Here is a 288,358-nt window from a genome sequence, read left to right on the forward strand (position 1 = left end):
ATCTCCGTCCAGACACCTTTTAGTTCCATGTAAAAAAATTCAGTTTGCAGAACTCTCACCTGAAGCCTGTGAAGGTGAAGGAGTATGATGGGAGAAGCAAGGGGAATTTCTCTGTTAGGGAGAAGTAATGAGGTGGCTAACATAAGATGAAGCTACTTTGACTGAGAGGAACCACTAATATGAGAGACATATTGAGAAGTTTACCTTGATAGGCAAATATCTTGATTTTCTGTTTATGTATCATTTGATTTTTCTTTATTACTCTCAAGAGACAACCAATGTTCATATGCATTCCCATTTAGCAGGCATAATATTCTTTAGCATACAGAAATAATTCATTCTGGTGTAGCAGCTGCTGCATTGTAGCACACTGTGAATCTTGTTAGGTTGTTAATGTCATCCATTTCATGTCATTGGGCTCACATAAAGCTATGATTGTTGCTGGACAGTGAGGGATGACTTTCCATGAAGAATTATTGTCACTCTACAGTGGTGTACAGGATTGTGAAATGATTTGACTGACGCTGGTGTGACTGAGTATGACCGCCAACTTGAAGTTGGTTCCTAGCTTCTCCTCTATATGGTCTGCTCTGACAATACTTATAATGGCAATTTCAGAGGGAGCAGTTGCAATGAGGTGCTGAGGATTATCAGGATGCTGAAATAAAACAAATGTTCAGTGTTTCTCATTCCCATGGAGTCACCTTAATGCCTGTGTGATCGAAAGAGACAGGAATAGGTGTGAGATTGATAGTCAAAAGTTAGCAGCTGTACAGAAATGCATGACAGACACTACAGTCATCATATATAATTCTGAGCAGAGGGGAAATGTACTTCATCTACTGCTGAGACTTCATCGGTTCCTTCCTATTGTTTACCTTGAAGTGATCAATTGATGCAATGGCTCTAAATAAAGTTCATTTCAAGTTCCGTGAGGGATTTCTCATCATTGAAAGACAGTGGGCCTCAGTGAATAGAAATGTTAGTCTCTTGATATTCCAGTTGCTGATCAGAGAATTGTGATGTGCATTACTCTCAGCAATGCTGGATGCAATTTTGAGTAGCCAGCTCAAATCATGCAACTTCTCAATCACTGTTTACATTTGCAAGGCGAAGAGGTTTGCATGAAATTATATTCTTAGTAGTGGTCAAATTTCTTTATGCAAGGTGCCATTTGGCAGGAAGTAAAGAGTGGCTGCAGCCAATTGTGCAGGTAACAAATCAGGGACATCCATTTATTTGTTGTTGTCAGGGTAGCTGTGTTGACAAAGCAGACGGAGAGTATTATGCTTCATCTGGACTTTGCCAGTTGGCACCTTGACTTCTGTAGGTTCCTTATGGGAGAAATAATGAGGCAGTTAGGATAAGATGAAGTTCCTTCGACTGACAGGCACTACCAAAATGGGAGGTGTGAGTATAGCACTGTTCCTGCTCCTGTTGCTGTTTAGGCTCTTTCCCATGGCTTTCAAGTTCCAATTTTCTTTCCCGTTCTTCCTTCAGCACTTGTGCAGCATGAACAAATCATGACTGAGTCTCTGCACTTCTATGATATGTTCTGCTGCGGAATCCAGGCAAATGTCAACAATGCGAGTTCATCATAAATACAAACGTAGTTCTGTGGCATTTTCTTCTCCTTCCTTGGTATTTTGTTCAGATTTCAAAGTAATTTAATATCAAAGTATGCTTACAATCAGTGGCCAGTTCATTAGGTACCTCCTGCACCTAATAGAGTGGCTACTGAGCATATGATCATGGTCTCCTCCTGCTGTAGCTTGTCCATTTCAAGTTTCACCATGTTGTGCATTCAGTGATGTTCTTCTGCACATCACTATTATAACACCTGGTTATTTGAGTTGCTGTCACCTTCCTGTTAGCCTAAGCCATACTGGCCATTCTATTCAGACTCTCCCACTAACACAAGGCGCTTCCCCCCCACAGAACTGCCAAGAGCATGAGTTGTATAGCCTTTGAATGTGAGTCTATAGCTTGTGGAAGAACTTCAGAGTTGAGGAGAGTGAAGTTACTTACGCTAGTTCAGGAGCCTGATGGCAATAACTCAAAGTTCAAAATAAATTTATTATCAAAGTACATACATGTCAGCATATGCATACCACTTTGAGATTCACTTTCTTGTGGGCATTCACAATAAATACAAAGAAGCAGAATAGAATCAACGAAAAATCAACACATAACAAAGGCAGACAATGAAAAATCAACACACAACAAAGGCAGACAAGCAGCCAACGTGAAAAAGACAACAAACTGTGCAAATACAAAAAAATAAATTAATAATAATAATAAAATTTCTAAGAACATACTTACATCAATGAAAACATGATTCAGCACTCCATGCAAGCATATGCAATTCTGATAAGAAGCGTACGCCATTAAACATAAAAGAGAACTCAGAAAAATAAAGACATTGTCACTATTGAAGAAAACATTAACCAATGGAAGAGTATGACCCTCCTTGGAAGACATCCCTACAATCTGAGCAGACTAGATGTCAACAAGGAAGCATTGAATGCCTGGCTCAGAGTTGGGGATCTCTTCCCAGAAACAGAAGGTTTCTTGTAGCAATACAGGATCAGGTGGTTAATGCAAAAAATGACCAAAACTACATAACAAAAGGCCAGCAAATTCAAGATGATAAATATAGAAAATGCCGAGAAAACCCAGAAACAATCTGACACATTACAGGTTTGAACACCTCCCCTCTCTTTCTCAATATCTGGAGACTTATATCTTTCACAAACCCACTGATCTCACAGCTACCTGGACAAACCTCTTCCCAACCTGTCACCTGTAAAAATGCCAACCCCTTTTCTCAGTTCCTCGGTCTTCGCCACATCTGCTCTCAGGATGTGACTGTTCATCCTAGCACTAATGAGATGCACTCCTTCTCCAAAGAAAGGGACTTTCCTTCCTCCACCATCAACACTGCCCTCACCCACATCTCTTCCCTTTCACGCAAGTCTGCCCTCACCCCATCCCCTCGCCACCCCACTAACCTTCCGGTCCAGCACATAATTCTCCATAACTCCTGCCATCTCTAAGGGGATCCCACTACCAAACACATCTTTTCCTACCCCATTCCCCCATGCTCCATCCTCCAGAAAAAGTGGTATCTCCCGGTGGCCACACGCTTCAATTTCCAGCATATGCAGATTTTCTCTAGTTTGTACAGGTTGCTGTAGCAGTTTAATGCAATCTGATTACTTACACACACACAATCAAGTGGCAAACATCATTCAGCAAAGTCTTGCTTTAAGATACAAACTCATAAAAGAAATCATATGTTACTATAAATACAAGCCTGATGCAGTTTTGGAGTTAGAATACCACAAATTATATTATGACCAATCAGTTACTACAGATAGGACAGTCCATCATAATCATATGGATATAATAATACAGGATAAACAAAGAAGAAGAACTTATTTAATAGATATAGCCATTCCAAACACACATAACCTACAGAAAAAGGCCAGAAATATGCTGAATTAAAAGAGGAATTTGAAAGCCTTTGGAATATGAACAGGGTATACCTTGTCCTGACAGTAATATCTACAACTGATATCATTCTAAAGGCACTACACAATAGCATTAAACAATTACAGCTACACAGTAATACTTATCAGCGGTCCCCAACCACTGGGCCATGGACCGGTGCCGGGCCACGAAGCATGTGCTATCGGGCAGCGAGGAAATGATATGATTTGGTGATATGAGTCAGCTGCAGCTTTCCTCATTCCCTGTCACGCACGCGAGGTCATTACGCACGCATCATCCATGTCAGCGCGGGAAGAAGATCAACTCCTCGAGCTTGCAAATGATGATGGGCTGAAAAGTATGTTTGACTATCATCTTTGCCGGCATTCCAGATCAAAGTCAAGGCTGAATATCCTGAGATAGCCACAAAAGCACTGAAAACGTTGCTTCCATTTCCAACATATCTCTGCAATGAATGCAACGAAAACTAAATTGCGGAATAGACTGGACATAAGGAACCCCCTTCGAGTATCGCTGTCTCCCATCACCCCTCGATGGGACCGTCTTGTTGCAGGAAAACAAGCCCAGGGCTCCCACTGATTCAGCGATATTGGTGTGTTGCAATGATTTTATATGTTCATACAGGGAAAATATGTGCTGTGTGTTTAAGATCCAAATGTTACTTAAAATGTTATGATGCTATTGACTTATAAGTGACTTGCATAACCATATAACCATGTAACAATTACAGCACGGAAACAGATCATCTTGGCCCTTCTAGTCCATGCTGAACACTTACTCTCACCTAGTCCCACTGACCTGCACTCAGCCCATAACCCTCCATTCCTTTCCTTTTCATATACCTATCCAATTTTTCCTTAAATGATAATATTGAACCTGCCTCTACCACTTCTACTGGAAGTTCGTTCAACACTTACTTCAAGCTCCCCTGTCCTCTCCTGATAATTGGCTTATCACTATATTCATGTGAGGAAAATATGTACTGTGTGTTTAATTTTAAATTCATTAGATAAAACCTTTTAGAAATGAAATTAAGTTTATTAGCCACTTCCCCCCAAAAAGAATCGCCAAAAATGAATTGTAGAAAAAAATAGGCATGTACACACATGCACACACAGGTGCCCACGCAAGGCGTCATGGTCATTGTAGTCTTTCTCGGGGTAAACACAACATATTTGACTGCTACCCTTGTCCGTTGGCAACCCTACCCACCCCCCCCCCCCGGTCGGCCGGTCCGCAAGAATATTGTCAATAGTAAATTGGTCCACGGTGCAAAAAAGGTTTGGGACCCCTGATCTATGTAAATCTTCAGAAAGCCACAATATTAAAGATTACAAGAATAGTCCAAAAGTTCCTAGCAATTGAGGAATGAGCATGCTTGGCTGTGCCTGCACCTTAGGTTTTACCAGCTTGAGCTGAGAAAGGATAAATATTACAATAATCATAATAATAATGAATTGTTAATACTCCCAACAATGTTATATTACCACAATATTTAGGAAAACTTGAAACATTTGAAGAACTACACACAATAACATACTGTGCAGCATTAACAGCAGTGCAGTGCAATGGCTCCAAGATGGAAGCATTCATTATTGGAAATCCAAAACTGAATAATGAAATAAGAACATCAAAATGGCAGAAGAGATTAAGAACCAAATTTGAAACCTTAACAGCAGAAATAGCCTAACTAACGGAGTATAAAATGGAAAACCTGAGCAAGAAAGTTAAGAGAAAAGCTAAGGAAATACTATGGAAATATAAGATCTATACAAGATACGATCAACCTAACAAAAAGATTGTCAAATTTATAAATACACTAAAACAAAAACTTGGTGCATACAAAGCCAGACTAAATAGATATATAAAATATGCCAGACAAACAAAACATAATTATCAGTTGGAAAAAAATGAAAAAGGTTTATATAGGACATTGAAACTAAATTTGACACATCAAAATATCACCAACCTTAGCAGAGAATTACCAACAAACACAGAGATAATGAACTTTTGCTCTAATATCTGGTCAAGCAGGGCAACACACAATTAAGAAACAAGATGGATTAGGGAGAAGAAAGAATGTACTCACAAAGTTGAAGACATGCAAGTACCTGAAGTTACAATGGATATGCTGAAAATAGTTATAAAAAACACCCACACTGGAAAATTACTGGCAGCGATAATATTCATAAATATTGGTATAAAAAATTACTTACCATCATCCATACCTATTAATACATATCAACAATTTTCTTAAAAATCCTGAAAATGTGCTGAATTTTTGATAGAAGGTAACATATGTTACCTAAATGTGAAATCATAAATGACTCTTCACAATAATGTCCTATTACTTGCTTACAAACTATATATAAAAGTGTCACATCATGCATCTTGCAACTAGTCACCGCTCACCTAGATAAGCACTATATACAAACGTTTGTACTTACAGAGGAGTAGGACGGATGCCGTAAGGGTATGGAAAGATGTAAGGAATAACTGTAACCCTAAGTCAAGCCCAGTGGAACAGCAGAAATCCTTCATACTACCGAATAACGTTTGTTTCTATCCCACACTTGTGGTTAATAGAAGCTCTTAATATATATAAACTAAACACAATAAGTGTGAAATACTTTCAACAGCTGATGAAGTACTGGTGTTCTATAATCACCCTATCTATTAAAAACCAAAAAGGACAACCACTGTTATGAAAATAAACCAAGGCATTTTCCAGGTCGATACTCTAGGTCTGCTATGGTTTTGCCTAGCTTGAAACCTGCTCTCTAATTTACAGAATGGGATAAAATTAGGATAACAAATCAGAAACAACCAAATTGGGACAAAGTATACAGAGGTCTCTAACTCTGAGCCAGGCATCGATACCTTGACACACCTTCTATACATGGACAATCTGAAATTATACACTCCTTCATCAGTAAAGCTAAAGCAATTCATTCAAATAGTAGAGCTATTTTCTAAAGATGTAAACATGAACAGTGGACTTGGTAAGTGCAGAACATTAAACGTAAGGAAAGGTGCAATGGAGCCTATAGAATACAAAACAGAGCAGCAGAATGCCACACAACCAATGGATGAGATGAAGCAACAAGTTACCAACAAGTTATCTGAGATACCAACAAGCAAATAAAATAGACCACAGTGTAATAAAGGGAAAACTTCCAACATAATTTACCTCAAGGCTTAAGAAAATCTGCCAAGTAGAGCTTAATAGTAAAAATATAACAATAGGCAATAATCATTTTCACTGTACACATATTGACATATTCTTTTATAATATTTTTGTCTGAAACTGATCTGGGAAATTTACAAAGAAAAATAAGAACTGAAATGACAAATTTTAGAAAACACTATGTACACTTGAACACACTACCTAGGACAGAAGGAGGAAGAGGAATAATCGACATAAAACAATTTACGCAACAGTCAGATAAAACTTCTGGGATACAATTTCATCAATAAAACTGGATTCAGCATTCTATGCAAGCATATGAAATTCTGATAAGAAGCACACACCACCAAACTTAAATGAAAGCACAACCCAGAAAAATGAAGAAATTATCACTATGGAAAAAAAAGCTAACCAATGTAAGACAATGACCCTCCATGGAAGACATTCCCATGATCACAGCAGACTAGACATCAACAAGAAAGTGTCGATGCCTGGCTCAGAGTTAGAGACCTCTGTAAACGTTGTCCCAATAATAATACCGCAATAATCCCAAAGTCACTAAACAATAGCATTAAGCAGTTAGGCCTACACAGCAATATTTATGTAAATCTCCAGAAAGCCACAATACTAAACACAACTAGAATGGTTCAAAACTTCCTAGCGATTGATAAATGAGTGTGCTTGGCTATGCCTGCACTTCCGGTTTTACCAGCTTGAGTTGAGAAAAAAACTACTGCTACTACTACTACCAATAATAATAATATATAAATATGCAATAAATGTTGAGAAATGAGTTGTAGCGACATTAGAAGTGAGTTCCTAGGTTATGGAATCGGTTCAGTGTTGGGAAGAGGGAAGTTATCTCCTCTGGTTCAAGTGCCTGATGGTTCAGGGGCAATAACTGTTCATGAACCAGGTGGCATGGGACTTGAGGCTCCTGTCCCTCCTTCTTGGTGGCAGCAGCAGAAAGAGAGCATGGCCTAAATGGTGGGGGTCTTTGATAATGGATGCTGCTTTAGCGCTCCTTGTAAATGTACTCAATGCTGGGATGGTTTAACCTGTGATGGACTGGGCTATATCCACTACTTTTTGTAGGCTTTTCTGTTCAAGAGACTTGGTGCTCCCATACTAGGCTGTGATAAGGCAGCATCCATAATTAAGGACACCCAACACCCAGGGCATGTCTATTTCTCATTGTTCCCATCAGGTAGGAGGTACAGAAGCCTGAAAGCACACACTCAGCAATTCAGGAACAGCTTCTGCCATCTAATTACTAAATTGACATTGAGCCCATGAACACTACCTCACTTTTTTAATATATATTATTTCTGTTTTTGCATGGTTTTAATCTATTACATATATTGTATAATTACATATATACAATACATATATTGTAATTGATTTACTGATTTATTTATTTTTACCATTTTTTTATACTATGTATTGCATTGAACTGTTGCTGCTAAGTTAACTAATTTCATGACTCATGCCGATGATAATAAGCCTGATTCTCATTCTGATTCTGATACAGCCAGCCAGTATATTCTTCACAATGCATCTATAGATGTTTATCAAAGTTTTAGATGATATGTTGAATCAGTGCAAATGTCTAAGAAATTAGAGGTGCTGCCATGCCTTCTTTGTGATGGTACTCATGAACTCCTCCTGAACCTGGTGGTTTGGGACCTAAGGCTTCTGCATCTTCTCATTGGAAACAGTCAGAAAAGGGCATGGGCTGGATAGTGTGGGTCCTTGATAATGTATGATAATGAAGGATGCTCTGTGGCTCTTATTGCATCTGTTCTCAGCTGAAGTCGTTGGTGGCTGACCTTGTCAAGGAAGCAGAGTGTAGACTTTCGACTCTATGATCTATCCAGCAGTCACTGAAGTTTTCTAGCAGCATAGATTTCTTTAGAATATAGAAGGCATGTGTGCTACCTCAAAGCTTGTTGTCCACCAAGAAGAATTTTTCTGATGACTCACAGTCATCTGTGATTTGAGGCTGATCAAGGTTATTATGGTGAGCTCTGTGGGCACACACGTGTAGTCAGCAGTTGCTGATACTCGCAGCAAGTCAATAACTCTGGCAAATTCCAGTGATTGAAAATTGCTTTCTTCTCATTGTAATGATAATAAATGGACTTATTCCGCTGTCTTTGGCAGACATCTGTTGCAGTTACCTGGACTGATTGTAGGCAGTGCAGGAATGAGCGCAAGGCTAAGTATCTTTCCACAAAATGTCATTGATCAATATGTTAATGGTTTTAGGAAAACGTCAGCTTATGAATACATTGTTTATTGGAGAGGTTCAGATATTATGTGGTGTTTCTGAAACCTGTGTGGAATAGGCCTATGGACATGTCATTGCCTTCTTCCTTGAGCCTTTGATTCATTTGAAGTGGTTCGCCACATCCATGCCAGTAAGTCCCATAATGACCATCCATTGAATGAGTATCATAGCAGCTAAACATTGGAGAAAACTTTACTTAGTTTTAGCACACTCTCTGGACTTTAGGCAGTGTATGAGCAGTGCTAAGACATCTTAAAAGTACTCCTAGTGTAGCAGAGTATATATTTAAACAGCAAGAAAGGGAACTGAGCATTGTATGTTGATAGTTGAAATAAAACTCTACAGCAGCACTTGTATGGAGCTGTGAACAGGCATTATGCATATTCTGATCTCATTACTTGCAAGCCTGATGCTGGGAAAACATCAAGCACACGAATATAGATTGTCATGGGAAGTGCCCTCACTGATTTTTCAAATGGCACAATTTAACACAGGAATGATTTCTAACTGAAATTACTTCAGGTAAAAAATTAAATTAGATTAGATAGAACTATTTTTGTTTACAGAAGTAGGTCACCAGATTTCTATGGCTAGACTTCTTTTTGTTGCCTTATCTACACTTTGTTTCCATCTTTTAAAAAATATATTACTCCAACAACAATTGAGTACTCTGCTTGCTCACCTGATGCTCCAGGCAGTTTGTTAGTGGAGTAAAAACTATCCTAATGTTTATCATCACTAAAAAATACTAACAGTCCTGAATTTCTGAAACTAATTGACTGAATGAGTAGAACAACTAAAGCGTTACAACTACGCTTACAACTATTTTTCTACTCCTTTCAACTTCAAAAGTACATTTTTAGATGGTTTTAGAAAATTCAAAGTCAATTTCTTATTTTTCTTCACTCGTAATACTATTTAACTTTTTATCAATTCTCTGTAATTTATCTGCCTGCTTAATTGCTTTGTCATATATCCAGAGATTGTATTTTGGTTTCTCTTTGATCTGTGTCACTAGAGCTCAAAGATTTATTGATTATTTCTGACTGATTATTTCCCATTCCATGGAAAGATTTAATGATAAACATGGCTGTGTACTGTAAAGACTATGTCCATAAGAAAGACCACAAGACAAAGGAGCAGAAGTTAGCCATTCGGCCCATCGAGTCTGCTCCGCCATTTTATCATGAGCTGATCCATTCTCCCATTTAGTCCCACTCCCCCGCCTTCTCACCATAACCTTTGATGCCCTGGCTACTCAGATACCTATCAATCTCTGCCTTAAATACACCCAATGACTTGGCCTCCACTGCCGCCTGTGGCAACAAATTCCATAGATTCACCACCCTCTGACTAAAAAAATTTCTTCGCATTTCTGTTCTGAATGGGCACCCTTCAATCCTTAAGTCATGCCCTCTCATACTAGACTCCACCGTCATGGGAAACAACTTTGCCACATCCACTCTGTCCATGCCTTTCAACATTCGAAATGTTTCTATGAGGTCTCCCCTCATTCTTCTAAACTCCAAGGAATACAGTCCAAGAGTGGACAAATGTTCATCATATGTTAACCTTCTCATTCCTGGAATCATTCTAGTGAATCTTCTCTGTACCCTCTCCAACGTCAGCACATCCTTTCTTAAATAAGGAGAACAAAACTGCCCAGAGTACTCCAAGTGAGGTCTCACCAGCGCCTTATAGAGCCTCAACATCACAGCCCTGCTCCTATACTCTATTCCCCTAGAAATGAATGCCAGCATTGCATTCACCTTCTTCACTACTGACTCAACCTGGAGGTTAACGTTAAGGGTAGCCTGTACGAGGACTCCCAAATCCCATTGCATCTCCGAACTTTGAATTCTTTCCCCATTTAATTAATAGTCTGCCCGTTTATTTTTTCTGCCAAAGTGCATAACCATACACTTTCCAGCATTGTACTTCATTTGCCACTTCTCTGCCCATTTTTCCAATCTATCCAAGTCTCTCTGCAGACTCTCCATTTCCTCAGCACTACCGGCCCCTCCACCTATCTTCGTATCATCAGCAAACTTAGCCACAAAGTCATCTATTCCATAATCCAAATCGTTGATGTACAATGTAAAAAGAAGCGGCCCCAGTCATTGAATTCAAAGAACTGGACTTTTAGTAATTTTAGGGAACATGAATTGAAATTCCACAATAGCAAACTAAGCTTTTCAATTCAGCTTTAAAGTGTGGAAACTGCTCGGGAGTAAGTAAAGATGTATGAAACTCTTAGATCCCATTGAAAAACTAAATGATTCTTTTTTAGGGAAATAAATTCATGTATATGGCACTGTATCACTATTTACTAACTTTAACGGGCATTATTCCAAAGAGCAGAACCCTTGTCACCTTCCCAGTGCATAGCCAGACCAATGATGACTAGATTCAGAAAATGAAAAATTGCTCTGTGTAGTTTTATATGTATTTGGATAGCTAGACACAGTTAAGCCAACCGATGTCACAAACCATGTGTTTCTCTGGGGAAAAAAAAATAGAGCTGACATCTGACACTTTTCAATAAGTTTGGCTGAGTCTAACATGCTGAGTATTTCCATCATTTCTATTTCTACTTTAGATTTCCAGTATCTGCAGATGTTTTTTTTTCACTTTTCAGCACTATATTTCTCCACAACCAGAAAGTGCAAATTTCCAATTGGAGAATCTTGTAAGATCACATGGTTCTTGAATCCAGCTCATCTGGTAGCATCCTGGCCTAATGTGTAACACTTTACTGCCATTCCCTTTCCTGAATGTAAATTACTTTGCTGCGTATTCTGGTCTATCTCCTCAGACAAGTAATTAGAATGGTAAGCACTCTTGCTAAAAGCTTCAGAGATATCCTAAAACAGGTTAAAGATCAAACCTATTCTATCCAGACTGTGCTGCTTTTTCAATTACATATTGAGACTAATTATCCTTCTTTCTAGTCCCTTCTTTCTGAATGTGTCCAGATATCATGCCTAATCTCTTTACCTCAAAATGCTTCACAACTGCTTTTATTTTTTGCGCCATTCACTCAAGTCAGTTTGCAGTAGTCACTTCTGACAGGATTATTTCGAAATTGAATCAAACTACATCATTGCTCTCACAAATATATAATCTACCTTATTCGTAACATGAATGCACTAGAGTTACAAATGTTCACAATGCATGTTAATAATACAGAAATAATTAACAGGCAAGTATAAGGATACTCATGATGATTGTTGGTTTGGTTCTGGTATTTGTATTGTTAGCCTCATTTGCTTAGTTTTATGGGATCTGTTTTTATGGTCACATTTTCCTGGGCCTTTTCACTTTTTTCTGAGTTGTTCTGCTTATTTTTCACCATCCTTCTGCTTGTTCTGGGGTTTTACTGTGTACTAATTTTAAAGTCACATCTGCCAACTCATGTCTTACCTTTTCATCTCTTAACTTGGACATTCTCTATTTTCCCTTCCCAGTTCCTTGTTCTTCCTCCTATTTCACAACTCTCTACTGGCCTGCCAGTTATCTTACCACAGTACTTCAAGACCATTCTATTAACAGTCCTTCATGATTTTGTTTTATTTTAATTTTATGCAGTCTATGGCAATGTTCTAATGGAATCTGACAGTATGTCTGTAGACATGATAAGAATGAACTGGAATAACCTAAACTGCAAAGTGAAAAGATATCAAAATATAATAAGGAAAGATGTCTCTATAAAATGGTTTCAGCTCCTTATATGAGCAAACCGCAAATGGAATCAGCATTGAAGAAGTAGCGTGAAAGGTAATGCACATTTATCACAGAGATATCCCTTTATTGGAACAGCATTCATTTAAATGATCGTAAACGCAATATTTAAACGCTGTAATTGATTGTTTATAATCGCTTGGATACGGTCGGAGCATCCCAGGTTACGAAGGTCGTATAATTGCTTTAACATTTAATGCTTCAATACTCTATTGAGCACTGGGGGAGGGGATGAAGGAGCGAGTTCAGCGCTGGCCATGGTGCTGAATCCAACAGCGCCCAGCAGAGTCGTCAAGCTGTCGCCAGTCCATCTATATTAAGTATCCGCGTTCCAACAATAATACGGCGCAGTTTAATGAATACACATCTTGATTATTTTTCAAACTTTTTATTAGGCCTCGAAAGCTTTAGGGATATTCAAATACACAAAATATCTCTGAACTCAAGAGACTTGCCAAGTAAACAGGGGCCTACCACATGAAAAGAGCGGGGCTAGCAAAATAGACTGTAATTTAGAAATGGTCTGGGCTCAGGCGGATAATAAGATTAGGAAAACAGTAACGTGCTTCATTCCTGTAATTTCAAAAGTAAAGACAGTTTCTACGTTTATCAAAAAGAGTATTAAGCACATGACAACGCAACCAGTCTTAAAGCACAGTTAACCTTTCATTGTGGCACCAGGTTCTTCCAATTAGCCACGTAAACCTCAAAATAATTTCTCTTTCCTTTTTTTGCAGCCTCATGAACTCCAGTTATACTAGAGATCTGGAACAGTAACATCTTTCGGATGGTTAAATTGCGACGAAATTAAAAAGTGTTCCCTGTGCTACGGATAACAGCACAAAATCAATTTGGTCGGAGATCGTTTAACTTTTATCAAAGCTCAAGCTCGCATGAGAGAAAAAAAAACAAGGCGTGATGCCCTTCCCGTTTAAAACAAGTGATGAAAGTTAGGGTATCTGCTTTAATGATTTATCAGCAACCCGCACAAATGAAGCATTGCACAGTCAACCAAAGTAGCACGTCAGCTGTGGATGGGAGGAACCCGATTAAGATGACAGGAAATTAAATGGAAGATCGCGGATTACAAATTGTTCCTCATCGTTCCCTTTATGACTTGCGAACAGAAAATGTAAATTTAAATACTCAGTGCAAGTAATGACATGCCAACTGGACATAAACAACTGAAAGTACCGCGTGTAACTGTTGTTCATTGGAAAATGTCAGTTTTCGGAGTTTTGACCTGAGCCAATTGTGTACTTTATGTTTAATGAATTTTGGAAGTGAAGTATTTGGGAATGCATGACCTGTGGCTACCTTATCCCGGTTCTGTGTGATCAAACTCAAGTACTCTATCCTGAAGAACTACATACAGCTAGACCAGATTTATTTTGAGGAACTTTCAGGCCTTCAGGGGCTCTGAATAGCTGATCAAACGCATTCAAATACGCTTTTAATATGTTCAAATTTCCTGTTGCTAGGCCTACTTAAATACTGTAAATAATTAATCATATTAAACAACCCATTTTGATTGTACCAAACGCAGAGATGTGTTGCTGTAACTCTATTGTGGTGTATATGCGTATGGGTGGCATACTTTTGCTGCGCAAAGAAATGTTTTGCTTGACAAAATGTCTACATTTTTATCTCGCTTTAATAAGATGCGTGCCCTGGGCTATTTCCTTCCAACATAGAGGACAGCAGATGCGGAAAGTCTTTAGGGAGCAGATCTTTGGAATTTCATCAGCATTCATCGGTGACCTAGGCTTTTCAACCACGATGATAGACACGATAAATCATCTTTACAAAGAATTCTAATTATCGTTTATGTGGCCTGTGTGCTTCTTGAGAAGTGAATTTCTAACACGTCTCTCACACTTCTGTCTAGGAACGTTGGGAGCGATTTTTACACACGGGTTGTGGCATATTTACCTGTCGTTAAAGCCAAATTAATGTGTAGCCTAAATGTTGAATATATACCATTAAGTTACTCAGTGATCAGCTAAATCTGATTCATCTTCACCGAAAGTGTGTTCCACATCCTGTGATAGGATTACAAACAAGCATTATAGCAATTAATACAATAATGCTTCCATGATTAGTGCATTTCATTGAATTTCATGGATTCTTGGGCTCTGTCACATAGATTTCCCCAGAGTCCTCTAGACTGCAATCTATTATTTTTTTTTAGCAAATTAAATGTAAAATTGCGCTGCAGCTAAGGAATACACTAACCTTCCAATGCACTGTACGTCAATGGCGTTCGTTTAGAGTGGGTTAACTTAGTGTACAGGAAGGTAGCGTTTTTTAAAATCTTTAAACCAATGCTATGACACCATTTATAAACTGCACAAACGTTTAATTAAATATTTAACGTATGTACCGTAAGTGCTTCACGCCTTATGCCATAGCGTTTCCTGTTTTCATTGAGCGCCCCCTCTCCGCCCTCAAGAAACAGCAGTCAATTATTGCAAGATTTACACTGGCTATCATTTTACTTTTTTGAAGACTGAAAGCCGAGTGAACAGTAGAACGACTGAAAAGGGGGCAGGTTTTATTCAACCATTTATGCTAAATTGATACCATCTGCCGTGTTCCGACAGAACTGCTAAGTGAGCTCAAAGCTAGAAAGTTCTCTACTGAGTTGAAAGAAAGTGCGTAAGTATTCTACCTTAATGGAGGTGACATTTTGTAACCGTCCACTCAGAACCCTGTTCACCTCTGACCTAATGAAGATATTTCTCGTGTGAAGTGAAAGCAGTAGGTAGTAGCGGAACGAATGGGTGTGTTTTTTTTTAACGTAAAATGCTTGATTTTGCATTAAATCGATAGATAATTCAACTTGAAGGGAGGACTTTGTCTTTCTTGCCTCTCACAAGCGCTTTACCATGGTTCCAGTGTGAGACAAGACAAGCCTTACAATGCATAACGTCAACTCACTTTATGAATCTTTTGTTCAATTTGAAACAATCGCTGTGAACTCCTATCCAATGATAAGTTACTTAAATGACTGCTATGTAAACAACCAGCAAACTAAAATAACATATTTCACCAAGAGCATGCAAATCCACCCACTGGCAAAAAAAAAGAGACATTCTTTAAACCACTGACACAAATTTCTTTATTATAAAGGTAATGACTGTCTGGTTATCTGTGGACTAGTGCTCTGTGTCCGGGTGATAAGATATTTATTAACAGACTAATGTTAATGTCTGAGGATCGCTTTCAAAACATATAAATAATGGACTTTATCTACTCTAATAGGCTTTGTGGATAATCGATTCGTTGATGTTTTACTTTATTTGGAACAACAAACGCAGAGAGTGTTAATAACTTTGCGATTGCTCTTCTGTTATCATTTTGCCCAGCTTTCGTCGACAAGACATGCAGCATTGCCTTAACCCGTATTATTTTTTCTCTAAAGAAAATATGCTGCAGATATTCCGTAGTGATAAATAACTGACAGGGCATGGCGCTGCAACAGTGTTAGATTATTTTACAATTAAACTCCTACCTCACATTTATAAAAGAAGCGGTTCAGTAAATTACTGCAATTGAGCGCAATCAAATGGAATAGCCTCTTTTCCCTATTATTCTGATTGGAAATCTTAACCACTGAGGATAAACCTGATAGAAAGCAAATTATGTTTACACTAGTCAGAACATTATTGATTAATCCAAAAACCCAATAAACGTATGCCTTTTTCGCAGCATAAGGGGTCGAATCTTTAGGGGTTGGAATTGCAAGTGTCGATGAAAGCTTCATAAGAATATGCCATATTCTTTTCCGAGATAGAGAGCTAAATCGATTTCATTCTGTCAGTAGTCTATGTCACCTAGCTGGCCACAGTGGGATTGGCTTCTCTGGAGTCACCGGGAGTCCATCTCCAGCCTCACATTTCCAGGCTGTCAGCCAACAATTAGCACACTTTAAAGGGATGCAGCTTTTCCTCATTCACATCACTGAATGATGTGATGTGAGGAGAGCTTACTGCCGTCCACACACAAGAAAAAGATAACTTCACTGTGTTCATGCCTGACTTCTCTCAATCCACAGCGGAACCTTCAGCTCTGCGCAGCACACAGGCAGAGATCCAAGGAGTTGTTTCCCCGCGTTTGGAACGCATCTTTTACCCCGCGGGAAGAAGAAACCGAGGACATTCTGAAGATTTGCTAATGGATATTGATGATTTTTCACTCAGAGGGACAAGTGGATGCAAGAAGATTCGCTTCTGGATTAGGCTACCCTGGCGGGACATTAGCAAGGGGAGTGGTAGAGAGACCGGATTCTATCTGATTGAGGATTAGCGGGATTTTGTGCGGCATGCTCGGGTATGGAACAGGCTGTGGCAGCCGGCATGTCACGGCGGAGTGAATGAGGCTGTACCGGGGTGAGGCTCGGGGACCAAGCTCGAAGATCGCAGAACACCATGTCTTCCCAACCAACGCCAGGGTCCCCTCCCAGAAAAAGCACAAACTTACTGGAAATCGGCAGCTTTTGCCTGGACTCTGACATTATTTTTGGATTCACCAGTCACCTTTTAAGGAGGAAACACAAGGTGAGTGTTCTCCAATGTTATGTTGTGACCTATCTTTTTTTTAAAAAACGGCAGGCTTCGGTTATCTTCATTTAATAAAACTCCATCATTACTAAAATTGTTTAAGTGTGTGCTCTGAAATTATTTATGACTCTCTGCGGGCTCGATGATGTTACAATATCGGAAATATTGATAATAACTACGAACCCCTCATCTTTAACCGATACCATCTGAACACTTCAGCTTCCAGATTACAATTCAGTCAGCTTTGCGCCAGAAGGAACGCCACCCGGGACAGTTCATATTTGTTTGAAAATCTTTGCTCTGTTGCTTCACGGAGTTTGATATGAACTTCTCGGCAATTAAAATGGCCCGAGTAGACGTGGCAGCGGAGGGTTGTGTTCGCTGTGTACATATTCATCAGGTAAGTAGCCGCGACTTCAGGTGGCATAGAAACGGGGCTGGGGCACTGGGAATAAAACAATTGAAATTCCAGATCTGTATTAATTTCATAATGTTCCATTGTTCACGCCATAACAATATCACAAGGAACCATGTGAAGAAAACAGACACCGTGGGGGGACATCAGGCTTATGGAATTTAATTGTGTAAGAACCAAAAAGTGGCGTGTAATGTAGAGGAGGTGTGTGCGGGAGCGCGCCCGGAGCGGGACCGCGATCACTGGGTGGAGCGATTTTGTGCACACGCAGCTCCATCACTAAGGCACGTAACAATCCGGTGTGCTGTAGCACGGGGTACAGATGGGTGCGCGCAGAGATTAGCGGCGTCGATTGAAAGCGCGTGGACGCAGTGCTGATGCACGTGTGCTGACAGTGCCGGTGGCGCGCAGGGAGAGGAAAGGAGGCGGGAGAGAGGGAGGGTAGGCGGCAGGTTTGACCCGGGCACAGACATCTGTGGACATTTAATGGGGGGATTTGGGCACTTAAAAGCATCTCGCCCTCGCCCCATCTCACACCCCAGGGCCACTCTCTGAGAGTCTGGCAACGCGGGGGCGCGCTCAAAGCTGGAGCCGAGCACGCGTCCGCTAATGAGCGCGTTTTCCATGGCATTCAGGACTGGAGCAGCCCCGGGGAGGCGTTCAGCCCGGAGACCGCCGACAGCGGCAGCCCGGAGCAGCAGGGAGCGCCTGTATGGTCACTTACTGTGCACGGCGGCGTGGTGCTTCAGCCACACAATACAAAATATACCGTTTTGGTTTAACATTGTAAGACCAACTCTGCAGTGTTAATTCGCTACAGTGAGTGCAAAAGCAGTCCCAGAGAGAGATCTAATGTGGATTTGCTCTGACATGTGAAATCTGGATTTGTGACCGAGTCACAAGTGTATTTATAAATCTGTTGGGCGTTTTGTTACCCTTCCGCTTTAAGCCGAAGTTTCCCATTAAAGTTAAGATTACGAGTAAAGTTTCTGTATTGTCTGCTTGCATGGGAAGATTCTCTTGTAGCTTTCGCCCCAGCACAGAGCTACGTTTGTTTTTCTACTCGCCGGTCTGTGAATTCATTGTAATTTAACAGACGGTCAATGGGGGAATGGTTTCCGTTACACACACCAAATAATGCTGCGAGACACACGATGCGGCTAAAATGGTACGTTTTAGAAAGACGTGCGACTTGAAATGAATTCTACACCTATTTTAAGCAGGCGCCTCATAGTTATACCATTTTCGTACTGGACACCTGTCCATTCTTTGTCGCTGAGTCCAGTCCCGATGTCAGACTCAACCGTACCCACAAGGCATTCTAATACACGTATCGCTATACAGTACTTGACGATTTCCAATCTTCCAGTCTGCTCATTGCAGTCCTTTGAGTGAGAAGTAGAAATTCCACAACTTTTATGTCCCATCAGCGTGTTAACTCACAGTTTAGATACAGCAAAGTATGGCCCAGTTCGGTCGGGTGTTGTAGACAGAAAGAGTAGGTTCTTACACTGACATTGAAATATTGAATGGAATCTGGCATTTGCACGTGTTCATCGGGAATCACCTTTATAGTCTTATACTTTACATCGCTTAGTGAAAGGTTCTGGATAGACGTTTCATAATCAGACTTCTGATGTTGAAGACGGTCCTTTGCTTTTCTGTCTGGTTTTAAAAGAATACTTCCCCCAATGTTGTAAAATGCTCATGGGCATGTGACCTCAAAGAAGTGCAGTACAATTTTGCCAACTCACTCTGTCCTGTAAAGCATTTTCTTAAATTCCAGTTATAGTGTACTGAGTGCCCAATCATTTCCACGCTGACCAAATTCTGACCCAGTTTTTTCCTTCTCTCTCTACGAATACCAAGCTTATTTGCCGCGAAGCTCGTTGGCCCTCTCTAAGAATTCGGTCCTGTGCGGATCAAAGCTACGGCCAACAGGTGGCGCTGTAACTACAGGAACGACCCCTCTCAGCGCAGGTCGTTACAGGAACAAATAATGAACAATTCTGTAGCCCAGATTAACACAAAAAAATACAAAATGACAGGTCGAGACTCAAAAGTTTAAGTTGGCTTTCAGTATATTTTAATTGTGGAGAATTTAATATTGTTTTGCATTCTGCAAGATTCTTGGTTGAGTGGATGAGATCACATAACGCATACAACAAGCATCACTTAGTCAAAAAGTGTTAAATTACCACAAAAAGAATCACACGCACGCACACACAGGCATACAACTCAGCCCTAGCACAGATTAAACTCAGTGCTATCAAGGTCAAAATGAAGTAAAGCGGCAATTAGAACCCAGGTAGAACTGAATTTACAGCTCTGTTTCGAGTAGATTGTTCATGTGCATAGTTAAAATTCACCAAAGCGCCACCGCGGGCACTCTCAGGGTATGCCTGTCTGATTGTGGCGATCTGTGGAAGGTTCCGCTTTGAATAGCAATTGCAGCAGTAAGTGTCAGAGTGGAACAAAACCAGGGTTTGTTGACGCCTTCGCAGGTTCTGAAATGACTTTCTTCAGAGATGTTCGCACTTTGCTCGAGGACTTGGGTCATACGGACAATTCACGGTTGTTTTATCACTGGAAACAACTACGTGTGAATTCGCCAAGCTTGTCCGTTTGAAAGTTAATAGTGTCAGTTTAAAGTTATTGCGGGTTTGTGCTATTTGAGCTATTTGTCAGTCACGGGAACTCCTGAGCCGATCAGTGGTTTTCATCAATTTGTGCTCCACCCACTCCAAGGCACGCTGTCGCTTCCCCGGACCCACACAAACTTGAAACTCAAACTTACTCTTGTCCCCTTTAGGACATGGATGATGGGCGGACGGGGAGGCCCAAAATGATCAAATGTCGGGTTCAGCTTTTCAGGGGCAATTGAAAAGTCAGTGTAGTTTAGAAACAATTACCCTCCTGATGATGAGAAACTGACTGCATTCGGTGCCAGTTGTGCCGTTGAAATGAATTCACACTTTCCAGTGGAGAGACGGGACCTGTCACCGTTGTAGTTTCTCTCTCTTTGGCCGCTACTTAATGTGTTCCTGAACTAACCGAAAGTGACTTGATTCACAATGCCAGGGAGCAAATCTCACTCGCTGGAGCCGGCGTTTCGCAGACTGCCAGTAAGTATTTCAGGCTGTGGCCGAGAGTTCCTGTACTTGGTTGTGTGTAAGGTTGAGGAAACGTTTCAGGTAGGTCTGACTTACATCGGGTCTAAATTTGCTGTGTTGCAAGCGACACAATGGAAGAGGACATTTAAGTTGTGAGACACAGAATGGGAAAGCATGATTTGCTTTCCGATGCCCCCTAACCTGGAAGATCCCTTACTTTGATGGCCAACCATTAGCAACACTTTTGTCAGAGTGTATTTAAACTCAGCAATAGGGTCGTTATGAACCAGACTTAACGTATGTTGCCAATGCCGAATGAATGGCTCCGGTATACCGGCGATAGTTTGAGAGCAGGGTTAACAACATATCAAACTGTTATTCCATTCGGTCGATCTTCAGTTTGTCGTGCATTCCATTGCACAGGTTAAAGGGGTCCAGCACATCTTACAATGCCTTTCCCTCTGTCTTCTCTGCCCGGTTCATAGGTGCTCGATGGATGCCCAAGCAAGGGGACGGCGGTGCCCCAGGAGTCCGGCCTCAAGAAGAGGTTGCAGGCGGTGGAGGAGGATCACTGTGGCAACCGACCCGCTCCGGAGGGGGCAGGGGCCGTCTCCGGGACGGAGTCATGTCCCTTCGAGAAGGAGGAAAAGGGAGCTTGGTGTAAGAACTGCCAAGCCAAGCTGGCAGAGCTCAGAAGACAAGCAATGAAGCTCGTCATTCCCGGGTCCACCAAGGTATGAGTTAATAACTAAATAAAATCAGCCCGCTGGCACTGCTGCCCATCTGCCCAGAACCCCTATCCTTGGCTGTCTCCAACTCTTGGCATCTGGCAGTAGCTACAGGATTTGATTTGTTTTACACTGAGATCTCTTGGCGTGCCTCGCCACGCTCCTATTTCTTCTCTGCTCGCAGACCGCAGAGCGGGAGTTGACGCGTCAGTAGTCGCTCAATATGTGAATCTGACGAGCGGATAGAACAGAGCACTGATAAAGCGCTCAAGAGCAGTCGCAGCGTGGGCGGTGGGACCGAGCCACCGGCTGACGTGAGCTGTACGCGCCGGTGGCGCGTTGCAGACGGGAGACCACGGAACTGTCTGACAGCCTCCCCTCGGGGTGAGAAGCAGGCATCCATCCCTCAGCAAACAAAACCAAAGCGGCCTCTTACTGCAGGGTCTCGTCTCAACGTCACGAACTCCCCAGTGGGAGAGTCGGGTGACCGTGGCTCGTTAGGTACACATTAGAGGTGAGGATGGGGTGTCGTGTGGGGATTACCCCGGCAGGACACCGCCGCAAAGGCACTCTGTGAGAGGCGGTCAGGCAAATGCGTACTCCTTTGGATTGAAAAGAGGACAATTTCCTGCAATCGATTTTCACTAATTGCGTTGATCTTTCAGTTGGTTGGCGCATGTGACTGAAAATCCAAGAATTTGAGACAGGGCGAAAAATGTTTCATTTAGTAGCACAAACTCATTTTGCAGCAATTGAAATAATGTGCTTAAGCGTTTCTTACGTTGAGGAATCAAAGAACCCCCACCGTACACTCCCACCCACATACACCATGTGTGTTCTCTAATAGGAAACGAAGTTCCACCCAAGGTTACCCACACAAAAACGATCTTTATTAGAGGTTCAAACTATTATAATGCCATATTTCAGGGTTTTGATCTGATCTACCCTGAAGGTCTGGTACCAATCTTAAATTTCATTTGTTTTGGCTAAATGTTCTGTCTACACTTCTGCCATCAACTGTCACAGAAACTTACTTTATTCCATTGTGCAGAATTAGACACCGCTGACTGCTCTACCTGTGCACAATGAACAAATTCTTCTGAATTATAATCGGGGCATTATCTGTTCATGTCACTGAAGGACGACATTAGTCATGGGAAAGAGCTCATTCTGGGAGGCAGGTGTTCAAAATGAGGAGACTCTTCTCTCAAGACCACCTTGTGTGGTCCTTCTTGTTTGGTGGTGGAGCGGAGTAGGGTTGAATGATGCATTTGACCTTTTATTTCCAAGAAAAAAATGATCACAGCACAGTTTTCATCTTCATATTGATGTTGATTCTGAAGTAAAGTCCACTGCGGTTGGATATTTTAATCAAACTATTTATAAAGGCAAATGGATGTCCTTTGTTGTTTTATGTCTTCAAAATGTGACTGGTTTCTGAAATAAATGGGTAAAATATATTTTTGTCAACTCCTCAGCAATATTGTGTTTTGAAAGTTAAACAGAAACTCAGCCTAGTTAGACATATGCTCCTTTGAACCAACTGGCTTATTCTCTGAAGTTATACACTTGACTCTGCCCTTTTCTTCAGTTTAGTAACCCACAAACAAACTCTTTACTGTTGAAATTCAATACTATACAGGCATATTCAACCTCTCCTTCAAGCCCAGTACCCCTAATATTGTATACTTCAATAATGTAGCTATTCCCCCCCCCAAACAAAATAAAGGTTGAATGAATACACTTTGTTTGCCCAAATAATCATAGGATCTTTCAACAATGGCTTTGAAATCATCTTGTACTTGGATTGGAGTACTCTCTTGTTTTGGTGGATGGATATGTGGTTTGAAGAAATTATGCATTGGGCTGTATGACAAATAACTGAAAAGGCACTATTACTATGGCAAGGTTTTCCATTCACTTTCCAACACAAAACAGAACATTGAGGTATGACAAGACATATTCTAGTAGGCAACAAAATATAGTCATTCATTTAAGGGTATGAGCATGAAGTGATGAAGTATTTTTGAAATTAGGCCGGTCTATAAATATTAAGTGGCTAATGCTTATATCCTCCAGTGAAAAATAAGGATTTTTCATTTTCTTACTTTTTGATATTGTACAATTTTCACTTACCCTTTTTCAGTAGACCAGTAATAAAATAGTGATTGGATACAAAGGTTTGTTCCGTGTAGTAGTTGATGACAAAAACAGATAGGATGCTGGATTATTAGGATGATTACGCAAGGAAACAGTTTACACCCAAAAGTTCAACTTCCAGATCTCCATAGAACAGGAAGTTAGTAGTATTTTTCCTGTGTATTACTTATATTTATCCACTGATTTATTGCCTTGAACAGAGAGCTAGTAAAATCAGCACATCCGTAATGATTTATTGACATTGTCCTTTCAATAAACAAGTTGTTTTCTATTGAACTGATGCAGTTGATATGATTTTGAACGGTTGTAATTGATATGCAAAGACTTGCATAGGTCAGCTAAATCTTCTGGCAATGATAGTGAAAATCATTTTCATACATCGTAACTGCAAGGAATTCCGATATTTTTTACTTTAGAAAGTGTTACCTGATGAAAAAAAGTCAAAGATTTGAATGTGAATTTAGTGGCTGGTCAAAACTTCTTGAAAATAGTAAAAATTATAATTATGTGCAATATAGAATTTAAACATAGCTGTGATTACAGACCATTTCTTACACTTTTAGTTTTCATTAAAATAATTGAAACAATAATTTATTTATGCTCTGTTTTATAGGCTACACTGTCTCTGCCATGAATTAGAAATTGATAAAGTGTATGGCTTACAGCAAACATTTTATGACACCATAAACAAAGTTATATAGTTAAAACGCATAAATTCAGAATCAGTTACTTATAGCAATGTGGTCACCAAATTTGACTGATAGGAAGATTAGCCAGTTACCTCCACTCTGACTGGCTATCGAACTTAGATCATCTGCATCTTTGAACCTCCAGCTGTTTCTGTCAGATTGGTGGGATGGCTGGGTCATGGGTTGTTTTTAATCACTATCAGTATTTTTCTTTAGTCTACAAAGATCAGCTGTAATTTGAGATCATTTGTAATTTGCATGGATTTTCTCCTTTCCTGAGTTGGAACAATTATGGAGTCCTGGAGTAATATAGAAAGAGGCCCTTTGGCCCATTTCAATTATGCTGATTGTAAAGTGCCATTTCGCCTGTTCGCCTGCCTTTGTCCCATGTATTTCTAAATGTTTCCTGTCCGGGAACCTGTCCATTGTTTTTAAACATGATAAATATACCTCCCTCTACCACCTCCACTGGCAGCTTATTTTATATATCCACCACTCACTTCTTTCCCCTCTCATCAAAAACTTGTGCCCTTTAGTTTTAGACTCCCTTACTGTGGGAAAAAGATTGTGACTACCTAACTTATCTAAGCTCATCATAATTTTATAGTTAAGTTCACCCTTCAACCTCCTTTGCTCCAGAGAAAGCAGTCCCCAGCCTATCCAGTGTCTCCTCATACCTCAAGTCCTCCAGTCCTGGCAACATCATTGTCAATCCTTTTTTGGTATCCTCTCTAGCTTAATCAGATATATGGTGACCAGAAATGCACTGAATATTCCAGGTGTGGTCTCATTAACTCTCTACGTAGCTGTAACAAGATGTCCCAACACCGACACTCAGTGCTGTGTTTGAGGAATGCAAAACATCTTCTTCACCTCTTTGTCTACTCAAGTTGCCAATTTCAGAGGTTTATGTAATCATACCCCGGTCTTTCTTTTCTTCTTCAGTTAGAAGGGGCATGTTGGACTGTATGGTTTCAATATATAAATATAAGTGCTTCTGGAATTCTGTAAATTATGCCATTTGTAAAATGTGGAAATGTCACTTGTATCACTGAATGAAGAGCATGGATCCTCATTGCTGGGCAAGCAACAAGGTTTGGGGGGAGAATGGAAGAAATTCTTAGCAAAAAATATAAAGCTTTTTAAAATAGAGGAATTTTCCTGTCGACTGTCCTCGGCACATTTTTGCCTCCCTATCCTTCCTAATGTAAGAGAGCTCCCAGCAAAACTATCATGAGGGAAATGAGGAGAGTTTAATGGCACTGCTCCTTGTTCTGTTTCGGAAATCTGTTCAGCCAACAGCTACTCTGAGCAGGGTGATAAAACAAAGAGCCATGTCAGCGCCCAATGGAATGGAGGCCTACATCACTCTGGTTCAATGCTGACTCAGTGATGCAAACAACATTTTCACATTGTACTTCTGGATTACTTAAAATAATCTTAGAAGTACAGGCATTTATGGAACTAAAGGAGACTATTTGTGATTTTGATGAAAATGATAACAATTGTAATCCACTCCTTGGTTCATGGATATAGCCGCATTGAACATACTGATGGGAAAGGTGTAATTGCAGATATGTCACTGAATACTGGGCTGGCTCATGTTCAATCTGGTCTGTTCCTCACGTTCATCACACACTCTAGTCCCACAGGCACTCTTTTGACAATCATGGTGCTCTCTGTGCCTGATTCTGAAGTTTTACTTCAGGCCAACATGATGCTCTTTTAAAAACTTACTGACACCAGAGACTGCAGTAGTAGGCAGCTGTCCATCCCAGGGGATCACGGGTTTGCACTCTGGTGGACTGGGTCCTCTCCAGGGCGCAAGCCTGGGTGGGAAGATTTGAAGAACTCGTTGTTGCCCATGTAGCGTGTTTCCTCTCTCCACGTCACTGACGTAGTCCAAGGGAAGGGCAAGCGCTGATACAACTTGGCACCAGTGTTGTTGCAGAGGTTGCCAGAGTGAAGTTGTAAACAACATCAAACTGCCTTAGGGACCCCAATTCCTATTTCTTCCTCGGGGTTTACTCCCCGAGCCTTTCCCATGGGTGGGTATTTGCCGCAAGACAGCAGAGGTTTAAAATCAGAGTGTTCCTTCTCTGAGGTGGGTCGCAGTTCAAGGCTGATGAGTCCCACCTGCCTGAATATTGCAACTGCCTGAATATTTAAAGATTTATCATATTTCAAATGCATCTAAATAATAAAAAAATGAAAAAACCCTACTTGAGAACACATTTAAATGACAAAAATTACTTGAAGCATTCAATAATGTAAAGAGAAGAAAATGAACTAGTTATGTAAGTACATTACATTTGCCATCTATAGCTGGCATATAATTGAGGAGCTGAATGCAAAATGTCCATTGACCAGCACAATAGTGCTTAAGCCCTGGTTCATGGGTAGAGCAGGAGGTCGGATGCACTGGTATCAAGTGCAGGGGTCAGGAGGCCGTATGCACTGGCATCAAGTGCAGGGGTCAGGAGGTCGGATGCACTGGTACCAAGTGCAGGGGTCAGGAGGTCAGATGCACTGGCATCAAGTGCAGGGGTCAGGAGGTCGGCTGCACTGGTATCAAGTGCAAGGATCAGGAGCGAGCTGACCTAGTTCAGCCCAATGGTTGTTCACCCTGGATGAGGGAATAACAGCGAAGAAGCTATTTTTTTCTCTGGGAAATGGCATCCTCCATTTCCTTTTGATTTAATAGTATTTACTTCGGTTGCTACTTGCGGGGTGGGTCAAGCCTGAAAGGTTCAGCCCCTTTGTTGGCGACGATGCTGGAGAGAGGATGGGTGGGGATTAGATTCTAAAGGGGCATCAATCCTGAGAGATGCAGAAGGACTGATGTGTTTCCCTACTGGAGTTATCTGGTTGTACAGCTCCTGCCTGCTGACGATCAGCTTCACTTAGTTTTTAAACTGCAAATAGTGAAAGTATGACCAAATCTACACCCTTCTTGGTCTCTTCAGTATTAAGCACAAAGAATTACGTCTGAGGTCATTTTGGTGCGAGTTATGGGTACTATGCCCTTGCTATGGAGCATTTTGCTGTACCTCACATTTGTAGAACAGCTCAACCAACAGGAAAATTATGACAAAAATTAACCATCTATTTAACAGCTCTCATAGACATGGTTTACAATAATTTCCTAATTCCTTTACAACAGTTTGGAGATCGCTTGAGGCCTTTTACTTCGAATTTCACGCTGGTGTTCTGCATTTATAAGCTCCAGCAATCTACAACCTTTTGTATTGTTCTTGGAACCCTGGTGACCTTTCTTAAAGTTGTTTTTGAATTCAAGTATAAGGTTTCGAAGCCCTGACCTGAAGCAAAACAGGTGGAAGGGAACTTTTCTGGGTGAAGATGGCCACATGAGAGTGAACCAACGAACACAGTTGAAACAATGAAATATGAGCTCAAACAGTGAAGCAGATGCAAGCCAAAATTGTACCTTTTCCTAATATTATTTACCCAACAGACATGGTTACACAAAGAAGTATGCATCGGAGGCTTAAGCATATTTGCTTATCTGTGCTGATTATAACCATGTAAAGTGATTGTGCGGATTTGTACACTGTTCAAAGCATTGTTGAAAATAATGCTTCTTTTATGAGCGAGAAGCTTATTTAGGATTCTTTCAAAAAAGGGGATCTTTAAATAAGTCGAATTAAACAGTTGTAGTTAAAATTACTGAAGCATCTTCTGTTGATAGCAATCTTTCCTATCGTTAATTGACTTCTTCACTCTATTAGACTTAGGAAGTCCTCCAGCAATTTCTCAATGAAGCAATCAGCAATCAGTGTTCAAACTGAAGTATTTTTCAGCAAAATTAGTGGAAACCTTTTTTAAGATTGTTATGATTAAAACATTGCACTGAGTCACTAAACAGCATTAACAGTAAAAGGCTCTGTTTACCAGGCAGATTTATGCAAGTCTGTTTACAGATTTATTTTCACTATGCACTTTAAATAGTAGTTTTCATTTCAACATGCTCTAGTCTTCTCCAGTTTTAATACTTGCTCTACTACATGGCCTGCAGAAAAGAGGTGCGCTTTGGCAAGGAATAATTGGTTCCCCTTATCTTATATTTACTTTTGTTTTACTGCTCTGTGTTACCACAATTGATACAGTAACCAGGCCACCAGCCAGGACGGCTGAAGTGTTAGTTCCTTATCTGCATCCAGTTAGCTAACCACATCTGGAGCTAGCCATTGCTCCAGATGTAAGGCGGGAGAAAAAAGGAAAAACAATTCACCAAAGATTATTACGAGTACATTGGCAGTGGTAAATAAGATTAGAGCAGTCCATATGTGGCAGAAATGGAGCCCTGTTCCCTTTATATTGCTGATCATCTGAACTCAATAGTCTCTGTCCCTGCTTTCTCCCCATATCCCACCCTCTTTAGCCTTTAGAACTATAGTGACCTAAATATTTCCTCAATATGTAGAGATTTGTCGTAACTATTTTCTGTGGCAAAGAATTTCACAGGTTCATCATTCCATAGGTGAAGAAATTATTCCTTTTCTCAATCCTAAATGACTCCTCCATTCCTTTAGATCCTAATTCTGGACTTCCCTATTATTCAAAACATCCTTCCTGCATGTAATCTCCTGCTTTTTGTAAGCAAGACATCCCCTAGGCAATTTTCTGCATCCTCGGGGAGATTTTTGTGTTGTCTCTGTACTGGAACACTTGGCTTCAGGCATGACAGGGTCTACAGCACATCTTCAAGCCTATACGGTAGCCTGGATGTCGTCACGTCTCATTGCCGTTGCTCTGTGCAGTGTTCTTAGCCATTGTTTTAATACCACATGGTGTGAATCAAATTGGTCAAAGATTGCCTTTAGAATCAGGTTTATTATCACTGACATATGTTGTGAAATGTGTTGTTTTGTGGCAGCAGGGCAGTGCAAAACATAACATTTAATATAAGTTATGAAAAATAAATAAATGGTGTAAAAAGTGAATAATGGGCAGTGTTATGGATTCAGAGAGCATTCATAAATCTGATGGCAGAAGGGAAGAAACTTTTCCTGACTCATTGAGTATTGACCTTCAGGCTCTGAAGCTCCTGCCTAATGATAGCAGTGCAAAGAGCACATGTCCCAGATAGTGGGGGCCTTTAAAGGTGGATGCTGCCACCTTGAGTCACCACCCCTTGAAGATGTCTTCAGTAGCAGGGAGAGTTGTCTTCATGTCAGAACTGGATGAGTGCACGTCTCTCTGCAGCTTCTCGTGATCCTTTTCATTGGCACCTTCAGATGAGGCTGTGGGTGATGGAACCATGAAGCAGGTTCCCCATTGTGCATCTGAAGAAACTGGCGGGACTGTTTGGTGATGTACCAAGCCCTCCTCAAACTGCTAATGAAGGATAGCTGGAGGCATGCTTTCTTCATGATTTCATCAATGCTTAAGGCCCAGGACAGGTCCTCTGAGTTGTTGATGCCCAGAAACTTGAAGCTGCTCACGCTTTACACGATTAACCCCTTCACTGTGGACTGCTGCGTGTTCCCTCGACGTCCCCTTCCAGAAGTTCACAATCTGTTCCTTGGTCTTACTGACACCGAGCGCAAAGCCACCGTAGCGCAGTGGTTAGCACGACGTTATTAAGGCTTGTGGCGCTGGAGTTCAGAGTTTACTTCTGGCATCCTCTGTAAGGAGTTTATACATCCACCCCTGGGCAAGTGGGTTTCCTCTGGGTGCCTGGGTTTCCTTCCACATTCCAAAGGCGTACCGGTTAGTAGGCTATTTGGTCATTGTAAATTGCCCTTTGTTTAGGCTAGGGTTAAATAGGTGGGTTGTTGGGTGAGATGTGGCTCATTGAGCCAGAAGGGCCTGTTCTGTGAGGTATCTCTAAATAAAGTTCTTGCTGTGACACCGCTCAACTAGACAATCCGTCTGACTCCTGTATGCCTCCTTGTCACCATCTTTGATTCTGCCAACAACGGTGGTGTCATCGGCGAATTTATAGATGACTTTTGAGCTGTGCCTCGTCACACAGTCATGTGCGCACAGTGAATAGAGTATCGTCACCAAGAAGGAGATACTATTACCGATCGGCGTTGACTGTGGTCTGAGGATCCAGTTGCAGAGGGAGGTACAAAGGCCTGAGCTTTGAAGCTTATTGCTTAGTACTGAGGAGATAATGGCGTTGAACGCTGAGCTCTAATTGATAAACAGAAGTCTGACAAATGTTTTGCTGTTGTCAGGTGCTCCAAAGCCTAGTTGAGAGCCAGTGAGACTGCGTCTGCTGAGGAGCTGTTGTGTCATAGGCAAATTGCAGTGTGTGCAGTTCCTTGTTCAGGCAGGAGTTAATTCTAGCCATGGTTAGATGTTTCTAGAATTAATTCCAGTAGATAAAGCTTCCGCAATCATCAGGATCTTGGGCGGAAGACTTATCCATCCACTTGACACTTCTGGCTGAATAGGGACAAACGGGCTAAGTGGAAAATGTAATATTTCTCACTACATTAAAGGAAGCTGCTTGTTTTTGCCAGTTCTCAGGATGAATACCATCACACTGCACACTTCCCAGCAAACTATTCACTCTCACAACTCCACCTTTGATCTTTGGGATGTGGAAGGTAATGACAGCACCCACAAGAAATTCACAGTCAGAAGGAGAATGTACATATTCCATACAGACAGTTGGAAGGAATTATGATTACTCAGACTCAAGTATGTGGTTCATGTTCAATCAGCAGTAGAATATTGCTGCCACTGACCTTTAGTTTCTAGGTGTTTGTAAAGTGCTTCCTAATGACAAAACCAGCTAATTGGTCACTGCCCATACTCTGCAAAGAAAAATATCAAAGTGGGAAGTGAGACAGACATTTGACCCGACACATGGTGATCTTTGCAAACAGCGCAAGGAAATTATTTCTTAGTCTGGAATGCATTACAGGAACTAAACTGACTTATGCATTTTGAGTGATAGTTGGTTCGTCATGGTAACAGCTCAGGAAATAAGCTTTTGCCAAAAAGAGAAGGGTTATATGGTTTTATTATTATCTAGTGACATGGATTAGTTCTTGTGGCGGCCTGCTTGTGAAGCAATGATCCAAATTTATGCTGGAGTTTAATGCCCTTAATAGTGGTTGAGTTATCAGTCACAATATAATGTGCGTGCCAATTATCTGCAAAACCAATGCCAACCGACAACCTTTCTTTTGTAAGATACTGGCTGATAATTACGTAATACCCACTGACTATCCAGAGGAGAATATTCATTGTATGTGAGGAAGGCTGTTATACAAAATTAAAATGTTGTTTGACAGAATTTAGAGAAAGATGTGCAAAAGTTTTAAATAACAAAACTGCATTGTTGCATCAGTGGAGAAATCAGGAGCAAAATTGGTGGAGGGAAAGTTTCTTCAGTGTGGTTGGGATCAGGAATCCTCACTAACTGCATAAATAGTGGACTTCCGAGACTGCAATGAGTCACATTTTTGGGGGCAAAAACAAGACTCTGAAATTTTCCACCACTTCCAAGGATAGTAATAACTTTTTAAAAGCTTTGTGTAATTTAAAATAACCACAGACTAGGAGGTCAGAACATTGTGAAAGATAACTCAGCAGAATCATTAGATGGACTTTTTATAAAATCTCTCACATGTAATCTTATGGTTTGTAAATGTAATCCAAGCTGTTTCATTCTTTTACTGTCTTGAATTTATGTCCTACCTACACATTATGAGGGAGAGGGAGAGGGAGAGGGAGAGGGAGGGAGAGAAATGATGATGCCACATATTAAGAACAGTACTTTTCATAGGTAATGCACTGAATAGTTCATACTGCTGCCTATTCCTTGAGGCTGTGATGGTTAAGAAGAACAGACAAATGTGTGAAAAATGGGAAATATCATTCATCAGAAGGATTTTTCAATTGCAATTAAGATGATAATAAATTGAATGTCTCCAATGACTCCTTGACAATAAGACTTAAACTAAGATAACTACCTTTCAAGAGCAAGGGCAAATTAATTGTAATTGATGCTGTTGAATTATTTCCAACTAATTTCTCTTACTGGACATCACTGGAACTGCAATAGAATTTTCTTTATTATTAAGTAAATTGAGATATGGACATTATGGATGATACTTGGTTTTTAGTGTTAAATTATACACCATACATTAAGATGAGTAAACAGAAACTCAAGAGCTCAGAATAAATAAGAAACTTCATATATACAGTGCATAACCACCTGGTAATGGGTTGCCTTAAATTGTAAAGGTGCATTTTTTTCAGGTAGTTCCTAAAACTATAATTTTATTATTGTGATCTACAGTCTCATAAGAACCAACAAATGAATTGAAAAATCTTTATGAATACTTAATTGGATATATGATTATATAGAAATGTAACTGATTAGCTTTAATACTCATGTAGCATAATGTAATTGAGAGAAATGTACATAATTCACAACTACCGACATTGAGTGGAGGTTTCACTTTAAGAGGCTGGTCTGATGTGATGACATTATTACATAAGTATTTCTAGCATGCTTTTGTGTTTCCATTTTGCAGATCAACAAAATATGTTACGGGTTTCATTAAACGTGAAACGCCTGACATCATTTTATTTGCAAAACGTACATTGATAACCCTTTTTGGCCCTTTTGAGTTTCTGTGCATGCTGTTTGGGCTGAAAAATGCAGCTCAGACTTTCCAATGGCTGATGGACTCTATATTAAAAGACTTAGATTTCCTTTTTGTTTACCTGAATGACATACTTGTCACCAGTGTGTCCAAATCCGAACACGTATCTCTTCTCTGCACACTTTCGAGCATTTAAGCCAACATGGGTTGATTATTAACCCTGCTAAATGCCGATTTACGATTTACCACTGACTTTCTTGGCCATCACATCTTTGCAGAAGGGTTTTTAGGTATGGTAAATTTCTGTCACTGCGTCATGCCGTGAGATGCTGAACTTGTACCCCTCCCCCGCCCCCCGTATAGTATGCTTAAAGACAATTCCCCTCATTATGTGCTTGACTGGTCAGCGGACATGACCAGGGCATTAGACACCAAACAAGCTCTTTCCAATGCAACACTACTGGTGCACCCACTCCCCAACACACCCATAGCCATTTCTACTGACACCTCATACTACGCTGCGGGTGGTGTGCACAAACAGTTGGTTGAGGGGTTTGGCAGCTGCTTGCCTTCTTCAGCCAGCAGCTCTGTCACCCCTGAAAGGAAGTACAGCACGTTTTACTGAGAGCTTCTCAGTCTCTATCTGGCTGTGCACCATTTTTGTTTTCTGCTAGAAGGTTGCCATTTCAATGTCATTAACATTTCCTTAGGCCCCCTTACCATGGCTCATTTAGTGTTTTGGAATGGGGAGAAAAGACCTTTATCATAGATAAGAGGGGTAAGCCTGAACAGGTTTTGGTAGATTACCTTAAACCAAGATTTGGAGTATTCTGCTGCCATGTCATGACCATGAGAGAGTCAACGCACCCCTGGATGAGCCACCTACAGAGGCATCTGCTGTTCCTCCAGCCATGGAACACAGGACCCAAGCTGGCGGCTCTTCCGAGCTCCAGACTGGCAAACAATGCAGTTTTAATGAAATCTGGGGCGCGGGGTCCTGTATAGGGTAACATAATTGGGGAAAATGCACATAATTTGCAACCACTGATACTGAGCTGGGCTTTCACTTTAAGAGGCTGGTCTGATGTGATGACGTTATTACATAAAGCTCTTTAGCATGCTTTTGTGTTTTGGTTTTGGAGTTCAATAAAATATGTTAGGGTTTCATTAAACATAAAATGCCTTATGTTGTTTTATTTGTGAAAACCTACACTCACACTAAATCTTCTTATACTTATTAATTATTTTTCTCAAATATATGTGAGTCAGAAATTGATATTTTTTGTTGTTTGCTATGATCCTATTTGGGAAAATACTTGCTAAGAAATTCAAAACATAATGTGTATTGGTGTTAGCACATTGCACTCTGCTTTAGAAATTCATTGTATTGACTTTCTTGCCAGGGTTGGAGAGTCTGATTACATTGAATAAGAAACACATTAGTTTTTTAGGCCTGATTATTTAGGCAGAGCTCTTTAGATACTTATCATTTTAAGGCAAGAGTTTTTTGCCTCCCTGAGTTTCCCCTCATGTGCAAAATGAGGCTGCCCATTGTTAAAGCCGGAAGTATAATAAAAGGCACGTAGGGCACAGTCAAATAATTGTTCATTCTGTTTAAAGTTTGCTAATTTGACTAGAAATTAAAATGTTCAAATACCAGGTGAGAACAAAACTCTGGCTGTCATTCCATGTAGAGTAACAGTGGAGTGCTGCATTGGCAGGCGTGTGGCGTTTATGTCAAACCAAGTACCTGACTTCCTCAGATGGAAGTAAAAGGGGAGGAGAAGGCTGATCTCCTATACTGTGCCCAAAATTTATTCCCTCAGTGTATTTCACTAAAGTACATTTTTCTCATGATTTTCATCTTACTACTTGTAGAATCTTGCTGTGTAAAAAAAATTACTGATGTCTTTTCCATCTTACAACAATGATTCATAATCCAATAAGTGTTCATTTGAGAGATATGAATTATGAAAACTATGGTATTATGCTAGTCTTCTTCTTTATTACAATTAATTGAACATTTTACCTCTTGTGAATGAGTAGTTATTTGTGCTTGCCTCTTTGTCTGCCTCCATGAACGCAAACTATGGACATGATTTGGCTTAGGTTGTGTTTAGTTTGAGAGTTTTGCATTATCCTACTCAGTCAAATTTGTATCTTTGATCTTATATATCTAAAGTGCCTTTCCTGTTTCTTTTAATACTAAAGAACTTTGTTCCTCTTGAAAAATAAATTAATCTGAGATTGCAAGGAAGGAAGGAAGGAGTCAGAGATCAGAGACTGAAACGAACAGGGAATGTTGGATGGACCTTGAGGGTCAAGGACACTATGCAGGCAGGAAAATTCAACAGGGAGCATGGGTGTGGCTTTATGTGTGTAGTAATGTCTTGGTATCTGGAGTTCTGCTTGTTCAAAACCAGGGTTGCAGAGTAGCTCTGTACTAGGTAGATAGAGCATGAGATTAATTAAAAGTGCCTGCAGGGTCTATTAGTGTGCTAACTGGCAAGTTTCTATTGCTCCTGTCCTTTAAACTGGCATTTATACACATTTTATTCCCTATCTTTACTTTAACTTTATTTTTATATAATTCTTTACCATAGAGACCAATGGTAATTGCTGAATGTTGTTTTTTGCTTCGTGTCCTGCCAACAGACCACAGCAGATGGAATAAGAAACACATTAGCTTGTTGGGCCTGAGTATTGGCGAGTAAAGTTCCTGATAAAGCAGCAGGTTCTTTGCTCAGCCAAAACATTTGTAACAAAGTCAAAAGAAATCAGTCAGCTTGATTTGCATTCTGCAGTGTCTTCCATTCCTGGAACCTGCAAAACAGGCGATACGGGGATGGTCGTTTCTCTCTTCTCATTCATACGATATCAGTGCTGCTGTTGCACTGTTTAATCTCTATCTCTTAACACCCTTTTGAGCAGGTAGGTTTGAGTTACATACAGACCAGATCAGGGAAGTGCAGCAGGTTTTCTTTATGAAAGGACAATGGTGAACCAGATGACATTTAACATAGCAAACTACATGATACTCACTTTTTAGTATCCAAATTGTATTTAGTTTTGCGCAAGTGGAGTGAAAATAAGGCAAGGAAGAAGGAAGGAAAGGAGAAATGACACATTTAGGAGGAGAGCAGTAAAGACTAGAATGGAGACAGAATGGGCAAAATACCCTAGTTAAAGGCTTAACAGAGGAAGAGTAGAGACGTTTTTAATTAATGTATTCTTTCATGATCCTACCTGATTAATTTGTTGCATTGTAATTGGCATAAACAAATATTATGATCTGGTTAATATCCATTTAAGTGACCTAACAACAAATTCACATAGTTTAACGTTATACTGTCATTAGGGATAGCTACCCCTGCTCCTAGAGAGAGGTTTGCACATGTTGTTAAAATAGGAACAGACAAAATGTAAGAGAATCGTGCAGCATCAGGAAACAAATGTAAAACAATCCCATGGGATCTCTGCATTTGCTTTGAACATGCAAAACCATACATGCTACTCATTATAATTATCATTTTGGCTTAGTGGTAGTACTTCCAGCTCTGTATGAGAAGAAGTTAATTATACATAATTTACCCTAATATTAAGGGAGTGTGGCATTGTCGGAGGTTCAGAATGTTGAAAAGGGCCTTAAGCTGAAATCTCTGCTACATTTTCAAATGAATGTGATAGACAACAGAGCACTGAGCACACAACCCTCAGCTGACATGGACAGCAACACATTTGTTCCCCTGTAATAGACTGGCAAGGCAATTGGTTGGGGCTGAAGAATAGACGCTGACCTTACCTGTGACTCCTGTGTCCCGATAATGAATATAGAGGAAGGGCCAATCCTCAATTCCCCATTTTACAGTCCGCCAGCACATGAGAAAAATGCATTTCTTTTATATAAGTGTTCAAGTCACATGGGGTTAGTGCAGGAAAGTGGTGCTGAGGTTTAAAAAAAAATCTGCCAAGCTCTGAGAGAATGATGGAGTAGACTTTAGGGGTCAAACTACCTATTCTTACTTCTACTCTTTGTGATTTGATCTTGTGCTTGTTGTTGTAGCTTTCGTTTGTGAAATCATGTCATGCATCAAGGCAGCTGGTGTGTTTGTTCCTCTGACTCCTATGGCTGGTGTACAAAAATGGATTTGGAATGTTCTGAGCACAAGTATAAACAGAACTCTTTCTTTCGTTTCAGTCCACTGCCCCTCCTCTCTTAAAGTTCCGTATTTCTTTTCCTCTTGAAATAATTTCCAAATTCCTTTTGGATATTTTTATTGAATTTGCTTTTGCTAGTCTTCAATGCATTTCATCAATGATGGACAGACATATTGAGAGCCCTGGGCAGAGTTAACTATCCTTTAAAGGATTTGCTGAATCACTGATGTTCTACATTGCTGGTTAAAATATCCATTAATGACCTGGCTGTGAATGCAGGCAGCATGATTCTTCATGGATGATGTGAAAATTGTGATGGTCTGGAAGGCAGTCTTAGGCTATTGGTAAAATGGGCAGAGCAATGTCAGGCTTTAATCCTTGTACAGTATGTGTGATGTGGGTGTATTTCTGGAGGGGTACTAAGAGAATGACACACACAATGAATGGTGGGCTCCTCAGGAGTACTGAGAAACAGGGATCTTCATGTTGAAGTCCAAGATCCCTGAAACTAGCAAAATAGGTGGCTAAAATGGTTATAAAATCATACAAGACACTTGCTTTCATTACCCAGCATGGAATATACAAGCAGGGAAATTCATGGTATATTTTCATCAAACATTGGCTAGGTTACAGTGTGGTTATCGAGGGCCTTTATTACACAGGAGGGGATGCACAAAGCATTCACCAGAATGTTGCCTGGGATGGAGCGTTTCAATTATGAGCAGAGATTGGAAAGCAGGGTTTGTTTACTTGGTGTGGGGAAGGTTGAGGGGAATGAGCTGAGATTAGTTTTATTTGTCACGTGTACATTGAGGTATGCGGTGAAATGTGTCCAGGTACAGGTGGTTATCCATTGTGTCCGATGATGACAGGAAACCTGTGGCGGAGAGTTTTTAAAGTGGAAAAGCCACTGCACTGGGCAGTTCCACTTTCTCGACCTCAGAAGTCCTGGTCCAGTGGTAGAGCAAGTGTCACAAACTGGGTTTTGCTTGGTCGCAGTGGATGACCATGATGTCTTCTGTGCTTTGTCATGCCCTTCGCTCTCCACAGCCCTGCAGTACCGCCTTCATAGCCATTGGGTCTCACTGTAGATCTCATCCTCCCAGTCTGCCAGAGCTGACTTCACATGCTAGGACAGGCATGTCCCTAACTCACTAGGGTACAAGGCCACTGGCTACCCTCACTGGTTTAGCTCGCCTGCCGAAGTGATGTACAGGGGTGTGGCCGCTGTCGCTTGCAAACAGCTACTTGGAGCCAGAAGTGAGAGCTGAGTGTTCAGTAAGGACCAAAGGTGAATGAGCTGACCTGAATGGATATGACAAGCCATTTCACCAGAGGTGCTATCCCTCCCTGGACTCCCCATATACCCTACAGGTATGTAGAAGTATACTAAATTGGGAGAGTCTCGGGTAATGTAAATAATGTGAATTGCTTCCGCCTCCATCCCCCTAACAGAGGTGTATAAAACCAAAAGGCATATGATCAAGATAAGGAGTAAGAAATTTTGAAAGAATCTGAGGAAGAAGTTCTCCCCCAGAATGTGGATGGATTTTGGAATATATGTCTTTGGAGGTGGTAGCGGCAGAAATTCTCATTTAAAAAATATCTGGGTTTATACTTGATCGGTTGAGGCATGGAATGCTAGGTGTCAACTGCTTTCAAATGGGATTAGTATGGATGGTTACTTAGTGGTCAGCATAGACATGTTGGCTCAAAGGGCTCACATCTGTACGGTCTCTATGACTTTGCCTCTCTCTATCCTAAGAGTCCCTGGTATTCTGCTTCAATTCCTTCATCTTTTCTAGGCTGTCTTTGTCAAGATATTCATGAGGCTCCACTCGCTCATATCTACAGTATATATCTTATTTAGAATATTCTTTTCATAATTCCTCTATTTTTGTTGGTATGAACTGATCTAAGATCAACTTGGCACAATGTGGAATGTACTGATTCAATGCAGGGGCACATGGTGGGAGGAGAGAATGGTGGAGGCGCTTGGAATCTCTTCAGCATTCACCTAACCTGTGGGTGGATGCCAAGATCTGAAAATCAGAGGCAAACAGATAAATGTTCAGTGGAGAGAAGCTGTCACAAAGCCCAAAGCAAGATATTGTAAGTACTTTACTAAAAGCATCAAAAAAATAGAAAATAGAATTGTCGCTTGAAAATGATTGTAAACTGGAATTGGTGGCATTGTTAAATTTGTAAGGAGATGCTACCTCCAGCTAATTATCTCTGCTTCTTGCACTACTTAGCACATCAAATCCAACTGTCACCTCTCCATTGCCAAAATTCCAGCTGAGCAACTAACAAAATACTGACAACTGATCATCTTTCTTGTCTATATATTCAGTACACAGCATTTGGTGTTCTTGTGCACAAAATTGTTTGGGAGGCTGAAATTTTATAAAGATTTACAATCACTGTAAGGTATACTGTGGTGTTAATGGAAGATGAAGATGAAATTTCAGTAGGTTCCCTCATTTCATTGTGCTTAAAACATCTTCCTTTCACATAATTAATTCAGATTGTATATGAACAGGTAAATACATAACATATTAAATGCTTCGATGGTGATAATTATACAAATGGGTATACAAGCTGGTGACCATTTTGTTTTAACTGTTACAAAGGCACTTGTGGGGATTGACAAAGCTTTCCTTTGGATATGTTAGAGGAAATGGAAGCTGCACTGATAATGAGTGGTTTTCGGCACACTGCTGCATAAATGTAATACTTTGCATAACTAAGTCCTGAAAAATGTCTGTTGGGTGATTCACCAGTTCATCACGATTCTGACCGCAAGATTTATTTGTAACCTCATAGAACACAGAACACAGAGCATTACAGCACAGTACAGGCCCTTTGGCCCACAATGTTGTGCTGACATTTTATCCTAGTCAAGATCAAACTAACCGTTTCCTCCTACATAGACCTCCATTTAAGTTGATAAACTTCATGACACTTGCTGGTGATAGTAAACCTGATTCTGATTCTGAATTTTCTGTCATCTATGAGCCTATCTTACAGGCCCCTAATGTGTCAGCCTCTACCGCCATCTCTGGCCACGTGTCCACCCCCACTACTCTCTGTGTGGAGAACATAACCCTCCAATCACCTTAAAAGTGTGCCTCCCTTGCATCAGCTCTGGATCTCCACTCGACCTATGTCTCTTATTATCCTGCACATGTCTGTCATGTCACCTCTCATCCTCCTTTGCTGCAAAGAGAAAAGCTCTACTCCGCTCAACCTATCCTACTAAGATATGCCCTCTAATCCAGGCAGCATCCTGGGAAATCAACTCCGCAACCTCTTTAAAGCCTTCACATCCCTCCTATAATGAGGCAACGTGAACTGAACACAATGTTCCTGGACAACACACAGGAAATGCTGGAAGAACTCAGCAGGTCAGGCAGCATCCATGGAAATGAGTACACTCTTGATGTTTTGGGCCAAGACCCTTCTTCAGGACTGGAAAGGAAGTGGGGGGGGGGGGCAGGGGGAAAGATGCCAGAATAAAAAAGAAGGGGGAAGAGGAAGGAGAATAGCTGGAAGGTGACAGGCGAAGCCAGGTGGGTGGAAAAGATAAAGGGCTGGAGAGGGAGGAATCTGATAGAAGAGGAGAGCGGACCAGAGGAGAAAGGGAAGGAGGAGGGACTCAAGGGGAGGTGATAAGCAGGTGAGAAAAGGTAAGGAGGAGGGGGGAGGGAATTTTCTTTTACTGGAAACAGAATTCGATATTCATGCCATCAGGTTGGAGGCCACCCAGGCAGAATATACACGGTGCTGCTCTTTACCCTGAGGGTGGCCTCACCATGGCACAAGAGGAGCCCATGGACCCCCATGTTGGAATGGGGATGGGAATGAAAATGAAAACGTCTGATCATGCAGGAATAATTCTACACACTTTGGAGGATCGGGTGACTTTGAACCTATGCTTCCCATATTCCTCACACCTTGCCTGTGGATGTTACAGTCGAATTGATTAACACTGGTTGCCATGACTAAACCAGCAACTGCATCTTCATTGTATCCACAGAGCAGCAGAATGGTAAAAGGCAAACTGATGGACCTTGTTTTTGTTTATCTAGCAATTCTAGATATAATAATGTCCTCGTATATTATTGTTTGGTGTTATACTGCAAAACTGACCACATGCATGCAGCAAGTTAGGACCCATACAGGGTTTTAAATCATGTAAATAATATTGGAATGAAGACTTGCCATTATGCCCACTGGCCTTTTCAGATTCGGGTTCTTACCTTGGACTACAGTTAAAAAAAGGCAGCAATTATGTGTGAAGAGCCAACTTAATACAAATAGATTGCTCAGTGATTGTCAGATTATAAGTAGCTGTTAAATTATTGTGTCAGTCTGCGATAAATTTGTATTTACAATAAATATCTACATTAGATCATGTTATTACTTTGAAAGATAACGTTTGAAAGTTCAAAGAACAAAATAATATCATGGAAATTGTAAGCAAGAATTTTGAACAATGTTTTCCCTTGAGAAGATTATAAAATCTTTGAAACAAAAAAGCTGAAGATCCTGTCCTCTAGAGCAAAAAACAAACTGCTGGAGGAACTCAGTGGGTTGAGTAGCATCTGTGGAGGGGAAGGAATTGTTGTTTTGGGATGACAATGGAGAAGGCAGGTAGCCACTATAAACAGGAGAGGGGGATGGTAGAACCAGAAGCTGGTAGGCGATAGATGGACTGAGGAAGGGTGAAGGTGGAGACACAGGCTACGTCTACACTATGCTGGATAATTTTGAAAACGCTGCTTTCGAGCAAAAATGATAGGCGTCCACACTAAGCATTTTTTAAACTATCTCTGTCCACATTAGATGGATATTTGGGCGAATCTCCTCCTACTGGGCATGCGTAGGACACACAGAAAACAAGCGAAGAGGAAATGGTATACCTAATGCACGTTTGTCCAGTTACAGAGTAGAAAAACTTCAAAGGAATTGCTCTTGGCTCTCGTGCAGGAGAACTTAAAACTGAAAAAAAACAAATACTGGAGCGTATGGAGGCAACTGACAGGGAGTTCACTGACAGTATGACCCGGCTGACGACGAACATTGGAAAACTGACTAACTCTGTTGCATTAATAAAGCACTTTGTTAAATGTATAAAACACGTCTGCATCAGTGTTATCTTGTATTTCCATACAATGTTACATTAGGCTGTTACACATCTATTGTCAGAGAACAACTTGCATAAATAGGTGAACCACCTTCATACAAGCAAGGACAGAAAACAGGGCAAAGTGAGTATACTTATTTATTCAGTAAGCTATGGGTCAAAGTATTTGGTGAGTACATTTCTAACTCTTCTGGCTTCAATCTCGTTGCCGTCTGTTCTGAAATTGTTAGGTTATGTGGGGGGTTGCGTTCAAGAAAACAACGAAATGCTGTGCTGTGGCCATCTGTTCCAGCACGTCATGACAGCGTTTTTAAATAATTTTGAAAAAAGCTCACTTTACAATTTAACTCTCACGCCGTTCACACCGACTGCGCGTTATAACAGCCGTACGGCAGTGCTTGCGCAGTACCGAGCAGAAGCAGAAAAAGCATTGTTGTTGTGGTGTTGTCATGACAGCGTTCTTAAATCTCTCCGTTTACCCCGTACACACTACAACGGATATTAGGCGTTTTCAGATTTATTCACTCTGGAGACAGTTTCTGAATATCTCCGTATTCGGGGGATGAAAACGCCACTTCAGTGTGGACGGAGGGTCAAAACAAAGAGAAAAAGCTTCGTTTTCAAAATTATCTGGCGTAGTGTGGACGTAGCCGCAGACTGGAGCGTGATGAGTGGGGACACAAAGGATACAGGTGCTGAAATCTGATGTAAGGAAGGTGATAATGGGAACCATTCAACAGAGGTTAGTTCTGGGAGGTGGTTCTGCCCTGTTTTCCAATGTTTGCTATGTCCTGCAGAAAATGTGTGGGTGTTTCCTGTATGTACAGTAATGCCATCTCAGTTGGATACTATTGCAAGAGGTGCAGCTGACGGCATGGTCCCAGAAATTTCACCAGTATCACTACCTGCAATTTCCCTTTAATATTAATATCAATTGCAAAGTCAAGCCTTTATCTTCCCCAAACATTGCGCTCCCTGCAACCATTGACTGGCCTCCCAATGCACAGCAAGCTCTTGCGGTTCCAACAATATTTTTTTTGAATGTGTTTAGTAAGCAGGGTGAATAGTTAAAAAGCAGGAAGCAGGTCTCCTGGCTAATATATTACTTAGAAATATATCAAAATCATTTAATGTTTTTTAAAATTGCCAACATTACATTGGTAGTTCAGATGAGGGGTCACCATCCTGAAATGTCAGTGTTGTCTCTCTCTGTACACATTGCCTGATCTGCTGAGCCATGCTGCTGCATTTCATGTTTTTGTTTCAGATTTGCAGCACCTACAATATTTTATTTTTGAACATTTGACTGTTTCCTGAGGAATTGATACTTTTTGAATCTGCCTCTCTTCCACGTTGCCACCGCCAGCTGGGTTCAGCAGAGCCACTGGGCCTGGATAATGCTGCTGTGAAGTTCTGGCCCTCTTCAGAAGTGACTCAGATTGCAGTCAAGGGTACCTTCTCGACAGAATGTATGCCACAGCAGGAAGCAGCTAAGGAGTCTAACCAGCGCAGAGCACAGGTTGGGAGTCTAATATCTAGGTACTGGGTAATATTTGTTGATGTAAAATACTGTCAGGTAGAATAGTTGTATTAGTTTGTTTTATTAGTGTATATTCAAACATGCAGTTTAGGTGCCATATACATGCCTATGAAAAGTCTTCATCCCGCGCCCCCTCCCCACCTGGTAGTTTTCATGTTTTATTGTTTTACAACAATGATTCACAGTGGTTTTAATTTGGCTTTTTGACACTGATGAACAGAAAAAGACTCTTTTGTGTCAAAGTGAAAACAGATCTCTACAAAAATTAATTACAAATATAAAACTTAAAATAATTGACTGCATGAGAATTCACCCCCTTTAATATTGCACACCAAATAATCATTGGGGCAGCCAATTGGTTTTAGAAGTCACATAATTAGTTAAATGGAGATCTGTTTTTCGAGACCTGTGTGCAGTCAAGGTGTTTCAATTGATTGTAGTAAGAATACACCTGTATCTGGAAGGTCCAAATGCTGGTGATTCGGTATCCTGACAAAAACTACACCATGAAGACAAAAGAACACTCCAAGCAACTTTGCGCAAAGGTTATTGAAAAGCACAAGCTGGGAAGTGGATACAAGAAAATTTCCAAGTCCCTGAATATTCCTTGGAGCACAGTTAAGTCAATCTTTAAGAAAGGGAAAGAATGTGGCACAGCTGAAATTCTGCCTAGAGCAGAGCATCCTCAAAAACTGAGGGACCATGCAAGAAAGGCTCTAGTGAAGAAGGCCAGCTAGAGACCTATGACAACTCTAGAGGAGTTACAGGCTTCATTGGCTGAGATGGGAGAGACTGCACATACAACAACTGTTGGCCGGGTACTGCACCAGTCGCAGCTTTATGGGAGAGTGGCAAAGAGAAAGCCACTGTTGAAAAAACACATGAAATCTTGGCTAGAGTTTGTCAGAAGACTCTGAAGTCAGCTGGAAGAAAGCTTATGGTCTGATGAAACCAAAATAGAGCTTTTTGGCATCAGACCAAACACTATGTTTGGCATAAGTCAAACACCACACATCACCATAAACACACCATCCCTACCGTGAAGCATGGTGGTGGCTGCATCATGTTCTGGGGATGTTTCACTGCAGCAGGCTCTGGAAGGCTTGTGAAGGTAGAGGGTAAAATGAATGCAGCAAAATACAGGGAAATCCTGGAGGAAAACCCGATGCAGTCTGCAAGAGAACTGCAACTTTGGAGAAGATTTGTTTTCCAGCAAGACAATGACTCCAAGCTTAAAGCCAAAACTACACAGGAATAGCTTAAAAACAACAGTTAATGTCCTGGAGCGGCCAAGTCAAGAGTCCAGATCTCAATCCAACTGAAAATTTGTGGCTGGGTTTGAAAAGGGCTGTTCACTCATGATCCCCATGCAAGCTGCCAGAGCTTGAGCAGTTTTGTAAAGAAGGATGGGGAAAAAATTGCAGTGTCCAGATGTGCAAAGTTGATAGAGACCTATGGATTTTGTACTATGTGGTCTAACAGGCTTTGAAGTCTTTTTAGAGTAGAGGAACCAAAGATGGATCACAGTACTTTAACTGTGGTCTATACAATATTTGTTTCAATTATTCCTCAGGCAGCAATTTCCACTGAATCCATTGTATCTCTTCCCAATGCTGCTTTTAGTGACCATAATGAGATGCAGAGCCAGGATTAGAACAGTTATTACCCTACAACCATTCGGCTTCTGAACTGGCGTGGATAACTTCAATCACCACAACCCTGAACTAATTCCACAACCTACAGACTTTCTTTTAAGGACTCCTTGCAACTCATGTTCTTGGTATTATTTTTTACTTGCGTAGTTTGTCTTCCTTTGCACATTGGCTGCTTGTCAGTCCTTGTCTGTTTATCTATAGTTTTAAAATTTATTTTATTTATTTAGGGATACAGTGCCGAGTAAGGCCTTCTGGCCCTTCCAGCCATACTGTCCCAGCACCCCCCACAACCCTGATTAATGCTAACCTAATCACGGGCCAATTTACAACGACCAATTAACTGTCTTTGGACTGTGCAAGGAAACTGGAAGAGCAGGGAAAACCAATGGTGTGGCCGTACAGCGACTCGTTACAGTACGGTGCCGGAATTGAACCATTAAACGCCCTGAGCTGTAATAGTGTCGTGCTAACTGCTCCGCTGACTTCTATTGTATTTATTTTTCCCCGTAAATGCCTGCAAGAAAATGAATCTGGAGATGGTATATGGTAGCGTATATGTCCATTTATAATAAATTTACTTTGAACTTTGAAACGAAAAGAAGGATATCCTGCTCCCCATGACCTTCTGTCAGACTGGTGGAAAATGCTGGAATACTGTGGTTTAGATCAGTGAATAAGTCCCTGGCAGCAAAGATTACTCATATTGTGTTCTGGACATCATCAAAGTGAAGTAATCTGAAACAGATTTATACACTGTCTGACAGGAAGTAAAGAAGCATAAAGAGAAAACACTGCAGCATGTGTTAATCACAGCAGGCCTTTTTATAAATCTGAAGCTTGAATCCATTTCAGCTTAGTTCAATGCCAGTTTTCATCTATGTGATTCATTTGGAATTGTAGCAGGAAGACAAAATGCTGCCGCATCTGATATGTAATCAAATAATACATTTAATCATCTTCTTTGTATTGTAGCTATGTCGCTAGTGACAATGACAATCATCACATGCGATAAGACGATCTTCCTATCACACCACCACCTGCATTACAGGAAGATCTCAGTTCTTGAAGACTGTTATTAGAAAGACAGAGATCAACAACAAATATAACAACACAATCACCTTCTGACAAATTGGAGTAAATTAGCAACCTGTTGCCCTTGACAGAAATCCAGAATTTCTATTGTTTTCAATGGAATTTAAAATCTGCTGCTATATAATGGGTGGACAAGGTCTCTTCGAGAAGTGTGTAACTTTATGTTCTGTATCGAAATGGCCCAGTTACTTGTTAGCTATAATGAACATAATTAAGACAGACGGCAAGAAATGAAAACTTCACCAGTTGTGAGTACATTCTCTTTTAAACAAGATGTTATCATTACTACGGATCAAGCTCAATTTAAACACTCTGCCATAATCTTTGGTTGAAGCGATCCTGAAATTGCCTGGATCTGGGAGGAAAAGAGGCTATGATGTTTATTGCTCTGAAAGAGCACATTTAGGAAGCTTTTCTTTTGAAATAGGCTGTCTGATTTGATTTGAACAATTTCTGATTATAAAACCTACTGGGTGTTTGTACTATGCCAGAATTTGTTAAAGATGCTGCTGCCCATCAGCCACCGTACAATTCAGGCCGGAAGGAAATGTCAGAAAATGATGTGTGAACAAATGTAAGGTGCAGAATTAGAAATTGATTTTATCATAGACTTAATAATTGAGTATCACTTCGCTCACTAGCAGGTTTGACTCTGCACGTTGTAATGTACTGTAGTTGTGATCCTTTTTGAGAACATTTCCTTCATCGCTTTTTCATTAAATAAACACCTCAGAGTTTGTGATTGCTGGTAGATTCAAGCATATGCCCCATAACAATCACACATGGAGGCTAAAAATATCCTGTCCCATCTCTCAGTGGAAGTATACAGGAAAAGCTAGGTTTTAATTCAGAATCCAGATGCTATTGATCCCAAAATTGCACTGGCGGTTCATTGAAAGTTTCTGATTATACATTAGTGGCTGAAGAATAAAAAAGGAGATGTTGAGCATGTGAGAGAGAATAAATGCAAGGACATGAAGAAATAAGGAGTCAGGAATGGGACTGATATTCAATCACAAACAGGAGAAAATCCGCAGATGCTGGAAATCGAAACAACACACCCAAAATGCTGGAGGAACTCAGCAGGCCAGGCAGCATCTATGGAAAAAAGTACAGCTGAAGTTTCGGGCCGAGACCCTTCAGCAGGACCTTCGTGGGACTAATGTTATTGCTCTGCTGCCAGCCAGTATAAACCAAGTGGGCCAACTGGCCCCCTTCTGTGATATAATTAGTAAGTAAGTTCTTTCCAGCACAGATTTTGAAATAAAAGTAAGGTTGTTTCAGAGCCTCTGCTTGCCTGGTGTCATAGGAAGGACAGGATTTGGATGGGTGTCCAAGATTTGGAATTTCTATGACCTGGAGCCTCTGGCATGCCCATTGATCCAGTAGGATTTCTGTTTGCCGTATGGTTGGGACTGAAATGGAGTGTGGTTCTGGTTTTGAAAGGGTGAAAAACCAAAAGAGCAGCAAGAGGGCAATGGTGGAAAATTCACTTTCTGTTGGGGATAGACTGGAGAGGATTCCCCAGATAGCCCCCTGACCTGACCATCTAAGTACTGACTTCCTCCGGGCATGCCAGTTTCCTCCTGCATTCCGAAGATGAACGGTTAGGCTTAGTGAGTTGTGGGCATGCAATGTTGGCGCCAGAACTGCGGCGATACCTCAAACACAATCCTTAGACCGTGTTGGTCGTTGACACTAAGCACTGTATTTCACTGTATGTTTCAGTCTTTTGATGATAAATAGAGCTAATAATCTCATAAGCAGTCTTCAGTAGAAGGCTACATAGTCACACAAGTACCTGCCAGGAGGAAACAAATGTGGTGAATTCTTTTTGGTCCTATATTAACTGTAAAGGCTATCGGGGGCATAATGCCAGCAAAAGTAGCAAGGTACTTCACAAGCATTAGAAAATCTGCAGAAGCCGGAAATCCAAAGCAACACACGCAAAATGCTGGAGCAACTCAGCAGGTCAGGCAGCGTCTATGGAAAAGAGTAGGCAGCCAACGTTTCAGGCTGAGACCCTTCTTCATGCACTTCCATAGATGCTGCCTGACCTGCTGAGTTCCTCCAGCATTTTGCGTGTGTTACCAAGGTAAGCAGCTAAAATTATACAAGTGTTATTTTCAGTCAGACTCAGTCTTTTCAAAATAAATATCCAAGGACGGGAAATCAGCTGAGAAAAAAAATAGTCTTGCATTTGCATTGTGACATTTGTAAACTCAGGATGTCCCAGTAGAGCTAAGGAAGCAACTTCTGGAGTGTGGTCACTATAGTACTGTAGAAAGTGGAAAGGGGGATAATGTAACAGTGCCGTGTTTTTGCTGAATGTAGCAATCTTCAGTGTCCTCTTTAAGAGGTTGCTTCATTACAGGAACAGATGGTGCTGGGCACATTAGACTGCGCCTCCGCTGCCTTTTTACAGGTGTGGGTTGCCTCCACCCATGGCTCCTGTGACCTTGCCAATGAGGATTCTGTCTTGGGCCTCCTGTCCTTTTACTTTAAAATGCCACCTGCGCTATTGCATCCAAAGATGTCTGACATTCACTAATAAATAATTTTCATCTCCCTGAGATCCATGTTCTAGTGATAACCATGATAAAAACAGGGTGAGTACTTCTTTGCTGTAGCAGTTGAGCACTCTGTGCATGTATTCAGAATACCTCATGAATTTTGGGAAGAAAAGAGTTGACTGTGAGAGATAAATTATAAAGATTGAACGGCTGAATGAGCTGTTTTACACAACTTGGGAACAGAGCTCACAATTTATTCTATTGCATGACAGGCCTCATACCACAGTCCACTTCTAACCATCAATTCTTTGTACTGTTGCATAAAGCAGCCTATCCTGACACTTTATCAGTATATTAGCTTTGGTTTCCTATATCCTGGAAGAAAGAATACCGAGATAAACTAGATAGTATAGTATATTAGACATGTGCCTTTGCTATAATGTAAGCTGACAATACCCCATGGTCACATACTTTATGACTGATAAGCTGAGGTTTATTTCATTTTTCAAGCTGGAACCACAATAGAGAACAGAAATCTGGTCTGTTTTTTAGCTATACAAACCTTAGATATTGTTACTTAACCTTCCAATAGTTTTACAACTGCCAGCCAGTCGTTCAGCTAAAGCAGCTTGTAACTGAGCTTGAGGAGTTGAAAAATCCATGATGTGATTGCTAATCTATGTCAAGTTTGTGATAGCTCGACTGACAATAAGAAGCCTGTAATGGCCGCCTTTGCTCCTGGGCAGGAATTCACAAATTCACCAGGTTTCCTGACCCCAACTCCTATCTACTGATTCTGCTGGATAGTGAGATAGTGTGCACCTGCCAGCCATAGTTTCCAGCACTTGTGACCTCAGCTTTCGTAAAAATAATGCCAACTTGGCCACTAAGTACAGCCTGATATTCTCCCTGTTAAAAATCAACACATTTTCAATGAGAGACTGAGAAGCCAATAATGCCAAGGTTTTCTTACAAAATGTGAAAATTTCATACAAAGTGCAGTATTATTTGGGGGGGCGGAAGGTCTACTGCTTATACCATAGCTTCAAGTTGATGAACCAATATTTTTTAACATGAATGAGCAATAACTACAATGGTGATCTTTTGGTGAGCTGGATTGTTTTGAAGTCAATGTTAATGCTCAATGATTAACCTTTGAATGTTAAGAACATAGAACACTACAGCACAGTAAAGGCCCCTCGGCCCATAATTTGATTAAATTAATTTGATATTCTGTTGCATTTTAACTGTTAACATAATGGAAGTACATCATAAAGGCACTTGAAGTAAATTTTAAAGCTGCTGTTTAATATTACTATCATATTTGGAGCTGATATATTTTTTCATATTACGAGTGCATTGAAATACAATTAACAACAGTATTTTTCAATATGGTTTCTTTTAATACCACAATATCATGCCATCTGTTTATCCAGATGTAAAAATATCAATGCATTATGAGTAAGGAGTCAAATATATCGAAATCAATTATGTTTATTCGCAACTGATACTTAGGAAGGACATCAAAAAGAAAATGATCAGCCAAGCAGCGTGGATTGTCTGTGTGCCAAAATATTTGCTCTCTTTTAAAAACCTGGCAGATAGAATTTTAGCTTCTCTTTTCTCCTGTGTTCTGGAAACTGTCATCTTTTTGTGTGGCAGTGCAGGTCTATGAGAAGCAGCCCACCTAGAAATACAAATCTTGTCAAATTCACCATTTGATAAAAATAAATGGCATCTCATCCTGACATTAACGACAAGAATGGGGGTTCTGATGTGCTTATCAGACTAAAGTAGGAGGTCTGGTCATTACCAGTGTAAAGGCAGTATTATCTGCTTGCAGGATTAGATAACCAGGAACGAGGGAGGTATGTGTGAGTGATGAACCACACAAAGCAACTGTCTGATCAGTAGAACAGTTGTCAAATTCATCTGCATTTGTAACTGGAGCTTTCTATAATGAATAGTTGCAAAGTATTGATTAGAGCTTGTCGCTGAGAAGGGCTTACAGTACTTTGTAGTAAAGTCTTGCATGTGTCTAAGTAAACGGTTCATCTGTAACTAAGATTATTTAGAAACAAATATTGGATGTGGAAAATCAATAGAAGATTTGATGCTCTACTGTAGCTTTGCTTATCTTCAGAACTTTCTATTCACGTAGAGGGAGAGCTGTGTCTTTTCTTCTGGGGGGGAGGAAATGGGAAAACTAAAAACAAGCAGAATTACTTAAGGTTTGTTTCTGGAAAAAGAACTGGCAGTTTGTCAAAAGAGGGAAACTGTCCATTCAGAAATGATAAGCCTGTGGAATTTGTAACACTTGGCCAAAAGAAGACGCTCAAACAATAATAGTTTTCACATTGTCTCAGATGTAATAGCTGATAGATCATAGGTTCATGACAGACAGACAGTTCCATACGTGCTTGCTTATGTACATTCATATGCACACCACGTACACACAAAATATGAACATAAATTGGCTCATGTACTTCCTGATGCATGGCTCCCCACTTCATTATGGAGCTGGGCACACATGTCAGTGAGCTGATTTCAGGGGGCTTGGAACCAGGCTAATTATGCCACGTTGAAAATTCCCAGAAAAAATATTGGACCTCAATACAGATAAAGACACCATTAGTATCACTAGGAATGAAGCTCGGTGGTTTTAATTTCATTTTGATTTTGTTGGCTTCCACAGCTACAGTGTAACACAAAATTGTATTCTTTGCAGAATATTAAGTATAAACTTTAATGCCTTCTTTATTTCTGAAGTGTTGGGCACATGGCCAAGCGGTTAAGACTTTCGTCTAGTGATCTGAAGGTTGCTAGTTCGAGCCTCAGCTGTGGCAGCATGTTTATGCCCTTGAGCAAGGCACTTAACCACACTTTGCTCTAGTGTCTGTGCGAGGAGTGGTGCCCCACACAGACTTCCAATCTGCTCCTTGTAAGGTGTGAAAATGCCTGACGCAGGCCTCTCATGGTCTGAGTTGACGTTCCCCTTTATTTCTGAAGAGGCTTCCTGTAGCCAGGGTTTTGTATTGGAGTTACACAGCTCCAAGAAGTAAGAGGTGTGGGTGATAACTTGGTGAGAGGCAAAGTCACCAACTCTCCAAGCTCTAACCCTCTCGCCTCCACCTTATTTAATTGATTTTTCCCATCTCGGGAATATGTCAGACCCTGCCTTTCGGTGTTACCCCTGTAGATATTTGGAGTTAAAATTCAAAGGACTACTTTACCTACATAATTAACTATGGGTTATGCTGACAGGTTGGGAAATATTAAAACCATCTTCAATGTGCTGGTGTTAGTGCAGACTAAATGACAGAATAGCTATGGAAATGCATGGCCACTTTATACCGACCTGTTCCAGCATTAAACATACCACAAAGTTTACTCTACCAAAGCTGTATTTTTGTATGCTAGATATTAGGTTGAAGTGAAGAGTGATGTGTGTCCAGGTCCAAGCTCTTTCTATTTGATCTCCCTATCCATTATGCTTATTTAATACTGATAGTAGCTCCTGAAGCCTTTTCTACTTTTCAATGCTGTTATTGCACATATTTTAAAATATTAAAAAAATTGCAGATGCTGGAAATCTGAAAGCTTCTGAAGCATTTTCTATTTTCGTTACGTATTCTAGATACACGAACTAAAGACAGAAAATGCTGGAAACTGAACAGTTCAAGCAGTTTCTATGGAAGGAGAAACAGTTCTAATGTTTTCATCTGAAGATACTTTTTCCACAGTTGCTGCCTGTCCTGCTGTGCATTTCCAGTATTTTTAGTATAATTTTCAGATTTTTAACATCTGCATTTAAAAAAAATACAAATGTTTGTAATTGAATTGACTTTATATCTTACATTCTTCACAGAAATGAGGAATAAAAATCTTTACGTTACGTCTCTGTCTAAATGTGCAATGTGCAATCATAGCAATTTATAATAAATAGAACAGTCAATGTAACAGAGATACTCAAATCATCGTGAGTTGATCAGTCTGATGGCCTGGTGGAAGAAGCTGTCCTGGAGGCTGTTGGTCCTGGCTTTTATGCTGTGGTACCGTTTCCCAGATGGTAGCAGCTGGAATAGATTGTGGTTGGGATGACTTGGGTCCCCAATGATCCTTCAGATCCTTTTTACACACCTGTCTTTGAAAATGTCCTGAATCATGGGAAGTTCACATCTACAGATGCACTGGGCTGTCTGCATCACTCTCTGCAGAATCTTGTGATTAAGGGAAGTACAGTTCCCATACCACACCATAATATTCTATATGTAAGAGCTGTTGTATTTTTGGGTTTTTAATCTGAAAGATATATTTCTGAGTTTCAGCATATCTGACTAATTCTATTAGTGAACCTTTATTCCCTTCATATGCCCAGTACAGATAATTTTGAGCCAGCTTAGAGATCATATGCCTTCATGTGACTATCCATGGAAAGAACAAACAGCCCAAGAAGCTATAGTTCAAGGGGTTGGGACAGTAACTCCTTCATGTTTGTGGTTAACCTTGACCTTCATTTGATCCTAGGGTGGTTTTAATCTTCCAAATTGGGTTTTAACTGCTATAAAACTACCATGGGACTATCTCCACTTGATATTCCTCTCTTAGGAAAAGAACATTGGTTGAGTGTAAACTGGCCCTGTCAAATATACAATTTTATTCTTTTTACCTCAAACTTTGTATTGAAAGGCTGAATCTCATTTTAAGACTAAAATAGTAAAATTAATGCTAATGGGGGAGGTGAAAGCTGAATTTCAATGTCATAAACCTGATCACAATATTGAACTTTACCATTACAAGGATGGAAACAATAATTTCTTCACCATGAGCTCAAGAACTCTATGTCACTATTCCTTGTTTGCTCTATTTATTTCTTTTTTATTTTAACTTATGTTGATTTTTTAATATTTTGCATTGCACTGCTTCCACAAAATAACAACTTTCACCACATGTGTCAGTGACAATAAACCTGATTCTGATTAAGGGATCTTTAGAACAGGTAGAATGTGTGGAACTTTAGATGTTCAGATTTAGATCCATCTTTCTTCTCATTGTTTAGAATTTCTATTGTACTGAAAATCACACAACTACTTCAGTCAGGGTTAACACTTGCATTGAAAATAAACTGTATAGTTTAAAAGAACTCTGCTGCTCACTGAAGTTCTAGATCACCACAGTAATATTAGAGTATCAGCTTGTCCATATTTGGCAGTTTCCTGAAAACTACACCACATCTGGTGTCAGGATGAGGATTTTCATTCAAGAATGAAGGAGATGTCCTCCTTCAAAGAAATGGGTTTCCCTTCCTCCACCATCAACACTGTCTTCAACCTCATCTCTTCCAATTTGCGCATTTCTACCCTCACCCCATCCTTCTGCCACCCCACCAGCCTCCAAGTCCAGCACATAACTCTCCGTAGCTTCCACCATCTCCAATGGGATCCAACCACCAAACACATCTTTCCCTCCCCCCCCACTTTCTGCTTTCCACAGGGATCGCTCCCTATGCGACTCCTCTGTCCGTTCATCCCTCCCCACTGATCTCCCTCCTGACACACATCCTTGCAAGTGGAACAAGTGCTACATCTGCCCCCACATCTCCTTCCTCACTACCATTCAGGGCCCCAAACAGTCCTTCCGGGTGAGGTGACGCTTCAGCTGTGAGTCTGTTGGGGTCATCTACTGTATCTGGTGTCCCTGGTGTGGCCTCCTGTATATCAGTGAGACCCAACATAGATCGGGAAACTGCTTCACTGAGCATCTATGCTCCGTCTGCCAGAAAAAGTGGGATCTGTCAGTGGCCACCCATTTTAGTACCAATTCCCATTCCCATTCTGACACTGCAGTCCATGGCCTCAACTGTCATAATGTAGCCACACTCAGGTTGGAGGAGCAACACCTTATATTCTGTCTGGGTAGCCTCCAACCTGATGGCATGAATATAGATGTCTCTAACTTCCTGTAATGCCCCCTCACCCCCCTTCACGATTCCCCATTTCCTTTTCTCTCCCTCACCTCATCTCCTTACCTGCCCATCACCTCCCGTGGCATTCCTCTCCCTTTTCTTTATTCTATGGCTTTCTGTCCTCTCCCAGCAGATTCCCCCGTCTCCAGCCCTGTATCTCTTTCACCGCTCAACTTCCCAGCTCTTTATTTCACCCCTGCCCCCCTCCTGTTTTCACCTATTGCCTTGTCTTTCTTCCTCCCCACCCCCTTTCTAACTCTACTCATCATTGTTTTTTCCTCCTGTCCTGATGAGGGGTCTCAGCCCAAAACTTTGACTATACTCTTTTCCATAGATGCTGCCTGGCCTACTCAGTTCCTCCAGCACTTTTTGTGTGTCGTAAGGAATCTTATAGGTGTGGTTCTGGGAACACAAGGATAAAGTGCAACTTAATTCCTAAACAGGAAGCAGCATTTAATGCAGACTGCACAATAACAAGTGGAGTACTGTCGGGAACAACCCTTGCCGAAGGCTATGATAAACAGTAAACTGCTCTCAAACAATTAAGGAGAACACTTATAAACTAATTGCTTGTTTTATGTATATTTTAATTAATATGCCATTTTTGTAAAGGATACAATTAAACTGCTCAATTTTGCTTTTTCAGAAAATGTATCACTGGACCCTTGAAAAGCTCTGTAATTAAAAACTGGGTATATTTATGGTAAGTGATGATAACCTAATGGGACATCTGTATTTCTTCAGGATGTGGTGTTGTAGTTCCCAGTCAGTGCTATAAAATCATTGCTTACACTCTGGCTAGCTAATCACTGCAGTCAAAACAATGGGAAAATAAATTTGCACACATTATGTCTGAGTGGCTTTCCACATGCGGAGGTACATTTTGAATTTTACTCTTGTGGACAGTGTTAGGGTAAGTAATGACATTGTGGCTGTAATCTATTACTCAAGTGTCAGAAATGCTCATGTGTTATTAGGCTAACATTATCCATCCATGAGCATAGTACCTGAATAAAAAGACCCTTCCTTTAGTTTCAATAAAGTGAATTCACACATACAGTCAATGAATGGGAAAGGGTTCTCACTGAGAAAAGCTGTTACAATACTTTTGTTTTGAGCTACAAGCAATTTTTAATAAAAAAGGCTTCAAATGTAATATCATCTTTGACTCTCCCTTTGGCACTCTTGTCCTAAAATATGTTTAGTGTGATCGGATCCATGGGCATCACAGTAATTTTCAATAAATCGAGTCCAAGAGCTATCAGGTTGAATGCATCATCACACAACCTGATGAGCCAAGTCATCAGATTTGGGTGCACATACTGATCACCTACAGGACTTCGTGCTACTCTGTCAGATTGTTCTTTGTCCTAGAATCTTCCTGGTTTCTGTTTCACCTGATAATTTACTTCCTTTATTTCTATTTTAGAACTCAAACTGTTTCACAAGTTTCTGTGATCAGCCCGATGCGTATTTTACTCTGTGAAATGCCTTGGGACTTCTGTTAATGATAGTACCTCATACAGTAACAGACTGAAGACGTGACTGAAATAGTAGGAGTAAATCAGGTGCACTTCTATGAGTACGTTGGGAGGGATTTCATGGAGGCCAGAAGCCCAAGAGTCGCGGAACTGGAGAATCTAACACAAAGAATGGGAATAAATGGTTGATGGTGGACATGGGTTCCCATCAGAATGAAGCAATTTGCAGAAACTGTGAATCAAAATGATTAAAACCAGAGATTTTGACAGCAGCTTGTGTTGCCATAAGATCAAAACTACAAGACTTGGGAGCAGAATTAGGCCATTTAGCCCATCATTTGCTCTGCCATTCTATCATGCCTGATTCATTATCCCCTTCAACCCCATTTTCCTGCTTTTCCCCATACTGACTGATCAAAAACATATCAGCTTCCACTTTAAATATACCCAATGACCTGTCTATTCCACAGTTCCAACACCCTCTGGCTAGAGAAATTCATCCTCATCTCGGAAGGAATGCCCTTCTATTCTGAGGCTGTGCCCTCTGGTCCTCGACTCCCCCTTACCTCCTTTCCACTCTGCATCTCTGGTTTTATTGCACTGAAGTTCACATATTATTTGTTCTGTTGCCCAACCCATGTGATTGATCTCTGCATTTCAAATTCCAGTGATCCTGCTTCATTCCGTCTATACCCCTGTAGACAGGAATTTACATTTTATTGCCTCTGTGCTTTTCTGCAGGGTTCTTCACCTAAAGCTTTTTGCACATCAAGTTTTTTAACCATTTCACACTGTCAGTATTTGTTCTAACTGAACAGGAATCCTTCTGCAAGAGAGTGTCTTTATTTCTATGTATTCATATCATGACATTGCAAGATGTTAAAATTGCCAGAGCAGATACAGTTCATACTGCTTTATATGAGTGACACAAAGTTTAGAGTACCAAAAAAAATTTTTGCTGCAAGGTTTCATCTTTGGCTATTCTGGTGGTGAAAAACAGGTTCTGATTCTGACCCACACTGCACTTATTAATTTTGGGTTAACTGTGATTGACGGCACTACTCCAGGCTTCACATTTTCAAGCAAGATCATCCAGAGTTCTGCTCGCTTATCTCGAAGCGTCTACAAGAAACGCTGCCACAAGAAAGTAGCGTCCATCATCAAAGGCCGCCACCATCCATTCTTGCCGTCGGGAAGGAGGTAAGGGAGTCTTAAGTCCCACTCCACCAGGTTCACGTTCACTTTTCACCCATCAGGCTCCTGAATCAGTGTGGATAACTTTACTCACTTGAACTCTGAGCCCTTCACTCAACCCTGGAACATCTCGATGCTCTTTATTGACTGCAGCTCAACATTCAATAACATCATCCCCTCAGAACTAATCTATAAGCTCCAAGACCTTGGCCTCAATACGTCCTTGTGCAATTGGATCTTTGATACCCTTACTTGTAGATCTGAGTCAGTTTGGAAAGGCAACATCATCTCCCCCACGATCTCCATCAGCACAGGTACACCACAAGGCTGTGGGCTTGGCCCCCTGCTCTACTCGCTTTACACTTACGACTGTGTGGCCAAGCACAGCACCAATGCCATACTTAAGTTTGCCGATGGAGCCACTATCATAGGCCGAATCAAAGGTGGAAACAAACCAGTATATAGGAAGGAGATTGAAAATCTGGCTGAGTGGTGTCATAAAATCAACCTCTTACTCAGTGCCAAGAAGACCAGGAGAAAGAAACCAGAGGGTCTTGAGCCAGTCCTCATCGGAGGATCAGAGGTGGAGAGGGTCAGTAACTTTAAATTGCTCTGGGTTGTTATTTCAGAGCACCTGTCCAGGACCAAGTACATATGTGCAATTATGAAGAAAACCCAATAACACCTCTACTTTTTTTTAGGTTATGAGGACACTCAGTCCTCGTTTATTGTCATTTAGAAATGCATGCATTAAAAAATGATACAATGTTCCTCCAGTATGATATCACAGAAACACAAGACAGACCAAGACTAAAACTGACAAAAACCACATAATTATAACATACAGTTACAACAGTGCAAAGCAATACCGTAATTTGATAAAGAACAGACCATGGGCACGGTAAAAAAAAGTCTCAAGGTCTCGATAGCCCCAACATCTCATGCAGACGGTAGAAGGGAGAAATTTTCCCTGCCGTGAGCTTCCAGCGCCGCAAACTTGCTGATGCAGCACCCTGGAAGCACCCGACCACAGTCCGACTCTGAGTCCGTCCAAAAACTTTGAGCCTCCGACCAGCCCTCCGACACTGAGCTCCGAGCACTATCTCTGCCAAGCACCTCAACCCTGGCCCCGGCCGCCAAGCGACAGGCAAAGTCAAGGATTCAGAGCCTTCCCCTCTGGAGATTTTGGATCACACAGTAGCAGCGGCAGCGAAACAGGCATTCAAAAAGTTTCACCAGATGTTACTCTGTGCTCTCACGTCCGTCTCCATCAAATCAGAATTGTGCACGGCCTCCTACTTGACAGATAACAGATATTCATCACCGGAGAGGCCGCGCGCGCTGCGTTGCGCCGCCATCTTCTCCTCCCACATTAATTCCTTCCGTAGGAGTTTGCAAAGATTCAGCATGACATCTAAACCTTGACAAACTTCTATAGGCATGCACTGGGGAGTATATTGACTGGTTGCATTTCGGCCTGGTATGGAAACACCAATGCCCTTTAATGAAAAATCCTGCTAAAAGCAGTGGATACAGCCCAGTCCATCACAGGTAAAACCCTCCCTACCACTGAATACCAAATAGTTTCAGTCTTTCATTGATTCTGTTGTGGTTATTATTCTATGGATTTATTAAGTATGCACAAAAAATGAATCTCATAGTTGTATATGATGACTTATATGCACTTTGATAATAAATTTACTTAAAACATTGGAAAGTATGGGTGTACAGTAGGGTGCACATACTGTATGTATAGCAAAGGCACCCAAGACTTTTGCACAGTACTGTATATGCCAATGTGGAGAGGAGAGCGAGTTTGTAAATCTGGAGGGAGCAAAGGATGTTGGAAGTGGCAAGTGTGGAGCTCAGCAGGAGGGGTGTGGGACAGGTGGCAAAGAAGGAGTGATATGGGTGGGGGATGGTGGGGTGGAGCGGGCAGACAGATGCCCAGCTCTGAGATACCTGGCAAGGTCACTTGATTCCAGGCAACTGGTTTTGTTGATCATTACAGAATGTCTCCCTGGTGCTTCCTGCTCCATCCCTTCTCTCTTCCACTTTTCCCAACCTTCATTTCTCTCTTCCTGCCCCTTTCCTGCTCTCAGTCCACGATAGAGGCCCAGATCAGAATCAGGTTTATATCACTCACACGTCATGAAAGTTGTTTTTTTTTGCAGCAGTACAGTGCAGTACATAAAATTACTACATTAATTACTAAGCTTACTACAGTAATCTTAGGCACCCTAGCTATGTAAATATGTGCCCAAGACTTTTGCACAGTATGGTATATGGACATCAATTGAGCACCTGATCAGCAGTGATTATGCTGCCAACAGGTAGCCTGGTAGCTTTCACAAACTAGCTTCCCATGTGTGGATTGCTCCCCTAGCGGAGATACCAGTTAGCAGCTGGCAAATGACAGTGAATTATGAGTAGAAATAGATGACATGGCCCCTTAATCTTGTTCCATAATTTATTAAGTCTCCCTTCAACTCCCAGTAACCTTTCATCCCTTTCTTTACCAAGTATTTATCTACCACTGTCTTATATTTATACAGTCTTTGTGAAAAAGATTTTAAAAAGCTCATTACCCAGAGGGAGAATAAAAAAACCTCATTTTGTTCTCAAATGTGTGACCTCTTATTTTTAACTATGACCCACTAGTTGTAGGCTCTCTGACAAAATGAATCATCTTTTCTGCATCCATCTGTTAACACCCATCAGGATCATCTTATGGATTCCAGGATCAAGTCCCCTTTCACTCTTTCAAGATAAGACATGGCTCGGGACTTGTAAGAGAAGAAAGATGGTACCTTTTGAGTGAACTAAACAGTTTAATTCTTTAAGAAATCAACTTTCTCACAGCCTTTCATGCAAAGTTGTGGGTCACATTAAAGTCTTCTAAGCCTCTGGGTATAAATCTATGTTAATGCTGAGCATCAATAAATTAGCACGAGGGTTTAAAATTCACACTGTTGGTTCTTTGTTCTTACTGAACAGGAATCATTTTGTAAGAGGGTGTCTTTATTTCAGTGACACATGATGGTTAGTGGACTGTCTGCCCATTGTACACTTCAGCTGATATCTGTGTCTATCACATTCAACCTTTGCTCTCCCTGCTCACTCCTGGACACCAATGATTACTGGAATTACCTGATCCTCCAATTTGTAGGCAAGTCTTGTTCTTAAATGACCCACAAATAAGTCAATATTAATCTTGATATGTCTATCCACGGCCTCCTCTTCTGTAAAGATGAAGCCACATTCAGGTTGGAGGAACAACACCTTATATTCCGTCTGGGTAGCCTCCAACCTGATGGTATGAACATTGACTTCTCAAACTTCGGCTAATGCCCCACCTCCCCCTCGTACCCCATCCGTTATTTATTTATATACACACATTCTTTTTCACTCTCTCCTTTTTCTCCCTCTGTCTCTCTCACTATACCCCTTGCCCATCCTCTAGGCTTCCCCCCTCCCCCTTTTCCTTCTCCCTGGGCCTCCTGTCCCATGATCCTCTCATATCCCTTTTGCCTATCACCTGTCCAGCTCTTGGCTCCATCCCTCCCCCTCCCGTCTTCTCCTATCATTTTGGATCTCCCCCTCCCCCCCAACTTTCAAATCCCTTACTCACTCTTCCTTCAGTTAGTCCTGACGAAGGGTCTCGGCCTGAAACGTCGACTGTACCTCTTCCTACAGATGCTGCCTGGCCTGCTGCGTTCACCAGCAACTTTGATGTGTGTTGCTCAATATTAAACTTCTTTATTTTGTCCTTACAAATTTAATACTATGGTGTGCATGAGTAATTTCAGATAGCACACCACAGATCTCTGCTGATATTTGCCAAGATTAGTAAAAATAACTTAAGTACTATGAGTTGCTGAAGTCGTAAGTCACATTAACTTCGGTGCCATTCTGCCCTTCCATCTAACAAAACAAGAAGAAAGGAACATACATCAAAGAACTGTTTTAGAAAGTATCCTCATACGATTCTTGTATATTTTGTACAAAGAATTTACGTTTGTGGTGGCCTATGCATTTGTGAATGTGATGCTAACTGTGGCCTTGGGAATGCCTACAGCTTCACCAACCCCTCTTCTTATGATACAGTATCATGCAACATCACAAAATTGGTCACAAAATTGAAAATTCCTGGGACTCTTTCCAAATTGTGTGGTAATGCTACCATCCTCCATATTTGCAATTGAAGTAGCACATAATTGCAATACTGAACTCCATGCTCAAAGAACATGCATCATTTGTGTGTTCAGCTTCTTTGCAACTTAATATATTAAGGTATTCTCTCCTGCCACAGGACAACAAACGTTTTGCATTCCATTGTTATTTTTGCCATGTTACTGTGAGCTACGCAGAAAACATTGTGATTTGACCATGTTACTAGAAATGGAAATATCAGGATTAACTTGTTCTTATGAATTGTACAAATAAGCTTTATTAACTTATGATTGATTGCGGAATACTGCAATATCAGAAAATGGTTGTATGGTGCATTACTGCTATTGAAGTGCAACACAATTTAATAATGTCTTAGGGAGCATAGTCACAACTGTTATAACACTATAAACATTGTTGCTGAACTTGAAGGCAGTTACAGCTTCCAGACTACTGATAATGTGAATCCCTCCCTTCAGTCTTTTCCACTGAATGTTTAATGTCCATCACTATTCTGGCAGCAAGATTCATCAAATCAATCCAGCCTTTCTGTTCTCCTTTCAAATTGGCTAAAATTAGCCCTTATGTTTTGGCCATATGTTTTCTGTATGTCTGTTCCTGAGATGTGGAATTAGTCTTTAGGCATTTTTTCATAGTAGGTCTTAAATCAAGCTTTGTGTTCTGGTTGTGGGGTGATAAGATCTAATCATCCCAGAATTTCCCCTCCCACCCTCCTCTCCTGCTGCATAGGTGGCTTTCATTTCCTGAGTGTGATTTGTTTTTTTAGAGTTTTCATTTTAGACTTTGCATCAGTAACAGGAAATGAGCATGGAGCCTTTGAAAGGCAGGATGAAAAAGTGCCTTTCCAAAATTGGTTTACAAGTGCAGTGCATGTGAGCTGTCATTATCAGTTCAAGGGAAAATCACATCACTATTATGTTCCTCCAAACAGCTGTGTAACTTTTTTTTCCTGTCATGTTCAATAAGCATAGGGAACACCTCAATAATAAATTTGAGATTTATCTTTGCCTTTCAAGAAACTTTATTTTTTACTAAATATTATATAAACTTTTGTTCCCTTGACTCCCATCTTCCCAAAGCAGAAATTTTGACCAGCTTTGTACAACTTAAATACCACGAAATTGTAAACCACTTGTATAACATTTATTGTGGCTAAAGCAAAAAAAACAGTAACTTGACATTTGTTGTCAAGTTTTGAGAGCCTTTCTTGTTACGAGGGTGACTGCTTCCTTCCAGTAGCAAATGAGATTTAATCCAAGATCCTCCAACTACTTCATAGCAAACCTAATCATTTTGTGCAAAATGGTGTAGTGAGGAGGTCAGACTGCCAAGTTTGTCTAAGAATCTAACCCCATGATATCATTTCCTTGTTGGTATTCAAGGGCGTGGAGTAGACCTTTAAGTGACTCGGACTTAAAAGATATTGCACTATTGTTATGAGTTGCAATGTACTCCCCCCCCCAATAAAATCTTCATCTTTTTTTAAAAAAACAGGTGTCAGATTCCTTATGCAGCTTAAATTCACAGTCTGAATTTTGGCTGTTCCCTTTTAAGAACACTGTCCTGGGAAACGAAGTGTTAGAGGAAATTCTGTTTCCACTAAGGTCTGGAATTGCAGGGTGCAATTGTTTCAAGTTAGTAGCTTGTTTGAAAAGGAAAGAACTTCCTATGGCTCATGATAGGTTTTCCTAAGTTTGGCAGAGTTCACTGTGAACTATGCAGCAGACAATTTTCTTTCCTGATCCTATTTTGCAAATCAGGAAAACTACGAGGTCATAAATGAACCCACCCAGACTTGTTTGTGAGAAGGACGTAACGCCCTTTGGTAAAAAACTGATAGACAATAAGCAAGAGCAAAGTAAACTGTGATACACGCAGTTATATAAATAAGGAGATTTCTGAAAAAGGAGAGGGAGAGCAAGGTAAGAAGAAAATGTTAAGGTTGAGAAGATAGTAGCAAAAAACAGAAGGCCCGTATTGATTTTAGAGTAATGTGAAGCATAACATAGGAAGAGATGCAGTGGTAGATGAAACAATACCACAGAAGGAACAGATGAAGATGGGATTTTCAAAAGTTAATGAATTATTGAGAACATGATTGATCGTTGTGTAGGACAGGAATGGTCTTTAACTTTCTGGACAACTTGGAGCTAGATAGACCAGAAGGTGTTTGTTGAGGAAAATATAGGAGAAATCAAGCCTACATATGCTTTTGGTGTGGATAAAACTTTATAATGGAGTGTCTGAGAGGACTGATGAGAAGAGTTCTGAAGATGAAGATAGAATCTCAAGGATAGATCACACATGGTCGTAGATTAAGTGACCTGCTTATTTCAGCCAAAGATCCACCTGTAGCATTGAATTTATTGTGATTACATGATAACTTCAAAGGGGCAGATTCATCAAATGTATTTGAGTTCATAATTGCCCACCTGTTGGATGTACCGTTGGCTTTGAGAAACATTTGTCTGTCCCATTACAGTTGAGGAAGGGTAGTGGCAGGATTGAGTAACATGTTAGGTGGCTTAGAAATTCAAGCCTGCCCTTTGGGCAGTGGGTGGTCAAAGTTGCAAGCTCCAATGATGATTTTGGGCCTGCCATTGCAAATGTTAGTTGAGGAGTGTTGTGTCTGTTCACAACTATATATTGATTAAACAAAAGCACGCACTTGGGCAATGGCGTTAACTGGTGTTTTCACATGGCAGCGAGAGAGAGAACAACATGCATGGGCAGACAACAGGCCAATATGTAGTGCTAGGGGGCGGGCCATTGCTCTAAAAGAAATAGATCCATACATTACATATCCTCCCCCTTTAGATTAATGGAACATAAAACTGAATGTACAAAACATTCAATTTTCCTTTCATAAACCCATATTCCAAATAAATATGCTTTCACAATAACAGCCAGTTACTAACTTCACAGTCCTAAAGATTGAGTCTTTTGGGTGGTGCTGTGTTTCTTTCAGGATAGCACCTCTGGGACTGAGGAGTGGCTTCACATTTGGTAGGCATCTTGTCTAAGATAATGTTCTCCGTTTCCAGTGTCACTTTGCTGTCAGTGACATCATCACTGACAGGTAGGTCCAGTGACTGTAATGTGCCTGTCTTGTTCGATGCAGTTGACTCAGGTGTGTTCTTTGGTTGAGCATCCAGTATCTGGTCCACATGACATCTCCATGTCTGATCTCCAACATCCGCTGTGTACGTCAATGGCCCAGTTCTTGTCCTATTGGCTGTGCACTTGTCCTCTCGGTAATCAAGCGCTATGACTTCTTGTCCAATCTCAAAGTTCCTTGCTGCTTCACTTGGCAACTGGCTGAACTGTTCATTCTGTAATTCCCTCCAGAGGTCTGGTTTCAGAAGGTCTATGCGAGATCTCAGATTCCTGCTCATGAACAGCGTTGCAGGAGTTTGATTTGACATCACATGGGCAAAGTTCTGGTACACAAAAAGGAAGTTGTCCACCTTGTGCTGTAGAGAAATGTCCTCCTTGTCCATCGCCTTAATGGACTTCTTGAATATTTGGATAAACCTTTCAGCTAACCCATTCATTGCTGGGTGGTGAGGAGCTGTATTCAGTGTCTGGTGCCATTTTTCTTCATGCGCTGTCGGATTTCTTCCGACGTGTATTGTGGACTGTTGTCATGCACAATTTGTTCTGGTAAGCTGTTTCTAGCAAAGATAGTCCTCAGAGCGTAAGTAGTCTTGGCTGAGGTGGTTGATTTCATTTGTATAACCTCCGGACGCTTCAAATGGACAATCACAGCAATCAGAAACATGGGGTCCATGAATGGCCCAGCAAAGTCAATATGTACTCTTTGTCATGGTGATGACAGCAACTCCCAAGGGTGTAATGGTGCCTCTGGGGGTGCATTTTGAACTTTTTAGTATTCCAAACAGCTTTTGGCCAAGCCTTCGATCTGTTTATCGATTCCCGACCACCACACATAGTTCCAGGTGAAACTCTTCATCTTGACTGTACCCAGCTGGCCTTTGTGCAGATTTTCTAACACTCTGGTATACAGCTTAGAGGGAACCACAACACAAGATCCACACACCAGTGTTTTTTTGACATGTAGTTGGTCTTGTTTCACTGAGAACTTTGGAAACGTAGGATTACTGTGAGCTTACTATCCTTGCATGGTGATTTCATAGACTTTTGACAATGTTGGGTCATTCCTTGTTTCCCTTTGTATTTTGAAATTTGTTACCGGCAACTGGTCCACCAATATGGTATGGAACACTTCTGCTGGGTCACAGTATGAAGACTTTTCTTTAGTTGTCAATAGTGGAAGATGTAACAAGCCATCAGCATTAGCGTGTTGTTTGGTACCCTTGAACTCTATATCATAAGAGTGGGTTCCTAGGAATAGTGCCAATGTTGTAACTGGGTAGCGGTCATCACTGGAATACTCTTCCTGGGATTTAAAATGGACTCAAGGGACTGGTGATCTGTCATTAGTGTAAACTTTTGTCTGTAGAGATAGTGGTGGAACTTTTTTATTCCCCATACTAGACTCAGGGCCTCTCGGTCGATCTGTGCGTAGTTGAGTTCCACACTCGTCGGGGATCTTGAAGAAAACACAGTTGAGCGTTCACGTCCATCTTTCATAATATGTGACAAAACTGCTCTAACTCCGTAAGCGGACAAATTGCACACCTGTCTGATGGGCAGAAATGGGTCATAACCCATTATGAGCAGTTCATCAGATATTATTAGTCCCTGTTTCCTTGAATGCTTTTTCACTTCTTTCTGACCATTCCCACTTTGCTCCTATCTGTAGCAGTGTGTTCGATGGATGCAGCACTGTAGCAATGTTTGGGAGAAACCAGTGGAGGTAGTTTACAAGGCCCAAGTATGACCTGAGTTATGACACAGTTTCCGGTTTGGGTGCCTGTAGCACTGCTTCAATCTTCTCTTGTGACTTATGTAAGCCATGTTTGTCAATGACATGTCCACAATATGAGATTTCATTCTTGAAAATCTCACATTTCTCTCTTCGCGCACAGACCATACTCACTCTACCCGGTAAGCACTTTACCAAGGTTCTAGAGGTGCTCTTCATCATTTTTGCCAGTCATGATGATGTCATCAAGGTAAATTGTGTTCCTGGGATATCTTGAATGTGACACCAAAGATGAGATAATAATACTGGAACAGTTCCTTTGCGTATTGATTGTAAGGAACTTTCTGCTTGACTCCTCAATCTCTATTTGCAGATAAGCTTGAGACAATCTCTGAAAGCCACTTCCTGCCTACCAAAGATGCAAAAATGTCTTCTATTCATGGCAGGGGATACTGCACAGTACGTAGCATCGGACTGATGCTCACCTTGAAATCCCCACGTATGCAAACGGCTCTGGCCTTCCCTTTCTTGATCACTGGGACAATGGGCGTGGCCCAATCGCTCCACTCAACGTTGGAGAGAATTCCAGATGCCTCCAAGCTCTGCAGTTCAGCATCCACTTTAGGGCATTGTGTGTAAGGCACTGGACGCGCTTTATGGAATGTTGATGTTGTTTCATCCAGTTGAATTCTGGCTTTCATGCCTTTGAGTTTACCAATACCCTTTTCAAACACCTTCTCATTAGCATTAAGCAGTTGTGCCAGTCTCTGGTTAGTGGACTGTTGATGTCATACTGAGAGCTTTGACTATGCATGCTACATTCAAGCCTGTCCCTTAATGCATCGGAAAGTCCATCTCTAAAGTCACAGTACTGGAAAAGTTTGGCAGTTCTGCAATGTATTCAGAAAGGCTTCCATCTTTTGATTGGTTCCTTTTGTAAAATCTAAATCTGTCAGCTATTATCAGTGGTTTAGGGCTCAAGTGATTTTGTAAAATTGTAACAATTTCATCTAATGTCTTGCTTGTTGGCTTTTCAGGAGTTACTAAATTGTGTAAGAGACTATATACTTCAGCCCATTAATCTAAGAAGTGCAGGGGCTTCTCCATGTTGTTCGCATTACCATACAGTTCAACAAATTTCACATCACATGCCAGTGATAATAAACCTGATTCTGATTCTTGATATACAACTCCCAAATTTTATTAGCATGATCAAATTTGTCAACTTTCCCAACTGAAGCCATCGCCGTGTTACTTTCATTTTTAATTCAGCGCAACTTTCACTGTTACTATGCACACGCATTTGCTAGCGTCCCTGATAGTGTGCGTTCTCATGCTGTTTTGTCCTGTAACTGTTGATGCAGTTTGAGATATTCTCTGATGTTCAGATTCATACTCGTCGCCAATTTGTTGTGTCTGTGCACAACTACGTATTCATTAATATGTAGATGGAGATGGCTTTAACTGGTATATTCACATTGCAGCAAGAGAGAGAACAATGTGCATGTGCGGACAACCAATCAATACGTAGTGCTAAGGGAAGGGGTCATTGCTCTAAAACAAATAGATCCATTTATCACAAGGAGCTTGGAAAGTTCCTAAGTTAAAGCATTAGAGGATGGAGTGAGGTGGTATTTAGGGTAAAGAAGAATCTGAAAGATAGCAAGTAAATAATGGACTTAATCTGGGCTGCACTGAGAGGAGAAGAATATCCCTGGGTTCCCAAAATGGTCACTTCTGGGTCAACAGTCCAACTTCCTCAAAAAACAAGGTGGTGCAGAGTAGGTTGATTCTGGGCAACTTTCCCAGCATTGAGATGGTGGAATGCTTGTTGCTCTGGACTTCTGTAAGGAGAATGAAAACAAAAGGGTTTTCTCCTGCTCCTGGGTACTCAGTACAGTCAAGCAGAGATCTTCAGAAGCATGGTTGTGGTTGATTCCACCCAGCACATTTTCTGGGTTGGTTTAGTTACATGGAGATTGCTTATCCTGTTTCCTCGAAATTTTAAAGGATTAAAGGAACTAAAGTGTTGTATCTACATTTTTTTTTAAACAAATCTATCTCCTTGGTTTTGTGCAGACACTACAAAATGCTGAGTTTAGTTTGTTAGTTTAATAGCATTTTGGACAGATTTGGTTTAAGGAGCAGACTGGGTCTGGCTTTGTTCTGAGGGACTTTGATGAGTAAACAGCATCATGTTTTCATATAGCTGTGATCTTTGAGTTTCCTAAGGCTTAGGAAACTGGGCATGCTGATAAGAGAAATTGCACTCTGGGGTTACATAGTCTTAGCGAACAATTTATTGGTGCCTTAAAGACTTGATGAGAGGCATGGTGAAAATTAGCAATGGTTAATCTTACTTAATTGCAATTTTATCCATTGTTGGAATGAATTTCTGTTCTTCAAAAGAAAAATGACATTTTAAGTGAACATCTGGTTTAGATTACTCGAAGTTGATATTTTTGAAAAAATAAAGAATTAGCGTCTGTACAGATTCAGATTAATTTTTGAGCTTTTATCCTGAAACAAAGCATGTATAGAATTGACATTGAAAGTTGTCTGCAAGGGAAAATTTAAAAATAACAATGCCAACAATAGCCTGGAAATAATTATTGTTGAAAACAGCACGCAGATGCATGAAGTATGCATGTCCGACTTTCCTCTGTGGCCATTAGATTGCTGACAATATTTATTCATTGTTATCTGTAGCTTTAAAATTTATATTGAAAGACATTCTATTTCTGCTCTGGGAGAGAATGATTAACAAGTTTAACAGGTTCATTTTTATACCCTAACGGTAGGAGAGAGTTGTGCTTTTGTGTCAGAGTGTATTTGTTAAGGTGTGACTCGAGTAGATTGGATGTTGGCTGCTGGATTTTCTGGTCTCAGTGGGCATAGGTTCTACTACAATAATTAGATCTATGTCATGCTTCACAAATGCTCAGATGGGCTAAGAACCTGATGCTTTTTTATTATTTTCAGTAATTTTGCACCTGGTTGTGGGAACTAGCAGCTTTTAAGCATTATCTATTCTCCAGGCATCTTGTGTACAAAACAAAAAGTGTTTCCTTGTTATTGCATAGAAAGAAGTTGCAGCGTTAGTGGAATTGTTGATGGCAGGAAAGGTGGTGAGGGACTTTTAGCACATTAGTGCAGTAACACTTCAATTCTAAATTGTAAAGAGATGGACCTTCTCTTCAGGATGTGACTTCTTTTCCTGCTTTTAACAAATTTTAGCAGATCACTCGAAAATTTTTAGTTCAGATTCAAAATCAGGTTTAATATCACTGACGTATATCGTGAAATTTAATAAGGAGTGCAAAAATGGGTTGGTTCATTGTCCATTCAGAAATCTAATAGCAGAGGGGAAGAAGCTGTTACTAAATTATTGAGTGTGTGTCTTCAGGCTCCTGTACCACCTCCCTGATGGTAATATATGAAGAGAGCATGTCCTGGGTGACACGGATGCCATCTTTTTGATGCATCTGCTTTTGAAGATGTCCTCAATATTGGAGAGGCCAGTGCCTATGATGGAGCTGGCCAAATTTGAGTTAAAATGGAATGCTGTTTGAATTGTGGAATGTCTTTGAACCTGTGCCACATCTTAGTGACTGACCGCTGAAAATTCTGTTAAATAATTTTGTCGGTCTTCCCCTTTCTTTAATTTTCTGTTCCTTTCTCTTGTTGGAAATATGGTAACTCTTGGAACATTGGAAATGATTTGTTGGTCTTACTCTTTGCTACCCCATGCACCTGGTAATTTATAACCTGTGATGCCAGGTTATGCAGTTGACCATAATGTCTTTTTATTTATAGAGAAATTTATCTAGCCTTCCTCTTATTCACATCACTTTAAATCTGACTCCCTTAGTTCATGAGCCGTTGTTAATGAGTGCATTTCTCTTGTTACTATCTAACCTAATATGATTTCATACACGCCTGTCAAGTCTCCTCTCAGCCTATGTTTGCATCAACAGCAAATTCAGCGATCATATCTTTGACTTAATTCAGGTAATTTATATAAAAGCTTAAAAGCTTGCGGTCCCAATATCAAACCTGGAGCACGCCATTAATTACCCCTTGCCAACCTGGAGACGGCCCACTTCTGCCTACCATCTGTTTCACGTTAGCCAGCCAATTTCCCACACCATGGTTTTTTTAATATTATTTTGCAATAACTCCTATCAAATGCCTTCTGGAAGTCTAAATACAGGTTTCCCCCACCATCCGAAGGTAGAGCGTTCCTATGAAGTGGTTTGTAAGCCAGAATGTCGTAAAGTGAAGAAGCAATTACCATTTATTTATATGGGAAAAATTTGTGACCGTTCACAGACCCTAAAAATAACCTACCAAATCATGCCAAATAACACATAAAACCTAAAATAACAATAACATACAGTAAAAGCAGGAATGATACGATAAATAGACAGCCTATATAAGGTAGAAATACTTTTCCACAATCATTGCCGCACTGTTCTCCGTAGCGAAAATCTCATGCAAGTGCTCTCGGCAAAAACACTCTCCAGTCACCTTTAAGCTATGAAGCTGCCAAACCATACCAAATAACACGTAAAAATACACAGCCTATATAAAGTAGAAATAATGTATGTACAGTGTAGTATCACTTATGGGAATCAGGAGGACAGCGCCGAGCACACTGATGATGGTGTGTTAGGCTGAGTTGTCGGAAGTTGGGGTGGTGCAGTGGCCCCCACCCTCCAGGCCGCGGACCGATACAGTGCTGCGAAACATGCAGGGGTACAGCAGTGGCCGGGACGCACCCAGCACATCTTTAGGAAAAAAGCCGAAATAAACAAGCTAATTAATTAGGTGCCGCCCGGCAAGTAAATGTCGGCCCAGATCAGAGGTGACGCAATCGGCAGTCGGCTCTGATCTGGGCCGACATTTACGTGCCAGGCAGCACCTAATTAATTAGCTTGTTTATTTCAGCTTTTTTTTTAAAGATGTGCTGGTGCGTCCCGGCTACCGCTGCATTCTCCGTGGCAATGTATCGGTGTGCGGCCCGGAGGTTGGGGTGGTGGGACACTTGGGTGTCATCTCATCGTCGTCTGTTTCCATCAGGGAGGCAGGTCATCTTCTTCTATGTCTACCTGGCTTGATGTCGAAGGTCGAGGTTCGTCGTCTGCTGTGGCTGATTGGAAGGCTTGCTTGACTGCTTAGCCTCGCGCATTTTTCTATCATACAGTTCTTTGCAAGCACTCAAACCATCTTGCAATTATGCCCTAAACTGACATACCCTTTCAAAATTAAAGTCGTACTTTATTATTGCAGCAAAAATCTCACGCAGTTGCTTCACGGTCAGTTCCTGGACGACTTCACTTTCGGCCATTCGCTACTGCATTCGATTTTGATTGTTATCCTTTCCTCTTCCAATCGCATCAGCTCTTCATCTATCAGTTCTTGGTCATAAGATGCCAAAATCTCTTCAACATCATCTTCGTCAACTTCCACAAGCCAAACTCACTTTGTCCTTACTTCGTTCACCACGATCGAAACGCTTAATTATGTCTAGTTTTACGCTAAGTGTAACACCCTTACGAGCTCTTTTAGGCTTTTCTGATGCCTTAGAACTCATCTTGCAAACAGATGTTCACAGGCACATGTTTAAGCAATGCCGGCTAGAATGCAGTTCCGAATCCGGGTGAGGAGCTGCTTTTCCCGCGCACTGCCTTTTTTCGTAATAGTGAAAACACCTTCTGTTAGCGAAAACAGGTAACTAATGTAGGTCTTTTGTAACAGTGAGGTTTCGTAAAGCGAACGTTCAAAAAGCGGGGGACACCTGTATTGCACATTCTGCTAGTCCCCCTTATTCACAGCAGAAATTCATATTTAAAGAATTAATAGAACAATCAAACATAACTTTACTTTCAAGAAACTATGACTTTACTGGATTATCATATTTTTTTCAAATTGCCCTTCTATAACTATTAATAAGAGCTTCTAACATTTTCCCAGTGATACACAGGTATGTTATGCTAATTGGACTAACGCACAAAATGCTGGAGGAACTCAGCAGGCCAGGCAGCATCTATGGAAAGAAGCACAGTCAACGTTTCAGGCTGAAATCCTTCGGCAGGACTGGAGAGAAAAAAGCTGAGTAGATTTAAAAGGTGGAGGAGAGAGAGAAATATCAAGTGATAGGTAAAACCTAGAGGGAGAGGATGAAGTAAAGAGTTGCGAAGTTGATTGGTGAAAGAGACAGAAGACCATGGAAGAAAGAAAAGGGGAGGGAGGAACACCAGAGGGAGATGATGGGCGGGAAAGCATATAAGGTGAGAGAGGGTAAAGGGGATGGAAAATGGTGAAATGGTGGGGGCATTACCTGAAGCTGGAGAAATTGATGTTCATGACATTAGACTGGAGGCTACCCAAACAGAAAATATGGTGTTGTTCCTCCAACCCAAGTGTGGTCTCATCACAACAGTGGAGACCATGGATGGATATATCGGAATGGGAATGGGAAATGGAATTAAAATGGGTGGCCACTGGGAGATCCTGCTTGTTCTGGCAGATGGAGTGTAGATGCTCAGCGAAATGGTCTCTCAATCTACGTTGGATCTCACCGATATACAGGAGCCCACACCGGGAGCACCAAACACAGTATATGACCCCAACAGACTCACAGGTGAAGTGTCGCTTCACCTGGAAGGACTGTTTAGGGCTCTAAATGGTAGTGAGGGAGAATGTGTAGGGGCAAGTGTAGCACTTGTTCTGCGTGCAAGGATAAGTGCCAGGAGGGAGACCAGTCAGGAGGGATGAATGGACAAGGAAGCCGCATAGGGATTTTCTGGCAGAGGGAGTGTAGATGCACGATGAAATGGTCTCCAATCTACGTCGGGTCTCACCGATATACATTTCTGGCATTCCCAGTAGCTGCCCATTTTAATTACACTTCCCATTCCCATTCCAATATGTCCATCCATGGCCTCCTCCCCTGTCGTGATGAGGCTACACTTAGGTTGAAGGACAACACCTTGTATTCCATTTGGGTAGCCTCCAACCTGATGGCATGAACATCGACTTCTCAAGCTTTGGGTAATGCCCCCCAACCCCCACCCCCCCTTCACCATTTCCCATCCCCTTTTCCCTCTCTCATCTTATTTCCTAGCCCACCTATCGCCTCCCTCTGGTGCTCCTCCCCCCTATTTCTCTCTTCCATGGCCTTCTGTCTCTTTCACCAATCAACTTCCCAGCTCTTTACTTGATCCCCCCCCCACTCCAGGTTTCACCTTTCACCTGGTGTTTCTCTCCCCTCCCTCCACCTTTTAAATCTACTCCTCAGTTTTTCCCTCCAGTCCTGCCAAAGGGTTTCGCCCTGAAACAACATCTGTACTTTTTTCCATAGTCACTGCCTGGCCTGCTGAGTTCCTCCAGCATTTTGTGTGTTGCTCAGATTTCCAGCATCTGCAGATTTTCTCTTGTTTGTGATGCTAATTAGACTGTTGCTTTATGCATTCTGTCTCTCTTTTTTGGATCAGGGAGCTGCTTTTGCTATTTTACATTCAAATGGAATACTCCAAATCTAAGAATTTTTGGACAATTATGATCAATGTGCCAACTATCTCACTAGCACCTGCACCTGGGAACTTATCAGTTGCCAGTATCTTATCAGGTTTGCTCAGTCCTGTGTGTAATTTTCCTGTTCCTCCTCCATCCTGATTCTCAATTTGCAGCTCTACCTGGGATATTGTTTGTACTCTTAAAGGTGAAATTTGAAGCAACATATTTTCCATTTCATGCATTCCATTCCTAATTTCACAAATTCACTTTGTACAGACCATAATTCACTGTTAACCCATACCTTTTTAAAATAACTAAAAAACTCTGAGTTTACATTTCTGACCGGTCTCTTCAGACACTGTGTTTCCCTTCTTCCTTATCTTTTAAGTCTTCTCTTGCTTTGTTTTAAATCCGTCCAGTCATCTCCTCTCCCACCTACATTGTGCAATTACACACATTTTCATTACAACCATTAACCAGTAGGTAGTAGATTCAACGTTTAAAGTTTTTGATTCTCATTATATTCTGTACATCTAAAAGATTCCCTTAATGTCTGCTGCTGTATCTAAACTGAGCCCTTAATCTAATTTTCTTTCCATTTAAGCAGCCAAGTCCAATCTTAGGGCAATTATTTGCCTTGAACAAATGCATGTTGGCGCTTCTTTATTAATGTACTCTTCAAGTGCTGGTTAATTGTTTCCCTGGAGAGGTTTCAGATATCCAGTATAGTAGATCAGGCATTCATCATATAAAGAACCATAACTACAGACTTATACACTGCCATTCTGGCAGATCGTTACTTCTCCAGAAGCTTTGTGACTGACTATCAAATCTACCCATACTATCTTTTGCCCTTAAGTCAGATACTTAGAAATAGTGACTGCAACATTTCAACCCAGCCATCTTCTTCAGGCAGAAGTTAGTCAAATGACAAGTCCCACTAGAGCCACCTCCTTATATATCCTCTTGTGTGAGCAGGACATGGGCAGGGCTTAATTCGGGAATAGGAAATTCAGATCCAGTCAATCAGGATTGAGCCCCACCCATGCCCTGCTCACTCGAGAGGATATAGAAACATAGAAAGCCTACAGCACAATACAGGCCCTTCAACCCACAAAGCTGTGCCAAACATGTCCTCACCTTAGAAATTACCTAGGGTTACCCACAGCCCTCTATTTTTCTAAGATCCATGTACCTGTCCAGGATTCTCTTAAAAGATGCTATCGTATCCGCCTCCATCACCATTGGATATATAAGGAAGTGTCTGTAGGGGTACTTGTCTTTTGACAAAGTTGTGCATGAAGAAGATGGTTTGGTGTACCATTGAAACATTGCAATCAGTAAGTATTTGACTATTCATCATGGCTTGGCTTCACGAGCAAAGATTTAGGAAGGGGGCTGCCCACGTCTTCTGCAGGCTCACTGGTGGCTGATGAGGACAATACGGGACAGGCAGGCCCGGCCACAGTGGCTGCTTCAGGGAGGATGGTCGTAGACATGGACGTGCCCTCGGCCTGCGCAATGGTATTTTAAGTGGAGTGCAGTGTACGTGGTACTGGCCCCACCCTTTACACCCGGGGTTCATCTGCCATAGCCTAGCAAGTTGGGATGGTGACAGCGAGGTCCTCGGGTCGTAGGATTTACGTTGGAGTGTCCTTCTCCTAGTAGGTGGATGGCCTGACAAGGCTAACGAGCCCCACCTGCCTGGGTTTGGATTCAGAGTTGTCCTTCTCTTAGGCTGGCTGCCAACCAAGGCTAACAAGCCCAGCCTACTCACCCAGTTATACCGCCAGACACTCGGTCACGCCATGACGTAGCAAGCTCAGTGGAAAAGGGGGGCACCCGCGAGAAGGTGTGGCTACAGACGCAGTAATGTAGGAGAGGCCATTGGCAGTGGTATCCTGCCTAGCAGACCAGACAGTGACCACGTGGCGATCACTACACCGGGAAAGGAGAGGTGATGTATTGTGCGTTCACTTTCCCTGGGTGAGTAGGACGTCAGGCCCAGACCTCACCCGCACCCATTTGACTATTAAGGATAATATAGATAGATATCATTACTTCACCAATCCATTACATTACTCCTTGGAAGAGCATTCTTGAGGTCTATTGCTATGTTGTTTGCTATTTATGTATCAGCAACTGGCTCTTACTTAATGGTAAAAACACAAGATGCTGAAAATACTGAAGATGTGAGGCAGCATTTGTATAAGGAAGAATAGCAACATCAGACCTGATATGTTAACCCCGTTAACATCTTTCCACAGAGGTTTGTTTATTTAGATTCAAAGATTCAAGGTTTAATGTATATTTATTATCAATGTATTCAGTAACTCAATGTATGACCAACTCACAAAAGTCATTAGAAGAGTCCAGGCATATTCATTTCAGGTCAGTTCTCAGTTTAATCTAGCACTGCATCGTTCGTTACCTGCAGGCCATCACAATCAAAATTACAGAAAATAATATCAAAAAAAAACGAGTGACCGGAAACCAGAAACAAATCGTAACATGAACTACATAGTCCAATCCACAAACCGCAATGACTAAACCTTGTCCAAGATCCAGGACTTCGGCACCATCCTCTGACAACATCAAGGCAGAGAGAGAGAGACCATTTGCATGCAGGGATCATCCTCCCAGAGCAGCCAGCGAGAGAGGGAGGGAGAGACTGTCACATGTAGACAGCTTCCTCTAGGAGCAGACAGCGAGAGGCTGGTAGATCACGTTGAACACCTGTTCACCTTCCGCTCTTGTCTTGATGATTTCAATCTTCCTCGATGCTTTAATTAGCAAGATTGGCAAGAAATGGAGTCAATCATGGGCTCAGGCCCCGTCTCCAGGCTTATTGGCCTTGAGGCCGCACACTTTGCTCAAAACCCTCACTGAACACGCCCAGAGACAAGAAAGCACCAGATTGCTCAGTCACCCTAAAGACACACCACCAAAACGTGGATCACAGGTTCCAACAGTAGCAAAGGTACATTTGAAAGAAAAAGAAGAGATAAAAGAGGTGTTTTCATGAACTGTCTGAAGGGTAAACACGAGGAATTCTGCAGATGCTGGAAATTCAAGCAACACACATCAAAGTTGCTGGTGAACGCAGCAGGCCAGGCAGCATCTCTAGGAAGAGGTACAGTCAACATTTCAGGCCGAGAAACTTCGTCAGGACTGAAGGGTGTTGCCTTTGGTTGCATTGTTCACTGGTGCCATCTTCACGGCTCCTAAGTAAATAAATAAATGAACAAATATTACAGCGCAGAATAGGCCCTTCCCAGCAATCCCTGATTTAATCCTAACCTAATCACAGGACAATTTAAATGACGAATTACCCTGCTAACCATTACACCTTTAGACTCTGGGAGGAAACCCACATGATCACGGGGAGAATGTACAAACTCTTTAGGGCCAGTGGTGGGATTTGAACCTGGGTCACCGGGTGTGCTAACCATTGTGCTACAGTGCTGCCTATGTTGCATAACCTACCAGGTGTCATTTGCCTTTTCTGTTCCGTTTTGCAGATTTACAGCATCTACAGTTTTTGGCTTTCATTTGCTGTTCTTTGTCAACAGATTACCTCAGACTAACAGTGAGGTTGTGTAAAGGTTGTCGGGCATGTGGCCAAGTGGTTAAGGCATTCGTCTAGTGATCTGAAGGTTGCTAGTTCGAGCCTTAGCTGTGGGAGCGTGTTTGTGTCCTTGAGCAAGGCACTTAACCACACATTGCTCTAGTGTCTATGCGAGGAGTGGCGCCCCACACAGACTTCCAATCTGCACCTTGTAAGGCATGAAAATGCCCGACGCAGGCCTCTCATGGTCTGAGTCGACGTTCTCTCCCCTCCACCCCCACCCCCCATGTAAAGGAAGTCCATTCAATGCAATGTTTTGCTGCAAAAGTTACATTTAAGGTTTTCAGAATCAGAACCAGTTTTACTATCACTGACTTACATTGCATGAAATTTGGTGTCTTGTGGCAGCAGTATAGTGCCAAGGCATAAAATTTACTCTAAATCAGAAAATAAATAAATAAAAAGAGGCATGGTTTATGAGTTCATAGAACATTCAGAAATCTGATAGTAGAGGGGAAAAAGCCATTCCTTAATTGTTGAGTGTGGATCTTCAGGCTCCTGTCCCTCCTCTTTGATGGTAGTAACATGAAGAGGGCATGTCCTGGATGATGTGGGTCTTGAATGATGGATGTTACCTTCTGTAGATGTCCTCGATGGCAGAGAGGGCTGTCCCCATGATGGAACTGGCTGAGTCAGCAATTCTCTGCAGCGTTTTGTGAACATCTCCATTGGCTCTATACCAGACAGTGATGAAACCAGTCAGAAAGCTCTTCACCAGACATCTGTAGAAGTTTATGAGATATACCAAATCTCATCAATTTCCTAATAAAGCGGAGCTGCTGTCATGCCTTCATCACAATTGCATCAACATGTTGGGTCCAGGGTAGATCTAATAAATAGTTAAAATAATTCTGTTGTACAATAGTGGTTGACTTAATAGTTGTTCTCTTTCCTCAAGTAATCCTAGTTGAAAAAAAAGTATTAAATATATCTGGAAATTGAAGTTCTGGACCATAAACCAGCTCTGCCTACAGGGTACAAATTCTGAAATGCAAATGATGTATTTGTTTTCTTTATGGCAACTGTGTTGTTATTTAAATGTATTTGTTTTAATCAAAATCATGTGCAACATTACATCTCGTAAACTGCGCTATCATGGGACTAAATAAAGAAATAAAGGCAGTCCATAAATTTTCTGGAATATGCAATTACAGATAGCCATGAAATGGATGGCGAAGCCGTTACAAATCTCCATAAATTAGATTTTAAACTGCACTCATAAAATCGTAGAAATATTCAGCAGATCCAACAACTTTTAGGGAGAACATTTCAGGTCCATAAACTTTCATCAGAATTGCTTGCTGAAAAGCCTAATGAAGACACCAAACACTAACTGTGGTCTGAAGCTGCTTTGCCTGTTATTATCATCTTCCATTTTTATTTCCAACATCCGTAGTATTTTGTTTTTGCTTCACATTTCTAAAAGAAGATAAGGAACGAACACAAGAAGAAAGGATTGAGATGATACCTCATACTGGGCCCTATTTTCACAAAGCCACCCTTCCCAATGACCTCCAATTACAACTGGGAGTGAGAAGTGTGCTGATCTTTCTATCAGCACATTGCTTCAGTCTGTTTTGCTCAATTGTAATATTTTAACTGACATTTTTGGCTGAACCTGAATGCGATGTTATATCAGCCTATGCCTTAACCCAAGATGTATCAAAACTGAATCCTATCAATTCTGAATTCAAATAAACCCTCCGGTTATCTTCTGCTTGTTATCGTGCAGATAGAATCTACTTCCAGTCAACATGGTGCCTGCGTACAATGCTCCTTCAGTTGACATCTTCTGGATAGATCGTGAAACCACATAATTCACTTCTTTTTTATCTTTTACATTCGTTTTTCATCTTGAATGTGACTCTGGAACTTTTGGAGCCTGCGATTTACCGTTTGGAGATCATATAGGTGTTCCGGTGCTCTGCAGTCTCCGAGAGGATTCCGGGAGGCAGAGCAAAGTGGGTGAACCTTGTGGCGAGAAGCCTGCAAGCCGGTGTTCAAATCCATTTTGCTAGTTAAAGCTTCTATTGTTTGCTGATTAAAGTGACAAGAGAGATTGAAACATTAAGGCGAACGTGAAAGGTGAGTGCTGGCTAGCTGCCTTTTGATCACTGGTGAGATTATTCTGCTGCCAAAGAGGGGGGACTGCCTTTTGATCGCTGGTGGAATCACCCTGCTACCAGAGAAGGAAAGGCTTGCTGCCATGCCCAGAGAATGTTACCCAGATTTTCTGCAGTTTGGATATGGACTTGGAGTATAGACATTTTTTTTCTATCTTATAGTTTTTTATGTTCTGTATTTTTTGTCCAATCTCTCATTTTTTTGTGTGTGGGGAAAGGGGATGTGCCTGGTCTGTTTTTGTTCATTACTCGTGGGGGAGGAGGGATTTGGGATTAATGACCATGTTGCCATTGGTTTTGTGTCTATCTGAAGAAGAATTTCAGAGTTGTATACTTTGATAATAAATGACTTTTTGATGAACTCATTGGAAACTTGTGTAGTGCACAATGCAGCTGCTTTTTTCTGATTGTCCAATTAGAACGTCAGAGCTTCTGTTTGATTGGTGCCACTTATAAAGTATCCTATTAATTGTAACCAACCAAATTTAGATGTAAATTAAATCAGAGTTAGGCTTTTCTACTTTTTGGCTGCAACTTCGTGGACCTCCACTTGCTTTTCGCCTAGAAGATTTGAGTGCAAGCCTCAATCCTTGGAAATGTGACTGGGAGAGTTTCTGGTGTGTATGGAATGCTGTACTCTTGGAAGTGCTGCTGACATATGGTGTTTTAAATTGATACAGCAAAATGTCCTCTCAGATAGATGTAAAAGTCATAATATTAGCAATTGGATGGACATGTTCCCTTGGAGTCTTGGCTAATGATTGCCTGTGGTCAGGATCATCCTTTCAGAACTGTGTTGAATCTTGACTGTAAATTCTGGTGCTTAAATCCATAACCTTTAACTAATGAGGCAAGAGTGAGCCATTAAAGCACATTCTTGCTGAATAAAGTAAATCACTTAAAAATCTCTACAAATTGTTTTAAAAATGGGAAAGCTTGGCCACTCTTATAAAGCACAATTTTTTTTGCTTGGAAAAGTGTATAGTCCCTTACAAGAAGGTGGTTAGATCTATTCTTCAAGGCTAATAACTGCTTTGATGTAGACTTAATGGTTGTTTAATTGCAACTAAACTTCAATGCCATTTGGAGCATTCATTGAAGTGCAGCACTTATTTGATCAATCTACAGCTTCAAAGGAAGAGGAAGGAAGATAACACTGCATCAGAACGCATGCAAAGTATTGGATACAGTCTGGAACGGTGGCCAGCTTTTATAAAGAAAACAAATAACTTTTCTCATAACTGTAAATATAAAGTACATAGATAATGTACTGCTACTTCCTTTTTAAATTTTTTTTACTGACTTTATTGCAACACCAACAAACTGCATTCAATACAACCAGTTGCCAATTACATTTTGACTGTTTAACCCAGCCACCCCCCAACCTTCATCACCATCCCCCCTTCATCCCTCTCCCCTCCACCAACCAACTGAATAGTAGTGCATACACAGACGAAGCATTCCTATTTTAACAAAAGGTCTTTTAAGTTAGATATCAAATTTGTCCACATTAAGATTGTGTTTGGTCGTGCATCATTTACTCTCGCTGATGAAAGTTCCAGATAAGAAATGTCCAAAAAGCTCCGAAGCCAGTGAGTATTTGAAATATCATGGGGAGGTTTCTTCTTAGCTGCAGTCAGGCCAGCCAGCCAGACTGTGTGTTTTTTCCGTAAGGGAAAGGTGGGAGTCATCATTTAGAAGATGTACAGCGGGGTCCATTGGTAATTGTACCCCCGTAAGTTCTGTAAGAGTACCGATAACCTTCCCCCACAAACCAAAAACCCCTGGACATTCCCATACAACATGTATACAAGAGCCAATGGCTCCATGGGGGCAAAATGAGCAATATGGGTCAGGAACCAGTCCCATTTGATGTCTAATTCTTAGTGTTAAATATGCTCTATGACAAAATTTCAAGTGTATATACCGATGATTTGGGTTTTTTGAAGCACCGGCAGCTTTATCCCAAATCGCATCCCAGTCTAAGTCTTGTCCCAATTCAGATATGTCCCTATCCCAGGCTTTCATTCCTGATGTGGGCATATATTTCTGGGAGTTTAATTTATCATGGATATATGACACTATTTATCATGGATATATGACACCTGGAGCACTCTGTATCCAACTTAAAATGGGATAGACCTTTAAATCTGACCCCCAGGGAATGCCATAGCCTTTACAAGCTGATCTTACTCTAAAGTAGAAGAAAAGAGAGTGTTTATCAATATTATATCGAGATATCAGTTCTTGAAAGCTAAGGATAGCACTTGCCCCATTAATATCTTGAAGAGTAGTAATACTTTTAACCTCCCAAGTTCTGTTAGTGAATGGTTTCCCCCAGATAGAAAGTGATTATTGTTCCATAATGGAGATGATTTGCACCATACATTTTTAAGTACTGCTACTTTCTGAAGTTCAATCAGTGAATAATTTCTATAGAACAAACTGTATTCAGAGATTATATGTAGCAATTGTATTGAGTAAAACATAATTTTAAATTAACCCTCATAAGAACCTTCAGAACAATTCACTGGAAAGCTGATAATCCTTCAATGCAGTTATATTTGGTAACTTTATAACTATAGGTAGTGTAACTCTCCAAATTTAATATAATTTCAAAGTTTTGGATTACTATGTCTATGCTAGGTTCTATCATTTTTGTTATTGCGTACTGCATGTCACCTTTCATCCAAGAGGTGGAGCTTCCCATGTGCTAGTAAGTATTTTCGCAGGCTCCGTGACCCAAGCACGATCTGTAGTGTGATCCTGCAATGGTTTGCCGTGCTGATCATCTCAGCTGCTGCTACTTTCTCGTGATTTCATGTTGATTTTGACAGCAGTGGTATGGCTTGACCACTGGGGCCAGCAGGCAGCCGGTCTTGTTACAGGAGGCTGCCTGAGTATACAACAGGTGACTCATTCTATCAGACCTGAGACTTGAGTGCAACTTCCTACAAGCATCCTGTTCTGCATCTGGTGTCTTCAAAAAGACCTATCTGCTGCTTGACATAATCGTTGAGGTCCCTTATTGTTAATCATTTTCCATGTGTTTCTGCATTCAAAGCACAGTACTATCGGTAAACCACTTAATCAGGTTGGTTATGGGGAAAAGATAACCAGGCAACCTGGGAGTGTGATAGAAATATACCAAACACAGCTTAACACACATCTCTATGGTCTGAATGCTCATTAAATTGGATACCAGTTAGTTGATGCTCAGAGCACAGTTTTACTCTGTGGGACATCTGTTTCCGATCCAGAGATTACATAGAACCTCGATTGGCATGTCTTCAGACTCCTAAATCAAGGAAGCACTTAAAATGCCAGCCAGAAGGAATGAAGTAGTAAGTTAAAAAGATAAATTTTGTCAGTCCCTCTTCTTACTGGCAAGTGGAATGGATGGGAATCCTGTTGTCTAAAGATCATTTCCGATTATAGGATTGAAACCTACATCTTGCACCCGGTAAGGAATTGCAGTGCTGACAGTTTCACCTGAAACCTGTAGCAGACCAGATCTGTTGAGATGAGATGCAAGTACAAATTAGTTTGAGCATTAGGCTATTGATGTAAGTGGTTAAATGTTTCTTCAAGAAGCTACCTTGTGACAAACATAGGTTTCAAATGACTATATAATAAAAACGTGCACTTTGTTGGCAGTGCTGATGTTTGACAGCTGCTCACAATGGAGAGTAATTTGAAGCAATGCTTGTCTTTTTGAAGATTTGTCTTTAGGACTGTGAGTGATGAATTATGATGCCCTTTTGCTGATAATAACCTCTTGGTACATAGAAATTACCATGTCAACTTTGAACCATTCAGAGACGTAACAGTAGCTTCAGAATAGCTATCAAAGACCCATATGGTTGACAAGCCACAGCTGCTCCTGACTAAAGCCTATAATCTGTAAACAATATTTACAACAGCTTTTAACTTACATATAATTAATATTTATGTAGGGAATGGAAGTGACTTACATGGAGGTAAATATGGACAGGAGAAACAAATGTTCAATGACCAAGGGTTATGTTTCAAGAGGGTCTGGAAAATTTGACCTTCCATATGACAGTAGCAAACTCAAGTAAGATAGGAAGTGGAGAAGTTTAAGATCATGTGTTCCTTCAGAAAATTAAAGTACTGATTCCCATAGTGTTCCATTTTTACAGACTGGTGATCTTCAGTGCATTCTATATAATCAACCGAGTTTAGGTAGTAGTAGGTTCTACTACAATCCTCAGCAGAGGCTTAAACCAGTTCAAGACCTAATGTTGATACACGTGCATTCTGCAGCAGGAATCACTGAATCAGATGGCATGGGTGACACAAATGGGACAAGGAGACTGTGATCAAATGAAAATCCTCAACTGGTCCTGGCAAGAGGATGGTGCCAATGCCTATATTGTATATTGGACCTGTATTTATGGAGGTGGATGCAAAGTTATTGACAATCACAAAAATCCACAACAAAACAATATATAAAGAATCAAGCTTCTTGGAAAACATGATTCCTGGCAGCTTTGGATTCAGATTGTGTGCTTTTATATATATATATATATATATATATATATATATATATATATATATAAAAAAGATTGGAAATTTGGTAGTATTGTAGTAGGAAATACATGATGTACAAATCATGCTGTACTCATTACTCAGAGCAAACTGAGCTTAAGATTTTTACATACAATACTGTGCAAAAATTAATTTTAGGCACATGTAAAAAATTCTGTAAAGCGAAGCTGCTTTAAGAAATAATGAAATGAAAAGTTTCCAAATATTGAAAAAAACTATAAAGAACAGTAAACAGTAAAAAAAACTAAATCAAGTCAACATTTGGCGTGAGTACCCTTTGACTTTAAAACTTCATCAATTCTCTTAGGTTCACTGTCGTGCGCTTTTATAAGAAAATCATTTGATAGGTTGCTCCAAGCATCTTGGAAAACTTGCCACAGTTCTTCTGCAGACGCTGGCTGTCTTGCTTGATTCTGTCTGTTCGGGTAATCCCATGCAGCCTCAATGATGTTGATCAGGGCTCTGTTGAGGCTGTACCATTTGAAACCATAGAAAAAAACCTGGGGTGCTTAAGTTCTGTACTATACTTTCACAGTACTGTACATTGTTCTAAAATATAGAAATCAGAACAGGAAAGAGTCTTAATTTCAAAACATTTTGAACTGAGGTAAAATTTAATTGACAGCTTCAATTTTCGGGTCTTTGTCTCATTTAATTGCCTTCATCGTCAGTTTTACCGTTTGTTGATAGTGCAACTATAAAATACTTTAAACACCTTTTGTGATGACAATATGCCTGACTGAGTTATTGATCAACTTCCAGTGCACAGATTACTAGTTTGAGATGCGTACAATACATTAGTTTTCTTATTTAATTCACCAACATAATAAATACTTACTGTATTTATAAAGACTTACTGTAAGTTTGTGCACTATGTTAGCTATTGGAATCAAATGTGTAGATACTTCTAATACTCATGAAGATCAGACCTGGTAGCAACTATATTCTGACAATGATAATTGTGCTGAAGAAGGAATTACCTGCAGGTACCTGATCTCGTACTAACCAATGAACCAATTTTACGTTTGTAGAGTACAATCATTGAAGAGCTACAGTGAGCTGAGTAGTGTTCAGAACTGCCAAGATCAACAGTGTGCAGATAGAAGTGATAACAGAATGATTGATTAGTGATGAATAGGTGCTTTTAGCAATTCAGTTAATGGAATATAACCCAATAACATTAAAAGCTTTCCAGAAAAACCTGTGTATACAGGTGTTATTTGTCTCATGTTGAACTGAGTTCTATTCAGACAATGTTAGAAGTAGTTTCCCAGTGAAACTATCTCAAATATTCCTTTACAGTGATTAATACAAGCCAGTGATCTATTGTACAATTATTAAGCTATACCAATTGTTAAAGGTTGACACGTGTTCAGGTTTCTGGACTGTTTCTAAACAAGCTCATTACTGGTTTCTGTTTGCAAGAGCTATTGCTTGTTATTAGTTTTTTTTAAAAATTAAGTATTTGCCAAAGTATGGCTCTTAACAATTTCAGTGTCTAAATCTTCATAACTTGACTCCTATCTGAAAACAAAATAACAACTTGTGGAGGATCTTTAACATAATGGAAACATCCCCAACGTGCCTTACACTTCAGAATAGTGTGTTCAGACCTGGGACAGAATAGGAAGAAGTGAAGAGGAGGTATCTAAATAGTTGACCAAAGTGCTTTGATCTTGAATCACAAGTATATCTGACAGGGTAGAGAAGCAGTTTTCTTTTCCTGAAAGGTAGGAGTGAACCAATAAGGTTTTTTTAATGGTCTTTTTATGTAGCATTAATTTATTATGTCATATATTCTTTTATAAATTGTATTAAAATTCTTAGGCTGGATTTGAAGAAACTTTCTCTTGAATTTTAGACTGGGCCATTATGCTATCGGACAAGCATCTTGGCCTCTTCATAGCCATGATACAATGCATTTTTACAGACAATTCCAGCTGTGGCTAACATCATTATTCCCAAACCAAAGCTAATTTTTCCTTCCAGTTTAATGACTCTCTGAATAATGTCAGGTGGCACTCGTGGCCTTAACATTTACCTTCATGGTTTCACTGTCTCATTCATCGTTGCTTTCAAATCTTGTTCATGTCCTTTGCTACTTGTTTTTAGCATCGCCTCCTTTAAATGGCATGTTAGAAATGCTCCGGCTCAGGTCTGTCAGGAAGTCTCGTCCCACTATTTGCATCTCACATCCCCTGCAGTAGAGTCAACTATTAAGGAAGGTACTGGATGATGCCACAGCAGATCCAAAGATGACATTGGAAAGCTCAAACATATCAAGGGTAAATCAGTGTTAAATGAAAATGCCACGCCCAAGTTTTATAAAGCACATCCGGTTCCTTATACCATCCGTAATAAGAAGCCAGTGAGCTGATGGGATTCTTTCCAAGGGTGAGTTGAGCCCATGAACAATACAAGTGGTCCCAGTAACCAAGAAGAAAGGGTCTGTCAGGATTTGTGGTGATTTTAATGTCACCATCACCCAGTAATGAAAGTAAATCGATACCTTCTGCCCAGGATGGAGGATATCTTTGCAAACCTTTCTGGAGGGAAACACTTCAGCAAAGTGGACTTAGCTGAGGTCTACCTACAGATGGAGGTGGAAGAAGCTTTGAGTGTTTCTCACCATGAACACTCACAAAGGGCTTTATTTTATAATAGGCTTATTTTTGAGTAGCACCTGCACCTGCACTGTGGCAGAGAGCTATGGACCAGGTATTGTAGGCTGCCAGGGCACTCAGTGTTACCTGGATGACATCATTGTTACCAGTGAGGATGACAAGGAATACCTCCAAAGTCTCAAGACAATGTTAAAAAGATTAGAATATTATGGGTTCAGATCACAACCAGACTTGAGTCTGGTTTGGGGTGTAAAATGGTTCAAGCAGTACTTGTATGGGAGAGAGTTTACCCTCATTCCTGATCATCAGCCACTGGCGTCCATTTTCAGTCCACAGAAGGGTGTTCCACCAACAGCAGCAGTATGAATTCAGAGATGAGTTCTGTTTCTTGGAGGACACAATTACAAGATTGAATTCAAGAGGACAACTAATCATGGGAATAATGAGGGATTTTCCTGTTTACCCATGGAAAAGGAAACACATGAAAATATTTACAAAAGCGGACACTCCTCATGATGCATTCTCCCTAATGCAAATTAAATGTCTCCCTATTATGGGATAGATAATGCAAAGGGAAACCAGAAGAAAGCCCACACTATCTCAGGTCAACATGGCAACTCAAAATGGCTGGAATATGCAGCAGAGGTTTCAATTCCCCCATTTGTACCAGGGCTAGGATGAACTTGCCCTTGATGGGGTTTTCCTTATATGGGCATTCAGAGTTGTTATTCTATCCATGTGTTGGAGGAGCTACAAGTCAGTCATCTTGGCGTGGTCAAAATGGAAGTGTTGGCTCGAAGCTTTGTCTGGTGGTCTGGGATAGATCAACGATCGAGCAGCTTGCCGTGTATTGTTTCGGATGGCAACACATCCAGAAGATGTCAAGAACATCTTGGAGAAAGGAGAAGAAAGGTATCCAGAGCTCATAGAACTACTTCCTGTAGTCCCAGAGTCAAGCCCTACAACCACCATGGAGGAGGCCCCAGAAGATGAGATTGTTTCTGAGTCACAAGTCTCACCTGCCCAGCAGAGTGACCCCCCACCCCCACACCTTGTCAGGAAAGACATTGTCCGCAAGTGTAGGAAATCCTCTACAGCGATTAAATCTTTAGGTTTGAATGTGACAATTTAAAATGTATTATGCTGTGGATGTCTCTATAGCAGTTGTATTAGATACTATGTATATAGTTGAAATGCATTCTATATTGAGTTGGATTTTATAGCTAAGCAGGGAGGAGTGTTGTGTATTTAATATTTTGGTAATGGTACGTGAATGGCATACTTCATCGCACTGCAGTGTCATGTGTGCGCCTCGCTTGAAGTAAAAATGAAGACACGTTCTCCTGGGCTCCTCTCTTTTTTTCTTTCTATTAGTCTTATGTTTTGGAGTTTCAAATCACTTTTTGATTGATAAATGAAATCAGCCTCTCTGTTGGGATAAGGACTATTGATATTACTGAATGTAAAGTGATGTAGATATTAATTATATAATTTAATGAAGTAGTTATAGTTTTAAATGTGGCATTAGTAATGCCAGTGACTCTAAAACATACTTCATATGTCTTACCCTGCAATGCTTCCTTAAAATCAGCACTTCCCATTTTGAGATAAGTTGTAATTAAGAGTCAGTGTGGTTAACCAGCCTTGTACTGATAACATTCATGGTGAGAAGAATGTGCTCATAGTTGCTGTATATACCTTAAGAATCTCCTGTATTATCTTTATTGCCGTCAATGAGTTCAGTGAGTGAGAAGTTACTGTGGGTAGGCAGGATTCTCATGCCTCAGCTCAGTGAAAATGGAACCCAGTGAACAACTCTCCTGTTCTGCCTGTGACAAATTTCCCGTCACCCAAGAACTGGGCTGTCAAAACTAGCTCCAGGCAAGGTGTTAAGCCTTCTGAATGTGTGAAGCAACTGTGATGAGATCTGTAGTTGGACTGAGTTAGGAGGATGTGAACTGGGTAAAAGCCAAATCTCTTTTGTTTTGATGAGACCTGCTAGGAAAAAAGGGATCCTCCAGCTCCTGAAGCTCCCCCTTTATCAGTGTCCAATCCTTCTACACGTCATGCTTATGCTTACCCCATCTGTCTTCTGAAAGCTCTGACGTTAATGGGATGCCTAATACCACGAAGACCTTGCATTCATCTTCACCATGGAACTTCACAGCATAAACTGAGTAGAGGAGCAGTGGAGCACCATTCCACTTGGGCAGAAAGTGTTGGAAATATTTAACTGGTCAGGTTGCATCTATAAGAAGGAAAACAGTTTGAAAGTTTATGATCAAAGAACCAGAATTCAGAGCTGGAAAAGACGGAAAAGAAGCATGATAGGCTGAGGAGGATGCCTCTGTGAAGCCAGACAACTATCGGATTGAGATTTAATAATTTTAGTTAAAAATAAACTATAAATAAACAAAAAGAAATTTACCAGATTTTATGAAAAAACATTTGTTTCAGTCTTTTTCAGAAGAAGAAATTTACATTCATAGACTATGTGTGCTCCTAAATTTGTAGAAACTCCTAAATGGCTACTGTCGCATCATTAAAATATTCTGGAAATCTGGCCATTAGTATAAGAAATGCAATTGTCCGACAAGCTGAAGATGATAAAAGATTTGGTTCTATCATTGGTAAACCAAAAATTGCAGTAGTAGGGTGGGGTGGTAAATCAATACTCAAAACAATTGAAATAATATCAAAGATACCTTTCCAGTTTTTTTTAAAAGAGGACATGACCAAAACATACGAGTTAAAGAGGATATCTTGGAGTGACATCTATCACATATAGGATTTATATGAGAGTAATAACGAGCTAATTTATCCTTAGATATATGAACCCTATGCACTACTTTAAACTGTAACTGAAACCGTAACACTAACGGCCAGAAGATTCATTTTGCTGAATTAGAAAGAGATCAATCCCCCCACCACATTTCATTGGTTATCTCAAATTATGTTGCGTTCAAATTTAGAAAAAATTAGAAATGTTATTTATGATCGCTCTATTAAATTTGAAAAGACTTGGAGGCCATTTATTCAATACTTCCATATGATGTAATTTGACCTTTTCCAAACCTACTCTATTTCTTTTTAGTATATGTTGAAGGGAGCGGAGTCAACGACACTAATGGTTCTTTTTTTTTTGATGTTTCACAACAGCCCATGTCTTTTTCTTTCTGTAGTTTAGTTGGTCTATCTTGTTAGATTAGTTTTTTTGGGGGGGTATATTATTTTTTTCTTTTTTCCTTTTTCATGTTAAATTGTCTATATATAGTATTTGTATCCTATAAGATTGGGAGGTTTAATATCCCATGTATTAACTGGGTTTATATTTATATATGATAATTACAACAATGACTGTATGATTACTATGTTATTTTAATCTTTATCATTACGATACTAATAAAAAGATTGATAAAGAAAGAAAATATTCTGGAAATCAGCACTTCACTGGTTCTGTTTCATCCCAGTTTCCTGTTCTTTTACTCTAACCTTATGGGCACTTTCTTTTTATTAATATTTCCAGTTTAAGGAGTGTGGATTTTGGCTGACTCTGGAAGAACATGGGTACCTGAACAAAGACGAATAAAATCTAATCCCTTCCTTTAATCTTTGAACCTCCACAGAACAGTTGTGATACAACTGCATAAAGCATAGTACGGGTGCGGCTGAGATGATGTGAAGTTGGCACTCTAGATGAATGACATTGAAGTATTAGCTGATTCTAATACGAAACAGCTCAATTTTAATATGTAAAATATTAAAAATATGTCAGCTGAATCTGGTCAGTGATTTATACTTATTAAATTGGAATGCACGAAGTCACTTTCTCATTGATTCTACCATCAGGTTTCATGTGGGAATAAATCACTGCTGTCCAAATGTTTACTGTGTAACTACATCGATTATTATATCTTTCATTCTGGACATTGCTCGAAGAAAAATAATCTGAGGAGGAGACCACCCCTTGACAGAAAAACCATGATTTATAAGGCAGCAGGCTGCAATGCAGTTATTTGTTTCAAAACCTAGATACTGTGACTACATACTTCTCTTTATTTCCGTGTAAACGTAGAAGCTATTTATTCATCAGAGCATCCAAAGGACATTTAAGACAACATTTTATTGGATTTCTATCAGACAATTTGATTTGTCTTAAGAAAAATCAATTGCATTTTTGATTAATCTCCAAAATTCACAAAACTAGCACAAAAGGGCCATTTGCAATAATTGTTATTTTCCCGAGAGAATTTAGAATGGGAAAGGTTGCCTTCTCTGCTTTTTCTTGACCTTTCTCCCTGGTGTTGCAATGACTTAAAGCTGGGTTTCATTGGCACCAGCTGCTGGCCAGCGCCCCACACAATGTCCATTCCTTGGGTGATGATTGACGATATCTGTGAGCTGTTTGACAGTGTGGATCGTTACCACTAAACTCAGTCCTTCCTTAATTTGAATTTGCACTTGCATTTGAAGACACTGAGCTGCGGAGAGATGTGTTAGAAGTTTGCTCTGGTCCAGACGTTCCTAAGCACTGGTAACTGCATGCCAGGGCATCTCAACACATTGCTGGGTCATTTACAGCAGAAGCTGGACCTAGTACCAGGCCCCAAGACTTGGCTGCATCATAGGTGACCCATTGCTGGTCTCTGGGTCGGACAGGAGTGCTGACTAATTTGATGTAGGAAGTTTCTGTTGTACTAACGCCAGCAGAAAGAATGGTGAAGGAGAGTCATATGGTGGCCAAGATATACACTGATGTAGTTTCTCCTGCCGTGACCCTCTCAGGATAAAACAGATGCGCAATCTGTACAGGTACTTCACCCTGGGACCATCCCGCTGCCAGCTGACACAGAGCACTCACCTCATCTGGGCACGGTGCTGGTTTTAGCCTGTCAGTGTTATAGTTGCTGCTGATCTCCTCACCAACATATGCTAGTGCGGATACTTGGACAGATGGCGGATCTAGAAAGTTGGGTGCCTTAGAAAAGATCGGAAATGTCTTGCCTGGACCAAAGGCTGTTCCAATGTCTTTCAACAGGCTGGGATGTACAAATGGTGTTGAGGTAGAAGATGAGTTGTGAACTTAATAAATGGTGGAGCTCATTCAAAGGACTGGATGGCCTATTGCTGTTCTTATTTTTATATTTTTTTGTGGTTCAAGATTGCTTGATGTCATTTCCTGTACACAAGTGTAAAGGAGATACAAAAAAATGTTACTGTGGGTCCGATGCAACACACACAAAAAAGAACACAATAATAACAAAAAACACAATAAATATAAATCCATAAGCTAGTTTATATACATAGATTGAATGTATGTCTATAAAGTGATGCTAGGCTGTTCATAAGGTGACTAACAGAAAATAATAAACTAGCGGTGCAGGTATTGATCCGTCTTACTGTTTGGGGAAAGTAACTCTTTTTGAATCTGGTGATTCTGGTGTGGATGTCACGTAGCCTCTTCCCTGATGGGAGAGGGGCAACCAGTCCATGACCAGGGTGTGTGAGATCCTTCATGATGTTACTGGCCTCTTTCTCTAACATCTCTCTGTATAGATGTCCTTGATGGTGGCTGGGCTGGTGCCAGTGACTCATTGGGCAGTTTTGACGACCTGATGTAGAGCCTTCTGTGCACAGTTTCCATGCCAAGCAATGAGGCAGCTTGTCAGGATGCTGTCTACTCAGTGTCAGTAGAGTGTCGTGAGTATGGATGTGCAAAGTCCAGCTCACTTCAGCCTCCTCAGAAAGCAGAGGTGTTGGTGAGCTTCCTTGATTTGTGTAGGATGTGTTCTGGAGCCATGAGAGGTTGGTGTGTGATGGGCACTCCCAGGAGTTAGAAACTGCTTGTGGCCTGGTGAGTTCCTCCATCACCTCGTGTGGGTTGCAGCTGATGTAAAGGGGGTGTGAGTGTGACTGGTGCGAATTCTCCTGAAGTTGATAACAATCTCCTTGTCTTGGTGACATTAAGGGAATGGTTATTTGCCTGGCACCAGGCCCCAAGCTCTTCCACCTCCTCTCTGTTCGTTGTCTCATGGTTGTTGGTGATAAGCACCAACACTGTTGTGTCATCAGAGAACTTGATGATGTGATTGCTTGAGTGTTTGGCTGTGCAGTCAAGCGTGAGCAATGGGCTCAGCACACTGGCCTAGGGGCCGGGTGCCCATGCTGAGGATTATAGGGAGGGAGGAGCGATTGTGCACCCTGTCCGTCAGAGGCCAGTTTGTTCATCAAGATCTGTGGGACAATAGTGTTGCATGCCGAACTGGAGCGGTTGTGCATGCTGACTGTCTGAGGTCTGTTCATTAGGAAGTGCAACACCCAGTTTCACAGTAGTGTATTTAGACCAAGGAGTAGGAGTTTGTTCACCGGGGTCTGTGAGACAGTAGTTTTGGATGCCAAACTGAAAGCCAGAAACAGCAATCTGACATAAGTGTCCTTGTTTCCATGTATGTTAGGACCAGATGCATGACAGATGCTATGGCATCTGTCGTAGAACAATTTTTGTTGGCAAGCATATTGGTGAGTGAATGTGGTAGGAATAGAGTTTTTGATATATGCCATTATCAAAGCACTTCATGACGATTGGTGTCAGTGCCACTGGGCAGTAGTTTTTTAACACTGAAAGTGTAGAGTTCTTTAGTACAGGGATGAAGGAGGCTGATTTGAAGTGTGTGGGGACAGCAGTCTAGATGAGTGAAGTGTTGAAGATGTCTGGGAGGACATCAGTGAGCTGGTGTGCACACTCCCTCACTACTCAGCCTGGGATGTTGTCTTTGCCCAGCTGCCTTATGGGGGTTGACTCTCTGCAGAGTGAAAACCTAGTTTCCATCCATTCCCAGTGGCTTTGATCTTTCCAGCATTGTAGCTGCTGGTCCATGTTGCCTTGTGCATTAAAGCAATGTTGCAGAAGTGTACTTTATCTTCACACCAGACTAAATCCTCCCTGGCGTGCCTAAGGTAGCAAGGCAAAAGTCAGACTTGTATTGTTTCCTGTAGTTGGGCATTGTAGTTGTGTTAATTTTGCATCCATTCCATTTTGAAAGTGGAACTTCTGCTAAATATACACACACAAAATGCTGGAGGAACTCAGCAGGCCAGGCAGCATCTATGGAGAAGAGTAACCAGGACTGATGAGTCATGAGTTCTGTTGAAGGGTCTTGGCCTGAAATGTCAACTGTACTCTTTTCCATAGATGCTGACTGAACTGCTGAGTTCCTCCAGCATTTTGTGTGTGTTGCCTCGGATGTCCAGCATCTGTGGATTTTCTTGCATTTGCTAAATAACATGGCCGCCTTCATACCCATTTCAAATAGGAAAAGACACAGATTTTTTTAAACTGTGCTCCATGTATTGATCCATGTAGCAAATCTTCCTTTCTGTCTCTTGACTCATGAAATACAGCTTCATGTTGTCCTAGCAGGACTTCTGGTACCTCTGTGCATGGAAACTGAACATTGGCCAATTAGTTTTCAGTGTTGCATTATGAATGAGACTTACCCCTATCAACTGTACACATTTTACAGAAAGAGGTTTTGAAAACCAATCAAGGCACAAAATGCTGGCATATACTGTATATTGCCTTTCTCAAGCTCAGACAGATCACTGAATTCCAGTCACCTTTGTCAGTTCAACTGATTTCAGCCGAGGCTGTCAGAAGCCGGTATGCGTGGCAACGCTGCAGCAAGCAGTCTCTTTCACCACCCACCAACACTAGAAAATAAATAATTGCTCCTCTTTTTTTAGCACCAAATAATAACAATATCTTTTAATTATATAGTCCCCTTAGTGTTGTGAAGTGTTGCTGGATTGCCTATTGGAGTGTTGTCTAAAAGTCTCCTTCTGCTGTCCCTCAGTATCAAGTTATTTGGCATGAGTGCTTTTAAGATCGATCAGCAAAAATAATGGTTCATATTATAAAACATCCTGTGTGCAATTTGAAATTTTGGTTTGAAAATCTTACATCACTTTCAAACTGTTGGTGTGATTCTGATTTCATGTGTTTGGTTGTATTGTGTCATGGAAACCTCTTCACAAACAGAAAATGTACAGTGCATTCTATGAACTTTCAAGTCCTCTGATCTTATAAATAGCTAACGTGATTGCGCAGAAGTGAACAATTTTGTTGTGTATCTCTTTATAATAGGCATATTGATCATTTTGAATTGAGACAGCCTCCTGGTATAATGGACTAAGCAAAATAAAGGGTCAGATGCATTTCTTGTGATGTGGTTTTTCACATTTGATGTGAGCAAGAGGGAAATTCATACAACAGCGGAAAGGCTGAATCAGATAAGGACATGGATTTTAAATGACAAAGAAATTAGTTTCCTGGGTCCTTTGAGCGATTTTCTTTTGAACCCTGTGGAGCCACACTGAAAGTTTCAGTTAATGTGAAGCTGTTATCAACTAAAGTAATCAAATACCGGGATGTATCTCAAAGATTTTTCTCTCTAAATCAAAACAACTTTTCTAACCTCATATAGGTCAGTAATGGTTTGAAAATTTTTCACCTCCATGCATTGGCTGGCTTTTCCCTACCTTGCTTCGTTTGCTGCTGAAACCCCCATCCAGGCCTTTGTTAGTGCTAGACCTGATCATTCAATAGTCCTCAGCCTCTATCTTTTGCAAATAATGTTGCTTATATCTTAACTCATAGCAAGTCAAGTACACCCATCCTGTGTTTGCTGACTTAAATTGGCTCACAGTTAAGTGACACTTTGAGTTTAGAATTCTTATCCCTTTTTCAAATGTTTTTCCCTGCACTATCTCTGTAACCTGCTCCAAGCCTCCAATGGTATGAGTTAACAGTGTTCTATAATTCTGGGCTCTTGCTTATCCTCGAGCGAATTACTCATTGTTGGTGGCTGTGCCTTCAGCTGTCAAGACTCATTGCTACCAGATAACGAATTCCTGGGTTTGGACCCAACATCACGGAAGGTTATAATTTTCCAAGTCAGATGCTGTGTGTGTCTTGGAGGGGAACTTGCAGGGACTGGTGTTCTCCTGTACCGTGACCTTCTCCTTCTAGGTGGTTAAGATTATACGTTTTGGCGATGATACTAGAGTAACATGAGGTTGTATAAGGCATTGGTGAGGCCGAATCTGGAGTATTGTGTTCAGTTTTGGTCACCAAATTACAGGAAGGATATAAATAAGGTTGAAAGAGTGCAGAGAAGGTTTACAAGGATGTTGCCGGGACTTGAGAAACTCAGTTACAGAGAAAGGTTGAATAGGTTAGGACTTTATTCCCTGGAGCGTAGAAGAATGAGGGGAGATTTGATAGAGGTATATAAAATTATGATGGGTATAGAGAGTGAATGCAAGCAGGCTTTTTCCACTGAGGCAAGGGGAGAAAAAAACCAGAGGACATGGGTTAAGGGTGAGGGGGGAAAAGTTTAAAGGGAACATTGTGGGGGGGCTTCTTCACACAGAGAGTGGTGGGAGTATGGAATGAGTTGCCAGACGAGGTGGTAAATGCAGGTTCTTTTTTAACATTTAAGAATAAATTGGATAGATACATGGATGGGAGGTGTATGGGGGGATATGGTCCGTGTGCAGGTCAGTGGGACTAGGCAGAAAATGGTTCGGCACAGCCAAGAAGGGCCAAAAGGCCTGTTTCTGTGCTGTAGTTTGTCTATGGTTTCTAACTTCATGGCCTCCTCTTTTGCCATGATGAGGCCACTCTCAGACTGGAGGAGAAACACCTCATATTCTGTTTAGGTAGCCTCCAACCTGATGGCATGAGCATTTATTTCTCCTTCCAGAAAAAGAAAAAATTCCCTCCACTTTCTCTCTTCTTCTATTCCAAACTCTGGCCTCTTACTTCTTCTCTTCACCTGCCTATCACATTCCGCTGGTGTCCCTCCTTTTTCCTTCTCCTCTCCTATCAAATACTTTCTTCTCCAGTCTTTTACCTTTCCCACCCACTTATCACCTTCTAGCTGGTCCTCCTTCAACTCCTCCCACCTTTTAATTCTGGCATCTTCCCCCTACTTTTCCAGTCCTGAAGAAGGGCCTTGGCCTGAAACATCAACAGTTTTTTTTTCATTTCCATCAGTGTTGTCTCACCTGCTGAGTTTCTCCAGAATCGTGTGTGTACTGCTCTGGGTGAGTAACTATCCTGTATTGTGTGATAGTTACGTTGTAGCAACAGTGTTTTGATGGTGAAGGGAGTGAATAATCAATAGTCAAGTAAACTGCTTAAAACAGGAAAAATATTTAACGATGAGAGAAAGTCGAGGGGCATTTATTCTAGTTCAAATTTATTGTTTTCTGACTGCACAAACAACTAAATGAAACAATGTGCCTCTGGACCATTGTGCTGCCTCAGAACATATACCACACACAGCACATAAAACAAAATATTGCCACAAATAAGTTAATACAATTTAATTTAAAGTGCATGTAGTGTGCAGCACAGGTAAACAGTAAACAGCTCACTGTCCTAGTGACGAGACCTTGGTGGTGTCAGGGTCTCAGAGCCTGAGGGAAGAGGCTATTATCCAATCTGGCAGTCCTGGTCCTGATGCCCCTGTACCTCCTTCCTGTTGGTAGAGGGTTAAAGAGATAGTTGAATGGGTGGTTGGGATCCTCAACAATGCTTCAGGCCCTTAGTACTCAATGTGCCCAGGAAATATCACAAATAGAGGGGAGCGAGACTCCGGTGACCTTTTTGGTGGTCTTTACTATCCCCTGAAGGGTCTTGTAGTCGATGCCTTGCAGCTTCCATACTACACAGTGATGATGTCAGACAGGACACTGTCGATGGTGGCCCTGTAGAAAGTTGTTAAAATGGGAGCGAGGAGCCTTGCACGCCTCAGTCTCCTCAGAAAATGTAGATGCTGCTGTGCCTTCTTGACTGATGAGGAAGTGTCGTGGGTCCAGGTTAGATTGTCCATTGTGTGCACACAAAGAAACTTTGTGCTCTTCCCACTGATGTGCAATGGAGAGTGGTTGACCTGTGCCTTCCTGAAATCCACAATCATCTCTTTCATCTTGTCCATGTTGAGACGCGGGTTGCTCTCACACCATTTGACAAGCCTTTCTACCTCCTCTCTGCATACCAACACATTTTTGCTGATGAGGCCAACCACTGTTGTATCATTAGCAAACTTAATGATGTACTTTGATCTGGATCTGGCTGTGCATTTGTGAGTCAGCAGTGTGAATGGCTCTGGTGGGTACCAGTGCTTGAGATGTTGCTGCTGATTCAGACTGACTGGGGTCTTTCTGTCAAGAAGTCCAAGATCAGTTACAGAGAGGGGTACTGAGTCTCAGTGAGGACAGGTTACCCACCAGCCTCTGAAGGATGATCATGTAAAATGTGAGCTGAAGTCGATGAAAACAACCTGGCATATAAGGCATCGTTTCTATGTGCGACAGGACAGAGTAAAGGGCCGAGGATATGGCATCATCAGTGCACCAATATAAGCAGTAGGTAAACTGAAAAGGGTCCAATGTAGCTGGAAAGTGGGAATTTATATGATCCATTACAACCTGCTCAAAGCACTTCATGATTGTTGAGGTCTGTGCCACTGGGCAGTAATTGTTTTAGGACAATCACTCTCTTGGGCACTGGAATGATGGTGGGTGCCTTGGAGCTTGCAGAGACAGTGGACTGTTGCAAAGAAATATTAAAGGTTTCAATTTAGACCTCTGTCATCTGGGCTGTACAACTCTTCAGCATCCAACCAGGTGTGGGTTTACCTGGCTGGGATCCTCTTCATCTCGACTGCAGCTGGACAGGGTGTCTGTTCCTCAGGGGGGAAAAGGACTTTCCTTGATATCACATCATTCATTGCAACAAATCGTGTATAGAAGGCATTCAGCCTCTTAGGAAGGGAGGTGTCGCCATTGTGAGAGCAAATATGGAAACTCCGTGAACCTCAGAATTATGTTCTGTGGAGGAAATGTTATGATTAAGTTTGGGAAAATTGGTAGTAGATTATTTTTTAAGAACTATTTGGGTCATCTCTTCCTCACCTCTTAATCTCCTGTCTAGCTTTACATCATCTACAAACTCAGATTCGTTATGCTCATTCTTGCAATACTAAGTCTCTTTTATGGTGAGTAAATGAGCAAAGTTCAAGTACTAATTTTGTGCAGTTGGCACATTATTGAAGGCTTTTTCCATGTTCACTGGTTCCCCAACATTTAGTCTGGATGAATTTCGACAACTGACCCAGGGGAAACATTATTTCTGGATTGACCATGTCAAGCTCTATAGGAATTTTGTATATTTCAGTGAGATCATCTCTTATTCTTCTGAACTACAGAAAGCATAAGTCCAGACTGCTTGTTTCCTTTTTATAGTTCAATACCCCTCATCCCAGCAATCAATCTGGTGAATAACATTGCATTCCCTCTATCAGAAGTATACCCTTCCGTAGATAAGGAGACTAGACTTACACACACCATTCCAGATACAGGCTCATCAGGGCTCCATACTATCATAGTAAGGTGTCTTTATTCTTAAATGCAAATATTTTTTCTAATTCAGGCCAATATACTACATTCCTTCCTCGTTTCTTACTGTAGCTGTATTCTAATGTTTAGTGTAGTTCAGGCTTGTGTACGATTTTCAATCACTTACAGGACGTCTCTATTTGTATTCCATCTGGCTTGCCCTTACCTATTCACTTAGCCTTTCTATGTCTCTTCGAAGCTTCTCTTCAATATCCTTACAATTCAGTCTGTCATCGAGCTTTGCATCATCACTCAATTTGGATGCTCATACTCAGTCTCCTCATTCAAACTTTTCTTTGGCTCTATGGCAAATTTTAGTGAAGGCTTTTTGGTGCTCTGGTTTCCCCCAGTTTAGTCTACAATGTTTGAGAAACCTGACCCAGGGAAAACTCAGTGTCCTCATCATAATTATTTTATTCATAGTGAATGTTGATTTTTTAAAAAATATGTTCTTTTATGGGGTCTCTAATCGATTCCAACATTTTCTCTTCCACCAATGTCGGAACAATTTTCCCCTACTTCTATATCCATTCTCCATACCTTATTCAGTTGTGTGGGTAGACTTGCCACATGAATTTCTGTGGTTAACCTGAACTGGTCTAGCCATATAAACACTGCGGCTACCAGAGTAGGTCAAAGGCTAGGAATTCTGTGGCGTGTAACTCACCTCCTGACTCCCTAAAGCCTGTCCACCATCGACAAGGCTCAGGTCAGGAGTGTAATGGAATACTCGCCAATCGCCTGGATGAGTGCAACTCCATTAACACTCAAGAAGCTTTCTCTCTGCGTGTAAGTAGTACGAATGGTGGACGCAGGCAAGTTCAACGCACGCACAATGTCTTTATTTCGTTCACCACGATCGAAACACTTAATTACGTCCAGTTTTACGCTAAGCGTAACACCCTTACGAGCTCTCTTAGGCTTTTCTGATACCTTAGGACACAACTTGCTAACGGATGCACAAAATAAATCGAGATAAAGCACTCTCGCTGCTCAGGGTGCGCACTGCGTCTATAACAGCTCGCTGCAAAGCAAACACTGAACGCTATTTTTGCTTTTCGTAACACCCTTATGAGCTCTCTTAGGCTTTTATACAAGGGACTTGAGTATCCGCGAATTTTGGTATCTGTGGGGGGTCCCAGAACCAGTCTCCCGCGGATACGGAAGACTGACTGTAAAATAAATCTAGTGAGGCCCTCCAGAATGTAGGAAACTCCAGAGATCAATCTATCTACCAGTGCTATATCCTGTTTTCTCAAAACCTTCAACTTCGGCCTATCAGGAGATGTATCGGCACCTAATCTCATTGATTCCTTCATTGCCACTTCTCTACTAATCCTAATTTCTGAAATTCATTTCTCAGGAGGAATTTAATGGAACTTCCATTTGTGTTGTTAAGTAAGTGGAATAAATTCCAGAATAGAATAGGTTTTATATATCAATTGTGTTGTTTTTTTTAAATCTTTGCTTTTTTTTCATTTTACAGAAAAGTTAGGTGAAGTTTCTTCAGTTCAATCATTTATGAATTAACAATTACCTTCTGCATTTTCTGTTAATGCTGGAGGGCATCAATTTCCTAAATATAAACCAATATTTTTGTTAGCAGAATGCATTATTGGGCAAATTTCCTGCTTATTGACAATGATGATAATTTTCAAAAATTAAATATGATAAAATAATGTTTTCTTGGCTGATAGATAAATGTCATTACAATAATCTCTTGCTTTGCGGTGCTCCACATGAGTCTGACTTTCCCACATTTCTTGTCTCTCCTGTCACACTACATTTTTGTTGTTTCTTTAAAAGCTTTCAGTCAAGGAGTGACATGTTCTCACCTTCACAAGTGTACAGGGGAGATGACACCCTGCAGTTAATACATTAAAGTTCTTATCCTTTCTGGATCTCCAGGTGTAACTTTTTATGGAAGGGTGCATATTTTTACAGATTAAATTAATGCATTTTCACAGGCTTGTTAAGGTTAAGTAGGTACCTCTGCGATATTTCAATTGTGAATTTAGTTAACGGAAATTGCCTAACTCGTGCGTGTTTCTGTCATTTCACACCTATTCTTTAAGCTATTCTTTATGTCCTTCGAAGTGGGAGAAACATTAAGTGAGTTTCCTTCACAGCGGGCGGGGCGGGGCGGGGGGAAGGACGCACAGGGAAAAAGGCGTGTGAATTGCATCATAGAACAGGGCAAAAAGCTTCGCAACTTCTTGTCACAATGTGCCAGACTGCAGTTTGAATGGAACTGTTACTTTTCACATCAAATCTTAGTACAGAGGCAAACCATTAGGTACAGCGCCTTGAAAATGTATTCAGCCCCCAACCATTTGTTCACATAAGTGAGTCTTACAACCAGGGATTTTGATCAATTTAACTAAGAAATTTTATTTGTGAATCACACGCTCCCCTTTTTCATAGTAGAGTCCCCAAAAAAAGGAAATTTCTGAAGCATGTAAACTAAAAATTGAAAAATTGAAATGTCAGCAGTTTAAAAGTATTCATCCTCCTTTGCTCAGTACTGAGCAGAACCACCTCTCACAGCTATTACAGCCAGTAGTCTTTTTGGATAAGTCTCTACTAGCTTTGCACAATGTGATGGAGCAAGATGTGCCCATTCCTCCTTGCAAAATTGCCCAGACTGTGCCAGGTTGCAGTATCTTCTAAGTGACGCTTTGCAAAGTCTTTACGGGCAAAGATATGCTTTTTTTTAGCAGCATGTATGGCATAAATAAGAGATTACACATCTGATATTGTACATCAGCTAGGTAATAGCATTCCTATTGGAGGTAGAGTGTACACTGGAGGTATGGAGGAGGTAGTATTACGCAATGGGGTGGCTTTTCAGCAGCAGAGTCTGGAAATCCAGCCAGAATTGATGGGAAGGTGAATGCTGCTAAATACAGAGAGATCCTGGATAAGAACCTGCTAGCCTCTGCTCGAAAGCTTAAACTGGAGGTGAATACTTTTGAACTGCTGACGTTTCAGTTTTGTTAGTTTGAATTGTTAGTTTTTCATGCTTTAGAATTTTCCCTGGTTTGGGGCTCTAGTGTGGGGGAAAAATAGGAGCATGTGATTCACAAATAAAAATTCTCAGTTGAAATGATCAAAATCCCTGGTTGTAATACTCATTTATGTGAACAAAGGGTTGGGGGCTAAATACTTTTTCAAGGCACTGTAACAATTACAGGTTGGCTCAGCCATAATATTGAAACCTGACCCAACCATGGCTAGCTACCAGAACCCCTCCCCAAGTGCTTAAGTTTTCCCATACCCGACCCAAGCCAGAGGCATTTCCAGAAAGAAATGACACGCTGACTTGTGCATCTGGATTAAGGAACAGTAAAAGTAAGCAGACTATGCTGACCTGGATCAAGTATTAAACTGCCCTGATCCAACCTAAATATTTCAGCATATTATATCATGCATAGCTGTGTCCCCTTGGGCCCAGACTGGGTAGCCAATCTGCACTAGCGACATCCTATGTAAGCGTTCTGCTAGAATATAGACAAATGTTGACATCCTATGTAAGCTTTCTGCTAGAATGTAGACAAATGTCACAATGTGTTCAAAGCTTATTCAGGAACATGGAATTTAAACTAAAGAAGATTTTAGGAGGAGGAAGGTTCAAAAACATAAAATCAATGTGAGAGAACCTAACAGTTGTATCTACTCTAATGTCGAAGAGGTTCGTGAGCTTCTCACAGATGTAACAATAGAAGAATTTAAGGATATGTTTGCTGCTTTAATTAGGTGTCGTGGGCAACTCAAGGAGTGCAATCTAGATTGAGCCAAAAATTTTATGGATGGGTCAGGGTGAACAGCCTGAATAGGAGAAAGTACTTATTTATCTTGGGACTGCAATATAAAGTTGAAGTTAGGGAGTGAGTTAAGATCTGGATACGGAAATATTGTGGTGACTGAAGGCCCTCTTGTAACTTGGAAATTGGAATTCATACGTGGCACAAGAGAAACTTTTCCAGGCATAGGAAAATGATCGGTGCATTTTGGTATTGGGGGATGCAAGGGAGCTGGTTAGAGATGGGAAATGAAAGCACAGATTGCAAAAGGCAAATGGCTTTGTACATAACTTGCTCAAAGTGACATTTAAAAATGAACAAGCCCAGAGAGCAAATGTTGACAAGGTCTAATATAAGAAATGTGGTTAGCAGCATTAACAACTTTTAATTTGAGGTTTGACCTGAGTAACTGTGATGGATATTCATTTAATTTAACAAAGCACCAGCTAGAAGTTGATTCCAAATTAATGTTCACAATGGAATATCTTCAATAAGCAATCTAGTTGAATGGATTGCCGGATATCACTGAAAATAAAGATTTACCAAAATATTTCTAAAATATAAAGTCTTTGACTTGGTGCTTCAGATAGATTGCAATTTCGGATTGCAGAGTTAATGCTGTATTCAATCCTGATTTAGAATGGGGACTTTTACACTAAGATTACTTTATTGATTGTAAAATTAAGCTTGGTGTTGCTCATGTCCTTCCGTTTTCTCTTCTGGTATTGCTGACTCATGATGGGCATGTTTTCTTCAGAAACCAAATACCCAAGTGGCCATACCTCATGCAATAGTGTGAGAAGTCTATTGATTACGAAGGTTACATTGAGCTTTCCAGCAGATGTCACTGGCCACTGATCAAGAAGAAGAAATCTTGCCTGTTTTTCTCTCCCTAGCTTTGGGCCATGGAAACTCACTATAATGCCTCAGTAGTTTCTGTGGCTTAGATCAACAGATTTTCTCCACACCAATGATTGAAACATGGCCTACTTTGTGTGCTCATCTACAACATATGAGGGGCTCCTAATATAATTTTGATGGAATATAAGGTTACTGAGCATGACACTTCAACTACTTAAACCGTGTTAATAATTTTAAAAAGGATTTTTTTTGAATGCGCTTGTAACTTAAATGAGAATCCTGCAGTCACTATGACCTTTGCCGAGGGAATATTTGGTCAAGGGTATGCTACTCAGAAATCTTCTGTTGAGGATTATTTTTGTTTATTGTTGCCTCTGACATCCTGTGCTTGGTGAAAAAGTATCCCTGGTTGTACTAGCTATCCCCTTTGTAACCTATAATTGTCATGGGGCATGATATAAGAGCTTTTAGTTGGTCAGCTTCCATGTGTGGCATTAGTTTTGGTGGCAGCTTTATATTGTGCAGGATTTAATCTCTTTCTAAAGCTTTCACCAACGTACACAGGGGGCTGACTCTTGAGTGTTTTTGCACTGATAGCTGAAATATCTTGCCGCTGTGGAAAAATAATGACAGCACAGGGCTTTGGGACCCTGAAAACTGAATAACCATGAAACAAGTTTAAGGGGATTGCTTGCAAAAGGAACAAAATAAATTAACCAGCAGCAAAGAAGTGGCATTTGCCTTTGAATCATCCCCTTAGTGGAAGCATTTTCACACTTCAGAGGGTGGCTGTGAACTACAGAACTGTGACTGATAGCTTGCAGGTTCACAGGCAATGCCACAACTGTCTAGGTCAGAGCTGTTTAAAATTTGGTCACTCTGCCCTGGCACACCAGGAAGCCCAAACATATTCTCAAAACAAGGTCTTTGTTAATGTACCTGGTGGGTTATTCATTGCTAAGGGCAAGGGTTATACTACAACAATTTATCAGTAGACATTAAGTTGTTCAGAATGCTATGAGGCTTATTTTCCCTCTGATGAGATTTTGCACAAAAGGGCTCCTTTGTGACATATTAATGTTTTCATTAATAAGGCTCACTAACCAAATTCTCTCCTGAGTGTTAAAGACACAGTTACTCTCAACTCTTTGATGCAGAGCTAATTATTAGTGTAAATAGATGGGTAGTTATCAGGTATGCAAGCAGCATCAGTTTGTTTTTGATAATTATTTTTATTTTTTGCATATGGATACGATTCAGGAATCAATTATGTCTGTGAGTCAAAGCTACATGTAGATTTGTGGAAATTTAATGTCATCAGGAATGTGACTGTGGAGCTAATAAGGATAATTTGCAATTAGTCCAAGTTAGTTACTGTTTCTTTCCTGTTTACAGGACCCAGGATTTTCTGCATTTATTTTTGACAAGCTTCAAGTGCCTGACTCTTCAAAACGAAGTCGAAATGAAAGTGAGAGCAGATGTGAGATTTGTGCAACCCACCTAAATCAGCTGCGAAAGGAAGCCATTCAGATGGTCCATAATCTTGACCAGGAATCCAGTCAGGACATACCTGAGTTGCCACACTGTTCCAACGCCATTTCTTCGAGCAATGCTTCCCAAAATGTGCTCACGCTTTCCTCACAAAGAGATTGGCCCTTTGTCAAAGGACAAATGAGCAGACAGCCTGTAAAATCGGGAAATGTAATAAATGGCATGGAGAGACGGAAAGGATCTGGCTGGTCTCAGGGTACAAGCAGCCTTTCAAAGTCCAGTGTTCAAGTAACTGTTGGTTCCAGTGGTCTGAGCAGTGCTCTGAACTCAGTCACCATTCAGGCACAGCAGTACCTTGAGGGTATGTGGAGTATCTCCAGAGTCAACAACTTCCTTCCTCATGCCTATCTGGTGAGTAATTTGTTGTTCAATTCTGAAGAAAACAATATCTGTAGATTTAAAGCTTGTTAATTCAAGGATCTAGCATTTCCAAAAAAAAAGTTGGAAACAAATGAATACTTGCTTGATACTTCTCAATTTATTAAACTAAAACATATTCTGTTTCCCTCTCAGAGTTTGAGTTAGGGCAGGTGTGGAGAATGGAATAGGTATAGTGATGTTGAAGCGGATGTTATTTGTGTTGGAAAGATAAAGGGAGTAGAAACAGACACAGGATGGCCTAATTCTGTTCCTATGTCATATAGTCTTATAGATTGGACTAGTTTAACAGAAGACAGTGGCTGGAGAGAGATAGAACATAGGACAGAGAAATCTACAGCATGTTACAGGCCCTTCGGCCCACAATGTTGTGCTGACCATGTAACCTACTCTACAAACTGCCTAGAATTACCCTACCGCATAGCCCTCTATTTTTCTAAACTCCATGAACCTATCTAAGAGCCTCTTAAAAGACCCTAATGTATCCACCCGCACCAGCGTCGCCGGCATTGTGTTCCATGCACTCACCACTCTCTGTGTGAAAAACCTATCTCTGTTATCCTCTCTGTACCTACTTCCAAGTACCTTAACACTATGCCCCTCCCCCCACCGAGTGTTCTGTCCTGTGGAAAAGCCTCTGGCCATCTTCACGATCAATGCCTCTCATCATCTCAGATGTAGAATCTATGCTAAGGAGGCAATTGAGGAACCTAGGATGGCGGCTTTGGTCATGCTAATATTTAATCAGGGAAACCTGATTTCAGATAAACAGATTGACTCAGTGTAGGGATCAGGAGTCATCCTAATCTCTGGTCATAGCCGGCTATATATACTGCCTTTCATTGAGTAAAATATCGGAAGACACTTCACACTATCATTATCATCAATCAGATGCAGATACTGAACCACAGAGAAAAAATGAACAACAAAAATAGACTTTATGGAGCATTGTGAAGCACTGAGTGATCTCCAGGGTTTACGTCTCTGAAGGATGGATGAATAACACAGGCCCAATTAAATTCAAGAAGGATTAAATAACCAGAACTAGACTCACATACAAGTTGTACAGGGGTCTGAAGTTAGAAAAGATAACAGGGATAAGGAGAAGGATGAATGGGATTCCATGGATGCTTAGATATGGCCAGAGGAGATTAGGATGACTCCTGACCCACTCATCCAGGGCATTCCCTCTTCTCCCCCACCCCCACTCCCACTGGGCAGAAGCCTGGAAGCGGGGACCAACAGGCTCAATAACAGCTTCTATCCCAGTTATAAGACCTTGTATGATATGATGGATGCTTAATCTACCTCATTATGATCCTGTGCCTTATTGTTAACCTTCAATGCACTTTCTCTGTAACCGTAGCACTCCATTTTGCATTCTGTTATTGTTATACCTTGTATTACCTCAGTATATTGTTCTAATGAATTGATCTGAATTAAAAAGGTATGTGAGACAGGTTTTTCACTGTACTTCAGTGCATGAGACAATAGTAAACCAATTTACCAGTTAGGTTCTACCTGAGCATCACAATACCAATTCCAGAGTCCATGCCTGTCCTACTCATCTTCCACGGGAACTCTCAGCATGTTTTCGTCAGTTTCAATCCTGCATATCCCTGTGTGTTTGTGGTTATTTCTCATGTTCAACTCTTCATTAATTTGGCATTATGAAATATCTCTAATGCTCAGATCTAAACCTGCTTAATGTTGCCTAGTCTTCAGAGACTCCGCCCTGGAGCTGATCCTGCGATAAGATGGCCTAGCCTTTTTTGTATCTCTTCTGGACAGCCCAGTGGTGGACATAGTAGAGGTGTTGCATCCAGGTTTAATCCTGACCTCCAGTGTGAAGTTTGCAGGCTCTACTTGGTCCGATTTCCTCCCATTTCCCAAAGATCTGTGGATCAGAAGATAAAATATGTTCAAGCAGTGGAATCTAGGGGATTGCAGGGAGAATAAAATGGATTAGTGTTTGGATTAGAGTAAATGGGTGCTAGTTGTTTGGTACAGACTCGATGGGCTGAAGGGCTGGTTTCCATGTTGGATGACTCTATAACTCATCTAAGTAGATACTGATGTAGGAACATGAGCATCTTTGTTGAGCCTTACATTCACTTGCATGGAGGTAGGAGTAGGTTATTTTAACTAATTTGTGGATATGTGTGTCGCTGGATATTCCTAATTGTCCGTGCCTTGAACCAAATGGTGAAGGTACCAGGGGCTGATGATGGAATAGGGATATATTTCCACGTCAAGTTGATGTATGATGTGCGGTGAAACCCAGGGATTGTGGGTTTGGAAGATGAGCCCTGTTAGGTACTTGCAGTGAGTTTTGTGCATAATATATACTGCAGTGACTGTATGCTGATCGTGGAGGACATTCAAGGTGATGTATGGGTTATCATTCAAGCAGGCTCTTACTACGAATGAACGTTTATGGTATTGGTTGTACTTTGTACTTCACCTCTGAAGCAACCTCTGTTGAAGTGGAAACCCACCAACATCTGGAGCTGATATGGAAGCTGAGCATAATATACAGGCACCATATTGTTCATTTGTGGTGTATGGCCAAGTGGTTAGGGCATTGAGCTCACGATCTGAAGGTTGTGGGTTCGAGTCTCGGCCGGGGCAGCATATTGTGTCTTTAAGCAAGACACTTAACCACACACTGCTCCAGTCCACCCAGCTGAAAATGGGTACCGGCAAATGCTAGGGGTTAACCTCACGATAGACTGGCGACCTATCGAGGGGGGGGGGGGAGTCTCGTACTCTCAGTCGCTTCACGCCACAGAAACCAGCATAAGCACCAGCCTGATGGGCCACAGCTCGGGACAGAATTTGACTTTGATATTGTTCATTTAGCACAAGTAACTGGGAATGGTTTTCTATTCCTAGTTACTTGTGCTAAATGAACAATACAGTGTTGTCCTTTACACACTGGTTGAATGCCTAAGTTGATTCTATCCAACTTGAGCATTTCATTGATTCTATTATGGATTTATTGTGTATGCTCACAAGAAAATGAATCTCAGGGTTGAATATCATTTTTCTCAATAAATAAATGAACCAGTATAATATTTTTGTGTAAATTATTTAATTGGGTTCTCTTTATCTAGTTTTATGATTTACATGAAGATCTGATCAGATTTTAGATCATATTTATGCAGAAATAGAGAAAATTCTGCAGGGTTCACAACCATTCTAGCACCACTGTATAGTTCTTGTCCTTATCTGGGCTACTGCCCTGGTGAGTCCAAAGCATTGATCTTTGCTCCCTCTCAGTCTTCCAACCTCCTTAGTGTTCTGCACTCCACCTTCTTTCAGGCTCTCCAGTCCTCTTAAAGATCATTTTCCATGCCTTCCTTGATCACATCTCAAACCTTCCTCATGAACCACTGCCCAAAATCTACCTCTAGAATTATTTTCCTCTCTTCCTCCCTTGTGATTGCAGGTCCTCTTCCTGTTGCCCTCACCCCCTCTGTTCCACGAGCCCTCTCCTATCTACTGTCCAACTGGATCCTTGTGTAAGAATCATTGTTGTCTTGGGGCCTTGCACAATACCTGTATGCCCCCCTCCCCGCTTTAAGTTCCAGCCGAGAATTTTGGACACTTGTGTTTGTCTCACCTGGAGCCTCACTTTCTGAAGTGCAGTACCAACTGTGGCAGGAATCCACTGTGGAAAACATCCACAAGTGATGATAGAATTTATTAATCTGTGAGCAACAGGAGCTTATGTGATAACCAGATGATGTTGGCAAATGGGTAAGCCAGATAGCATATGCAGAGTTCTTTTGCAATTGTAGTGTCATTAGTAGACTGTGTTATATCATTAATGCAATAAAGATATTTTGGATTCCCACAGCTTCCACCATCTGTTATCATACGGGAAACTGCATGTACTATTTTTCAAACCCTCTTTTTTTTTCATGTGTAATTTTTGATGAGAGTCTTTTTGAATATTGCAGAGCTATTCATTCTGTAAACTAACCAGACCAGTTTTACAGTTCTCTCCCTCGATTCAGCTCCCTCATGGCCCCGCTCCTTGCAATCTGCCAGCCGTACAGCTCTCTGTTCCTCCAATCTGTATGGGAGATCCCCTGACCCGAGTACAGCACGAATGCTGTTCACTCTCCACCCAAGCCCGAAAGTAAACTGAACTTGAGAAAAGCCTGGCAGGAATACGGGAATATTGCCTTCAGCTGTTTCCCTTCCACTCACACACATTCCTGGCTTGCAAATGTATTGCTGCTCCTTAGTTGTTGCTGGGTCCGAATTATGAAACCCCTCCCTCGCAGTACGCAGTGACTCATGCATGGTCATTCCACGGTCATTGGAGGATAGATTCTACACTCATCTGTGCTGTCAGTGACCTAACATAATCTCCTCAGTCAAATGCCTTGTATGTCTCAAGGTAGAGTTACACTTCCATAGCTGAGCTTTGGGCAGAGGTGGGAACATGTTCTTCTGATGAAAGGTATGAATGATAACTGTTTTTATTCCACAGATGCTGCCTGACCTACTGAGTAGCGCAGCATTTTCTGTTTTTATCTGTATTGTTCATGTTCTTCTTGGAGGAAATTTTGAATGTAGTGTTCAGTAACAGTAAGTAGCACATCATGTTCCCTTGTGTGAAGGCTGGGCTTAAACTGTGTCAAGCCACAGGTATTTGTGAGTTGTTTAACAATGGCATTGCACTGTCTCCCGTCATGTTTTAGTTTTACAATGGTTAACTGCTTATAATCTAATTATTTTTTGGGCCTCTTACTTTTTTAATGAGATACAAAGTCGATTGACTTCTTATACACAGAAAATATGGAGAATTTAAAGTCTTGTGTTCAGTGAGATGGAATATCATGGCCACATATAATTTGCTCTTCCCATGTTTGTGGCATTGAGGGTTTTTAGTAATGAATTTGTCCGGTGAAGACTAGTGATTTATAATTGATGGACTTGGCAAGGTTTTTATAATGTTGTCAAAAGTTATTTCTCTCTTTGTTTATTGGGGTCCTTGTTTAAATTGGATAGTTGTTTGTGTATGGCAACAGTGATAATAAAGGCAGTCAAGAGGATACCTATCATGTTATTGCTATAAAGAGACTCAGGAAGGAGTAGTAACTTGTAGAAGAGTCCCGCCCAAGTCTGGTGAAAAGCTTCACCCAGTCTCCATAAAAGAGGGGAACCATGCAGCAGAGCGGCCATCGTGGGAGCAGTTGGCGTTGGAGTGGTCTGAGTCAGAGTGGTAAGGCTTTGGCTCAACAGGGCTTCAGCGAGAACTGGCGGAGGCAAGATAAGTAGTTAAGTTGATTCCTTATTTCTTATTTCTTTTTCTTATTTAACTCTTGAGAGAACAGGGGGTATGTCTACAGAGCCAGTGTTCTGTTCTAGGTGTCAGATGTGGGATTTCCAGGAGACTACCAGCCTCCCCGATGGCCACACCTGCACCAGGTGCATGGAGATGACCTTCGGATTGTTAGGGAAAGTGAAGAGGTGATAGACAGGAGCTACAGGGAGGTAGTCACCCCCGGGGTGACAGGAGACAGATAAATGGTTGACTGTCAGGAGAGGGAAGGGAGAACATCAGAGAGTGGAGAGCACCCCTGTGGCTATTCCCCTCAACAATAAGTACTCCATTTTGAGTACTGTTGGGCGGGGTGGGGCGACCTACTTGGGGGAAGCAACAGCGGTTGTGCCTCTGGCACTGTGTCTGGCCCTGTGGCTCAGAAGGGAAGGGAGCTGAAGAGGATGGCAACGGTAATAGGGGACTCAATATTTAGGGGGATGGATAGGTGAATCTGTGGACACAAAGAAGAAACACGGATGGTCGTTTACCTCAAAGCTGACAGGGTCCACAATGTTTCTGAACACATCTACCATAACCTAAAAAGGGAGGGTGAGCAGCCAGGAGTCCTGGTGCATATTGGTTTCAGTGACATAGATAAAAAAAGGGAGGAGGTCCTGAAAGCAGAATACAGGGAGTTAGGAAGGAAGCTGAGGAGCAGGACCTCAAGGGTAATAATCTTGGGATTGCTGCCTATGCCACACAGGAATGAAGACAGGAATAGAATGGGGTGGTAGATAAATGTGCGGCTGAAGAATTGGAGCAGGGGACAGGAATTCAGATTTCTGTATAATTGGGACCTCTTCTAGGGCGGGTGTGACCTATACAAAAGGGACAGGTTGCACTTGAATCTGAGTGGGACCAATATTCCTGCTAGCAGCTGTTGGGAGCAGCTTAAAATAATATGGAAGGAGAAGGGAACTAGTATGATAGAGCTGAGGATGAGCCAGCAGGTTTACAAGTAGGTGATAGGCGTAACATGAGTGTAAGGAAGTACAAGCCAATGATTGGGACAAGTGCAGGCAGAGCAAAGAGTTAAATTGTACCACGGAGGCAACATTCAAAAGGGTGAAGGATGCAGGACTGAAGGTGCTGTATTTAAATGCATGCAGCATTCAGAACAAGGTGGACAAACTTGTGGCGCAATTAGAGATTGGTCAGTATGATGTTATGTGTATCACTGAGTCGTGGCTGAAAGAAGGCCATAGATGGGAGCTTAATATCAAAGGATATACTTTATATCGAAAGGACAGGCAGGAAGGCAGAGATGGTGGTGTGACTCTGTTGGCAAGATATGGAATTACATCTTGAAAAAGAGGTGACATAGAGTCAGAGAATGTTGAATCTTTGTGGGTAGAGTTAAGAAACTGCAAAGGTGAAAAAAACGCATTATGGGAATTATATAAAGGCCTCCAAATAGCCAAGGAGTAGGGTTGAAATTGAAAAGGGAGCTGGAAAAGGCATGTAATAAGGGCAATATCACAATTGTAATGGAGGACTTCAATATGCAAGGGGATTGGGAAAATCAGGTTGGTGTCGGATCGCAAGAGAGGGAATTAGTTGAATGCCTATGAGATGGCTTTTTAGAGCAGTTTGTGCTTGAGCCTACTCAGGGAAAAGCTATCTTAGATTGGGCATTGTTTAATAAACCAGATCTTATTAGAGAGCTTAATATAAAGGAACCGTTAGGAGGCACTGATCATGATATGATTGAATTCATATTGCGGTTTGAGAGGGAGAAGAATAAGTCACATGTATCAGTATCATAATGGAATAAAGAAAATTGCAGAGGCATGAGAGAGGAGCTTGCACAGTTGGATTGGAGGAGGATGCTGGCGGGGATGACAGCAGAGCAGAGGCGGCTGAAGTTTCTTGGAATAGTTCACAAGGCGCAGGATAGATATGTCCCACAGAAGAAGAAATTCTCATGGTAGTGGTAGGCAGCTGTGGCTGACAAGGGAAGTTAAGACTGCATAAAAGCCAATGAAAGGGCATATAAGGTAGCAAAAGTGAATGGGAAGTTGGATGATTGGGAAGCTTTTAAAATCCAACAAAAGGCAACTAAAAGAGCTATAAGAAGGGAAAAGATAAAATATGAGGGCAAACTGGCCAGTAATATAAAGAAGGATACTAAAAGGTTTTTCAGTTATATAAAGAGTAAAAGGGAAGTGAGAGTTGATATTGGACCACTGGACTTAGGAATCTTTGTGCAAGACTCACAGAAGGTTAATTTACAAGTTGAGTCTGTGGTAAAGAAGGCAAATGGCAATGTTGGCATTTATTTCAAGGGAAATAGAATAGAAAAACAAGGAGATAATGCTGAGGTTTTATAAGACACTAGTCAGGTTGCACTTGGAAAATTATCAACGGTTTTGGGCCCCATCTCACAGAAAAGATGTGTTGTCATTGGAGAGAGCCCAGAGGAGGTTCAAGATGATGATTCCGGGAATGAAGGGGTTAAGATATGGGGAGTGTTTGGCAGCATTGGGCCTGTACTCACTGGAATTTTAAAAAATGCGGGGGGATCTCATTGAAACCTACCAAATGTTGGAAGGACTAGATAGGATGGATGTGGAGAGGATGTCCAGAACTAAAGGGCACAGCCTCAAAGTTGATAGGCAATCTTTTAGAAAAGAAATAAGGAGGAATTTCTTTAGCCAGAGAATAGTGAATCTGTGGAATGCTCTGCCACAGACTGTGGTGGAGGCCAGGTCTGTGGATTTATTTAAAGTGGAAGTTGATAGTTTCCTGATTGGTCAGGGCATCAAAGGGTGTGGCAGGGAGGCAGATGAATGGGGTTGAGTGGGATCTGGAATGAGCCATGATGCAAAGGTGGCAAAAACTCACTGTTCTTAAGACCAGGCCTATTATTTTTGATTATAAACACACAGAAGAATGGCTCTCAGCATCAAGAAATCAAACAAAGTACATCATTCAAATATTTTGTGTTACAAATGTAGCTCAGTTCGGAGTCAGTTTGGGAGCAATATTAGAATATCTTTCAAGAGGGTGAACCCTTGCAAGGCGCGAGGCCCAGATCCCAGATGTTGTACTTGGTGGGGGGCTGAAAGCCTGTGCCAGCCAGCTGGATGGAGAATGCAAGGACACCTTCAATCTCTCACTACTGCAGTCGTAGTTCCCCATGCGCTTCAAAAGACCATCAACCACACTGGTACTCAAGAAAAGCAGGGTGAGCTGCCTAAGTGACTTTTGCCCTTTAGTGCTCACATCTGCTGTGATGAAGTGCTTTGAGAGCTTGGTCATGGCTAGAATTAACTGCTGCTTGAACTAGGGTCTGAACCCATTGCTACAGTCGGTCTACAGCGGATGCAATCTCAATGGCTTTCCACTTGGCCTTGGACCACCAGGACAACAGCAATATCAAAGTCATGCTGCTATATATCAATTACAACTCAGTGTTCAACACTACCACTGCCCACCCCTCAGTACCAATCAACAAGTTTCTAAAACTAGGCTTCTGTAACTGGATCCTTGACTTCCTCGTTGGGAGATCACAGTCAGTGCGGATCGGTTATTACATCTTCTCATTGACAACCAACGCAGGTGGACTTCAAGGATGTGTGCTGAGCACACTGCTCTACTCTCTCTAGAATCATGACTGTATGGCTAAGCACAGCTCAACCACCATCTGTAAATTCACTCATGACATCACCGTTGGTGGCAGAATCTCAGAAGGCAAGGTGGAGCATACAGGAGTGAGACAGATCAGCAGGTTGAGCACTGTTGCAACAATAAACTTGAGTTCAATGTCAGTAAAACCAAGGAACTGATTGTGGACTTCAGGAAGTGGAAGGCGGGAGAACACACACCAGTCCTCAGTGAGGGGTCGGAAGTGGAAAAGATGAACAGCTTCACACTCCTGGGTGTCAACATCTTAGATCCTGAGCCCAATGTATTGATGTGATCATATAGAAGGTACACCAGTGCCTATACTTCATTAGAAGTTTGAGGAGATTTGATCTGTCACCAAAGACTCTAGCTAATATCTACAGGTGTACCCTGGAGAGTATTTTGACTGGTTGCATCACCACCTGGTATAGAGGGTCCAATACACAGGACTGGGAGATAGCTCTAGAAGGTTCAGCTCCATCATGGGCACACACCCCCCCCCCACCATCGAAGACATCTTCAAGAGGTGGTGCCTCGAGAAGGTGATGACCATCATTAAGGACCCTCACTGTCTAGGACATGCCTTCTTCTCATTGCTACTGTAAGTGAGTAGATACAGAAGCCCAAAGGCGCACATTCGATGTCTTAGGAACAGCTTCTTCCCTTCTGCCATCAGATTCATGAACAGTCCATGAATACTACCTCATTGTTTTGCTCTCTTTTCGCACTAATTATTTATCTTGCGTTTCTTAGAATAACCTATAGCAATTTATTAATGTGTTGCACTGTGCTGCTGTTGCAAAACAACAAATTTCACAACGTATATCAGTGACAATAAACCTGATTCTGATTCTTCTTTCTGTTCAAATGCAATAGAGCAGGCAGTCATCAACAGAAAATTATAGAGACAGTTTGGCTTCTTCACTCTGAATTTTTCATAGATTCAATTTAATGTAAATTAAACCTGCACTTGTCTAATGAGGTTTGTGTTTTAAAGTATTTACCAGTTGAAGGAATCATTACTTAAAATTATTTTTGGGATTTTAAAGTCATTTGGGTTGCTTCAATATTGCATTTATCAAATATAATTTTTTAAAATTTGCCTTGTTGCATTGACTTGAACCTGCTGTTCTGCCAGTAATTGATATTTAATTCCCATTTGATTCTATGACTCAATGTGAGACCATTGGTTATATAAAGTGAATTTAATTCAGGGCTGAGGTAATATAAAACGAGCAGATATCACTATATGACGTAAGTATCAGCCAATAAGAACTTGTGAAAATAGTCAGCAACAACATGTGTAGAGACTAACAAAGCTACTGGTTCTGTGGAAGATTTTTAACCTTTTGTCTATTGGTATATTTACTATAGCTCATCAACAATTTGCTTAACACTTAAGGAGAAAAAGTATGCCTGTACGTGATACAAAAGTATGCTGTATGCCTGTAGCATACAGACACAAACACTCTGTAACAAACACTCCATAGCCACCTTTTTTAGGTACCTCCTGTACACTGTATAAATAACGTGGCCACTGAGTGTATGCTCATAGTCTCCTTCTGCTGTAGCCCATCCACTTCAAGATTCAACGTGTTTTGCATTCAGAGATGCTCTTCTGCACACCAATGTTGTAACGCGTGTCTATTTGAGTTACTGTCACCTGCTGGTCTGCTTGAACCAGTCTGGCCATAATCCTCTGACCACTCTCAATAAACAAGACCCAGGGAACTGCTGCTCACTGGTGCTTATCCCCCCAGTTTTTCGCACCATTCTCTATAAACTTCAGAGACTGTTCTGTGTGAAAATCCCAAGGGATCAGCAGTTTCTGAATTACCCAACCCGCCCCGCCAAGCACTAACAACCTTTCCACAGTCAAAGTCACTTAGATCAATCATATTCCTTTCCCATTCTGATGTTTGGTGATGCATTTCATTTACCAGCAGGTACCAAACAAAACGGCCGCTTGAGTGTCTGTGTCTATATATAATAGCTCGGAACCTCTGAACATTTTCAGCATATCATACACATGATAGAGATATTGAAACAATTATTTAACTAGGGAAATTTTTAAAAATTTGATTATTCCAATTTTATTTGCAAACTTCTTGATTGTTAGAGTCATATTCTAGAAATAAGCATCAAAACATTAGATTAGATTAGATCAGATTATGAGGACAGGTCCTTGTTTATCGTCATTTAGAAATGCATGCATTAAAAAATGATAGAATGTTCCTCCAGAGAGATATCACAGAAACACAGGAAAAACCAAGACTAAAACTGACAAAACCACATAATTATAACATATAGTTACAACAGTGCAAAGCAATACTGTAAACACGAGGAATTCTGCAGATGCTGGAAATTCAAGCAACACACATCAAAGTTGCTGGTGAACGCAGCAGGCCAGGCAGCATCTCTAGGAAGAGGTACAGTCAACGTTTCGGGCCAAGACCCTTCGTCAGGACTAACTGAAGGAAGAGCTAGTAAGAGATTTGAGAGGGGGAGGGGGAGATCCAAAATGACGGGAGAAGACAGGAGGGGGAGGGATGGAGCCAAGAGCTGGACAGGTGATAGGCAAAAGGGATATGAGAGGATCATGGGACAGGAGGCCCAGGGAGAAGGAAAAGGGGGAGGAGGGGAAAAACTCAGAGTATGGGCAAGGGGTATAGTCAGAGGGACAGAGGGAGAAAAAGGAGAGAAAGAGAAAGAATGTGTGTATATAAATAAATAACGGATGGGGTACAAGGGGGAGGTGGGGAATTAGCGGAAGTTAGAGAAGTCAGTGTTCATGCCATCAGGTTGGAGGCTACCCAGACGGAATATAAGGTGTTGTTCCTCCAACTTGAGTGTGGCTTCATCTTTACAGTAGAAGAGGCCGTGGATAGACATATCAGAATGGGAATGGGATGTGGAATTAAAATGTGTGGCCACTGGGAGATCCTGCTTTCTCTGACGGACAGAGCATAGGTGTTCAGCAAAACAATCACCCAGTATGTGTCGGGTCTCGCCAATATATAGAAGGCATTCAGGGCCCCAGACAGTCCTTCCAGGTGAGACAACACTTCACCTGTGAGTCGGCTGGGGTGATATACTGCGTCTGGTGCTCCCGATGTGGCCTTCTTTATATTGGCGAGACCCGATGCAGACTGGAAGATCGTTTTGATGAACACCTATGCTCTGTCCGCCAGAGAAAGCAGGATCTCCCAGTGGCCACACATTTTAATTCCACATCCCATTCCCATGCTGATATGCTTATCCATGGCCTCCTCTACTGTAAAGATGAAGCCACACTCAGGTTGGAGGAACAACACCTTATATTCTGTCTGGGTAGCCTCCAACCTGATGGCATGAACATTGGCTTCTCTAACTTCCGCTATGCCCCACCTCCCCCTTGTACCCCATCCGTTATTTATTTATATACACACATTCTTTCTCTTTCTCTCCTTTTTCTCCTTCTCTGCCCCTCTGACTATACCCCTTGCCCATCCTCTGAGTTTTCCCCCCTTCCCCTTTTCCTTCTCCCTGGGCCTCCTGTCCCATGATCCTCTCATATCCCTTTTGCCTATCACCTGTCCAGCTCTTGGCTCCATCCCTCCCCCTCCTGTCTTCTATCATTTTGGATCTCCCCCTCCCCCTCCCACTTTCAAATCTCTTACTAGCTCTTCCTTCAGTTCGTCCTGACGAAGGGTCTCGGCCCAAAACGTTGACTGTACCTCTTCCTAGAGATGCTGCCTGGCCTTCTGTGTTCGAAAGCAATACTGTAATTTGATAAAGAGCAGACCCATGGGCACGGTAAAAAAAAGTCTCAAGTCCTGATAGCCCATCATCTCAAGCAGATGGGAGAAGAGAGAAACTCTCCTTGCCCTGAACTCCAAGCGCCGCAAACTTGTCGATGCATTGGAAGCACCCGATCGCAGCCGACTCTGAGTCCATCCAAAAACTTCGAGCCTCCGACCAGCCCTCTGACACCAAGCACTGAGCACCATCTCTGCCGAGCGCTTCGACCCAGCCCCGGCTGCCAAGCAACAAGCAAAACCGAGGACTCGGGGCCTTCCCCTCTGGAGATTCTGGATCACACAGTAGCAGTGGCAGCGAAGCAGGCCTTTCAGAAGTTTCACAGATGTTCCTCCGTGCTCTCACGTCTGTCTCCGTCAAATCAGGATTGTGCACAGCACCCTACTTGACAGATAACAGATATTCACCGGAGTGACTGCTGCACGCTGTGTCACGCTGCCATCTTCTCCTCCCGCCCATGATGTTTGCTTTGACTTAGCACCGTTCCTTTGTAAAGTACAAGACGTGTATTATGGCTGGTGTACCTCTCTGCCCAATACTGTCAGTATGCTATGACTTTAAGTGTCCTGATATGGCAGTTCTGAGATCTTGAAGATACGGTAACACTATTCTTTTCCACCTTTGTACTTAACCAACATACAGGCCTTGTAGACTGAATGCATGATGGCAATCAATGCTCAGATACTGAGAATACTGGCACAGCAGTGCAGTGTGCATTGTGAAAATGCCAGAACCTATCTTCCAAACAGTTGGTAGATGTTGGGACAATTGAAACTTCCAGAATTTGACTGTACAAGGTTAGGGCATTGACGAACGCAGATTGGTAATGCAGAAATGGGGATTTTTAATTGGTCACAGTTACTGCCAACACTGCCTAATTGATACTGAACAGGAAAGCCATTAAAAGTCAATCACAGTGATTCTGGAGCAAGGATTGTGATGAGGTTCCTGATGCCATTTTGGCCAAAAATGCCGAACACATAATCCACAGAGAGGTGTAAATTGGATCTCAGGTTAGTTCTGTGAGAGGAAATGAGAGGTAATTGTTGAAGGACATTTTAATGATTTAAACTCTTTTACCAGTGGGATTTTAATAGTCTCGGTACTTGGTCCTTTGCATTTTGAAATGTACATGAATAATTAAAGTTTAATTGTGAGAGGCATAATAAAAGACTTTTCAGATTATATAGAATTTAGCTGTGTGGTTGACCGTAAATAGGAAAGGTTTAGAGTACACAAAGTTATAGGAGGTTTTGTAAGAAAGTGGGAAGGAAATATAATCTGGAGCGGTGTAAGTAATGTATCTGGGGAGATAAAACAAGGCCAGGAAATACACAAAAAGTGGAATGATATTGAGAATGAAAAAATCTTCAGATGCTGGATATCCGAAATAAAGCAGAAACTACTGGAGACACTCAGATGGTCGGGTAGAATCTGTAGAAAGAGAAATTGTTAATACCTAAGCCTGCGACCTAGCATCAGAATAGAAGGATATCGAGTGTTGGGGAAGATTAAGGGAATCCTGGAATGTATGTCCACGTATCCTTACCAACAGTAGAAAAGGCCAAAAGGGTGAATAAGGAAACACAGAATGGAATGAGCTGTGTTAGAACATGTACATTGCTACTGAAACTACAATTCGAATTTTGCACATTGTAGTTCACCACATTATAGGAAAGATGTGATTGCACTTGAGATGGTACTGAGGAGATTTATAAGGATGTTATAAATGTTGAAAACATTTAGCTCAAGGCAGGACTGAATTAGCCAGATTAGCTTTCTATGGAGTCTGATTTAAATGGCAGGTATAAAATTATGAGGGGTCTGGATAGAGTCAATGGGAAGGATTTGTTAAAAACCCAGGGACATAGATTTAAAGTGATTAGTGGAGATGTCAGCAGATCCTTTCTTTCACCCAGAGTGTGGTAGGGGTTTTGAAATTACCGCATGAAAGTGTGGTGACTGTGTACTTGAAGAAATGTGACCTGCAGAACTTTGTAACTAGTGTTAAGAAGTGGGATTAGTGAACAAATTTCACACCACATGCCGCTGATAATAAACCTGATTCTGATTCTGATGAGATCGATGTAGCATTTTCTGGACCAGCATAAACAAGATGAACTATGCTCGGTGGCACTTTATTAGGTACCCTCTGTACCTAATAAAGTGGCCATTGAGTGTATGTTCATGGTCTTCTGCTGCTGTCACCCATCCACTTCAAGATTTGACATGTGGTGCATTCAGAGATGCTCTTCTGCATACCACTGATGTAACGTATGGTTATTCGAGTTTCTGTTGCCTTTTTGTCTGCTTGAACCAATCAGGACATTCTCTCCTCTGATCTTTCTCACTAAGGCTGTTTAACCCATAGAACTGCCACTCACTGAATGTTCTTATTGTTTTTTCAAACCATTCTCTGTAAACCCTAGAGACTGTTGTGCATGAAAATCCCAGGAAGTTCAGCCGTTTCCAAGGTACTCAAACCACCCTGTCTGGCACCAATAATCATTCCATGGTCATAGTCACTTAGATCACAGCAACTGAACCTCTTGACCATGTCTGCATGTTTTTATGCATTGAGTTATTGCCACAGGATTGACTGATTAAATATTTGCATTAACGAGCAGGTGTACAGGTGTACCTAATAAAGTGGCCACTAAGTGAACATAACCTTCCTCAGTAATAGAAATAGCTTCTGATTCTCTACTAGGCCTGACGTGGTAAAGGTGGTGTTTCCACTCATGATGATTTGATTTGCCATGATCAGATGTGATGGCAAAACAGGCTTCAAGGCTATGTCATCTTTCTAGTCCCATGTAAATATGTAGTTACACTGAGTTTTTGCTAATCAAAAGATTTAAAAATTGTCATTCAATCTCACTGTCAAAAGATATTGTAGCAATTATATCCCATCCTCCACTTCTGAAATTTAGTGCTTTTGATGTCAATGGAGCTGAATTTTAGTAGCAAGAGGTTCAGTTGTGACTGTACAGTGCCACTAACAAGAATGACTTGAAAACAGTTGTCTATTTTTCCTCAGTCTGTAATGGGTTATTTGGAAAACCATTTTATTTAAGCAAAACTGTTTCATTTTATACAATGGTGCTTAAGCAACAAAGCAAGTAAATCTTTTGTTCGCGGTTTATGGCTGAAGAGAAGAGCTGTAAAACTTTAAAGTTATGTACCTATTCTGAATAAACATCTGAACAAATCCTAAAGAGGGTTGTCATAGGCTTGCCAAATTCCTCACCTCGCAATTGTGTACCTTCTGTCAACGCATTCAGATGAGTAAAAATTACGACATAGCAAGTATGTGTCACCTATTGAACAGTGGAAGACTTGCCTTGGTCCTTTTGTCCTTTGGGTTAAATGCGACAATATAAAAATCACAGTCTGAGCAAACAGCATTCACAGCTTTAATTCTTGTGGCAATACAGTTTATAGTTTGTTTGAAATCTTCTGTTTAGAAGGTGGGGGGGGTTAATATAGCAACTTATATCTTCAATGAAAATTACAAGCAAATTAAAAATCACTTCATACAATTTATTATTTAAATTAAGGCTCAAGAGAAGATCAATCTCCCACTAACACTATTATAACTATGAGCAATTTCTGTACACACCTGCTCTTCAAGTTCCCGCTGACTATTTGGGGTGGGGATCTATAATGCAAACCCAAGAAAGTGTCCCTCCCCTTCTTGTTTCTACCCATGTAACCTCACTGCAATATCCTCCAAGAATGTCATCTTTAATTACTGCTGTTATGTTCTCCTTTATCTAAAAGGCTACACCCCTTCTGTCACACCTGTTGAATCTGTATCCTGGAATACTGAGCTGCCAGTCCTTTCCTCTTCTCAGCCACCTTGCTGTAATGACAAAGCTCGATGCAGGATTTTGCTTTACAAATAATTGCCTTTGCATATATGTAGAAATACATTGACATCATTGACATGGTACATGGAGCTTAGAAAAATAGAGGGCTATGGGCAACCCTAGGTAACTTCTAAAGTAAGTACATGTTCGGCACAGCATTGTGGACCGAAGGGCCTGTATTGTGCTGTAGGTTTTCTATGTTTCTATCTTATCGGAAGAGACATAGAAACAGTGATTAGTAAATGTAAAAATCAAAATGGGTCAGAGAAACGTGATCTATAAGAGACTAAATATATTGAGTAGTCATAAATGGTCCAATTAAGATGCTGGTCTGGCCTTAAAAGTTAGATTAGTAACTGATGGATGGGGAAGCATTGTTCATAGGGACTTAAACAAAGCTTGTGACTCCTTACTGTAATACGGTCAGCTAGTCTCCTTCCTTTATTTCCCATGTTCTCCTCGTTTAATTTCTCTGACCAAATCATCTAAAACCCAGTGGTTGCATTTATTGATTCAGCAAATTAAACAAAAGATTAAATTAGTATGAAGGACACTGTATCTGAAACTTACTTTCAAAGTTACGCTGACAATTTGGAATTAACCACACACACCAGGTGTTTCAGTCCAGCTTGGACCAATGGCCAAATTTCCTCTTTTAGTAATGATGCTATTCATATTTATCTCATCTTTATTGCAAAATATTTCTTATTTGATTATTAGACACATGGAATTGTTCTGGATGCGATGCCAGTAGACTAATAAATTCACTTCCAAGAAGAGTCTCTAATGAGCATGCTTCTTTTTTAATTGGAGAGCTATTAAAGTGCCCATCATTGTGTTTTAGTGTGAGTGATTTGAAAAGTACAATATTTCACTTTACTATACTTCAGCAATTATACCAGATAGTTGTTTTAAATTAATCTAGTTTGTGTGTACATATGTTGTAATTATACGCTTGGACAGTTCTCTTTAGGAAGCTTAAAATACTATCTGTTCATTGAAGGTACGGTGCTATGCTATTTTTAAAATATAATTTTAAAATTCTGAGTTCAAAGAAGTGGTCGTTTCAAAGAGGGAAGGGGAACGACCTTGCAAAGAGTGTGATTCATTACATTTGTATGAGCTGCCACTTAAACAGGTAGTAACCCTAAGTGATAGACTGCTGAGAAACAGATATTCATTACAAAAGGCAAGCGACTCTGCAATTGAATGATAAAATGTGTGACAATAATGGAAATCGGTTTATATTTCTCCATTACTTCATGGTTGTCAGGCTGTTTAACTGTGCATTACTCCGACCAAAGCCTCTTAGTTGTATGCTCCTTGTCTAGTGAATTCCTGGTTGTAACCTTCTAATGCTGGACATCGTAAGACATGCTTGTCCACATTAATTAATTTTAGTTGTCACCGCTGTAATTGGTGCAATGAATGAGGGAGCTAGACAGCAATGATATAAAGCAAGATGCTTCACAAGTCAGTTCACCATCCATCCTTTACTGTTTACTTTTTGCTTTCAGACACAAACAGCAATGACGGAGAGTGGAAAGGAAGGTTTATCGCAAGAAGCCATCATCCAGCAGAAGAGCAGCAGTCAGCCCTGGGCAGCAGGGGCACCGGCCTCTCAGAATTCATTACTGCCTGGAAGGGTTTCTTCTGGCACTTCCGCTGCAGCTTCTTTCTTCATCAGGTATCAGATTATTTCATTTGTCAATGGGAAGCTTTAAATTGGATTAAACATTTTCAGTCAAGTTTGATTGGTTGATGTGATTTTCACTTAAAAGCTTAAAAATGGTTGAGCTTTAGAAACTGATTTTTGAAGTAAATTATTGCATTATTAGGTAATTTGATACAAATGATTTCTCTCCCTGTCATTTTGTAAGTTGATTTTCTCTTATCTTTTTGGGGTAGATCTTTATTTTATTGATAGATACAGTATGGAACAAGTGCTTCCAGCCAACGAGCTGCACTGCCCAGCAGCTCATCTATTTAACCCCATCCTAGTCACAGGACAATTTGCAGTGACCAATTAAACTACTAACTGGTACGTCTTTGGACTGTGGGAGGAAAGTGGAGCACCGGGAGGAGATCCATACACTCACAGGAAGAACATGCAGACTTTCTCAGAGATGATGCTGGAGTTGAACTCCTTAACTCCGATGGCCTGCGCTGTAATAGCTTTGCACTAGCCGCTGCGCTGCTCTGGCACCTTTGGCATTGGAGTCAGTGACATTAGATATTGCAGGAGAGCTAAAGCAGACACTCCTCTTGTTATTATCTAGCCAAGGAGAATCTCGCCTTTTATATCTGCTTTCTCTCCTATTACGCTTTGTATGTTCAAAGCATACATCGCCAGTCCTCTGTCCAAACTTCTTCTGTGTGTGTGTGTAACTGCATTTTGGAATCTCTGATTTTCCTTTCTCTGTTCTGAATGGTTTTTCAGACAGGCTGGAGGAAATCCACCTTTGAAAGATGGGATTTGGGTATTTTTATTGTATGAAAGACCCTAACCTTCTACCATTCTTCTTGTCATAATATACAATGTAAATACTGAAGGGAAAAGAATAATAAGGCTTTGGGTTAAGGGCAAGAAGGTTAGATTAATTAGACAGCTCCATTGTGTGTTAATAGGGCAAATGGCTCCCTGCTGTGCTTATATAATTTTATAATTCCATGAATAATAATAGAGTTCCTGACATATCATGGCAATTAACCTTTGTCAGTTTGTCCACAACAGACAAGAATATGAATCCAGGAAGCCCAACAACAGGAGAGAATTGGGGATCCATAGATTAAAAGAGTTCCTTTGTTTCCTTTTTTTCCTGAAATCGATATATTTTTGAAAAATATTATTATTGAAAGAATTCTATGTATTTTTTTGAATAAATCAACATTGTTTACAGAATTTTTCTAGTCAGTCTATTCCATGGATTGAGCACAGTGGAAGTGAAATCTCTGGGTGAATTAAAATACTTTTATGGTATGATAAAGCTTTGAACTGTGAAAACATCCAAATCAGCTAACTCTATAGAGGTATGAGAGATACTACTATTTTTGATTTGCCATAACCTCCCAGTTTATTTGTTTCTCTGTTTCCAATATAAATCTTGCAGGGCAGATGGTAGGTAGGATAACGTTGATCTGATCAAAGTGATGTCCATCTGCAGAACCTGAACCCTGCTGATCTTTTCTCCCCTGCTCTACAACAAAATTGAAACCTCTTTCCGTGTAGATCCCTGAACAAGCATGTGTAAGAAAAGCTGCTACACCGGCCACCCTTAATATTATGAACGGAAATAAAAAGAAGTGATACATAGACTCCTGGCACTTCTTATATTATGATACAAACTGCCATTGCCATGTGGGTCAGTCAGTGAAAACAATTTAGAAGTCTCAGTTAATGTCAGAGATAATGGATTCAAACCTGCTTTTTTTTTGTAAAAAGCTTTTGCTGCAGTATCTAAGCAACCCGATTTGTTTGCTTTTGAGTTTATGGAAGATTTTATTCTGGGTATCTCATGTACTCTGGCAGAGGTGCACTGTGGTCTCTGGTAATCCTCTGTTTCAGGGTTCCCAAACTGGGGTCACCTCGGTTGGTGGTAGGTCCATGGCATAAAAAATGCTTGGGATCCCCTGCTCTATTAAAAAGATGAGTTATGCCTCTGTATAATGCAGGAATACAGTCCCACGCCAGCTTTGGCCCCTGATCCTACTATGGTGTGTTTCTCTGCATCAGATTTTCTGGCAGGCTGTGTTAGTTTTGAGGGCTGGCACCATGATTCTGCTCCTTTGAGACCTCTGCCACAATAAACATCCGTGTTATGCACTAGAAAGTCAGTATATATCAATAATCACTGTGTAGCTCCTGTATTGACAACTTCCTCCATTAACTCTATGGTGATTGAATGATTCTTTCTCAGTGCTTTTACAGAGTAACTGCTTTTGGAAGTTGAATATTCAATATAGAAGAGATTCAGTTAATGTTAAAACAGTTTTTTATTTGTATTGATGAAATGTGGACATAAATTTTGGAATAAGAGAAATGCAGGGGGATTATATAAAAAGAAGAAAATACTAGATAAGCTTAGCCGATTGGATTTGCATCTGTAGTAAAAAGTTGCCGACTGATCTCTTAAGCACCTCCAGCATTTCCTTCTGAAGGGTTTCGGCCGGAAAAGTCAACTGCACTTTTTTTCCATTGATGCTCCCTGGCCTGCTGAGTTCCTCCAGCATTTTGTGTGTGTTACTTGGATTTCCAGCATCCGCAGATTTTCTCTTGTTTGTATCCAGCATTTTCTGTTTAGGTTGCAGATTTCCTTTGTATCCACGAGACCTGGCTGGAAATGCAATCGTGAGATCTCCATGTGGTATGTCAGTGTTCTGGTTGGGAGAAACCACAATTTGATCTGCAACACTGAATAGCTTTACTGTTGCACAGAAGGTATTGTGCATTTATTTTGTAAATTGTACTGCACAAACAGTGTCTAAAGGTACGGGGAAGTAGGCTCATTGTGGACACAGTGCCGAAAAACAATGCAAGGCCACTTCACAGGAAAGCAGAGAGTGAGTTTTGTTAGCAGTGTCTCCAAAATTTGTTTTGGGACTCGGTAGCTGAAGATTTTGTGTTAGCTTTGGAAAATCAAGGATGTTTGGAGTAACAGACAAAAGCACAAAATGATAGAAACACTCAGGATGTCAGGACAGATCTGTGGAAAGGAAAATATTTCAGGGCACGGACCCTTTGTCAGACTGTTAGTCAGATTTGGCACTCCTGTGCTGAGTTTTCTGACCACTCCATTTTCCAACAACTATCTTCCTGCATGCCCCCCTCACTCCCTCACATCCCCTCGCACCCCCTCGCCTACTCAGTGGAGCTTTGCAGCTGGACTGTCCTTCATCCACAACACGTAAGGTACAGACAACTCCTCTGTGCAGCTAGTATCACAGGTGGAAGCTGGATGTTTTACAGCACCAGTTGTAAGATCAGAGTTCTATCCCTGCCACGATCTGCAAGGAGCTTGTACGCTCCTCCCCGTGACTGCATGGGTTTCCTCCAGGTGCTCCAGTTTCCTCCCACATTCCCAAGATGTATTGCTCGGGTTGGTAAGTTGTAGGCATGCTATATTTACGCCAGGAGCATGGCAACACTTGCAGAATGCTCAGCACAATGCTCGCTGATTAGATGAGTAAACCATATTTAACTCACATAACTTTTTCATATCACAAGGTTTGTCATTTTTAACTGACTTTTGAACTCATCAGTTTATTAAGATCTAGTAGACCACAGGCTCACCATTTACATGCACCAGACAATTAGCATTCTCAGTGATGCCCTTTACAAAGGTCCCACTTGTAACATATGAAGGAGAAAGATGTAATCTGCCACTGGTGGATCAGACTAGCAATGAGCCTCAGTGTTCAACACATTAAAGAGTTTTATGATATCCTAAGCAACACACACAAAATGTTGGAGGAACTCAACAGGTCAGACAGCATCCATGGAAATGAATAAACAGTCAACGTTTCGGGCCGAGACCCTTCTCCAGGACTGAAAAGGAAGGGGGAAGACTCCAGAATAAAAAGGTGGGTGGTGGGGAAGGAGACTAGCTTAGAAGATGCTGAGGTAGTGAGTCTGGGTGAACCCTCCCACTCCTCAGCCATGCACTCACCCAGACCTGCTACCACAGCACCTTCTAGCTAACCTCCTTCTTTCCCCTGCAGCTTTTTATTCTGGAGTCTTTCCCCCTTCCATTTCATCCTGAAGAAGGGTCTCAGCCCAAAATGTCGACTGTTTATTCATTTCCAGAGACGCTGCCTGGCCTGCTGAGTCCCTCCAGCATTTTGTGTGTGTTGCTCTGGATTTCCAGCCTCTGCAGCGACTTTCCCGTGTTTATGATATCCTGCTGCTTGTGATGTCACCTAGACTAGTCGGTGGATTAAAATCTTGCAGGCATTTTGTGTGAGATTTCTCTAAATAATCAACTGCACCTGTGTAAGGCACATCATTATTAATGTGCAGACTGATTGGCCACGTAACCCATCATTATTGGATCACATATGTCAGTGCTCACTCAGCCCTTTTCCACAGAAAACTAGGTCTAACAATTAATAGCCCAAGCATCCTTTCAGTGACATAATGGTTGTCGGTTATTGTCAATTAACCTGTCTTGCCCAGTGTGAAATACGCTGGAGAAGTTCCTAGTTAATTTCTAAAAAGAGTGGATACATTTCTTTTTTCCTCTTTCATATCTTCCTTTTAAGGTAATATTCTTTCTCCTTCTTTCTTTCTTTTCCTATACCTGCCTGGATATTTGTTCACCCACCCACGTTCACCCTCTTTCTTATATTTTCTACTCTTTTTAAAATTTGTCCCTTTAATATCATTGGATCTGCTGTTGGCCTTGTTCTTCATCAAGATGCTCTACTGTCCTCATCACACTGTTATTAGCTAACACTTCCAGTATTACCATAGCTTCCACATGCAAACTAGTCTAATGAACACTGCAAAAGGTCCCACCTCAGTAATATTTGTGCCTGGATGGAATGCTGTTAGCTGGCAGACACACCAGGTGATTTCCTGCTGAGCCCTCTTTCAGTCTCTGATTTCTTCTTGTCATTTCCCTGTTAAATACGCACTCATGCAATACTTCTAACTTTCGAAGTGTGGTTTTATAATCAATTCTAAAGGTACAGTTTAGTGGGAAAACTAAAAACAGAAGAGCCAAGGAATGCTCTTTCTCTTTAATCAAATCTTAGTTTCTCACAGAAATGGAAATTTTGAAAGTCTCTGATGAAAGTAAAAGCACAGACTAGTGTTATTTTAATGAGTGTGGTGTTGCAATGCGCAATTTGTAAATTTGGTAGCAGGAAGTTAAAAAGATCAAAGTGGGCATATCAAAGGTTTCAGAGACTGATTTTGAAAGAATCTTCTAATTCTTACATTGTATTTGCAATTTTCATTTAAGATGCAACAAAAATTAGAGGTATGCAAATTTCAATACCATTGTGACATTTAGCCATTTGTTGGGTGATCTGCAGCATATTAATAGCAATTCAAGTACAAGGGAATGTTGTGAACTAAGCATTGGGCTTTCATGTCAGGTCATTTCTAGATTTAACACAGAAAAATATTGGCAAAATATTCTAAAAAGAGAATGTATAGATCATTTTAATAATCAAAGTATTAATTAGCCTGACTTGATACCAAGTGAAAAACTACATCAGCTCTCAGTACCAACCTGAAATGTTTCTTTCTCTTTCTACAGATGCCGTTTGATCTGACTATTTGCAGGTCTTTCTGTTTCTATTTCACGTTTCAATATCCATCGTATTTTCTTTTCTACCATATTCACTCAACTTTGTTAAACCCCAGTTAGGATGCTAAGCTGCACTAATTCTTGCTATGTGAATAAGAGAAATTCCCAGGACAACAACGCTACTCAAATAATGTCATGTGCAAACAATTGTAAATATTTGCAATTACAAAGAACACTTAACAACCTGGTGAATTTTGTTAGCCTGACACAGCTGTAGCTTATGATTATTAACCTGAAAGGCTGTGCAAATTATTATTTTAAAGGATGTGGACAAAATATAATTTTCCTTGTGTAGTTTGTATTTAGAAATGAATAGTTGCTGAATATGTTCCATCTTGAGCCAACAGCAGTGATAAGAATGCTGCCTCCGTATAATGTTAAACCATATGGCAGTCACTGACACTTGATGGGTCACTGATAAGCATTTGGTTATTAGAATCGGCCATGAAATGCCTTCTACATAATTGAGGTTACTCAAAAGAACAGGTACCTTATCAGCTTTTAGCTGTGGGGGCACAGCTTGCTGATGCTCAATGTACTGATTGTTCTGTGACCAAGCATATGATTAGTGTATCGAGGCAGTTTGTTCTTAATGAAATGGCAGCAAAATGCATATCAGTAACACCAGTGCCGAAAAATGACTAATTTGATGTTCTTCAGTGCATTTCACTGTTTAATTAGTAACTATAAACTCTGAGGCATCAATTTGCTTTAACTGTAATGATCAGATGGGTTCCTGCTAAACATTACAGGGAAGGTAATCTTACTGCCTCACTCATTAATTTTTCTCATGCCTCCGTTTTATGTTGAGACTGAAATTCAGTGATTGGACCTCTTGGTGTGCCTTGAATCTGCCTTAATTAGTTTGTTGCTGCAGCCAATCCATGTTACCGGTTCATGGACAGTGACCTCGAATGTCTATTGTGCAGCCACTTTCTGTGCACTTCCCGATTTTTCAAGCAAACTCCTTGCGCTTATGAATGGTGCCCACTGAGCATGTGCAGAACATTGTGAAGCACTCATTCTTAAGGTCACATGGACTCAACAAAGGTGTACAGACTTGGTTTATGAATACCAGGGGCCCTATATACTGAACCCACACCTAACTGGAAAGCTGGTGTCTGTATCACTATCATGTAAGAGGATCTATTTCATCTGGACAATTGACAGAGAGGTAGATGGAGTTATCCTTATAGATGATGTCCTTAAGTTTCTTTGCTCTTCCTTCCGTTGCTTTGAGGAAGAAACAGAAGCAGGAGGAGATGGCAATTGTGGACAAGATTAAAGAAATTGATAAGAAATATGTTATGGCTCCTTCTGAGGAGCTATACAAACAAAGAACTGAACTTCAAATGGAACACAGTTTACTACTCTCGTCCTCGATTGTAAACCAATTAAAGAAAACAAGAAGTGATTTTTATGTTCACAGTGATAAAATTGGCAAGCTGCTGGCTAATCAATTGAAATCTAATTATGTTAAATCTCAAATCAATCAGATTTATAACCAAAATGATCGATTGATATTGGATCATGTGGGGATTAATCAAACCTTTTGTGATTTTTATTCTTCTTTATATCAATCAGAGTCTCCTCGAGATTCTAAATATATGAATGATTTTTTAGATAAGTTAGACTTCCCTCAGATTTCACAGGATATGTCTTCTTTATTAGATACTTCCATTACAATGGATGAGATTAAGAATGTTATTTTTTCTATGAATCTGGGGAAAGCTCCTGGCCCTGATGGGTTTACCGTTGAATTTTATAAATGTTTTGCTTCTTTATTGATTCCTTGGCTCTATAAGGTTTTTGAGGCTTCTTTGAAACTTGGTAAACTTCCGGAATCTTTTAATAGAGCATCAATTTCTTTAATACTAAAGAAGGATAAAGACCCTGCTCAATGTGCATCTTATAGACCAATATCTTTATTAAATGTTGATTCTAAAGTTTTTTCCAAGTTATTAGCAAATAGACTAGAAAAAGTACTTCCTTCTATTATTTCGGAAGACCAAACGGGTTTTATTAAAGGTCGTTACTCTTTTTATAATATTCGTACATTGTTAAATATCGTTTATACTCCCTCACAAAATGTTCCTGAGTGTGTTATTTCTTTAGATGCCGAGAAAGCTTTTGATAGAGTAGAATGGCCTTATTTATTTAAGGTGCTTGAAATGTTTAATTTTAGCTTGAAATTTATATCCTGGATTAAACTGTTATATCACTCCCCTGTAGCCTCGGTTCGTACTAACTCCTTAAACTCACCTTTTTTTCCTCTCTTTCGTGGTACTCGACAAGGCTGTCCTCTTAGTCCCCTATTATTTGATATTGCATTAGAACCTCTTGCAATTGCTATTCGAGAATCTTCAAATATTACTGGGATAACTTGGGGATTAAAGTCCCATAAATTATCACTCTATGCTGATGATTTACTTTTATATATTTCTAATCCTGAGAGATCCATTCCTGCTGTTTTAGAGTTATTAGCACAATTTGGTCTTTTCTCAGGTTATAAATTAAATCTTAGTAAGAGTGAACTTTTTCTGATTAATAAACATCTTCCCTTATATTATAAATTTCCATTTAAATTGATTAATAATTACTTTTCATATCTTGGGATTAAAATTACTTGTAAACATAAAGATTTATTTAAGACTAACTTTTTACCATTAATAGACCATATTACTCAACTTTCATCTAAATGGTTTCCCTTATATTTAACTTTGATTGGTCGTATTAATGCAGTTAAGATGTTTTTTTTGCCAAAATTTTTATATGTGTTTCAGGCATTACCAATTTTCGTTCCTAAATCTTTTTTTGATAAAGTTGACTCTAAAATTTCTTCATTTATTTGGCAGAATAAGAATCCGAGACTGGGTAAAATACATTTACAGAAAGCTAAGAGAGATGGAGGTTTAGCATTACCTAACTTTAGATTTTATTATTGGGCTATTAATATTCGACATATGAAATTTTGGTTACTTGACCGGGACATACTATCTATTCCTAAATGGGTAGCATTGGAATTACAATCTGTTCAGGGTTATACACTTGGTTCTATTTTAGGTTCCTCTCTTCCTTTTGATTCGAAACGCCTTAAGCAGGTCTCTAACCCGATAGTTAAATATGCTTTGCGCATTTGGTTTCAATTCAGAAAATTTTTTGATCTTAATCAATTCGGGTTAGCGATTCCTATTTTAGGTAACATATTTTTTCCTCCCTCTTTTACGGATCGCGCTTTTCAAACTTGGAAGACTAAGGGTATTTTACGGTTTTTGGATTTATTTTTAGATGGTTCCCTTATGTCTTTTGAACAATTATCTAATAAATATAACTTATCAAGAATACATTTTTTTAGATATTTACAAGTTAGAAATTTCCTAAGTACTATACTTTCTTCCTTTCCAATGCTTCCTCCTATATATATTTTAGATTCGATAATTAACCTTAATCCATGTCAGAAAGGTGCATCGGCTATGATTTATAATATTATTATGAAACTTAGGAAAGCTACATTTGATAAGATTAGGGTAGATTGGGAACAGGAATTGGGGCTTACCATTTCTGTGGATGATTGGGGGCAGATTTTACAATTAGTTAATACTTCCTCTATTTGTGCTAAACATTCCCTAATTCAATTTAAAGTGGTTCATAGAGCACATATGTCCAAAGATAAGTTAGCGCGTTTTTACTCGCATATTAATCCTTTCTGTGATAGATGTTCGGGGCAGATAGCCTCTTTAACTCATATGTTTTGGTCTTGCCCTACTTTGGAAACTTTTTGGAGAGATATTTTCAATATTATTTCTAAGGTATTAAATATAGATATCTCTCCTCACCCTATTACTGCTATCTTTGGACTACCTAAAATTTCTAGTAATCTTTCCCCTTCAGCCCGTAGAATGATTGCATTTCTTACTTTAATGGCGAAAAGATGTATTTTACAACATTGGAAAGAGCTTAATGCTCCAACTACCTTTTTTTGGTTTTCTCAGACGATTTTATGTTTGAATCTGGAGAAAATTAGAAGTAACCTTTATGATTCTTCATTTAAATTTGAACAGATTTGGGGACCTTTTATTCGATATTTTCATTTAATGTAATATTTACCCTTCTTGTTTTTTTTTTCACTGTTTTAATGGAGGTCGGGATTGAGGACGTGATTTTAAGTTTAACTCTGTTTGGTTTCAAGTTAGCCCATTGCTTTGCTTTGCTTTTAGGTAGTTGCACGGTGGGTTTTTTTTTGGGGGGTTTTTTTTTCTTTTTTCTTTTTTTTTCCATTGATATATATAAAATCTAGTATACTATTATGTTATCTTGGTTTCTTATGCTTAAATTACATTGTTTGTAGTATTTTCTTTTTGGTATTGTTATCTTTTGGAATTTTATTGTACTTTAACATTGTATTAATGTTTATATGGCTTACCTTTTTTTGTATACTTACTCAATAAAAAGATTTAAAAAAGTTTCTTTGCTCTTCCAAATTTAAATTCACACCTTCTTGATTGTTTTTCTAAACACTTCCCTCCCCTTCCATGCAATCCACCCATTTCCTCTCTTCCAGATCTTTCCACTCTTAACCTGCTGCCCAAGTCACTCTGTGATCTCTGCTCTCTGTGTTGGAGAAAATGCGATAAAGGCTGGTGTGTGACGTTCTTCATGTGTGCTTCATTCTAATGCTCACGAGGTCTTGGTCTTCACACACAATAGAATATCTCCCGGGAAACATTGCCCTAAACAGACTTATGTTGCTGCTTTAACACACATTTCTGGCATATTATAACTTCTAGATCAGGACATCAGTTGTGTTGTGCAAATGTATGGAAGCTCCCAAATTCAGATGTGATAAGTAGGAAGTGGACTTGTCAGATTCTGGATCATTTCATTGCTGATGGTTTGTGAATTTTAGCTAAACTCAGGGCAGGGTGGTGTCATACACTTGTCGGTATAACAGAGGAAATGATTGCTGCTAACAATTTAATGGCATTGAGAAAACCAATTTTCTTTTAGATGCTGGTTAAATTTTGTGACTATTTTGCCAACATGATAAAAAGTTTAATAGTATATTAACAAATGAACAAACCATGCAATTATCCTGAGTTCCATTTCTAAAAATATGCTGTTTACACTGTATGTATAGTTCATAAAAACTAGAACACCAATGATTTGGCTCAAAGCTGTCTATGATCAGCACTGTTGAAATTTTTAGGAGTAAAATTGTCTCTGTGTGAAGCACCTTCAATAACTCCAAAAGACGGAGGTTTGGTAAAATACTGAAAGGCTTTTATTCGCTGTACAATGCGACCTCCACAGTGAGTGTTTGCCCCCGGACTGAGGGGGAGGGGCAAGGCGAACACCTTTATACAGGACTCTGTGGGAGGAGCCACAGGGGCAGTCAGCAGAGGGGTGTGTCCAGACAGGTAGCCGAGTTACAACATATATACATGGTTTACCACATTCACCCCTCCTTTTTTTAAAAAGAGCCCCGCGGGGTGAAGTGACTGACAATAGTTACAAGAAGTATATTTACAGGTTAAGTCTATCAGGCGGTCGAGTCCGTCGCTGTGATCTACGTAGCACCGGCGATGGCGGTTGTGCTGGCTCCGGCCTGACTTCAGGTGCCAGCACGTTAGGCGTCGGTAATCCCTCGTGCGTATGCGTCGCGCCCGGTATGGGAGTGTCGTGTGGTGTCTGTATAGGGTTTGGGGTGCACGGTGTCTTGTAGGTACATACATTGGTGGGTACGGGGTCAATAGTCACCACGGAGTGTTCAGGGTAGGGGCCCGGAGCTCCTGCAGGCGCCAGGTCGTGGATGGAGACCGTGTCCTCCTGCCCATCAGGTAAAACCACGTAGGCATACTGGGGGTTCGCATGAAGTAAGTGAACCCTCTCGACTATCGGGGAGTATTTATTGCTCCTCGCATGTTTCTGAAGCAGCACTGGCCCCGGGGACGTCAGCCAAGTTGGTAGGGTGGTTCCAGTGGTCGATTTTCTGGGAAAAGAAAAAAGCCGCTCATGAGGGGTGGCATTGGTGGCTGTGCGTAACAGGGAGCGGATGGAGTGGAGTGCCTCGGGAAGGACCTCCTGCCAGCGGGAGACCGGCAGTCCCTTTGACCTGAGGGCTGAGTGTGGCTTTCCACACTGTGCCATTCTCCTTCTCTACCTGTCCATTCCCCCGGGGATTATAGCTCGTGGTCCTACTGGTTGCAATTCCCCTAGTCAGTAGATATTGGCGCAGCTCGTCACTCATAAACGAGGACCCTCCGTCACTGTGGATATAGCATGGGTATCCGAACAGAGTGAAGAGCTTGCGCAAGGCTTTTATAACTGACATGGTAGTGGTGTCGGGGCAGGGGATGGCGAAGGGGAACCGCGAGTACTCGTCAATTGCGTTAAGAAAGTACACATTGCGGTCGATGGAGGGCAGGGGGCCCGTAAAGTCAACACTCAGTTGCTCAAAGGGGTGGGTGGCCTTGATTAGTTGTGCCTTTTCGGGTCGGTAGAAGTGCGGTTTGCACTCTGCGCAGATTTGGCAGTCCCTGGTCATCATCCTGATCTCCTCAAGGGAGTAAGGCAGGTTCTGGGCTTTCACGAAGTGGAAAAGCCGGGTGACTCCCGGGTGGCAAAGGTCTACATGTAGGGTGTATAGCCGGTCGATCTGCGCGCTGGCACATGTTCCCCGGGATAGGGCATCGGAGGGCTCGTTGAGCTTCCCAGGCCTGTACATGATGTCATAGTTGTAGGTGGAGAGTTCGATTCTCCACCTCAGAATTTTATCATTTTTGATTTTGCTCCGCTGCTGATTATTAAACATGAACGCGACTGAGCGCGCTGGTCAGTTAGCAGGGTGAACCTTTTGCCGGCAAGATAGTGCCTCCAGTGCCTTATAGCTACTATGGCCTGGACCTCTTTCTCTACCGCAGAGTGCCGAATCTCAGGGCCTTGAAGGGTACGGGAGAAGAACGCCACTGGTCTTCCTGCCTGGTTGAGGGTAGCAGCCAGTGCAAAGTCGGAGGCGTCACTCTCCACTTGGAAGGGAATGGCCTCATCCACCGCATGCATTGCTGCTTTGGCAATGTCCCCTTTTATGCGGTTGAAGGCCGTGTGGGCCTCGGCAGAGAGGGGGAATGTGGTGGACTTGACCAGGGGGCGGGCCTTGTCTGCATAGTTAGAGACCCATTGGGCGTAATATGAAAAGAAGCCCAGGCACCTTTTGAGGGCTCTGAGGGTGTTGGGAAGAGGGAGTTCCAACAGGGGGTGCATACGGTCAGGGTCAGGGCCAATGACTCCATTCTCCATGACACACCCAAGGATAGCAAGTCGGGTGGTCCCAAATACACACTTGTCCTTGTTATAGGTGAGGTTGAAAGATTTGGCCGCTTGGAGAAATTTTTGTAGGTTGTTGTCGTGATCCTGCTGGTCGTGACCGCAGATGGTGATGTTATCCAGATATGGGAACATGGCCTTCAGTTGGCACTGGTCCACCATCTGGTCCATTGCCCTCTGGAAGACAGATACACCATTTGTGACACCAAAGGGGACGCGCAGGAATTGATAAAGCCCGCCGTCCGCCTCGAAGGCAGTGTAAGGGCAGTCCTCCCGGCGGATGGGGAGCTGATGGTAAGCGGATTTTAGGTCTATGGTCGAGTACACCTTGTACTGTGCTATCTGATTGACCATATCCGCGATGCGGGGTAGAGGGTACGCATCGAGCTGTGTGAACCTATTGATGGTCTGGCTATAGTCCACGACCATCCTATTCTTCTGCCCGTTCCGAACAACGACCAGCTGCGCCCTCCAAGGACTTGTGCTTGCCTCAATGACCCCCTCCCTGAGCAGCCGCTGCACCTTCGACTTAATGAAAGCTCTGTCCCCCGTGCTGTACCTCCTGCTTTTAGTTGCCACAGGTTTACAGTCAGGGGTCAGGTTGGCGAACAGTGGTGGGAAAGGGATCCTGAGGGTGGAGAGGCCGCAATTGGTGTCGGTAGTGTGGCAGTTGGCATGGTGTTGGGTGGGATGTGCAAGTCGGTGTGTGTGTGTGCTCAGTAGCGGGGTATGTGACATATCTCTACAAAACAGGGGATTTATGACAGTAATTGGTGGGAGGGGCCCATCATACTTCATTGTCACGCTTTTCAGGTGGCTCTGGAAGTCCAACCCCAACAGCACAGGGGCACACAGTTGAGGCAAGACCAGTAACTTAAAGTCCCGATATTCTGTACCCTGCACCACTAGCGTCGCTACACAACCCCCCCGGATGTCTGTTGTATGCGACCCGGAGGCCATGGTGACCCTCTGACTTACCGGCCGTATCATAAGTCCACAATGCTGCACCGTGGCCAGGTGGATAAAACTCTCTGTGCTGCCAGTGTCAAACAGGCAGCTTGTCCTGTGCCCCTCCACCAGGATGTCCATCATTGACCTTGCGAGCTGCTGGGGAGCGCTTTGGTCGAGGGTCACGGAAGCCAGGGTGGAGTCGCTGTCTTGGTCCGGCGTGGTGGGGTGGCCCGTGAGCACCTGTTGGTCGTAGGTGGTGGGAGGTGGCGCCGACCAAGATGGCCGCCCCCATGTCTCGCACGTGGTGGCAGCGTGCAGGGAAGATGGCGGCCCCCATGTCTCACACGTGGTGGCAGTGTGCAGGGAAGATGGCGACCCCCATGTCTCGCATGCGGCGCTGCTCGATCCCGCTCGCGGTTTTGACTTACAGACCTTGGCGAAGTGGCCCTTCTTTCCACAGCTGGAACAGGTAGCTTGTCGGGCCGCGCAGCGTTTCCGGGGGTGCTTCTCCAGTCCGCAGAAGTAGCACTTCGTGGACTCACGACTGACTGCAGCCGAGGTCGATTCGCCGGCGGGTTGCGATGTCTGCGGCGCCCACGAGGCCATCGGGGGATCGCGTGCAGAGCCTCGGAGTTATGCAGAGCGGCCTCCAACGTATCAGCCAGCTCGATCGCCGAACTTAGGGTAAGATCGGCTTTTTCCAGCAGCCGCTGGCGCACGTACACTAACCTGGTCCCGGTAACAAAGGCGTCTCTCACTAGGAGTTCTGCATGCTGCGCCGCCGTCAGCTCCTGGCGATTTCAGGCCCGTGCGAGTGTCTGTAGGGCCCGGACAAACTCAGCACTCGATTCCCCGGACCGTTGTTGCCGTGTCGCTAAGCGATGCCGAGCATAGACGCTGTTTATCGGCCGCAGGTATTGTCTTTTGAGTGCGTTCATCGCGCTGTCGTAGTTCGGCTGGTCTCTGATCAGCGAATAAACCCGTGGACTGACCCTGGAGAGTAGAACTCTGCGCTTTGCTACGGGGTCGGTCGCTTTAATCTCCTCTAGATACGCTTCGAAGCAGGCCAGCCAGAGTTCGAAAGTGTTTCCAGCATCAGGCATTTGCGGATCGAGGTCTAATTTGTCTGGTCTCAGGGACTGTTCCATGTTTTAAAATGTACAGCGAATAAAATTGAAGCACTTTCAATTACTCCAAAAGACTGAGGTTTGATAAAATACTGAAAGGCTTTTATTCGCTGTACAATACGACCTCCACAGTGAGTGGCTGCCCCCGGACTGAGGGGGAGGGGCAAGGCGAACACCTTTATACAGGACTCTGTGGGAGGAGCCACAGGGGCAGTCAGAGGAGCCACAGGGGCAGTCAGCAGAGGTGTGTGTCCAGACAGGTAACCGAGTTACAACATATATACATGGTTTACCACACTGTGTTAGGATTCAGACTTCTGACATTTGACCTTGAAAGTAACCATAGTAACATATGCATCATAAAAAAAACGATTATCCATTTCCCTCTATTGCAAGTGTGTTGTATAGGCCTTAAACTTTGCCCTTGACAATAAATTGTATGAAGAATTGCTGTGGTCAGTTTGCAAATAAAATGCTTGCTTAGCTATAGCTGTTAAATGTACCGGATGTAAGACGCTGGTTACATAGATTCTGAAGAAATTCAGTGATAAATAATTGTTTATTTTCCACCCCAGGTTTGCATTATATACCAAGTTATTCACATGAGAAAAAGTGACAGCAGTATAATGTGTCAAACATGTTGCTATGTACACAGTGGTTGACTTGGAAAGCTAAAGGTCACTGATTTGTATTTAAATAAGACAAATGTGAAGTGATAATAGTCTAGCTGATCATAATGAATTCAAACTAATGGGAATGTCAGTGGGTTGCATGATCAGAAAGGGTCAGGAACTAATAGCTCAATTCTTCATGGCCAGAATGTTTCCAAAAGACATAAAAGGAAGGAAGTTTATTCATCTTATGAATGCATTAAAAAACAAAAAGCCTCTTCTATATCAGAGCGAAAATAAGGAAATAAGTCGGAAATAGAACTATTCAGTAAATTATTGTGATCCTCAATTAAACACAATGAAGCTGATAGTACAAAGGAAAAACATAACTTGGAATCTGATATGAAAACAGAATTTGCTGCAAATGCTCAGCAAATTCAACTGGTATTTGTTGAAAGAGAATCAGGGTTAATTTTATAGGTCAAATAGTGATTATGAAATCTGTTTAGTGAATTTTGTCCCAAGCTTCTAAGTGTCAGATATGCCTGACTGAGGACGTAACACACAAAAGTCTTTCAGCAGTTTTTAGTGGCAAATCACTAATGTTGAAATATTTACTTCATGATGTTAAGATTTAGCAGTTTTATTTCTGTTAGTTCATGGTATCACTGTGCATCTTTAAAGTTCCTACTTCTATCAATATATTCTCCCAAGCTACGTATTGACCACCCTTTGACTTACATAAAAGGGTAGGATAGTATGGCAAATTATGAAGTCAGGTCACTTACTGATCCATTCACGTTAGTGTCCTGTCCACGGTGAAGAGCTTTGGGCAGGAGTCAGCATCCACTTCACCCATTTGCACTGCCCACAGCTCCATAGTTGTGCCTGCTTGTTGATGCCTGCAGTTTGATGTTGCCACCTACCTGACCTCTCATCATGGTTACGTGTGAACAATGGAGAGCACCAAACTTGATGGAGATCAGCTGCCTCTCTGATGGCAGAACCACTCCATTCAATGTCAATGCCAGAGTGTTTTACTGTCAAGAGCAAAGGAGAGCAGATGCAAGGCTGGCAGCATATCAATCTTCACTGAATACTGGCTGGTCAAATGATAGCTCAGACACATCTTCACACAGCATCCAAGCACAAGCAGCTCCTGAAGAAGACTATTTTGGGAGAAAATAGCAGTTGGGAGGTTTCTGCTGCCCATCACACAGGACAGGGATCTGTGGATGACTTTCCTTTTGTTTGCCTAAAGGTATTTTGTTGGTTTGTCTTTTGAACTGCTGCCGAGTTGAGTTCAGCAAATCCAAGCACCTGTGCATTAACATTTTTGATAAATCTTGCTGTGTGTTTTTCCTGCTGTCATTAGACTCATTTTCCCACATCCAGGTAATCCCTCTTAATATTCTATACAGTGATTTGTATTAAATTCATTGGTAGTTTTTTTCCTTTTAATCAATTTTTCATCTGTGTTCACTCAATTTGAAAACAGAATGGCTGTGTCTTTAGAACAATTAATCCTATTCCAAATGGGGTTTAAATCCAGTTCTCACTCATGCAGGCATATTGTGTAGTAATAGATGTGTTAAGATGAGAAACCAGCAAAGGACAGATGTCAGATTAATTCTGTTCCGGTTGGTTTAGTATGTTCTCTGATCCATTGAAAGTTGCATCACATCACTGTTAGTGAGAATATTATTGCCAATTAGATAATTATGCTGGAGAAACAAAAATGTAAGAAAGGTTAGTCTAAAAGTTTTCAAGGCAAGTAAAACATCTGTTTGAGAGAAGGAGAAATATTGACAATGAGAGAGATATAGATGTTCAGCTTTAAAAATATGCAGCACCTTGGAATTTGTTCAGTTCCTTTTCCAGAGAAATATTTATTGTTTTATTCGTTACTTTTATAACTTAACCAGTCTTGCACAAATGGGTGCATTTGTTGCACAAGGATATTAGCTACATCATTCTCTTTTAGAAATATATGTTACCCAGGGGAGAAAGCCTGAGCCTTATTAGCAGTTCACTAAATGTAGTCAGCAGGTCTGTTCCGAGCTGTTGAAAAAGTAAGTGACATTAACTCTTCCTTGCAAGTATGTAGGACCAAGCCTTCCAAAATATTTAAAAAATCTATCAGTTGGCAAGTTTACTTCGTGACTTAGTGGGTAAGTACATCAATGGGTAGTGTGTCAGACAACATGAGCATGTCCTGCGTTCAAGCCCTTTGCAGGTGAGTTGGGTGAGCAGAGCTTGGGTCACCGTGATTGGTCTCAGTGACTCAGGGTTAAGATCAAAGTTGCCAGCCAGGGCTTCTGGTCCCAGTTGTTACTTGTTGATTGATGTTGAAATGAAGGCGCAAGAGCTGAAGGGGTTAGAACTTGACAGAGTCCAATGATTCCAAGAATCAGTGGCTGAAGAAGTTAATTACTAACACAGAAAACAGAGTTGGTTGAATCTGGAACACACACTAAGTTGTTGCTTGTGGTATTGAATTGTTGCCTGTAAAGGTTAACAACCGCATCTACGCAGCATGGGTCCCGATAGAGAAGGAAATCAGTGCTTATGATTTGAATCCTTTACTAATAAATAGATTTTGATTTTAGTAATAAAAACATTATTAAGCTAATTCACAAACTTGATGGAAAACATGACAGAGGTAAAGAAGGGCCATTCTGAATGGTATTGAGAACCTCGGGTCCCTGCAACAAAAGCAACAAAGAGTATGGTTTCACTCTCCAAGCGACTTGTGCCTGGCCTATCAGTGACCTCCTGCCTCAAATGTAGAAGAGGCTGCTGTCCCACATTGGCCTCTGCCATCACCGCATAACCCACATAACCAGAGAACAGGAAACTCATTCAATTCCAAGATACCTCAAAAAAAAGGGAAAAAATATAATTACAATATTTTGTTGTATTCTGCCACTAATGATTTAGCTTGGGAAGGATCTGAAGCTCATGGGAAAGTGCAGAAAAGATTGATCAGAATGGCCTGTAGAATAAGGGATCTCAGTTTCAAAGTTACTGGGGCGGAGGGGCTGTACGAGAGAAGTGTACAAGATCATGATGAATATGGAGAGGGAACATTGAAGTTCACAGTTTTTGTTTCCAGATGGTACGAGGAGCAGAGACAGTTTCAAACTGATGGTTAATGATACAGCGGTGCATGAGAATAATGTTTGGTGGTTCTGATCTGGTGTTCACTTTCTCAAGGTGGAGACAGGTATTTAGCGCTTTGAAAACGGATTAGGAAAGTCACTTGAGGAAAAATAATTTGCAGAGCTATGGTGAAAGAGCTGGGCTGACTGGATTGTTCTGCAAAATGTTGCCATTGACAGTGAACCAAATTGCTGCCTCCTGTGCCATAAAAAATAAATGGCTCTGTATGAGTAGTTTTTGGCAATGTTTAAATTGTGTAGAAGATAATTACATTGCAATGAAGAAGCTATTAAAGATAATAATAGATTGCTGGTCGAATGTTTTATGGTTTGCATTTTTGGGATTAATTCTCTGTTCTGCTTTGCAATTTGCACTGTGCATTGCTGTTCGGATATTTGAGTTAAATGCCTTGTTTTTTCTAGAAACTGCAGGTGCTGCAGTCTGGAGCAACATGCAAGATGCTGGAGGAACTCAGCAGTCTCTTCCCTCCACTTCTTTATACCTGCCATCTCCTGTCTAGTCCAGATGAAGGGTCTCAACTTGAAATGTCGACTGTTCATTTCCTTCCATGGCTGTTGTCTGACCCTCTGAATTCTGTTTTGCCTGCTGACCGGTTAGCAGTTTGTACAATTGTACAGTTCCTACAATTGTAACTGAGGCACCTTTGGGTCATTCTCAAAAATTCTGCTCTGAGTTTTGGGTTTTGTCTGCCATTCAATTATTTCAATGGACAGAAATTTACCCTGTTTTCTTTTGATATGTGTGGGTGAGAGCTCATGCCAAATTTGTAAAATGGCTGGTTTTATCTTCTCAACTCCTTTGTGTCATTATAAATATTATTGTCTAATCCTTTATTTTGTCATCAGGACTTCACCAGAACAAATCTGGCAATTTAATATGCTCCCACATAACAAATCCACAATACAGAGTGTAAAATTGAGCTCTGATGTACTGTATCTATTTATGTTTCATGAACTTCAACTTGAAATTCCACGTGAATTGTATTTCACGTTCCATTAGTTACATTGGACAGAGACCGATCAGACAGCCAGAACAAACTACTTCAGTTTTGTTTCCGAACTGTAGTGAATTTCACTGACGTGTTTTATTATGGTCTTTATCAGTATCTCAATCCATATATCTTTGACCAGAGAGTCAAAAATTTAACAATTCCCTGTCTCATAAATATTATGGGAAATGAACTGAGTGGAAGCCTGGGCAGTTCATATCATTCATAGGCTTGATATGAAGGGATTTAATGGCTGAGTATGTGGTGTTATTCAAGATGTGGATTGGAAAGCAGTAAACAACAGCCTAAAGCTTCCATTAGACCCCACCTTTAAACAGTTGCACTTCCTCTGTAGCTAGTGTTGGATGTCAAATAGATATTTTTAAACATCGAATGGAACTGGGACTAGTCTTTCCAGTCTGTAGCATTCTGACAACTATTGTAGTCTGATTCTGACAACTATTGTAGTGCCTGTTGTTCTCCTCCTCCATTAGTACTAGCCCCCCCCCCACCCCGTCCCATGCTTGTCCACCCTTGGTACCTACCTGACGACTGTTGCCATCTGGAAATGACAGGATAATTGGAGGCCTGAAATGGAAAATGAGCTCAAGATTGGAGATGAGTACAGGGGAAATAACAGAAAGGGGACCAGAGAACATGAGGGGAAACAAGAATAAGTGAATGGGGATTCAGGCAAATGAAAAGTATGAGGAAAATCTTCAGCCTGGACATATGTATTGGTCAAATGGATTCATTTAAGGATACAAGGATTAACGTAATTCACCATATACATTTATATGTACAGTGGATTCCGGTTAATTGGGACACATTGGGACCAGTATATTTTTGCCAAATTAAGTGGCTGTCCCAATTAGCTAAAGTTTCCTGGAAATAATTTAAAAGGTATAAAAATACAAGCTAATTTTAACTGAATAACAAATTATATATTTAAATGAAATACAGAACTAATGAGAACACCACCAGTACTGTAAAACTGTGTATTAGAGTTTAATTGTTCTTGATGAAGGAATTCTCTACTGCCATGTTCTTTTGAACAAAATCAGTGCAGGCATCTAGTGCAGATAATGATTTCCTTTATATAATGCTTTCAATGCTTACTTCTTCCAAATATTAATTTTGATTGTAACATTTTAAATGATTGTTGATATCTTTAAATCTTTATAGTTCTAACTTGTTGAAGTAGTAAAATTTTTTCAATTTCACTCCTGGCCATTTCTTGCATCTCCAAGTCTGAATGATTGAAACCACAGTGAACAAAATAGTTTGGAGTTGTTTTACTGCTTATTTCTCACCAACTATCAGTGGCAAAAATAATTGCTTTTTGAACACAAACACACAGAACTGAAGCTATTTAAAAACTGTTCACTCTAAGTAGTGTATAATGACCACACAAGTGCAGGCGACTGACGCTAGTTAGAAACTGTCTGGCAACAGTCTTCTGTCCCAATTAAGTGGCACCGTGTCCCAATCAACAAAAGGAATCCTGGCTATTTTCACAATTAGTTTTTATTCTTTGAGAGTTGTCCCGAATAAGTGGCTACCCTGAAAAATCAATGGCCCAATTAACTGGAATCTGCTGTATAGGGAATTTGCTGTGGTGTTTTGGCACAGCATGCAACAAAAAGAATCAACAACTATAAGAACAAATAATTATACAAAATTAAGTTAGAAGTTAAAGTAAACAGTGCAATGCAGTGAATGAAGTAATAGCTTGAAGTAAATAATTCTCTTTACAGGGTCGTGCAGTGAATGAGGTAATAGACAGAGGGGAGCAGTTGAACTGTCTGGGCGAAGAAACTTCTAAGATGGCATTAAGTTTTTGATTTACTAAGCTGAGAGCACTTTCCAGAAGGAAACTTTTGGAAAAGGAATTTTGCTGGGTGGATAGTGTTATAATGATTTTTCCCTGCTGGGTTCTTTCTCCTGCACTGATACAAGTCCTGCAGTGATGGTAGACTGCACCCACTGAACTTTTCAGCTGCTCTGACAGTTCACTGTACTTCTCATATATTGGAAGAAGATGCTGCACCAAATCACATGGTAATGCCTTATGTGAGAATCCTCTCTGCGATGGCAGTGTACAATTGCACCAGTACATTCTGAGGAAGATGGCATTTTAACAACTGCTGCAAGAAGTACACTATATCCTCTGCCAAGTTCTTTTGTTAATTAAGGAGATACAACAGTGCCTATAAAAAGTCCCCCCATTGGAAGTTTTCATGTTTTATTGTTTTCCAACATTGAATCACAATTTAATTTGGCTTTTTTGACACTGATCAACAGAAAAGGACTTTTTCATGTCAAAGTGAAAACAGATCTCAACAAAGTGATCTAAATTAATTACAAATAAAAAACACAAAATAATTGATTGCGTAAGTATTCATCTCCCCTTTAATGTGATACACCGAATCATCACTGGTGCAGCCAATTGGTTTTAGAAGTCACATAATGAGTTAAATAGAGATCAATTTTTGAGACCTGTGTGCAGTCAAGTGCTTCAATTGATTGTCGTAAAATTACACCTGTATCTGGAAGGTCCAATTGCTGGTGAGTCAGTATCCTGGCAAAGACTACACCACGAAGACAAAAGAACACTCCAAGCAACTCTGTGGGTAGAATATTGAAAAGCACAAGTCAGGGGATGGATACAAGATATTTTCTGAATATCCCTTGGAGTACAGTTGTCAATCACCAAGAAATGGATAGAATATGGCACAGCTGTAAAAACTGAGTGACCGTGCAAGAAGGAGACTAGATTGGGAGGCCACCAGCAGACCTATGAGAGCCCTGGAAACTTCAGAGTCTGAGATGGGAGAGTCTGTGCATTCAACTGCTGCCCGGGTGCTTCACCAGTTGTAGCTTTATGAGAGAGTGGCGAAGAGAAAACCACTGTTGAAAAAACTCAAGTGAATTTTTGGCTAGAGTTTGCCAGAAGGCATGTAGGAGACTCTGAAGTCAGCTGGAAGAATGCTGTATGGTCTGATGAAACCAATATTGAGCTTTTTAGCCATCAGACTAAATGCTGTTTAGCATAAGCCAAACACTGCACATCATCAAAAACACACCATCCTTACCATGAAGAATGGTGATGGCTGCATCATGCTGTAGGGATGCTTCACTGCAGCAGGCTCTGGAAGGCTTGTGAAGGTAAAGGGTAAAATGAATGCAGCAAAATACAGGGAAATCCTGGAGGAAAACCTGATGCAGTTTGCAAGAGAGTGGAGACTTGGGAGATGACTTGTTTTCCAGCAAGACAATGACCCTGACCTTAAAGCCAAAGCTATACAGGAATGGCTTAAAACAACAAAGTTAATGTCCTGGAGTGGCCAACTCAGAGTCTAGACCTTAATCCAATTGAGAATTTGTGGCTAGCCTTGAAAAGGGCTGTTTCCTCATGATCCCCATGCAATCTGACAGAGCTTGAGCAGTTTTGTAAAGAAGAATGGGGGAACATTGCAGTATTCCGATGTGCAAAGCTGATAGAGACCTATCCAAACAGATTTAAGGCTGTAATTGCTGCCAAAGGTGCATCTACTAAATTCTGACTTGAAGGTGGTGAATACTTATGCAATCAATCATTTTGTGTTTTATATTTGTAATTAATTTAGATCACTTTGTTGAGATCTGTTTTCACTTTGACACAAAAGAGTCTTTTTCCATTGATCAGTGTCAAAAAAGCCAAATTAAATCCACTGTGAATCAATGTTGTAAAACAATAAAACATGAAAACTTTCAAGGGGGGTGAATACTTTTTGTAGGCAGTGTAGTTGATAATGATACCTAGGATCTTGAAAGTTGAAACTATGTTAACTGTAGATTTGTTGATGATGAGTGGGTGGAGATGAGACAAATTTCTTCTGAGGCTGAAATTAATTTCCATGGTTTTGAAGTTGTGATAGTACCAGGATACTAGCTTGTTTGCTTCCTGATGATCTGTCACCTCTGGTGAATAGTCATTGGTCAAAGCTTCAACTTGTGAGACAATTTTGTAACAATGCCAAATAGTGGCAACTTTGGTATCAAATTTGTTTGGTTTTAAAATAAAACATTCTTGTAATAAGTTATATAGAAGTATGCATTTACATGATCTGGGATTTACTGTCTTTGACCAGAAATAAATAGATAGATAGATAGATATACTTTATTGATCCCGAGGGAAATTGGGTTTCGTTACAGCCGCACCAACCAAGAATAGAGCATAAATATAGCAGTAGAAGGTCCGGAGTGGATCTCTTGAGTGGTTTTGGCTTCATTCCATTTAATGGCGCAGACTGATGAGTTATACATCCAAAACCTGAAATTTACTGGGTGGGTTTGCACACCTTACTGGTGCTTTAAAGTTACATGTGTGTCTTCATGTTTCTACCTCCCAATGGTCTTTCTATAGCTAGACTACAAATTCTGCAGATGCTGGAAATCTCGAGCAACACACACAACATGTTGGAGCAACTCAGCAGGTCAGGTAGCATCTATAGAAGGGAATAAACAGTCAATATTTTGGGCAGAGACCCTTCGGCACCATGCCTGCTGGGGACAACTTAATGGATATGCTTTGAAAGAAAATTATTTCTGAAAATGTTGTGGGAAACCATTTCTTTACAATAGAGATCCATTTATTTACCATAGAAATGTAAGAGGACCATTGTTGTTCAAGGAAATGTAGATATAACCCCATTTTAGGACTCAGTTACATCGATAAAATCACCATTGGCTGCAGAGTGGAGTAACATCCTGAATATGTGCCGCTTGGTTAGTTGGCCTCTGTAAATGATTCCTGCTGTAGGTAAGCAGGGAAGAAACAATGGGGAGCCAATAGGCAAAAGTGCATGGCCATAGCAAGATAAGTTGAGAGAAAATTGGGTTGTTGTCTCAGAAGTTGGCATGGGCACACCGGGTCAACCAGCCTCCTGCTATGTTGTAATAAGTAGGTGTTTTATGAGGGATATGTGATAAGACTATTTATAGGAAGCTGCAGGCAAATATTGGTTCTAGATGTATTGTTAGATTATCTGTTTATTTGTTAAATTTAGTATTGAAATGTTAAAGAACTATAATTATCATGGTGCCATTGCTATCACTGTGCTAATTTGAAATTAGTATTAAAACTTACAGTTAACATATACTGAGAAACAAGATTCAATAAATGTAACCTGTCTTACGGATGAGGTTTGTGTCAGAAATCATAAAAATCATTTGTTTAATCTGTTTTATTTACTGAATGAGGATATGCTAGCAAGATTATGCAAGGTATGGTATATAAAGAACATACACAATAAAAGGCGGTAAATAGGTGTCATTTTAAAATCTGTTTTTTAAAGTTTATATCCTTATTACGTGCTTTTGTTAATTAAGTTTTTGTTTGAGGTAACAAGAATAGAGTGATCAAAAATCTGCTTCTTCAAATGAGCATTATGCTTACAATGCAACTTACTTTAATGTCTTCTGACTTCACCACATTGCCAGATGTTTTGAAATCCTCTTCTTTTGACAGTTATGCTGCTAATGGGAAAACAGCAATCAATACATTATAGTACCCTGGTGCTCCATTCTTCCTTCAGAAGTAGAAGTCATGCATTACTAAAAATCACCTCATCCATCTCATTTCCTTTATTCCTATGATCTCAATATACATTACGCAGTAGCGCTAAATTGTGAAGTTGTTCACTGCCTGGGGCAGCAGGTTAGGGACCCTCCCTTGACACTTGATCTTTGAGTGTTTCTGGATGCGTTGTATATTACTATCCTCTGCCATGTGGCTTGCCCTGAAAAAAGAACTCTCCAGAGCGTCTTAAAAGACAGCTTCTATTAACCATAAAAACAGGTTAAGTGAAATCCAACTGTATACTGAAATCAGAAAAATGGAGCAAAGTTGCACAGTGCAAATGTAATTATCAGAAGAGAAAATGTATAAGAAGCATAAACCTTAAAAATAATGTAGAAAGCTTAGCACAAGTGCTAGGTTCCTTGTTTGTGTACTTAAAAAGATAACACTTATCCTTTGGGGATTTCTATTCAATCTGCCCCTTAGCCATATCCTGCAGTTTGACAGGATTTTTGCTGAAAGCAAGACAATACAAAAAAACAATAAAAAGCATTGCAAATCTCAGCGTTTGATCATGCTTTTGATAACTGTTTCATTTAAAGAATTATAGAAAATATACTATTCAGAATTTAAACCATTAAGTTTAGCTATTTCATATTTTCAATGCCTTAAAACCATGAAAAAGCACTAGTAGTTTGAAAAGAACAGTGGGGATTAACGATGTGTGTTCTATTTTCAAGACAATATTCAATCATAAATTGAAATTCATACTTCTGAACATTTTTATAATATGTGCTAATCAAGTTAATAGTCTGAATGAGTGAATATTGGACAGCTGAAATCATTTTCCAATTAACTGACGAAGATTGCCTTCAATTGTCCTCTACAGAATAACAGAATTTATATAAACAAAGATATTATAATTACAAATTTCTTTTAACACGTTTTTAATCAATGGCTTCAGAATACTCCAATTATCTTTTGTTAATTGAACAATTGACCACAGTGATAAGTGTTGATATACAGTATCAACAACTGGTCAAATAGTGGTTAAAAGTGTGTTTCCAAACAACTACCTCCCCAACCAAAATACAAGTAAAGGTTGCTATAGATTGTGTTCTGGGTAATTTAGCAAGAGGCAAATGTCTGTTGTGTTGATATGGGTCTCCCTTGACTCACAAAAGTAATGCCTTCCTGAAAAAAACTGTTAAATGAAATTTTGTAAATAAAACCAGATTGAGTGAAATGAATCACTGGCACTTTGTGTTCCTACAAGCAAAAGTCTATTTATTCTTGTGGTGGAGTGTAGATTCATAAATCGAATGTTCATACCCCAAAGAAAATGGTGTTACAGTGAATATTTGTAAATCTAACATTCATTATCATGGCAACAAAATCTTCAAAGTCATTTTCTAAGATACAGTAAATTGCTATACTTGAGTCAAAAGGTTTAAATTAGTTGAGCTTAATTAATGCTATAACAATGTACCTGATAAGTAAAACCTTGTTGATAAACATCGAACAATTCTACTACTTCATTTTGATTTAGTATATAATAATTGCCAGTTTATCATTGTTGCATTTTGAGATTAATGTAGTGACATCACACAATTAATGTTAACAGGCTTGGAACATTATCTGTTGTTTGTATATATTCTTGATATAAAATAAAGCACTGGTCATAAAGTAATGGAAATAGAAACAAGGGTAGTTGCACATCTAGAAAGTAAAGGGCACAGTTTACACAAAAGGTATTCTTCCCCACTTGCAAGGCAGATCAGATGTCCTGCGGAAAGTTTGCACAGTACCAGATGGGTCAGATAAGATGATTACAAGCTTCTAGTTTGAGGCATTGTATGCATTGAGCCAATGAGAGGAACAGCCAGGATGTAATGCCAAAAAATATCTGTGAAGGTTTAAATTCAAGATCTACAAACAGAACTCAGAACATTGAAGTTTTCACAAATAGAATACAGGAACCACCTTTTGATGGCTACCTATTGAAATTTGTCATGGGAACCAATTAATATAGATCGATGAATAATTTTGGCAACGAAGTACAAAGTGCTGGAATGTTGCCCCGCTTTGATCTCATCCTTTGCTCTTGATGATATTCACATTGTTTTCTTCCTATGGAAGTACTGTTGGTCTTTAAGCACAAAATATTGTGAGCTATGATTTCCTTTCGTAACGAACCAGAATTAGGTTTAATATCACCAGCATATGTCATGAAAATGATATCCTTTATTGATTTCTAGTGTTTAAAAAGAATCCTAATTCAATGAAAATTTGGGCTTCCAACTGGGCTCCTTCCAAGTTAGAGCCAGTTAACTGAATATAGCTACAAATGAAAGCTCAGCATGGCTCTCACTCAAGCATAGTTGCAAAAATCGGTTCCATTACTTGCTGCAAGAGGCTGTGAAGAACTGTAAGATGCAAAAGTGGGTTCTTATTAAATAAATCAAATGGCACCAACCATAATGCATGCAAAGTAGATGAGACTGCAGGTACAGTAAAACTCCAATAATCCTTGACCCGACTATTCAGTATCTGGCTCGACAGGCCATGTTTGGCCTTCGAACTCATCCCACTTCCTGCACAACTTCTTTACTCACTAGGGTCCCAGATCCTGAGGTCCCTTGAAAATGACTGGGGCTTTGTTTCCACATTCCCTTTAAAATTGCTAGATCCACTGGAACACTTATTATTCTAATTTGGAACTGTTTAAAAAATGTGATCTAATATTGTATTGGAGTATTAGTAACATCCAACAGTCTGTAAAATCTGCCAGTCCAGCGCTACCGAAAAACTGAGTATTACCAGTTTAATTGTATATTTTGCCGTTATTCCTGAATGCTCCAAATTTTATATTGGAGTGAATCTTGAGAATGTTGCATACAGAAATACGCCCTTCTGCCCAATGTGGTTGCATTACTGGTTCTGTCCACTGACCTCCCTCCTGGCACCTACAGCACGCCTGCCCCTATACTTTCTCCCTCACCATCATTCGTAGTACATCTTGGGAGCCTGTCGGGGCCACCTATTGTATCTGCTGCTCCCAGTGTGGTCTCCTCTACATCAGTGAGACCCGACACCGACAAGGAGACAGCTTCATCCAGCATTTTCGGTCTGTTGCTGCAAAATAACAAAACTCCTGGTGGCTACCTATTTCAATTTGACCTCCCATTCTATACGGACATGTTGGTCCATGGCCTTCTCTAATGCCATGATGAGGCCTATCTCAGGTTGGAGGAGCAACACCCCATATTCTGTCTGGGTAGCTTCCAGTCTGATGGCATGAACATTGATTTCTGCAACTCCTGGTAATTTCTCCCCCCTGCCTGCTTTTTCTATTTGCCATTCTGGTAACTCTCTCCTCTCTTACCCATCACTTCCCTGTGGTTCCACTCCTCTCTCCTCTTTATTGGCCTAATGTTTTCCTCAGTCCTTCACCTCTTCTACCTATCACTTTCCAGCTTCTCATTTTATCTCCTTCCTCCCCCCCCCTCACCTGGTCTCACCCATCACCTGTCATCTTCTCTGTACTCCTTCCCCCCACCCCCCAACCTTCTTATTTCAGCTTCTTCCCCCTTCCTTTCCTCAGAAAGAATGCTGGCCATAAATATCAACTGGTTATTCTTCTCTGTAGATGCTGCCTGACTTGCAGGATTATTCCAGCCTTTTGTGCGTGTTGTTTTCCGCAAAGTATTTAGACCTGATTTTTTGAATGGATGCCTGTGGTCAAGAATCTGATTAGGTGCAGGCTGAGAAACTGCAGGTGGGTTGCAAGCAAAATTCCTAGTTGCTGGCCAAAATGGGAAAATCTAACAGCACTATCCTTTTGTTTTTCTTTATTGTTTAATATGGAATATCTTATTTTCTTTGAAAACAGGTCTCAACAACAGGGGTGTGATAAGAGTCCCAGTTTACTAACTATGGAGACTACCTGTCACTCCATATGAAGTGCATGTCAAATGATCTAATGGACATGCTGCATTATATTTTTGTGAAGGATAAGCAATATTTTGGAGGCTTCCAATATGATACAGATGTGATTCAGCTCCCAGCTGTATGCTTCCCATCTCAGTGTCAGAGAAAATGGTGGTTGATAAAATGAACTGGTTCAAATTTTAATCTTTTTTAAAATGAGCGTTCACTTTGCAATCAACCTGTTTGACAGCTCAGATACTTTTGTTTACTTCCACCACATTGGCATTTGCTAAATGAATCAAGATGCATTTGATTAGTTTATATATATCAATCCTATTTGGGGATTTATTGCTTAATTGGTGAACCCTCCTGTTCAACACTTTGGTCCTATATGGAGATAAGTTCAAAAGCAATACTGTAAGATAACTGGATAGAGATGTAAAAAGGATTTGGCTGAGGGGCAGGCTAAGAGGGCTCAACAAATAAATATTCCAGAGGGCCAGCACCAACTTATTTGACTGAATGGTCTTTCTCTGTGTTCTATAGTTCAAAATAAGTGTAATATCTTCAGCTGACATGCAATAGCTTTAAGATATGGTGCATTCATGTCCTGTATAGAAATATTTTAAATCTTTATGAGAGCATATAAATGAAATTCAGTTTAATATTTTAGAGAAAGACTTTGAGATCTATTATGATCCTCTGAATTTGAGCAAATTGTTCAGAAATCAGGACAATTTTGCATGGTAATCAAGGAGCCGGGGGTGGCGTGGTGGCGTGGTGTGGTGATAATCCTGACCTCTTCCTTCTCTTCTTCGGGTGTTATTGAACACCCATGTTGGCACTGTGCTCATTAGGTCACTAAAGTGTCATTGTGGTTCCATGAATGACACATTTAATCAGTTGTCTTTAGAAGAAATTGGTTCCTGAATAAGTGCAGCAAGTGGCGACTGAGGTAAATCGTTACGTGATTGTTTTCAATAAGTATCTGCCCAAGCTGCAAACTGGCTAGCTGGGTTAAAATTCATCCCAATTATATTGCTGCATTTTTATCATCCTGGACCTCTGCCAGGAGGAAGATTTAGAATTACAAGGCACTGAACCAATTGGAGCCGTTATATTGGTGCTACTGTACTGATACAACACCTCTTGATTGGCCATTTACGAATCAACTTCAGCATATGTTTGGAAATTTGAAGGGTCTTGGCACGAAATGTTGACTGTACTTTTTTTCCATAGATGCTGCCTGGCCTGCTGAGTTCCTCCAGCATTTTGTATGTGTCACTTGGATTAATAGCATCTGCAGAATTTCTCTTGTTTGTGCTTATTTATGGTACTTCTGATACATCTGTGTCAGGAAGAGCTGGTGATTACTGGACCATTCAACGTTCAATGAGTGATAGAATATCTGTGGCCTGATTAGTGTCTGTGGTGTCTTTGTAAACTGCAAATTATCCAACATACTGGTGTGAAAAATTTTGTTCTAAGTGCTACAAATCAGCTGGGTAGTTAACTGAACTTCACGCCTTAGTTCTTAAAATTGCCCTTATTGAGAAAAAAGGCAGAGACAAACACACATTAAAAATTCCTCCCTGCAGTGAAATCTAGCTTACTCATGCTCATGAAATAGTAATAAAGGTTTTCTTTCTTCTCACATAAACGTAAACTGGAACCTCCAATTATCCCATGTGGATCTGAAGAAAGTTTGCTACATACTAAGTAAGCTGAGAAACCCCTCAAAGTGTGATGAAGGCAACCTACTGTTGGGGGGTTGATAGTTTATTATTTCAAGTCTTGTACTGCTGCTCGACTATAGGCTGGAACCTCTCTGAAGGAATAATAAGAGCATGAAGTAACACCATAAATATCTGCACTGGAAGATATTCGATTCACTTAAAGAAGTTGTAATTGGTGACTTAGAAACATAAAAGACCTACAGCACAATACAGGCCCTTTTGCCCACAATGCTGTGCTGAACATGTACTTACTTAGAAAGTACATAAGGTTAACCATAGCCCTCTATTTTCCTAAGCTCTATGTACCCATCCAGGAGTCTCTTAGCGGAGCCTATCGTATCCGCCTCCACCATCGTTGCCGGCAGCCCATTCCACGCACTCACCACTCTCCGCATAAAAAACTTAACCCTGACATCTCCTCTGTACTACTTCTAAGCACCTTAAAACTGTGCCCTCTTGTGTTAGCTATTTCAGCCCTGGGAAAAAGCCTCTGACTATCCACACGATCAATGCCTCTCATCATCTTATACACCTCTATCAGGTCACCTCTCATCCTCCGTCACTCCAAGGAGAGAAGGCTGAGTTCACTCCACCTATTCTCATAAGGCGTGCTCCCCAATCCAGGCAACATCCTTGTAAATCTCCTCTGCACACTTTCTATGGTTTCCACATCCTTCCTGTAGTGAGGTGACCAGAACTGAACACAGTACCCCTAGTGTGGCCTGACCAGGGTCCTATATAGCTGTAACATTACCTCTCGACTATTAAACTCAGTCCCTCGGTTGATGAAGGCCAATGCACCATGCCTTCTTAACCACAGAATCAACCTGTGCAGCAGCTTTGAGTGTCCTATAGACTTGGACCCCAAGATCCCTCTGATCCTCCACACTGCCAAGAGTCTTACCATTAATACTATATTCTGCCATCGTATTTGACCTACCAAAATGAACCACCTCACGCTTACCTGGGTTGAACTCCGTCTGCCACTTCTTAGCCCAGTTTTGCATCCTATCAATGTCCTGCTGTAACCTCTGACAGCCCTCCACACTATCCACAACACCCCCCACAACCTTTATGTCTTCAGCAAATTTACTAACCCATCCCTCCACTTCCTCATCCAGGTCATTTATAAAAATCACGAAGAGTAGGAGGTCCTAGAACAGATCCCTGAGGCACACCACTGGTCACCAACCTCCATGCAGAATATGACCCGTCTACAACCACTCTTTGCCTTCTGTGAACAAGCCAATTCTGGATCCACAAAGCAAGGTTCCCTTGGATCCCATGCCTCCTTACTTTCTCAATAAGCCTTGCATGGGGTACCTTATCAAATGCCTTGCCGAAATCCATATACACTACATCTACTGCTCTGCCTTCATCAACGTGCTTAGTCACATCCTCAAAAAATTCAGTCAGGCTCATAAGGTACGACCTGCCTTTTCCAAAGCCATCAACAACAGGAATTCTGCAGATGCTGGAAATTCAACCAACACACATCAAAGTTGCTGGTGAACGCAGCAGGCCAGGTAGCATCTGTAGGAAGAGGTGCAGTCGACGTTTCAGGCCGAGACCCTTCGTCAGGACTAACTGAAGGAAGAGTGAGTAAGGGATTTGAAAGCTGGAGGGGGAGGGGGAGATGCAAAATGATAGGAGAAGACAGGAGGGGGAGGGATAGAGCCAAGAGCTGGACAGGTGATAGGCAAAAGGGGATATGGGACAGGAGGTCCGGGAAGAAAGACGGGGGGGGGGGGGTGACCCAGAGGATGGGCAAGAGGTATATTCAGAGGGACAGAGGGAGAAAAAGGAGAGTGAGAGAAAGAACGTGTGCATAAAAATGAGTAACAGATGGGGTACGAGGGGGAGGTGGGGCCTTAGCAGAAGTTAGAGAAGTCGATGTTCATGCCATCAGGTTGGAGGCTACCCAGACGGAATATAAGGTGTTGTTCCTCCAACCTGAGTGTGCCTTCATCTTTACAGTAGGGGAGGCCGTGGATAGACATGTCAGAATGGGAATGGGATGTGGAATTAAAATGTGTGGCCAACAAAATTAAAATTTTGTTGTGTTTGTGGAACAATCTATGTTCCATGCCTATTCTGGTATCTGTCCCCCACTTTTCCTTCGCTACATCGACGACTGCATTGGCGCTGCTTCCTGCACGCATGCAGAACTCGGTGACTTTATTAACTTTGCCTCCAACTTTCACCCTGCCCTCAAGTTTACCTGGTCCATTTCCGACACCTCCCTCCCCTTTCTAGATCTTTCTGTCTCTGTCTCTGGAGACAGCTTATCCACTGATGTCTACTATAAGCCTACTGACTCTCACAGCTATCTAGACTATTCCTCTTCTCACCCTGTCTCTTGCAAAAACGCCATCCCCTTCTCGCAATTCCTCTGTCTCCGCCGCATCTGCTCTCAGGATGAGGCTTTTCACTCTAGGACGAGGGAGATGTCTTCCTTTTTTAAAGAAAGGAGCTTCCCTTCCTCCACTATCAACTCTGCTTTTAAACGCATCTCCCCCATTTTACGTACATCTGCTCTAACTCCATCCTCCCGCCACCCCACTAGGAATAGGGTTCCCCTGGTCCTCACCTACCACCCCACCAGCCTCCAGGTCCAACATATTATTCTCCGTAACTTCCGCCACCTCCAACGGGATCCCACCACTAAGCACATCTTTCCCTCCCCCCCCCCTCTGCATTCCGCAGGGATCGCTCCCTACGCAACTCCCTTGTCCATTCGTCCCCCCCATCCCTCCCCACTGATCTCCCTCCTGGCACTTATCCGTGTAAGCGGAACAAGTGCTACACACACCCTTATACTTCCTCCCTTACCACCATTCAGGGCCCCAAACAGTCCTTCCAGGTGAGGCAACACTTCACCTGTGAGTTGACTGGGGTGATATACTGCGTCCGGTGCTCTGGATGTGGCCTTTTATATATTGGCGAGACCCGACACAGACTGGGAGACCGCTTTGCTGAACATCTACGCTCTGTCCGCCAGAGAAAGCAGGATCTCCCAGTGGCCACACATTTTAATTCTACATCCCATTCCCATTCTGACATGTCTATCCACGGCCTCCTCTACTGTAAAGATGAAGCCACACTCAGGTTGGAGGAACAACACCTTATATTCCGTCTGGGTAGCCTCCAACCTGATGGCATGAACATCGACTTCTCTAACTTCTGCTAAGGCCCCACCTCCCCCTCGTACCCCATCTGTTACTTATTTTTATGCACACATTCTTTCTCTCACTCTCCTTTTTCTCCCTCTGTCCCTCTGAATATACCTCTTGCCCATCCTCTGGGTTCCCCCCCCCACCTTGTCTTTCTTCCCGGACCTCCTGTCCCATGATCCTCTCGTATCCCCTTTTGCCTATCACCTGTCCAGCTCTTGGCTCTATCCCTCCCCCTCCTGTCTGCTCCTATCATTTTGGATCTCCCCCTCCCCCTCCAACTTTCAAATCCCTTACTCACTCTTCCTTCAGTTAGTCCTGACGAAGGGTCTCAGCCTGAAACGTCGACTGCACCTCTTCCTAGAGATGCTGCCTGGCCTGCTGCGTTCACCAGCAACTTTGATGTGTGTTGCTTTTACAAAGCCATGCTGACGTTTCCTAATCATATTATGCCTCTCCAAATGCTCATAAATCCTGCCTCTCAAGATCTTTTCCATTAACTTACTAACCACTGAAGTATGACCACTGGTCTATATTTTTCCTGGGCTATCTCTACTTCCCTTCTTGAATAAGGGAACAATATTTGCAACCCTCCAATCCTCTGGAACCTCTCCTGTCGCCATTGATGATGCAAAGATCATTGGCAGAGGCTCAGCAATCTCCTCCCTTGCCTCCCACAGTAGCCTGGGGTTCATCTCATCCGGTCCCGGAGACTTGTCCAACATGATGGTTTCCAAAATCTCCAGCACATCCTCTTTCTTAATGTTTATATGCTCAAGCTTTTCAATCCGCCGTAAGTCATCCCTACAATCGGCAAGGTCCTTTTCCACAGTGAATATTGAAGCAAAGTATTCATTAAGTATCTCTGCTATCTCCTCCGGTTCCATACACACTTTTCCACTGTCACACTTGATTGGTCCTATTCTCTCACGTCTTATCCTCTCACTCTTCACATACTTGTCGAATGCCTTGGGGTTTTCTTTAATCCTGTTCGCCAAAGCCTTCTCATGACCCCTTCTGGCTCTCCTATAATTTCATTCTTAAGCTTCTTTCTGCTAGCCTTACAATCTTGTAGATCTCTATCATTACCTAATTTTTTTGAAACTTTTGTAAGCTTTTCTTTTCTTCTTGACTAGACTTTCAACAGCCTTTGTACACCACGGTTCCTGTACCCTACTATCCTTTCCCTGTCTCATTGGGACGTACCTATGCAGAACTCCACGCAAACATCCCCTGAATATTTGCCACATTTCTACCGTACATTTCCCTGAGAACATCTGTTCTCAATTTATGCTTCCAAGTTCCTGCCTGAGAGCTTCATATTTTCCCTTACTCCAATTTACTTGATTTCTTGGTGAGATACAAATAAAACTCTAATAATCTGGCACCCTTTGGACAAGCATATGTTCCATAAATTGAATATTACTCCTATTAAGACCATATATTTCATTTCTTAAATACTTTAGACAGTGTCATAATAAATGTTACAGTGAATCCAAAGAGTTTAAACAGAGCAAGAAATGTACAAGCGTTCCAGACTTTTGCTACGGTTACACATTTACCTCTGTTCCTGATCTCTGGGTTCGGACTCCAACTCCAAATCCATCTGCACACCCAGCTCATGGTCTGGGTGTTAGATGTACTCTAGACCCCTGGCTCTGGCCCACTCTACTTGCACTCTGGATCACTGGCTCCCACTCCAGACTAATGAGTGAGTGAGCTGCCAAACAACCAGGATTTCTGAACAATTGAAAGCTGCATATTCAGAGTTGTACTGTAAATTCGGTCCATCCGATTGGTCTCACCATGAGAACTGCAAAATAAATTTCTGGGGCAGACATTTCACCTTTTAGTTTACTTATATCACTCTCCTTTGTTAGTCTTATTGTTTATGAAATAACAGCTTAGAGCCTAAGTGGACATTGTAAGGGGAAACAAGTAATGGTTAAAAATGCTGGGTGGGTCACGGTTAATGTACTGTGTATTGTTTTGAGTGCGCTGTTACAGAAAGAACAATGGAACAACAGGAATCATGGAAGCTAGACATAGCATAATATCAAAACAACTGTGATTATAAACAGAAATATGAATTACTCTTCTGCTGGAGCAGAGAAATTGAATGCGGCAATTGAATACCGTGGGGAATACTTCTTAAGTCAAGAATTTGAAGAAGACAGGAGATGGCTGCCTGATCTAAATTGATCAAGAAGGTCACTTTTAAGGACTCTTTATAACTCATGTTCTCAGTGGTTACTTTTTAATTGCACAGTTTGTCTTTTGTTTGCACATTGGTTATCAGTCTTTGTCTGTTCATGTATAATTTTTTTGTAAAATTTTATGGAATTTTTCCCCTGTAAGTGCCAGCAAGAAAATTAATCTCAAGGTAGTATATAATATTATATAATAATTTTCACTTTGAACTTTTCTTCTACGTATAATTTAAGATCGCAGTCAATCAAATTGGAGAAGAAAAAGGTGTAAGTTTTTGCTCCACTTTAACTGCTTCCCTGCCAGGTCTCTGCTTGGTGGAGAGTGAGTTAAAAAAAACCATTTGAAAATGAATAATTAATCAGCACTTCCTTTTCATGTTTGAACTTGAACATCTGCTTGCCACTGGAGCCGCATGAATCTCAGTCTATCAACTTAGGGAGAGAAGGGGAAAGGGAAAACTAATAAACAAAGATTTAGAAAAATTTCTGAATCTAGAACCCTTTTCTCATTGTACTTAGCTGTAAAGAAGAGAGTGCATTAAAAAAATTCAATCGGGGAGGATAATATAACTATAATAGAAGCTGCCAGATCATTTTTATCCATTAATTTAAATGAACTATAATTCAGAAAGGCCCCAATACAGTTGTGCAATTCTCCTGGCCCTGATCAGCCTGTAAGCATGAATTGTGTCAAGGGATATTTTATTTTCAATTGCAAGAGGAGAAAAATCATTCCAGTAAAGTCTGTGAAATGGATGTTAAGGAATTATGATCTTTGATTTTCAGAGAGCAGGGAGTAAATACTCCTTTGATCATTAAAGTGCATAGCTTTTATGTCTAGTAAAGTGGCACTTTCTGTTTTTCTTCTTGGGATAAAAGATGTGGAAAGTCAACTACCCCAGTCACAGAAATATAGGCTCCAAAAACACAACAGGAATGTCAAAGCCTTTGTGTATGGCTTCTGACATAAACTCCATTCCTTATTGTGATGGTCTTCTCCTCTCCTGACAGCTAAGGTGGCATGAAATTATATGCAATTGCTGTTTAATCGAAAGCTGATTTTCCAACCCTCTCTATCGCAAAGGCTTTCATCTCTGTATAATAGTGTTTGTCTTTGCAACTCCATCAGCTCATCTACTATTAAAACCTTATTTGGGCGCCAGTAAAGTACGGACTTGACTCATCCCAAGTTTTGCCAGCCAGCATCACATCCCCCATACTTCATTACTGGAAGCTCAACCTTGGGTTTGGCAAACACCGGCTCCTTTCTTTGGTGGCTGTTCCTGAACGTCTCTGAGCATCAGAACTCTCTTCTAAAACTCAACATCTCTCAATATTTCTGAAACCTATCCCCTTAATTAAGCATTTGGTTATCTATCCTCCTATTTATGAATTTGGTGCACTAGCTAAATTTGTCTGATTACTCCAATATGAAGCATGCTATGGTATTTTCCTGCCATAAGAGCAGCTCATGAATACACATTATTGTTTGTCATGCAGTCTTATTTTCTTTACTACTCACAGTTCACAGTTTAAGATTTTGACACCTTCCCAGAGGAAGATTCCACGGGCTCCATTAGCTCTCCAAATGCCCATTATTGATCCACAGGGCTCCATGGCAAACAATGCAGTTCCCTCGACTAGGAGGGTGAAGTGTGAGATTGCTGGTGGTGATGGTTTTTGCAGTACAGGCTGATACAGTCCTTATTTAGCAGTCACTGGGTATTGGTATGAAATGGGAGACCTGACTGACTTGTTCAGTGAGGAAAGGTGGTGCAGAGACTGTGAATTGTACATTAAAAGCAATTGTATTCCCAGGTAATCCAAGGCAAATCACTTCCCTGACCCAGGTGACCTGTATGTCTTTGCTCTACAGTCAAATTTTAAAGAATCAGCTATCATTGGTAACAACGTTAGGACAAATCTTGTTATTAAGAAAATTTACAACAATAATCATTATGCATTTTATTTTACTTTAATTATTGTATGACTCGATTTTCTGACCTGCTGTGCCCAGGCAGTAATTGGATTTAATATGTGAAAATGAGATATTGTAATTAAATGGTGAGGGTGGCTTATTACTATCTGTGATTGTATATTGCATCCCATATTAATCCAAATTCCCATCTAACCTTCTACTAATAAGCAACATACACTCACTAAAACATTAAACATAACAGCAGTGCTAAATTGAAGGAAAGCAACCAAGACTAGAATGCACTTTTCTCACAGACCATTACATTGAGTCTGACAATGCAATGAATGCTACAGGAATATTTCTATTATCATATTTCTGCTTTGCTGTTGATTCTTTTTTTTCTGTTTTTATATTATTTTTTTTGCTCAGCACAACAAAACTTTCAATTTCCAGATACACTTACATTTACATTTCTTCCTCTCACAGATATCAGGTACCAGAACACTTCCACCAAAATATAGACATCACCACAACATCCTATACAAAAGCCCTTAACAGGTTTCTGCGCAGTCGGGAGCCCATGGACCCTGCGTCACTAGTTTGCTCTCTTTTTGAACTACTTCTTTATTTTTTATATATTAGCCTAACTTATCATTCTTTAGGTATTGCACTGTACTGTGGATGCCAAGCAACACGTTTCATGAGATACGGGGGGGGGGGCGCGGGGTGATGATAAGCTTGATTCTGATTCAGGTTTCACATATTGATCAACTTTGTTTGGGTTCAGAAGGTTGACGTTTCTAGGAGTCTTTTTCTTTTACTCCCGAGAGAAATGTTAAAATGGAACTTTTTAGACAGAATTACATAAGCCCATAAGAAATAGGAGCAGAATTAGGCCACTCGGACAATTAAGTCTGCTCCACCATTCCATCATGGCTGATTAATTATCCCCCTCAACCGCATTCTCCTGCCATCTCCTTGTAACTTTTGTTGCCCTTACTAATCAAGAACCTATCAACCTCCGCTTTAAATATACCCAGTGACTTGGCCTCCACAGCTGTCTGTGGCAATGAATTCCACAAATTTCCCACCCTCTGGCTAAGGGAATTCCTCCTCATCTCTGTTATAGAGAGGCGTTCTTTTATTCTGAGTTTGTGCCCTTTGGTCCTAGACTCCATCACTATAGGAAACAAACCCGCTGCATCCACTCTGTCTAGGCCTTTCAATATTCAATCGGTTTCAATGAGAGCCCCCCCACACCCATTCTTCTCAGGTCCAGCGAGTACAGGCCCAGAGCCATGAACTCATAACTAATGAAACACTGTCACTGAAACAATCTACCGCCTGTGTTGCTGAGGATTTCTGGCATTTTCTGTTTTCACTTGAGCTTTTCTGCATCTGTGATATTTTGTATTCAGCTCAGAATAAATTAGAGCACTGAATATGGAAATCAACAATATAATGGCAAGGAACATGGATGCAATTAGTGGCGGTGGAATGGAATTTGGGGCAGGGCCCATCAGAGATGGCTTCAGTCCCATTGCTAATCTGGAGCTTTTATAAATATGTGAACAATGTAGTTATTATTAGTGATCAATTATTAATTACAATTTAGTCTTTGAACTAACTGATCACCTCAATCAAATAAAAGGCATTTGGATTGCTGGACTATTCTAACCTGGTGTACTAGAAATTAGCTTTGGGATGATTTTATGTCACTGCAGCAAATTTGATAGCATATCATCTCGATTAATTCTGACACATCTCGCCATTGTGGCACAGACATTGCTTATCCCACCATAAGGTGCTGTCCTGGCTGTTTAAAAGCCTATCAAAGAAAATGGCATAAAGCTGCTTTTCTGAGAACATTTACTGTAATCAAGATAGATTTGGCAATATGAATTCAATCTTCTTTGCTGCTATATCCTCTGCACAATGCTTTTGAGGCAGTAGAGTTGCAGTTAAACTGAATAAAATAAAGTAACTAAGTCTACATTTATCAGTCCATGAATAAATGTAACTTTAGTGAAACAACAGAAGAGAATTACACTGGTGCTGGTTTAGAAATGAATAAATCTTGGTCAATGTACAATCACCATTTCCCTAGCACATGTGTTGCTAAGTAGCAGTTTTGTATAGTCGATGATACACCGCTTTAGCTCTCAAAGCAGCTCACTTGAAAACTGGAAATAAATGTGTACTTCACCCAAATGCAGCATTTCTCTGTTATCCAGAACATTTTCAACTTTGCATTAAAATTGGGAATAGCATCGTACTATTTAGTAATGTTTATTTAACATGATGGACAAGTAATGAATGTTTTTAGAGTAGTTGACAAGCCAAGTCAAATGATTTTTATAATGCAGAGGCAGAAACATGTCCCAGCAGTCCGAGGGCAGGAGGAGGTAGAATCTTTTTCTTCTGGCTAATGAAGAATTCATGATAATCTGTGTGACGTGAGTGAAAGGTGGAAGGAATCAGAAGCGGTAATCACGTAATGTGAATGTGTTGCTTCCTCAGTGACACTGGAAAATGGGAGGGGAGGAGGAGAGACCAAGGACAGCTGCCAGTTCACTACCAAAGTAATGGAGAAATTTTAATTTGCATCACGATTAACTGAAAGCTGCTCATTGAAGATATTGACAAGGAGGAGTCTTGGACAAGAGAGGCACGGGACAAATCACGCCTGGGCTTTTGTTTCTTGAGTAAGCACGGATTAGGTTGGATTAGTGTTCAGCTCTCTACTGAGAATTATAAAGGTGCCAGAGAGAGGCAGAATTGCTCATCCTCTATGAGCTAAAGCAACTTTTGGATACATGGGGGATCAGATGGAGAGGGAAATTTGAAGCTGAGTAGAAAATTAGCAACTAACAATAAACTTAAGCAGGAAGAAAAGCCTGAGCATGTTTTAAAAAAAAAATCCTACCAAGAAGAAGAGAATGTACAATATGATATTCAAGCTTCTCATGATGAGCTATCTGATGAGGTATTTATATATCTTGATGACTTGTGCTCGGCATCACTGCAGTGTCTTTGTTGCGCTCAGCGGTTTATCAGAAGTCACCGTGTAATCATGTGGAAACCTCAATGATTGCTGCTGGACCTAACTGTCCCTACGCATCCCGGATAATGGAATGTCAAAGCAAAATGGATGGGGAAGTTGCTATTTATTGGCTTCATGTGCTGGTTATAAACCCTAACTAGATGATGGATTGGAGGGAACTGTAAGTAAATTTGGGCATCTTTTCCTGTATTGATTTACAACAGTTGACTTTGGACACCTTCATTATACTGCTTATCAATCATATTTTGTACAGTAGATGTTTCATTAAGAAGTTTTAAAAGAATAAATGAATTTCAGGATTATTTGAGTGTGTACAAGATATGACTTTTACTAGCTCCTTAATGCTTGTGGAAAATTCCATGCTTTAAAAATGTTATTTAAAGCCTTTCACTAAGTAGCTATTGTAATTTTGATTTTTTTCTACAATGCTCCGATTTCGAATTGTTGCCATTTTTTGGTGTTAGAAGTGGATTTTGTTCAAATGCAGACAAACTAAACAGAAAATCCATTGTGGATTTAGCCTGGGTCTATGCATCATGTAAGCAATGGATTTGACTGTCCAATTGACTAAAATATATTTAGACCAAAAACCTGCTACCACTGCTAATTGAGAAAAGAAATATATTCTTTATGAAATACATAGAAGCTGAGCTACGTTTAAAAAAAAAATTTCTTTAGAAAAGGCTGATGTGAACAAGCATGTGTCTTTTTAAAACTGGATTTCCGTGTCATTTGTGCTTTCTGCTGTAAGTGTGTTTCATGGAAACTTGCCGTAGCAGCAGGTTAAACCTTTGTCTGCCCAGATGAATAGTAGATGTGCATATGTAGCTTTTACATCCTGCTTCCTTTCACAGTCTTTCCCAAGGGAAATGCTATACTAGACTTTATTGAAGTAATAATTATTTCATCAGGTCTTGTGCATCTCTTGTCTGTATTTGGAGTGGAACCTCCAGAGGCCACAGTTGTCATTTCTTTCCAGGAATGTATAATTTGCACAATTTGAAGGAGAGACATCAGCAACTTACCTCATTCTTTTTGAAAGTTGAGATAAATTATGGTCATAACAACCTGCTGTTATTCAAATAAATGCTATGTGGGAAAAGTGAGCTTTTAAATCCACTTTACTGTCAGTGCTGAAATAAAATTGAATGTATGATTAGTGATGACGTGACAAAATTAATTTTTCATCTGAGATCTGAAAGTACATTTGTGCTTTCATGTTTTGTTTCACTGAACTATGCTGCTTTAACGAGCCACAATGGTTCCAAATTATTTATGGACTGCTGTGTTTGCCTGCTGTTTACACCTCTTGAGTAAACCAGAATTATGCCTGAAAGTGTAATTAATGGGATACTGTAAAAGTGACCATTACTATATATTTTGCAATGTACTATAGGAATGTGAATCCTCTGAAATGCCAGTAATTTGTTAGATCACCATGTACTGTATGTACCCGGGCAGCCCATCTGGCCTTGTAGTGACAGGAGGCTGATTTCAACTTTTATAGTGTTGCTGAGATTTCAGCTGCTTTGGACTCAGCTGTTGAACCCATTCACCAAGTTATAGTTTAATTGAAACTATGTGAGAGAGAAATTAACCGAATATTACCTTGGCTGTATTTCTGCTGGAGTCTGCCTATATTAGTCTCTTGATAGAACATTCCTATGGAATTTGATTAGAATTAAGTGAGTTGATTTGGGAAACAGCAAATGATGACATTGAACATCTGTTTTGTGGAACCAGACTGCATTTGGCAATAAGTAACCCTGCTGTTTTTTTCTCTTCCCCCCCCCCCCACTACATTTCACAGAGCAGCACAAAAGCTGAATCTCTCTTCAAAGCAAAAGAAAAGCCATCCACTCATCCAGCACTCACGTGAGCTTTCAAACTACAGAACAAATTTCAGTGGTATTTTGCAAGTGTCCCCTCCCCCAGCACCGCCATGCCTTTTGAGGGCTGTGTGTAAAGTCAAGGACAACCCAGGCATCGGAAAGGTATGAATAAACTATTCTCAGTGCCTTTGATCTCTATCACTGCTGAAATCTGTGTGAATGATAAATACACAAAATGAATTGAATCCAAGGTGATTTTTTAAATGCTGTTTTTTTCCTAAATGTAACTTTCAGTAGCTACAGGTCTAGATGAAATTATGCTATTTACCTCACTTACTGTAATTTCTAAATACAATGAAATATTCAGAAATATTCTGGCTCTATGCTGATTTTAGCAGAAGTTATAATCCTTCCATGGTAAAGTTACGGGACGTAAAATGATAAATAAATTGTCACACATACTGAGGTACAGTGGAAAACTTGTAATTCATTATAACAATGCATAGAAAAAGGGTAAGATAGAACAATAGTAGAATGTGGAATAAAATATTACAATGACATTTAAAATGCAGTGCAGGTAGACAATAAGTTACAATATCATAACATGATAGATTGTGAGGTTGAGTCCTCCTTATAACCGTGGGATAGAAGCTGTCCTTCGGCCTTCTGGTACATGCTTTCAGGCTTTTGCAGCTTTGGTCCAATGGGAGGTGGGCTAGAGATAGTGTCTAGGGTGGGATCTTTGATAATGTTGATTGCTTTATTGAGGCTGTGAGAAGTGGTTAGTTTCTGTGCCGAGCAGGGTCCAAAGCTCTTTGCAGTTTCTTTTTGTCATGGGCAGAGTAGCTCACATAAAAAGCTGTAATACATCTAAATAGGATGCTTTCCATGATGCAGCATTAAAAATTGGTGAGGGCGAAAGAGGACATGCCAAATTTCTTTACCATCCTTACCAAGCAGAGGCACTGCAGAGCGTTCTTAGGCCGTGGCATCTCAATGGTCAGACGAGGACGGGCTATTGGTGATGTTCACTCCGAAAGTCAAAGTACCTATCTGTCACCAGATACAACCCCGAGTTTTGTTTTCTTGTGGGTATACATAGTAAGTCCAAGCTACACAACAGAATTAATGAATGACTTCACCCAACGGATGGACAAACAATCCATGCAAATACAAATGAGAAATAATAATAATAATAATAATAAATAAAAAAGCAAGAAATATCAAGAACGTGAGATGAAGCATCCTTAAAAGTGAGTCCCTAGGCTATGGGAGCAGTTCAGAGATGGGATGAGTGAAGTTCAAGAGCCTGATGGTTGAGGGGTAATAACTGTTCTTGGACATGGTGCTGTAGGTCTTAAGGCTCCTGTACCACCTTCCTGATGGCAGCAGAGAGAAGAGAGCCTGGCCTGGGTGGTCTTTGATGATGGATGCTGCTTTCCTGCATCAGTGTTCCATGTAGATGTGCTCAGTGGTGGGCAGGGCTTTAGCCATGATTGACTAGGCCGTAGCCTCTAGTTTTTGTAGGATTTTCCATTTAAGGGCATTGGTGTTTCCGTAGCAGGCCGTGATGCAACCAATCAATATACTCTCCACCACACGTCTATAGAAGTTTGTCAAAGTTTTAGATGTGATGCCGAATCTTCACAAACTCCGAGGGAAGTAAAGTGCTGCCATGCTTTCTTTGTAATTTCACTTACATGCTAGGCTCAGGACAGATCCTCTGAAATAACGATACCGAGGAATTTAAAGTTGCGAATCCTCTCACCTCTGATTCCCCCTCCCCCATGAGGATTGGCTTATGGGCCTCCAGTTTCCTCCTCTTGAAGTCAATAATAAGCTCCTTTGTCTTGCTGACATTCAGTGAGAGGTTAGGGCAACTCACACAAAATGCTGGAGGAACTCAGCAGGCCAGGCAGCGTCTATGGAGAAGAGTGCAGCTGGCATCTCAGCCTGAATCATCGACTGTGTTTTTTTCTATAGATGCTGCCTGGCCTGCTGAGTTCCTCCAGCATTTTGTGTGTGTTGCTTGTATTTGCAGCATTTGCAGGTTTTCTCTTGTTTTTGTTGAGTGAGAGGTTGTTGTTGTGGTAGCACTCAGCCAGATTTTCACTTGCTCCTATATGCTGATTCATCACCACCCTTTGATTCAACCTACAGCAATGGCGTTGTCAGCAGGCTTGAATACGGCATTGGAGCTGTGCTTAGCCTCGCGGTCATAAGTGTAAAGCAAGTAGAGTAGGGGCTATGCACACAGCCTTGTGGAGCGTCTGTGCTGATGAAGATGTTGTTACCAATCTGAACTGACTGGTGTCTACGTGTGAGGAAATGAAGGATCCAATTGCACTAGGAAGTATTGAAGCCAAGATCTTGAAGCTTATTGATTAGTTTTCAGGGGATGATAGTGTTAAAAGCTGAGCAGTAGTCGATAAAGAGCATCTTGATGTATGGATCTTTGCTGTCTAGATGTTCTAGGTTGAGTAACGAGCCAATGAAATGTCATCTGCTGGGCACACTGGTTGAATGGTTATTATGCTATTATGGATTTATTGAGAATGCCTGCAAGAAAATTAATCTCAGGGTTGTATATGGTGGCATATATGTTCTTTGATAATAAATTTGCTTTGAACTTTGAACCTATTGTGCTGGTAGGCAAATTGGAGTGGATTCAAATTACTTCCCAGGGAGGAGTTAATGTGTTTCATCACCAACCTCTCAAAGCACTTCATCACAGGGAACGTAAGTGCGGCAGAATAATAGCAATTGAGGTATGTTACCACATTCTTCTTAGGCACCAGTAGAATTGAAGCTTGCTTGAAGCAGGTGGTACCTTAAACTGCTAAAGCAAGAGGTTAAAGATGTCAGTGAGCACCCCAGCCACATGATCAGCACGGGTCTTTAACAGTCGGCCTGGTACCTCATCTGGGCCGAATGCTTTCTGTGAGCATTTGCAAGGATTCTCTTAATGTTGGTCTTAGAGACTGAAATCACAGAGTTATTGGGGGCTGTGGGAGTTCATGAAAATTCCTCCATGTTTTGACAGTCAAAATGAGCTTAGAAGACATTGAGCTCATCTGGGAGCAAAGCCTTGTTGTCGCCAGTGTCTCTTGGTTTAACTGTGTATGAGGTACTAGCATTCAAACCCTGCCACAGCTACTGAGCAGTGACTCAAGTCTGATCCAGAATTGCCACTTTGACTGTGAGATGGCTTTACAGAGATCGTAGCTGGACCTCCAGTATCTTACTTGATTACCAGACCTGAATGCCACTGATCTGGGCCTCAGCAGATCTCATGGTTCATCCAGGGCTTCTGGTTGGGGAAGACTTCTGAATGGTTTTGTGGGGACACACTCACCCACGACTCTTTTAATAACGTCCGTGACAACCATGGTGTAGTTATTCAGATCCCCTGATGAGTCCTTGTATGTGGCCCAATCCGTCGACTTGACGAAATCCTCTGCCTGCCATGGCCACTTCTATGTTATTGCTCTTTAGCCTCTGCCTGTATGCAAGTAGGGGAAGGATAGCCAAGTGATCAGATTTCCTGAAGTGCAGTCTAGGCATGGAACGGTAGCCATTCCTAATTGTAGTAGATTAGTGGTTGAGTGTATTGGGACCCCTGGCACTGTGGGTTATATGCCGATGATAATTGGGCAGAGATTTCTTCAAAGAAGCCTAATTAAAGACCCGAACAATGATTTGAAATGCACCAAGATGGCAGCATTCAATATCTCAGGTGCCTGGTAGTATGTAAACTAGAAAGTTAAAACTCTCAGTACTCTTGATCTGAGCATCATTGTTGTAAACTGCAGTGTGTGCCGCCCCCTTTTCCTGAAGTCAACGACCAGCCTTTTTTATTTGCTGACATTGAGGGTTCTGTGTCTCTAGGCCCTCAATCTCCTTTCTGTACTCTGACCAGTCATTATTTGAGATATGGTCCACTGTGGTGATATCATCTGCAAACCTGAAGATGGGGTTGGAACAGAACGTTGGAACAGATAGGAATAGAGTAGGGGTCTGAGGATGCAGCCTTGTGGGGCACTATCGTGGCAGAGGTGTTGTTTCCTATCCTTACTGTTTGTGGTCTGATGGTCAGTAAGTGAAGGATTCACTTGCAAAGGAAAGAATTGCAGTCTCAAGTCTTGAAATTTGAAGATTCTTTGCTTGGAATTATGGTATTGAAGGCGAATAAATAATAGTTTAAATGGTGGAGTCACTCTTGTTTATTTGATTCTCGTCCTCAAGTTTCTATGTCTTCATTTCGCACGTTGTAGATGTTGCAAGACCAGCATTTATTGACCCTCTCTAACTACCCTTGAGCTGGTGGTGGTAAGCTGTCTTATGGATCACTGCAGTCCTACTGATAAAGGTACTCCCACTGTTGAGAAGGAACAATGGAGGAGGAGAAATGTATTTCAAAGTCAGAGTGTGTGTAGAATGTAAGAATGCAGTAGATAGCATTCCTTCAAATTTAACTGGTATTTGAAAATCAAAAAGGTGCAGATGCTGGAAATTTGAAATGAAAACATAAAAATGCTGGAAACACCTGGTTAGATAGCAGCCATGGAAAGAGAAATAGCTTTAACCTTTCAGATCAGAGACCATCAGAACTGGGACTGAGAGAAAACAAGGTTGTTTAGAGTTGGAAGGAAGGTGTGGTGGGGATGGATAGGAGCAATGGAATATCTCTGGCAGAATGTGTCCTGGGTTCCTGTGGGACAGGCTGTTGATGAAGCTGACAGGTTAATGGGGAAAGTTAGAGAACACAAACAAAGTAGTATTAAAGCGGTAAAACGAGCTGCAGCAAATACTTTAGTGTGTCAGGCTATGGTAGTGGAGCGGGAAAAACAGCATGTTACTGGATGACCTGGTGCAGAACTCTTCAGTTCTGTTACAAACAGAGAAAGCAAATTACTTGAGCAACACACAAAATGCTAGAGGTTTTTCCAGAAGTGGTTGAACTTGATAAGAAATCTGGAAAGCTATGACATGCCTCGATGGAAGATGAGGTCATACTGAGGTCATATAGCAGTTGCTACTAGGGCCACGGACAAATTAATACAGATGAAATTTAATGCAAAAAAGTGACAGAAATACAAATGTTTGTACATGAGGAAATGCATATGAATATGGAGGTGCTCAAATGATTCAAGATGAACCAGGATGTCTCCAAAGGCTCTTTCAGGATTTATTGCTAAACGTGGTAAACTAATTCTGCAGGTCAACACAGCCAATGGCATGCTTAACTGTACAATGTATGCAGTTGAAATAAATCAGAAGAAATTGCTACCTAACTGTATGGCCACACATTGAATAGTTAATCCAGCTCTGATACCCAGGAGTAAAGAGATACATTTAAATTCAGGAGGCAGTGTGGAGCTAAAGGTTTGCTTCTTACTTTAGAAGTTCCTGAATGAGGATGGGCAGGAGAAAGACTTTCATTCTAGAAATTGAGTTATGATATGATGGTATAGTGATTAATTAATGGAGTACCATCAAAGGCCTGAAGTTTGGTCCAGGTTTATGAGTTTTAATTCTATCACAGCAGCTGAGTAATTAAGAAATTAATTAAATCTTGGAATAAGGCTAGTATTTATAATGGTGTCCATGAAACTGTTGGATTGCTGAAAAACCCCATGTCATCCACTAATGTCCCTTAGTGAAGGAAATCTACCATTCTTACCTTGAATGACCAAGATGAAATTCCTGGCCAACAAAGTCAAACTCTTGTCTTCCACCTCTGCTCAGGGCAATTGGAGTTGGACATAAATGCTGGCACTGCATGTACAAATTACATGAAATCTATATTAAAGCTTTTTTTCAGGGAGACTGTACTTCTAGGATTGATAAAACAAAGGTATGGAAAGAACAAATCCAGAATGTTATATGTAAATAAATTGCAGGGGTTGTATGGACCCACATTTATTCAGGCTAGAAAGTAAATCTCAACAGGTATCTGTAATTTTTTTTCCTTGAGTCATAAGTGTTTTAGGTATGGAATGGGCGCTGGCAATACTGTGTGGAGCAATGACTCCAGAATTAGTTATCATGGAGCAGAACAGTTAAGAATTTTTTCTGAATGGTTAAGCTCAGTAGTATTTCTCACTCTAAGCCATATAATGATTTTGTGAACCCAGCTAGTGCAGAGGGCTAATTGTATTTACTTTGAAAAATTTTTAACTTTTCTTTCAGTTATGAGACTTGTTGATTATGTTTTTAATCAGAGTATAGTCACCTGGTAATATAGGCAACTGGGAAATGCATGAATGACTGTGTTATCAAGTACTATCACCCCCTCTCCATATACTGATGAGACAATTGTTGCAGATGGTTTCCTGTGTGCATTACTACATGGATAGTACCTGTATTGTACAGCGTTTATGTACACAGCTGTGTGATAGCACTGACTTTACAGTCTTGTAATCAAGTAACATCAAACTACTGCACATAAAGTACCCATGGTTCCCTGTTCTTGTCTTTAGGGCTGGTTTAATGGTGCTCTCTGCAGTGAATGCTAAATGCCAATTTTCACCTTAACTCTAACAGTGCCATCCTCTTGAAATTCATACCCAGAGTGTAAGATTTTGCATAAGGTGTTTGCTTTATAAGCTTTCTGCAAAAGTTGTCCTTTTAGAACTTCTTGGAACTACTAATTGAATACAAAAGAAAATATTCGTTTTAAAATGGCCGTAATATTATTAGAATGATCCGTAGTTCTTATAGGAGCGTAACACTATTCTGTGCCAGCAGCTTGAGTTAAATTCTGCTGCTGTCTGTAAGGAGTTTGTATGTGCTCCCGGTGACCCCGCGGGTTTCCTCCCACCTTCCAAAAATGTACAGGTTAATAGATTACTTGGTCTCACAGATGTAATTGGGGTGGGTATGTGATCATTGGGCCGAAAGGGCCTGCTATCATCTCTAAATAATATAAATAAGTGTATTTTAGATAAGGTTTATACAGAAAAATACTTACAGTGAAACCTCAATTATCAGTGCAATGCTTTCCCAATTAAGAGGAGATGCTTGTGATTCAAGTCTGCTAAGTATTTCCACACTAATCACTTTTTGACAGCAAAATTATCCAGTGTGGGAGCAGTTGATTATCAGCTAATCTACAGGCTCATGTCCTCCATGTTGTCACCCCACAAATATATGTCTGTAAAAGTTGCTTGACAGTCCACTCCTATTTATTGATTTTCAGCATTTGGAAAGTGTGAACAGCAGATTGCACATTTGCTTGCACTCCTGCCTCAAAGGTAAAAGATACTTAAACTCTAAAATATGGACACATAAATTATGCATTTGATGAGATCCTGAAATTATCTATGTTCGGTTCTGTAGTTAATGAAGCAAATATTGTAGCACTAATTTAAAAAGAAAAGCTAGTTTTCCTGATGTCCTGACATTATGCCTTTAATTAAAATAAAATGTAATTTGTTTCTTTTTGTGTAATTTTTCTGTGCTCAAAATACTTAAAATTTATAAATGGGATTATAGTTTTACAAAAGGGCAGATCTCTATCATTTCTAGGACTAACTTCCAATATGATGATCATTGTAGAGGTTAACAAGTGTTACAGAATCTGACCACCTACAACCCAAGGCCAGTTCCGTATTTTACTCAAACACTATGGTGATATTTAAATCAAAAAATGTTTCATTAGTTGTCCAACTGATGGAATTTTTGGAGGAAGAGGGTATTTTTGACAGGCAGCTGAATTCATGTCTAACAAGTAACCAATTTAGTCTTTGTTCCTGGGCAAAGGAGAAGAATACCTATTTTCTTACTATTTGTTTTGTGTAGAAGCCTGTCCATTCTTTTTTAGCAGATCAAGTGAACCCCTGTTGACTGATTACTCTCCTTGTATGTAATTGATATTTTCAGGTTAGAAATTGCATTATGATTGGGTGTCATATGGCAATATTGTGACTGTATTTTGTATTCAAAGAATAAAATCAGATTGGCAAATAATTGACAGTCAAAATTGTCATCCAAAATATTAAGCAGGCTTGTTTTTCACTTGGGAATTCTGTTCACAAAGAAGGACTAGTACTCTCTGAGTCTCTCCATGAAATATTCCATATTTTGCTTGATGAATAACTCAGTCCTGTGTCTCATGTTTACTCACTCTCATTCATTATTATCTTGCTTTCCTTAAACTGTTTACTCTCGCCCAGTACAAAGTGAAAGCATGGACTGGGCTCAGCACAAGCTCTTTGCATGCACACAGCCTGAGGTGGATGTGAAAGCTACTGTTTAAAATGCAACAATTGAAAATATCACTTTTGCTCCCTGGTTTCCTATTAATAGAGTTCTTGGAGGCTTATAAAGAAAGTACAGGCTGCTCAGAAATGCTGATAATCCTTCTCCCCCTTCCAATTCAGACTACATCAAGGAAACACAAACACCAGAAAACCTGCAGATGCTGGAAATCCAAAGGAACACACACAAAATGCTGGAGGGACTCAGCAAGCCAGGCAGCATCTATGGAAATGAATAAACAGTCAATGTTTTGGCTTGAAATGTCGACTGTTTACTCTTTTTCATAGATGTTGCCTGGCCTGCTGAGTTCCTCCAGCATTTTGTGTGTGTTACATCAATGAAATCTTGACTGGCATTGATTTGTTTTTTGGCTTTTGTTTCCTTGTTATTGGATGGAGAAAGCACTTTGTAAGAGCTGTATATCCTCTTGAAAAATCTTGTCACAAGAATTTGAGAGTCAAGGAAACCTTGATCTCAGTGGAGAGAGGTATACAAAATTATGAAGGGTATAGATAGGATAAATACAAGAAGTCTTTTTCCACAGGTTGGATGGGACTATAACTTAAGGTGATAGGTTAAAGGTGAAAGGTGAATAGTTTAAGGGGAACATGAGGGGAAACTTCTTCACACATAGGGTCATGAGAGTGGGAACGAGCTGCCAGTGCAAGTAGTGCATGCAAACTCAATTTCAACATTTAAGAGAAGCTTGGATAGGTATGGTAGGGGTATGGAGGGCTATGGTCCCGCTGCATGTTGTTTAGAGTAGCAGTTTGGCACAGACTAGATGTCCAAAGGCCATCTATGATTCTGTGGCTCCCAGACTCATCACAGAAACATCATCACATACCTTACTGATGAAATCAGTAGGCTTGGGTTTTCCAAGACTGTTATGAAAGAACTATGTGGAATGTTGAGGGAAGATCTTTGGCCATGTTCCCAAGCTTGGACTGCTCGCTCCTCTGAGGTCAAGGTTGTTTTGACTCTCAAATCTTTGTAACAAGATTATTCAAGAGGAAGTACAATATTTATTGCCCTCCCCTAACAGTTCTTGAACTGATGGTGGCCAGCCATATTGTTGAACCAGTTCAGTCTTTCAGATGTAGGTACTCCCATGATGCTGTTGCACAGGGAGATCGAGGATTTAGACCCGTGATAGTGAAGTGAGTGCAGCATATTTCCAGATCAAGATGCTGAGGGGAGACTTCTTTGAGGAGCATAACATCATGTGAGGACTAGGTAAGGCAAATGAGGGCCTATTATCCTTCTCAGTCAGAGAAGACAACAGCTAGAGAGCATTTTTGATATGTGGGTGCTGATGGTAAGATTGAAATTTATTATGAATCTTCACTTGCCCTGGAGAAGATGCCATTTATCTGCTTTCTTGAAACACTGTAGTGTTTTTGGTGAAGATACCAATGTTAGAGGGTATTCTGGAGTTATGTGAATATAGCAGATATTAGTTCAAACAAGAACAAGGCTTCAGTTCTCAAGAAGCTTGCAATTAGCCTTTGGTTTGTTTTTGTAAATTGTAAGTGGTAAACTGAGGTTAAAAGCAGAAGCTGCTCCACAGACAAAGCAAGAACCAAATGTTAAGACAATGGGCGTTCACCAGCAACTTTGATGTGTGTTGTTAAGACAATGGGGTTGTGTTAATTGGCTTGCATCAAACCAGGCAACATAAGCTAAGTTATTTGCACCATTGTGACTTGAGTTCAAACTGGCAGACCAGTTGGATGTTGTCATTTAATCAAAATCAGAACCAGATCAGGTTTGATATCACCAGCATATGTTGTTAATTTTGTTGTTTTATATATATAGTTAAATAAGTAGTGCCAAAAAAGTAATGAGGTAATGTCCATTCAGAAATCTGATGGCAGAGGGGAAGAAGCTGTTCCTGAATTGTTGAGTGTGTGCCCTCAGGTAGCTGTACCTCCTTAATGATGATTGCCACCTTTTTGAGGCGTCCCTCCTTCAAGACATCCCGGATGCTAAAGGAGGCCAGTACCCATGATGGAGCTGACTGAGTTCACAACTTTCTGCAGCTTCTTTCGATCCTATGCAGCAGCCCCTCACCCCCGTACCAGACAGTGATGTAGCCAGTTAGAAAGCTCTCCAGAGTACATCTATAGAAGTTTGTAAGTGTCTCTGGTGACATTACAAACCTCTTCAAACTCCTAATGAAATGCAGCCACTGTCATGCTTCCTTCGTAACTACATCTTAATGTTGGGCCCAGGACAGATACTCAGAGTTGTTGACTCCCAGATTCTTGAAATTGTTCATTCTTTCCATGTCTGATCCCTCCTTTAGGACTGGTGTGTGCTTCCTCGTCTTGCCCTTTCTGAAGTCCACAATCAGTTCAGTCTTACGGATCAAACATGGTCACAGGTAGAGGCAACCATTAGTTTTTGTGTACTCGCCATATCTGTGAACTCAGAGACAGCCCTGACAATTTTGGGTGTCTGGCTCTCTGTCATCAAAAGGTTTTAGAATATTAGTTTCTCCTAAAGGTGTTTGGACCTTCAGAGGTGTTTTACCAATTACAATGTGATTCCATTATGTATCCCAAAGGAACCATTTGTCAACCCAAAATATTGAAGTAAACAACGTCGTTCTAAGTATTGAAACCGTATTGGATCACCTTCTGTAAACTTTGCTCTTAAGGGTATAAAAATGTGATGTACCTTTGGGTTTATGAGCCTCCACTGAGAATGTCTGCGGAATGTGCACAATAAAGACTGCTACATCATCAGCTTCAGTGTTTGTCCAGCGACTTCAATCACAGTCACAACACCATAGACAAAATAACAAGGCAGGAATATGATGGAATAATCTCCACCTGTTTGCCGTTCCAGTAACACTCAACAAGTTGAACTCAAAACTCAGTCGCATCTATCACCCTAAACATTCACTCCCTTAAACCACAGGGTGTACCTTTTACAAAATGCATGCAGTTTCATGTTGGATATTTTGACAGCTTCTTGCATGCTGCAAATCTCAAGCACTGAGAAGGACAAAATCAGTAAGTTCCAATGATTTAATGTATTTATTAAATACAAAGGTTCTGAGAAATTGTAATCAAGTACTTTTTTGCCCTGTGGTAGAATGTTCAGAGTAACCACATCTGCTGTATCTAAAATCTAGATGTTCCTAATTTGTCGTGATGTATTTACCCCATCAAAAGATAGTCTTCTGTCCAAAGCTTTACAAACAGATCAGTATTAAAACTAGTTTATGATGGAAAAGGTGGAACACCTGCAACTAAATGTCAGTAAATCACAGTCCTGACATAGCCACACATGTTTATTCTGACACCCTAATGACCTTCAGAGAAGAGACCAGCCTGCAGGTTTGTAGCATCAAATTTGTGGTAGTGTCAATTTTTCCCAGATTCACAATGAGGTAAATTGAGATGATTTTCTGTGCATAATTATTGAAATGTAAGATGTCTTAAATGATTGACTGAGCAACTATCCTTGCATGTAATGCAAGGGATCAATAAACCTCAGTAATGTCGGTGAACTGTCATCATCTGAAACAAATCTAATTCTACCTTTCTTTTTGCATTTTTTCTTTATTTACATTTATTAATATGTTAATGAATTCAGGAAAGATTATTGAAGAATATGTGAGAAGAATCCTAATTCATCATTTGCTAGAGCTATGTTATTTGTCTCTAAGCTGTATGTGCATATTTCCATCTGAGATATTTATGAAATTGTAGCATTGCTGAAATGCATCTCATTATGCCTCTCCTGAATGACTTTAATGTGCTAGATGGTACCTTTATTTCAAAACACTTTTCTGAATTCCCTTTTCAACAAATGTCTTGAAGTGGTGTTCCACTTCTGTGATCAGTGAGTAAGTGTTTTACAATCACAAAGCTTCTGTCAGTTTTTCTGACAGAGACCTCTTACGTGAGACACGTGGCAAAAAGAGAGGCAATTAAACTCTCCAGTCTGACACAAAATGCGCTTAAAAGGGTCGATGCCAGTAAGATTTGATGCCTTTTCTTTTTTTTTGAGTGCAGTGGGAAGCCTTGCACTGCCTCTTTACATGGGAAGTACAAAGGGACAAGGATCTTACGGCTATTAAACTTGCAAATGTGACATATATAAACTCTCTCAATAGAACACTGGCTATTGAACAGCATTTTTATAACCTAGTTGGTGTTATAAATAGTGCACCTGAGATCAGTAAAGAAGTTTGTGCAATTTAACGATTTAAACTCAAATGGAAGAAATTACTACCTGGTTAAATAGTGAAATTTGACCAATAACCTGCTTCCACAGAGAAATAGTGTAAATGGAGAATGGGACTTCCTAATTAGCTCACAATTACGCAAGATTTTGATTATAACTTAATCACATCTATACATACTATGTTACAACTTGACTAGGGAATGGAGGTATCTCGTTTTCTTAGATAGTTACCTTGGGGGGTTGGGGAGTGTGGGTGGGGAGGTGGGAAGAAGGAGAATCATTGATTGTTGATAAAAATCATATAAATCACTCACAGCCATCTTTTTAGCCTGTAATTTTGTAATAAGATAAATGACAGGGGTCTGAAATTGGAAGTGGTTGCTTTCATATTTTTGATAGGTTGTCAGTCAATTGTGGATGATATGGTCATTCTTTGTGTGCTGTTTTAGTTGAATAGTTTTTTTGGAATAAAAATTGCCACTGTGGCCTTTGTGAATCAACTCAAGATTTGTTCATTTTACAACAGAATAATTACAGCATCAGAGCTCACAGTACAAACATTTTTGATATTCCTGCAGATGACGAATGGCATTGATTTTATTTCGGCTAATCCAAGCAATCAATCAAGGTAAATTAGGTAAAGGCATTCATCCTGTAGTCAGATTGATAGAATATTTTCTACAATTTTGTAGATTATTTTTTAAATTTTGGTGAGACAAGAATCAATCGTTTTAGGTCAAATAAAATACTGGTAGGGTTGTCTACGCAAAATGCGGATAGTGCTCAGCATGCTTTTACAATATAAAAAATAACAACATAAGTGGCCTGAAAATGTATACATGGAAGGATGTGTCAGGATGGATCTTTTAAAAGGACAATTTATTTACAAATCATAGCAGATAAGTGCAGATATTAGAGCTTTGTTTAATTATTTCTCAGTTTAGTTAGTTTAGTTTCAGGATAACTTCACAACATATTGTAGTGTTTAAATGAATAACTTAAATGTATTCATTATGTATTCATCAATGTATTATGAGGGGGAAGCAGCACTGATGACATCTCAGTTTATTTAATAACTTGGTAAACTCTTTTGAGGTGCCTCACAGGAATGTCATTAACAAAAGCTGATGTTGAACCATATGAGGGAATATTGAGATAATTAACCAAATGCTTGATCAAAGACATAGATCTATATGGCATTCTAATGGTGGGAGAGAGGTAGAGGTGTGAAATTCAGGAGTTTTGGGCTTGAGTAGCTAAGATTATTGGTGCAGATGGTGGATCGTTATGGAAGACTGGTAAAGAGAGTAAAATTGTAGCTGATATTTCCGAGAATCATAGGACTGGAGTAGGTAGTGAGGTGACAGACAATGAATTGATATGAAACCAAGGGTGAGAAAATTAAATTCATGGTGTAGCTCAACTGAGTCACTGTTATCAGCAAGTTAACATCTTAAAAATGTGAGCAACACACATCAAATTTGCTGGTGAACGCAGCAGGCCAGGCAGCATCTCTAGGAAGAGGTACAGTTGACGTTTCGGGCTGAGACCCTTCGTCAGGACCTTGTACCTCTTCCTAGAGGTGCTGCCTGGCCTGCTGCATTCACCAGCAAATTTGATGTGTGTTGCCTGAATTTCCAGCATCTGCAGAATTCCTCGTGTTTACGATCTTAAAAATGTGTTGCATTGTATTTGTTTTTTTCTCTTTTGCAATGCTATTGCAGTCTTAATTATTTGTATTATCTGAAGTGATTCTCATTCAGTTGCCAGAAACTCTTGTGTTATCGTTCAGCTCTCATTTTTAACTAAAAAAACAGTGAGGGGCCCTTATTTATTTATTTTACTCTCTTAGTTCCCTTCTTTTCAGGAAGTCCAGAGGGGAGATAGCCTTTTGATTTGATTTCTCCCCCTATACTGCATATGAGCCAAATAGTTTGGGGAGTGATTTTAGTTCTTTACAAATCAGCAGACTAGAAAGTAATTTAATATCTCTGCTTCAAGTTAAATCAGAAACAAAAATGTTTTGAGTAGTTGGAAGCATAGTCTCAACTGAATATAATGCACAGCAGAGCTCGGGCAGGGGGATTTACTTTGTACAGAATGTTGAGAGATATTTGACAGACTTGCAATATTAAGACAAAGGGATGATTTATTTCCATTAGTTGCCCTGAAATAATAATTATGTGAAGTGGAACGGAGAGATCAATATACATACAGAAGCTGAAGAATGTCAATAATTGAGCAATGATAAAATGGAGAAGCTGGCTGGGTGTCAAAGGGAGAGATTGAGAAAGGGACAGTTAAATTTATTATATTCCTCTGTACTTTTTTCTCCCTGTTGAATCCAACATTAAACCTATGTTAAGCGAGGCCACTAACAAATCTTATTTAAACAATTTTTTTTGTGTGAATTTGCTTAATAAAGAATAAAAAATGCTTTTATGTGCCATAGTGTTCATATAAATTTCGTTGTAACTTCTAAATTGAATATTATATCACAATTAAGAACAGGGCAGTTTCCTTCCATCCGTAGTCCAAAGCGGCATATTTTCTGTTTACTCACTATTATCTCTCGGATAATCAGCCTAATCTTGTGCAAATGGCAAACGAATATGCCATAAAGTTGTTGGATTGTTCAGTGTACTAAGAAACCTAACTAGTATTCCTTTGTGGGACCATAAGAGGACTTTCAGGAAAAGGTCCATAAGTCTTTTATCTTTGTCTAGTTAGAAAAACCGGAACAAACCCCTAGGTTTTCCAAAGTAATTCTGGTAATGGTAAACACTTGCTCCCCCCACCCCCGCTACTCATAGGGATAGTGAAATCCTTAACATTTCTCATTGTATGAATGAATATTTCTCATCTGTCTTATATTGTTTTTACTGACTACCTTAAATCAGCTTAGCTTATTTATTCACCTGCCTGAAATGGGAAATAAGTTCTTCCAAAATCATTTCTATCTAGTCGTCCCATAATTATATGCAATTTGATGAAATCTCCGCCCAAAGTCTTCTTTTACAAAACAGAGTCAATCTTTCCTCTCGTAGTTTTCTCCAACCCTGGTAACATCCTTGTAAATACTCTGCCATTGGCATCACATGCTTCCTTTAGTGCCGTTAGGGGAACTGCATGAAGTACCCCAACTGTGGTAAAACTAGTTTTTTTTGTACACTGTAGGTGTATTAAAAATTTGTTCAACTAAATGTCACATTCTACCTGCTGACTCCTGCTTTATACATTTTGATATTTAACAGAGAGCTTTGGAGAGTAATCGGGCTTGTGCATGGGTCATTTGCTTTCTCCTGTAGGATACTGAGCTTGGTGTTTTTAGCAGGGTTCCAAGCTCACAAATGGGGCTTGTCTGCCGGGTTTACTATTGAACCTCTATACTATTGGTGAAGGAGAATTATTTCCTTAAAAACATGTGTATTTTAATTGATATAATAGTTAAATTCTGCAAATTAATGTTGCACATATTGTTACCTAAAAGCATTAGAATGGTAGGGTCATAAAGTTGTATAGCATAGAAACAGACCCTTCAGCTCAACTTGTCCATGCCAAGCTGTTTTATGCTCATTTGCCTATCCTGTTTTCCTAAAACCTGTCCAAATGCTGTAATTATATCTGCCTCTACCACTTCTAGCTACTCATTCTGTCACACTCTACTTTTAGACACATCCATCATAGGAAAAAGACTCTGACCTCTATTTTATCTATACCACCCGCCCCCCCATTATTTTATAAACCTCAAATGTCACTCTCTTTTCCTTTATGTTCCAGTGAGAGTAAACCCAGCCTATCCACTGTCTCCTTATAGTTAAAGTCGTCTTTTCCAGGCAACATCCTGGTGCATCTCTTCTGCTCTCTCTCAATTGCTACCATTTCTGTTGGACTGTGGCAAACAGAACTGTAAAAATTATTTTCTATTTTGCTAACATATGGTGATTTTATTTAGCAAGTGTTTTTTTCCTCCTCTTTTTCTACCTGTTTTTTCTCTTCACTGGCATAACGTTATTAATAAAACTTTTTTGACTGTGGCAGTGATGACTTCAGAGGTAGAAGAATTAGGTGAAGGAGCCTGTTACATTCCTACTGAGAATGTTTATATCGGTACGCAAAAAAATAGAACATAACAGTGGTATCATGGCTCCAGTGACCTGATTTCAATGCTGACCTCCAGTGCCCTTTGTGTAGAATTTATACCTTCTCTCTGTGGCCAGATGGGTGCTCCCAGAATGCCCCAGTTCTTCCCTCATCCCAGAAGCATACAGATTGGTAAGATAATTGATCACTTGATGTTATCCTTCGGCATAGGTGAGACATTGGCATATCACAGGTTCTTAATCTGCGTGTGTGAAAAAATGGGTTTTAAGGAAAGATTAGGGAATGATTGCTCTGAGAATTAACATTACTCAGAGGCTGAATATCCTCCTTCAATGGCATAATAAAAATGAGAGTCATTACCCCTGTCAGTGTTTCCTTATTCAATCCTTTTAATTTGTCTCTCACTCCAGAAGCTCTTACTTGCACTTCAGACAAACTAGGTGGTTTCTGTAGAGAAGAAAATGGTGGAGCCCAATCCTGCCCTTGTCCTATGTCTGCACATGTGGTCACTGTGGCGATGGCCAAGAGCTGAAGGCTTGGCTACTTTTTCTACTTCAGGGCACAAGTTTACCTCCAGTGTCTCCATCTGCCTTGAAATTACATGACTTGAGTTCTCCATGATCTTGAGATTTATTTCCAAGATGTTAAAGAAGGTCACTAACATACACAGAACCTAAGGAGTAGGTCTGGATATTATAGAATCTGCAATTAAAAAAATACATTGACAGAAGATAGGTACAATTTTATACCTAAAAACTTCCTCTGAATATGTCCTCATATGCAGTTGAGAATTGTACTTGTAAAATAGTTGGGGCAGGAATTACCAGTGTGTAAATGTGTAAGTTAATAACTTATATCCACTTCACAAAAGCCAGTTTGTAAACCCAATATTTCTGCAAATTAAATAGAGCTTAATTTTCCATGCCATCACTAAACTCTGTTATGTATCATTTCATAATTATTTATCAGCTTTGCAAAAATTAAACTGAATCTTGCCCTGTAAGTTGCTCTATACACAAACAATGTATGTGCTAATGAGTGAGCTAGAAGACCAATCTAATTTGTGAAAGTCATCCACATCTATCAGTTCCAATTAAATCCACAGTAAAATTGTCTCTGAGCTGAGACCTATATAATGTGATTTACAGTGGAGTGCAATAATGTTGGATTTCATCAGTGGGATTCACAGCAGTATTAATTTAAGGTTAATTAAATCTGGTACTTTTTATAAAAAGTCCCAGTTTGAATGTCTGAGAGTAACTATGTAACAAGTTAATTGTCTGATTGTATAATATACAATAATTTAATCTTTATGAGCACGTACTGGACAAAATGAGCATGTTATCAGAATGGTCAGTAGTCGTTAGCAAGGTGCATGTGGGAGGCATTATAATTATGGTTTCAATATGTTGCTCTTTAGTGTGCAAAATTGAATTTCTTATCACTTTCTAGCAGTCAATGTTGAGTTGTTTGTAGTTACTACATCAGAAATGCACGAGAATCTAGAGAAATAAAAAAACATTAAGTGCTGGGAGACATAAGTTTGCTTTTTTGGTTAAGAATGTACTACAGTGTATAAAGATGCAGCAGCAAATAAAATGAAGTGTGGATATAAAATAGATTTAACTGGATAAATTAGTATGCAAGGATGGATTTTATTTCTGTCTATTCAGCTTGAACAACTGTGGGCTTGTGTGAAACACTGAAATACCACAGTGGCCCCATTCTGTTTTTATGAGTAGGGCTAGCCTTGAATCTGCCATTTCCATGCCTTTTAGTGATTCACAACAGATGTTTCCTTTATTTTTAAGCTTTGCTTAGTTTCTGTTATGGGCTTTTACACTGGTTTCGAGCTTTCCATTGGATCAAACTCAGAAGTTAGGTGCAGGTAGTGTTGAAAGCATGGAATGCACTCTACACTTGGTGCTATTGATGACCTTCATGGACTCTTTGTTTATGCAGCAAATGTAGGTTTTTAGTAATTTATTGCAGGTTTGTTTCCTGAATAGGAAGCAGACAGTATATGGAGGAACATACATCAAAGTTGCTGGTGAACGCAGCAGGCCAAGCAGCATCTATAGGAAGAGGCGCAGTCGACGTTTCAGGCCGAGACCCTTCGTCAGGACGAAGGGTCTCGGCCTGAAACGTCGACTGCACCTCTTCCTATAGATGCTGCTTGGCCTGCTGCGTTCACCAGCAACTTTGATGTATGTTGCTTGAATTTCCAGCATCTGCAGAATTCCTGTTGTTTGAGTATATGGAGGAGATCATTTCCATTCCATGCAAAAATGGTGAAAACCACACATTGCCTCAGAAGTTTCCTGTCTTCATTAAATTATTGTCAATATTGAAACTTTATTAAAATAGCACCAATGCTTGTTCTTAAAGAAAAAAGGCTGCTATTTCAATCCCGCCTGACTCCATTCATGTTGGTTCACTTTGGTTGTGAGTTCATAATTAGAGAGGCCCTCCATTGGTCATGGTCGCCAATGAATGTTGTGTCCTAGCTGTCTATGTTATTGACACGCAAACCAGTATGCATGCCAGGCCAGTTTATAATGAACTAAAAGGGTAAATTAAAGTATAAGAGTTGCTGGACTGAAGAGATCAATAGAGGCAAAGTTGGAAACAAGATAACGATGAAAGGGATAGGGTTGCTAGAGGCAGAAGTGGTTAGAATGTCTATTGGGATTTATATTTTTATTCAGATTGGTTAGGAAGGCCATTGAAATTATATGCCTTACATTAACAGCCCAGAGTAAAGCAAATTCTGGTGAGTTTTTGTAATAAAAATGGGCAAGACTTCTTAGGTTTATTTATTTTGTCCATTTTTCTGACTGTTGCTAACCACCAGATCAGGCATATTGCCCTATCAGCTCTGCATCATTTGTAAGAGGTTTTACATCCAACACTGCTAGATATCCCAATGCACCCTGTTGTTCAGTGCTCCTGGGCCAGCATTGATTGTACTGGGTGAGTTGCTGATATGCATAGTCTGTTTTCTTTTTGTGTCTATGATGCCAGAATGGAAGAAATATCTTTTGTAATAGATGGAAAATGCTCACTGCACTGGAAAAAAGTTACATGATGGCTCAAGACCATGTCTGTCATTGTCTCTCAGCCATTCCTCTGTTTCAGTGAGCACAGTACAGACAGAAGCTATCTTCATATTAAGTTGACAACTCACTCAAGTATTTCCTGGTGATGTGTATGCGGTTTTTCAATTACATGCTGCCAACTGCTTCTTCCATTTAATTGAGTCATAGTCAGCCTTAGTTGCTTCTTGGATCTTGGCTTTGAAACCCGAATGGCAACAATAATAAGAATGAGCCTTATTTCTGTGTATATGCTGTCTGTAATTGCTGTGGTGTTCGACTGGAGTACAGTGGATATGGATGGAAGTGTTTTTGTTTGAAGGTTCCAACATATATAGTATTTGCTACTCTGTCCTGCACTTGTCCTTAGGAACCAGCCTGACCATGGCACCTTCTTCCATGAGTGGTCACGTTGGGTTAGTTCATCTACATCACTGCATGATAATTGTGAAGGGAGTCTGTGTAGCCTCTTGTTCTAGTCACATAAATGGTGAACTAAGTGAAAGGTGTTTACCTCTGCAGGAATATTTCTGTAGTTTCTTTTCAAAGATCTGTGAAGGGATCAAATGAGGTACATTTACTAACCAATCCCATTTACCCAACTACCTAACCTTTTTTTCCTTTTGATATGAAGTGTAAAGCACACGTTGCGCATGAGAGAGTTCAAATTACCTCCCAGTTTATTTGGCATTTAATCCCATTAACACAGGTCATACTTGACTAGTTAGCTGCATACTTGTACATTATCTGGATTTCAACTTCTCGAATTCGGATTTTACAGGGTAAAATTGGTTTGAATCATTGAAATACCTGCATTTCCCGGGTCATCTGCAAAAAATAAGCCAACCAAACTTACTGCTCAAAGGTGATATTGAAAACTGATTGTTTGTTGTTTCCTTTCAGGTGAAGGTGATGGTACGGATTTGTCCTTCCCAAGGGACAAACAATACATCAGAATCGATGTCCTTTCTGAAAGTAGACTCTCGCAAAAAACAAATAACCCTCTACGACCCCTCAGTGAGTGGGCATTTGAGTTCCACCCACAGGAGAACAGTGGTTGCAGCTCCAAAAATGTTTGCATTTGATGCAGTTTTCACCCAAGATGCCTCGCAGGTGAGCAGAAGGAAGATAAAGTAAATAGCTAAGTTCATCCTCAATATCAGCTTGAATTAGTCTTGTATTCATTCCAGTGTAACATAATTTATTCTTTTGCACTAATAATCCTAGGCTGAGGTCTGTTCAGGAACAGTGGCAGAAGTCATTCAGTCTGTTGTGAATGGTGCAGATGGCTGCATATTCTGTTTTGGTCATGTCAAGCTTGGTGAGCTTCCAATTTATTTTTGCTGTTAATTACAGTGTTGGACTAGTAATTACATGCTGTCAACCTCTGTAACAATAAACCTGATAGTATACGACTGAAGTAGAATTTTCTTTTCAATGGACTTTGCTGATTTACTAAAATTTGTTTCTAAATTATTTCTTGAAACGTCAGTAGGAGCAAAAGCAATAAGGTTTAAAGTATAACAGTTAATATGAGATCTTTGATTTTGGCCATGACTTGTTGAATAAATAAGCTATTCTTAGTCATGAAAATGACTTCCCTGTATTGTTCATCATTCACATATCCTACAACCTTCTATTCTACTTCCTTTCTACCCACCCCGGGAATACTTCTTGTACTTCCAAGGCACTTCCAGTACTCAACCTTTGAACCTTTAGTTTTCAGTGATTGATAATATTATTGCAGCTGTCAATTTGTTCAGCCACTCCATCACCTCTACATTTGGTGGTCACATCCACTGTAAAACCTTTGTTCTCGTTCCCAGTTCAGGTACCTTGCAGTTTAGAGAAAATGTAACAGATTCTCAGAAATATTAGACTTGGAAGGAGGCCTTTCAGCCTAGGGAGCCCATACTAGCTCTCTGATTGAGTAATTTATCCATCTTCTCCTCACAGTCCTGCAAGTTCTTTCACTTTGTACTTATTCAGCCCTGCTTTGGGATGTCATAATTGGATTGCCTCCATTATCACACTAGTTGACTCCAGATTCTAACTCTTTGTGTTATAAGTAGTATTCTCTTCGTGTATCTTTTGATTCTTTAACTAATCACACTTATCCTCATGTCCTCTGATTTCTGATCCCTTGAATGACTGACCTGCTGACATCATATATTGCAATGTACCCAATATATTTGTACATTGCCAAGAGGAGTGTGTACTCTGCACACATAGGTTTCACCCTGAAGTGTAATTTGCCAGTCTGGGTCTCTACTCCTGTGGGAGGCCTATGCACCTCCTGCTGCCTCCAGAGTAACTACAACCATAGCAGCTGGCTGCCTCATCTTCCAGTCAGAAGATGTTGAGGTCTGTTGGTGCTCAGAGCACACCACTGAGATGTCAATGTGACATGATCCTCAAGAAAATGAGGCAAATTTATCATGTTTACGTCTATCTAGATCACTAAAGGAATTAAACAATTGAATATTCGAATTTACTTTTCACTTCCAGGAAAGACATATACTATGATTGGAAAGGATAATTCAATGCAAAATCTTGGTGTTATTCCTTGTGCAATATCCTGGCTTTTTAAATTAATAAATGAACGCAAGGAGAAAACTGGAACTCGATTCTCGGTCAGGGTTTCTGCTGTGGAGATCTGGGGCAAGGATGAAAACCTTAGGGACTTGTTATCTGAAGTGGCCACCGGCAGCCTCCAGGATGGCCAGTCTCCTGGTGTCTACCTCCGAGAGGACCCAGTCTGTGGGACTCAGGTATTTTTATTATACTACATTAATTTTGCTGTTTTGAAGTATATTGGTATTGTGACATTTCTGTTGTGCATCAAAGAATATTTGAAATGTTCCAGCTATGTTTAAAATGTCACTGCCACAGTCTTGGCTTTACATTTTTTCATCTTTGCTCCCTTGGTATACATAATTTATTACGAATTGCCCCAGAGACCTAATCTGTTGAGCAGAAATGCAACCCTCTTCCAATTAGTAATAGTTTTCTCTCGTATCCAGCTTCAGAATCAAAACGAGCTGAGAGCCCCCACGGCAGAAAAAGCCGCCTACTTCCTTGATGCTGCAATTGCGTCCAGAAGGACCAGTAGGCCAGACTGTGATGAGGAGGCGAGGAGGAACTCCCATATGCTCTTTACACTTCACATTTACCAATATCGAATGGATAAGAGTGGCAAAGGGGGAAGTATGTTCACTTTTAAGGTCAAAGCAGTATTTTCTTATCATTAAAATAGTTTGCATTCATTATATCGGTTAGTAAATTCAGAGTGGCTCATTGGTTCTATGCACCTTGCTCTTCCCTTTAGTGTCCGGAGGGCGCAGTCGTTTGCACCTGGTAGACTTGGGAAGCTGTGAAAAGGTTCTCAGCAAGAGTCGGGATGGTGGCGGTGGTCTTTGTCTGTCACTTTCAGCTCTGGGCAATGTCATTTTGGCATTAGTAAATGGGGCTAAACATGTTCCATACAAGTAAGTAAAATTCATGAGTAATTAAGAATGAACTCTGGGTAAATCATTTTGCTGCAGAGATAATTGTTTATGAAAAGCATTCTGCCTAGAAATTCATTGAGTATGTTTATTTGAAACTTTTGAATGTTCCATTCTGCCTTAAATCCGCTTCCGTTGCAGACAGTGGAACTGAAATGGGATTCATGGTTGCTATTACACAGCCATTCCTCAATTTATGATAGGCATGACTTCCTGGAAATTGATTCATGAAATCAGAAATAGTTTGGCAAAACACACTCCATATATTTTGCAACAGTATGTTCCCATAGGCAGAGAATGGTCCACTGTTCATTATAATAACAAATACCTTTTGTAACTTGAAGGCACATACAGTATTTAAAAGAGTCAGTGTTATTACAGCATAGAGTTGTATGAGCATTTGTGAGTCAAGAAGCATTTGTATCTAATAATCTAATTGAATCTATGTCTAATGCTATTGTCCAATCTGAGTTTTTAGATATTTTGGAAAAAGAACAGGTTCCTAAAGCAAAAATCATGCTACATTTTTAGATAAGATAGCTATTTCTTATTTTTTTTTAAATGAGGTTTATAAACTGCAACTCTCTCTTTTACAACTTAATCAGTTTTCTGCATGTTAGAAAGTAATGATCATCGGTTGTTTCAGGCTTGCAGCCATGTTTCTAGGTGGTCTGCTGGAGTAAACGGTCTGCCCTCTTCACGTGGTTGGGTGGGTTGGTCTAGGGACTTCAGGTGGAAGAGATCCTGTGCTTTGTCCTACTTGATATTCCTTGGAATTGCGGTGACTGGCCAGGTGTGATTTGCAGCGGATTTGCTATAATCTTCGGTGGGACAAATTGCCTCGCATTCTGGGGCTAGCCACTCTAAAAACACAGCCACTCATTAGGTATTCCAAACATGGTAAGGCCAGAGGGAGTGATCAGGGTCTGGCACAACTCAGCTCTTAATTTCTGTTTGGCATGACAGCCAGATTATAAACTATCCAGAATTTACTAACAAATTGTAAGATGGCATGAATTTAAACTTTTAATTTAAACAAAGGACCGCAGGGACAAAGGACCACATGGGCTCGGTTGTTGGCTCTCAGAAGGAGACACATTGAGCTAAATTTTATTGGAAAAATAACAGCGTGTTAATAACACACTATTATTAATGCGGAGCAGCATATTGAGGGGATTAAGAAATCCAACATGAATTATGAATCAACAGATCAGTTTACTTTGATGAATTTATACCTTTTCACTGTTTGCTTCCCAGATATATCCTTGGTTTTCCTGTTATTTTTAATAACTGCTGAATCTGCACACTAATTGATCATTAAACCCACTGCATAAAGTTAAAACTTGTGATTTTAAGGCTCCTTTAAATGTGATAATTGCCAATTGCTATGCCAGTCGAACTGTCTAGCCCAGAAAGAACAATTTAAACTGTTCAGTTTCATCCCACCTGGAACTATATTATTCTTAGAAAATCGAAGTATTTCTAATTTTAGCTTGCTGCTTTGATTTCCTTTTCCTTTCCCTTTACGCAATTTCCCTCTTTTTATTTTCCTTTCAGTACCTGATCTGATTCTAATTCACCCTTCTCTTCCATTATCTTCTATTGTGCAATCATTAAATTTCATTGGTTTAGAAGATATTCTGTTAGTCATGCTATCCCCTGAAATTGCTGGAAACCCATCGCCCTGATCAAACTGCGGTCAGCTGACATTTCCAGCAAATTTTTCTGTTAATAATTTGATCAAATTTGGTGCTTGCTTATGAATGAAAATTGCATCTCAGTCATTTTAATTTAATGTAAGCATTATTGAAGAGTTGATGAAAGAAAGATAGTTTTTCAAATTTGGATGGAAATGATTTGACACATAACCCAATTGTTCTAAGTTCATTGCCACAGGCCAGAAATATAGAAGCACAGCCAGTGAGTGGACAGTTTCTTTACATTTGTACCAATAATAAAAATCTCTGTGGAAAAGGCTTTCTAATTATGCTAAACATGTGATTTTGTAATCATCTGCCATAATATTTGCTGTATTTGTATTTGTTTGGAATGACATAAAATGTTCCCCATGCACAGAGAATAAAAAGATTTAAGTTAATGGAGACAACAGGAATTCTGCAGATGCTGGAAATTCAAGCAACATACATCAAAGTTGCTGGTGAACGCAGCAGGCCAAGCAGCATCTATAGGAAGAGGCGCAGTCGACGTTTCAGGCCGAGACCCTTCGTCAGGACTGACGAAGGGTCTCGGCCTGAAACGTCGACTGCGCCTCTTCCTATAGATGCTGCTTGGCCTGCTGCGTTCACCAGCAACTTTGATGTAAGTTAATGGAGAGATTTTTTTGACTGAAGGGAAGAATTATTCTGTTTTTCTTTACCTGAAATGAAATTCTAACTTAAGACCTTTTTAATCCCTATTACACGTGGAATGTGAGGAAAGAGCACAAAATGTAAAGATTTTCCTTCATGTATAAATGAACTAATATTGAAAATGCTTAATCAAACACTTTCCTTGTACTTAAATGTATTTGTTCTGTTGCACAACAGAGATAGCAAGCTTACTATGCTGTTGAGAGAATCGCTGGGGAATATAAACTGCAGAACAACTATGATCACCCATATTTCTGACTCTCCTGTCAACTATGCAGAAACCCTAACAAGCATTCAGCTTGCAGCGCGAATTCATCGAATGAGAAAGAAAAAGTCCAAGGTCAGTCCTGGTTTTGTCTTAAGTTTTAAATGATACTAGTTTCTAATATGGACTTGCAAAGTATTTTGATTACTTTGTTGTGAATAACATTAAATCTTAATATAGTAAGTATTTATCTCGATTTCTTTTCTGTTATGTTTGTGGTTCTATTTCCACTCTAAAAGTAAACTGTTTTCTTTTTGAACCAGTATGCCTCAAGTTCTTCTGGTGGGGAGAGTTCTTGTGAAGAAGGTCGGATTCGAAGACCGCCTCACTTAAGGCCCTTTCATGCAAGAACCACAGCTCTTGATCCTGATCTTCCAGCATTAGGAATATCTAGTGAACCCGACTACTCTTCGAGCAGTGAACAATCATGTGATACAGTTATTTACGTTGGTCCCAACGGTGCAGCACTCTCTGATCGTGAACTGACAGATAACGAAGGTCCGCCAGAGTTTGTACCCATAATCCCTTCCCTCAGCAAGAAATGTGAGCCGAAGAAGGGTAAGGAAGCTGCCACAGTTGGTAAGAGGAGTGAAAGGGATTATTTCAAATGCAACACTTTTGCAGAGTTGCAAGAGAGATTGGAGTGTATTGATGGAAGTGAGGAACCCATCAAATTTTCTTGTGAGCAGGGACTTTTCATTTGCAGTAGTAGTGTAGGCCCCCCAAGGGTAGAGAATGCGCAATGTATCTCCGTACAGGAAGTGACACAATCTGTCGTGGTATCAGAAAAGGTACCTTCTTCACAAATGTATGGAAAACATTCTTCAGTCGAAGCAGGGTCTTGTAAAAAAGGGCAGAATTTGGAGCCCCCCATTTCTGCAAAGCAACAAAATGGATCACCTGTGTGGAGCCCATCTCACTTGCCTCACTCCATAACAACTGAACATTTAAAGCTGCAGACTCAAGGTGAAGGAAGCAAACTGGAAGCAAGTGGTGATAATGAGGCAGAAGGAATCAAGGAAACAACCACGGCTTCCACCAATATGCACAGACCCAACTGCTCTATGACGCAAGAGCAGCCGCAGGCCACGCCCAGGCCTGTCGTGAGGGAGAAATCATTTTTCAACAGGAGACCTTTGCCGAGCCCTGCTCCCCCACCTCCACAACTGAAAGAAAGGCAAAGCGTTAGTTCGGAACTCAGCAGCAGTGGTGGAATTAGAACTCCTCCAGTAGGAATGAGCCATCAGAGCACAAGTAAACCTGAATCAGCCATAATTAGAAAGGAAGTGGGCAACTACAGAAGTGGATATAAGCAATCTGGTGCATCAGACGCAACCGGCTTACGATCAGCATTGCGGAGCGGGTGCATTGACCGAGATATGTTGACCACCACCGTGACATTGCAGCAGCCAGTGGAACTGAACGGAGAAGATGAGTTGGTATTTACTGTTGTAGAGGAGCTGTCATTTGAAGGTATTTTGGAAAGTGGTCGACCGGCTAGCATTATTAGCTTTAATAGTGATTGTTCACTTCAGGCACTGGCTTCGGGTTCACGGCCCGTCAGTATTATTAGTAGCATTAATGATGATTTTGAAGCTTATACCTCACCGGCAGCCAATGCTGGATCAAATATAGACACTGCTGGGCTACTTACAGATGATTCTTTTTGCAACAACAGTAGACGCTCATCGATTAGCTCCTGGCTCAGTGAAGTAAGTATCTGTGCTATAGAAAGTGACGGAGCACAACCATCCGATACTTTTGTTGTGCAGTCTTGCTACAGTTACGGTGAGAAGTTTAACTTGGATTCACCTGATGTGCTGCAAGACATGACCACACCACTGACACTGGCTCAACAAAGCATCTTGAATGATGGTGCATTCCGTCCTTCTGAACTGGCTAATGAAATTACGAGCTCAAGCAGACTTCTTTCACACACCAACCAAGGTTCTAATGCCTTAAGTTTATCCAAAGTGATGACTGTTACTAATAATTCATCAGTAACTAAGGCAAGCACCCCAGTCCACCATCCTGACCCAACGATTTCTGAAGGCAATCCTGTTTGCTCCTCTAGTCTTCCCAGGAAAATAAAGTCTACCTCAGCTGTGAGCCAGAGTAGTAGCACAGTACATTGTGGAGAAAGGCAATGGCAAGAAAGTGAGCTCGAGGATCCCTGGTTACTTCGCACGAACAGCCAATCAGTACCAAAAATAGAGGATCAAGCACTCTCAGTGAAGTCACCTCCCAAATCTGGTACCAACAGTCAAATTAAACAGCAAACAAAAATGGCCCAGAATACTGGGACCATTCCTCGGCTCAGCAAATTTCACACAACAGTTTCCTGTACACAACGAGTTGTGTATGGGTGTGAAATGGCGAGTAAATCGACTGCGGCTAATGGTGTCACAGGTGTGAATGGCAGAAAGAATGAAGTGCCGGCAAAAGTGGTGCAGGTTAAAAAAGGAAGTGCGATGGTTGCAACAATGCCAATAATGCACACCAGTGCCAGTGCTGGAGCTGTACCCAAAGACCAGCGAGACACAAGCAGCTTAAAATCAACAGCTAGTAGGAAAACATCAGCAGCCAAGACAAGCATGCTGCCAAGGCTCAATGGGACACCGCCAGCACCCCCTGTCCGTAAGTCTAGTCTTGAGCAAAAAAACAGAGCTGTGCCACAAAAATGTACCAGTCCAGAGGCAGTTATGGTATCACCTCCCAGATCAGAAGATGAAATAGATCGAGCACTAAATGTGGCTCCTTGTGCTGTTGAGGGTAGCTGCAACAAAGCAGCAAACATAAAATCTGATCAGTTCTCCATTAGAAGTATTTCAGCTTCAAAATCCAGAATGCCTAAACTTGAGGCAGTGCATTGCTGTGGAAGTCAGCTGTCACTCGAGAGGTGTGATAGTCTGTCGTCAGTGGGATCCAAGAACAGTATGACCAAAGAAAGTGGTCACCCTGCCAACAGCAACAACAGCAGAACTGGACGCTCAGTACCAAGGCTTGGTGTGTCACCGTCAGCTCCAGTAATGTCTACCCCATCTATTCCTGTGGTCCCCGTACCAGTTAAATCCAATCAAACCAAATGTCCTTCCAATAGCAAGGCATTGGTTGCAGGAAACAAGTGTCGAAGCCTCTCTTCAAGCGGTGCAAAGGGGTTAAGCACATCTGTTAAGTCGTTAACGCAGTCAGTGGGGCGTAGTTCCAGTGTACCATCGAATGGAAAAACAGTACCTCGCTCAGCACAGGTAGCCAGTTGTAAACCTGGCAAAGGAACAATTATGGGAACAAAGCAAGCAGTCAGGGCAGCCAACAGCCGTGTGTCTGAATTAGCTTCTGCAGCCTCATCCAGTAAAGTGGGCCATTTGAGAGGATCTGCTGATTCTGATAGTGGGAATGACAGTGGAGTCAACTTGAGTGATGAAATAATGCAGATGCCAGTCTTGCCTTCTCCATACAGTAAAATAACTGCACCAAGACGGCCTCAGCGTTACAGCAGTGGGCATGGTAGTGACAACAGCAGCGTCCTTAGCGGAGAGCTGCCACCGGCCATGGGAAGAACGGCTCTCTTTTATCACAGCGGTGGTAGCAGTGGCTATGAGAGTATGATTCGTGACAGTGAGGCAACAGGGAGTGCGTCATCCGCACACGATTCCATGAGTGAAAGTGGGATGTCCACAGTTGGCCGCAACAGAAGTTCCAAGTCCCCCAAGAAGCGGACAGCAGGTAAACGTTGTGCATGATATTATTGTACTACTTGACTTGTGTTTCTCGGAATGGGAAGTTTTAATAAACAACTGGGCAAATAATGATTCTTATGTAGATAATAATGGAAGTTGAAGTTGTATTGTGCAAATGTGTTTTCAGTTCAAGCATTTTAAAACATTTACTGTTTTAGGTGCTCTAAGTTACAACAAATCTTGTATTAGTAGTTCACTTCATTAATTATTGTGCCACAGAGTTGTGGAGCTACCCACTAAAAAAGACCATTGTATGATGGCAGTATTACCATTCTCTAGAAACTAGGCTGTCTAAGCTTTTTGCCTGTTATTTCCTAAATTGTCTCCACCAATCCCCATACTTTCTTTTTCCTTGAATGACAGCAATTTCTTTCTGGGTTACAATTTTCAGTTCACCACTGCCTTCCAGTATCTTGTCTCTTGTTCATTGTTTGTACCCAACTCAGCTGGTTGTTGAATGGAAACACAGTTCCCATTTAAATCTATGATTTTCAAGACAATTGAATTTGCAGGTTCTGAAGCTGTGGTCTGTAAAATGAAAGGACCTGAACGTGATATGTAATGCAGCTGGGTTAGAAAATGATATGTGTTTGTTGCTGGGTAATACTGTGTTTCAGTTATGTCCTCTGGAAACTGAGGTGACATTGAACTTGGGTATATAGTATGAATGCATGTGGACAGTAATTATAAAATGAGAAATGTATATCATGTGATGGACTACTTGTTACTTGCAGTAGGCACTAGAGGGTGTGAAGGATGTCTTTGCACTTTCAATATTCAAATGTTGTTAAGAGCCTCAGGGCAGATTAAAAAATTAAAAGGTCAGTTTTGCAGAAAGAATTGGTTGCAGAAGAAATGACGTTTAGTTGGCAGCAGTGGGACTCCCTTTAGTTTATTGGGTCAGGATGGTAGATATTACTGAAGGTAGTCTGAGATATGGCCTACAATATGTAAATGGTCCATTCCTAGAGGTCATCTCCATATGATATAATATTATATTATCCCAATTTTGTCAATGAAAGGGCTTCCCACTGTTTAGATATGTAATATTTCTCTCCATAATTCACTAGCAATGCCTATCAGATTTTACTTGTGGTAGATTAAGGCAATCAATTAGAAACCAGTTGGCATTGTTTAAATCTACGCACCGACTATGTTAACAATATGTTGAATGCAACCTAAACTGCTTATGATAATTGTGCAAAGTGGACTTGAACAGGAGCAAAGAGCACTGGTTATGTTTCACCAAGAGAGTTATTATTCTCATCAATAGTTGTCAAATACCAAGATGCTTTCTTTGGAACAGTCACCTCAGTATCAACACCCATTGAACAGCTGGCTACACCACAACCTTGTCAGAGAAGAATCTGTGACCTGAAAAGGCTTGTGAAAAAAAATTGTTCAAAGGTTGAAAGGACATTGCTAAGGTGCTATGCCACTGAAGAAATGGAAGAGTCACAAAGTTCTTTCTAGCAGGCAAACCGTCTACTTTGGAGTTACAGATAATCTGGTGAGTTTTAAATTAATTTGTTTTGTGTGAAAAATATCATTGTCTGAACTAAGCCGAGGCAGAATCTAAAAAAATAATCTGGACCTTTTTAAAAAATTTCACCAAAAGTATTCCAAGTCTGCCTGAATTTGAATTGTCTGCTTTCAATCCCACAGGTGATTAACAATTTGTCCTTTGTTCCTTTTGTCTCCTTAGGTGCATTTTTTGAGCTGTACACAATTCAGTGCAATAGGATTTGATTCTTCCTGACAGCCTGGAGGAGAACCAGAGAGCAAGGAGTCCACTGCTGGGGAGAAGTCATTGGGACTTAATGACAGCATGCCATTCAGATGTTTCTCAATGAAAATGAACTTCAGGCGAGGCTTACGGGAGCTGATTGATAGCACTAATTGATTTTCCTGTGCCAAGCTTTAAATCTATGCTATTATCTGCAGCAAACTTTGATGGAATAATTCACTAGATTTACATTACAACTATGATTACATTTCAAAAGTCCTTCATTGACTACACAGTGTATCAAAAGGTTCTGAAAGGAAGATGAAAATCGCAATATAAGTGCAAGTCTTTTCTCTTTAATTTAACTTGAACAGTCTATCATTCACCTTAACGACAAGGATGGTTATTAGGTATTTGTGCATTACTGGCAATGATTTCCCTGTCACTTAATTGAATAATAGAGGCTCAAATTACAGTTTGCAATTTGCAACTTTTGCTAATGGAGTCAAGAGCTATGGCCACCAGAATGTAGACTGAATCTCCACTCTATTTGCAAACCATAGCTATAGGAAATGGCAGTAGTCTATTTTCAATCCCTAGGATATTGCACTGGATCTGATAACCTCTGGCTCCATGTAGCTATAGCCTGACTCTCAGTGGTGTGAAGGCACCTTCCTCCTATCTGATCATATGCAGAGATTCTCTGGAGTCACCTCAAGCATTTAGAAGTCCCACATTCAAAGGCTGAGGGAGAAATATGAATAAGAAGCAAACATAGACTTTAATTCATTGCCTAACCCCTCAGGGCAGTGCAGAGGTGAAATATTTTTTGCTTATAATAGACATACTGATATTGGGACAATTTGATCCCTATATGTGCTAGATAGGTTAAAGCAATGGTGATATTATTGAACAAATGTTGTAGCAAAACACCATTGAAGCAGTATTGGTCCACACCATTTAGAGGGGATTAAGTACATCAAATAATTCTCCATTGAACGTATCAGTGATTGCAATCAGTCTTGAGCAATAACCCCAGTTGGAGGTGATTTATCATACAGGGAATTACAGTCTAATGAGGCGTGACCATTTGAGTAAATACGTGTAACAGCCCATGCTACATGAATGTTGGCAGCAGTAATTTTGGAAAATTAACTTTGTGGAAATGGTAAATTGGTTAGTAATGTTTGGTTAATTTAAATGATTACCTGCTTATACAGGAATGTACCAGATGAATTTGAGGGAAAGTAGGTTGTTTTCACACCTATATTGTTTGGTGTTATCTGATAATCACTCATCTACATAGCCATAGTTTATCCGGAAAATATTGCATTGTTTGGTGAAATAGAGATAATAAAATAGTTGAATTCCCACAATAATGCTATAAGACCAGCTGCACTCCTCCATGTTGCTTTGAGGAGTAACCACTCAATATTTGAAGAAAACTGAAAACCTTGCCAAGGGACAACGACACATTAAGTAGTAGCACATCTGCAATGAACCAATCATCCAAAGGAATTTGCTGACAAACTTTACTTGTAAGATACGAAAGAACAGTTATGTGCTAGTCATTTCAGATAATATGTAATTGTCAACATTGTTTAGTTGTTTAAATATTTCTGCACAGAACTGCGAAGTACTGGTAGAAATTGCACTTACAATATACAGGTATTTGCAATGTATCCATATCATCCATTATTTGTACAATCTATGTGGGGCTGAGGAGGGGGATAAAGAAGATCAGCCATGATGGAATGGTGGAGCAGACTCGTTGGGCTAAATGGCCCAATTCTGCTCCTATGTCTTATGGTCTTATCTGAAGACAGCAATGTAGATAACTACAATTAAATGTATTCTACTTTTGTACTAAGTAATAACTTATTCATTTGTACTATTTTTCTAATTATCCAGTAAAGTAGTTCTATTCTCATTTATGGCTCTATTGTGTTTTTATTAATATCTCTATTCTCTTCATGATCTTTCACCCAGTGATTTCACAACAGCACTTGAGTCAGTGTGGAATTATACCAGTTTCTCAATCGTTTCGTTCATTTTGGCATCATGTCCATGAGAGTGCCAACAAAATCAAATGCAAGGTATCCTCTCTGGTACCAGTAGCAGGAAGATAGCAATCTACATGTATGATGTACAGTTATGTGTGCTTTTTGAATAATACACTGTTGTATTATTTGCAATGAATTTGTGTAACACAGAGCATGATTCAAAAGATGCCGGTCAATCATTTATATGAATGTTATCTGCTCACACTTCATTGGGTCTGAGCTGCTTCCTTTCAATATTTTGCACAACTAGAAATACATTTCATTCAGTGACTGGTGCTGAGGTTTAGATTAAATTAAGGCTTAATTTAAGGCTTAGTTGAGTGTGACTAAAACATTCAGGTAAAATATAATGATTGCCTCACTGAAGGTAATTGATTCTATTCCCCAATAATTAGCTTAATTACTGCTTTTCCTCCACCATCCCTAAAATTCCAATTCTCTGGTTATAATTATGAATTTGCTTTGCATCAGCTAAACAATTCTAGTATGCTTTCTTAAACATTAGGTGGGCATATCTGAGCATTTTGCCGTTCATCCCTGTCCAAGCCAAATGATGCCACTGTCCAGTCTTCCACTGAATTTAATCTTGGACCGTTTCTGAAGATGAACAGGAAACAGATGAGAAATGATTTCTTCTTTAATCTTGCAAAAATTTTCACACCCATCTTCACCATCTCCGAGCCAGACCAATACAAATGTAAAATGATAAATACTGCATCTTTTACATTTGGATTGTTCTGGCTAGGTCTAGTTATCTGCTTCCTTCCTCTTAATATCAGTGACAATTCTTTTGCTTCACCTTATCATTATCAACAGAACCTTTGCTTCCAGATTTACTTCTTTCCAATTCTCTCTGACACATTCTGCTTCCACACTCCTCCCGCACCCTTCCTTCATAAATCTTCTTAAAATTCAGATCATTTAGTAAGCCTTTATTTCATCTAAATTCTGCCTTTAGCCCTGTTTACCTTAAGCTTGTATTTAAAGTCCTCTGCATTGTTTTTCCTTTATGTAGTGAAATTGAAATTTGTCCTTTGACTTTTTCTCTTTCTGTTATGTCTCTAGTCTTTCTTTCTCTTGGAAAAACTTTCTCTCAAATAAGCTCCAGACAATCCTTTTTCGCAGAGATAAGACCCATCTATATCTCCTGTGCTCTCTTTGTGGGGAATTAGCTCATTAAGCTACCAGTCTAAGTTATCATCTCCCCTACTTGCTGTATAAGCTATTGTAACCACATTCCTATTTTCCTCGGACTCTTGCTGTGCTCAGGGAATTAAATGTTATAGGGTACAAGTGCCACCAGCAGATAGTTCTCATTATTTGAAAATAATTTGATTTCTGAGAATTCCTGGAAATTGAAACATCGTAAGTTGAAATGAGTGCCAGACATCCGTCCACATATAAATGAACGCCGAAATAAAAGACAAAATATTCAAAAACATGCACACTGTTATTTATGGAAGATAAACTTGAAAACAAACATGACAGAAGAGAATGAGAATTTTGAGATATCGTTCTTATTTATCAAGATAATTGACAGGGTTGTTAAAGGTTAAATTGTGTAGGAGAATTGTATACAATTAGAAGCAGAATTCCAGAAGTTTGGACAAAAGGAATGAAGAGCCTTGTTGCTACGAAAGAGGAGAGGAAATACAACATGGTTAGGTTTCAGGCAGTGTCACCGGGCAAGAGAAGGCCCCAGAGCTAAAATAGACTGAGACAGCGAAAGGCTTTGAATGCAGTATTATAAAAATTGAATTGAATGTGTTGGGAGAGAGTGAAGCAGTGCATCTGAGGTGAATGGAAATAATGGGGAATTTGGGCTGAGGGTTAACAAGGGTCTGGAACAAATTGTTTGTACTGAAATAACACGAAGCAAGCAGCAGAAGGAAGATGGAAGAAATTGAGGTAGAAAGTTTTGTGAGAAATAACATGGAACTGGTTGACGATGGCACATGTGGGGAGTTAAGAGAAGTTCGGGGGGTGTGGTGGGGGGTTAATATTTAGATGTTATTTAATATATGAGGTAAAATCAAAAATGCTGTTGATGTTGGAAATCTGAAATCTATACAGAGAAAGCTGGAAACACTCAGCCGGTTAGGCAGCATCTGTGGCAAGAGAAACAGTTCATATTTCAGATTGATGACTCTTCTTTAAAATTGGGGGGGGGGTGGAGAGAGAGAAAATAAGTTAGTTTTAAGTTGCAGAAAGAGTAGAGAAAGGAGGAATACAATAAAGAGGATATCTGAATGGGTGTGGTCATTTTACCATGGGGATAAGCTGTAAATGAAGTAATTTGGTTGATCTGTTAATGAGGACAGTTATAGGGAAAGAAAGAAATATTACAACAGGAAAATTAACAAAAGAAAGCAAAATCTGCAATTGCAGATTTATAGGAAAAACTTCAAAGATCATAAGGTATAGGAGCTGAATTTTGGCCCACTGATCTGCTCCGCTGTATCGTCATGGCTGATCCGTTTTTCTCTCAACCCCAATCTCCTGCCTTCTCTCCGTGTCCCTTCATGTCCTGACTAATCAAGAATCTATCAACCTCTGCCTGAAATATACCCAAATACTTGGCCTCCACAGTTGGCCTTTTGGCCTCCTCATCTCCGTTCTAAAAGGACGCCACTCTATTCTGTAACACAAAGGAGGTGGTGATGGATTTTAGGAAGACCAAACCTACATTGCTCCTGTTACTATTGATGGTTAAGACGTGGATATGGTGAGGCCCTCAAATACCTGGGGTTGCTCCTGGATGACAGACTTTAGTGGAGCACCAACACGGAGGCTGTGTACTAGAAAGGCCAGAGTGACCTCTACTTTCTGAGGAGACTGAGGTCCTTTGGAGTATGCAGGCCTTTCCTTCACAAGTTCTACCAGTCTGTTGTCACCAGTACTATCTCCTCTGTGGTGGTGTGCTGGGACAATAGCATCAACACAAGTGATGCCAACAGGCTCAATAAACTGATTAGAAGGGCTGGCTCTGTTAGAGGAGTCAAACTGGACACACTGGAGGCTGTGGTAGAACAAAGGACCCTACGAAAAATCCTGGCAATTCTGGACAATGTTTCTCACCTTCTGCATGCCACTTTGGCTGAACAGAGTAGTACTTTTAGTAATAGACTAAGACAACTGCGCTGCTCCAAAGAGCACTATACGAGGCCATTTTTATCCTCGGCCACTCAGCTCTATCATGAGTCAACCTATAGCTGGGGAAGTGATGACCACCTCTTGTTAGACTGTTTGAGGTAACTTATTTTTTATTCTTTCTTACTTCTCTCCTCATATTTGAATATCTGTGCACTAGTAATTTTGTGACACTATAATTTCCTTTGGGATCAATAAAGTATCTATCTATCTATCTGTCTGTCTATTCTGAGGCTGTGTCCTTTGGTTCTACACTCATTCTCCATAGGAAACATCCTCTCCACACCCACTCTATCACGGCCTTTCAGCATTCGATAGGTTTCAATGAGGTCATTCATTCCTCTAAATTTCAGTGAGTAGCGGTCCAGAGCCATAAAACGCTTCTCATATGACAAGCCTTTCAATCCTAGAATCATTTTCGTGAACTTTCTTTGAACCCTATCCAACGTCTGCACATGCTTTCTTAGATAAGTGGCCCAAAACTACTCACAATACTCCAAGTGAGGCCTCACCTGTGCCTCATCGGCCTCAACATTATCTCCTTGCTTTTATGTTTTAGTCCTCTCTAAATGAATACTAACATGGTATTTTCCTTCCTCATCACTGACTCAACCTGCAAATTAACCTTTAGGGAATCCTGGATGAGGATTCCCAAGTCCCTGTGAACCTCTGATTAACTCAGCAGGTTAAATCATGCTAATATCAGACCATTAGACAAAGGAGTGAAATTATGCCATTCAGTCCATTAAATCTGCTCCACTTGAAGCTGGTTATTTGTTGCACTAAAATCCATTTGTCTAAAATATTGAGGTAAACTTTAAAATATCCTTTACTTCCAAAAGTCCAGATCCTGCATTCATCTGACTCTGTGGCTGGAGGTTTAGGGGGGATTGGAAAGAAAGGAAAAGATCGCAGCAGTTCTTTAGTGTCATTAATCACCTATACAGTGCAGGCATCGCTACATGTTACCAACTTCAACATCATAATATCCAACAGATGACAATGCGATAATGACAAGCTGATGGAAATCAGTAAACTACAGGAGCTTGGGTATCTGAAATAAAAACAGAAATGGTAGAAATACTCTCCAGCTGTTGCCTGACTCACAAAGTCCATCCAGCCTTTTTTGTTTCTATTTTAAATAACCAGATTATCTTTCTTTTTAGATATTCTGACTGAAAAATAGCTATTGGATAGGTCACTGAAGATAACTGCAAATTTCAAAAGAGTTCCATAGAATCTTTTACATCGACCGGTGAGAGCCCAGATAAGGGGTTTTATCTGAACACTGGCACTTGTGAAAGTGTTGCATCCCTTCAGTACTACAGGGGAGCACCAGTTGAAATCAAAGAACGTGGAAATATAATCTTTAATTCAGAGATTAAAATCACCTTTATGACGTGATAATTCAGGAGAATTCCAGTCCAAAATTTTGGCCAGTGTGTTTTTTTGATGTTTTAGATGAAAAATAATCTATTTTATTGTCAATTATTGGGCTCTGTTAATATGTACTGCCAGAACTTTTCTGCGTCTGGTCATGAGGAAAGAGGATAGAACTGACAAATAGCGTAGCAGGGCTTGCTCTAAACTGGCATGCGTTGCTGCTAATAAATCAACACTCAATAATCAGAGCCCTGAATTCAGTTCAGTAGTAACAGGGACATCGAGGAGCAGATAGGGAGACAGATACTGGAACGGTGTAATAATAACAGGGTTGTCATGGTGGGAGATTTTAATTTCCCAAATATTGATTGGCATCTCCCTAGAGCGAGGGGTTTAGATGGTGTGGAGTTTGTCAGGTGTGTTCAGGAAGGTTTCCTGATACAGTATGTAGATAAGCCTACAAGACGAGAGGCTGCACATGATCTGGTATTGAGAAATGAACCTGGTCAGGTGTCAGGTCTCTCAGTGGAAGAGCATTTTGGAGATAGTAAGCACAATTCTATCTCCTCTACAACAGCATTGGAAAGGGATAGGAACAGACAAGTTAGGAAAGTATTTAATTGGAGTAAGGGGAAATATGAAGCTATCAGGCAGGAACTTGGAAACATAAATTGGGAACAGATGTTCTCAGGGAAATGTACGGCAGAAATGTGGCAAATGTTCAGGAGATATTTGTGTGGCGTTCTGCATAGGTATGTTCCAATGAGACAGGGAAAGGATGGTAGGGTACAGGAACCATGGTGTACAAAGGCTGTTGAAAATCTAGTCAAGAAGAAAAGAAAAGCTTATGAAAAATTCAAAAAACTAGGTAATGATAGATGTCTAGAGGATTACAAGGCTAGCAGAAAGGAATTTAAGAATGAAATTAGGAGACCCAGAAGGGGCCACGAGAAGGCCTTGGTGAGCAGGATTAAGGAAAACCCCAAGGCATTCTACAAATATGTGAAGAGCAAGAGGATAAGATGTGAGAGAATAGGACCAATCAAGTGTGACAGTGGAAAAGTGTGTATTGAACCAGAGGAGATAGCAGAGATACTTAATGAATACTTTGCTTCAGTATTCACTACGGAAAAGGATCTTGGCGATTGTAGGGATGACTTATAGCAGATTGAAAAGCTTGAGCATATAGACGTTAAGAAAGAGGATGTGCTGGAGCTTTTGGAAAGCATCAAGTTGAATAAGTCTCCGGGACTGGATGAGATGTACCCCAGGCTACCGTAAGAGGCGAGGGGGTAGATTGCTGAGCATCTGGCAATGATCTTTGCATCATCAATGGGGAAGGGAGAGGTTTCAGAGGATTGGAGGGTTACAGATATTGTTCCCTTATTCAAGAAAGGGAGTAGAGATAGCCCAAGAAATTATAGACCAGTGAGTCTTACTTCAGTGCTTAGTAAGCACGGCTTTGTCAAAGGCAGGTCGTGCCTTACGAGCCTAATTGAATTTTCTGAGGATGTGACTGAACACATTGATGAAAGTAAAGCAGTAGATGAAGTGTAACACATATAAAAGTTGCTGGTGAATGCAGCAGGCCAGGCAGCATCTCTAGGAAGAGGTGCAGTCGACGTTTCAGGCCAAGACCCTTCGTCAGATGTAGTGTATGTGGATTTCAGCAAGGCATTTGATAAGGTACCCCATGCAAAGCTTATTGAGAAAGTAAGGAGGCATGGGATCCAAGGGGACCCTGCTTTGTGGATCCAGAATTGGCTTGCCCACAGATGGCAGAGAGTGGTTGTAGATGGGTCATATTCTGCATGGAGGTTGGTGACCAGTGATGTGCCTCAGGGATCTGTTCTGGGACCCCTTCTCTTTGTGATTTTTATAAATGACCTGGATGAGGAAGTGTAGGGATGGGTTAGTAAACTGGCTGATGGGGTTATGTTGGATAGTGTGGAGGGCTGTCAGAGGTTACAGCAGGACATCGATAGGATGCAAAACTGGGCTGAGAAGTGGCAGATGGAGTTCAACCCAGGTAAGTGTGAGGCAGTTCATTTTGGTAGGTCAAATATGATGGCAGAATATAGTATTAATGGTAAGACTCTTGGCAGTGTGGAGGATCAGAGGGATCTTGGATTCCGAGTCCATAGGACACTCAAAGCTGCTGTGCAGGTTGATTCTGTGGTTAAGAAGGCATACGGTGCATTGGCCTTCATCAACAGTGGGATTGAGTGTAAGAGCTGAGGGGTAATGTTACAGCTATATGGGACCCTGGTCAGACCCCACTTGGAGTACTGTGCTCAGTTCTGGTCACCTCACTACAGGAAGGATGTAGAGACTATAGAAAGGGAGCAGAGGAGATTTACAAGGATGTTGCCTGGATTGGGGAGCATGCCTTATGAGAATAGGTTGAGTGAACTCAGCCTTTTTCCCCTTGGAGCGACGGAGGATGAGAGGTGACCTGATAGAGGTGTATAAAATGATGAGAAGCATTGATTATGTGGATAGTCAGAGGCTTTTTCCCAGGGCTGAAATGACTAAGACAAGAGGGCCTAGTTTTAAGGTGCTTGGAAATAGGTACAGAGGTGATGTCAGGGGTAAGTTTTTTTTGCTGAGAGTTGTGAGTGCGTGGAATGGGCTGCCGGCGATGGTGGTGGAGGCGGATATGATAGGGTCTTTTAAGAGACTCCTGGATAGGTACATGGAGCTTAGAAAAATAGAGGGCTTTTGGTAACCCTGGGTAATTTCTAAAGTAAGTACATGTTCGGCACAGCATTGTGGTCTGAAGGGCCTGTATTTTGCTGTAGGTTTTCTGTGTTTCTATGTTTATCTTGTTTCAGTTTGTTCATCTTGCCACAGGACTTCATGATCTTCAATACCAAATTCTCATAGATGGATTTGTTTGACTAGTGATGGAGATATATGCTTAATAATTTCACAGGTGACACAAAATTAATAGTGGTATTGATAGTAAGGATGATAGTCTTGAATTATAAGAGGATGTAGATGAGTTGATTAGATGGGCAGAGAGATGGCAGATGGAAATTAATCCTGGTAAGTGACATTCTGTGGGAGGACTAACAAGGCTAAGGCATACCGTGTTCTGTTAGTTCTTATATTTTATGCCCCAGCTAATGAAGGCAAGCATTCCATTTGCCTTCGTAACTGATTTTTCTTCCTGTACTTTTGGGATTCTTGGATTTGAATGCCAAAGTCCATTTTTCCTCAATAGTCCTGTGGAGTCTACCACACATTGTGTATGTTATAGCCTTGTTAGTCCTCCCAAAATGCATTTGGAATTGAGCCACAACTGGGCTATTGAGTACAGTCTGTTTTCACATGGAGAGGATTCAGTGGAGATTCACATTGCCTGGGATGGAATGTTTCAGTTATGTGGAGAGATGAAATAAGCTGGGCTTGTTTTCCCTGAAGTGGAGGAAATGTAGGGAGGATTTGATAAAGGTGTACAAGATTAAGAGGGGCATAAATAGGCTAGATACTAAGAAAGTTCTCACCAAAGGAAAGATATATAAAAGCCAACTGCATAGGTTCAAGGCTCGAAGTGGGTGGTTTAGAAAGGATCTGAGAAATAGTTGCTTTTCTATCTGCTGACTTACTTGTAAACTCCAAATTTGCTTGTAATGTGATGGTGGAAAATATTTTCACATGGGGAACATCTAATCAGATGATTGAATTTACTTCATTCGAGTGCTCAAACTACAGCATTTAATCAGATTTTCCACCTCCACTGGTTGAGTAAATAAGTGCACAATCATGATGTAGCTTTGAAAATTTGTCATACCAACTATTTTTGATTTAAATAGAAAAAATCTATTTAGAAATATTACCTACCAGCATATTTTAAGCTGATCCTCTAAGTGGCCTTGAGAAGGCAGTGATGAACCACCCCCTTGAACTGTAGCCATAAGAATGACAAATATACTTCCACTGTTCTGTTGTATGAGGAACTGCAGTGTAATAGGTTGGGTGCAATCAGTCAATAAGAGTCAGTGTGCATTGCGTTGAGCTGATTGTTACATTGTTGGCTGAGAATTGATTCTGATTTTATCCATACTATTCATATTGGAATGTGTAAGTATACAACAAACATGGAAAACAGATGAAAGAAGGAACGTTAATCTTTGACATTGATTCCAGTGCAAGCCGCTCCAGGAGGAGTAGCATGTGATTGCACTGGAGAGAGTGCAGCAGAGATACATATGGACATTGCCTGGACTGGAGGATATTAGTTATGGGGTGAGATTGGATAGGCGGTACGTTGTTTATGGAACAAGGGAGACATCAGGGCGATTTGAGTGACATACAGTATATAAGATTGAGAGGCATAAATCAGATACATAGTCAAAATCTTTTTCTGTGGTAGGGGTATCCTATGGTAGGGACATGGGATTAAGCTGCAGAAAGGTGCAAACTCCGCCAACTCCATCGTGAGTACGAGTAATGCGAGTACGAGGTGGCATTAGTAATGATCTTTCCAGAATCAGTAGATTCTGTAATGTTTCCGAAGCACTGGAAAATTGCAAGTGCGATTCCACTCTTCAAGAAGGGAGGGAGGCAGAGATAGGCCTATTAAGGCTGATTTATACTTCTGCGTCAAATGGACGGCATAACCTACGCAAGTGGCCTATGCACGTTGTGAGCACTTACACTTGTGCGTTGGTGTGTCTGCGTCGCTCTGCAATTCGGGCACGTCGTGCATGCGCACCCACCTGCCCGTGCAAGGCTTCATGGTCATGGTAGTCTTTCTCGGGGTAAACAAGTTTAAAGCGGGCGTCTTTTCTCGTAAAAGTGAAATGTGTCCTCCATAATTTCGGAGGTCTGTAAAGCTTTATGGAAAGCATTGCAGCCAGAGTTCCTTCCCTGCCCTTCAGTCGCCCAATGGGAAGCTATTGCAGCATAGGAGGAAATGCGATGCTACCAAGTGGACCAATCACAGTTGTTGCGGTCCGTGTTGCCGCGATGCGTAGTTACATTTTGGGAGAGGTGCGCGTCAGGCTACGGCGTAGGGATCCACGTAGGCTCTGCATAGGGTTCCTGGTTACGCCATACGTACAGCGTCAATGTGACACAGAAGTATAAATCAGCCTTTAGACTGACCTCAGTGGTTGGTAAGACATTAGAGCTGATGGTTAAAAGTGTGGTTTCGGGGTACTTGGAGTCACTTGATAAAATAGGCCAAAGTCAGCATGGTTCCTTAAGGGAAAGTCTTGCCTGACAAATCTGTTAGAATTCTTAGAGGAAATAACAAGCAGGATACTCAGAGGAGAATCAGTGAATGTCGTGTGCTTGGATTTTCAGAAGGCCTTTGACAAGGTGTCGTACAAGAGGCTGCTTAACAAGATAAGAGCCCATGGTATTACAGGAAAGATACTAGCATGGATAGAGCATTGTCCGATCGGCAGAAGGCAAAGAGTGTGAATAAAGGAAGCCTTTTCTGATTGGCTGCCGGTGACTAGTGGTGTTCCACATGCGTCATAGGAGTGCTTCTTTTTACGTTGTATGTCAATGATTTGGCTGATGGAATTGGTGGCTTTGTAGCCAAGTGTGCAGACGATACAAAGATAATTGGAGAGGCAGGTTGAGGAAGCAGGAAGACTGCAGAAGGACTTGGTCAGATTAAGGGAATGGCCAAAGAAGAGGCAAATGGAATGCAGTGTCGGGAAGTGTTTGGTCACGCACTTTGGAAGAAGGAGCAAAAGCGTGGACTATTTTTTAAATGGGAAGAAAATTCAAAAATCCAAGGTGCAAGGGGACTTGAGGATACTCGTGCAGGATTCCTTGAAGGTTAATTTGCAGTTTGAGTTGGTTGAGACGAAGGCAAATGCAATGTTAGCATTCATTCTGAGAGGACTAGAATATAAAAGCAAGGATATAATGCTGAGGATTCACAAAGCACTGGTGGGGTCTCACAGAGTACTGTGAGCAGTTTTGGGCCCCTTATTTAAAAAAGAACATGCTGACATTGGAGAGTTCAGAGGAGGTTCATGAGAATCTCTGGGCCTTTACTCACTAGAATTTAGAAGAATGAAGAGGGAACTCATTGACACCCATCAAGTATTGAAAGGCCTAGATGGAGTGAATGTGGAGAGGATGCTTCCTATGATGAGGAAGTCTAGGACCAAAGGGCGCAGCCTCAGAATAGAAGAATGCACATTTAGAACAGAGATGAAGAGGAATTTCTTTAGCCAGAAGGTGGTGAATCTGTGGAATTTGTGGCCACAGGTGACTGTGGAGGCCAGGTCATTGGGTGTATTTGAGGCAGAAGATGATGAGTTCTTGATTAGGCAGGGCGTGAAATGTTATGGGGAGAAGGCAGTAGAATAGGGTTGAGAAGGAAATGGATCGGTCATGATGAAATGGTGGAGCAGATTCGATGGGCCGAATGACCTAATTCTGCTCCTGTGTTGTCGTCTTATGGTTTCACTAGCCCTCCCAGCACTGAGGATGTCTTCAAAAGACAATGCCTCTAAAAGACTATGTCAATCATTAAGGACCCCCATCACCTAGGTCATGCCCTCTTCTCATTGCTCATTGCTACAATAAGAAGGAAGTACAGGAGCCTGACGATACATTTAGGAACAGCCTCTTCCCTTCTGCCATCTGATTTCTGAATGGATAATGAACTCATGTACACTACCTCACTATTTTTTTTCTTCTTAATGCTCTTTTTGCACCTATTTTAATTTATTTCTCACTGTAATTTAGTTTTTTTATTCCAATGTATTGCAATGTACTGCTGCCACAAAACAACGAATTTCATTACATATGCCAGCGATATTAAATTCGATTCTGACTCTGAAGGTGAGGGGAAGAATTTTAAAGGGGATCTGAGGGGTATGTTTCTCATGCAGAGAGTGGTTGATATCTGGAATTCGTTGACAGAGGAAGAGGTGGAATTAGATACAATCACTAGGTTTGTGAGTCATTTAGCCGGGCAATTGAATAGGCCAGGTGTAGAGAGATCAGTCTTAATGCAGGGAGGTAGGATTCATGCAAGAAGGCCGGCATGGATGTGATGGACTGAAGGACCTGTTTCTATGCTATATTATGCCATTAAAGATCTGCACACTGCAAGTAACATCTATTTTGGAGAATAAAATAGCAAAAAAAAACAGATTTCAATGCAGATTCAAATTTGAGTCACACTTGTAAAACAGTAAAAATCTCCCATCTGGATGAAAGGAAGGAAGTGTAATATTGAATTTTTTTTTACCTTAGGAAAAAGAACTTGGGGACGTGCAAGTTTGTGAAATATTCCTCCAATGACAGTTTGCATCCGTAAACACAACAGGCAATATGGTGCCCTGTGTTAAAATTCCCGTGGCTCTAAGATTTCTATGATTAAAGAATCTTAGGTGACTAGAATATTGATACTAGATCCAGTTGCGTTCATACAAAATATTACATAATTCGGGACTGAGAGGATTTCATTCATAACTCTCTAGAACATTCCACACTATGCTGTATAAGTGAAACTGAGGCAAAGGCAGATTAGGATATTTCTGGGGGTGGTAGCAGGGATGAGAAGCTGCAGATGACCTGCCAACTTAAGCCATTTGTCTGCTAGGAGGAATATTTCCTTGAAAGGACATGAAGAAACTTTAGGTAATACCTCACTCACATAGTTGTAAAGCAGCTGCATGATGTAGTTTGGAACTCCTCCAGCTGTACCTGAATATTTTATACTGAAGGACGGATTGTCAATTTTTGTTTAATTAAACGTGCTGTGTTTGCAGTGTTTGGCTGCTCTGAGGTTGAGAGTACAACATCAACATAGCAAAGCAAAACATCTCACAGTTGACGAAGCTCCTGACTGTGAACTTATTCTCAGGTCAGGGGATGGATAATGTTGGCCAGAGAGGTGCAGAAATTCTGTAAATCTGCTATTTACAAGAAGGCTGAAAGAACACTGCCCTGGGCTAGATCCAGAAGTGAACAAATTGTAAATACCATTGGTATGGACTGTTTATATTTGTCACCAGTGAAACCACAGGAGGATTATGTTGCTTTATATGATGAGAAGGGCTGACAAAGTTGGCTCTATGCTATGTCTGAATTCATGTATAGTTTGTAAATGTAATATTTAGTCATGAAGTGAAAATGTCTTATGCCTTGGAGGAGTTGTGGCCTTTGGAACAAATGATTAAAAGTAAAGTAATAGCACACAGAACTGAGAGCCTGAATCCATTTTTGATTGAATGGGATGTACTTTAGCAAGTCATTGTCTTTCATTATACCTTGTGGGATCCAGAGACAATTGTTTTTGCCCTCACCTTGAATCAGTCTCCTCTCTTTTCACAGCATAGTTGTTGGATACTGAGGTACGGTATTTGAGAAGAGGCAGCTCATACAGGTTGGCAAAATGCATACAAGTATTTTGCACAACTATGGGAACATACTTTCTGGGAAAATAATGTAGAACCATGATCTAAATACCATGGGGAAATTATTGCCCTTTAGCCAAGTGCATAAGTTGTGTTGGATTTGAGGAAGTATCTAAGGTGTAGGTGTCATGGCCTCTTACATTGCTAGCTGGCAGGACTCAGTTTAGGATAATAAAAGAATTTGTGAAACAGTGTAGAAATTTTAAACATCATCTTGAAGACAGCATTATGTGAATTGTTAACCAAGTTCAGTCACCTTTTTCTCACAGATAATAACCTTGGTGAAAAACTGAATATATTATATTCACAGTGCCAAACCTTGATGGTGTTTACAGTACTTTATGACATCGTACAACCAATTCATTGCACCTCTTTCTATTAACATTTGTATGGAATGCAATTATTTGAATTGTATTAGTTGTAATTGATTGATTGATAATGGATATGAAAAGCAATTATAAAGCAGCAAGAGGAGGGAAGAGGAAATAAATCTCCTAAACCTTTATCTTCATGCTTGACACTGATATTCAAATTGTTCAATAATTCTAAAATTGCTCACACATCTCTCTGACATTTATTTTAATTTGAAATATACTTGTGTTGTGGAAGTGACTGAACATACCTGTGTCTTGTGTGGTTATTTAAAGTGTGATGTGAGTGGGTTGATTGGAGATCCGTTTCCTAAGGCAGACACTAGTACGATGGCCCAAATAACTTTCTGTGCTGGACAGCTCAATTAATCTATTGTAGCTTATCATTACTCAGAAAATATTGCAAAATACACCATTTATAAGACCATATGAAAATGTGACGGCTGCTGTCATGTACAACAATATGAGTGAGGGTGTAAATGCTACAAGAGCAATTGGTAATTTTTGAATGGAAGCAACAAAGGCTGTTCCAATAACTGAGGCCCATGGAAAGCCCAGATAGACCAAGGGATATTATCAAAGAGAGTAATCTACAGAATAATCTGTTGGAGGTTCTGACCTCAGTGTCTCAAAGCAATTAGAAACTAATTTTTTTTCATTTCACTATAATGGATTTGACCTCCAGCACTTAGCTCAAAAGAATTTTGCAGAGTTTGTGGGAGGGCAATTATAACTGATCAGCAGAAGTACCCAGCTTAGACAGTTCTCTCTTTCCACTCAGGTCTATCAGTCATCACAAGACAGACAGAATTTTCTGGCAAATGGTGGAGTCTGGGAGGTAGAGCAAAAATTTGATGCAATATTTGGTAATGAAGTTGATTAGCTTATAAGATAGACTACATGTCCTTCTCATGATCTTTATAACTAAAGATTAATTTCAAAATCTGCTCCATGTAAGGACTGAATACTTTTAGGCAAAACTTGGATCCTTCTATTTACTGATCATTCAATAATCATAATTAATATGCAGCATAACCATGGTAGGTGAATCATGAATATGCAAAGAATATCCCCTAATATCCGACTTGTAATTTCTTCTTTCATTTATAGTAGTGGTATGGGTATTGCTTGCAAAGCCGTCCTTTAATTCCCAACTTTAATCATATGCTTTGTTTGAAGCGTAGATTGGCTTTGCACATCTAATTCTTGGCCCTTGAATTGCAAATGCCCTTCAATTTCTGAAGTGAACTTTTATCTTGATATTTCTGATGTTTTCACTAAACACTGCTCAGAGGGTTATGAACCCCTAAGCAATTTAACAGAAATTACCTATGATAGTAATTAAAGAAGGGCTGCAATGAATGGATTGAATTTGTAGGAGGATTTACCACTCTCCATTCAAACTCTCGTGAAAGATCATGAGGTATCCCAGAGAAGCAGAATTTTGGGGCTCTTCCACTGAAATTGTGGTGGGCAGGAGAAGAAAGCCTTAATTGCAGTTCACTCCCTGAAAACATGTATTTTAAATCAATTTTGCATGTTCAAATTAATTCTCATGAATATTTGAAATATGGTGAAATATATTGAGGGAGAAAGCTACAAGAAATCATTCAACTGAACTCACAGCATGCTTTTCTTCTGAACTCGAGGATGATCAGAATAGCAAAGCAAGAAATAAAGGTTCTGAATGGATGTTTGATGTATTGTTGCAGGCAGGATCAAAATGCTGTTGGTATATGGGCTAATTTTAGTACGTAAAATGAATATATTTATGGGCTTTTGTACGTATGAACTAATTGCATGTCAAATACCTCAATATTTTAATGATTTCTGTATTTGCATGTTTCCTGATGTTTCCAATGTTCACTGAAATGGTAAATGTCATTATTGTCATGTAATTTCCTAAATGTGCTGCCAGTCTTTCTAAACATGACAGTGCCCACACATCATCTCGAATGAATTTATCTCTTATGTCTGCTGCTAATTTTTGTCAACGATTATGTAGCTTGAAGTAATAGCTGTTTTTAGCCCCCGGATAAGGCTTTTGGAAAGCCTGTTTCATTGCACAGTGTTACTTGTGAATGAGTGAAACTGACAGGCAGTTAAAGACCTGTTCATCCATAAGACACCCTTCATGATGACTGGAGGTCACTACGATGTGCATGATGGACAAAGTACCTGCTGTAAATGTCTATGAATTTATGAGTGCCCCCACAGACTTAATTTCCTGAAAGGGGCTAAAAAAGTGTCCAAATCCAAGAGAGAAGAAGGGAGCAAGAAAATTCCTCTTCCAAGCCCTCAGGCAAACCTAACTGGTACAGAAAATCACATGAGCCATGCCTTATTGATTGAGTGTATTTGGAACAGTTTCAATCAGGCATGCAATGACTGAAAACTAATGCACCAGATAGTAACCCTGCATCACTCCTTACCAAGACTTTGGCATCAAATGCCATTCTATTCAACATCTTGGAAGAAATTTGCACTTGACAGCATATATTTTCTGTTGTCCCATAGAAAATTTGTTATCAATCTTACCTATGTGGTAGAGATAAATCTCTCATATTTATTCTGTCTTCAATGGTATAGAGCCTATACCAGCTCTCAGAACAATGACATCAAACCCACTTGTGTCCCTGTTTCTCTCATATGCCGACCAACTCTGCCCTTTTTCTCCATCTTCTTTTTTTAAATATATTTTTTATTGAAGTTCATCATCAGACAGTCATTTCCATAAGATATATTTCAGATATTGTACATATATATCATATATTCATATATGCCACAAATCTCCACATAATATTTATCTGAGGTATACACTTATAGAAAAGAGAGGAAAGAAGGAACAAGCAAAAGGAGAAAACTATATACAAGTAGGGAGTGATTTTTTTTTACAACATAATCATTGATTTGTGGGAATAAAATCGGGCCTATGAGGTGTTACGCAGTTATACCATTTTCCCAGTATGAATCAAATTGTTCCAACTTATGACTAACAGATGCTGTTATCTTCTCCATTTTGTAAACATCCATTGTAATTTCTATCCATACATTTAAAGTTGGGCTGTCCTGTGATAACCATTTTCTGGTAAGGGTCTTTTTACCGGCCACCAGCGGTATATTCATTAAATATTTATCTCTTTTCAACCATTCTTGAGGTATATACCCAAAATATATGGTCTTACTCTCTAAGGGTATTTCACATTTAAAGATGTCTTGTAGGGCATTGTGTATCCCATTCCAATAGTCTTTGATAACGGGGCATTCCCAGAAAATATGATAATGGTTTGCATTTTGATTTCCACAATTTCTCCAGCAAATGGGGAGGTTACTATCATAATGGGATTTCTGAGAGGGTGTAATAAAATATCTTATCAAGTTTTTCCATTCGAACTCCCTCCATTTCTGTGAACTGGTACACTTCCATTGCTACCTCCATATTATTGCCCATTCTTCCTCAGATATAATTATCCCTCCCTCCTTCTCCCATTTTGTTTTAGTCGAATGTCTTTTAGGATTTGACAAACCCTTATACACGCTTGAAATGATTCTACTACCGTTATCTGAATTATATGCTTTTCTAAATAGCTCTATAAAACATGTACTTGTCTTGGTTACATTTTTAACCGTCCTATTAACATACTGTCGCATCTGTAAATACTGATAAAAGTCTTGTTTTTCTAATAAGTGTTTCTCTTTAAGCATTTCAAAATTGAACAGTGTTCCTTCTTTCATTATATTGTAAAGAACTGTTATTCCTTTAGCTGTCCAGTCCTTAAATCTAGCATCCAGTTTATTCGGTGTAAAATCTGAGTCATATGCACACCATTTAAGAATTGCAATATCTACCTCTAGTTTATCTTCTTTTAGAATAGTTTTCCAAATTTTCAGAGTCCATTTCACCCATGGGTTATCAATAGTATTTATGTACCTTTGTAGGTTGCTATCAGCCAAAATTGCCTGTAGGGGGATGGGAAGTATCTTCTCCTCAATCTTTTTTCATTGAGCATCATATGATGGGTTGCACCAGCATATCACAGCTCTCAACTGTGCTGCAAAATAATAATCTCTAAGAGAAGGTGGGCCCCATCCCCCCTTTTCCTTGGCTAATTGCAAAGTTTTGAGACAAACTCTAGGCCTTTTACCTTGCCATATATATCTTGATAACATTTTGTTCCATTCATTGAATTGATTTTGATTAATCTCTACTGGTAGGGTCTGAAAGAGTTTAAGAGACTACTAGACAGGTATATGGAGGAATTTAAGGTGGGGGCTTATATGGGAGGCAGGGTTTGAGGGTTGGCACAACATTGTGGGCTGAAGGGCCTGTACTGTGCTGTACTATTCTATGTTCTGTGTTCTATGTTCTATGTTCTATGTTATGCTCTGTCCCTTTAATAGTAATTCCCCTGATATCTTCACTTTGTCTGATGTATTGAGCTAATGGTTCCAGATATAATGTGAAGAGTAGCAGTGACCATGCACAACCCTGTCTCCTGCCCCTTTCTAGTGTAAAACTATTTGATTGATTTTAATCCTAGCAGTAGGGTTGTCACATAGTGCCTGTATAGTTTTAATAATTGTGTCATGGAAACCAAATCTATGTAAAACTCTGTAAAGAAAATTCCGATTAACCGAATCAAATGTCTTTTCAGCATCCACGCTTATCACTGTTGCTTCGATTTCATCTTTTTGTACATGATCCATTATGTGAAGTGTCCTTCATATATTGTTTGGCGTAGTTGTAGAACCTTCATATAGTGTTTGGCGTTGTTGTAGAAAACCTGTCTGATCACTATGTATCAGTGTGGGTAGAAACTCTTCTAATCGTTTGGCCGTGATGGAGGTAAATAATCTATAATCTACATTAAGAATGGATATTGGTCGAAATGACACACATTCCATTTTATCCTTGCCTTCTTTTGGTATAGCTGAGATTATCGCCTCCTTCCAGCTGGGAGGCATTTGTGCTTTTTTTTTGGAGCCCTGTTCAGTGTGGGGACCAAGACAGGAATTAACTCGTTTTTAAATTCTTTGTATCACTCTGCCATATACCCATCTGATCCTGGTGACTTGCTTAATTTAAGCCTACTAATTGCAGCTTTAAGTTCAACTTCAGTTATGTCAGCAGTCATCGTTCTATTTTGTTTTTCGCTTAAAGTGGGTAACTCTAGAGAATTCAGGAAGCTGTCAATTTGGGTTATGCTTCTCCCTAGAACTTGGGAATGTAGAGTTTTGTAAAATACTTCAAAAGCTTCTTGAATTTCAGTTAGCTTATTTTTTTTAAATCATTTTTATTCTTGGATCTCTAATTCTATGAATTGTATTTTCTGCTATTTTTTCAGTTTCCACGCCAGTATTTTCATAGACTTAGATCCACTTTCATAATGTCTCTGTTTCAGAAACATTAATTTTTTCCTGATTTCTTGTGTAGCCAAACTATTAATTTCATTCCTAATTTTTAAAATTTCCTCTAATGTATCCTGTGCCAAATTCAGTTTGTCTGTTTTTCTAGTTCCTTCAGCCTATTTTGTAATTCCTCTAATGTTTTATTCCTTATTTTTTTCTTATATGAAGGATATGAAGATACTGCTATAATTTTCCCTCTTAAGACAGCCTTCAGAGTATCCCATAGAACGGAAGGTGAAACCTCTCCATTATCATTGAATTCTAAGTAAAGACCAATTTCTTTTTTAATTTGCTCCTTAAAGTAGGGATCATTGAGTAGACTTGAATTTAGTTTCCAAATAGTATTCTTTGGTTGTAGGTCAAAATCAACAGATAAATATATAGGTGCATGGTCACTTACATCTGTTGTCCCAATTCCACAGGTGCTTATTTTGTCTTTGTCTTTTCCAAACGTTATGAAATTGTCTATTCTTGTATATACAGAACGGGGCGCAGAATAATGAGTGTAATCCCTTCCATCGGGGGAAAGGTCCCTCCGTATATCAATTGACCAACAACCTCAAAAAGTGTATTAACTTACTTATGTAAGGACTTTGCTTCATAGGTTTTTCTATTGGAAGAGTCTAACTTTGGTTGTAATTGTAAATTTAAGTCTCCCCCACATATCAGGAGACCTTCTGTTTCCGTTACCATAATATTAGTAATTTTCTGAAACTATTATCACTTCCTGGGAGTGCATATATATTCAGTAGAATAACTGAATTTCCGTCTATATTCTCCCTTACCAGAATACGTCTGTCATCCTTATCTCCCATTTCGAATACTTTTTTCAAAGTTTAGCTTGCTTGAGATAAGAATAGCAACTCCTCTCCTATGTCCTGATTTATATGAGGAGAAAAACAAATTGGTGAAACCCATTCTCCTTAGTTTTCCATGCTCATTATCACTTAAGTGAGTTTCCTGTAAATATACGACATGGGCTTGTTCTTTTTTCATTTTGGATAGAATTTTACTGCATTTGATTGGATTTAACAGCCCATTGACATTAAAAGAAATGAATTTTTCTTTGTCCTTAGCCATGTGTATCATTGAAATTAGCCAAATAAAATTTAATCGATCTACTCCCGGAACAAATAAGAATCAAGAAATGCGAATAATAAAAAAAAGGCAACAAAGGTGTGATTCCAAGGCTGAGGTCTCTAGTAGATGACCCTGGTTTGAGCTAGAGGAAGCGTCTAGCCGTGGGAGATAGCCCCTCCTCCCTGTGAGTTGAGGGCCCCCATTGCAGTACCCATAGAAGTAAGTGAACAAATCTATGTCCATTACACAGAAAAGATTCCCCTGTGTATTCCTCCCATATATATATATTCTCATTTAGGTGGGGAAAAAGGAGTGAATGAATGAATAAAAAAATTGAGTAATATAAAATCCACATTATAATAAGTATTTCTTGAGATAGGTATAGCACCGTCTATTTTTGCTTCTGTTTAGCTTATCAACACTTTTAAAGTTAGCCAAACCGCATGGCTCTTCTGGAGGGGGTGAGGGCTGTCTTCAGAAAACTCACAGTCTCTCCCTGATATTTTTCTCTCGCCCTCCTCCCATCCCCTGCCTTCTCGGTTCTCTTACCATTTCCCAAGCAGATCGTGATAACTGCTCAGCCAAGCTTTCCCTTGGTTTGACCACGCTAGCGGGCAGCCCTCTGTTCTTCATGTCTGTAGTCGCCTCTTCCACTGTCTGATACAGTTGCATCCCATCTTCATAAAACACTCACAGTTTAGCAGGGTACGGAGTTTGGAATCTAATCTTTCCTTGCTTTAATATTCGCTTTACTTCAGAGTATTCCTTCCATTTCTGCAGGTCTGCCGGGGGGTAATCTTGATCGAACTATATTAATTTCCTGTTCAAAAACACCCTCTTCTTACCCCAGGCCCTTCGTAGAGTTTCCGCCTTGGTATTGTATCGAAGGAATCTAATTACTATTGAGCGTGGCTTATCTTCTCTGTCTCCAGTAGGCCTTGGGACGAGCGCATGATGCGCTCCCTCAATTTCAGGCTCCATAGTCGAGGGAATCTCCAGCACGTCCCGCAGTAACTTTCCTACAAACTCCATCATAGACAAACCCTCTGCTTCTTCGGGAACATTGTATATCCTGATATTTTTCTGTCGTGATCTTCCCTCCTGGTCAAGCTGTTTACTTTCTTGTTGACTCAATATTTTTATCGTCTTACTTAGTATCCGTTCCACATTTTGCACGCGATCTTCCACCTTCTCAATTCGTGTCTCTGCCAATGCTATTTTTTGATTGACGTTGGCGAGCTCTGACTATATATCATTTAGTTGCTGTTTTATATTTTGTAGCCTGGGGAAAAGTACATACGCAGGACAACAAATACTTTTTCGGGTTTTAATTCCTTTATCTGTTTTAGATGTTTTAGTGCTGGAAGAGGGTCTCAAAACAAAACGAATGAATTTACAACTAGTTCCCGCCATTAAAATCTCAGTTTAACTTCCGATCCACACCCTTGTGTATCGACGAATTGCGTATGCAGTATAAAAATACATAAAGCAAACCAGACAGAACTAATACAAAACTAATACAGAAATAATACAAAACTAATACAGAACTAATACGGTAGTGGCAATTCTGAAGGAACACCATACAAACAACATTAGAATCCTACCAACCCTGTACCTTATACATAGCAGTGAAAATGTAAGAGAATACATCTCATCTAAAACGTCTACTCTCTTTTTAGTACACATGTGCTAAACTTCCAGAGACTAAACATTCACGTTATGCTGTTACATTCACAATCAGTCATGATATAATAAAGTTAGACAAAAGGTACACTCTGGCACAACTTTTACAAGATATTGCCTGGTAGTTAAGTTACAGGAAGTTACCTACTTGACCGGTAAGGAATTGTGCACAGGCCACGCTGTCCAGCGCTAATGCCTTCACTCCTTAAAATCTAAAGCATCCACATGTAAAACATGTCAAATTACTGATACTCTCGATTCGCCAACAAGCATAAACGAATTCACATGGATATCGTCAATTAATACTCACCTTTCCTCACCATGCCCAGTATCTCTGGGAGGAACTTAACCCCAAAGCCCCACCAGCTTCTTCCGCCAAAAACAAAAATGGTCTCCCCACTATCCCGCACGTGAGTAATGACATCACCATCTCCACTTAAAGGCACAGATAACTATTCTAGCATTACTCGGATGGATGCCTAAGTACACTTTTAACGATAATGAATAAGATTCGATGGTTACCCGGTTACATATATCTTTTTGGAATCCCCGTATCTCTTCCAGAATTTTTATCATATTTGCCGCTTCGCCTGAATGAGGCCCATCGTCAGCCTCACTACCACGCGTTCGGGTAGGAGAGCAGCTTGTTGCACCCCTCTCGTTCATAGGCTCCACAGTGATGCTTCTTCTTTCCCCATTCTTGCCCCCCTTATCGATTAGATATTTTCGAAAGATCTTATATTTGATGGATTAACGGGGTAAAATACGCATTTTTCCAGAGGAGCTATTGATTTAAGCTGCCATTCTGGATGATGACGTCACCGGAAACCTTTCTCCATCTTCTGAATTACTCTTCTTCTTCACCACTACTTTCTGGCCTTCTACCCCATCTTGACATTTTCATTTCCAATTACTGATGCAACATTAGCCACGTTGAGTTCTCTACTCCCATCACCCATTCCAACCCTCAGAAGATTTTGAACGTTGCATCTCGACTCAAGCCTCCAACCATCCGTTTGCCTTCACAGTTGCTGCCCGACCAACTGAGTTCCTCCAAATGTTCCGAATTCCACCCTTATTCTCCTGCCGTTCGGCTACACCAGGCAAAATTTACTGTAGCTATTAGCCTACAAATTTTGGAAGGAAACCAGAGCATTCAGGAAATTCACCTGGTCGTGCAAATTCTGTGCAGCACTGGAGATCAGGAGTGAACTGGAGCGATGGGCAGTAACTCTACCTCAAGACTTGCCTTGATATGTCATCTGACACATTGTCCCAAGTTGCTCTAGAACTAGGAACATACTTTTCAAGCATAGGCAGTGTTATAATGTAGCCAATTTCAACAGCAAGATCCCATGATGAGCAGCATGATTTTTTGTTTATTTATTCATTTACGGGATGAGGGCATCACCAGCTGAATCAGCATTTATTACCCATCCTCAGCTGCCCTTGTGACCTTATAATCTCATTTTGGTGCTTGCTTGAGAGCTAGATGCTAGCCATCTCTCCTTTAAATAGTGGTATGGGTCTTTTGCGTACACCCCCACAGACAGGCATATCCTTGGTTTATTGTCTCATTCAAAAAGAGGGACTCTGACTATGTAGTACTTTCTGCAAACCCACTAACTCCAGACACAACTGAGAGAATGCTGTCCCTGAGAACAGGCTGAATCCTACTTGATTAGATTTCTAGTAATCCTGTCCAATATGTCAATAGAGTTGAAGAAATTTCAAATTGCTGGTTATGGCTCAATAATAAGAAAAGCAATTGGTGTCAAGCCTTTTTTTTATGTCAAGTTAAAATATTAGTTTTGTTTTCCAGAATACTCTGTCACCTACTAGTTGTATCACATAAACAGAGTGTCACTTTGTGTGTCAAATTCTAGAAAAACCATGTGTTTCAAATTGTTCCTAAAAACAAGATATTGTAGCCTGTGGGAGAAGAGCAAGACAGTGGATTTATTTGTGAAACCCTTTGAAAGAGCTGCTGCAGTCACAATGGGCAGAATTAACTCTTTATGTGATAAAGTGTTTTTTGTATCAGAATTCTTGATGCAGTACATAAGATGGACTTTCAGTTGTATTCAGATATTGACAATATTGTATGAATTGTACAGTGGTAGATTTAAATCTGACTCATAAAATTTGACTTTGGCGCAGAGTGAACACTGGTCAAGGTGAAGATGCTGTTCTAATACTGTAGTGTGGATTGCAGCAAACTTTCCTGCAAATTTTGTTGGGAGATTGTTCCCACTGTGTAGTAGGTTGAGGGCTGATCTTGCAGCAGTGCATTCAGTAAACAAAGGGCTAATCTTTCTCTCTTAGGTACCCAGCGGCGTCGGCTGATTCCAGCCCCTCTGCCCGATACCTCTTCTCTGGGACGGAAGCCAACGGGCACCACTGGGCAGTGGGTGGACCTGCCACCTCTGCCGGGCACCCTGAAGGAATCATTTGAAATTAAGGTTTATGAAATCGATGATGTGGAGCTGTTACAGAGATGTAGGCAAGAAGAGACTGAGGTCAGTACATTTACTGTGAGTTGAGACAATCTAAATTTCGACAGCAGTGTAGAATGGCTGCTTAAATGGAGATGAAGTACAACTACATACAGGAGATTGACTGCAATTAAATTGCTATAATTATTAATTTTATTATGCATATGTTGGAGCGCCCTTACCAAGAGGAGATAAAAATCATTACTATTCTCTATTAATCATGCTTAGTCAGGAAAGATTGTATAAATGAAAGAAATCCATGAATATGTTATCAATGAGTCTTGGCGGTCTTTCCTGGTTTATCACACTTTATAGCCACTCAGTCCCAGCATCATTAACTCCTTTGCAGATGAGAATAGGTGTGCTATTTGAAGTTAAAATGCAGCAGCAGTACTATAATTAGATTTGTTCCCAAATTTTTGTATTGTACACAAATGCCATATACCTTCTGAAGTATATGTCAGGCTAACTTTATTCTCTCTTGCCTTTAATGCCACAGGAATCTTTTCAAGATGTTGATGAGGTGAGATCCTCAGATGATTTCCTTCTCCTGATACATTTTTATTTGACTTCTGAGTTCACAAAAATACAGAGTGAAAATTTCAACTGATTTGCACTTGCTCCACTTGGGCTTTGACACGAGGCATTTGTTTATATCCTCTCAGGGTCTGATGTACTTCAATTTGAAGCTGAAGGTATTGGAGAAGCGACAGCAACGGATTCGGGAGTTAAAGGCGAAGCATGAGTTGTTGACAAAGGAGCTGGAGCAAGCCAAGGACAGGCTGATGATGGATCCGAATAAATGGAATTCAGAGTGTAAGTGCACCACATGGCTTCCAGTGTTCTATTAGAAAGCAGGATCAGGATGACAAAGATAGGCATGTATAAATGTATAAGTGCCAGTTTGATTTATTTTACATTCCAATCAAAATGCAAATACAGCAAGCAGCAAATATGCGATGTTACAGTGTGTGAAAATGCACACATGTATCTAAGCCCAGGAGTAAAACTAAAAAGATGCAAAGGATATGCTCAAGCAGTTTCTGGGAAAAAATACGTATCATCCATCAGTGAATCCAGGTGCAAATCTCTAGAAAGTGAGTATTCACTTGTCAGAGCTTCAGGAGGGAACTGTGGACTATATGTAAATGTGATCGGTGTGATTTATTTGGAATTTTGAACAGTACTTTGTTTCACAAAGGAAGAGCTCCGATGCACACCAAGGCTGAGCAGCAAAAGAATTATTTAAACATTAATATTACGCACTTAGTGGACAGTGCACAATGCTTATTCCGAGTTCATTGATAATTTTGATTTATCAGCAGAATCTTACATCTATGGAAAGGCATTGGCAACCCTTAGTGATTGCAAAGAAGCAAATAATTAATTTCACAGAAAAGATCAAAATGTTAATTCTAATGGCCGATTCAAGAGTGACAGGTAGGCAACTGTTCAGAGCATCAACAGTTGCCCTTGAGCTAACTGTAACAATAAGACGAGTGGAGGTGATATTGCTGACCCCGACCCTGACACTGCCAGAGTACCCAGCAGTAACTTGTTACACAATGCTGGTAGGAGTTCTTGATAGAGTACAAATTCATTCAAGATGTTCCTGGTGGGGAAGAGGTGTAGGTGAACATGGTAGTGTTGTTCATGCAGCTTCAGATCATTAAGAACAGTAACCTTAATGTCCTTGACAATGGGATTAATTTCTGTCCCTTATGTGACCTGGAGGCTAGGTTCTTTCAGAGGTCCAGTACAGTGGTTGTGAGGAGGAGTATTTGGATTTCCAGTGAGGAAGCTGTGCTGCTACTTTACTGATAAGTTTGTGGTAGAAATCATGATCACTCACCTCAGTCATCATTACATATTTAGTTGTCAGAGACATCTTCTCTGGGTAAATGTGGCTTACTGAGTTGTCTGCCTTGCTGAGAGATCAAAGAAATCAAGGTCAACAAATTCATATATTTTTTCTATTATGCTGTGGCTAGAATGCCATGGATTTTCTGGTTATTTGTCATGGATATATCACATGGCTAAAGGATAAAAATGAACAGAAAAATAATAGCATTTTTGCAGAATATAGAAGTGATATATCTGCTGTTTCTGTGAGTAATTCCACAATGGATTCACTTGTCCAATACGTTGTTTCAAATACAAGTCCTATGACAAAGTAATGATTGCCTGCATTTTCTGTGGGGATTTTTGAGAGTAGCTGTAAGGATGCCAGAAGACTCAAAGAGGCAACCATAAACACTAAAATACTGGTTGAGGCCTCAGCGTCTGGGTTTATACTGATCTCCTGCCAATGTTACAGGTGAATCATTACATCCCCTCTGGAACATCTCCCCAGCTAATCTGATTCATGCTGTAGCATTGTTCCTCTAAATTTACCGAGGTTGCTAAACAGTGTTCTCAAACTGCTTAAAATGATAAATATCAGAAAATTTTACATCAACACAAGAATTGTAATGTTCAGTATCCTGGCTGTTTTATGTATTGGACAAAGGAAAAGCTTCATCACTTCCTACGTTACAGTGTGAGGGTGATGGCCCATGGGTTTCCAAAGAATAAATTGCTAATCTTAAGCTGTTGTGTTAGCATCGACTTCTCACCTCAAGTGTCCAGAGTACAATTTTGTGACACTGAGATGGGAGAGCTATTAATGTTTCACACGCTTCATCAGAATGCTAAAGACTTTTTATATGCACTATTCTTCTGTTTGCTTGACTCACTTGTACTCTCTCTGCCAACAGTTGAAATTGATATGGATCTGGATGAAGAGTCGCTGGAGTACCTAGAAGCTCTGGAAGAGATAACTGAGGAGCTAGAGCAGCGGGTCAACCTGTGCAAGGCAAGAATAATGATGGTGACTTGTTTTGATATTGGTGTGATCACTGACGTGAGTGATGGTCTAAGGGAAGTGCAAGTGTAAAGAAGACAGCTAATGGGAGAACGTGAGAAGGGTTATTCTACCGTGAAAATAGTCAGCATGTGAAGGAGAAGTACTTAAAGGAATTGTGTTTCAGTGAGGGTTGGTGATGCTGAGACAGAAGAAAGTGCAAGAGAATGCTGAGGGTGAGCTGATATGGTGGCAATGAATCTTGATGGTGAGCAGTGTAAATCAATACTGTGCCTCCGAGCTGAAAGAGAATGAAAGCTTAAACTGTTCATGCGAACAATTTCCTTTCCCCAAAGGAAGAAAGAAGGCAACATAAACCAAGAAGAACAAAGAACTGAAAAACCTTAAAGTGCCTTTTTGATTCACTTGACTTATTTGCATTGGTGCTAGTAAAGAAACCAGCATACCTAAATAAACACTGAAACAAATTGCTTATTTTATAATGTATATTGTATTTATACGATACATGTAAAAACTTTCGTTGTAGCAAAGCAATAAGTAAATTATGTTCACATCCTTGACTTTGCCTTCTTATTGAAAGGAGAGCCATCTTTATCTTTTCAATTTTACAATGTTCGTGTGTATAATAATATTTCATGTTATTCTGTTTTAATAGTGTTTAAAGTTTCATTCATCTAAGCATGTAATGAAATGTACTGATTTTTGAAGATGTTTTTATATGGGATCTTGTCTGTTTTTGGGTTATTTCTTTGTACACATTGCTACTGGAACAGAAGTGCAGAATGAAATTCCTAGTTTTTTAAGCCAGTAATAAATATATCAGCAAAGAGCTCACTGTGCCAACTGATCTGAGGTGACCCTCACAGCCATGATTCACTGCAAATACAAAGTGACACTGCACAATGATTACAATATTGTAAGTTATTAATGATCAAATTTATATACTCTTTTTTAAAACCAAAAACAGGTATACAAAATAATAACAGTATTGACTCTGTCATTGAAAGATACTGCATCTCAGGATTACTACCCAAAAAAGCAAATTTGATAGAAGATGTATTTACATGTGAACACACTGCATAGAAGTTTATGTACAGTTTCTTTTTCATTTTAATACTGGCCAAAAGCTGTTATTGTTATGAATATTGCCAAACAACAACAATTTTACATAAAGAAATAATAAATATGGGATCACAGTTCATTGCGGATGATATTTTCTGACAATATTTGTACATTTTTTTCAGCATCTTTGTATAAATGTATATTATGGTAGTGACATTAGTTTTATCTGTGAATAAATGACATGTTGACTGGCAGTAATATTTCTGTTTCATAATTAAAATTTTGCATAAAGATATAGATCCAATATTTTACTATCAGGCAATATTGATAATCTTTATGGAACTTCTAGTTTGGCACATGTTTTCCTTAGATTGTACAACTGCAGAAAAGTCAAAATTTCCAGTGTTAAAAACAGAATACTGTGGATGCCGGGCATCCAAAACAAGAGTAGAAAGTACTTGAGGAATTCAGCAGTTTGGGCAGGATTGGATGGAGTTGATGTTTCAAGCTGTTGATTCTTAATCAGATTTGGGCATAGTTGGAGACAGACAAAGCCTAAGATGAAGACAAAGAGGTGAAAATGAGAAAAACAGAAGGAAGATACAGGAATAAAGATGGGAGGACATCTTGGAGTTAGGTGTTGGAGGTTAGGGAAGGTATTGGAGAAAAGATTATCTGTGGAGGTGGGGGATCAAAGAGGGAAAGGGGTTAGGATTAGAGAATATATTTCTGGGGGGAATGATGTCGGAGACAGAATCATCCTGGGAGTGAAGCATCAGAGAGAGAAGACTAACTTAGGAAATGGAGGGGAGTGGGGTAGGGGGCGGAGAGTCAAGGGGAGGATAATGAAGGCAGGTGTGTGGTTAGAGAGTGTATTATTTCTCCAAGCACCCGCCTGCCCCACATTGAGTGGGGGTCAGAGACAGGCTGACACCATGGGGACTTGATTGCTCTAGAGTAGGAGTGCAAGGGAAGTCTGGAAAAGTATGTAACAGACAGACATCCCAGGCAACCCTTGCACTTACCATAAGAAAGCCAAAAGCTATTGGAAGGAATCAACAGATCAATCTTTACCTGTGGAGAGCGAGAGTTAAAGTTTAAAGTTAATCAGAACCCTCATTTCTGTCCGTTTTGCCAGACCAGTACAAGGATAACTTTCACAAAGGCTCAAAAATTTGATGAGAAGAAACCATTAGAGATATTTGTTTTAACTCTTAGATTGAACAGTGGATTAATCTAGGCATAGATCTAAACTTTCAGTGCCTTTCTTTTATTTTATTTTCATAGAATCTAGTTTGGGTACAGAAAGGGCCAAATTTAACATCTTTAGCCTGATGACAATGTTCCAAGTGGGGAACTAAAAACGAGGCTGTGTCCACTCTGCTAAGATTGCAGTGGTTGTCTGTTTAACTGTAGTATGTCAGAAGGCAGGAGCAAATCCAGAACAGAGCCAGCAGGTAAACCTACAAAATAGGTTTGTGATTTGCCTTTGGGATTGGGAAGAGCAAGTCTGGTCATCATAGTCATCATAGAAAAACATTTCAACCTACTTCCTCCCTTATAACCACCTCCGTCTCTAATTTATTAAAGTTTGGGTAACACCTCTCACCAGTGCAGCACACAGGCATGGAGAAATGGAATTCATGGAGGAAGAAAGATGTCCAGGCTGTTAGAGGTGGGGTGAAGTGGGGAAAGGGAGGTTTATATTTTCAAAGGAGCACTTGAGCTTCTCCTGGCCTATCACGGCCCAGCTGGAAAATTACATCTTAGTCTCAGTTGACATCCCAATCCTCTTACTGAGTGGCTTCAGGGCTCAGTTAAAATCGCATTTGGGTTTCCATATTACCATCATGTCTCAATCTACATATGTAAAGGTGGACCCTGCTGACTATAGTTTAGACGTCTATACAATTTACTCATAGCAGGAGGTTAAGATCCAAATTAGCATGAGGTGTGCTGTAAATGGGTGGATAAAACACCTGGCTTTTGACTGGGTTAGCTTTGTATTTGGAAACCAGCAGGTGATTGTCTTGAGAAACTAATCTCCTAAGAGCAAGAGTTATGCTGAAATAAATTTTAAAGGAGCCTATCGATGAGAAAATGGGCAAAAATGGTGAAATGTGAAAGACTTCACAATTTCTTCTTATTAAAAATAGTAACTACATATTAACATTTTTATCTCGGGCACACAGTACCGTCCACAAAACACATTTTGTGTGAGCAGAAATTTCAATCACACTGATGTCTCAACATTTGTCACTTCCTTTGTCGGAAGTTATGATGTAGTAGCAGATTCAAGTCAATGGATGGCAGCATGGACTGAATTTCTTAGGTAATTTCCAGTTCTATCAGTCTTGTAATCCAGGAAACTTTCCTTATTCAATTGTTGATCCTGAAGAACCATTTAACCTGTAAACTCAAATTAGTTGAATGAACACTTAGTTCTAATGAAACTCTTATGTTAAGTTACACTTCCAAATCCTGACTGGATTCTTTAGATGAGCGTTGGCAATACTACCATCCAGTCCATGTCCTCTTCTCACTATTACCATACAGTAGGAGGTACAGAAGCCTCAGGTCTCATGCCATCAGGTACAGGAACAGTTATCCTACGACCACCAGGCTTCTAAACCAATGTGGCCAACTTCATTTGGCACTACTTGCAACTAATTCAATGACGTTCAGGCTCACTTTAAAGGACTCTTTACAACTCACGTTCTCAGCATCATTGTTATTTACACAGTTTTCTTCTTTTGTACATTGGTTGTCTTCTTTTGCACATGTTAATTCCAGGGTCAGCGTGTGTTACCATATTCCTGACTTCTGCACCTCTGTGTTGCAAAGTGGGAAAATCAAAACCTCTGGAGGTCACATGCTGGGATATCTGACCATCTGGACTTGACCTGAGTCTGGGCTTGGAGCTCGTTTGTGCTGAGTAGAATCCCGGACATATCACATCTGATGTTATATGTCAGCCATGTCCACTGTACATTATTAACATGACCTCACTTATTTGATTGTTGCACTGGATGGGAGAAATAATGAAAAAAATGTTTGTGTTTCTTACTGATTTTTATTAATAATAATGTTTTAAATAATGATATATCAGTTAAATGCATTTTCAATTTTATTATTTTTCATTTTATTCACTAACATATATTTTTAATTTCTATTTCAACTAATTTTAAAAGTATCTGATTCTCTGAAACATTTAGGAAAAGGTGAAAAGGTCTTTGACAGGATAAGCTGAGAGACTGCTACCAGGGCAGTCTGGGGATAATGTTTGAAATCCGTCATCTGAAGCTTAGACATAGGCCATTGTGCATCACTTTGGCTGCAGTACAATTGGAACCACTGGTCCGAAATGATTAATGTGGCCACAGGATTATGTGTGAATCATGGGCTGCATCGTGCACAATACCTTTCTTTTCATTTTGACACTATTTCAGTGTATTACCCTCACCATAAATAATAAGCACTGTTTTTACCACACACTGGCATAATAAACAATTTTCAGCCAGTGAGTAAAACAGCAACTATATGGGTAAAGTATAGTCAATTGTAGTTGTAGATGTTCGATTGTTTGAATTGAATTTTTTTTTGTTTTTCACTTGGTAAAAATTTGGCTTTTTTGCAGTAGGTAAAGTATGGTCCTTTTGAAAGAGTTCTCACAAAATTTCTACAAATGATTATAATGTTCCTTGTGATTAACTTTCATTCTTCTATCTGGACTGATTCAGAAATGAATTAATTATTATAGTTCAGTTTATTTTTAAAAACTAATGATATTCCTCCATTATAGAAACATAGAAACAAAGAAAATAGGTGCAGGAGTAGGCCATTCAGCCCTTCGAGCCTGCACCGCCATTTATTATCATCATGGCTGATCATCCAACTCAGAACCCCGCCCCAGCCTTCCCTCCACACCCCCGACCCCTGTAGCCACAAGGGCCATATCTAACTCCCTCTTAAATATAGCTAATGAACTGGCCTCAACTGTTTCCTGTGGCAGAGAATTCCACAGATTCAACCACTCCCTGTGTGAAGAAGTTTTTCCTAATCTCGGTCCTAAAAGGCTTCCGCTCTATCCTCAAACCGTGGCCCCTCGTTCTGGACTTCCCCAACATCAGGAACAATCTTCCTGCATCTAGCCTGTCCAATCCCTTTAGGATCTTATACGTTTCAATCAGATCCCCCCTCAATCTTCTAAATTCCAACGAGTACAAGCCCAGTTCATCCAGTCTTTCTTCATATGAAAGTCCTGCCATCCCAGGAATCAATCTGGTGAACCTTCTTTGTACTCCCTCTAAGGCAAGGATGTCTTTCCTCAGATTAGGGGACCAAAACTGCACACAATACTCCAGGTGTGGTCTCACGAAGGCCTTGTACAACTGCAGTAGTACCTCCCTGCTCCTGTACTCGAATCCTCTCGCTATAAATGCCAGCATACCATTCGCCTTTTTCACCGCCTGCTGTACCTGCATGCCCACTTTCAATGACTGGTGTATAATGGTCATGTTGTTATAGTTTATCAAGATTAAAACTATATATTAGGAAAAGACCAAGTAAATAGCAGTCTGGACACAGTAAAATTGCTTTCCTTAACTTTTTCTCCATAAGTCACCTAGGCCTGATTCTTCTGTCTGAACAACAATACTGTTGCATTCACATGGAATCAGTTGTTTAGGGTGGAAGTGAAGGGCATGGTAGGAGGCAAGTTAATATCTGACAATAGCTGGAAAATGTCTTGGCTCCTCAGTTTTGAAATTCCACCTCCTGATGTCTTTATGTTCACTTACGGGCAGTTAGTATGATGGAGAATCATCTGAGGCAAGCCCACGGGGGCATGGACTGTGCTGTAAATTAAGGTCTGCAGAAGATAATCCTTCTGAGGTGATCTACTTCTTTCTCTACCACTTACTTAGCATTCAGAGCTGTACAGTATGTTCCCATTTCCCAGCCACATTTTTCACAATGTGCCAGTATTAGAAGAAGAAGGACTTTTCACCTCAAGACTTCCCCAGACGCTTTATAGCTAATTAAGTACTTTCTGAAATCCAGTCACTGTGGCAGGTTGGAAATGTGGTGGGTAGGGAATGTGGCACCCAATTTGTGCACAGCACAATCCCACAAAAATGTGCCTATGTCTGGAGGATTTATTTTCCATGATGTTGATTGAAGGTAGTACTGGTCGGGACACATTATGCTATTCCACTCTCAACACCAGTCAAATATTTAAAGTGCATCAAAATCAGCCCCATTGGATGTTTCCGTGGAGGTCATCCACATTTTGATTCCTCTAAGCAAGCTACTACTTACACCACCCATTTCTACTCCAGTTTAGCCGCATTCATGAGCGCTGCTTCCTCAGGGAGTGGCTATGTCTATTGCCTGATTGATGGTCATATGACCCACAGTTTACAAAAACAAATCTTTTTGTAAGTAAGTGTGACTTGGTCTGGGGGAAAAAAATCCAAACATGAGAACCAGAACATTGAAGGTGGCAGAATGAGCAGAACAGACATGTTGAAGGCAAGAAACAAATTAAACTTCAAAGGCTGAAATGAGGAAGATTTTATTGACTTAAGGAGAAGACAGGCAAGATAAAACTATGTTATTTATACCATTTTGAAAAGGAGGGAGAGAGAAACCGGGGAATTATAGGCCGGTTAGCCTAACGTCGGTGGTGGGGAAACTGCTGGAGTCAGTTATCAAGGATGTGATAACAGCACATTTGGAAAGCGGTGAAATGATCGGACAAAGTCAGCATGGATTTGTGAAAGGAAAATCATGTCTGACGAATCTCATAGAATTTTTTGAGGATGTAACTAGTAGAGTGGATAGGGGAGAACCAGTGGATGTGGTATATTTGGATTTTCAAAAGGCTTTTGACAAGGTCCCACACAGGAGATTAGTGTGCAAACTTAAAGCACATGGTATTGGGGGTAAGGTATTGGTGTGGGTGGAGAATTGGTTAGCAGACAGGAAGCAAAGAGTGGGAATAAACGGGACCTTTTCAGAATGGCAGGCGGTGACTAGTGGGGTACCGCAAGGCTCAGTGCTGGGACCCCAGTTGTTTACAATATATATTAATGACTTGGATGAGGGAATTAAATGCAGCATCTCCAAGTTTGCGGATGACACGAAGCTGGGTGGCAGTGTTAGCAGTGAGGAGGATGCTAAGAGGATGCAGGGTGACTTGGATAGGTTGGGTGAGTGGGCAAACTCATGGCAGATGCAATTTAATGTGGATAAATGTGAAGTTATCCACTTTGGTGGCAAAAATAGGAAAACAGATTATTATCTGAATGGTGGCCGATTAGGAAAAGGGGAGGTGCAACGAGACCTGGGTGTCATTATACACCAGTCATTGAAAGTGGGCATGCAGGTACAGCAGGCGGTGAAAAAGGCGAACGGTATGCTGGCATTTATAGCGAGAGGATTCGAGTACAGGAGCAGGGAGGTACTACTGCAGTTGTACAAGGCCTTGGTGAGACCACACCTGGAGTATTGTGTGCAGTTTTGGTCCCCTAATCTGAGGAAAGACATCCTTGCCATAGAGGGAGTACAAAGAAGGTTCACCAGATTGATTCCTGGGATGGCAGGTCTTTCATATGAAGAAAGACTGGATGAACTGGGCTTGTACTCGTTGGAATTTAGAAGATTGAGGGGGGATCTGATTGAAACGTATAAGATCCTAAAGGGATTGGACAGGCTAGATGCGGGAAGATTGTTCCCGATGTTGGGGAGGTCTAGAACGAGGGGTCACAGTTTGAGGATAGAGGGGAAGCCTTTTAGGACCGAGGTTAGGAAAAACTTCTTCACACAGAGAGTGGTGAATCTGTGGAATTCTCTGCCACAGCAAACTGTTGAGGCCAGTTCATTAGCTATGTTTAAAAGGAAGTTAGATATGGCCCTTGTGGCTACAGGGGTCACGGGGTATGGAGGGAAGGCTGGGTTCTGAGTTGGATGATCAGCCATGATCATAATAAATGGCGGTGCAGGCTCGAAGGGCCGAATGGCCTACTCCTGCACCTATTTTCTATGTTTCTATGTTTCTATATCTGCTTTATTTCTCTAAGTGATGACAACAGCTTTCAATCACATTTGTAATGGAGTTAAAATTTTCAGTGCTCCACTAGTCAATGCTAACTAAGCAATTGCCTTCAAAACAGCAGTCACTACACTCCAAAATAATCTGCTATATAACGTTCTGTGAGATTTTTCATTTAAGGGAATCAATGCCAGGATTCATTTTGAAATCAATTGCAATGAATTATTTTTGTTTATAGGATGAGAGTGGTGTTGACATTCACTGCTCAATTTGATTAATTTTAGTATCTTTTAATTTAATATAGCTACTTAATATATTGGAAATGCAATCATGAGTTCTGATATTATCAGCTTTGATTGTATACATTAATCCAACTCCTTCAAAGCTTCAGACTTGTATGAGCTTCCTGTATAGATTTCTCCCTAATGATGGTATTTGATCCTCATTGTCATGTGTACCAGGACACATTGAAAAGCTTTTGTTTCAGTACCAGCCAGACAGATCATGCCCTATACATCACAGTAGTTAAGGAAAATAGAATTCAGGATGTAGTATTGTGCTATAGGAAAGTGCAATACAGGTAGACAGATAAACTTCAAGTTTCCCAACACGGGCAGCTGGGAGATCATTTCATTTACAGAGGAGGTGGCAAATGTTATTCCTTTGTTCAAGAAAGGAAGTACAGAAATCCTGGGAATTATATACCAATGAATCCTACTTCAGTGGTGGGAAAATTATTGGAGAAAATTCCTAGAGACAGGATTTATGAACATTTGGAGATGCCTGGGGTACACCACTAGTCACAGGCCTCTAGTGAGAAAATTGACCTTGAGCTATTATCCTCTGCTTCCTACCCTGGAGCCAATTCTGAATCCACCTTATTAGCTCCCCCTGAGCTCCATGTGACCTTAGCATTCCGACCAGCCTTCTATGTGGGACTTTGCTAAAGTCCATATAGACAATATCCACTGCCCTACCTTCATCTATCTCCTCAGTTACCTCTTTGAAAAACTCCAAAGGATTTGTCAGGTATGACCTGCCATGCACAAAACAATACTGACTACTCCTGATCACAAACACAAGAAAATCTGCAGATGCTTGAAATCCAAGCAAAACACATAAAATGCTGGAGGAACTCAGCAGGCCAGGGAGCACCCGTGGAAAAGAGTACAGTTGACATTTCAGGCCGAGACCCTTCATTAGAACTGCAGAAAAAAAGATGAGGAGTCAGAGTTAGAAGGTGGGGGAAGGGAGGAAGAAACACAAGGTGATAGGTGAAACCAGGAGGGAGGAGGGGTGAAGTAAAGAGCTGGGAAGTTGATTGGTGAAAGCGATAAAGGGTTGCAGAAGGGGGAACGTGATAGGAGAGGACAGAAGGCCATGGAAGAAAGAAAAAGGGGAGGAGCACCAGAGGGAGGTGGTGGGCAGGTAAGGAGATAAGGTGAGAGAGGGAAATGGGAATGGGGTGGGGGGGCCATTACTGGAAGTTCGAGAAATCAATGTTCATTGCATTAGGTTGGAGGCTATCCAGATGGAATATAGGGTCTTGCTTCTCCAACTTGTGTGTGGCCTCATTGCAACAGTATAGGAGGCTGTGGACTAATATGTTCAAATGGGAATGGGAAGTGGAATTAAAATGGGTGGCCACAAGGAGATCCTGCTTTTGCAGGTGGATGGAGCATAGGTCCTTGGTGAAGCAGTCTCCCAATCTACATCGGGTCTCACTGATATACAAGAGGCCACACCAGGAGCACCAAACAGGAGTCCCAAAAGACTCATAGGTGAAGTGTTGTCTCACCTGGAAGGACTGTTTAGGGCCCTGGATGGTAGTGAGGGAGGAGGTGTAGGGGCAGGTGTAGCACTTGTTCCGTTTGCAAGGACAAGGGTCAGGAGGGAGAACAGTGGGGAGGGACGAATAGATAAGTGAGTCATGTAGGGAGCGATCCCTGTGGAAAGCAGAAAGTGGGGGGGAGGGTAAGATGTGCTTGGTGGTGGGATCCCGTTGGAGATGGTGGAAGATATGGAGAATTATGTGCTGGATGCGGAGGCTGGTGGAGTGGTAGGTGAGGACAAGAGGAACCCTATCCCTGACAGGGTGGCAGGAGGATGGGGTGAGGGCACATTTGCGTGAAATGGAAGAGATACGGTTGAGGGCAGCATTGATGGCGGAGAAAGAGAAGCCCCTTTCTTTGAAGAAGGAGGACATCGCCTTTGTTCTGGAATGAAAAGCCTTATCCTGAGAGCAGATGTAGCGGAGATGGAGGAATTGAGACAAAGGAATGGAATTTTTAACACAACGGGTGGGAAGAGGTATAGTCCTGGTAGCTGTGAGAGTCAGTGGGTTTATAATAGACATCAGTAGATAAACTGGCTCCAGAAATAGAGACAGAGATATCGAGAAAGGGGAGGAAGGTGTCGGAAATGGATCATGTAAATTTGAGGGCTGGGTGGAAGTTGAAGGCAAAGTTGTTGAAGTTGAAGAGCTCTGCATTGGATGCAGGAAGTAGCATCAATGTAGTCATCAGTGTAACGTTAAAAAAGTTGGGGAGTGACACCAGTGTAGGCTTTTCACCAATCAACTTCCCAGCTCTTTCCTTCATCCTCTCCTCCCCCTTTACGGTTTCACCTATCACCTTACACTTCTTTCTCCCCGTCCCCCGCTTTCTAACACCTCATCTTTTTTTCTCCAGTCCTGATGAAGGGTCTTGGCCTGAAACAGTAGCTATACTCTTTCCCATAGATGCTGCCTGGCCTGCTGAGATCCTCCAGCATTTTGTGTTTATTGGTGACTATTCCCGATCTGGCTTTGATGATTGGTAGATCTTGTCTCTCAGAATTCCCTCACCAGCCTGTAGATCCCTGGCCTGTCCTCGCTATCCTTTTATAACAATGGAACAATATTAGACACCCTCCAGTCTTCTGGAACTTCATCAGCAGCCAATGACAAAGCAAGGATCTGTTATAGAGAGAGAAATTAAATACAGATACAGTCACTCTTGTCTGTTGGTTAGGAACATCTTGGAATAACCTTACTGTGACCAACATATTCCCTGGTGCCCAACAGTACATCTGGCTTCAAAACTCCCAGTGATTTGCAGGCAAATTGCAAGATAATGTAGTTTAATTCCTGAGAACATCAGAAAGATAAACTATTTCCTGAAAAATCCGGACCTGCCTCTCGGTTTTATTGCACTACCTTACTTTCCATTTTTATATTTTCTATTTATGATTTATAATTTAAATTTTTAATATTTACTATCGATTTGTAATCCAGGGAGCGGGAAGCGCAGAATCAAATATCGCTGTGATGATTGTATGTTCTAGTATCAATTGTTTGGCGACAATAAAGTATAAAGTTTATTGTACCAATACCAATATGTACAGGTGCAATGAAAAACTTACTTGTAGCATTTTCACAGGCCTATAACCCCATATAAGCAATATTCACAAGAAAGAACAAATTATACATAAATTTTTCAAGAATAAACGTATTAGAACAAAAGTTGGTTCAAGAACCAAATGATAGAAGGGAAGTGGCTGTTCTTTACCTGATGATAGAGTTAGGAGTATGGAAGCCATTAGGCATTTATACTTGCTGCCCAATGGTGGCTGCGAAACAATGGCCGGACCTGGACGGTGGAGATATTTGATGATGAGTGTTGCCTTCTTGAGGCAGCACCCCGTGAAGATGTCACTGAAGGTGGGGACGGATGTGTCTGCGATGTATTGGACAGGGTCCATTACACTCTGCAGCTTCTTATGTTCCTGCACATTTGAATTGTTGTACCAGACCATGATTCAGCCAGTCATGATGCTTTAACCTGAGAATAACAAAGAAGAGAACTCTAATCCGAGGAGTAACTATGATGCAAATGTACTTGCAGACATTTAAAGAATTCTGTAATGAAAACAATGATTATTTAAAGACTGAAGAGGAGCAATTAGATTGGAACCTCAATCTATCTTTTAGCCAATCATCTTGTTCAAATGCATTCCTTAGTGGTTGAATACGACCTGTTTCTTTTCTGGATCTGTGGCTCCTCAATGCTGGAAGGGATTTGAAGTCTAAGCTACAGATGGGGCATGTGGTGACAAAGCAAGTGGGTGACTTGTTTGGTGCTGTGTGTTTCTTCTGCTGTTTCCTACTGACTCCCACATACAGTATTCCCAGCACAGGGACTTTGGTTTATCAGTGCCTTTCCAAATGTGGCTTCTCCATTTTGAGGAGCCATTGACCAGTATTCTCATGAATCAATAAGGATATTACATTTTTTTCTATGAGAATTTGAGAACATTCTTCCAGTATTTTCTTTCTTTTATCTTGGAAATCTCTTTCATTGGTCATGCTTGTTTGGAAGGATGGTGTAGGGAACACAGACAGTATGGCAGGATATATTCAGGAACTCAGCACTGGGGATGGGGTTCTCGTTGATCAACTACACAGCCAATCAACTGAAAGATTTTACAGAGGTAGCATCAGAGCATTGGAGAGAAGCCGCATGGAAATGTCCTGCTTCCACCCATGCAAGGGAGACCTGCAGTTCAGCAAATCCATCCTACCTATCCTAATGGTCTCCCAAATGCTCACTCATATGTGCAGGATGTCCAAAAGTTCAGAATCAGAATCAGGCCTATTATCATTAACATATGTTGTGAAATTTGTCATTTTGTGGCATTAGTATAGTGTAAGATATAAAAATTATTATAAGTTACAATAAAAAATGCAAAATTAAATAAATAACACAAAGAACAATAGCACGTTAGTGTTCATGGATGATTAAGAAATCTGATGTTGGAGGTGAAGGAGCTATTCCTAAAATGTCAAGTGTGTGTCTTCAGACTCCTTCAGCTTCTGGTAGTAACAAGAAGAGTGCATGTCTTGGATATGAGAGTCCCTAATGATAGAAGCCGCCTTTTTGAGGCACCATTTTTGAGAATGTCCCCCATGGCAGGTAGATTGGTGCCCATGATGGAGCTGACTGAGTCTGTAAACCTGTGCAGCCTCTTCTGATCCCCTGCATTGAAGGCTCCATACCAGGTGACCAGGTGGTGATGCAGCCAGTCAAAATGCTCTCTGCTGTACCTTTGCTGGAGTCTTTGGTGACATACCAAATCTCCTCAAAGTCTTAATGAAGTATAGCTGCTGGCGTGCCTTCTTCCTGATTGCATCAATGTGTTGAGCCCAGGATAAATCCTATTGGTTGGGTTTTGTAAGCTGGCAAGGATCTGTGGAGTCCAGCAACCGTGCAGTTATTATCAGAATGAGCGGCTCTCAGATTGTTAAATCCTCATAAACACCAAACCAGAAGGGAAAAAACAGAAATTAAATTTGTTTGCTTTTCTCATTTTACATAGTTCATACTCTCAGGATCAAGGTAGAAGCTGAAACCTTGTTTACAGATGTAAAAAAAGCTTCTGTCTAACTATAGGAACAAAAGTAATATGTATACAATTACGACACAAGAGAGACGGCAGACACTGGAAGTTTGGAGAAACACGCACAAATTGCTGGAGGAACTCAGCAGATCAGGCAGTTTCTGTAGAAGAAAATGAACAGATGATGTTTTAGGCTATGCCCCTCCACCAGGGCGGGAACGGAAGAGGGCAGAAGCCTGAATAAGAAGGGTTTGCAGGGAGGGTGAGGCACATGAGCTGGTGGGTGATAGGTGAAGAGCGGATGGCAGGAGGCTGGGGAGGGGGACAAATGAAACGATGTTAGAAGCTGGGAGGCAATTGTTGGAAGAGGTAAAGGGCTGAATAGGATGGAAAGTGATCGGAGAGGACACCAGACCATAGAATAAAGGGAAGGAGCTGGGGAACAAGAGGAAAGAATGAATGGGTGATGGGCAGGTTGAGAGGGTGTGGGGGTAGAAAGAGAATAGGTAAAGAAGCCAGTGGTGTAAGGGAAAACAAAGGGTGGGGGGAGAGGTGAGGAACAGAGGGAAGTGGTTATCAAATGTTAGAGAAATCAATGTTAATAATGTCAGGTTGGAGACTATCAAGGCAGAGTATGAGGTAATTTGGTGTTTTCCCTCCATTTGTGCATTGGGCCTCAATGTACAAAGTAGGGCCTATTACATGCTGTATCACTAAATAAAGTACATAAATAAATAAACAATAATAAATTAATACCAATACCAATAAGTGTAGCTTTAGTATGGTTCTATATAATGCATTAATAAAAATCTGAGAATTGTTTCATTAGAAAAATAACTTGTTTGTTGTTAAGGTGAATCGAGTTAAATCAAAAACCGTACAGAATCATTAAAGGATTGTTTAGGCTAGTGGGATTTTTGTTGAGAAAGATGTTACTGGTCCTTAAGTAAACAAGGTGTAAGATCAAAGAATACTGAAAGTAGGCTGGGCACTCATTAAGAGTGAGTAGCTTAGTGAGTAGCTGTTCCTTACAGAAGCTGGAGGTCACAAAGGAAGGAGGCTGGGGTAATATCTTTTCATCCTGCTGTATAATTAAGGTGAGGGGCAACTGAAAGTAACCAGTTCTCCCTGGCCTTCCAATAAACTTTTAGGATTGATTATAAAGGAGGAAATGTTGGCTGTCTGATAGTGATTAAAGTTAATTTTGAAAAAAAAACAGGGGTAACATTATTTTCTTCCTTAATTTCGCACTAACAAAACTGGCAATGTGCTGAAAAGCTACCAGCTATTACTGTCACACTTCCAAATAGGATTTCTTTGTAAAAAATAACCAGAGGCAAAACTGCTTCATTTGCAGCATTAACTTGAGGTTCATTGATGTACATCAGCCGAACTAAGAGAAGGCTAAGAACAGCTCAGCTCCCCTTAATTCTGCAGAGTTAATAGAAAATTTAGGGAACCCTAGAGGTGGCATTATAAAATGTGCTGGAGGCAGATTATGACTCTTAAAAAAAGACAGGAAAATGTGCTGCTTTGTTTTCGGTTTGATTGCAAAGAGTGTGTTGTAGCTTTACATTTAACAACCTCCCCATAAAACGTCAACAGAACACCTCCACTAAAACCAGTAATTGAAACAAGCTGGGGTATAATGAAGCAAAATTCCAGGAAATAGATGGATCTTATACCCCTACATTCATGCTGAAGGCCATTGTATTATGCTGCCTCTGGGATGACTTTTAATGAACCAATAAAAGTGAGATTGGCTTGACTCAATGTCACCAACAAAATGAAAGCTCCACAAGTGGCCCCTCATAAAGAGGCACCATTTAAATAATGTGGACAAAATCACAAGGAAATCCACACTCTGTTGGAAACACATTATATAACACTACATAACATTCAGCAAAATTGAATTAGGAACCAGACAACAATGCAATTTCAATAATATAGTGTGCACAGACCAGAAACAAATTTCCCAGGAAATCTTAATTAACAAAGCTCTGTAATTCTAAATCATAATATTGTTCTGTGTCAGTTGGGCTCTCTGGGGACTAATGTTTCTGTTTAGTTGTGCCTTGGTTAAACTTTCTTGGGCCTGTTTTCCTTTGTTGCTGAGAGCTTAGTTACTAAAATTCCATGGGATGTGAGCAAAATGGAGCCTTAAATTGCATCAAGGTAAAGGGGTACACAAATGTACAAGAAATGAACACATCTACAGTGAATGATGAAGCAAGTGTGAGATCTGAAGATTCCTCTCAGGTGGAGAAGGAGTGTTAGGTGTGGCAGGTGGCTGAGTAGTTTTCAAGGTGGTGTGCTCCTTCTGCCATTCATTGTAGAGAGCCTTTGTGCTCCTAATGCAGGGACTTGAGTTTGTCAATGCCATCCTTCTTCCGTTTGAGTGGTCTTGGGGCCAAGGAGCCAGTTGGATGCTGCACTTCCTTCAGGAGGATTTGAGAACATCTTTGAATCTGTTCCTCTGTCCTCCTGGAAGTTCTTCCTCTGACAGAGCTTGGAGTAGAGAGTCTGTTTTGGGTGTCTGGCATCAGGCATGTGAAGGATGTGGCCTCCCCACTGTGGCCATAACTGGAACTTCAGTATTGAGCATGTTGGCCTGGGGAAGATGCTGATGTTTGTCTACCTATCTTATCAGTCGATTCGGAGGATTAGGAGCTTTGCTGGCATCTCGCCAATGTTTTAAGATGCCTGCTTTAAGAAATTCAAGCCTCAGTGGCATATCAGAGAGCAATGATAACTGCTGCCTTGTAGACCTTGAGATTTCTATTGAAGTTAAGGTCTTTATCTTTGATGCACCATCAATAACTCCAAAAGATTGGAAGTAGAGTAAATACCGAAAGGCTTTTATTAGCAGTAAAATGTGACCTCCATCATGCTGAGTGTCTGCCCCTAGACTGAGGAGGAGAAGCAATGGTGCAATCGCCTTTATTCAGGGCTCTGTGGGAGGAGCCATAGGAGCAGTCAGCAGAGGGGCGTGTCCAGACAGGCAACCCAGTTACATCATATATATATGGTTTACCACAATCTTCAAACACCCCTTTCCTCAGAAAGAAATATCTGGGTCCCAAACTATGAGAAGTGGTCCATTTATCCCACGGTCTCACCAGGAACATCTATTATCAGGGAGTTGTTTTGTACAACTGGGGCGTGTTGGTGGATGATCCTTGCAAAGTTCAAAGTTCAAAGTAAAATTTATCATCAGAGTACATCCATGTCACCATATACAACCCTGAGATTCTATTTCTGTGGATATACTTAGCAAACCTATAGAACAGTAACTGTAAACAGGATCGATGGACAACAAATTGTGCAAATACAGATATAAATAAATAGCAATAAGCAATGATCTTTGGGGATGTTGAGTGTAGGGTTCAATCTCTCATAAAGATTGAGTGTCTTGTGTGAACACATGCATTCTCCAAGCATTGCGGTTGAACTACCTCTTTCAAGCCCTTCAGACCTCTAGCTGTAACATGCCTGCCCCTTGCACTATGAGAGGTAGGTTTGTTAAACTCATCCACTGCCTTCTAGTTCCCAGCCTACCCTTCAGGTTAACAAATAGTTCTGGTGACTGAGCTAGTGCCTTCCACTATGGTGACAACTGACGAACACATCCTTCCTCACTCTCTTCTTCCTCTCAGGAGCTAGTTAGATGTTCCCTTGAGAGATGAAGAGCTCCTGAAAGCCTGCAATGATACGATAGGAAGGGTAATGATTGTCATCTAAGAGATTATGTGGGATGAGAACACTTGGAGCTTGGGAATGAGGATTAGTTTGAAGGAAGTAGAAATCAGGAGCTATTTGAGATTTGTAAGAATCTCTTGGTTCTATCTTACCTGCTTTATCTTTCATGAAATCTTCTGCCACATTCTGTCCCAGTAATGGGTGGCATTCCCTCCTCAAAGGGTGTGATGATATAGAGCCAGTTGTTCAGATTTAACTGATAGCTATTCCATTAAATTAATTCATGGAATCTGTGCATCTCTGACCAAGGCAATGATTTTGGCTTAGTTGTCCATATTGTCCTTGAGCAGGTGGTGGTGAGCCATCTCCTTGAACCACTACGGGCCTTCTGTGCGGGTTCTATCACAGTACTCCTGGTTCTGACCCAGTGACAAAGATGAGCTGGTGATATGCTTCTAAATCATTTGGAGGGGAACCTTTAGGTGCTGGTGTTCCCAAATTTCTGCTGGCCTTTGCCCTTCTTTGAAGCAGCATCGCTGTCAGAAAAGTCTCGATCAATAACTGCAGTGCATTTTTCAGATTATGCAGAGTGTCATTGATAGGGAGGGTTAATGTTCGGGATGGTGATGCGAGTGAGTGCTTTGGCAGATATATGTCTTCATGTATGATTTTATATATACTATACTTTATACTTTATTGTCGCCAAACAATTGATACTGGAACGTACAATCATCACAGCGATCTTTGATTCTGTGCTGCCCGCTCCCTGGATTACAAATATTAAATATTAAAAATAGTAAAAATTAGTAAATATTAAAAATTAAATTATGAATCATAAATAGAAAATAGAAAAATGGAAAGTAAGGTAGTGCAAAAAAACCGAGAGGCAGGTCCGGATATTTGGAGGGTATGGCCCAGATCCGGGTCAGGATCCATTCAGCAGTCTTATCACAGTTGGAAAGAAGCTGTTCCTAAATCTGGCCGTACGAGTCTTCAAGCTCCTGAGCCTTCTCCCGGAGGGAAGAGGACGAAAAGTGTGTAGGCTGGGTGGGTTGTGTCCTTGATTATCCTGGCAGCACTGCTCTGACAGCGTGCGGTGTAAAGTGAGTCCAAGGATGGAAGATTGGTTTGTGTGATATGATATATATACATGTGTGTCTGTGTGTGTGTATTATGCTTCACCTGGTTGAAGAGCTGTGGAAAGTAGCTGAAGCGCTTGGAAAACATGTAAAAACATCTAATAATCTGGAATATGTGAATGTCAAATATTTCATAGAATTGCTATTGTAGTTTTCTGTGGGATGGGACCTACCTTTACCACTTGTATTACATCATTATGATCTTTAAGGCACTGGGCCCATGTCCTGCAGGCAGTAGTCCTATCACCTTTGATGATATCCACCACATCAGTTGCAGTTACAGAGTGTCCTTCCTGAATTACACCTCCTCCAGTCGGACTTCTGGTACTCCCTCTCTGAGCATTCTCCCTCAGGCCCTGAACCATCCTGAACAAACTCCTTTTCTTTCACTGCCAGCATGAAAATTGCAGCTCTCTGGAGGAAGTGCGTGCATTGAAGCTATAAATACTATTCCTGGTAAATTGCTACTAATCAGTGCTTCGTTGCTAAACCTGCAGGACTCTGCCTAACCACCTCCAGGCACATTTAGCTCATGCTAATCAGCAATTATCCATAACATTGCTGGCTACATCCAGACCTTTAGACAGGGACTCTTTATTAGCACAGTGTCCGCAAAATGCTAGTTTAAATGCTTATCGCAAAATAAATTGCAGCATACATTGTGGTAACCAGCAGTCACAAAAGGCCTCATGTGCACTGGTGGGAAAGTCAGCGGAAAAGAGGATTCTTCATGTCGTCTGAGTTCTGTGAATGCTTGCTGTGATTAGGGCTCCAACTAAACCTAATGCCATATAATCTTATTTTACAACAATTTGTTCATTTGGCTTGTTAAGAATCGGAAGTAACCTTCAGAAAGTAGATTTTTGTGTCATGCAATCTGACCATCATTTTCTTACATTTTCCTAATCATTATTGATTCTCAGTTTACACTGTGTCAGATAGGATCTGGAAGTGTAGCTCTAGAGACAGAAGCTCCTATTACTGAACAGATTTGCTCCCATTTCCTTGCCCAATCACCACCCCCCACCCAGATGCTAGAATCACTAGCGTTATTATTTATTTAATGACGCAGTGTGGAACAATGAGCCACACCACCCAGCAATCTCCTGGTTTAACCCTAGCCTAATCATGGGGCAACTTACAGTGACCGACTAACCTCCATCTTTGGACTGTGGGAGGAAACTGGAGCACCCGGAGGAAACACACATTCATGGGGAGAATGTACAAACTCCTTGCAAATGGCTCCAGAGTTGAACTTTGACCTATAGAACACCCCAAGCTGTAACAGCATCACGCTAACTGTTATGCTCCTGAGGCAACATGATATAGTATAGCCCTTACAGGTTTCACATGTTCCTTTCTACTGGCTTGCTAATTGTTCTGAAGTGAACCTTTGTTCTCTTCCCAGTTCAATTTCACCATTTTAAAGATGGCTCAGCTTTTGAGTAAAGGAGATTATTGATTCATAATAAAAACGAATCCCTGGACATCCCCTCTTCACACTGTTACTGTCGGGAAGGAGGTACAGAGGCCTGTAGGCACACACTCAGTAATTCAGGAACAGCATCTTCCCCTCTGCCATCTGATTCCTAAGTGGGACATTGTACCTATGAACACTACCTCACTACGTTTTTATTTGTTTTTTGCACTACTTATCTTAACTATTTAATGAACTTAATGTAACTCAGTTTTTTTCTCTATATTTATTTATCATGTATTTTGTTATACTGTTGCCTTAAAGATACCAAATTTCATGATAGATGCCGGAGATTCTAAATCTGATTCTGATTCTGAAATAACTGGCATAGTTATCATAATCAAATGCATCAAGATGCTGAATAGAAATGCAAGAGACTGCAGGTGTTGGAATCTGGAACAACAAACAATCCTCAGCAACACATGCAAAATACTGGAGGACCTCAGCAGGTCAGGCAGAATCTATGGAAATGAATAAACATTTCGGGCCATGACCCTTCTTCAGGACAGGAAAGGAAGGGAGAAGACATCAGAATAAAATGGTGGGGGGAGGAGAAGGAGGACTATTTAGAAGGTGATAGGTGAAGCCAGGTAGGTGGGAAAGGCAAAGGAATGGAGAGGAAGGAATCTGATAGGAGAGGAGAGTGGACTATAGGAAAGAGTGAAGAAGGAGGGGCACCAGGGGAATGTGATAGGCAGGTGAGAAGAAGAGGTAAGAGGCCAGAATAGGGAATAGAAGAAGAGAGAAGGGGGAGAGAAATTTTTTTTTACCAGAAGGAGAAATTGAGGTTCATGACATCAGGTTGGAGGTTACCTATGTAAGGGGGCTTCATCGTTCACTACGCAGGCTAATTAAAATGGCTTCTTTGTTATGTTATACTGGGGAATGCTTTGTTATGTTAAATGCTGAGAAAGTCTGTAGCTAGACATCTGCTTGGGTTAGTACAAATAGCAGGGTGCAATTAACCAATTGGGATAGTTGTTATGATTTTGGCGTATCTGGGAGATTTGTATGTGCGGGGTTTTGGGGCAGAAGGCGGGAGAGTGAGACAGAGGATGGACCAGGTGCTGTGATGTCCGCTAATGGGGTCGAACCCAGAGGAGGGCGTTCGGCGAGGAGACGGAGACGTACTCATGTGGAGCGTCTGGTCGACCACCGTTGTTGGTCCCAGGTGGCCGGTCGAGGTGGTCCGAGGGGTCACAGGGTGAAGAAGGTTCTTGAGCTCCATCTGTTTTGTGCACGAAGAGATTGAACTTTGATAAGTGTGGCGCCTTTTATTTTCCTTTTATGTTTTATTCTCTATTAATTATATAGGTCCAGTAATATCTATAAACCGTAAATCATTTAATCGTATCTGGTGTATTGTCTGTTATTTGGGCGGGGCCGAGGGTTGTTTCCCTAGATGACAGCGAGCCGAGCGACCCTGAGGGTGGCCAGGGGGGCTACACCTAGAATATGAGGTGTTACTCCTCCACCGGAGAATGGCCTCATCATGGCAACAGAGGAGGCCATGAACCGACATGTTGGAACAGGAATGGGGATAGGAATTAAAATGGTTGGCCACCGGGAAATTCTGCTTTTGGCTGATTGAGTGGAGGTGCTCGATAAAGTGGTTCCCCGATTTACATTGAGTCTCACCAGTGTTGAGGAGGCCACATCGGGAGCACTGGACACAACAGACAACCCCAACGGGTTCACAGATAAAGTGTTTCCTCACTTGGATGGACTGCTTGGGGCCCTGAATGGAGGTAAGGGAGGAGATATATGGGCAAGTGTAGCATATCTGCCACATACGTGCTAAAAGGGAGATTAGTGGGGAGAAATAAATGGATGAGGGATTCATGGAGGGAGTATTCCCTGTGGAAAACGGAGAGTGGGGAGTGGTAAGGATGCGTTTGGTGGTAGGACGGTAGAAGTTGCAGAAAATGATGTATTGGATGTGGAGGGTCATGGGATGGTAGGTGAGGGTAAGAGGTATTCTATCCTTGTTAAGGCGGTGGGAAGATGGGGTGAACTGATGTTTGGGAAACGCAGGAGATGTGGGTGAGGGCAGCATCAATGGTGGAGGAAGAGAAACACTGTTCATTGAAGAAGGATGAAATTTATGATGTCTTGGAAAGGAAAGCTTCATCCAGGGAACAGATGAGGTGGAGACGAAGGAACTGAGAAAAGGAAGTAGGATTTTAACAGGAGATAGGGTGGGAAGAGGAATAGGTGAGAAAACTGTGGGAATCGGTAGGTTTATCATAGATGTTGATAAATTGTAGGCCTCCAGAGATGGAGACAGAGAGATCGGGAAAAGTGTAGGGTGGAAGTTGGAGGCAAAGTTGATGAAATTGACGAGCTCAGCATGGGTGCATGAAGCAGCACCAACGCAGAAGGAGTTGGGGAGCATTACCAGTGAAGGCTTAGAACATGGACTGTTCTACATAACCGAAAAAAAGGCAGGCGTAGTTGAGGCTCATGGGTGTACATATGGTTATTCCTTGAGTCTGGAAAAAGTTGAAGGAGAATCTTCAGCGTCTATGGGGGGGGTGAATTTACCTGCATTTCAGGTTGAAACCCATGTTTATTAGGACTATTATCAAATTGATATTAAGAGATATGTTTTAAGGAATATCTTAAAGGAGGGGAGCGAGGCAAGGTTTAAACTCTGAGAAGCTTAAGCCAGGGTCATCGCTGATGGAGACAATAAAAAGTAAGATTATGCAAGAGATCAGAATATAGCAGAGCTCCAGTGGAGGTCTAGTATGAAATCTGGAGCAGTTCAGTGTTGATCACAAGTAATAAACGAGTGTGACAGCAACGGCTTCTGATTGCACTCATCTCCCAGCATGTGGCTCAATGACGTCAGTCTAATTAAACAAGCAGAGTTGAGTGTAATGGACAGCACATGTTCTGATATGCATTTGGTGCTGGTGAGCAAAGGCAAACATGTCCCTCGGGAGACCCCAATTCCCAGCAGTACAAACGCTATCCAGTGTAACTGTATCTTGTCAGCCCAGCTCACATATCATCTTATTCTGACACAAATCACCCTCTTTCCAGACTACTTCAATCTTTAATTAGCACCAGAATTTTGGCCGTGCAGACCTGAGAGAGTCAGAAAGGGACTGGGAAGCTGGGATTGTATGGGGTGGATGGCAGGAGCCAGGAAGAATACTTTGGAAATTGGGATGGCAGACATCATCATTAACAGCTTGGCGTGCATTAACAGGGTGAAATGTTGGCAATTGTTGAGGGATGCGGTTGGAAGATTTTATTATGGGGGAGGGATATAGTATGAGTGATACTAGAGTGTCTGAGTGAATGGCAGGAGAATGATATTCCAATATGAACCAGGAGTCTGCAGAAGTGAAAATATCAGGAGATAAATGGAGGCCAATACTTCTGTCACTTTATCTATCTGAAGAGGCCAGTGCAGCCTTGTTATCTAGAGTGGAAGTTAAAACATGATAATTTTTAGCCGAGGTTTGTGAAATTTGGAATGTCACCTTCTTTTCCCTTTTTCAAGATTTAAACACATACCGGCAACAAAGTTTAGAAACATAGAAAATTTACAGCATGATACAGGCCCTTCAGCCCACAAAGCTGTGCCGAACATGTCCTTGCCTTAGAAATTACCTAGGGTTACCCATAGCCCTCTATTTTTCTGAGCTCCATGTACCTGTCCAGGAGTCTCTTAAAAGACCCTCTCATATCTGCCTCCCTCACCATTGCCAGCAGCCCTTTCCACGCACTCACCACTCTCTGCGTAAAAATCTTTCCCCTAACATCTCCTCTGTACCTACTTCCAAGCAGTTTAAAACTGTGTCCGCTCATCCTCCATTGCTCCAAGGAAAAAAGGCCGAGTTCACTCAACCTATTCTCATAAGGCATGCTCCCCAATCCAGACAACATTCTTGTAAATCTCATCTGCACCCTTTCTATGGTTTCCACATCCTTCCTATAGTGAGGCGACCAGAACTGAGCACAGTACTCCAAATGGGGTCTGATCAGGGTCCTACATAGCTGCAACATTACCTCTTGGCTCCTAAACTCAATCCCATGATTGATGAAGGCCAATGCACCGTATGCCTTCTTAACCACAGAGTCAACCTGTGCAGCAGCTTTGAGCGTCCTATGGACTCAGACCCCAAGATCCCTCTGCTCCTCCACATTGCCAAGATTCTTACCAATAATACTATATTCTGTCATCGTATTTGACCTACCAAAATGAACCACCTCACACTTATCTGGGTTGAACTCCATCTGCCACTTCTCTGCCTAGTTTTGCATCCTATCAATGTCCTGCTGCAACATCTGACAGCCCTCCACACTATCCACAACACTCCCAACCTTTGTGTCATCAGCAAATTTACTAACCCATCCCTCCACTTCTTCATCCAGGTCACTTATAAAAATCATGAAGAGCAGGGGTCCCAGAACAGATCCCTGAGGCACACCACTGGTGACCAACCTCCATGCAGAATATAACCCATCTACAACCACTCTTTGCCTTCTGTGGGCAAGCCAGTTCTGGATTCACAAAGCAATGTCCCCTTGGATCCCATGCACTTTAAAAAGTGCTTAAGATTAAACAGAAGGTACTGTTGTAATTGTAAACTCTTACACCAATGTCACACATCACAAACCTAGATCTGGCTAGAAATTCATCAATAATTTTATGCATGACCATGCCTTGAGTTACAAAGCCCATACTTGCGATACTAACACGATCAAGACCATTTCTGAGTTTCTGAGACAAGTGCCGGCTTATTGGGAGCTGTTTGCCTGTGTTGCTGCATGAGTAGTTAATTTCATCTCTGTCCGTTACCTGCTGCATTTACAATCCAGTTTTGAGATAAGAAACGGACCTTCCAGTGCATTATCATTGCTCTATGGCGCTGATAGAACTGTACCACAGCAAGAACTCACTCCTATTTTATAACAGTTTCAGCTCTACAGAAGAACTGCGTTGGATATCGAGCTCCTCGGGACATCAAAGAAATGTCAATACTTTTTTTTTATCCACAGGAGAAGAGGATAAATTAGTAAATAAATGCAAACCAGAACAGAAGGTTTAGATTAATTTATTATCATAATTGTCATTACTGATGGCAGTTCTTTGTGTTTTCTCATCCTTCACGTATTTCCTCCTGGGTTGTCTGTTGGTTTTAGTGTGGTTACTGAGCCTGTATCCACTGGCATTATCCAGCTGTCAAGTGACAACAACCAGCATCGGGGTAAGAAGCACAAAGTCTCTCTAATTTTAGAATGTATCAAGTAACCATGAAGTCCCCAAGAGGGTCAGCTAATAATGATATCATGAGTTATAATAAAAATGTAATAACTTGCACAGTTGTACAAGATATACTCATGTGTTACTGCTGTGGTCACAGTTTGTGTCTCAGTGGTGGCTGACATTGAGTTCTGCTGGCTCCGCACACGATTATCCCTGTCAGTTGTTAGCCAGGTGGTTAGAAAGCACAGTCGATGCAAGCTGAGAAAACAACCTAAAGCGAATGCTGACCTTTGACCCTCCCACTCTCGTAACAAGTGAGCCTCCTGTTAACTTAAAATGTGTCCTTGACGAGAGATGGTTGAAAAAGAAGACCACATTTAAAAATGATGCTACGTTGTTAATTTAAAAAAATTGTAAGTTATGTGAAACTACTTGCTTACTATTTGAAGGGAAAACAAAAGAGGAATAATTTCAAACTGAACAATTCATTTAAGGTGAACACCCAATAAATGGTGGTTTTACGCAGAGAAAATCACTTCTAAAGTTAAGGGAATTTAGAACTATAAATATAACATAATTATTATGTTCAGGCTGTGAAAGTCCTTTCTAATTTTTTCCCCTATGATGGACGTTTTCAAAAATGGTATTCAATGGCATCTTAATCTAATATAATTCCATGGTTTGTAAAGTACTGTCCTGCCACTTCATGTCTAATTCAGTTCTATTCAGAACAGAACAAACCATAGTAAATGATGGATTAAAATGCTAACCTATATTATATGTAATGAGATGAAAAATAGTAAGTAAAAACTCAAAGTGGATGTACAGTAGATTTATTTGGTTCTGCAGCTCCCTTAACTTTTTATAATGTTATTATTATAATTGAACATAGGCCTATATGATTAGGACGTTCTTGTCAACATGATCATTTAAAATAATATAATAGCCTTATATACAATATGTCAGAATTACAATAATTATATTACTCCAAGATTAAAAGGATTTCTTTTGTTGAAGTTACTTATCATATTTATTATAATTACAAGGAGCTCATAGTTTATGCTAACACAGTTCATGAAAATGGACTACAATAATTCCTATGGATTTCATGCTGTATGTAGCAGGAAAGCTATGTAAAGCAAAATCCTGACATATTGAAACATAAGCACAATAAATTACACATACATAAAGTCAAGGGTTTATTCAGAGCAACCATAAAAGTACTTTTGTGCACATAGATCACAAAAACACACTGAAATTACTGACAAGCAAACTGGAACTGAAAGATAATTTCTGTTGATTCAACTATATTTTCAAATAGTTGAAATAGGTACAAATCATATAGTCGCAGTTTATGGCTGAGTCAGGAACCGAGCTGCTTTCTGTATCCTAGAACAGACAATATTGACCTGCTCATCAGAAATTTGTAAAACATATAAAGTAACCATTACATCAGGAAGATAAATTATGATTTAGAGTTCATTGTAGGATGACAGCTGATTAGGAAATTCATCAGTTTTTGCTGAAATGCAATAGTCTTATCGGACATGAGTTGCATTCTTTGTAAACCAGTCATGTTCATTCTCTTTAACTAGTGCCCAATTCCACCATGTCTCTAGTTTAGCAGATGGCACAAACTAATGAAAAGACCTTTTTTAATTAGACCGTCTAAAGACATTTCTTCACCTTGGAGGTCCTAATAAAGTTTCAATGACCAGGTTTGGGTCTGTCAGTTTCCAGCAGTTGCCATCTGCTTAGTGGCAGAAACGGGCTGTTGGAGCAGTCTTTGCATTTCCCACTTCAATGAGCTGGAAACTGGTCAGAAGTTGTACATTTCTCATCATCCTGGGAACTTGCTCAGGGCAATAATTTTACAAGTGGATATCTCTTATTGCTTACTTACACAGAAAATTGAATGCAATGGTGACTCTTTTCCTTTGGCATAACTTTCTTTGGTGAAACACATATTAACAGATCTTTCTTGTAGATAAGCAGTTAATTAAAGAAAATTCCTTAAATTTAACTTGGAAGTTTACTTCATTGTGCTTGTTGCATAACTTCCACTGTTTTAATAGCAGATCAGTTCTAATATGCTTCTATTCTTCACCATTTTGCTCACTAACAAGGAATGATGATGTTTTACAAAACATTGGCAATATATAATTGGCCTGCTAAAGGCAATTTGGATTTATATGATGACTATATCATAGTAAAACTCCCCAGGCACTTCACAGGAACTGTATCAGCTGAAATTTGGCACTGAGCCATCAGTAGCAAACCAGCACCGGCGAAAAATACAACGTTCACAATAAGGCATGTGTGCTTTACTCCTCATAATGATCCATTTGAGCTTTATACTGCAAACTATATTAAAACAATCTTAAATAACTCATAATTCCAATGCTGATTTCTTCATTTTGGGATGAGTATTTGCATGGTGGCATTATGCTGAAATCAACAAAAACATGTAGAAAAATTTCTCAAATTCACGTATTACCAATAAGAAGTCTTATAATGTAGAAGGACACATGCAAAGAGTTGAAGTACACCTCAATAATTCAATCTTTTAAATTTGCATACTGGTTTTTGGATGTAGCTGATCAGTGGTTAAATATTTGAAAATAAACCTGTGAAGTATTTGTCCACAGAACTTTATCTGGAGAAATACGAAACTGAATGTGGTATCCAGATGCTTTACACAAGTAAGATTTTTAATATTTTAGAAGTTTGCTTTGATTCTGTGGTTTTGTTTATCTCCTGCAGTTGCTGACACCTATCAACAGCATGAAGCTAACAAAAGAAGCAATGAATTGATGCCATGTTCTACTTTTTCACTGCTCAACAGCATTCAGCAAGAGTCTTACTTCTGTTTCTTATGCTGTTGTTAAACTGCCAACTGAATGCCAGATTTATTCCATATCAGCGTGAATCCATCAGCACATTGGAAGTATGACAACAGGATAAGCTGATTCCCTCTGAATCAATGTTAACTATTGTGTCCTGTCTGTGTCAGGAAACAGTTTTGACATAGAGTTTTGTTATAGCAGCTGCTCTCTAGCAGATGAAATTATCTCTGTATTGAAGCACAGATCAACCTTTTCCAGTCCTTGACGTTAGTTAGTCAGCTAAAGTAGCAGCTACATCAAGTATGTAGAGGGTATTTGTTCATGGTTTGGTAGCAGGCTCACTTACATCTGTTAGCAACCTTCAACATGCTTGTTATCAAAGTGGAAACACGTTAATGTCTTTGAATTAACCACAATACAAAATAGGAACTAAAAGACAGAATAGCACTCCTCAGATTTGTTGTAGTCCCTTAATTTGTGCCAGAATTTGTGGAGTCAGGCATTGTGACATGAGCTGACATTTTAATTAGACAGAAGGACTAGGTTTTGAAATTCAACCATGGTTCTAAAAATATGGGACTACCATGGAGATCAATGGCCGTCCATCACTTAATCGGGTTTGAAATATATTTTTATGAATATGTAACATCATTTCCTATTGGTTCATTCCTGGTTGCTGGAACTGATGCCACTTATGATAATTGTGAGAGTTATAATCTGAAGTGCAGTTCAGTTTAATGTAATTACTCCCCTACCGCTACAGCTCATTTAGCAGCTGAAATACTTCTGTGAAACTGGTGCCAACATGATACATCCTTTGCATCTATACAACTATCAGAACTATTTTTAAGCAACTGGGATTAATTTTAAATCTATTAACTCATTTTATTGAGAACATGTAATTCCACCTCAAAAACACATGATGTAATTCTTATTTTGGACTATTGGGATGTAATGTGTTTTTAACAGTTTTCCAAGCTTAAGGTAATGGAATGTTTGCAGCATTCTTAATACTACTATAAAAAAGACATTAAAAATTTGCATTTAAATTATCCGATTGCCAATGTACAGTAATAATCGTCCTTAAGTAACCAAATTAGTAGGAAATTAGACCTATTTGCTTCCATTTTAGTTTTCAATATTAATCTCAGGAAATGGTAACTTTTGCAAGAAAGCCATCTCAGAGAACTGAATTTCAACCTGTTTAGTTGTAAAGATGCCTTCTGCCAAGCGGTGCAACTATCTACCAATATTTTCAGGCACCTACATCTGTTCAAGGGGAGGCAGAACTGCATACTATCACATAACCCCCAAGCTAAAGAAATCCTGCGCAGGGGCAAAAGATTATTAAAGTTAACTAGGGTATTCCTATGTATCTCTATATGGATTCATCATCTGTTGGGATTTACTAATGGAAAAGTAAAATCATATAAATGAATTAAGTTATGCCATAATTCATTAAATTAGTATATTCTTATTGCTGTCTCAGTGGTAATTGGGAAAACATGGGTTATTATTAATAAGCATCTTTCTTCTTGTCATAGAATATTTTATACTTGGATCACATTTCTTCGCACAGTCCACATTCCACACCATTCTAAGTTTCACCTCTAGTGCAGAGGCGTGTTTGTTATATTACATAGAACTTCTATTTATATGCCATTTTTAACAAAGAGCTCAGTGGGTCAAGTTCTAGAGTACCTTGGCCATGGAGAGTCCAGATTTGTAGGGGCGCTGACATCTTGGTGGACTACAAGGATGGAGGAAATTACAGAGGTGGGGAATGTTACATACTGGATTATAAACACAACATTTATTCACGTGGTTATACAAATTGGAAGCAGCAGATAAAAGTGACGGCTTTCACTGGTGAGGAGGAATCGGGGCAGAGATCAGTTAAAAATAAGGTTGTGGAAGGGGAAAGATGAAAAAAAGGTTGTAGAACTGTAAAGATGAAGCCACACTCAGGTTGGAGGAACAACACCTTATATTCCGTCTGGGTAGCCTCCAACCTGATGGCATGAACATCGACTTCTCTAACTTCTGCTAAGGCCCCACCTCCCCCTCGTACCCCATCTGTTACTTATTTTTATGCGCATTCTTCCTCTCACTCTCCTTTTTCTCCCTCTGTCCCTCTGAATATACCTCTTGCCCATCCTCTGGGTCCCCCCCCCTTGTCTTTCTTCCCAGACCTCCTGTCCCATGATCCTCTCGTATCCCCTTTTGCCAATCACCTGTCCAGCTCTTGGCTCCATCCATCCCCCTCCTGTCTTCTCCTATCATTTTGGATCTCCCCCTCCCCCTCCAACTTTCAAATCCCTTACTCACTCTTCCTTCAGTTAGTCCTGACAAAGGGTCTCGGCCTGAAACGTCAACTGCACCTCTTCCCAGAGATGCTGCCTGGCCTGCTGCGTTCACCAGCAACTTTGATGTGTGTTGTGGAAGGGGATGTGAGTGTGATCCATTACTGATGTTTGATTGCATAATCTCATGGAGCGAAAGGCTAGCAAGTCTGGAAGTGTGAGTGATGAAGACTTGATCCTCAGAATAATCCAGCCTGCCCCCTATAACAGACAGCCTTAGAACTAAATGGGTGGCTGCAAACTGGAAATGCAACCATTTTCTTAAGCAACTGTGTCAGTTCATTTATGCTCCAAATATGGAAATAAATTTGCACTTATGTATCAACTTCCCTTTCAAAATACCCTAAAGCACTTTGCAGTCAATGAATTATTTTAGAATTAAAAGAGAAAATGATGGAAGGACAGGTCAGGCAACTTCTGTGGAAGTTAACATTTCATGTCAAAGATTTCCCCCCGCCCCCCAATCAGGACACACAAAAAAGGGCAAACAACTTAATTGATGAGAGGATAGAGAAGGGATGGATAGGTCGAAGGAAATATCTTTATGTCACTAATAGGATGGGGATGGGGATAGAATTATTGCAGTAAAAGCTGCTGATGGTTAATAGGTTAATGAGGGAAATTAAAGGTGCTACCAGTGCCTAGCAAAACCTGTACTTGGTGTACAAGACAGGGTACATCTCAGTGCTGAGTGATCATATTGCTGCCTCTAACCCATCCAACAGTAGTCTGGGATTCACACCAGGCTCCTGCTATGGCAATGCATTGGCTGAGCATTGCTTAGCAGGTACTAGAAAATCTTCTTAGATAACAGCTTGGGGTGAAAGCTAATTGCTGCCATTTCAGTCCCCTGCATTTCAGGTGGCTGGTGAGGCCAATATTGAAACCACAGACCTTACCATAGGAGGGACGATGATGCCCGGCAGGGTGTGTGGGTGGGTTGTTGGGGATGATGTGTGCTCCGTCTACAGTTCACGTTTCAGCTTCATGTGCTCCAGTTGTGGGGGTGCGAGGTTCTCATTTCCTGCCTAAGTGCTCCTCCTCCACTTGACCAACGAGGGCTGAAGGATTTCAAGGTACTAATGAAGGTGTGACATTTTCTCATGGACTCTTTGAGAAGGCTTTTGAATCATTTTTCTCCACTTTCCTGTAAACCTTTTTCTGTGAGAGAGCTCAGAATAAAACATTTATTTTGAGTGTATGCACTTATGAAAATGATACACACTCCCAAATGAGCTGCCTGAGTATGATCAAAACCATGAAATATCCTTTATATTGCATTATTGCCACTGGTTTGGTAACCTGCTTTATTTTATGATATTATAAATAAATGGTGGATTTTGTATAGAGTATAGAGGAAAGGTATTCTCTCACTTGGCAAGTGTTACCTGTGTAACAATGCAACATTTTTTAATTACTTTGGACGTTGGTGAGAAGGTCAGTAATTACCAGTGGGATTTAAAAAAAAATGACATCTGCGAAGAACAGCTTTATTATTTGCATCCTAATTGTTGGCTCACTAGACACCGTGAAGCTTCAATGTGAATCCTAGACTGATAAAAATTCTGATGCTGACAAAATCTTCTGCTTTTGACAGAATCTGTGATGAATGACAGATTGCTCAGCATTTCTAAACTGGGAGAAGTACAATCACTGGCCAAGTATCAATATAAAATTGCCTTTCAGATATACATTCAGTGGCTACTTTATGAGGTACCTCCTGTACTTAACAAAGTGTCCATTGAGTGTTTGTTCATAGTCTCTGCTTCTGTAGCCCATCCACTTTAAGTTTCGATGTGTAGTGCATTCTGAGGTATGCTTCTGCTCACCATTGTTGTAACATGTGGTTATTTCAGTTACTGTCGCCTTCCTGTCAGCTTGAACCAATCTGGCCATAATACTTTGACCTCTCCCATTAACAAGGTGTTTCTGCCCACAGAACTGCCGCTCACTGGATGTTTGTTGTTCTTTGCACCATTGTCTATAAACTCCAGAGACTGTTGTGCACAAAAATCCCAGCAGATCAGCATTTTCTGAGAAACTCAAACCACCCTTCTGGCAACAACAATCAAAGTCACTTAGAGCATGTTTCTTCCCCATTCTGATGTTTGTTCTGAACAACAACTGAATCTCTTGACCATTTCTGCATGCTTTTATGCATTGAGTTGCTGCCACATGATTGGCTAATTAGCTATTTGTAATAATGAACAGGTGTACAAGTGTACCTAATAAAATGGCCACTGAGTGTATGATTTCCATGTCCAGCAGAACCTAATTACAATTTGTTCACACTTAAAAATCAAACCAATCCTCTTTTCTAGGACTCAGTCATTCAATAACTTCCCGGTAGCCAAACGTTTTAATTCTGATTCTCATTCCTGTTCTGACATGTCGATCCATGGCCTCCTCTTGTGTCAAAATGAGGCCACCCTCAGGGTGGAGGAGCAACACTTTATATTTCACCTGGGTACCCTCAAACCTGATGGCATGAATATTGATTTCTCTTTCCAGCAAATAAATTCCCACCTTCCTTTCTCTATTTCCCACTTTGATGTTTCACTTCTTCTCACCTGCCTATTACTCCCCCGTGTCCCGTGCTCCTTCCCTTTTTCCTATTGTCAACTCTCTTCTCCTATCAGATGCTTTCTTCCTTTGACCTTGACTTTTCCCACCCACCTGGCTTCACCTATCACCTTCCAGCTAGCCTCTTTTCCCTCCCCCACCTTTTTATTCTGGCACCTTCCCCCTTCCTTTCCAGTCCTGAAGAAGTGTCTCAGACTGAAACATCGACTGTCTACATAAATGCTGCCTGACCTGCTGAGTTCCTCCAGCATCTTGTGTGTGTTGCAATAAACAAATTACTAACTTTTGGTTGTAACCTGCAGCAGCAAAATTGATTTAGGATATTGCAACATAATGTTCGAAATCAAATATGCTTGCTTTTGTTGGTTTGGAATCTACCAGAATGATATCAATAGATCTAATTCTTTCAAACACATAAACCTGGGAGATGGTGGTTCAGCTCATTTTATTCTCAAAATATGATGCTAACATGGCCAGATATTGTGATCCATCAGGTTACTTTGGCTGGCTTTGGAAGAATTACATACTGTTTCTCCTTCAGCACAGACAAAGGTTTTAACAGTCATTACAGATGAACGAAATCTATCTATTATCACCAGGAATTATGGTCACTGTCAGAAAGGCTAACATGTTGATGGTGATAAAGGGACGATATTATGATCATGGGGACCCTTTTACAACATCAGGTTGTGTATAATACCCTGGAGAGCGGCAGGGTCAATTCTAACATAGTGACATCAGGCAATTTTTTTCATTACTCTGCAAAAATTCTACAACTGATAAAACATAAACTGTATCAATACTTAATACAGAAAATATTAAATTAATTGCAATTTTATTTCAATAATGTTCTCATCTCAGATTTAGGGTCTTTTTTTCAAACTACTGGCAAACCACTGGAAGACCTGAGGATACTTGCTATGGACAATTCAAGTTGACCACATTATAAAAGGAACTGATTTTCATGGTAACAATTCTAGCCCCTTCCATATCAGTCCTGATGAATGAACTTAGCCTGAAAAAGAATCAGAATCAGAATCTGGTTCATTATCACCGACATGTGACGTGAAATTTGTTAACTTAGTAGCAGCAGTTCAATGCAAGATGGATCTGACTAAATTTACAACCCTCTGCAGCTTCTTTTGGTCCTGTGCAGTAGCCAACCCCCCCCCCCCACCCATATCAGATGGTGATGCAGCCCTGTCAGAATACTTTCTACGGTACATCTATAGAAGTTTCTGAGTGTATTTGTTGACATACCAAATCTCTTCACATTCATGATAAGGTATAGCCACTGTCTTGCCTTCTTTACAACTACGTCGATATGTTGGGACCAGGTTAAATCCTCAGAGATTTTGACACCTAGGAAGTTGAACTATAGCTCAGCATTTATTACCATCATTCCTACAATCCTGATTTAGAAGTTGCAGAACCTGGGCCTCTGTACCTCCCTTTGCAATTGGATCCTCTACTTCCTAACCAGAAGACAATAATCTGTGCAGAATGGCGATAACATCGCCTCCTCGCTGATGATCAACACTGGTACACCTCAACGTGTATGCTCTTTATTCCTCTCCATTGGTGCCACCTGACCGGCTGAGTTCCTCCAGCATTTTGTTTGCGTTACTCTGAACTTCCAGCATTTACAGGATCTCTTGTGTCTTTAAGATATCAGAAGGCTTTCTGGATTGTAGGTATTACAATGTTGATCCAATGTGCTGGATTTGCCAAGCCTGCTGATTGTGAAAGCCTGGTGTGTATGTTGAGGTGACATATCTAAAGTTCAGATGATAGAGCACTGTGGCAGGAGCACTTTAATTGTAAGTGACAGTCTCACATTGTTTCAGCAACAATCAGCCGGTCTCTATCACCATCAGCAATATAGTAGCACCATGAGACTGCCAGTCCTGTGAAAATCACTGTTTAAATCACAGTCAATAAGACACAAGATTTTTGGTAATATCCTTTAGTCTGTGGGTAGGATTCAATGGGAGTTAACGTCAGTGCCCTTATTTAGTATCAAAGTTCTGACCACACTTAACCAGCTCTGGAGGATGAAGCACGTTATCTGTGCTCTGAAATCTCCCAAAATGGGCACTTCAAAAGTATTTCTTAAGATGCTTCAGAAATGCAACATATTGACAGATCCTAGGAATTCCTGGCCAGTAACTGGTCAAAATGCTGAAGGAATATTTGGGATGGCACCGAGCAGAAGCACTCAGGTACCAAACACACAGAACAGGAGTGTTCAACATCCTTAAGGGACCAGAAGCATCAGTTGCCCCTCCTTTGGCAGACTCTGAGGTTCTCTACTGTCACCTCAGTACTTGCACATGGCAGATGGGTTGCTTTTGAACTAGGGAGAGGCCAATATCTTAATCACAACGATTCTGCAGATGCTGGAAATCCAGAGCAACACAAAATGCTGGAGGAACTCAAAAGGTTAGGCAACGTCTATGGAAGGGAATAAACAGTCAATGTTTCAGGCTGAGACCCTTCATTAAAACTCAGAAAGTGTTTTTGCAGGGAAATTTGCCAGTGCTGCCTGGGAGGATTTAAACTAGATTAGCAGGGGTTGGGACTCTGAGCAGGAGCAAGTCATGGGATAAAGTAGTAGCCAGCAAGAGCAAGTTTAGAAATCATGATAGCCAGAGGCAAATTAAAGAGAGGCAAAGGAATACTCAATTAAAAAACTGCATTAATTTCAATGCACAAGGATTAACAGGTAAAGCGGATGAACTCAGAGCTGAGTAGTCCGGGTATAGGGATGTTATAACATGGCTATGTGATAGACTGAACTGGCAACTCAGTGTTGTAGGATACAGATGCTAAAGGTGTGACTGAGGCACAGGTAAGTGAGGATGTGATGTTGCCTTTGTGATAAGGGAGGACGTACAGCAATGCTTAGATATCGTTGGAGGATCATCCAGTGAGGGCATACGGCTAGAACTTTGGGCCAAGAATGGGAGATCATGCTAGTAGGCTATACTATGTAGCCTGCTAATAGTGCAAGTTCAAAAAGTTCAAAGTAAATTTATTATCAAAGAATATACTGTATATGTCATCATGTACAATCCTGAGATTCATGTTCTTGTCGGCATACTTAATAAGTCCAATAACCATAATAGAATCCGTGAAAGACCAAACCAACAGGGTGGACAAACAGTGTGTAAAAGAAAAAAAACCTGCAAATGCAAAAAGAAAAAAATGAATAATAATAACTATGCCTTACTGTAAACCAAGTCTGATGCAGTTTTAGAGTACCACATATTATATTACGACTGATCTGTTATTTACAGAAAGTACTGTCCATTACAATTGTGCGGATATAATAATACGGGATAAACGAGCGAGAACAACTTACGAACACACATAACATGCAGAAATCAATAAATGAAAAACACCAGAAATATGCTGAATTAAAAGAGGAAGTTGAAAGTCGGTGGAACATGAACAGGGTATACGTTGTCCCCGATAGTAATATCTTACAACTGATATCATCCCAAAGGCACTACACAATAGCATTAAACAATTACAGCTACACAGTAATATCCATGTAAATCTTCAGAAAGCCACAATACTAAACACCACTAGAATAGTCTGAAAGTTCCTAGCAATTGAGAAATGAGCGCGCTTGGTTATGCTTGTACCTCAGGTTTTACCAGCTTGAGCTGAAAAAAATCTAAAATAATAACTAATAATAATAAATAAGCAATAAATATTGAGAACATAAGATGAAGAGTCCTTGAAAGTAAGTCCATAGGTTGTGGGACAGTTCAATGATGGGGCAAATGAAGTTAAGTTATCTCCTCCGGTTCAAGAGACTGGTGGTTGAGGGGTAATAACTGTTCCTGAACTTAGTGATGTTTAAACCTGAGGCTCCTGTACCTTCTTCCTGATGGCAGCACTGAGAAGAGAGTATGACATGTGTGCTGGGGGTCTTGATGATGGATGTTGCTTTCTTGTGGCAACACTCCATGTAGATATCTTTAGTGGTGAGGAGGACTTTACGCATGATGGACTGGGCCTTATTCACTACTTTTTGTTGGATTTTCCATTCAAGGCATTGGTGTTTACGTACCAGACTGTGATGCAGCTAGTCAATATACTCTTCACCACATATCATTAGAAGCTACGTCTATAGAAGCGGAGGTGTACAGATAAACTGCTCACAGTTATAAGAATAACAGGGTTGTATTGTGGGAGATTTTAATTTCTCCAGTATTGACTGGGCCATCCAGAGTGATATAGGCCTGAATGAGCTGGAATTAATTAACTATGTCCGAATGTTTGAAGGGTGCAATACTGAAACTCCTCTTGGGGACTGAGGCAGTCAGAAAGCACTTTAGCTCTAGCAACCATAATTCTATTAGTTTTAAGACAGTGATGGAAAAGGATAGGTCCACAGGTTAGTATCCTAAACTGGAGCAGGCAGGAGTGACTTGCAGACATACTGTGCATTAAGGTGCAAACATTTTCTACCAGTCTGTTGTCGCCAGTACAACCTTCCATGCGGTGGTGTGCTGGGAAAATGACATCAACAGGGGTGATGCCAACAGGCCCAATACACTGATTAGAAAGGCTGGCTCTGTTATAGGAGTCAAACTGGACACACTGGAGGCTGTGGCAGAACAAAGGACCCCGTGGAAAATCCTGGCGATTCTGGACAATGTTTCTCGCCCTCTGCATGCCACCTTGGCTGAACAGAGGAGTATTTTTAGTAATAGACTGAGAAAACTGTGCTGCTCCAAAGGGCGCTATTTGATGTCATTTTTACCCTCGGCCACACGGCTCTATAATGAGTCAACCTATAGCCAGGGAAGTAACGACCCCCTCATGTTAGACTGTTTGAAGTAACTTGTTCTTTATTCTTTCTTACTTCTCTTCTAATATTTGTATATTTATATATCTGGGCACTTGTAATGCCACTACAACATTGTAATTTCCTTTGGGATCAATAAAGTATCTATCTATATATCTATCTACCTACCTAAATCCTTAGGACCTGACTGACTAATTTGCAGGAGGATAAAGAAAAATTGTGGGGCTCTTGCAGGAATATTTGTTTCATCATTAGCCTCGGTGAAATTTCCAAAGTCTGGAAGGTTGTTAAAATGTTTAAAAAGGCTGGAAAGTAATGCTTGATGAATCTTTTAAGAGTTTTTCTAAAGAAGTGTAACTGTAAAGCTAATTGAGGGTAGGGCAATGGATGTTGTCTGTTTGGACTTTAGCAACATCTCTGACAAGGTCTTCCATTGCAGGCTCATCTGGAGAGCTTCGTCCCATGGAATCGTGGGAGAGCTAGATAGGTGGATTCAGAATTGGCTCTGAGGTGGGAAGCAGAGAGTGGTGGTTGAAGGCTGTTTCTCGCACTGGAAGCTGGTAACTAGTTGTGTGTCACTGGTATCAGAGTTAGGACTCTTGTTCTTCATTTTTTACTGTATATAAATGATTTGGATATGAAAACATAAGACTGTAAGCCTGCGGATGAAACAGAATTGAAAGATGTTGTTCATAGTGAAGACTGTTATTGTAGATTACGTGAACGTTGATCATTTAGGAAAGTAAGTCAAGGACAGGGAAATGGATTTCAATATAGATAAGTGCGAAATGATGCATATTGGAAAGTCAAACCGGAGCAGAACTTCTAATGTGAATGGTAGGCAAACAGAGGAATCTTGGAGTACATGTTCATAGTTCGTTGAAAGCAGCGTCACAGGTAGACAGAACAGTGATAATGGTACTCAGCATGCTGACCTTCATCATTGAATACACATGTTGGAACATTACGTTGCAGTTGCACGAGTTGTTGGTGGGGCTGCAATTGGAGTACCATGTACAATTTTAGTCATCTTTTTGTCAATTTGGACTTTAGAAGGATCTTTGACAAGGTCCTGCATGACAGGTCCCATGGAATCAGATAGGTGGATTCAGAATTTGAAAGAGTGCAGAAAAGATTTACGAGGATGTTGGCAGGACTAGAATGCCTGGAAATTGGGAGAGGTTGGCTAGGCTAAGTCTTCTTTCATTGAAACACAGGAACACTTATAAAAGTACTTAAAGTTATAAGAAGCATAGATAAGATGAATCATAACAGGCTTTTCTCCAGGGTAGGGGAGTCCAAACCTAGGGGGCAAAGTCTGAGGGTGAGAGGGGAAAAATTAAAAGGCACTTTATAGGCAATTTTTCCTGGTGTGTGTGTTGATTATATGGAATAAGCTGCCAGAGGGAGTGGTTGAGGCAGGTATGATAGTATCATTTGAGAAGCACCTGGATCAGTACATGGAGGTACTGAGGTCCTGAATCAGGAACTGGAGATAACCCTGCACTGCTTTCACTCTTCCAACCCCACAGCCCGGAGCTCCAAACTCATTTGGGGAGAGATTGCCCACAGTAACTTCCATTTGCCCTCCATTGGCACATCCCTCTTTGAATGCCAAAAAGGATTCCAGCCACCACTCTTCCCTGACCAAGAGATTGACATGGGAGACTCTGCTGCTGAACAGTCGGTCCAACGTTACAAGCACACATGAAGACGGGCCTGAGCTTCTCTGCAGTGTACCTAGAGACAATATGCCCAGCAGCAATGTTCCCTTTAATTTTTAGTAGTCAGTGTGCGCAAGAAACTTATGTTGTGCAAATTTTTTTCCTGTGACAGAAGTATGTACGCACTGAATGCACACATGGCACAGTTTATGAGGTTTACAAAATATTTGACATAAAACTGCACAGAATAACAACAAAATAACATACATATTTAAGTCACTCAGTTATTTTTTCTTTCTCCTGTCTTTAGCATTTAACCATTCTTTGTAAACTCTATCTAGGCTAATAGAACTTCCATCCAATTGATAGCTTTTGATTCTCATTAACATATCCAAATGACATTCACCTAAATGGTTTCTCAGCTTGTTTTTGAGTTGATTCATTAGGCTAGAACCTTGCTCACAGTCCGCACTAGATGCAAGAAATTTTCCCCAATGTCCATCAACTGTGCAAGGTCGCAAAACTGTTCATTTTGACGTACAAATGCCACCATATGAACAAAGTTTGAAATCAGTTTGGATTTAATTTTTTCTTGCATGGAAAATTTGAAATTATTAAACTGTGTAACTATTACAGTATTTTCAGCTAGAAAATCATGATATTTTAGACATAAGGCATTAACTTGTTCATCGCCAAATGTGAAGTCACAATCTGCAATTGTGGAGAAATCAAAAGCTGACCAATCTTGTACCTCATCTTCAGGAAACCTTTCCTCTAAATGAACACGAAGACTATTTATAAAAGTCAACAGCTAACTTGTATCTACTATGACGTTTTCTTCACGTTGCTGGCTTAGCAAAACTTCAACTTTGTCACTCCACGAAACATTGTCTCCCAGATTCTGCTTTCTTATCTTGTTAATTTTGCTTCACGCAAAATGAAGTGAATCAATCGGTGTCAGGCCACTCTTTTGCAGAATCTTGCACAATGCAGCCAGTTCATCAAAGATATCACTTAAAACCTGTAGAACTACTTTTTGCGTGATGTTTATCAATTTCCTGTGACAGTATTTAGCCACAGGGTCATTTGACTGATCTTTTTCAATAAAAACTTAGTAAGCTATCTACAGGATTTGAAACAGATCTTTGTAAACTTTACGATATGAACACTGTCTGCCAAAGATGGCTGCCGTCGTGATGCAGCTGTACAAACTGGAACAGGAAAGGTGAGGTGACGTAAATTAGTGATGTGCATTGTGGTATTTGAAAAACTGACTAACTAGTTAACAGAAACATTTAGCTAAAAGATTATTTTCAAGAAGTATAATTATTACTACATTATTTTAGGTAACTAACCTTTTGTACGCACATTAATTTCCTTTGTGCGCTGGTTGAAAAACGTGTGTGCGTGCACAGTTTAGAGGGAACATAGCCCAGCAGGATGATTGTTTCTGGACCTACTGCAATGTGCCTGTCGCTACAAAAGATCAACGGCAGACGCAATCTCAATGACTCTTCTCATAGCCTTAGACCACATGCACGATATAAACACCTACGTCAGGATGCTGTTCATCGACTATAGCTCAGCATTTAGCACCATCATTCCCACAATCCTAATTGAGAAGTTACAGAACCTGGGCCTCTGTACTTTCCTCTGCAATTGGATCCTCGAATGCCTAACTGGAAGACCACAATCTGTGCGGTTGGTGATAATATCTCCTCCTCGCTGACGATCTACACTGATGCACCTCAGGGGTGTGTGCTTATCCCACTGCTCTACTCTCCCTATACCCATAGCTCAAATACCATCTATAAATTTGCTGATGATACAACCATTGTTGGTAGAATCTCAGGTGGTGACGAGAGGGCGTACAGGAGTGAGATATGCCAACTAGTAGAGTGGTGTCGCAGCAACAACCTGGCATTCAACGTCAGTAAGACGAAAGAGCTGATTGTGGACTTCAGGAAAGGTAAGACAAAGGAACACATACCAATCCTCACAGATCTCCAAGAACTTAACCTGGTCCCAACTTATCGATGCAGCTACAAAGAAGACAAGACAGTGTCTATACTTCATTCGCAGTTTGAAGAGATTTGGTATGTCAACAGAAACACTCAAAAACTTCTATAGATGAGCATTCTGATAGGCTGCATCACTGTCTGGTATGGGGGGAGGCTAATGCACAGGACTGAAAGAAGCTGCGAAGGGTCATAAATTTAGTCAGCTCCATCTTGGGTACTAGCCTACAAAGTACCCAGGACATCTTCAGGGAGCAGTGTCTCAGAAAGGCAGCGTCCATTATTAAGGACCTCCAGCACCCAGGGCATGCCCTTTTCTCACTGTTACCATCAGGTAGGAGGTACTGAAGCCTGAAGGCACACACTCAGTGATTCAGGAACAGCTTCTTCCCCTCTGCCATCCGATTCCTGAATGGACATTGAACCCGTGAACACTACCTCACTTTTTTATACATATTATTTTTGCTTATGCATGATTTTTAATCTCTTCATTAAATGTATACTGTAATTTATTTATTTATTATTAAATTTTCTTCTTCTATATTATGTATTGCTTTGAACTGCTGCTGCTAAGTTAGCAAACTTCATGACATATGTTGGTGATAAGAAACCTGATTCTGATTCTGATTCTGCTGACAGGTGAGGCCTCTCAAGCTGGGGAAAAAGACCGGCTGGTGTCTAGAGTTCTTCCATTGAGAATAGAGAGCTGCAAATTGGTCCCATGATCATTTGTAGTGGAAATGGTTATCAACAGAGCCTCCTATAGGCCGTGCCTACCATAATCCGTGAAGATTCACCCAGTGTTCTGTGTTTCCCAGCCCTGCTTGGTGGATGGGTCTTTGGTCTATTTTGTGCAGCACATCTTGGCATCTTGCTGGGTACAGGGCAGTGTCCAGTACCTCACTCATTGGGAGGAGCACGGTCCAGAGGAAAGTTTTTGTGTTCGGACCTGGCACATCCTGGGCAATTCTCTCTTCCAGGACTTCCACCGGGTACAGACCTCTGACTCTTTGGGAGCTGTGCCTAGGGAGGGGTGCCCTGTTACAACCACGGACTCTGCCGCAGCGCCTGGGTGCTCTCGCAGGCCAGCAGCCGAAAGAAGGCGGTAATCACACACATGAGAATGCACACATTTTAGCGAAGTAGGGTTTCTTCGTGATTTTATTTAATTCCTTCCTTTTGTTTCAGTCTTGTCAAGCCTTGATCAAAGCACAGTGACAACAATGCTCCCTGCTTACCTTACTGTATGTTCCAGGAAAGAAGATTAGTGACTTATATAGATGACAGTATTAGTTTAGTTCTTGGTTACTGCTTTTGAGTTGTAGTGATGGCGTTAGGTTTTAGTTAGTCTGAGAGATTTTAGTTAGTGGCCTTGCTGGCCAGTGTTTATTATTCTCCTTTGTTCTGTACACCATTCATTCCATGTCTGCATCTCTCCTCCTGCACTTGGGCTACCACTGAATTCTTGTCAGAGTGCTACAATGGTGTCATGCTGACAACATCCTGCTGAAGGGTCTCAGCCCGAAAGATCAACTATTCACATCTCCATAGATGCTGCCTGGCCTGCTGAGTTCCTCCAGCATTTTGTGTGTGCTGCTTGGATTTCCAGCATCTGCAGATTATCTCCTGTTTGAGGCTGACAAAGGAGCGGTTTCATTCTATTATTGCCAGATTATTTCTGAGCTTGTAAACACTGATCTTGCCGCAATTTAGAACATTTACCTCTTTTTATCTCTGTCCTATGGAAGCTAACTGAATTACGAACACGTCTGTAACAATGCTTTCCTACCAATTCTCCCTACGAATGTCTAGCCTTTACCTTTAAATCTAATTCCTGAATTTCCTCTCTTCCTATTGGATTTAATACGTAATGCAAAAAAATGGTTTTCTTGAATGAAATTTAGTTATTTAATAGCCTTCATGCCAGTGACACTCTCTGTGCTCCACTTCATATTGGAATAATTGAAATTCCCCATTATCATTGTCACATTGCTTAAAACTGTTTATCAATTTGCACTTCTCTCTCCTTCAGGTTGTTTGGAAATGTCTAGTACAGTTCCAACAAAATGTCTGGGACTTGTTCAACCCATACAGCCTCTTTTGATGATTCTTGTAGCATATCATCTCTTCTCACAGTGGTAAGTGTTACTGAAATTCAAAATTTGCCACCCCTCCTTTTTTAAATTCCTGTTTTCAGATCATATGAAAACATGTGACAAGAACAGTTAAGCTGTTATTTCGGTTCATTTTTAAGTTATGCTTCAACAATGGCCGTAGTATATTTCCCATTTGTTCTGGCATCTTCCCCCTTCCTTTTCAGTTCTCTTGAAGGGTCTTGGCCCATGACGTCAACTGTTTATTTATTTCCACAGATGCTGTCTGAGCTGCTGAGTTCCTCTACCATTTTGTGTGTGTTGGTTTGGATTTTCAGCATCTGCAGACTGTCTTGTGATAATACTTTCATGGCTCTCTCAGTGTCTCTGCACATTAGCCTTGAAGACTACATTTCCCGGAACATACAGTCTCACTAACCACAGCCAGATTATTTTTTCCTTCTGTTTCCTATCATATATTTGCTCTACATTCTAAATGGCATCACTAGCTCTATGTCTTCCATTTCCAGTTCTGCTCTTCTCCCTTTGGAACCCGTGCTCAGATTATCATCTCCTGGTAAGCTTTCCCATAAAGATGTTGGTTCCATTTCTGTAAAAGTCCATAAGTTGTGGCCTATACGGGCCTCTCTTTCCCCTGAACTGATGCCAGTATTTCAGTAATCTAATGCTCTTCCTCCGATACCATTTCTCCACTCACCTCTTCTGGCTTTGTATACAATTATCCTCAGATTTTTTAAAAATACAGTGAATATCTTCACTACACCCATCAATATCCTTACCCCCCACTGCCTCTAATTTGCCTCATTTCACTCTTGCATCATTCCATAACCATAGAACCATAGAAACTACAGCACAGAAACAGGCCTTTTGGCCCTTCTTGGCTGTGCCGAACCATTTTCTGCCTAGTCCCACTGACCTGCACATGGACCATATCCCTCCACACACATCCCATCCATGTATCTGTCCAATTTATTCTTAAATGTTAAAAAAGAACCCGCATTTACCACCTCGTCTGGCAGCTCATTCCATACTCCCACCACTCTCTGTGTGAGGAAGCCCCCTCTAATGTTCCCTTTAAACTTTTCCCCCCTCACCCTTAACCCATGTCCTCTGGTTTTTTTCTCCCCTTGCCTCAGTAGAAAAAAGCCTGCTTGCATTCACTCTATCTATACCCATCATAATTTTATATACCCCTATCAAATCTCCCCTCATTCTTCTACGCTCCAGGGAATAAAGTCCTAAGCTAGTCAACCTTTCTCTGTAACTGAGTTTCTCAAGTCCCAGAAACATCCTTGTAAACCTTCTCTGCACTCTTTCAACCTTATTTATATCCTTGCTGTAATTTGGTGACCAAAACTGAACACAATACTCCAGATTCGGCCTCACCAATGCCTTATACAACCTCATCACAACATTCCAGCTCTTATACTCAATACTTCGATTAATAAAGGCCAATGTACCAAAAGCTCTCTTTACGACCCTATCTACCTGTGACGCCACTCTTAGGGAATTTTGTATCTGTATTCCCAGATTCCTCTGTTCCACTGCACTCCTCAGTGCCTTACCATTAACCCTGTATGTTCTACCTTGGTTTGTCCTTCCAACATACAATACCTCACACTTGTCTGTATTAATCTCCATCTGCCATTTTTCAGCCCATTTTTCCAGCTGGTCCAAGTCCCTCTGCAGGCTCTGAAAACCTTCCTCACTGTCTACTACACCTCCAATCTTTGTATCATCAGCAAATTTGCTGATCCAATTTACCACATTATCATCCAGATCATTGATATAGATGACAAATAACAATGGACCCAGCACTGAACTCTGTGGCACACCACTAGTCACAGGCCTCCACTCGGAGAAGCAATTCTCTACCACCACTCTTTGGCTTCTTCCATTGAGCCAATGTCTAATCCAATTTACCACCTCTCCACGTATACCTAGCGACTGAACTTTCCTAACTAACCTCCCATGCGGGACCTTGTCAAAGGCCTTACTGAAGTCCATGTAGACAATATCCACTGCCTTCCCTTCATCCACTTTCCTGGTAACCTCCTCGAAAAACTCCAACAGATTGGTCAAACATGACCTACCACGCACAAAGCCATGTTGACTCTCCCTAATAAGTCCCTGTCTATCCAAATGCTTGTAGATTCTGTCTCTTAGTACTCCCTCCAATAACTTACCTACTACTGACGTTAAACTTACTGGCCTATAATTTCCCAGATTACTTTTCGATCCTTTTTTAAACAACGGAACAACATGAGCCACTCTCCAATCCTCCGGCACCTCGCCTGTAGACAGCGACATTTTAAATATTTCTGCCAGGGCCCCTGCAATTTCAACACTAGTCTCCTTCAAGGTCCGAGGGAACACCCTGTCAGGTCCCGGGGATTTATCCACTTTAAATTTCCTCAAGACAGCAAGGACCTCCTTCTTTTCGATCTGTACAGTTTCCATGATCTCACTACTTGTTTCCCTTAATTCCATAGACTTCATGCCAGTTTCATTAGTAAATACAAATTCCTCCTGAAACCTATTCTGGCTCTATCGTCTTAATTCTATACTCACTACAATGTTGGCTGAGGAGCAATCAAGCGAAAGTTAGAGAACCTTTGAAGTTTTTGTTTGCTCAATCTCTTTCCCAATTTCTTCAACTGTGCTGTTGGACCTTTCATTTTCTCCTTCGTTGTTGGACTATGACCTCTGGCAGTTCACCCTTTCCCTCCACCATGGCAGCAGCTGGTCAGTGATTCGTGATCTTGGCAGCAAGTAAAGTAATACCTGCTACTGGGTAACCCATAAATCCAATCCCTGAATCCTTCCATAGCACAATGTCACCTGCCATATAGTTCCTACATTTTCTGCTTTTGTCTCCTTATCAAAGCCTTTCCTCTCCAGGACATTAAATACTATTCTGAAATTACATTTGCATTCATTGAAGCACTTGCCTGTTTGTTTACCTATAAAATTCCCTATTCTATTTGACCTTTTGACCTTTTACATCCTTCCCTTTAGATCTAAACCCTCAAGAGCACGATGGCCTTGGCTCTGGTTGCATTTCCTAGGGATAACCTCTCCCTTGTCAATACTCAGAACAGAGTTCTGCTCGGAGAGATGGATGCCCACAGGGCATCCCATGAAATACCTGTCTGCTCCATTCCCTCAATCCTTTGTATTTAAGTGCTGTCATTTAAGGTACCCAGATGGAGGTCAGTGATGTCAGCTATTGCTTCAACTCCAAAATCCAGAGCTTAAACTCCTCCAGTTGACAGCACATCCTTTACTGGAACATGGAAAACATACTCCCGTCCTCATATGGCACAGGATGTGCATTTCATGTGTCAAGGTGCCTACCATGCCTCGATTTATTATGTTGACTGATGAAGCAGACATAAGGTAGCAGGAAATCACCTTTCCCCTCACCCCCATTAAAGCCCTGAGTTTCAGACACAGTGGACGCTGTCCTATATGGAACTGTACCCCATGATTATTATTTATTGGGAAGACTGATGAGAAATTCATAAAAAATTTATGGGAAGCTCTTGCTCCAAACAACTTGGGCAAATAATGAAGAAGATGATGTGCTTCTGAAGTGAATCCCACAACTGTTCAAGAACAAGTAATGCGTAATACAGTGGATTTCTGTTAATTGGGACACACTGGGACCAGCACATTTTGGCCCAATTGAACAGCTGCCCCAATTAACCAAAGTTTCATGGAAATAGTTAAAAAGGTATAAAGAAGTCAAACTACAGTTTAGTTGTAAAAAGTTATGTATTTAATTGAAATACAGAACAAACTGGTACACTACTGATACTACTACTGTACTATAAAGTTGTGTGTTAATTCCTAATAATTATTAACCAATTTTCCCCAGGATTAATAAAGTATGACTATGACTATGACAGAATTCATCCACTGTATGCTGCTGCATTCTTTAGATTGACTGTAAACACAACCAGTGCAGATATTGGGCTGTCTTCACACAATGCTTTTGACGATTGCATCCTCTAAATCATTGTAACATTCAAGATGATTGTCAATACCTTCAAATTTTTTGTAATTCCTAACTTGTTGAAGTAGTGAAATTATTTTATTTTAATTCCCGGCCGTTTCTAGCATTACCAAATCTCAATGCTTAAAACCACAGTGAGAAAAATAGCTCTGAATTGTCTTACTGTTTATTTCTTGTCAAATATCACTGATAAAAATCATTGCTTTTTGAACGGATACTATTTAAAAACTTCACTCTAAGCACGGTGTAATGCCTAACAGCCACACAAGTGCATGTGACTGACGCTAGCTGGAAACTCTTCGGCAATAGTCTGTTGTTCCAGTTCAGTGGCATAGTGTCCCAAATAAGTGAAGGGAATCCCGGCTATGTTATCAATTCATTTTTGACCTTTCAGAGTTTTCCCAAATAAGCAGGCTGCCCCAATTAAATGATGTCCCAATCAACTGGAATCCACTGTATTTCTAACAACAGTCAAGATGAAACACCATCAACATCTAGCAGATCTGCCAAGGTCAAAGTAGTAACAATGTACTACTGCGTAGTACTGCGTAGATCACAAGGAGTTCAAATATGTCAATCAGAATAGGGGAAGCTATTAATGTCTGTAATATTGGTTGTGAAGAATGATTGTTGCTTTAAAACTGTTACATTATAAGGACTGTGCCATGTGACTACATACTTTCTCAGGTACAGCGTTAAATATACTAAATACCAGAGACAGACTGTGAGAATACCTAAATAAACTTCACATGAGCTACTTTCACATATCAGCCGGTGAACTCTGCAATGAACTTTGCTGGAAATTGATATATTGAACACACACATTTACACTCAGACAATATGGCTTGATCATGGTCTAACGTTCACCCATCTACTCTCACTGACTTACCCCTATGGTCTAAAAAGGCCTCTATTTTACAATTTTCATCTTTGTTTTCAAAGCCCTTAAAAAGATCATTCTTCCTTATTTCCCTTCCCTCCAGGAACAGAAGCTCCACAGGCCTTGAAATCCACCAGGTCTACCTTTTATTAAGATATGGCATGGAAACATTAAAAACATTATATTTAGATTTTGAATTACATTTATTTTACACCTGTTTTTGTGTACTAATTAATACGGTGTACAATTTTAAATCTCCACCCGATCAGCTCTTGGTTTTTCTAAATTTGGAATTCCTTGGTATTCTAAAATTGTTATCCTTTTCCCCCTCTGCAAAGTATCAGTGAAGGTTACTTGATCACACATTTTTTATGGGTAGGAATAATTAGCAAAATGCAGAAAATCATTGCGATGTCCTGACGAGGAGAGGCTTTGATAAGGGGAGAAAAGCAGAAAATGCTGGAACCATACAGTAGGTGACATAGTGCTATGGAAATGGATCTGCTGGTTACATAGCTGCAAATATTACTTTAATTAGATACACAGTCCACCACATGATCTATGGCCTCTGACGAGATCTTCCAACTAAACAAGTAAGGTGACTTGTTGACTCATTGTCCTTCTGGATAAAATATGAATGCACCTGATGTTGGGTAACCAGGCTCCTGCATGATGCAAATGTTTGATCTATCTCAATTTAATACGGATCTTCATCTGAAACCATGAACTTAACTCAGAAGTATCATCTCTGTGGAAAATGATTGGCTCTTTATTTGCAGGGGTAAGCTATCAAGTTTTTGATCACTGCTAGGCTCCTATATGGTAATCAGCTAGGGTAAGATTGTTTAGCATGCTTGATTTAATTAAATGCCTGATGATTTACTTCTCTGAAAAGGTTGACTTTTAAATATTTAACAATTCTTATTGGCCGTTATGGTAGTTCAGTAATTGTAGGCATTACTCTATGATACAAGGTCATTTAGCAACACACTTAGCACATTTTTGTTTCCTGTGACTGCTCTATGCCAATCGTAACTGCTGCAATCTCTCATTGTCATCTCTTTCATCCCTTAAATATCTCATTAAACATTTCAATTCAGACATTGTTTCACCCAGTTTCCCCCGGGATCAATAAAGTATGACTATGACTGTATTGGCCCCCACGCTTACTTCTCCACCAGCCCACTTCTCACATCCCTCCTTCCTCACCCCCACCTTGAAGAAACTGTAATGAACAAGGCTAGCTTGTAATTTTCGTTCTTTTCCATTAGGAGTCCTTGGATTTCCTCTACAAATTGAAATTGGAGATTGCACCCTGTCAAAACCATTCCTGCCACATTCCCTTCACATTTTTCTGTTAAATCATGGGCTTAGTGTTAATGAACATAATCTTTGAGTTTGATGATGTTTAAATTTAAAAATCCAAATTGTATGGCAGGATGTCACTTTGACAGTTGAGACATCTTGTCATGGTGTGAGTGAGTGCATTGTTACTCTCTTTCTTGTTCTTTTTCTGTTGATTTTTATGAAACTAGATTTTTAGCTAAGTGGATTATATGATCTCAATATGATCAGGTTAACCCTTGCTTTTTACTTGCAGCAATATAAACAAATATTTTTGAGGATCGACCTTCTCACATTTTCGGCATGGATTATACAGGGTATAGATTTGGGAACATGATAAGGGGAATAAAAGCCAGGAATAAAGTTTCTAATCCCAGTCATGATGTTGTAGATGAAGACATAAAAGAGTAAGGGGGTGAAATTCACCCTGAATGGCACCCACTAAATACTGCTCATTGGATTCTACTTTAGAAATGTAGTTTAATTACACTGTAACATGCAATGGATGAATTTCTATGATTTAGAAATGTCAATCTCTTTGCTTTGAGAAAAGCTCTTAGTTAAATAACACAGGTCTCTTCAATTATTTCACATGTTTAATACTCTATTTAACTTCTGGATAGAATTTTACACAGCTGTTACTATTCTCCAGTATTATTTGTCCTCTTTTTCACTTTCACAAGGTAGTTCACTTACTGAAGTGAAATCCAGAGACCTGGCCATTGATCGAATCATTGATGCAGAAGCATGAGTTGAAACCCATCATGGCAAAGAGGAGAAGCTAGTTCACTAACGTCCTCTGGAAAAGAAAATCTGCTGTTGTGCCAGTTTTGTTGGTATATGATTCTAGACCCATTAACGTGGTTTGGCCTTAATTAGTTGGGATTACAGGAAACTTCTGATTTCGAGAAAATTAAGAAGAATCAGAATTCAAATCAGGTTTATCATCACTGGCATGTGACGTGAAATTTGTTAACTTAGCAGCAGCAGTTCAATGCTATACATAATACAGAAGAAAAGAAATCCATAAATTACAGTATACATATCATGAATACATTGAAAATTATGTATAAACAGAAATAATATATATAAAAAAGTGAGGTAGTGTTCACAGGATCAATGTCCATTTAGGAATCCGATGGCAGAGGGGAAGAAGCTGTTCCTGAATCGCTGAGTGTGTGCCTTCAGGTTTCTGTATCTCCTACCTGATGCTAACAGTGAGAAAAGGGCATGCTGGGGGTCCTTAATAATGGACGCTGCCTTTCTGAGACACCGCTCCCTAAAGATGTCCTGGGTACTTTGTAGGCTATTACCCAAGATGGAGCCGACTAGATTTGAAATACTCTGCAGCTTCTTTCGGTCCTGTACAGTAGCATCCCCCCCCCACCCCATCCCCCATAACGGACAGTGATACAGCCTGACAGCCTGTCAAAATGCTCTCCACGGTACATCTATAGAAGTTTTTGAGTGGACAATTTTTGAGGACGGACAATTAGTGCCAGCTTTCCCAGTAATGCTTGAATAAGTAAATCGGAAGGGAAGGAAGTATTTTAAATTATGCATTTGGTTTGCTTTAAGTTAAATAACATATATTCTTTGTGTGTGATTTTGAGGATTAATCAGAGAACCTGTGTGCTTTCATTCCAATTTTAGCTGAGCGAGTGGTATAGTTAAAACCTGAGGTGTCTACCTTGAGTGCTGGCTGACCTTTGCTGTGTATGTTCACTTACACAGGGCATCTCTGTGCCTTTAGTTAATCAATGTTGCTTAGAGCTGAGGAATTTCTTTGAAACTGTTTTAAGGTAATAAAGACAAATAGCAGCTGAGAACCAGTCATGAGGAAAGTGCTCTGGGCTACTATTAAACTATTGCTTGCTGTCTGTCAGATTAGTGGCCAAGAACTTTTAATGAGAAAACTCTCAAGGGAATCTTACAAATTAGTTAGGTTGGTGTCACGTGTTTTACATAAATCATAACAAAATATTATAAAATGCTTTATTTTGGTAATTGATATATAAAGGAAAGACGGTATCTCATATATTTAAATGTCGGTAGATAAAATCAAGAGCTCCCTTTTAAGCCTTTTAAGATAATCTGTTTATAAAAAAGCTTTCAGAAGCTCAATGCATTACTAGTTATACCAGAAGCATTGTAAGTGAAATTTGATGCTGTTTGTAGGAATAAGTGAACCATAAAGTGAACTGAACCTGGCTAATGTGATGTAGAACTTTTCAGGAATACTGATTGCTTTGTTTTTCAAATACTAACAGTTTCAAGGAACTAGATAATGGCCCATCCCTCCATTTGGGCTTGGATCAGGTTTTATAGAGATTCATGGTTTACCTATTTGTATTAACTGACCCTTTTCACAAAATCGGAGTCACTGTCAAGTAGGAATATGTTGGCGTCCATCATCTGCTGTAATAAATGACAATAATCCCTGATGTCAACTCACGTTGCAAATGGAATTCTGAGTTATATCATTGTCATTACATTATTCCTACAGATAGTACAAGGTCTTTACAATTCATTACTGCTGCAGACCTGCATCAAATAATGGGTCGTGCAGACCAAACATTCAGTTACAAAATTTAGTTTTCCCAATACGGTTCCGACTGCCGCTTTACAAAAGGAAGTATTTGCCCCTTTTCCTATTTCTTATGACATGGATTTTCTTCTTTATATTAACTTTTTATAGAGAAAAAAAAACCTTTAAATGCAGACTAGATAGTGGAAAAAATTGAAACTATTATGAAAATCCCACTTGAAAATGCTCAATCTTCCACATGCACTGTACTCTATCAGAAATGGACAATGCTAAGTACTCAAAATACCAATCAAATCAGAACATTTAAGGTTATTTAGCATGCAGGTGCCAGGGACAGTCCAATCAAGCTGCTACAAAAGATCAAATTGCTGGGACTCTGAAACCCTGATGCTCCAATATAAAGACATGCAATCAAAAGAGAAATTGGAATTATTGCATCTTATAAGCTCTGACTCACTGATAGTTAGGCGTAAGATATTATTATACTAATTAACATACACTTTTTTAAAAAATGCCTGATTCTTATTACATCGTATCCACCATTTGAGCAAAAAAAATATACAAAGGCTTTGGAATTAGTAATTCACATCCTTATTATCAAACTGGTCTATTTGCATGCATTAATTGTTACTTCACAATACCGTCATTGCAATTCAGTCTGACATTGTAAAAGTCTAATCGATTCTCTGTTAAATGTGGTTCCTATTTTATCAAATCAGAAGGGAAGGAATGTTTCATTTTTATAAACTCGGTGTTAGACTTCGAAATTGAAATCCAATATTCAATTTCTCAATTTTATTCCGCTCTGTTTGCTCTTGAATTTTTATTGCATTAACATTTCTTTTGATTTTACCCATATAACTAAGAAACAGGCTTTTTAAAATATGATCGAAAGGAACAGCTTCATCAATAGTTCAGTGGGTAAATAGACAGCAGGGAGCGTGTCATGCAAATGAAGGTGGTCTTATATGAACTTGCCCTGGATACTGCTGGGTCCCTCCTATCTCTCATTCATCTAATGTCCTTGGTGATGACTTCCAAAAATACATTGCCAAGTGCCGCATCTACGCTAACTGCATGCTTGATCTCACTTCCATGTCTCTTTAGCTCTTCGTCATTCTCACTGTTTATGTGGTTTCAATCAGAGCAGTTGCAAGAACATCATAGTTGGATACAATGCCCCTAATCTAGGTAGAAAATAGAAATCAGCTTTACTTCATTCCTGATTGTTACTGGTGACATGCCAAGAAACACATGCAAATGGACATTGGGGCTGAACAAGACTGGGCTCAGTGTGATGTAGCTTTAGTGATTGACTTGCCACTATCTGAACAGTTATCAGAGTGAAAAAAAATTGATAGGTTGCTGTGAATTCAGGAATCTGCATCTAATTTGCAGTCAAAGCCTTCAGCAGAGGAAGGCAGATATCAATAAATTGCAGCTGAAGGTATAAATCTTAACAAATAATGTAGTACAGGGGATGATATTGGCTGCCTTGTTATTTCTGGGTAAGAATGAAATTAACCATTACATTCTTCTTTAGAAATGAAGCAGATCAATCTTTATTTAGGGCTGCAATAATTTTTGTCATTGATTTTTATTTTACAGAACTTCAGCTACAATTCATCTTTGAACTTTTCTCTCAGTACATCCTGGAACTGTCTTCCTCATTTTCCTATTTCTATATGAGAAAGAATATCTTTATTTATGTGGCACTTTTCTTGTTGAATGCTATCCCAAAGAACATTATGGACAACTAAAGCAATTTGGAAGTTTAGTTGCTGCTGTAATGTCAAGCTCATTGTCATCTGCAAAAGCACCTGTTTGCACAGGTGCAATGAAAATCTTGCTTGTAGCAATACCACTGCTACATACCTTCACATAAGCAGCATTCCCAAGAAAAATATGTTAGACATAGATTATATAATTTTTTATAAGAAATAACACAATTAGGACTAAAACTGACATGTCCTTTTTAGTGCAAAGTTATCAAAGTGGTCACACTGCTGCTAAATTATAGTGATCAGGGTTCTGCCCATTGGTTCAAAACTCAAATGATTGAAGTGAAGTAGCCCTTCTTGAACCTGGTGGTGTTGGACTTCAGGCTTCTATACCTCCTGCCTGACTGTAGTTGACTCTAACGCACCAGCCTGTCCTGGCTGACACACCGGACAATCACTTGTATGTGCCGGCGACCGTGCGCTGTGACTCATTCCAGTGGGCCCACTCCTCATTCCTCTCCAGCTATCCAGGAGCACGATGGACTCTGTTTCCTGCGGTGCCGGTTCTGGCGGCCCGCCATGATTGCAGATATACAATGGTTTGTCCGCCTACTCTCAGTGTGCCTGGTCCAATTCCTCTGAACAGCGGCCCTCGTGTCCCCTGCAGCCCCGACTAATCCCTTGACGCCAGTGGTCCCACATCACCATGGGTTTCATCATGGATTTACCATGGTGATTATGATGGTGGTGGACCAGCTCTCCAAGAAGGCCCACTTCATTGCCTTCCCCAGGGGAGCCAGTGAGATAGTGGATCTGATTCTCCCTCATGTAATTTGCCTCCAAGGCTACCCTCTGGGCCACAATTCAGCTCCCACTTCTAGGAAGCCTTCTGCTCCCTCCTCCATACGGCAACAAGTTTGTCCTGTGGCTATCATCCACATACCAGGCAGAAAGAGCCAATCAGCAAGTGGAGAAGTTTCTGCAATGCTTCACTCTCTCTGACCCTTCCACACAGAAAAAGTATCTGCTTTGGGCAAGCTGTCCCACAATCTACACATCTCCTCTGCCATGGGCATGTCGCCCTTTGAAGTGCTTCATGGCTACCAACCCCCATTGTTCCCCAAGGTGGAGCCATGGTGGAGGTCCTGTCCGCCTGGGCCTGGTTCACTGCTGCTGAAAGCTTGCAGGAGGGCATGGTGGGCCATCCTTGCTACCAATCATGTCTAATGGCGCCAGGCCAACCATTATCGGCACCCAGCCAGACTACTCTAACCTGGGAAACATATCTGGCTGTGCCCCTGAGATCTGCCCCTGTGCACCCTGCAGTCCTGTGAGCTCTCGACCCAGTTCATTGGTCCTTTCAAGATCACCCGTCACATCAATCCAGTCCCCTGCAGTCTCCAGCTGCCACCATCTCTCAGGATCACACCTACCTTCCCCAGGTCCTGCCTCCACCAGACCCATCCCGATTATCCTAGGCCTTTGGGGGCCAGCGGTAGGGGAGGGAAGTCCTATCAGGCCTCCTCCTGTTTCACCTCCCAGTCTCCACCCAGCTAATAGGATTCACCTGCTGCTCATTCCAAACTCATCACCTGCAGCTTATTTAACCCCAGTCCTCGATCACTCATCAAAGTATTCAAGCCTCAACCAGTTGCTCTTAGGTTTCACTCTTCTCACCTAAAGTTTACCTTGTTGCCTGTTGTGTTTAGTTTCTGTTCTGTCTTGTTTTGTGGTCTATTATTAAAGTTATTATTAACTGTTGAGCTGCCTCTGCTACTCTTCTTTTGGGTCAGGCCTCCCTTACATTTCCTGACAGGTCCCTCTGTCATTAATCACATTGGATTTTATTTTTATCTGAGCCTGTGATTGCTCTGGTTTGTTATAAACTCTATAATGGTGGAGACAGTGTAAACAGTGAATTTTACCAGGGATTCTTCTGTTCATCTGATGTCATTTTAGTTGAAAAGCCACACTCCCCCAGAATATTGCTGTAGTGTTAAGCACCAGTCTCCCAGCTTTCCCACAGCTCTTCTGCTAAAATTAGAGCAGATGAACAGAAGAGCCTCTGAAGAGATTCAGTCTTCTTAGTATATATATTTTCTATATCTCTATTGGATTTTTAAATCAAGTCATTGTTGGATGCTGTCATTCCCAGTTTATTGCTCTTCATTTTTTAAATATACTTCATATAGAAATTAATCAATATGAGGCACAATAATTCAGGCAGGATATGCACTTCTTCAATACTTTGCAGTGCTTTATTCCTTCAGCATTACAACCAATGATAGCAGTTGATGTCCAGCTACCACAGCAATCATCTATCATTGCCTCTGGGCTCTGATCTCTGAGCCTCATCTTTCAGAGGAAAACCACAGATTTTATATTCCCACTCAAATTTACTTGGATTCATTTACTTTGCCTCCAACTTCCACCCTGCCCTCAAATTTACTCGGTCCATTTTTGACACCCCCACCCCCTTTTTTTGTCTCTCTGTTTCCAACCCTGGAGACAGTCTATCTACTGATATCTTTTATAATCACACTGATTCTCACAGCTACCTGGACTATACCTGCATCTCTTCCATTTCTCACACATCTGCCCTCACCCAAACTCCACCAGCCACACCAGAGATAGAGTTCATTTTGTCCTCACCTACCACCGTACTAGCATCTGCGTTTAGCACATAATTCTCTGTAACTTTCACCATCTTCAATGGGATCCCACCACCAAGCACATCTTCCCCACCCCTGCAGGGATCACTCCCTATTCGACTCTCTCGTCCGCTTGACCCTCCCCACCGATCACCCTTCTGCAAGGATGTAACTCTGAGGTTTTATAAGACACTAGTCAGGCTGCACTTGAAGTATTGTCAACAGTTTTGGGCCCCGTATCTCAGAAAGGATGTGTTGTCATTGGAGAGAGTCTAGAGGAGGTTCATGAAGATGATTTTGGGAATGAAGGGGTTAACATATGAGGAGTGTTTGGCAGCATTTGGCCTGTACTCTCTGGTGTTTAGAAGACTGCAGTGGGGAATCTCATTGAAACCTACTGAACATTGAAAGGATTGGATAGGGTGGATGTGGAGAAGGTATTTCCTGTGGTTGGGTATATTTAGAACTGAAGGGCACAGCCTCAAAATTGAAATGCAGTCTTTTAGAATGGAGGTAAAGGAGGAGTTTTTTAGCCAGAGAATAGCAAATCTGTGGAATGCTCTGCCACAGACTGTGGTGGAGGCCAAGTCCACGGGTATATTTAAAGCAGAAGTTGATTCTTTCCTGATTGGTCGGGGCATCAAAGGATATGGTGAGAAGGAAGGTGTAAGGGGTTGAGTCGGATATGGAAACAGCCATGACGGAATGGTGGAGCAGACCTGAGGGTCTGAATGGCCTAATTCTGCTCCTATACCTTATGGTCTTATATCGTGAGACCCATTGTAGATTGGGAGACCGCTTCGCCGAGCACCTATGCTCTGTCAACCAGAAAAAGTGGGATCTCCCTGTAGTCACCCATTTTAATTCCACTTCCCATTCCAATTCCAATGTCAATCCTCCTCTACTGCCGTGATGAGGCTACACACAGTTTGGAGGAGCAATACCTTATATTCTGTCTGGAAAGCTTATAGAGTGAACATTGATTTCTCCAGCTTCCAGTAATTTCCACCCCACCCCCTTCACTGTTCCCCACTCCTGTTTCCCTCTCTCACCTTATCTCCTTACCTACCCATCGCCTCCCACTGGTGCTCCTCCTCCTTCCCCTTCTTCGATGATCTTCTATCTTCTCTTATCAGATTCCCATCCTCCGGCCCTTTATCTTTCACAGATCAACTTCCCAGCCCTTTACTTCCCCCTCCCCCTCCCCCTCCCTGTTTCACCTATCATCAACCATTTTGTTCTTCATCCCCTTCCCCTACCTTCTTACGCAGACTTCTCCCCTTCCTTTTCAGTCCTTGGTGATGGGTCTTGGCCTGTAATGTCGACTTTTTATTCTTTTCCATAGATGCGGCCTGGCATGCTGAGTTCCTCCAGCATTTTGTGTGTGTTGCTTTATATTCCCACTGTTTATCATTCCTTCCTAATCTCATTGTTTTACAATCACATATGTTAAATGACATCTCCCATTTTCGTCCCAGTTCCCCAATATGCCTAGGTTCTTTTTATGTTTGATCAGGTGATTGCATCCTAGTTGCGTATCATTTGTAAATTTTAAGATCTTGTTTCTGTTCCTGCTTTCACATAAACTGCACTGTTCCAAAACTATTTCCTGTGGCATCCAACTAGTTACCACATTCAATGTCAATGAAGTTCTATTTTTAAGTTCGATTTAATTCTTCTACCACTATTATTTTTTCATTTATTTCAGAAGCAACACAGACTTGTGTTGAGATCAATTTCCTCTTTTGAGTATTTATGAATATCAAGCATTATCACTAAAATGCTTTTGCCGTGAAATTCACCCCCCAGTTAGTATAACTTAACATTATGTTATTGTGCCAGTGTATTATACTAATTGTCGGTGTTCCGTAATTAGAAGAATTCTGGAGCTAGAGTGCATTCTGACCAGATTTGATGGTGTGATTCAGAATTTCTGGGCCGTTATTTTCATTGGCCTTTAAGTCTCAGTACTTCGATGTCACTGCACAGATCTGCAAAACAAAAGTAGCATTTGTTTTTTTAACCAGGATCTCAGAGAATATACATTTAATCACACCTATTAAAGGAAACACTCTGTGCAAAGCAAAGAGATAGGCAATATACTGTATAGGGACAGCAAACAAAATAGGATTGGTACTATCAATATTTAGCTCGGTAATACATTCCTGAAGCAGCCACATTCAATTGGAACAACCATTGGTCATAAAAATCCAATTAAAGCTCAAGGTCAGAAATACTCTCCACCTAGAGGTTCTTCTGGGAAGCTATTTGCATTTGTAATGAAGAAGCCTATAGGTGAAATGAAATTATAACATGGAAAATCTGATTCCGTTTGCATTAGAGAGAAGCAGTATCATGCAATTGAACATCCCAATATGCAAGGGCTGCCATATGCTGTTGAGTAAGAGAGCTTTTCAATAAGGGAGAGAATAGCCAGGGGCAATTGACATGACATCAAATAAGCAAATAATGAATATCTTTTGATGGGTTGCACAAGAATTCATTAAAATAGAAATATAAAACAATGTGTCTGAAACTATTTCCTACAACAAATCTCATATATGATTTTTGTATTTTCTCTTGTCATTTGTCATGTTATTAAATTCTAAAAGTCATGCTCATCTGTTTTCATTGGACCATGTTTTTAATAATGGTGAATGAAGAAATATTACCTGACATGTCCTTACACTGTAGGCAATCAAGCAACTAAAGATAATAAAAATAATAAAACTAATAACACAAAAGCAATTAAAGTGATCTTTAAACAAAAATATCAGTGCATTTGGGTAGGACTTGAATCATCGGAATTATTAGAATTTACATCATTTCACCACTGATTTTCTCTTCTCCTTAAGATGTGGTTTAAGACATGCTTCTATGAGTGAGTACTTGCTAGCCTAACATAATACATTTTATAAATTTCATGTCAATTTTCATTTGTTAATGTTCATGTGAATCACTTTGACACATTTTACAACATTACTAGGATTAGATATACACAATTTATTACTGAATCATTGACAGCTTTTTATATTTCAGGTGTGTGAAAGTAAGGGACATATTCTCTTAGTTTCCCTGGGTTGCCTGTTATTTGTAGATAATGGAAAATGGGTAGATTGGAGTACTTACATGCACTGTGATGAAGTGCTTTGAGAGGTTGGTGATGAAACATTTCCATTCCTCCTTGAGGAGTGACTTGGATGTGCTCCAATTTGCCTATTGTCACAACAGGTTGACAGTAGATGCCATTTCATTGGCTCTTCACTCAAACCCGCCACATCTAGACAGTGAAGAGGTGTACACCAGGATGCTCTTTATTGACTGCAGCTCTGTATTCAACATCATTGTCTTCTCAAAACTAATCAATAAGTTGAAAAACCTATGCCCTAATGCCTCCTTGTGCAACTAGATCTTCAATTTCCTCACATGCAGACCTCAGTCAGCTTGGATTGGTAACAGCGTCTCCTTCACAATCTCAGTCAGCTCAGGAGCACCACAAGGCTGTGTGCATAGCTCCCTGTTCTGCTCACTTTAACTTATGACTGTAAGGCTAAGCACAGCTCTAATGCCATATTTAGAATTTCTGTTGTTGGCTGAATCAATGGTGGTGACAAATCAACATATATGAGGGAGTTGAAAATCTGGCAGAACGGCGCCACGACAACCTGTCACTCAATGTCATCAAAACTGAAGAACTGATTATTATCTTCTGGGGTAGGAAACTGGA

General features: G+C 40.6%; 1 protein-coding gene across 1 annotated transcript; it reads left to right on the forward strand.

Annotated features, from left to right (window-relative positions):
• Positions 1-20,197: 20,197 nt before the first annotated feature.
• Positions 20,198-228,447, forward strand: kif26ab (kinesin family member 26Ab). Its single transcript, XM_063048063.1, has 16 exons — positions 20,198-20,833; positions 21,307-21,555; positions 105,772-106,278; positions 124,461-124,630; positions 167,844-168,027; positions 188,430-188,639; positions 188,754-188,847; positions 190,035-190,297; positions 190,550-190,733; positions 190,855-191,014; positions 193,579-193,741; positions 193,930-197,392; positions 224,996-225,189; positions 225,665-225,688; positions 225,831-225,981; positions 227,922-228,447. The coding sequence occupies exons 1-16, from the start codon at positions 20,783-20,785 to the stop codon at positions 228,098-228,100; spliced, it is 6,246 nt and encodes a 2,081-aa protein (XP_062904133.1). The 5' UTR covers positions 20,198-20,782; the 3' UTR covers positions 228,101-228,447.
• The last annotated feature ends 59,911 nt before the right edge of the window (positions 228,448-288,358 follow it).

Source organism: Mobula hypostoma, chromosome 1, assembly GCF_963921235.1.
Source record: "Mobula hypostoma chromosome 1, sMobHyp1.1, whole genome shotgun sequence".
Lineage (NCBI taxonomy): Eukaryota > Metazoa > Chordata > Chondrichthyes > Myliobatiformes > Myliobatidae > Mobula > Mobula hypostoma.

Excerpts from the sequence above, each read along its gene's own strand:
- kif26ab (XM_063048063.1), top strand. The coding sequence starts at position 20,783 with ATGCCAGGGAGCAAATCTCACTCGCTGGAGCCGGCGTTTCGCAGACTG. Across the intron at positions 188,848-190,034 it reads TTTTGGTCATGTCAAGCTTG|GAAAGACATATACTATGATT; the intron begins GTGAGCTTCCAA and ends TTTCACTTCCAG. Across the intron at positions 190,298-190,549 it reads ACCCAGTCTGTGGGACTCAG|CTTCAGAATCAAAACGAGCT; the intron begins GTATTTTTATTA and ends TCTCGTATCCAG.